Source organism: Arctopsyche grandis, chromosome 6 (assembly GCF_051622035.1).
Source record: "Arctopsyche grandis isolate Sample6627 chromosome 6, ASM5162203v2, whole genome shotgun sequence".
In the NCBI taxonomy this organism is placed as follows: Eukaryota; Metazoa; Arthropoda; class Insecta; order Trichoptera; family Hydropsychidae; genus Arctopsyche; species Arctopsyche grandis.
Window position 1 is genome coordinate 31988721 of NC_135360.1, and position 205761 is coordinate 32194481.

The 205761-nt window shown below is 33.0% G+C and overlaps 10 protein-coding genes across 16 annotated transcripts; 3 read left to right on the forward strand and 7 right to left on the reverse strand.

The window, feature by feature from the left end:
• Nucleotides 1-1636: 1636 nt before the first annotated feature.
• 14-3-3epsilon (tyrosine 3-monooxygenase/tryptophan 5-monooxygenase activation protein epsilon) lies at nt 1637-18680 on the reverse strand. Its single transcript, XM_077432148.1, has 6 exons — nt 18156-18680; nt 5905-6059; nt 5662-5817; nt 5415-5573; nt 5154-5334; nt 1637-5070 (listed from the first exon to the last, which is right to left on the reverse strand). Exons 1-6 carry the CDS (start codon nt 18217-18219, stop codon nt 5015-5017), a joined length of 771 nt encoding a protein of 256 aa, XP_077288274.1. The 5' UTR covers nt 18220-18680; the 3' UTR covers nt 1637-5014.
• Nucleotides 18681-21323: 2643 nt separating this feature from the next.
• Lztr1 (Leucine zipper like transcription regulator 1) lies at nt 21324-32446 on the forward strand. The gene is made up of 15 exons (XM_077432779.1): nt 21324-21405; nt 21587-21723; nt 21800-21971; nt 22269-22405; nt 22485-22599; nt 22672-22835; nt 22912-23082; nt 23161-23302; nt 25921-26084; nt 26160-26314; nt 26384-26728; nt 31216-31394; nt 31473-31599; nt 31685-31842; nt 31914-32446. Exons 2-15 carry the CDS (start codon nt 21599-21601, stop codon nt 32097-32099), a joined length of 2340 nt encoding a protein of 779 aa, XP_077288905.1. The 5' UTR covers nt 21324-21405; nt 21587-21598; the 3' UTR covers nt 32100-32446.
• A 2695-nt stretch (nt 32447-35141) lies between these two features.
• Nucleotides 35142-46321, forward strand: NTPase (ectonucleoside triphosphate diphosphohydrolase NTPase). Of its 6 annotated transcripts, none has more exons than XR_013260655.1 (11): nt 35261-35474; nt 38736-38859; nt 40575-40712; nt 40788-40867; nt 40953-41208; nt 41665-41812; nt 41896-42042; nt 44101-44318; nt 44391-44554; nt 44639-45320; nt 46094-46118. XR_013260655.1 is itself a non-coding variant. In XM_077432165.1 (10 exons), the coding sequence occupies exons 1-10, from the start codon at nt 35451-35453 to the stop codon at nt 44717-44719; spliced, it is 1380 nt and encodes a 459-aa protein (XP_077288291.1). In that variant the 5' UTR covers nt 35142-35450; the 3' UTR covers nt 44720-46321. The 6 variants fall into 6 exon arrangements, 2 of the variants coding, with proteins under 2 accessions (XP_077288291.1, XP_077288290.1); XR_013260656.1 differs by having other exon boundaries at nt 35271-35474; nt 44639-44970; nt 45996-46118; XR_013260653.1 differs by lacking the exon at nt 35261-35474 and adding an exon at nt 38425-38593.
• Nucleotides 46322-60325: 14004 nt separating this feature from the next.
• LOC143913400 (hatching enzyme 1.2-like) lies at nt 60326-67392 on the forward strand. Its single transcript, XM_077433142.1, has 7 exons — nt 60326-60555; nt 64209-64382; nt 65787-65933; nt 66042-66197; nt 66279-66406; nt 66480-66562; nt 67100-67392. Exons 1-7 carry the CDS (start codon nt 60399-60401, stop codon nt 67134-67136), a joined length of 882 nt encoding a protein of 293 aa, XP_077289268.1. The 5' UTR covers nt 60326-60398; the 3' UTR covers nt 67137-67392.
• Nucleotides 67393-67688: 296 nt separating this feature from the next.
• Nucleotides 67689-69351, reverse strand: Obp84a (Odorant-binding protein 84a). The gene is made up of 4 exons (XM_077433840.1): nt 69152-69351; nt 68116-68177; nt 67894-68047; nt 67689-67816 (listed from the first exon to the last, which is right to left on the reverse strand). Exons 1-4 carry the CDS (start codon nt 69315-69317, stop codon nt 67737-67739), a joined length of 462 nt encoding a protein of 153 aa, XP_077289966.1. The 5' UTR covers nt 69318-69351; the 3' UTR covers nt 67689-67736.
• A 4779-nt stretch (nt 69352-74130) lies between these two features.
• LOC143913645 (kelch-like protein 41) lies at nt 74131-81608 on the reverse strand. The gene is made up of 10 exons (XM_077433545.1): nt 79968-81608; nt 79756-79895; nt 79500-79678; nt 77594-77788; nt 77340-77513; nt 77124-77276; nt 76895-77052; nt 74716-74938; nt 74448-74628; nt 74131-74357 (listed from the first exon to the last, which is right to left on the reverse strand). The coding sequence occupies exons 1-10, from the start codon at nt 80078-80080 to the stop codon at nt 74218-74220; spliced, it is 1656 nt and encodes a 551-aa protein (XP_077289671.1). The 5' UTR covers nt 80081-81608; the 3' UTR covers nt 74131-74217.
• A 2049-nt stretch (nt 81609-83657) lies between these two features.
• On the reverse strand, nt 83658-126710 carry Gld (Glucose dehydrogenase). The gene is made up of 12 exons (XM_077432413.1): nt 126583-126710; nt 110749-110801; nt 94364-94507; nt 91764-91884; nt 89370-89515; nt 88886-89144; nt 87344-87605; nt 87031-87266; nt 86709-86952; nt 86362-86626; nt 85186-85326; nt 83658-83768 (listed from the first exon to the last, which is right to left on the reverse strand). Exons 3-12 carry the CDS (start codon nt 94505-94507, stop codon nt 83658-83660), a joined length of 1929 nt encoding a protein of 642 aa, XP_077288539.1. The 5' UTR covers nt 110749-110801; nt 126583-126710.
• A 10622-nt stretch (nt 126711-137332) lies between these two features.
• LOC143912941 (endoglucanase E-4-like) lies at nt 137333-166434 on the reverse strand. 2 transcript variants are annotated; one of them, XM_077432405.1, is made up of 10 exons: nt 166010-166434; nt 143949-144267; nt 141237-141421; nt 140929-141022; nt 140678-140858; nt 140494-140608; nt 140209-140421; nt 138246-138385; nt 137870-138165; nt 137333-137720 (listed from the first exon to the last, which is right to left on the reverse strand). In XM_077432405.1, the coding sequence occupies exons 2-10, from the start codon at nt 144265-144267 to the stop codon at nt 137710-137712; spliced, it is 1554 nt and encodes a 517-aa protein (XP_077288531.1). In that variant the 5' UTR covers nt 166010-166434; the 3' UTR covers nt 137333-137709. The 2 variants fall into 2 exon arrangements, with proteins under 2 accessions (XP_077288531.1, XP_077288530.1); XM_077432404.1 differs by lacking the exon at nt 137333-137720 and having other exon boundaries at nt 137764-138165; nt 166010-166433.
• Nucleotides 166435-172642: 6208 nt separating this feature from the next.
• Nucleotides 172643-181782, reverse strand: LOC143912930 (alpha-tocopherol transfer protein-like). The gene is made up of 8 exons (XM_077432391.1): nt 181668-181782; nt 176434-176592; nt 176031-176190; nt 175524-175582; nt 175247-175443; nt 174142-174252; nt 173963-174065; nt 172643-173586 (listed from the first exon to the last, which is right to left on the reverse strand). Exons 2-8 carry the CDS (start codon nt 176570-176572, stop codon nt 173435-173437), a joined length of 921 nt encoding a protein of 306 aa, XP_077288517.1. The 5' UTR covers nt 176573-176592; nt 181668-181782; the 3' UTR covers nt 172643-173434.
• Nucleotides 181783-198124: 16342 nt separating this feature from the next.
• On the reverse strand, nt 198125-201630 carry LOC143913381 (uncharacterized). Its single transcript, XM_077433115.1, has 5 exons — nt 200923-201630; nt 199495-199629; nt 199182-199305; nt 198651-198855; nt 198125-198567 (listed from the first exon to the last, which is right to left on the reverse strand). Exons 1-5 carry the CDS (start codon nt 201246-201248, stop codon nt 198347-198349), a joined length of 1011 nt encoding a protein of 336 aa, XP_077289241.1. The 5' UTR covers nt 201249-201630; the 3' UTR covers nt 198125-198346.
• Nucleotides 201631-205761: the final 4131 nt, after the last annotated feature.

Consider the following 205761-nt stretch of genomic DNA (forward strand, 5'->3'; position numbering starts at 1 on the left):
TCTTTCGTCGAAATAAAATTAATAATCACACATTATCCGATAAATTTTACCTCTGAAGTGATTTAATTACTTGATTTATTTCGACGAGAGAAACAATTGAAGAAAAAAAAAATCCGTTTGATGTGACCGACAACACCCCGGGTTAGCAAAAATCGTTGGATCACCCATACTAATACATGATATATTCTCAGTAACTGCGCATTACGGGGAAGTAAAAATAATAATTCTTTGATTTTTTTCGATCTTAGTGCGTATCTTCGTAAGTCAAAACATCTTCGACAAACAAAAGTCGAGGATTACCTGTATGTGATTGTTGATGATCTAATTTTAGGTCAATCTCGAAAATTTATTTAAATTGTGCATGTTCTGTTTTAACTTTCAATATTTAATTTTAATTTTAATATAATGATTATAATTTTATTTTGATACTTGAATTTAATTTTAATATAATAATAATAGTTTTAATTTTGATATTTTATTTCAATTTTTAAATTTAATTTTTATTTCGATATTTTGTACGCTACTGGTTTTAAAAGTTGGCCTGTGGGCCGTTCGTTGGCTTGGTGCGTACGCACCATCATACAAACAATATTTGGTCGCGTACTGTTGTGAACTGTCGGATCGTTCAGTTGTCGCATAGTGCAGTCAGGGCTTAAGGAGGTTCACGCGCAGCCAGCGCTCGTTCCAGAATAATCTGACAAGGCCTAAGTACCTCCTTTTAAAGGACAGGTTCCTCACCACAGCTTCCTCAATACGTTTGTTTATCTATTGTTTAGGCACGTATGATCTCATGGTCTCAGGCACGCACAGTCTCACGCTTTTGTACGGATTCTGGGAACTTGCGGGAGATGCCACTCGGCCTAATCCGAGGGTCTCCTTTGTCCACTTCCAAATGCACTTTTAGGCGGCATATTATACCCGAATGCAATTAACCGGTGTGGCTCTTCTTTCCCACGCTACAATATTGACAATTTGTCATAATTAAAGCCCGGACCCTGAGGGGGCCGTTTATTGTTCAAATGTTGTAAATGCATTGCTAAAGGTTTGCCGAACCTTTTTTACAAAGCATTTACAACAATTGAACAATAAACGGCACGCTTCCGGTCCTACCTCTAGTCATAATCGTATTCCGACTAATGCAATTGATCAATTCTTCACATGTTTATTATATTGAATCATGTTCTAATGCTTTCTTTATCGTCATTTTCATATAAAATTACCACCAATTCACATTGTTAGATACATTTTTATTTGCCTTAGTTTCGTGAGAAATCAATGAATTTATTTCTAAATCTAGAAACCAATTTCAGAAAAGAGTAACCTGTTATTTAATACTGAAGTTGAATTGAAATCTTATACACAATATTTAGTAAAAAAATCTTATATTATCCATACCACAATTAGCCTTGTATTTTTTCCCTTTGAACAAATGATTTTATCGTTACATAATTTTAACAACGGACATAAAATTAATGCGTAAAACTCAAGACTCCTACTTAAAAACTGTCAAAAACGCTAACAAACAAAATTTGCTTGCGAAACCTTAACGACCATGATTCACCACAGTAAATATTCAAAAACCCAACTCAGGCGATTAAAAGGAAGAGGTGGGATGAAAAAGCAAACAATTCCATAATCCTCATTTATTATACTGAAAGTCTGTATTCCAAACAGGTGAAAATAAAGTACCAAGATCTACCATACACATCAACGTAACCATAAATGTCGATCATTGGGAGCAAATTGAGGTGTCTAACTAACTCATCTAACTCTTGATACAAAATCCACAATTTGCTGCCGCGATCCATACCCGATAAAAAGACACAAATACGTTAAAAAAATGCAATTCATTTTAATTGACTATTGTTTTCTATTTAAGGAATGAGATGTGTAACAAAATCCGTGTACAACGGTTATCTTTTGTGCTGTAAAAATGCATTAAAATAATACTGACATTTTATAACTGCACTCAGCGACATATCGCGTCCGTAGAGCTTAATAATAAATATAATTTTTTTTCATATTAATTCCTGTTGAAAATTACAAATTGAAATGTCAACGGGTAAAATACTAGCAAAAATTAAAGCAATTGAAATGCAGTTAATTTGTTAAATTATAACTCCCATGATTTATTGCTACCTTTAAAACAATCATCATTGCGTTCTAAAGATGCTATATGCCAAATTTTAAACAAATCTACTAACCATATGGTTCATTTATAACAAATGTTATCGTTAGACATAGCAGAAAATACCAATTCCAATACAAACAGAATGGTCAGTGCTTTTATCTCAACTCCGGATTAACACAAGCATGCATATCACTTTTCCATCAATCAGAACAAAGATTAAACTATACAAACATCCTCAATATGGCATCTTCAGCTGTCTTCGGAGCACGATGATGTAAGCTTCGGGCGAAAACCAACTAGCATCATACAATGAAATGGACACTGCCAATTCCAACATCATCAACCATGCACGGAAGCGTATCTAACACTACTAAAGAAACTCATGCAAGTCAATGATAGTCTCTAGCGTTATACTAATGATTAAAGAGCGGACCCAGAGCGCGCTGTTCATTGTTCACATGTTGTAAATGCAATGTTAAAGGTTTGCCGAACCTTTTTTACAAAGCATTTACAATAGACGGCGCGCTTCCGGTCCTACCTCTACTAATGATGAATGGATGACTAGGGATGGGAGTTTCATGGCGCAAGGTGACAGTGAAAAATGATTATGTTTCATTAAATTATTTATTAAAACTTAAATACGTATATAATGTACACAATAAACATAAATCAATAATGCATTCATTAGAGGCGAAGTAAAGCGGAGCTTAGCAGGTTTATCATTTCGTAAGTTGCCGACCACTGATATGACAAGGGTGAGATAGAGAGAGATGTATATAAAGAGATTGGACTTGACAAATTTAATACAAAAATGGTTTTGTACTACCGACAAAGGGCAAAATCCAGAAACTACAATCTCGGTTGGTTGAGAAAACCAAACAGGACATGACACGATGTAGAATCATGTGATTTTGGTTTCCAAGCGACGAGAGAACCCAAGCATCAGCTGACCGCTCACAGACACCCTACAGACACGCTCGCAAACACATACATACTTACAGAGAGACGGCGCCGAGGCGCAAGCGACACCTTGATAAGTAAAGCTAATATAATAATATGTATATATATATAAATATATAATAATACAGTGTACACTATTACTTAATAATTAAGTTTATCAGTGATCGTTAATTACTGATCGTAATTATTAATTCTCGGATGACTCTCAATAAAAACAGTATCCTCAGTGCTTCTTAGCCTTGTGTCATCCGCCTCGGCATGGAGGAGTTGGAGGGGGGGGGATGAGAGTTGAATATACGCACGTGTTTATCTTGAAATATATATATATATATTCAATTAACAATATATTGTTTTAAGATATTGCCATTGCATTAGCTCGGCCGTTCGCTCTGTTTGAATTTTTTTTGCATACAATGATTTGTATAATTGAAATTAATTGCATCTTCAATATAGAATTATAATATGTATTTATACCAGATAAAAATAACATGAAAATCAACGTAAGCATATCTACATACACAAATACATAAATAATGAATGTATACATATATAATAATATAGCATACACAAATGACAGACTCTAAATGCAACTACTGATTAAAATTTTTGCTAAACCTACAATTGGCGCAACTTTTACACCGAGTCCAACGGAAGCGGATGTTCAGGCAATTCCTAAGGTAAAATGCTTTGTTTTTTTTTTTTTTTTTGTTTCAAAACCTTAGACCTCACTTTGACGAGTTGTTTTCCGGACACACTTCAAGATGTCAAATTACAATATTCAACCACAAACGAATATATAAAAAATTCAACATCGGAATGTGAGAAATTAATATTGCCCAACAGGTATGTCTCCCTTGTGTTATTGTAGTTGGTTAATAACATGGGAACAGATATCTCTTGGTAAAACATCACTTATGTCGAAACATTTCACAGGAGACATTTTTACTCAATTCATTGCCAAACTAAATTCAGTAAGGTGTGAATTAGTGCCTGTAAAAATGCTCTCAATTGGTAAAAAAATATTTACTATAAAAATTTTATAACTATCAATTCACACATGTATTTTTTTTAACTTCAGTATACACAAGTCCACATAAGCTACAGGGAATGATCTCAACAAATAAGATTATAATGATATGCTCGATGGCTAAAAAACATGTTTAAATTAAGTTAACTTATTTAAGTAAAAAAAAATGAAAACCTGTTAAAACGATACTTGTTTTTTCTTCTTCTTTAAGTTAAGCTCCACTTAAATTAGTGAAAACTAAGATGTTCATACAAAATATTACCATAGCAATCGAGTAGGTTTCCATCGATAAGAGAAATTACACAAATTTCAATTTAAAATAAAAATATATAATATTTTAACATAGAAAAAAAATATGTAATACTGGATTGACCAACGTAACACATTACATAGCAAGCAACAAACTGTTGAATGAAATAGGAAGAACAATAACATTACACATCAATATTATCTTGCACACCACGTACGTAGAAATACCTTTTTATAAAAAGTAGTCTTTAAAAATTAAAAAATATAGACGTATATACATATTAAGACCTGTATATATCCTTAAGCTTAAAAATCATTTCAACAGCTTGCAAATACATCTTCGTAGACCAGGATGAAATTTCTGTTTATTTTGGATAAAAATGTTTAAAAATACTTCAGCTTAGTAGTAGTATATGGATGATTATGATACACGAGTCAACACCATGAGACATACCAAGAGACAATTAATATAAACGATTCTCAATAATAGATGATTATTATATTATGTTGTTATTTTATAACTAAGGTTTTTGCTTGCATATTTGTTTAGCCTCAAAGTAAAGTCCACGATGTAATATCTTTACACTGGCACTGAGGGCTGGTTCTTAAAACTTAAAACGATTATTACATTACTCTTCACGATTGCATTACGATACGTCTTGATCTTCGACGTCCTGCAGTTGTTCTTTTTGTTCTGTGTCACCTGCAAATCAATTACATCGAATGAATAAAACGAACCAGAGCGACAAATGCACACGTTTTTTTTTTCTCAACAATATATCTCACCATCTCCTTGCATGTCGGAGGTCCAGAGCGTAAGGTTATCCCTGAGGAGTTGCATGATAAGAGTAGAATCTTTATAACTATCTTCGGAAAGGGTATCCAGTTCAGCAATAGCGTCATCGAATGCAGCTTTAGCCAATCGACAGGCACGGTCAGGACTATTCAAAATCTCATAATAAAATACCTGAAATTGTGAACGACAACATTTAGCAAATGGAGACGATTACCAGAGCGGGGACAGTGTAAAAGTGAATTGATACTCACTGAGAAATTTAATGCAAGTCCAAGTCGGATGGGATGTGTGGGTGGTAATTCAATCATAGCGATATCACTGGCTCCTTTGTAGGCAACCAAGGAATTCTCCGCAGCTTCTTTTCTGTCATTACCGGTAGCGAATTCGGCTAGATAACGGTGGTAATCTCCCTGAATAAAAATAATCGTCAGTCAGACATTTTATTTGCTAAAAGAATCTTAAAATAAACACCGCGCGAAGAATGTGAGATTTTATTACCTTCATTTTAAAATAAAACACCTTAGATTCACCACTGGTGGCGTGTTGAATTAGGTGGTTATCCAAAACACTTAAAATATCCGAGCATATATCTTGTAGCTCCTTCTCTACCTGACTTCTATAAGCTCTAATCATAGTGAGTTTGTCTTCTGCACCCTAAAAATTCAACCAAAAAAATTGTTATATTTAAAAATATAAACTTATTATCAGACGTCGGAGAGAAAATATAAAAAAAATACATACCTTGTTTTCCTCTTTCTGTTCAATGGATGAAATAATTCGCCACGATGCTCTTCGAGCACCAATTACATTTTTATATGCAACAGAAAGCAAGTTCCTCTCCTCTACCGTCAGTTCAACATTCAACGAAGCAACCTTTTTCATCGCATCCACCATTTCTGAAATAAATCATAAAAGGTCATTAATACCAAGACTATATATATAATTCATTGAACAAATAGTAAATAAACGTAAACGCTATCGACATGTACAAATAAACATTTAAAAGGAGCAGAATTGAAGTTATAATTTTCAAGCGGTATTTGAGGTACGCTTCCCTTTTCCCTTTTCTTTTTATCAAGGACTGTTTCCTAAAATAGGCCATCCTGAAATAATCTAATGTTACCCGTTACACTGCAACCAAAGAAATGTTTTTTTTTTTTAAAGTAGTCAGAAACGTTGCACAACTACAAATTCTTACTGTAAAGTACACCAAAATCAGTCCTTTTGAATTTCAAGGACTGCAAAATGGAACTAAATTTACTACCAAATCGGAGATGAGATAATGAGTACTTAGGAGTGGGCGAAATGTGTTTTTTCGTTTTTCATCACACCACACACTAAAATTAATCATTGTACATTGGATGTTTGGATTTTATTATCATTTCAGCTAACAGGATCAATGGTGGGCAATACACCTCGAGTTTGTGAACATTACGTAGATACAACATGTTAATACAAGATAGCTGCATATGTACAATTGAAACGATAAATAATATCAAACAATTTATTTTCCCAGAAATTGGCTGGCATCGTATGACATTTTCTTAGAAAGTAGGAGTGTCAATATATATTTTTCAAACATTGATATGCAGTATCAATCGAAATGAAATAAATATAATATACTATTACATTCATTTTTAGAACACAACGTTCCATCTGACGATACATGTACTACCACGAAAGGTTTTCAAAATCCTACAGACTTGCGAAATCGCTACTAGCGACAGATTCGATTAAAACTAGAGAATGGAGCATGTTTAAAAATTCCGATCAGACATTTTGTGTGTATGATAGGTTGCAGCAAGGAAGCAGAAATAGACAAAGAGAATAATTACAATGGAGTGCATTCAGAAATGAGTCGACGATAGATATCGAGAAATCCAACAATTTCAACTTCCATTATAGTGCAATCAATGATCATTTAGAAACATCAAAATATTCTAATTAGCATTAAATACGATAGTCTAATAGCTTTCATATCACCGAAGAAGACAAAAATCTTGTGGAACAACCGGACGAAACAAAAAAAAAAAAAAACGAACCCAGACTCTCAAATTCGTTTTTAATGCGCTCCATTTAGAGCATAACGGACTCTGTTACATCAAACATCATTACGACTTATCGCCAATGAAGATAAAATCAACAACCTCGACAGTATATTTCGACTAGGACTTGAAACCGCGAAATATATTGTCTGTCCCACCTAGACACGTTGAAACCTGTATCGACACATCGCAAGTATCAGCATCAGTATCGAGCAAGTTTTTAAGTATCAGTATTGTGCATGTTTCAAGTATCAGTAACAGCATCGGGAAGGTCCTAGTATCATTATCAGCATACGGCTTCCAAGCTGGCGTAAACCAAAACCATATTTCAAAAAACCGGCTTTTTTTTTTTTACTTTCGGTCGTTTTTTTGGAACTCCTGGACTATCAGCATTGGGCATGTTTCATGTACCAGTATCAGGCACGTTTCAAGCATCAGTAGTGTCTTAGGGCGGTTTCAGACTTGCGTTTTATACGCGCGTATAATCTCGTGCATGTAGGCGCGTATAGGCGCGTCGTTTTCCATACGCGCAACTCGTACGAGCGTAGACGCGCTTATAAGCTCGTATTATCCATGTTGATACTAAATCACCAGTACCGGTTCGAACGAAAAGCGCGAAAAGTAGCGCGCGTATGCCGAAACGACGGTATACGCGCAGAAAAATACGCTAGTCTGAAACCGCCCTCGGGGCGAAATCACACAGCGCGGGATGTGGTACGTGAACGTCGACAAGTTCTCCTACATTTCTTAAAACCGTCACCGAATACAGCCAGGGGGTGTTTTTTTTGGACATTTTGAAAGGACCTAAAAAAAAAACCCACGTGCTACATTCACCGCTGTGTGATTTCGCACTTAGGACCGATCTGCGAGTCTCGACTCGTATCGGTGTATCGCGATACACGACGTGCGAGTGTCACAGAAAGGGGGAGCATTTCGAGGAATGATGCAATGCGAGTCGAGAGGAGAGGAGAGAGGAGAGGAGAGCAAGTTAGCAACAAGTGCCGGCCGGCTCCAGCGGCGCCACCAGCTAACGACCATCTGCGCTCCACGACACCTGCACATCCGCACTCGTCCACCAGTGTACGTGAACGTGTACGTGTGCGTATGACGAGAGTGGGCGGGGTGGGTGAGTGGCGAGTGGGTGGGTGGGTGGGTGGGTGTACGTGTGTTGATACATCTGTGTGAGTTCGGGGCGGGACGCTGCTGCTGCTGCCGCCGCCGCCACCGATCAATACGGAGCTCTGGCGGCCGACACACACCCTCAAACGGTGCAGACGCCGCAAAAATTCGCATACAAATCAATCCCAACCTATACCCAACACATACACACTTTATGTAAATTATTTTTTATTTCGATTCCATATGTACACATGTTCAATTCAATCAATTCCTTTCTATTATCCATTTTTTATTATTATACTAGTGGTTTTACCCGGCTTCGCTCGGTATTTGTAATATAAACCGCTTAAACATGGCTAGTGTATAATAGTAAACATTTTATTAAAATTATTTGAATAGTTTTATTTTATTTAAATGTATTTGAATATTCATTTTTATTTGTTTAATTAAATTAACGTCACGGATGCTACCAACCAAAACTTACATACATCTCTTTCGAAATTATAAATTACTAGTCATTTTACTTCGCTCAGTATTTGTAATATAAACTATAGAATCTTCGTCATATAAACTTTGATTTGTTTTCGATGTTACCAATCAACATTACATGCATACTTACAAAGTCTATTTAGAAATTATATTTTATTTCAATTCCAACCTATAAGGGGAGGTTACCATTACCAATCAATTTAAAAATTTACGTCGTATCGATAAGAATTTCAGTAACCGATACTAATTTTCAGTTCGATAGGACTGACGGTGTTCAAAAAAATCCCCAAAATACAGACACACATTTTTTCTAGATCATGAAAACGTAATCAGTGATCGATTCCGAGTTCGAATCAGTTGAAATCTCGAGTTCGTATTTTCGCATGATCACAAAACTTCTATCTATTGTTACTACGTATGTACATAAAGTAAAAATATATACATATATATGCCGTGGAAATTTAATCGCTTCGGTACACATTCGTTATTAATATCAATAAAAGCATACAGTCGTATTAATTTCATAGAATTCCCACCGATTCGGAATTCACTCGGCGAACGCGAGTATACCACGGATGACGTCAAAGTGGACTAATCCACTTTTTTTTCTTCTCCAATTTTGCATCGAATTTCTCTCGTTCTCTCACTATTCTCTCGTTTACACGAGTATTCAGTTTTTTTTTATTATTTTAAATTTAAATTAACGGCACAAAGAACGACCGCTTCGCTATTTTAATGCGATATCATTCTGAGCGAAAAATTCAATACGATATAATACGGTAAATTTTTCACTACTCACAACGATATTACATATACATTCCCAAGAGATATTAAATATATAATAAGACTAGGATTTTAAAAATTAAAAAGCGTTATATAAAGTTAGCTCTCATATATGTAGATCATTTACTTTTTCATCTTTCAACACTATGCATGCACATGCACTCGAAAACGTATGGAACGATACTCGGCATAACGAGGAGAGATAGCAAATGTAATACGTGGGTTACAAGTAGGAAAAGGATCGGTGCACTATTGTTAATTTCTTAAAAAAGCCATGCTTTTTATTAGTTTAACGACATTCCTGCCTGTCAAAAAACTGCTTTTGAACCACTCTTCAGATCGCTTTGATATCTTACGGACATACAAGGTTAGCTAACATTGAAGTAAGCTAATGTCTCTGACAATAAGCTAAATGAGTTTAATGACTAACAAACTCATTAAAATTTACATCGGAATCTTGTGTCAGAACGAAGTGATGACAGCCAGCTATCCATACTCGCCTTTCTACCACTCATTTACAAATCAATTAAGCAATGGTAAAAGCTAATTGTTTCAATCTCATTTCATATATATGACAAGCTTTTATAATTTCTTATTTCTCTCTTACTTGGAACAATGATAGAACAGTCACTAGAAATATGACAAAAGGTGGTTGACGTAGTGGTGACGGTAAAGAGATTGAAATGGCAATAAGCGGACGAAATTAGTGTACGAATGGTATTCGAGAGAAAGGCTGCAGAGGAGATGGGTGGATGAAATCAAAATAAAATATTTATGCAATGAAATGCGAGCAACTCTATACGTTGCGCGTGCAGATCAATCGCGTATGCAGTTGTTGTATGGAGCATGCCACACCAGGAAACTCACCGGTTGCCCAAGTCTTAGTCACCAGGCGTTGGGTCTGGTCACGGTGATTGTATTGCATAAGCACATTAGCGATTAGTTGCCAGCAACTCCATAGTGAAAAAATTATGAACAAGCGTGACTGTATGTATCGTCACGTATTAAAAACTATTAACACGTGTGGCTGAATCTTCACATATTGAGCGGATCCTTGGTCGCGCCTTGGTTGCCCGAGCTGGGTGACCAAGAGTGACCACAGGCAACTACGCTCGTACAACAAAGTCACCTGGTGTGAGAGATGCCCAAAACAGAGACGAATGGTAGCATATTGGAGAGGCCTTCACCCAGCAGTGTATGGCGAATGGTTGGAAATGTACGCATTTGTCAAACATCAGACCGTTTTTTTTTTAATTTATACCAAGAACCCCAATGCGCCTTCCTGGCCAGAAGCATTGCACATTTGATACAAGTATTATAAAAAGTAAATATCAACTAACATCCACAGAGACATTTTTTGCTCTCTAACTTTGTAGTTTGCCCGGTTTCCTGGATAATAGCCCCAAACCTCCCATTTTTTGTTCCAAAAGCACGCTCCTCCGCCGAAGGCTACTCATGATTTTGCCAGAAAATGGGCAAGGTGGCCAATTCGTTTGAACCGTTTCAACAAAAATCAGATATATTGGCAAACTCTGATAGGAAACGATCGACCTGGAGTCACAAATCCAAGGCCTGGCCACCAGAAACCAATGGGATTTGAACCCGTGACCACTTTGTTCAAAGCATTACATGCTAACCACTATTCTATTCAGCTGGTTTGTTATACACTTCTTGAACTTTATTGACAGCCAACAGTTTGCGAGTTTGATTACCATGTCCGGCAATGCAAATTGGATCTTTCAGATGAAGAACCAGATGAATTTACTAAACTGCAATAGCACTACTTGAATGAACCTGACCGGAGTGCGTACCAAATTTTGTGAATGTTTCCTGTTTATACGGGGATACTCATTTCATTCATCCGTCTCGAAAATGAACTCGGGTCTAATGAGTTTTACAAATTGATAGCACACTGTCGGAGTTGTATGTCTATTCTGCTGGTTAAACCTAAACTGACAAAGACCGTGTCTCAAATCTGCATACATTTGGTATTGGTGAGTCACCCCTAGTTAGTAACAATACGTAACGCTTTTTAATTCATAACTATTCCCACTCTATTGAATGTATAAATAAAAAAATATATTTTTCGACAAAATACACTTTCAAACTGAAAAATAATCAATCATAAAAACGCAGAGATAGCGATAAGCGCAGTAAATTAATTAAACACATCACTTTTATCAACACCTAAAAAGTAATAACAAAAAAATAAAACAATTATATAACCAACCAAAATTCGCAAAAAAAAAAATCATCAGCCAACAACAATCTTCAAACCGATCAACCAACACAACCAACCGCCTTATCTTGCTCGCACAGTACGGTAAACGTACACGCCGCATTTTTTATCTAAAAAAAAAAACCCCTAAATAAAACCTTATCAATTGAAAGGAGCGATCGAAAACCCCAGACCGCGTATAGTGCGCACGCGTGTGCATAGTAGAAGTTGCATTCAGCTGCAAAGCGAGCGAGCGAGCGAGCAGCGTGTGCATAAAACTCGTTTCAGACGACGCGAGAACATTCTAGAATGCATCGATTGTCGGACGACGCGTCGACGCTACGTACTGCGAGGCGCGCACCGTACGCACACCGAAAACGCCGACAAACCGAAAACTGAACGCGTGACGTCATCGTCATTACATCGATACAAAAAAAAAGCACGTACATAATAATTGTGCATACACACTCAACCACACGCGCGCGAGCTAAGACTTATCGTACGGCAATTCAAACAATTAGTTCCACTCTAATCGTTCCGATTTTTCTTATATGCATATCGGTGTGTTGGTACAGCGGTTGATTTTATTTATACGCATTTCCGAATTGCTCTCGCTCTTTCTAGGTACACATATATATATATATGTCATTATTTAAATATATATATATTTATATATCGGCCCACATGTCGCCGGAAGAATGTTGGACGCAGAGAGCTAAATGTATAACGCGGTCGAATAATGTTCACGTGATGTGACGTCGTTATTAGTGGTCGTAGTCGTCGCCGCTAATTTCAATAACAATATTTCCCATTTCTGGTGTGAGAACGTTCGCACGATCGTGGCAGACGCGTGTTCCGCATTGTATTTATGCCAATTTTGCCGAGTCTTCTGGCCTTATAACGGTGAATAATAATGCAAATTTCGGCCGAAAGACTGCGAGTGGAGCGAGCGAGCGAGAAAGAGATGGATAGATGGTGAAGAGCAGCCTCTTCGAACGCGCCGCACTCCAGATTCTGGTCAATCAATTCAAGATTTGAACGGTCCCCACGAGGAAAATGTGGCCGTGATCTATGGGGCGAACGTGCTACAGAACGTGTTGCAAAAAAAAGTGTTTGCATCTCGTCTACCTAAGGGCCGGGCCGCACCGCTCAACTCGCGAACAACTTGGTTGAGGGCGACCAGACCAATGCATGCAGGTAGATGGGACATGCCACACTCGTCAACTTGTTTGTCGCGCAACTAGTCGGCCGACAAAGTTGCACGGTGCGGCCCGGACCTAAAGGTAAAGACGGACACATGAAAAAAAAACCGAAGAAATCCCCCCCCAGTGTATGGCATGGAGTCGCGAGCGCATCCATGCCATACGATTCAGTGTGTTTGCACCTTATAATACACATCGAATCGAAAGCGAAGGGGATAAATCTGATCCTAATATAAATACCTAAATAAAGTCACAGGCGTTAAAACAATTAACACCTGACAAACATATAAGGGTACAGGGTAGTGGTAAAAGCTTGTCGTCAGTCTCCAATTGTTTATTACGATTGTATTTCACCATCGAATTAGCGGAAGAAATTGAAATCTCTATCGGCGGCCAAACCTCGCAAAATTTCAAAGCGACCAGAAGAAAGTGGGAATTTTGTCAGACCGATTGGAGAAGTGAAGCTAATAAAAAAAATCGATGCAAAAAAGACGACACCCGGTCCACACGAGTATTCTTATTTATGCAAAAGAAAGTTGATGTCATAATCTTGACCCAACCCAACTCGCGATGGCATAAGGATCGGAATCCAGCTGGGGGGGGGGGGGGAGAGAGCAAGAATGAAAAAATTCAAGCATAAACTAAGCAACTGCTTTATATTCTGAAGCAGCCTTCTGATCATTTAAAAAATAAGACATAGAAATTATAAGATGCTTTTTGCACAAAAAATGGTTTACTATTGTCAATTTCTTACAAAAGCCTTGCTCTTTTGCTTCGACCACTGATCAAGCGGTCTATCGTTACTTGAAAAGTATCCATCCAACGCCGATCTCTAGTAATAACTAGACATCGGATAGGGATCGGGGCAAACAGGTTTTGCTATTTTTTTTTAAACTTTTATTTTTGCTTTCAGCTGTTGGAATATGCATTATTCGACATTGCCCTAATCACCCTCCGAAATCTGGTCATAACTAGACTTATGCCAAGGTTAGATGCAATTGCAAATAACAATAGACCGTTCTATCAGTATTCAAAGCAATGGAGCAAAAAAGGATAGATTTCTAAGAAATCAACTAAAATACAAGTACATAATTTTAAGACAAGTATATAACAAATAATTTAATTACAAGTACCAAATCAACGGACATCTAAGGACTAGCATTGAATATTTTCTATGAATCACGAGGGCCAAAATGTGCCATGAAGGACATGATTGGATCAACAGTGCAAGAAGAGAACGTCGTTTATTATATTTCTGCTAGCCTTTGGATGGTATATCATTTATTATAAAATGCGTTACCAACCAATTGGCAACTCGATCCCCGCCCCAAATGGACACAGGTCCTACTAAAAATCTCCATATTAAGCCATAACATTGCAAATACCTTTCGAATACGTATATACACCCGACCAAAACTCACCCCCTGGAGTGTTTTCGGTGATTCCCACATATTTGAAGAAATGCAATCGATCGTACGGATAAACAATGACACGAGGATACGCCCATCAACAGTCGGAGTCTACCCAGGCATACCATGCCGTGCCGTACGATTCTGCGCCTAAAAGTCTCGCCACGAAAATCAGTTGAATGACTTTTCGCGTCAACACTATGACGCATCAATGTGTCAGAATTTGTACAAGGAAAAGGAAAAAAAACCCCAACGTGTGTGGCACAACCTCAAGAATATCAAATTGCCAGATAGACGAGTCGCGGCTCGTCTTCACGAGAGATATAGTATACATAAAAGAAAACGAGATTTTAACGTGGTGAGGAGTGCAATATGTCAGTTCCTTCAGGTGGACACACACACACACACAGACATAACGATAGCAGAGATAAATAAAATGCGATTCTAAACTTTGTACGTTGACGAGTTCAGATTACGACGTTACATTACGCTAATTGCCCTGCCCCATCGGTCACGTCAATCGTGACGCATTTTCATGACAAAAGTACATATTGTTCCAAATTTACATTATGCTTCCACAAATCGATACTTCCAATTTGCCGCTTGCTGTCCCACATCTACTACATTTCTCAACTATTTGTTAATATATATAAAAACGAAATGAATTCGATGTAATCTCATTTCCTCGTCGGGTTATCTAAGGACTTTTTCCTTCTATTCCAAAATGTGCTGCGGAATGTGTTTCGAGAAAATGGAGGGAGGGGCGCATAGAAACAACTGCACATTAGCATGGTAGAATGGGCAGTATTCCTAAGGGCAAATTTGCATGAATATGCATATATATACATATACTGTACGTTCTAAACGTCAATACCTCGAAGGGTATATACTTCTGGAGATTGGAGATTTCAATTAAATGTACGTTTTTAATTGAAAAAAGCTAAAGGACGCTTTCCGTCCTCGGACAGGGCTGTAATATCGATCTCATCAGTTGCAATGTATAGGGGAGGTCGCGAATTTGAACCGTCATTGTTTTACATCCATTTTTTTCTTCGGTCCACTAGTTCGTTGTTAATTCAACGTAGTTTCTCTTTTGGTTATCGGTGCATTGGAATGCAACGGAGCAAAAAAATAATTCAGCCGAGTATTCGTTTTTCCTCTTCCCCGACACTAGTTATATTATTATAATTCAATGACTAATCGTTTACTTTTGAAATTCTATACACCGTTTTATTTTATTTCAAACATGTACATTCGCTCCAAAGCGACGATCGTACTGATACAATACGATCAATACAAATTTATACAATGCAAACATCATCCACAGTGACATCTATGGAGAAATGTTTGAAGCATTTCATTATACAAATTTGCAAACCTCACAAGACGCTGAATAATTTGAGATTTGCAAGATGCCAATTTTGCGCGAACCGTTTCAATGAAAATCAGAAAAACTCTGAAAATGCTTAATTAAAAATAAGTTCCATTGTAAAAACGGTTCCGCGACAACCGGCTTACGGTTACTTTCACTCATGCGACAATTGGCTCACAAGTTATTTTGACAAATCTGCGGATTTTCAAAATCATTTATTTAGTTTTTAGTACCGGTAGTTCCAAAGGCTTGTTTTCGGTCAAATACTGATACCATCAGTATCGGTACTTTCGTTAATGGCCGTGAGCCAGTTGTCGCGTGAGTGAAATTTCGTGCGCGTAACGCCTTTGAGTGAAAGGTTCGTGAGTCAGTTGTCGTGACACCTATAAAAACAGCACAGCAGCTCACGTAAACGAGTTTATATTCATACTATCCAGCAGTTCACGGTTGCGGCACGTTCAGACAAATTCAGGCAAAATCGGCTTACATATACATACAGAGCACGACGATACGGCGCAATATTGCTTGCGTCCTATCGAATATCCATATGCGCATGCATGCGCACTTTCAAGAATACGCGTGCACTCGCTACTATGACGTCACGGCATAGTCAGTGGCCAAAGAAACCCAGCTTTGCTTGATACGTTACGGTGACATGTACTGCTGTATAGTCTGAATAGATTTTGTTGGCTGCTGTCGTTCTACTGCATCTGCGTCACGTTAGACGTTGAATGTTTCCATAAATGAATGAATTATGGAAATTAAAATGAACCAAAGAATACTTTTCGTACTGCTGGTTACGTGCAGTGCTAGTAATAGATTAGACGAAAAACCCAATTGATATTGTATATGTACTCGGTGACTCAAAATTCTATTGTGGGCAATGATCCTGGCACATTTGATAGTAAAATTAGATGATTTTATTGTAATCAATTCAGACAATATAATATATATATAAAAAAAGGAAGGAATGTATGTTGATACATTAACACATGAGATTCCAAAAAATAAAATTTAGAATCATTAAGAGTTATTTGTATCGATTTCAATTCCGAGATATGTTGAACTTCATTTTTAATTATCACTTTTTTAAAAACCATCTGTTGAAGTTTCAATGGGCACAACTAGTAATTAATATAGGCAAATAAGATTAAAGTTTTAATCTTATTTGCTTATGATTCAATCCATACCCAACTAATATAATATATATATCTGTTGCAAACAAGCCGAAAATAGGTTCTCAATTTCTGAAATTAAATCTTACCATTCGATATAATATATGTGTTTAGGATTCATTTATGATTTAATTAAACAAGTTAGAAAAGATTTTCTTTTTTCATCATATTATTAAACTCCGAATTGATTGAAAACCCGGCCAGGGTGCATCATATGGTTTTCCAGATTAATCGACATCCAAACTGTAACATTTAAATAGTATATTTTTTCATTCTGTATGTCTTAACAATGGAAGGGGGGGGGGGGGTTGAATTTCAGCAAGCGGGACAATTCCAGAACATCAAAATGTCCAATACAAATTTTTGAATTTGGTCAGTTTTGATCGAAAACCTCGCCAGGGCTCGTCGCATTTCTTCACATTCGGGGCATCCAAGTATGGAATATCTTCGATCCAAAATCGAGTCACATGTGCGTTTTCGATTCCAATGCACACCACATATATACATATATATATGTAAGCTCGAGTTGAGGGGGGGGGGAGGGGGTGGGGCTAAAATCAAAATCCAGTCATGAAATTTTCCAATCGATGTCAAAGTTTCGCGGAATTTTCGCGGCGTGCCTCGCTATACGCGCCCGAACACTTCCGAAGAGTGCTTCGGCAGGAGACGAAGTCGTCTAATTCGAAATTCGAAAACGAGGCCGCGGCCGAAGAATTTGCATACATTTTGAGCAATCGGGCCGCCGGTGACGCGAGAAACACGGCCATTAGCCGGGGAGTCGGCGAGTTTCGTCAGCTGGAGAGTAGTGACTCACGACTACGATTATGACTCACGAATGCATCGGATTCCGTGGATGCAGAGAGGGGGGGAGGCGGGGTGAGGAGAGGGGTGCAGCCGCCGCTCCAGGCGAGCCAACGTCACGGTCCGATTCCTAGACGCATTCGATTCGCAGATTGACAGGTGGAGTGGGGTGGGGTGGGGTGGGGGGTGGGGCGGGGCGGGGTCGCGAGCCGGGGCTTCGGCCCCCGCCCGAGGCTGCGCCCCGGCCGGCCGGATTGCGGCCCGCCTGGTAACAAGATCGAAATCGAAAGCGAAAGCGGCGCCGGCCGGCGAATGGTAAATGGTGATCGGTCGATCGGTCGATCGGCGTGATGAGTGAAGATTGGCGTCAGCCACTTACCATCGTATCGCTCGGCCTGCTCGGCGAGCTTGGCGCGGTAGACGTTGTCCTCGCGCGCTGCCATCTCTGCGACGGTCGCTGTCGAGTCGATGGTGGTTGCCGTGAGGAAGACGTCGGGCCGATGCGCGCGGATGCGACGCTGCTCTTCCGCTCTCCTGCCCTTCTGCTTCTACTCGACTCGACGTTCGGTTCGACTCGACTCGTACGGGGGAACACCACACGGACACTACACACCGACAGTGCACACACAGCCACAGACACAGACACACCGACACACCGACCCGTACCCGCGCCTGCACTCTACGCTCGCCTCGCCGCACCTCGAGCTTCTGGCTGTGGCCGCCGCCGCCTGGCGCGCCACTCGCCACTCGCGTCACGCACACTCGCGCGCGCCCTCACACGGCACTCACACCGACGCGGCCGCTACGAGGCAGTCGCGAGCCGGCGCCGGTTGCGGAGGGCGGCCGCGGGATGGCGCCACCGCTCGCCGCCGGTTGCCGCTTCCGTCCCCACGCTTCCGCCACTGTTGCCAACCCGCCGACACGAGCCTCCTCAACGTCGATCGAATACGCGATATGGCCTTCGACGATTTTCCGAGACCGCCCTCGCCATTTTGTGCGAGCTTTAAAAATATTATACAGATGTGAAAATTCATATTGCAATATTTTAATAAAATATTTAGGAGTAACGTTTGATAAAAGAATGAGATGGGCACCTCACATTGAGGCGGCGAAATGCAAGGCGATGCGGGGTATATCCTCAATATATCCAATATTTAATCGCCATAGTTCTTTATCAACGCTAAATTAAATAAAATTATATCGCGCGCTCATATTACCATTATTAACCTATGCTTCACCTGTATGGAATAACGCCTCGAATACTAACCTTTCCAAGCTCCAAGTAATACAAAATAAATCCCTTAAAATAATTTATAATACACCCATATATACTAACCTGAAAAAACTGCATGCTATATATAATATTCCGTTTGTTACAGACATTACTAACAAACTAACCAGTAGATTCTATGAAAGAATCACTAATAACCATACTAACACACTTGTGAAGAGTCTCGGTGATTACAACAAAATGTCTATACCCTTCAGGTATAAACACAGATTACCTAAACACAATCTGCTTTAGGTCATCGACTTTAGATAGTCTTTAATTAATATTATGTATTAGATGTATTATGAACATTTATAAGGATTGTAAATAGGTTTTTGAGCTCTTTTTCCTATTATGCTTTAGATTAACATTAGAATAATATAATACTGTGATTACTAACCAAATTAAATTAAAATTGTAAAATAGAAAATGATCAGTAGATCAGTAGCTATTAAAATAGATATAAGATGCATTGTGAACATAATTTCGTAATAATAAAAAGCATTTAAAAATCAAAAAATATTGCAATATTCTAAACGACTCGATTGACTGTCCTCAATGACGCCGTCTACACACAAAATATCAACTAACGATATTTACTTGGTCTAGTAAATGGTTCGGTGATTACCAGTCACAGGACAACCGGTCGCTCTAGATCGGTCACATGTGATCACCCGTCACACTAAAACTGGTCACACCCGAAAATTGGACACGAAAAAACTGGTCACACCATTGATGTATAATACACTAGATCCGCCCTCACGTGTTATACTTGTCTCCCTTTTGGCGCATGCACAGTTTCTCTTAGTAGGTAGGTAGGTACCATTGCGTCGTAGGGAAAAAAACCCAACTTCCCCAGTAGTTAAAACCCCCCCCCCGCACTCCTCAGTTAGTGAAGACAAGATCTCCGACCAAAATAACACGTCTGGGCCCATCTAGTGTATTATACATCAATGGGTCACACCCAAAAATTAAAAATACTGTTATACTGTTAAAGATTCACATTTGACAAGTAACCCGTTTACTTATTATAATTGTAATTTACGTTAATTTGTACTATAATTATTACTTTTTATAAATAATTATATCTTTTGAATAATTATATTTTATTAAAACTGTAAATTTTCCAAAATAAATAAATAAACAAGCGAAAATGAAGTTACAAAAAAAAATTGAATCATTACAACTATAGATTCGACTATTCTGCTTCGTTCGTAGCAGATTGGAATATGCCTCTACACTATTTGGACACCTTTTTATCAACTTTGCTTTTTGAAGAATTAGATTAAAACTTGCTGTTTACATATCGTGACGTAGAGATTTCTATTGAAAATTTTATAAACTTTTTCGCTGAATCTCATGCCAAGTATCTTCAGTGATTGATTTATTTATTACACACTGCTCCGTAGTAATCTAGAGCAGTTTAGTTTGCAGTGTTATCCATTTTATTTAAACAATAAATTAAAAAAAAAAAACATTTAATTTACAAATTTTTATTTTTATTTAGCGCCTCAAAAAGAGCTCACTACAATTTCGTACAATTTCGGTGGAGGGGAGGAAGGTGCGCTTGTGTTTCAGCCAGTGGCGGCTCGTGAGAATTTATAGAGGGGGGCTGCAGAGGTTAATCGGGTTGTATTAGCTCGTTGACCATACCGGTGATCAAATGCAGACAAAAATAGCATGCATATGTACTATACTAGGAGGTCTGCAGCCCATATGGACGGCAAAAATAGCATGCATTTGTACTATACTGGGAAGGCTGTAGCCCCGCAGCCCATATAGACGAGCCGCCACTGGTTTCAGCCCACCTCATAAAAAAAATCTTGGCTACGGCCGTGAAGGAGAAGAATATAAAACAATACAAGAATATATGTAAGTGCCTTCCCTTCAACTACGATATCTATAATATAAACTTACATCCAGGTTTTGTTTATTGGCGCCGTCCACACATACGATATTTCCATATCCAGTTCCTAAATAGCAACCACAGGTTGCAATATGGAAATATCGCGTGTATGGACGGCGCCATTGATAACGGAAACTTGGAATATAAAAAAAGTGATGAGTTTTAATCTGGAAAAAAAAATGGTAAATCAATTATTGTTATAGTGTTTGACTCGAAAAACAAATAAGAATATAAAATCTTAGTCTTCTGGTTAATTCCTTATACATATATTTCAATCTAATTTTGCTGAAACCAAAAAATAAATGGAATATGATGTTAATTCACGCTGCAAATTAGCTGGTCGTAAAGCTATGCGTTATGCTTTACCGCTGCTTGTCAATAAAATTCATTCAAATGTCAAATTTGTCAAAGACGGAAAAGCCGCAAATTTCGTTCGGTCAATGAAAATTTCATGCAAGTATTTTTATTAGATATATTTAACAAATAAATTTAATATTTTTATTAGATTTCGTCAAACATAACTCACGATCGATTATATTGACATTTTAAAATGCGTGGGTGTTATATGTATATACATACATATATATATTTTCGCAATACTTAGTTGTAATTTCCGTTGAATTGTCGTATATAGGTGAGCTCTAAAATGGCTGAAGCTTCATCCAAGTATGGTGCTGAGATCGACAATGGCCTCACTTTGGAGTTTGGTCCCTTCGAAACCGTACACAGATGGAAACGCATGCTAGAATGTGACGAATTTGTCGGAGCGAGGTACGCACACTTACGATGGAATCAATGAAAATATAATATGTGTAGTTATCGTTGTAATGTAGTTTTATTATTTCAGACGAAGCAAGCATACTGTAGTTGCTTATAAAGACTCCATCTATGTGTTCGGTGGCGATAACAGTAAATCAATGTTGAATGATCTCATACGGTTCGATGTTAAGGAAAAGTCATGGGGACGCGCCTTTTCTATTGGGCAACCACCAGCTCCTCGATATCATCATTCAGCTGTGGTAATTACAAAATAGATTTAACAATGCTAATTGCTGTGTTCATTTTAATCAAAAACGTGTCTATAGTCATAAGGATTGTGTAAAAATGATTATAGCACTCATTCTTTTGAGAGAAATTTATGAACAAATAAATATTTAAGATCCATATGTATGTATCTGACTTGTATTTATCTCATCTTAAAAATATTCCATTAATTCGAAAGCAATGGCAAGTTTATTTTTGACAAGATTAAAGAACGGCCTTTCAGAAATTTTAAAACATTGAACAAAAGTTGTGTAATTTTATCTCTTTTATAGGTGCTTGATACGTCGATGTTTGTGTTTGGAGGATATACTGGAGACATTTTGGCTAATTCAAATCTAACGAATAAGAATGATTTGTTTGAGTATAAATTTCAAAATGGACAATGGATAGAATGGAAGGTCACTGGAAAGTGGGTGTTTTATTTATTTTTTAATTAAAATAATATATATGTAAGAATGATTGAAATTAGATATTATAATTGATTTCAGAGTACCCGGGGCAAGATCTGCTCATGGAGCTGCAGTATACGATAATAAAATGTGGATATATGCCGGATATGATGGGAATGCCCGATTGAATGACATGTGGACTATCAATTTGACCGTAATACCGATGGAATTAACTATTAAAATCGTTTAGTGTGTAAATTCTAAGCAATTTTTCATTATTGTATAGGGCGATTGCAGACAATGGGAAAAAGTCGAACAGAGAGGTCAATGTCCTCCGACTTGTTGCAACTTTCCAGCTGCTGTTGCTCGTGGACACATGTTTGTTTTCAGCGGACAAAGTGGTGCCAAAATAACCAATGCTTTATTTCAATTCGATTTTGCTGAAAGAATGTAATAATTGCATTCCATAAATGGACATAATTCACTGCGTAGCAATTTTGTTACATATTTTTTATTATAATCAAAGGTGGACTCGTATATCGACTGAACACATTTTGCGAGGAGCTCCACCAGCACCTCCTCGACGATATGGACATACGATGTTGCCGCACGGACGACATCTGTACGTTTTCGGAGGTTCCGCCGATGGAACTTTGCCAAACGAGTTGCATGCTTATGATCTCGATACTCAAACTTGGTATGTGTACAGGCTGTGTTCAGGTCATGTCAATTTTGTGTAAAAACTGTTTTTTGAGAGAGTTTCGCTTTTCAAAAGGTCCGTCATACATCCTTCACCAGATTCTCAAGTACCATCTGGTCGGCTGTTCCACGCTGGAGCAGTAGTCGGAGAAGCCATGTACATATTTGGCGGCACGGTTGATAATAATGTGAGGAGCGGAGAAATGTTCCGCTTCCAGGTAAGCTTTCGTTAAAATATTTCCATCTATACATGTACTAGTGTGGTTTATTTTGTAGTGGTTTTCTTTGATCATCAATTTGTAATATAAACCTGGCTAATCTAATGGTAAACATTCGTTTTTTTATTAAACTAGTGTTGTGCCCGATGAAATATCATCGCATGGGCTATTAAGCTATTAATTAAAAAAAATTAAGAGAAATGTGTCGATCCTGTGTTCGATCCGCACCTGGTCGTATTTTTTTCAAATACCTTTTAAATATATTTAATTTAATATTTATATTTAATTGTTTAATATGAAAAAAAATATAGAGTGAAAAAAGAAAAAGTTATAGGCGTTTAAACAATTGAAATCTGACAAGTGAGAATAGGCTAAACAAACGGTGGATAAACGTCAACGACTATCTCGCCGGGCAGATTTCAAACGCGTCTTACACGATATTTTTGCACCATCGTAATGGTGGAGGATCCATTTACTTATATTGATGACCAAAATGAGCAATATGGCAAAGTATGAAAACGATCAGATAAGAGATAAGAGATATAAAAAAGTCGTCTTAATGTGAAACGTAAAGGAGGTTTGTAATAATAATAATAATAAAAAATGGTAAAACTGCCAATAGAAAAAATAATTAATTAAATAAATTTTCAATATATGGCGCTAAATGCTCAGAGATTTATTTTCCTAGAGGAAACAATGGTAGCAAACAGTATATATAGAAGTTTTTGTTGATCTGTTATTATTTTCGTATTATATTCATAGGTTTTGCTGGCACTGTTTTAACTGTGACGTACATATGTCGAATCGAAACGACTATTATACAGAATACACAGAATAGCACTATTATACATATATATATATATATATATATATATATATATATATATATATATATATATATACATATTTATATGGGTCTCTTAGAGTGTATTCGTTGGGGGGGTGGTGGTCTCATGTTGAGGGCTTTAAGCGTCAAATTCCTTGACCTTTAAAGCGAGCTTAGAAATGTATATGATGATTTATTTTAATTGAAAAAAATGAATATTAACAGCCAATCAGAAATGAATTACACACACAATGGTCTTTGTTTTATATATAAGATGTATATCACCATCTACAGCAGTGGTTCTCAGGCGAAATTTTACCGTGGCCGCACAGGTGATAATAGTGGTCCCATGGAAATGTCTGGTGGCCGCACCAAATTTAATCAAATAAATTAAAGTTACAAAAAAGTGGATCAATTTATTCATAAAATAATAGAAATTTTAACATTTTGGTATCTATTTATTTAATAATAATGCAAATGGAAATTGCTCAATACTCCTTTCTTCCAATGCAAGCCGCATTGCTGCTTCTAAGTTTGCATCTGTCAGCTGGTTTCTAAATTTGTTTTTAATAAAGTGCATTACACTTAATGATCTTTCGCAATATACGGTAGTGGGAAAAATAGACAATATTAATAAAGCAATTGTTGCCAAATCTTATATTGGTTTGTTTCATTGTCAACGTATATTTCCGAACAAAATTTTGAACCGAAATATTATTAAAATGGTTATTAAGTACTTGATCATGACTAATTTCTAATAATGCATATTTTACGTTAGCCCAGTTAATTAATCTCAATAATGAAAATGATTTTAATCTATTTTGTAGTACTATGAAATTTTCATTTGTCATCATAATAAAAGGGGAAGATCATAGATATATAATATATATATATATATATATATATATATATATATATATATATATATATATATATATATATATATATATATATATATATATATATATATATATATATATGTATATTAGTATATTATACATATATCTATGGGGAAGATGCAAAAGAAACAGTTTTAAAAAAATTCAACTCTTCGAACCTTTTATCAAGTTCCAGATTCAGAGATTTAAGACACTCTATTATTTTAAGTTTTAGTTTTAATTTTGAAGTTGTGTCTGTCATCTTATCTATCAAATCACTAACAGAAGATAAAATTGAAAAATTGTCATTTTCAACTTCAGTCACAAGGCTTTTCGCTATATTTTTTAGTTTGTCAATGATGTCACATCTTCCTAATTTCGTCTACTCATCCTCCCTGCGGTCTTCCTTTTACCCTTTTGCATTCTCTCGGGTACCATTCTAGCACTTCCTTTGTCCACCTTTCGTCCATTCTTCTAGCCACGTGGCCCGCCCATTGCCATTTCAATCTCTACTCTATCCACTATGTCAACTACCCTCGTCATATGTACTTCTCACCCACGTGTTCCGCTTCCTGTCTTTCCTTGTTATGCTGAGCATACAGCGTGTCATACTTTGAGTGCATTGGGATTTATGTAGCATCTTGGCGTTCAATGTCCAAGTTTCACATCCATACGTCATCACTGGCAAAACACATTGATCGAAGATCTTTTTCTTCAGGCAGAGTGGCAATTTTGATTTAAAAACAACATTCATTTGTCGAAATGTACTCCATCCTAATTTCATACGTCTCTTTATTTCTTCTTCTTTACTGCCGGACATGTCTATTATTTGACCTAAATATAAATAATTATTTACTACTTCTACTATAAGATGTATATAAGAACAATTAAATGCAATTTTATTTTATTTTTAGTTCTCATCCTATCCGAAATGTACACTGCATGACGATTTCGGTAAGCTATTAGGCTCTGGTCAGTTTTGTGATGTGGAATTTCTCGTCGGTATTGAAGAAACACCGGTAGCGTGTCATCTAGCTATGGTCGCCGCCCGGTCAGCATTTTTAAAGAATAAAATAAGGTACCAATCTAACTATCATTGTAATCATAACGTATATTTATCGTTCGTAGTTATTAATTCTTTATACGATTACAGATTAGCTATAGAGAAGCAGGAATGGGAGATTGAAGCAGCCGGAGGTACCAACAAAAATAGAATGTTACGAGTGAAATTACCCGAAACCGAACCGGAACCGTTCAAAATGGTCTTGAATTACATTTATACAGATCGTATAGATCCCACAGAGAAAGGTTTTCCTTAAAATTGTCTTTATAGTAATCAATCGTTACTCTTTGTACTGACTAGTCTTGTATTTTTAGTCTCGGAACCATTTTGCCCATCCATGGTCGAGCTAGTCATGGAAGTTTACGGTGCTTGTGTACGTCTTTTAATACCTCGTTTGCAGCGTCTGTGTGCACGCTATTTACGAGCTGGTATCGGTCCCAATACTGTTCTACATGCACTGGCTGCTGCACACACTCGGCACCTTCCGGCTGTTAAGGAATATTGTCTCCGGTTTATAGTGATAGAGTCAAACTACAATACCATTGTAATGTCGTCGGAATTTGAAACGTTGGAGCAATCTTTGATGGTCGAAGTCATCAGAAGACATCAACAGCCCGTGCTGAGGTGCGCTCCGGATCCTGCAGATGAAGTTAGCGAAGGTATTATAATCACGACTATATAATAGTGGTTAGCATAGCCAGCAGCATGGCTGGTGGTTGGGCTTTTGCTTAGCACCGAGGGGTGCCGGGTTCGATCCCGTGAGTTGACCTCGATTGAAAAGAATTTATTCCGAGTATATCTGTAATATTGCTGGTCAAACTTGGATATTTGTGACTCCAGGGCGATCGTTTCCTATTTGAGTTTGCCAATTTTTCTGATTTCACTGTTGAAACGGTTCCTCGTTTAAAAATTGGCTAATAACCTTCCTACCTACTATTTTACCGCTACTTGAGTATGATTAATTTAAAATAAAATTTATGTACAAGTTAAAAAAATTTATCGATGTCTCGTTTATTTCAAGTTTTCAGTGACTCATAATACAATGACTTTTGTAATAAAAATGCTGCATTGTTTGTAACTGGCCAGGAAGGCGCATTGGGATTTACCTCTTTGGCCTTCCTGGTATTTATTTATTATTTATTTATACCAGGAAGGCCTAACAGGTAACCCTAATGCGCCTCCCTGGCCAGAGACATTGTACATTTGATACAAGTATTATTAGAAAATACATATCAATTACATCCATCTATGGTCAAATATTTTATTTTATTTTTTATTACATTTTTATACCAGGAAAGCCTTACAGGTAAACCCCAATGTGCCTTCCTGGACAATTACAAACAATGCAGCATATTTTTTTATTACACAAGTCGCTGAATTACGAGACTGAAAATTCGCAAATTAACGAGTTATCTATGAATTGTACATTAATCATACTCAAATAGTGGTGACATAGTAGGTAGGAAGGATTTTAGCCAATTTTTAATCGGGAACCGTTTCAACAATGAAATCAGAGAAAATTCGCAAACTCTGATATGAAACGATAGACCTGGATTCACTAATATCCAGGTCTGACCAGCAGCACTACAGATGCTTAAAGACCGAGCTATGCTACTGGCTTAAATATGTAAACTAGCAGCATTTTATACAATTCAGCGAAATCCGAGATTGCTGAAAACTCGAAATTTGCGTGATTTATATATATGTAGGAGGAATTCCTGAATAGATGACGCTATTCAGGACCACGATGGGATGTGGCGGTGGAATTGAAGATCAAACACGTGCGTTTTCAGTCATGTTGTTTATTAAAACGACACCACGCGGTGGTTTAACGACCAACCGCCCCCAGTGGAAGGTTAACTTCTACTAACTGTAAAATAGCGGTCCTTTTGCGCCCTATGCCACTTTTTCATCCCCCCTCTACGATCGGTCGTAACATACCCTTTCACAGCCATAGCCCATACATCAGCCTTTCGTTTAATCCCAACACTACAACTCGGCCTTTCCTGACCACAAACCTGCCCTCAGGTTTCTCTCACCTGCCGGGCCATTCCTCAATCATATTACACATAATTTTCAGACATACTTCTCAATAATCCCAGACATACTTCACATAAGTCTTCAACATACTCCACAATAATCTCAAACTTATTTCAGTATCGTATCAATTTTTCACGTTTCAATACAATTCAATCTTCAAAAAAAGTTACACACAGATCATCACAATTAAAGTCACACATAAATCATCACAATTGCAATTTAAAATCATTACAAGAAATACATAGCATTAAAATCAACACCTTCACATCGGAAACAAATCACATTTTAAAATCATTACAAGAATTACATAGCATTAAAATTAACACCTTTACATCGGAAACAAATCACATTTTAAAACATCACTAGAATTACATTTCAATACAATTATCTAATATTCTTCTAGGCATGTAACCAAATTAAAACATTATTCAACATACCAAACACTCGCCAAAACATGAAAACACTAGAATAATCAATAAAACACTAACAATATTTCAAATCTTAACTACTAACAAAATAAAACAATAATCAAATATCAAGTAAGGCTTAACTAAAACCCCTCCGGGTACTCCACTTATTCTCTAATTCACTGACACACACTTCACTTCAATCGGCACAACCTAAACACTATCCGATGCCAGTCGCGATTCCATGCGGCTGTCCGATGACGTTGTCTGCGATGGACCTTCCGTCGCCCCACAGCTTTCCATGTAGTGTCTTGCCACAGATGAAGTTCACCAATATCGTTCCTGGTTCACCGATATATCCAAAAACTCCTTTCTTAATCCATGGTCTTATTTTCTTTTCCATTAAAGTAACATCAATCTGACTACGACCGAGCTTGAAAGTGAATACATTGTCCTTTGGTGTTGAAATTTTGACTGGGTCTCTTATTCCTTCTGGTGATTTATCCATATCTTTTTCTTCATGTTTCCCATTTTCTTCGTCTTCATCTTTAGGATTCTTCGAATGACCATGAGACCCTTTACTGAATTGACCATCGGGCGGTTCATCTTTATTTGAAAACGCCATGTCTCCGTTGTCCCAAAGCCTTCCAATATGCAAACCATCACCGTCCATACTTCCATCACCCATGTCCAGGCCTCCATTACCCGTGTCCTCACTTCGATCACTCATATCTACACCGTCCTCTTCATTATTGGAAACGTCTATTCCACATGGTTTGCGATGCTTACTTTCATCATTCTTCATCCTAATTGAATCTGTGGTTGATGATCGATTTTCTGTGTTCGGTCGCACTGAAGAATAGTCCAGATGAGCTCGAGACGGCGACGCTGGAGGCTCTAAGGGGGTCCTCACCATCTGACCATGTGACATGTTTGATGTTCCATCAGCCTCGCTTGAACAGGAATCGTTGGGTTCTGCATGAGCAGACATCTCTTGTGAAGCCCGTTCTTCTTTTTCCCTCCGCAGACTCTGTTCCAACTTAACCTCGATCGGAACTCGTGGTTTTGACGTTTTATCGCTTTCCACTTTGATTTTTTCTTGCTCTCCATCCTTCAAGTCCGAATCAGCCCTCCTTACTCCTTCCGCAGCTTTTCTACGAATGGCACCGGAGCTGTTACATTGGTCTCTTACCACAGGAACACTTTCACTAGTGATGATGCCGCATCGATGTACGAAGTTCTCGCCGGCGAGGTTGTCTTCACTGCCTGTGTCGATCAGTGCCGGCATCCTCGCCTTGGGTCTCCAGCCGCCTCCAGTTGAGGGTGCGGGCACTGCTTTGGCTGTGGCTACGGTTGCGGCTGCTTCTTCGGCCTTTACCTTTTCCACCAGCCCTTCGAAGGCGCTCAACTTGTCCCTGAACTCCTTCAAATTGCGGGCACCATGCAGCATCCCCTTCATAGAAGACCTGCCAGGGATCCCGTCGATGACGTATTCCATGAGGTCGCGATCCTCGATCGAACCCACGCTCGCCATCTCCCGCATCCGGTAAAAGTACTCGTTGACCGATTCCTCTGACGTTTTCTGCGACTTGGACAGCCTCCTATGGACTGACGCCCCACTCACCATCCGAGCGAACTCCTCCAGTAATGCGCTTTTGAGTTTCTCCCATGAATAGACCCCATCTTGTATGCGCAGGAACCTCTCGGCCGCCCCCTTGACCAGACGTTTCCCAAACAGCAGCTTTTCCATGCTGCCCCAACCTGCCGAGTGTGCGACTTCTTCGATCTGCGCCACCCACTTTTCTACCGGATAGTCGACGTTTCCGGTGAAAATGGGGACGGCGCCCTCCATGTCTTGGAAAGTCAGCTTGGCTCGGCTGGCGACTGGCTCTTCTATCGCCCTCTCCCGAACCCCTCTCCAAGTCCCACGACCAGATGTCGGCCTCCTCCTCCGATACATTGTAGCACGTGGTCTTCAAACTGCCGCCTAATCCCGGACGAGCCCCCAATTGTGGGTGGAATTCCTGAATAGATGACGCTATTCAGGACCACGATGGGATGTGGCGGTGGAATTGAAGATCAAACACGTGCGTTTTCAGTCATGTTGTTTATTAAAACGACACCACGCGGTGGTTTAACGACCAACCGCCCCCCAGTGGAAGGTTAACTTCTACTAACTGTAAAATAGCGGTCCTTTTGCGCCCTATGCCACTTTTTCATCCCCCCTCTACGATCGGTCGTAACATACCCTTTCACAGCCATAGCCCATACATCAGCCTTTCGTTTAATCCCAACACTACATGTATATATATTTATATAATAAATAAGTATGCCTATGAACATAGTGGTCACGGGTTCTAGTCCCACTGATTGCTGCTGGCCAAATCTTGGTTTATGACTGCAGGTCGATCGTTTCCTATCAGATTTATCTGATTTTCAATGAAACGTTTCCAACAAATTGGCAAACTTCACCCATATCTCGCTATTTTCGAGTTTTCAGCATCTCTAAAAATATAAAAATTTATCCATAGATGTCTCTAAAGTCTAAATGATGCTTTGTTTAAATTATTCTAAAAACTGTAAATCGATTTTTGTACGGCCAGGAAGGCGCATTGGGGTTTACCTGTTAGGCTCACCTGGTATATATGTATGTAAAAATAAAATAAAATATTGTATTGATATCAAATTTTAATTTTTAGGCACAACGTTGGAACAGGACATGGCTGTCTTTCTTCAGAGCAGTGGTAAAGACCTGTGTGATTTGACATTGATGGTCAGTGGCACGTCTATAACAGCCCACAAAGCTGTTTTAGCAGCACGATGCTCTTATTTTGAAGCCATGTTCAGATCTTTCATGCCTCCCGATAATACAGTGAATGTACATGCCGCCTATTTGATATTGTATTATCGTTACTAATAATTGTATGTGGAATAAAATGTTTAAATCTTTATTCAGATTCAAATATGCGACACGTGCCCGTCTCGAGAATCTTTCGACTCTCTTTTGAGGTATATTTATTACGGCGAAACTAAAATGCCACCCGAAGATTCCTTGTATTTATTTCAAGCTCCATATTATTACGGTTAAATTTTAATACAAATATACATAATATGGAATAAAATTTTCGGAAATACTTCATAAGCTATATTATGTATGTACTTTTGCAGGCTTTGCTAATAATAGACTGCAAGCGTTTTGCAAGCAAAACCTCGAGAACAATGTGACGTACGAAAATGTGATACCGATTCTACAAGCGGCTAACAAGATGCAAGCTATCGATATAAAAAATTACGCACTGGGCATGATAGTGCATCATTTTTCGAAGGTGTGTTTATGTTTAAACGCGCATAAAAGTGGTTTGGGATTTTTTTTACAATTATTTTTGTATGATTTCAGGTTGCCAAACTTCCGCAATTGAGTAAATTGCCGAAAGAACTGCTTCTAGATATTATCGTGGCGCTCGCTGATGAAATGAGCGATGCTCGCATATGTCAAGATATGTCGTCTGCGAGTATTCACAGCGAGAACGCCGATTTGGTGTTGTCGGAGAAGTTCGTCTTAGAAATGTGGCCGCCGAAGTAGACCAGTGGTATTGACCGAGCGAATTATTTTCGTTTCATTGTGTTTAAATTCTTTTTGAATATTATCATAATAATGTATCCACTCACAAAATAATTTAAAACACTAAGCGCATACTCATTACTCATATGTAACTTTTAAGTATTATTTATTTTATTTATATGTATGTATGTGTTTGTATATCGGTCGGTTATATTATGTATGTATGTATATTGCAATATTAGCAGCAGATGAATGTTATATTTAGAATAAGAATATTAAAGAGATGTAATATTTATGATTGTTGTAAGTAATTAAATATATTTATAATGTAAAATAGACTTTAACAAATTAAAATTATTTAACTCATTTTTTTAGTGTTTTTTTTTTAATTAAATTGAGGCATAAAATCCAAAGTGCTTGTAAAAATACAACTTAATAAAATTTTATTGTATTTAATACAATATATTATACTAGTGGTTTTACCCGGCTTCGCTCTATATCTTCTATATATATATAATAATGAATGTCTGTGTGTGTGTCTCGAATAGCCTCCTAAACCACTGAACCGATTACGATGGAACTTTCAGGATTTGTTGTATGCATGTCCGGGAAGATTACTGTGAAAAAAAAAACGGGAAAAAATGGGAATGAGTGTCATTGCAACGCAATAATTTCAAATGTGTTCAATGCCTGCGTTTTTCCGATAAATAGGAACGGGAACGGGAATGGGAATTGCATGCATTATTATGGCATTGCAACGCAGGCCGGGGTTCAGCTAGTTTGTAATATAAACCGCTTAAACATGGCTAATCTAATAGTAAACATTTTATTAAATTTATTTGAATAGTTTTATATGATTTAAATTTATTTGAATATTCATTTGTTGTTTTATTAAATTTAACGTCACGGATTCTACCACCCAAACCTTACATACAATGTCTCTTTCTAAATTATATATTAGATGTATTTGGATTTGGGAAACTGATTTCAAAATTTACGGCTTGGCGTTTTTATTTGTTAAGCTGTACTGATATTTCAAAATAAAAAAAAATCGATTTCAATACAGTAGAACCTCGATTATCCAGATTTTTGATTATCCGGATAATCCGGATGTTAAAAAACAAACAAAAATTAAACGATTTTGCTGCTGAATTTGAACTGAAATTGCTTTCAAATGTTTACGTTATCAGCTTCTACGAGAAAATGAAATTTAAAAGACTGTCCAACTTTCTCTTACATGGCAGCAGAAAGTTGGAATTCTTTAAAGGTGTCAACATTGAAAAAATTTTGAAAAAGCCATTTATATGTTCCAGTAACGCATTGATAAGTGATTTTGAAGAAGATGTCATCAAGTGGTTAAATTGCGATGCGAACGATCCTGGATTCCAAATTTTGAAGGAAATTAGAGGAAATAATTAAAGAAATATTTACCCCAGTGGAACAAGATGAAGAAGACGACGAGGAAATTTGCAAGGGGGATATCGGTCCTATGAATTTTGAAGCTTTTCAGTGCTTAGACATTGCCATTAAGTGGTTTGAGAGTCAAGAATAATTTAACTCGAGACAACTTATGTGTCTTAAAAGTATTCGCGATTTGGCAGCTTCAAAAAGAACAGCTAACTTGAAGCAAAAATCCATAATTGAATCTCTTAATAAAGAATAATCTAATATTGATCTTCATGTTATTATATGTGTATGTAAATGTCGACAAATAAAAAAAAAATCGAACAAGAGTAAACTGCCACTTCCGGCTGACGGATGCTTACCAAATTTTATACATAACTTGGTATTAAGCTTAAACTTGTAGATATGAAATTTTAGTTCAATAAACCAATAGGTTTCTGAGAAAAATATAAAAAACCTCGATTCTCTAGAGTAAAAGTACTACTTCCGGTTCAGGTAAAAATATTCAAAAAACATAACGTTTTAAAGATTATAATTTCTATTACATTAAAAAAAATTTCAATCCGATTCAGTTAGCGGTTTGGGAGATAATTGAATTCAAAAACTTAAAAAGAGGATACCTATACTGGAAAATACCATTTCCGGTCAACTTAAAAATTTGAAAAAAATTCACATAGTGTCGATAAGAATTTAAGTAACCAATACTAAGTTTCAGTTCGATAAGACTAACGGTGTTCAAAAAATCCACAAAATACACAGACACCCATTTTTTCTAGATCATGAAAATGTGACCAGTGATCGATTCTGAGTTTGATTCTGGCATGATCAGAAAACTTAATCTATTATTACTACGTACATAGATAAAGTAAATATTCATACTGAATGTCTTTCCCTGTCAATTGTGATTTTTCATTATCCAAACTACCTTCATCCCCAATTAATCCGAATAATCGAGGTTCTACTGCATTTATAAACAGCCCAATCCCAAGGATTCTGCCAGGACAGATGCCCAAAATCCCAGTACTGTACCGGTTAACCGTTTGCCCGCAGCCGTCTTCTATAGAAGCTTTGGGCGACAATTCTGTAGCGCGGCTGTCTTCCATAGAATTTATGAACTTTGCACGGGATTTTGAGCCTTATATGCGCCTATTTCAACTGTTTTAAGGTTCAAAATTTGTTAAATATATTACTGAGAGTTGAATACCATCTATTCAATTTGCTTAAAATGAATATATACCAGTCAAAATTAGTTTTTTGTGGAGCCATACTGAAACCTCGTTTATGTGACGTCACGTCTGTTGAACAATGGTGATGATACGTCTCAATTGTATGAAGAATGATTATTTGACAATTAAGCCAAAACTACGAGATATATTATGTATTTTATTGTTTAAAATAAAACTTTGTGTTAATTAACATATCTGGTTACTTGAGTAAATATTAAAATCTGTATTTAAGGTCGAAAACTCGATTGCCAAATTCGCGAAAAAGGTGCCGCGTACAGGGCTTGTTCGCTGTATTTATTGCCGCGGGCAAAGGGTTGAACCAGTACCAATGGCCACCTTACTGACTAGCATATCTCGAGCTCTCGAGCTATCATTATCGACATCGATTATGAACTATTCGACCATGAATTCGTTGCATATTGTTATGAAGTGCATTCAAGTGGAAATTTTCACGTGGTTTGCTGTGGCGATGGAAACAAACCATTATCGATTTCATTTTTATCAGTAGGTACCTAGGTAGCAAAGTTTATGAAATGATATATGCCTCTGCTTAATACGCGTCACACAAATCATTACGACATAACATACGGTGTGTCGTTTGAGACGTTCTAGTTGGAGTGTGGAGTTCAAGGTCCATTGGTAACCAGAAGCGCACTGTTCGACAGATTCTCTGGCCGATCGGACGCTTCCTAACCTCTGCCATTGTTTCTGCGAACCCGGAAGTTGACTGATCAGCTGAAATATGAGCCAAATTCGCAGAAGAAAGGTGAGTCATAGTCTTTCCCCGTGCATTGTCGTCGATGACCTCTATTTTTTTGTTGATTTTTATTTCATTTCCTACTTTTATCATTGCTGCGTGTCCTCTCTTTCTCGCACCCTACGAGGCATTGCGCGAAAAAGGGATAGCGCGAGTGTTGCCACACTGGAAAAAAATGCACGTTTTTAAAGTTTCCAATCCAGCCGATGTTTATCAACCCACTTCATAGACTTATCTGTCGTAGCTGTAGTCTGTTGATAATTTCACGCATGTTTACAAATAGTGCTCTAAAATCTACGACGACAGTGAATAAGTTTGTGTCGCAGAAATAAATTCACGATAAGGAATTATATAACGCGGCAGTTTATATGTATTTATTAAGAAATCATGATTTGCAAGAATGTGCAATTTGTGCCCTTCGTGTCGCCGTTTGTTTCATTGTAATTTTGGAAATTATAGAAATTATGCCATGTTATCATACCTACAATTAATTTTAAACGTCAATGAATGTAGGCCGTTGGGGAAATGCTATAGTTGTCGGTTAGTGTATGGATATTGACTATTTGGATTTTAATGTATGTATGTAGGTTCGAAGCGAAATCTAAATATGTATGTATATCAAGTTTAAATGATAGAATCAAGACATTTCTAATATTCTTCCATTTTTTTTGGTTTGAGCAAAATTTTCCGTACTTCGTCCACTCATCTCACTTGTGGTTTTCTTTGCGCTTTTTAAGACTCTTGGATGTCTTTGGAGTACTTCTCTTATCCACCTTTCATCTATTTCAATTTCTCCACTCACTACATTCATGTCCACTACTCTAATTATACTTCTCACTTATGTATTTCATTTCTTGTCTCTTCTTGTACAATTAAGCATATGTACATCGTTCCACACTTTTGCGAGTACATTAGTAAATACACTTGCATAGTAATTATACAACATTATGGCATTCAATGCTCAAGTTTTAAATTCGTATTTGCAAAATACGAATGTCGAAAAAGTGGCATTTAACCACTTAATCGACACGCGTTTTTAGAAACCGATTCGATTATTTTATGTTTGTGTTTAGTGCCAACCCTTGACACTACCTCTACATAGAATATATGTATAAAAAACTGAGGACAGATATTGACTTATTTCAATTTCATTAATATCACGGGATATTTTTAGATGTCACTGTGAAGAAACCAAAATTAATTTCGAGTCACAGTCTTAAACAATAAACCGGTGCGTTTATAGCGATTAAGTGGTTAAAAAGTATATCGCCTCTTCACTATAATTCCTACTCTCTTATCTTCTGTTATCTTACCTTATACTTCCAGAGTAACAATTTTAATCAGGAGTGCCATTTCAGCTTTTCCCAGGAGGAGGGGATTTATTATAATTAAAAAAAATATTTTTTTTGATTTATTATAATTAAAAAAAATAAGATCCTTATTTGGATCTGTAATGGTTGACGCGAAGTGTTCAGCATCTTGTTGAGACCCACGATGCCATGCTGAGCTGGTATGGTTTCTGGCACATTCATTAAAATCTTTGTACTTTGTACAAGGAGTAGTAATGAAGGCACCTTGAATTCCTCTTTGAACTGGTTGCGGAAATAAAACACAGAAAATGCAAAAAGCACCTTTTAACCTATGTACATAGGTGAATATGATAACCATGTAGTATACTGGGTTAGCCAAGATTCCCTGAAACAACGTTTTCCACTTCCTGACATGTCGTTCTGTCTCTCCACACAAGTGATTTAAAATAAAAGTAACATTATTTGACTATTTTCAATAAATCCAGGGGGGGGCAAGTGCCCCCCCCCCTGCGGGCGCCCATGCATTCACTAAATATTATTTATTTATTTATTTATTAATAGTTTTGGACCATTGTGGCATTACAGGAAGAACCTAATGCGCCACAATGGCCTACATTTAACAAACATAATACAAGTAAAAAAAAAACAGAAAAATTAGAAAGCAGAATAAAAAAATAATAAAAAGTAACAAAAGGAAAATAATAATACAAATAAAATAGTACATAAAATGTAAAAAGGAGAAAGAAAAAGTAAAATAAATCAGCACAATATGAATAAAAAATAAAATCACAGCGAGGCCCAAATGGAATATATATATATATATATATATATATATATATATATATATATATATATATATATATATATATATATATATATATATATATATATATATATATATATATATATATATATATATATATATATATATATATATATATATATATATATATATATATATATATATATATACATATATATCGAATAAAGGAACGGCAACAAAATTAACGTTTCGGGTGTACACCCCTCTTAAAGTAAAGGAGTACTTACTATATATCGAATTAATAGACCAGCAGCATAGCTCGGTCGTTAAGCTTCTGCTTAGCGTTGAGAGGCGGCGGGTTCGATCCCTGGGCATTTTTCAGAGTATGCTGTTGGTTAGACCTGGATTTGTGACTTCAGGTTGATCGTTTCTTATCAGAGTTTGCCAATTTTCTCTGATTTCATTGTTGAAACGGTTCCCGGAAAAAAAAAATTGGCTAAAAATCCCTCCTATACGATATGTCACCTATAACTTGTTATTAATTAATGTACAATAAATAAGTTTGTGTACAAATTAATAGATCTCTCATTGATTTACTTGTTTTACAGTGTCTCGTAATTCAGTGATTTATATAAAAAAAATGCTGAATTGTAATTTGTAAATTTGTAATTGGCCAGGAAGGCGCATTGGGGTTTACCTGTAAGGTCTTCCTGGTATATATGTAAAAATAAAATAAAAATAAAAATAAATACATTTATTTTTCGGCTCATCTTTTAATATATTTTACTGTGTGTATTTATGATGGTAAATATGGTAATAAGTTTTTTCAAATAATCAAATCGAATACATTTATTATAACTCGGTACAAAGATCGGACTTTCCAACCATAGCCAAAGTGATCTTTGACATTAGCGCGAATAACCTCAAACGTCATGTTCCTTTCACTGGGCGGTGACGTTAGTCGTCTCTTTGCCTGAAAATGAACGTTTTGTGATAAAACTACCTGTCGAATATGATGCGTCATGGGAAAGTTCAATACCTACAGATACCTGGTGGTGAGGACATATTGGAATAATTTTTATGATAATTTTTACAAGCCTACTTTAATAGTGAAAGTGTTTCTTGCATATGATGTGTCGTGCATATGGAGCGGCCGCACATATTGTACAATTGTAACATGCAGTATTTTGTTTAAAGCTGCGAGACGTGGACAGCGGATCCAGTGGAAGTCATCCTGGCAAGAAACCCCGTCCTGCTGGAAAACTCCATAAGACATTCGGCTTTGTACTGATTGGTCTAGTGACGGTCACAATTTTCTTAGGTGAGTAAAGCTATTCAATTTCATGTCACTTGTTTTATTAATTACACTGTTCGACAAATGACGACTATTTTTGAGATGAGAATTAAATAAAATTCCACTTAAAAAATCATATTTCGACTATTCTTGTGGATTCATTTATTTTATCGAGTTAATCCAGTTATCAATAGAATTTTTGTTATTAATCCATTCTTGTACTTCGTCTTTAACCTTTCCTCCCCTGTAATATGTATTTATTACAACTCGACTCTAATAATGGGAATATCGACATGAAATGTAATAGATACGAGGTTCAGAATTTTTGTATTCCTCCAACTTAAATTATATTATTCAATTATGAATAATATATTAAATTATTATTATTGAATAATATTAAAATATTAATAATTTAATATTAATATTAATATTAATTAATATAATGATATTAAAATATTAATAATTTATTATTTAATATTATTAATTAATATTAATAATATTAAATAATATATTAAATTATTATTATTGAATAATATAATTATTGAATAATATATTAAATTATTATTATTGAATAATATATTAAATTATTATTATTGAATAATATAATTATTGAATAATATATTAAATTACTATTATTGAATAATATAATTATTGAATAATATATTAAATTATATTATTCAAATATGTCTCTAATATCTAGAGCAATATAGTTGGTGAAATTTACCTGTTTAATGTAAGCTGCGCTGAACTGGTTGAGTAGTTGTGGAGCAACTCCCGTGGTTGATTTTGTCAATTATAAATGTCAAGCACGAATGTTTTATATACATCTATTTGTGTTATGATTAGAGCCCGGAATCTGAAGGGGCTGTTTATTGTTCAAAGATTGTAAATGCATTGTTAAAGGTTTGCCGAACCTTTTTTATAAAGAATTTACAACAATGGAACAATAGGCGGCACGTTTCCGGCCCCTTCAGATTCCGACCTCTAGTTATGATTGTGTGACTGGCCACAGTGACGCGTTAGACTACTCTGTAATGTCACTGTGGTTAATATTGTTACGTACACCGCCGAGTAAGTGCAATTGGATTAGGCCGAGTAGCATCCCAGAGACTGTGTGACCGTTGTAATTAGTTTCAAGGATTATCTCCAGACTAAGTGCAAGTAGGCTAAACAATGGCCACCGAATTGGCGTAGTAAGCGGCAGTAAGCTCCCTTCTCAGAAGTGACCGATAGCGTGGGACTGAGTGTCGTGGGAATACATATCCGGGTACATGCCTAAACAATAGGGAAGTAACCGGACGTCGAAGATGCTTTGAGCGACCTGTCCTTTATAAGGAGGTACTTAGACCGTATCAAGACATTCTTGATGGAGCACTGCCAGTGTGTGTATCTCCTTAATCACCAGTAAATGCTGTGAAACGACTTTGGCCTTTTACTTGGATCCTCCACCCACCCCTACGCAACAATATGTTAAATAAAATAAAAAATAAAAATAAACAAAGAACACAATAATTACACATTTGACCGAAAATGTTATCGCTTTCGTTAATGTCGCATTATAATGATTCAACTATAGATTAGATAAAGGAAGCATGTTTGTACTGTTACCATGTGTACAATTATGTATACACAATTCTTTTTACCGCTCTTTAATTATTATAAAAACGAAACCTTTTCATATTTACTTACTATTTACGAATTGACTTAGTTTGCGGTCTCCATTTTGATTCTATTCATTACAGGGAGAACAACCTTCAATCCCGTTGTGGACCACATTGCTTCTAGATTGGGCTACTATGAACCGGTATATGCCGTAGTTATTGACGCCGGCTCCACAGGGTCCAGAGTTCTAGCATATACCTTTCATAAAACATATCTAGGTAATTATAATACACATCATACGCACTTTTAAACAGATATACATCTATATAATAATCGCACTTATTTCATTTCAGGTGGACAATTAATATTGGAAGATGAACTCTTCAAAGAAATCAAACCCGGTCTATCATCTTATGTAGACAATCCAAATAAGGTTGGCACATTAGACATGAAACACTTGTAAATGAAATCTACATATGTTGATTTGTATAATACGATTGTATTGATGTTCATTTTAGGGGGCCGAGTCTATAATGAGTCTTTTAGACATTGCTCGCACGGTGATTCCCGAAGAATACAGAGCCGAGACTCCGATTCTCTTACGGGCTACGGCCGGCTTGAGATTATTGGATCCTACGGCCGCTGATAAACTTTTGGATGTCGTGAGACAAGCAATAAACAGGTCGGGCTTCAAAGTTAGCCGAGATTCGGTCGATATTATGGACGGATCGGACGAAGGAATCTGCTCGTGGTTCACCGTTAACTTCTTACAAGGTTCTTTGCAAGTTCTAATATCACTGTTCGATAAATGACGACTTTTTTTTTGGTTCAGAGACGAGATATGACTTTTATTATAGATCTATGCCCAGTAAACATGAATCTGGTAATAAAAAATGTTGATTGGTTCGAGATTCGGAGATATATGTGTTTTTTAAATCGAGCGATTTTTCTATATCTTGGTGTTGTTCGGTCGATGTCTCAAAATCTGTCAATTTCCTGTTCAAAATGAATATTGGAATCTATAGTCGAGTATTTTATCTTTCATTTGTAGTACTTTTCAGCTATTAAATCTCTTTAAGTAGTCGTCCAGTTCAAATCAAAAGTCCAAAGTACGTCTATAAGTCTATAAGAAAAGTCATATCTCGTCTCTGAACCATTTTCGTGTCGAACAGTGTATTGAGTGGCCGATTTTGTTTGTGGAAAGTAAATGATAATTAAATTCGATTGCAGGGAAGTTGTCTGACGATATGACCAGTGCGGCTTTGGATTTAGGTGGCGGCTCAACACAAATCACTTATGAGCCTCATGGATCCAAAGCACCCAGTCCTATTATAACTCTGCCTGGTCCTAGTAGGAATATATCATTATATACGTATAGGTATTTTGATTTGTAATTTGATTTTCATTACATATGTATGTGTGTGTGAAGCGTGTGTTTATCACAAATTTTTCTATTTTCAGTTATTTAAATTTAGGTTTGATGGCTGCAAGACGTGGTGTACTTTTGACTGAAAATGACGAGAAGGCTTCAAACGTTTTATCTGAATGTATTAATCCGTTAATTAAAAATAATAAATGGAGATATGCCAATACTGATTATTTTGTTAGGTGAGACTGAGCAACTATTTTCCCTATGGTATTAAATTTGTACATATATAGATTTATAGGTTACTAGTGTTGTGCCCGATGAAATATCATCGCATGGGTGGGTTATGGCATATTAAGATATTAATTAAAAGAAATGTGTCGGTCCTGTGTTTGATTCCGGTCTCCGTGACGAGACAGAATGTTAAACGACAGAAAACGCAAATATCGGAAGGCAAAGATCGAAAATCGAAAGATCTTAAGTCGAAAGATAAAAAAAAAATGGTGCATAGTAAACAGTACATACTCACGTACATACTCACTTAATTTGCGCGAGCAGGATACAACAGGAACAAGAGGAACAGGCTTTTCCTCCCGTATTAATGTGCGAGCGCAGAATACGGGAGGAAAAGCATGTTCCTCTTGTTCCTGTTGTATCCTGCTCGCGCAAATTAAGTGAATATGTACCGTTTACCATGCACCATTTTTTTTTGATGTTTCGACTTAAGATCTTTCGATTTTCGATCTTTGCCTACCGATATTTGCGTTTTCTGTCGTTTAACATTCTGTCTCGTTACGTAGACCCGTTTGATTCGCACGTGGTCGTATTTTTTAAAATGCCTTTTAAATATATTTAATTTAATATTTATATTTAATTGTTTAATATGAACATTGGTAGCAAACAGTATATGTAGAAGTTTTTTGTTGATTTTTTATTATGTTCATATTATTTTCGTACGTTTTGTTGGCAGTGTTAGTTACTAGTTGTAGGCAGTTACTAGTTGTTTTACCCTCATATATTGATTTTTAATTGACTTAAGCAATTTTGTACAGTTATTCATATGTATGTAGGTAATATAATATTACAATATACATATAGCCACAGCATAGTGCATTGGTAGAGCCATTAATACCAGTAGATAGGTCTTGGGTTCAATTCGCGGCCAAATACGCTGCTTGCGAAATCTTGTAGTCTCCTGGTAGAATTTTCCGATTTTTCAAGCTTAATTGTTGTGACGGATCCAATAAATCGATATTCTCCTCTTTAGTTTGTCGTAAATTCGAGTTATCAGCATCTTGAATTTATTAAATTGTTTCTTACATAATGTGTTCCTCGCAAATTTAGTGTGTATTATAAAACTTGTTGATTGTCCATAGATGCCTCTATTGTATTCAATGTTATGTTTGAAAAATTGTTAGTAATGTGTCGCCTTGGGGGTAATTCCTGTTATAGCACATATTATGTACATATATGTCACAGTGAAATTATATTTCAAGTGAAAATATATTTTCACTCTAATATATTTGAAATCATAACCAGTTACATTTTCAGGTTTGGTTTAATTCATATAACCCTCCCTCATCGAAGTGGGGTATGCAAGTGTCCCAATTTTTACGTTTTTCGTAATAACTATGTGGTTTTCAAAGCTATACACTCTATATTTCTTGTATTCCTAGAATGAACTACAAGAAATCTATTATAATATATTTTGTATGATTTAGAAAAGGGGTTCATCGTAAAAAAATACATTTATACGTTCCAAAGTATGATTTAAAGGCGGTAGCGATAAGTCATGTTTTTGACTGTTCGCATGCATATATTTTTGTTGATCGATGAATCAATGCGAGAGAAAGAGACAGCTATATTTTCGTAAGCTATTGTTTTCGTCGCTTTTGGCGCGTGGCTATTGAGTCATGCAGTCGCCTGTTGGCCTTACCTATGTGCGTTTGCATGTCGATGGTTGTCGCTATTTTTTAATACGAAACTAGTCAAAAACATGCTATAGGACTAAAACCCTAATTAAGAACCCATTTGTATTAAGAAAAGCTGTATTTTGATTAAAAAAACTGGGGTCTTACTCGACCCCGGTTCAGGACACTCGTTCGATCTCGACACTCCGTCCTTCAAAGGTTAAGATTAGATTGTTAGGGTTAGTATTATTTAAGGGTTAGGTTAGATTAAGTAAGAGTTGGCCCTATTCATTTAAGATTGGGTTGTTTGTGAAAATATATTTTCACTTGAAATATGCTTTCACTGTAACATAGATAAAATTAAAAAAAATATTGTTTACAATTTTTCAGTGGTCCGCAAAAGAATATATTATACAAAGAAGTGAAAGAAACCGCAAGCTCTGTATCAGAGCGAGTTCCAGTGGTTAGGTTAGAGCGATGCCGAGGTTTGATCAGTGGAATGGTGAAGAAGTTATTGCCTTCTGCGCCCAATCCTTCGCGTTTATCCGATCATCATATAAATGCGTTCAGTTATTACTTTGACAGAGCTGCTGAAGCAGGTCTCATCGGTAAGCCTCGATCATCACTAACACAGCGTTCAATAACGTTGTATATGTATTTATTGTTATTAAATGTTTCAGATCCGATACTCGGTGGTTTTATAACTGTGAAAGACTTTATCGACGCTTCGGAAAAAGAATGCTCGACGGCTAATGTCGATCAACCATGGGCCTGTTTAGATCTCACTTATATTTCTGTACTCTTACAGGATGCTTTCCAGCTAGCGCCGAATACGAGACTTCAGGTGAATGTAGTTCTGAAATATGTAATTCAATGTCGTTGCTATGAAGGTGTGTTTTGTAATGTATTTTCTTTTTTTATTTTGCAGCTTGTTAAGAAGATTAACGGGCACGAGATATCGTGGGCTCTCGGCTTAGCGTATAATACTCTTATGAATAATTCGTCATGATCCTCTTTTGCGGGATGTAATCGAATTTAAAAATAATTTATAGTAGATCAATATTATTTTCATATGAAAAGTACGATTGGAATGATTTTATCAGTATTTTTGTATCGATCTTTTTCTTTTTCATATATATTTTTTTTGATTTTTTAACCTACTAGAATTGTCTGTTTTGAAAGTAAACTATAACACAGTCGAACTAATTTATAATGAGTTTAAAAGGACTGAAAAACTTGTCCAAAACTAATCCGATTGTTGTAATAACAATACATGATTTTGAGGTAAACGGATTATCCTGCAAAAAGCTATCTCGCGCAGGTCTGGCACTCGACTTCTCGTTAGTACAATATTTTACGTTTGTGACATTCGATTGATGGAGTTTTTGGGTGCCAGGTATTCCGTGATCGAAATTTTAGTGACTTGCGCGAGATCGCTTTTTATTGCAGAATAATCACCAAACCGATTTTGATTCTGTGTTTGTAAATAAGCAAGTTCGACTGTATATAAGCCAATTTTTTTTATTAAAATAATTAATGATCAATATTTTAGTTAATTGACTTAAACTCATTCGCTCATTATTGAAGAATTATCGAAATTGTATTAATTCATTGACCATTTTAACCAGAGAAATGTTATAATAATTGAAACGCCTTTACGAATAAATAAATTGTGTCAATATTACGCGGTACGTCTCCATAACTACGCTACAACGCACGGAATACAATCAGGGTCATCACATATTCACTACAGATATAAAAGTTTTATTTTGATATAGATTTATTTAAAATTTGAGTATATGGCAGTGTTGGGCGTTGGTGGCCAATTCGTTTCTTTTCTCAGTTGGTGGATTATTTTTATCCACTTTTTTGTATTTGTCTATCCTTGGGATCTCTTAAATTGACGTGTAATGTATAGTTTCAACAAAATTATGTATAATATAAAATGAACGATGTTTATATTAATTAAACTTAAATAATTGGTTCTTAATATAATTGAGTATTCGGTGCCACCAAGAGAAATTTTTTTTACATTTATTTAAAAATAATTTTGACATTTCTCTGGTGCCACCCCTGAAATTTTATGTAGAATTCGGGCGATCGCCATGACACTTTTAAAAACTGTCAAACTACGATGGTAATTGAATAATATGTTACTTAAATGATTAATTTACTTATAAAAATCAATGCCATGATGTTTATTGTGTGTTTTTGAATGCATTGTGCAATTTTTAACAACGCACTTGTCCAGAGAAGTTTTTATCGGACATACGTTGACCACCAAGCATCAAATACGACTGATGCTAACATTATTTAGGAATGTCTGTGGACAATCGTCACTTGACAACAATATAACGCCTAAAGCCACTTCTATTATTATAACATTTCTCTGGTTTTAACTCAAATTTAACAAAAAAAAAAAAAGAAAATTTAATGAAATTTTCACTTAATATATTTCTTACAGTAGTGAAATGATATTTGAATAATTTATTTTTTTAATAAACTACATTTTACATTCTCAAGTATATCACAATGTATATTTTATGATAGTCAATCTATTATTGTTCGTGTGCATGTCACAATTATTAAATAGAAATTGTATTTCAGATTTATTTACTATTTTTTTAAATTGAATATTTTGATCGATGATGTCGATTCAGGGGATTAATTGTAATTACCATATCGATTGCTGTTCACTGGAACTGTCCAAAGACCTGACGCGACGCGTACATATTGAGTTGACTCGGATGTCTACGACAAGGTGCTCATTAGTTAATAGAAAGAAAAAATATAAATAAAAATGAACCTGAAACGGTTAAGAGGCTATTGCACATAACCTTTATAATTTTTATATGTAAATTGAAACTGTGCGAATTTATATTCACACTAGTGCGTGATTATGATTCGATAATGTGGTACCTGTAGCGTATTAAACTTAACGATACGTAGATTTAATAAACGTATGTTCCTCGTAGGGCTCGTGTTTTAATTGTTTTTTTTTTTAGTTCTGATCCTGACTAAAAAAACGTATTTTTTGAAAAAACACATGCTAACATTGGATTCGGCACAAAATAATTATGTTCTATATATAAAGATATAATTTTTTATTGATTCCTTAACTTTAATCCAAAGTATACAATATGTTTGGTGCTTGAATGTAACATTGAATTTTTGGCCCTTGCATACATATCTCAAATTATTAAAATAAGTAGAAAAATTCCTTATACATTATACATATGTATTTTATTTTACCTTATTTATGTAGAAGTCAATATACATGTGTAGCATAATAAAATTGTAATATTCATAGTTCACAATTCACGTTAGGTTTTTTTTATATTTATATTACTATATATTTTATAGTGAAAGCATATTTCAAGTGAAAATATATTTTCACCATTTCAAGCAGTGAAAATGTGTCAAACAATAAACTTACAACGTTTAACTTTACAAATTTAACCCTAACAACCCAATTTTAAATGAATAATGCCAACCCTTACTTAACCTAACCTATCCTAACCCTTAAATAATACCAATCCTAACAATCTAATCTTAAATTAATAAAACCAACCGTGAAAATGTAACTGGTTATTATTTCACTGAATAGTCAGTGAGAATATATTTTCACTTGAAATATAATTTCACTGTGACATACATAATTATGGATGTTTTACAATATTTTATTATGATGATACATATGTTCCAGTAATTGCTTTAATTCAGTAAATGTATACACTAATTCATATAAATTTGTATATATATTCATCAATTTGAAGGGTATTTAGTAATAATTTCGACTCGTAAATGTGTATATTATAGTACAAGTTCTAAATCTGGTTTGTTCATGAACATACTAGTTTGTTCATAGTATTTAGTTTAAGTGTTAACACTCGAAAGCTATCTTTAAATAGACTCACCAAACTTTTGAGCTGTTAAGATGAGTATTTAATAGGGAAATCCTATGGAAACCACATTAAAACCTTGCTATAATTCCCGTTTCTGGCTATTTTTTTTAAATATTGCAACTCAAGGTAAGCATATGTACATACATATTTGATGTGATAAACGATTGAGAATATTTAAACTTATGCCTAATAGTTTGTGCATGAACAGACTAGTTCGTTTGTCAATTTGTTTTTTTGTTGTGTACACTGACTGGTCAGATAGGTTCGTGTATGAACAAACTAGTATGTTCATGAAATAACGAAATGTGCACTTGAACTGTAACATATACACTTTCACATTTGATTTAGTAAATGTATATAATTGACACTTTCACTAGTAGGTGTGTGTATTCTAGCGATATAACCTATAGATTGATTGGTGTTTGATGGATCTTTAATAAACATTTCCCAACTTAAGCTATACAATCAGGCCAGTGTGTACATTTACAAAATTTTACGTTTTTACTGTGATATGCACATAGTATACAATACAATAGTAATAAATAATGTTATGAAGGTTGTTTAAATGTGCGGTTTATTTAGTTTGCTGTTTTTATGTTTATTTTTCTTTTAATTCGTTGACCGTCTTGCACGCTTGAGTTTATGATGAGTTGTTCGCACGTCGATTACCTCGATGTGTGTACTCGGTTTGTGTAATTTGTGCACGCATGTTTGTACATAAAATTTTATACAGTGTTTTATACAAAAGTGTAATTTAATTATTGCACCTGATTTAAATTAAAAAAATGTAATTTTTAAAATGTGGACCAAATAAAATTTTAATTTTTGATCAATGTTTTTTTTTTAATTTTATTTTATTTATCAAATGTATTTATATCGCATTTATAGATACATACATCGTATTGAGTTACTTGGACAGTTTCAATTTAATTTTTAACAATTTATTTGAATTTATCTCTGACATACATACAAAATGTCTTCTCGCTTAGTTCATATTTTTTCAATTCCTTATTATTATTATTTTTTTATATTACTATTACTTTATAATTGTTTTTCGATTCAAATTATTTTTTTTTAAAATCGAAAGAATATGTGATACACCGTTATCGATCACTATCAAGCAAGGATACAATATAACCGAAAATGGTCCAAAGGGTCGTTTTGGTATAGATCACTGTCAAGCAAGGATAAATACTACCATACAATTTCAACGACATATGTAGGTCGAATGTGTCGTTTTTAAAGGACTATCCCATGCACGCGTGCCATGAACGTCCCATTTTTTCCCTATATGTTGAAAACTATCTAAAAAAAACCACGTGCCACATTCAACGCTGTGTGATTTCGCCCTTAATTATTTTATTTTATTTATTACATTTTATACCAGGAAGGCCTCACAGGTAAACCCCAATGCGCCTTCCTGGCCAATCACAAACTATACAGCATTTTTATTATACAAGTCGCTGAATTATGAGACACTGAAAACTCGCAAATTAACGAGACATCTATGAATTGTACATACATTTTATTACACATTAATCATACTCGAATAGTGGTGACATGGTAGCAGTGCCGGTTTTAGGGGAGGGCTGGGTCGGGCGGTGCCCGAGGCCGCCAAATAAGTTAGGGCGCCGCACAATGCGCCAAAGGCACTTTAAAATTAGAGCGCCAAAAGCCATACAAAATTTTAGATTAGAGCGCTAAAGGCGAAATTTTTTTCTAGGAATGTTTAAAAAAAATTGCCCGAGAGCGCTATTGGATGTAAGGCCGGCACTACGTAGTAGGTAGGAAGGATTTTAGCCAATTTTTAATCGGGAACCGTTTCAACAATGAAGTCAGAGAAAATTGGCATACTCTGATAGGAAACGATCGACCTGTAGTCACAAATATCCATGTCTGACCAGCAGCACTACAGATATATTTCAATCGAGGTCAGCTCATGGGATCGAACCCGGCGCCTCTCGGTGTTGGGCAGAAGCTTAACGACCGAGCTATGCTGCTGGCTGATGAATAGGGGTCAGTTGATGATTGATTCGGGGTGAGATAACAGAAAGCAAGGGTGGAATCGAATGAAAAGAAAACGCTTTTTTGCAAAACGAATTCTTCCATGTTGTCGGAAAACGTGTTATATGGAGCATGCTGTATGTAGTAATTAAATCTAAATTCATATACTCGAGTATATCAGCCGTTATATTTTAAAGTGGCGAAAGTCAAATTTTCAGTTCCAAAAACACTATTTCCGTTTTACTTAATTCACAAAATGTTATCACTAGAGGCTGGAATCTGAAGGGGCCGGAAACGTGCCGCCTATTGTTCAATTGTTGTAAATCCTTTGTAAAAAAGGTTCGGCAAACCTTTAACAATGCATTTACAATCTTTGAACAATAAACAGCCCCTTCAGATTCCGGCCTCTAGTTATCACTTACTTTAATTCGATATGTTCATACATAATCTCGAAAAAGCAGAATACATGTATTACATGCCACCAGTATTTTTAAACATTGTTCAAAGCATTATTTTATTTTATTTTTTTATTTTATTTTATTTTACAAAATCAATTAATCAAGCACACTCGTCTAACAGATTGCTCCAAAGCGACGAGTGTGCTATTTAATTTATAATTATATTTAATGTTTTGCGAAATATGTATTTCTCGAAATGAAGAAAAGTGGGCTTTGCCACTTTCAAATATAACGGTTCATATCTAAATATTTCATAGGACTATAATTCAGAGTTGGATACTAATCGACCAAAATCTAGAATATTGTTTTTAGACTAAATTTCAAATTCATCTGATATGTACATATATAATAAAAAGGCGGTCTCCGTGACGAGCCAGAATGTTAAATTACAGAAAACACAAATATCGGAAGGCAAAGATCGAAAATAGTAAGATCAAAAAAAAAAGGGTGCATGGTAAACGGTACATACTTCTGCGCGCGCACATTAATACGGGAGGAAAAGCCTGTTCCTCTTGTTCCAGTTGTACCCTGCTCGCGCAAATTAAGTGAGTATGTACCATAGATGTATAATACATAGATCCGCCCTCACGGTTTATACTGGTCTCCCTTTTGGCGCATGCAAAATACATGGCGCATGCACACTTTTCTCTCACTAGGTTAGTAGCTAACCTAAGTAGGAAAGGTGATTTCATCTTTTCGTCACTAACTGAGGGGTGCGGGGGGTTTAACTAGCGGGGGGAAGTGAAAAAAACGTCGACCGCTGCGTCGTAGGGAAAAAAACCTTTTTTTCCCCAACTTCCTCCCGCTAGTTAAACCCCCCGCACCCTTCAGTTAATGGCGACAAGATCTTCAACGAAATTTGTTGTAATGCCATATCTAGTCTATTCTAGATCTATGGTATGTACCATGCACCCTTTTTTTTTTGTCCTTTCGACTTAAGATCTTTCGATTTCCGATCTTTGCCTTCCGATATTTGTGTTTTCTGTAATTTAACATTCTCGCTCGTCACGTAGACCCAATAAAAGGACATGTATAAATGATTGAATTGGTATACTTGGGTCGAGTTTACTTTTAAGTTGGTATGCTGCGTAACACCGCGACCAAAGGACAGCTCGTTTTGGCGCATCGAGAAATACATATACGGATATACATATATAGTTAAAAGCGCTGAATTAGTTCCGTTGACTACCTTACCGCGTGTCTCTTCAGGAATTGAATCATATATGTACGTGTATATTCAGAATTGCCATTTTCATTTTATCTAAGCGATATAACCTATCAACCCTTAAATTACGTTTGCGCCAATTAAAATAAAAATTGGCCACGAAAAAGCGACGATAGCAAATTAAATTGTAAAAAAATAAAACAATTACAAGCATTTGCGTAGGACAATCGACTTATAAAATGCGATAAACTTGAAAATTACTCCGTGTTCGATTTGCATACGCGAATTCGACCAGTTTTCGCCAAATTTGGGTCCCGCAAATTATTATGATAGATAAAAAAAAAACACCGCAAAAACGGAACACTGCTCAATTACGCGAGTTCGGAGTATTCCGGCGCCATTTTTTTTGTTGTTTTCGACGTCAACGTTTCTCAAAATTTTGACGTTTCACTCTCATTGCGTGTTTGAGGAGCCTTCGGCGGAAGGTCAGGCTGTGGGGTTATGCCAATATTTGTTGATATCATTAATTCGCCGAGGAAAGAAGTTCCGAGACAATGATGTTTGCAGAATGATTTCCGAGAAGGACATGGACGCGGTGTCGTTGACTTGAGAGTGAATCACGCCACCATCTTGAAAACTATTATGTTTTGCATTAATAACTATTTGCCGTAACAATGCGATATACATAATTCATCATCGTTTTATCGGAATCTAACGCAAATCAATGTCATGAACGCGGAAAGTTTTGGCGAAATGAATGACTCGCGTCACGTATACAACAAATCGCTCACTCTCGCTTTTTCAGTCCGCGTCAAATTTTGCAGAGGCCGTCGTGATAGCTGTTCATTCAGTACTCAAAGACCATGTTAACAAAAGTAAGAATCACACAGGAAGGAACGCGGCACATGGTTTTTTTAGATACGTTTAAACACGCGAAAAAAATCACCCCCTGGAGTGTTTTCACTAATATTTTATTGCTTGCTTGACAGTAATCGATACCGGTGTATCCCATATTTGAAGAAATGTAGGAGAACCCCCACAGCGGGGCGCTAAGCACACGACGTGCCGTTCTTGTCTGTGTCATTTCGCCTTAAGCCCTTCAAGTATACATATATCATAGTTTGGTGAAATGCAAACACCTAAAGAACAATTGAAAATTGCACATGAAAAAAAAACTTTGGAAGATCCACTTTAAAACCTTTCTGTCTATTTGCATCCAATCCAGCAGAATAGACTACCGGTTGGCATATAGTGCTTTGAACAGATTGGTCACGGGTTCAAATCCCACTGGTTTCTGTTGGCCAGACCTTGGATTTGTGACCCAATTTATCTGATTTTCATTGAAACGGTTCCAACAAATTGGCAACCTTACCCATTTTCTCGCAAATCTCGAGTTTTCAGCAATCTAGAATTTCGCTGAATTCGTCGGAATTTCATCTTGAGATTTTCTTCTCTTCCTGGAGATTCTCTCTGTCTTTGTACGAGTTTATGGAAGTCCTTTCAAGTCCTTCATCCTGATTATTTTAGATTCAAACCTAAACAAATCTTGTATACAATTTAAACCATTTGACATTAGCATTTTTATAACTAAGCCGAATATTCAAATTGGTAGCAATTAATGTAGACCTATCTTAATGGATCTCATAATGCGCTGTTCCTTTTCTATGTGATGTTTTGGAAACGGATGTTTCAAATTGGATAATTTGTATATACGTAGTGAAAAGTGAAAACTGCGAATAGTACCGAGTGCATAATTTGGTACAAAAAAAGCTCTATGTACATAGAAACGATCATTGCTTTTATAAATATACAACTTTACAATTTGCACTTGCGTAAGATGATCGAAGAATCTGGGTTAAGCCTTCGGATACAAAAAGGACTAAACGTTTTATTATTGAAAACGTATTGAGTTTTTATCGATCTCTATACAAATATGGCGGTGTCCGACATTTCTCAAGACCTTACCTTGTCCTTAAGAAGATTTTCATAAATATTATAAATACATCTACCTTGGGATGGATTTAAAATTAATGGCACTACAAATAAGCTACATTACATTAGACAGTCATTATATATAAACAGATACATTATCAAGCGTAGACCGCATACTCCACACATTTAACGCCGGAAGCTTTGGAGTGAGTATCATAGAGTATAGTAAACGTTTAAACGTTTATCTTGAACTCTACTTACATACTATTACTTTATTTTATTGCCACATTAATGAAAATATCCAAGGAATTTTTCTGATGATTCAAACATTTCGCGCTAATCGCGCTCCATTTCTTTCTAAGTAAGCAACGGCTATCTAAAAATAATAAAGGACAATTTAATCATCACCGTCATCGAAAGTAGACGACATTGACATATATCCGAAGTGGTTTAAGACGTATCAAAGTACGCACAATGCGTAGGATTTGACATCCTGCGAGTACTATGAAAGGACAATGTCAAGATATGTCACATTTTTTACACATTTAATTACATATGCATGTAAATTAAATACAAAAAACTTGAACAAGAGCGCAATTAGACATGGCCACTGTATATATGTAGGTAAGATAATATTTGCCAATGGATAGAGTCATCGTCTTTCTTATCAACGAGATCGGTATCATTTCTGTCACGGCAATGATGTGAAAATTTGTAAGATAAGGAAGATTTAATTTAAAAAAAAGTATATATTTATAAATTAGCTTGACTTGAGTATATGTTTGCTTGTCTTGGACTAACATTTCACTGTAAATATTAAATGTTTTCAAGGTTATGTAAAATAAATCTTTCACGTTTCCTAGTAATAGAAAAGTTCATGCTCAAAGTTCGTTGATCTTTTCCGCTGTTGACGCATTTTATTCCCCGCAATTTTTCTACGATAATATATCGATCTGGTCAGAGATTATGTCAATAGATTATCATTGACCTTCTGACACAATTTTTGGCTTGTCATGTGAAGGGTGTATTTTATTCTAATACCTGAATAATGAGGCGCGTTTCAAACGTATGCGAAACGCGCTCGTAAAATGTGAGGTCTTCTGTTATATAGCATAGTATTAAAACGAATTTTTAGACTCGAAGATAACAAAGGATTAGGGATGACGATCGTTTGAAGGTTTGCGTTATGGGATTTGAGTGTAAATAAAATTTTGGGTTAACAATCGAGAGCTCGAGAAGGTCAAAAGTTATAAAAATCAACTCGATCTTGACATTTCTTGTGTAAACAATATTAAACGTTGCGTGAAAATTGGGTTATCTCTGAAGTGTATTATATCTACGTATGTACATACATATGCATATACAATTAAAAACATGTTTGTCTAGGATTTTATTAAGATTTATTTTTCAAATATAGTCGTAGTTTTTTTTAAATATACCTACAGACTTATTTCCCATAACTTTTTCTGTTCAAATGCGAATAAAAATTATTTATTTTCAACTTGTATTTGAATATAAATAATTGTGTCCGTTAATTTCAACGGGTGATTTCGTAAAGGAATTGATACACGAATTAAAATAATGTTATATGTATGTAAATATAATAGACGCGCGCGCGCACGTATTAATAAAAAAAGTTAAGTGCGCGCATTACACGCTTACCGTTCGAAATGATGAATTAATGTGTGTGTGTGTGTTTTCGTGGATGTGTGTATGTGTGTATGTGTGGACGCTCCCGTGCAGCGCATCTGACGCTGACCTAACCCGTCGCTCGGCGCTCAATATCAGGAGCACATGTCAGACGCTCCACACCCCTCAAACTTCCCCACGTCTCTTTGCCACAATCCACGTCACATCCTTATAGCGGATGCTTAAAATGCACCCATTGACGATACGTTCCTCTAATTGGTCAAACGATTTAGTCCACGTGGACCATTTCACTCTGATTGGTTGTTCGCCTCGTTCGCGTGTAGGCACAACATATACTCCTGGTATTCTAAATTTGTTTTTTTGAAATCTCCATAGTTGTCGATGCACTGCACATACTCGCAAACATGCATCGCGTCCGATTTTATATACATACATATATTATTATTTATAATATCAATGGTTTAAATCCTAGGCTTCGTTTATAAACTAACTATGTACATTGGAATAAGCAGTGGAAAGTGGGGATGTTGATACTTGAAAAAATGTTCTGAAAAAGTGATTTAATATCATCTATGTATTTTGGTATCATTTCTCTTCATCTCATATATTATTTCGAAAGAGACTTTGTATGTAAGGTTTAATGTATGCATGTAAGGTTTGGGTGGTAGAATCCGTAACGTTATTGAAAAAATCTAATTTTCTATGACGACGATATCGATATCCATTTCGATTCCGATTTATGATTCCGATTTCATTTACGATTCCAATTTCAGTTCTGATTTTGATTCCGATTCCGGATTTTTTTTCAGTTCCGGTTTCCGGATTCCTGTTTCAATTCCGGATCTGGATTCCTGTTTCGGTTCCGGATCCGAATTCTTGTTTCAATTCCAGATCCAGATTCCTTTTTCCTTTCCGGATCCCGATTCCTTTTTCAGTTCCGGATCAGGACTAGTTTTTCAATTCCGTATTATTATTATTTTTTTATATTACTATTACTTAATACTACCATACAATTTCAACGACATAGGTCGAATGTGTCGTTTTTAAAGGACTATCCCATGCACGCGTGCCATGAACGTTCCATTTTTTTCTATATGTTTAAAACTATCTAAAAAAAACCACGTGCCACATTCACCGCTGTGTGATTTCGCCCTTAATTATTTTATTTTATTTTATTACACTTTATACCAGGAAGGCCTTATAGATAAACCCCAATGCGCCTTCCTGGCCAATTTCAAACAATACAGTATTTTTATTAGCAAAGGCAAACCAACGCTGAATCATACGGCACGCCATGTCTAGGTAGGCTCCAGCGTGATGGGCGTATCCTCATATCATTGTTTATTCCTACGATATTATTATTTCGACAACTTTCTCCTATATTTCTTCAAATATGAGAATCACCGTTATCGATTAGTGTCAAATATACGTCATATATCATCGAAAACACTCAAACTGGTGGGTTTTGACTTGGGTGCCTTAGCATACATAGATCAGGCGTGCTAGATTTTTTGTTACATGTGCAAGACTATATAAAAAACACATACCGTGTACTGCTGTGTGTCTGCGCCCTTAGGGTATTCAATACATTTTATTTTTATTTTATTTTATTACATTTTATACCAGGAAGGCCTTATAGGTAAACCCCAATGCGCCTTCCTGGCCAATTTCAAACAATACAGCATTTTTATTATACAAGTCGCTGAATTACGAGACACTCGCAAATTAACGAGACATCTATGAATTTTACATAAATTTTATTTTACATTAATCATATTCAAATAGTGGTGACATAGTATGTAGGAAGGTTTTTAGCCAATTTTTATTCGGGAACCGTTTCAACAATGAAATTGAAGAAAATTGGCAAACTCTTATAGGAAACGATCAACTTGGAGTCATAAATATCTCAGAGTCATGGATATACTCATACCCATGAGCTGACCTCGATTAAAATTCTTTATAATCGAGGTCAGCTCATGGGATCGAACCCGGCGCCTCTCGGTGTTAGGCAGAAGCTTAACGACCGAGCTATGCTGATGGCTTATATATACAAATACCGAGCGAAGCCGGGTAAAGCCATAAAATTAAGTTAAAACAAAACACAGCCAAACATTTCGATGTATTATTAACGTGTGGGTTATTGATCGGCGTATCTGTATTAAACGCTTTGTTTACAAAGTTTAATTTATGTAAATTGTCATGCTATTGTATGTATTATGCATGGAGATGATTGAATTGAAATGAAGATCAAACATACATAATCAAAATACTCTGAATGGAAAGGGAAAGGAGGTAGTGTACGAACACCTAAAATTACATCTAGAGAATTTCTGGTGATAAATTCATCATAAGTTGCATCATCAGATACATTAGATACCAGATACAAATCATTTGTATACAAATAAATTCACTTTTACATATCATTATGATGTTTAGCCAATTACAAACTCCATTTACACATATGTAGATGTGTTCTAAGGTAAGATCAACGGCCGCTTAATTCATCCACGCTGAGTAAATATTACATTATCGCAGTTTTATGCAAAGAAATTCGCATAATTTCGTTGACATTTCGCGCCGGAAGCACATCACAATGTCAACGAGTTTCCAAATTACAATAATCGGATGTAAAGTGTTGAACAAATATGATGTAATAATATTTCAACTAGCGTGGATTTTTTTCTCCATTTTACGATCGTCTATTTATCGCAAACAATAAGATTGAACTGTGAAATTTTCCGCATAGACTTTTTCCATTGTTTTGCAAAAATCGTTGTAACACGTCAATAAAGCACTAATTGAAGTATAAATCAGGTAGCAGGAAATTTCGCTAAAAGTGCCAAAAGCAGGTGGAAGGTCAATAAGGAAATGTGATCAATATATTATAGCATTGTAATAAAATCATATGCTACCCACGCACATATTTATAAATAAAAATGCTCGTAAAATGTACAGAAGTCAAAATATTTTTATGATCTGCTCAATTTTAAATCTATTCAATTTTAATGATTTGTTTAAAAGATTAGATTGCCTTTAAAAATTCACTCTCATATAAAATTAGTTCCCAATTAATAATTAACGTGGTATTTGAATGTATAGGCATATTTAAGACGACGAAGAACAAATATCAAAGCAGAATATTTTAACTTTAATTTTATGTTTGTACTTACTTATACAGTAAACATAGTTTCAAAATTGATTTAAGGCGCTGATACACAGAATCGTACGGCACGGCATGCCTAGGTGACTCCAGCTGTGAATTGGCGTGTCTAATGTCATTGTTAATTCGTACGATCTTATTATTTCGACAAGTTTCTCCCACATTTCTTCAATTATGGGAATCACTGTCAAACCTATGCCAATATAAGGGAAACATATCACCGAAAACACTCCAAGGGATGAGTTTTGGCCTGGCATAGATCATGTACAAAATCATTAAAAATACACGTGCCGCATACCACTCTGTGTGTCTTCGCCCTTAGTTCTTAGTGTTTATTTCTGATGGATACTTTTCGCACAAAATATGGTTCATTAATGTCAATTTCTTACAAAAGCCATGCTTTTTTGCTCTCTCGCTTTGAACACCAATGTAGCGGTCTATTGTTATTTGAAAAACATCCGCGTAAAGCCGATCTCTGTTCTGCCAAATTCTGTTAAATACCATTTTTTGTCTTTGTTTTGATAGTCATTAAATTAAGACTCCAAAATTCGAGTAATTTAATGTATTCCGTACTTTATCAGGAATGCTAATTCATTCAGAAGTACTGCATAGGCCGTCAGTGCGGTTTCCTACTTTTAAAGTATTGAGAAGTATCTCTGAAGTTAGTATTAAAAGTATTCAAGATACCTACATATGTATGTAGTTATAATTTTCAAGATGCCTAGTTCTAAACCTTAAGACGCGCAGTTAAATCATTAGATGCATGGCTCTAAATCTAAAGATACGTGGTTCTAGCTCTCAAGATGCCTGGTTCTAGCTCCCAAGTTACCTAGTTATTAATCTCAAAATGTGCAATTCTAAATTTAAAGATGCGCAGTTCTAACTCTTAAGATGCCTGGTTCTACCTATCAAGATACCTAGTTGTAAATATCAAGATGCACAGTTCTAGCCCTCAAGATGCCTCGTTCTAACTCTCAAGATGCCTAATTCTAAATCTCAAGATGCGCAGTTCTGGCTCTCAAGATGTCTAGCCTTTCTTTCAAGCTTTACTAAGTTCATACTTTGTTACAGTCAATATTTTAAGTTACTTTGCTTTACAGTCATTATTGTTTTAGAGTTTAATATTTTGTATTTGGTTTTCTTAAAAAGAAGTCTGTTTTCTTTTGAGGCTATTGGTTTTTTTTATATTTAAAAGTTTCATGTGACTTTTTGCGCAAAACTTTTTCCATACAAGTTTTGGGTGAATCCAGTATCGACTTTAAATTATGAGCCGAAACAATGAAAGTTTAAATAGCCTTTATGAAGATAGACAATATAATCAAGACATATAGAAATCATCAAATCGAATCATGTTGATTGTGTGTGAATGCTTAGCTATAAAACTTATTCTTTAAGCAAAAAAATAAGTACTTCAAAGTGTATGTACATACATACATATATTGCAGATATTTCATTAATGTCAAATATCCCTAAAAATAATTTATAATACAACCATATATACTAACTTGAAAAAAATGCATGCCATAAATAACATTCCGTTAGTTACAGACATTACTAACAAACTAATCAGTAGATTCTATAACAGAATCACTAATAATCATTCTAACACACTTGTGAAGAGTCTCGGTGATTACAACAAAATGTCTATACCCTTCAGGTATAACACACAGATTACCTAAACAATCTGCTTTAGATCGTTGACTTTAGAGAGTCTTTAATTAATATTATGTATTAGATGTATGTATTATGAGCATTTATAAGAATTGTAAATAGGTTTTTGAGCTCTGTTTCCTATTACGCTGTACATTAACATTAGAATAATATAATAGTATGATTATTAACAAAATTAAATTAAAATTGTAAAATAGAAAATGATCAGTAGATCAGTGGCTGTTAATATAGATATAAGATGTATTGTGAACATAATTTAATAATAATAAAAAGCATTTAAAAAACAATTAATGTCAAATAGTAGTGTCAATCGACACTTTAATTCTCGAATGCTAACTTAACCCAAAAGTCGAGAGTTGTTTTTTTGGCGGGCAATGCCAGCTGTCAAATTGATTTTCGCGCGCTTTTTCACCTCGCACGTCAAGCGGTCGTAACACGAGCCACCACAACCATGATCGCATATGGCTTCCGTGAGGTCAACAAATTTTCGTCTAATAAATAATTGAGACGAATATTGTCGCAATTAAATCGTCCTTCGGTGCGTGAACGAGCACACACACACACACATGGCCGATAAGGCTACTCTGATAAACTTTTTGAGCGTCTCCGGTGGTGACTAATGACTCGTTTTCAATTTGGTATAAAAACGTGGGGTCGACCACCATTCGGCACCATTCCTGTCACAGCTGCAGTTCAGATAGCTTCAGCCGAGTACCAGTAAATACCATTCGTTTTGTTCGAACATGGCGATCGTCAGAGTGTTGCTGTTGGGTGCTATGATGATGGCGGCCGTCGTGGCCTATCCCTATCCCAATTATAGGGATAATGCCATTGACGAAGATGCTATAGACCTGTCGTCTCTTGGAGAGGATGTCTTTGGTCTGCCGAAGAACTCCTCGGGTGAGCTTTTGTTTACTATTATTCCTATAAATGTTTCACTCGACTCATTGCTGAAAGTCATGCTGAAAGTTCTGCAGTGAAGTTTTAACTGACACAAATTAAATTAATATTTGCATGCTGCTATACTGCTCTTGTTCTCTCAGCACATTTTATAATTAGAAATAATATTTTTATACAAAAATAATAAATATTTTATTACGGACACTAACCATGTACATGTTTTAAAATTTAAAATAAATCAATTATGTCATTATTTATGACTAAAAAAAATCGAAATAAAAAGAAAACTTTTAGCTTTATTATATACTGCATAATTCAACGTTACCCAGACTTCATAAACGGGGAAATTACTTTAGCCAATTTGATCTATTTAATATTATACATTTCTCGGACTACTGCTCTTGTTCTCTCAGCAAATTTAATAATTAGAAATAATATTTTAATACAAAAATAATAAATATTTTATTACGGACACTATCTATGAACATGTTTTAAAATTTAAAATAAATCAATTATGTCATTATTTATGACTAAAAAAAAATCGAAATAAAAAGAAAACTTTTAGCTTTATCATTACCGGGAAATTACTTTAGCAAATTTGGTCTATTTAATATTAATAAACAAAATTTAAATAAAATGTTACATTATCATTTCTCCAATATATACAAAGGTTGAATGCATTTTATTTTATTGTTTTCATTTCATTTATTTATTCACTTCGGGTATCTTCATTGTTTAAAACTCTTATTTTTCTATTCCTATATTAATATTGTTTTTTATTACTGTTCTATTGTATTATAGTTTAATGGTCCTTGCGGCTGTATATATATATATATATATATATATATATATATATATATATATATATATATATATATATATATATATATATATATAAATAAATAAATATTACATTATTTAGTATCGAATTGATAGAATGCGAACGAGCTTTCATATCTATGAGAAGTTTGCATTATAATAACTTTTTTTATGTTTGATTGAGTGCCTATTTGAAGTATATATAATATATTTTTATATATAAACAAACTTTTGAATGAAATGAAACTTTTCATTTATTTTGTATAATTTATTTAAATTTTTAATTAAAACCTTGTAAAAAGACATACATAAAAGTAAATCATAAAATAAACTGAGTATTTATAAAAATTAATCTTTGAATAGTGCATTGGTTTAAAAAAAATCTAATGATATTTTTTTTTAATAAATGCACTGTATTTAATTCAAAGATTATTTTTATCAATACTGATTGATTTGTATGTCTTTTTACAAGGGTTTTATTAGGTTAATCGGTCTGACAATATTCCTACATTCTTCCGATCGTTTTGAAACTTTGCCATTTTGCGAGGTTTGGCCGCCGATAGAGATTTCAATTAATTCTGTTAGTTAGATGGTGAAATATAATCGTAATAAACACGTTTAAGAATCCACATATTTTTACATATGTACATTAAAAGGATTCATTTTTTTTTTGTTGCATTTATACGTATGTACATACATATATTTAATAGAGGAAATAAATCTTAGTTTTGTACGAAGTCATCTAAATGATTAATTCAGAATAAAATCTTATCTAGATATATGTACATGTCATTTGAATCTTGATAATTTATTTATTTTTAAATTATATTTACATATATTGATTTGAAATCTGAACTTACTACTCATAAAAATATGCTCCAATTAGTATTTGAAATTCAATTCAATAACTTGCAAAAAATGAAATTAGAACAAATTCAGGGTTGTTTGTTTATATGTATATGTATATGTAGTCTTTTTTTCGAAATTAAATTCGCATTGAATATATTAATCATCGAGAGATAAAATATATAACCCAATTACATATATTAATTGCAAGTTGTTTTTATTGTAATTGTTGAATGTAATGTCATAAAAAAAAATGCATCTACTTAATTTTGGGTTTGATAAAATTTTCTTAATATTCTGTCGCGAAAAGTCACTAATGAATGTTTGGAATTGAAATCGAACTAATTTCAGCGCGATCGGAGATGATGAATAGTCTCAATAGAGACCTTGTCAAGGATCGGTTCGAAACAGCTTTCAATTAAATTTCAATGCAAATGCACCGAGAGATTGTGCAATTTCCCGAGATTTTCCTCAGACCAGACCAGAGACCAGTTTCTGCCCACATTTACCGGGCGTTCGAATTTGGGCAAAACCGCATGCTCAATCGCGCACATTACTGGCCTTCACTCTTGACTCTGCCATTGATTGTTAATTTTTATTGAAAATTTCCTACAATCTGTCAAAAACAATAACAAAGACGCCAAACAAACGGATGAATCGACTCGCGTCGAATTTGGCGCGCGATAAGTGGTGCACATTTTGTTTTTCGCAAGGCTTCAATCACTATAGCAATCGCATTATATATGTAATAATGACAGGAAGTGCGAAAGATAGCATATGTATTGCCTGTTTAGGCGTTTTATTATAAAGTTTTGCGTATTTGCTTAAAACCCTTTTATGCAGTGGTGTCATCCAATTTCCATAACCACGAGTCTCTTCAAATACATTACGTATTAGTAAAAAAAAACCTGTTTTCAAAAGTTAATTATGTACTATTATAAAGTTATGTACTATTATAATAATATCTAAATATCTGTGGCAACCTGATTTTTTTTACGGATAATGCCTGATGGGTTTCTCGTCGGGTCAGCTATGCTATAAATTTATCAATGACTATTGAAGTTGTATAATGTTCATTATGTATATAAATATTATTAACACAAGTTATGTATTTAATTTTTAATTTTGCATTCAGGATCTAGATCCTAAATTAAGAGCAAAAGAGTTAAAAATATTTCATTATCAATAATTCAACAATACATTGCGAGCAAGAAGTATTAAAATCTACTAGATAATATGATAAAGTGATAAAATGGATGATAAAATCCACTCAAAGCACTGTCTATATTATATACATATGGATTATTGCATAAATTCATGCCCGATTTTTATATATAGCGGTATACGTTTTATAATAAAAAACGGGCATGAACTTTTGCAATTGTCTAATATTGTCTGTATATAATAAAAGCAGTATTATTTTTTTAAAACAAATAATAGACTAGTTTGCATATATATGTATGTAGCAGAGAGTTAACACTTTTGCCAAAGTTAATATTGAGAATCCTTGTTAGAGAGTAATACTTTGTTGGATAGTTCAATTAGCATGTTGAAAGTATGTAGTAAGTAAACTGATAATATTTTGTATCATCATAACTAATAAAAGTTTTGCCTCTTATAATCGATATAATTATACACTTGCTGACATTCCAAAAATAATATATTTCTAAATTAATTAAATATGTACATACATGCAAACGACAAAGATCACTAGAAGTTTAATTTTATTCCCAAGTTTCGATAGTTTTAAACCATTTTTTACTTATCTACAGCACACTACCACTGCGTATTTGGTTTTATAATGTACAGTAAATATTTGAATAGTAATGTAGTGACGAGAAAAATTTATTGCAAAGTCGTAAAATGGTATTTATGATGACAACTAATGGTCGTGGAAAATATGTGACTGTCACATTACGATATCTTAATTAATTGTAATGCTAATTTGAACATGTCTGTATTTGAGTTTGTCCAAATTATTTTTCCAGGAGTTAAACTATCCCAGTGGAATCCTGACACGTCCCAAACGAACCCCGAAGAGTTGGGAGAATATTTCCAAGGAGATATCCTGTTTCCACCTGGTTCAAAACGCAATGGAGTCAGAGCTGAGTCGTTCCGTTGGCCTGGTGGAATAGTACCTTACGTTATCGAAGGAAACTATGGTAAGTAATTCTCCCTTTCGACATTTCAACGCTGTTTAATTTCACAATGAACTAAATAGAGACGTTGGTAAGAAAATGTTCAGCGTTGAAAATTTTATATAGAATTAATAGTTCAAACAAGTACTGCAGAGGTGGCCAGGCGGGCCTTTTTTGGGAGTATAATAAATAAAAAAGTCCTATGTATTGTAAAAAATAATGCAAATATTTTAGATAAGACATCTTTGACCATAAGCGTTCATTGCAGTTATTTCCATTCAAAAGATGCGAGAAAAATATCAATTTATTGATTAATATTCGCCCTTTATTGGTCGAAAAAAAAGGTTCACGCCTAAAAAAAGCCCTCGTGGCCACCACCGAAGTACAGTATTTTATAGTTTATGTTCAATTCACATATGTTAGAACTATCTGGAAATAAAACCTGAATCTTTAGTTTATAATGTACATCATTTGATAACTCAAAACTAAGATCTTTTACCTACATACATACATAAATTGGTTTTCAAACGTTTTCTTTCTACCTTAAAGTATGTAGATATAGTAGACTCCACTTAATTATTATACATAAGATAAGTTAGACAAAACTAGAATTATATAGTATTTAGTATTATGTCTCGATTGATCGATAATTCAACTAACTAAATCATATATTACAAAAATAGTTTCTCAGTGCCTTCTATAGGTAGCATCTAAAAGATTGAACCCTTAAATTAGTATTGAATTTCACATACAGTTTCCAGTAGATTACTATAGAGAACTTTGGCCCAAATGAATCAACGTGAAACTACTGTTAATTTTTTTTTTTTTTAAATGCTTTTTATTATTACTAAATTATATTCACAATACATCTTATATATATTTTAATAGCTACTGATCTACTGATCATTTTCTATTTTACAATTTTAATTTAATTTTGTTAGTAATCATAGTATTATATTATTCTAATGTTAATGTACAGAGCATAATAGGAAAAATAGCTCAATTTACAATTCTTATAAATGATCATAATACATCTAATACATAATATGTTTATAAGTTTCCCTTTTTTGCCTCTGAGAATCCACAAGTTTAAATAGTTAAAATGGCATTGGATTGTTGAAAGATTATATATGTACATATAGTACCATTTTATTGGGTAGAAAACTGTGGTCCAAATAAACGAATCCTTCGACTAAATTTTGTCTCCTATAACAAAGCTAAAATCTTGCAACTCAATTGAATATATAATATAATATTCACATTATAGATAGTTGATTCCTTGTAGAATCGGATAATGAACCTTCATTTTGCAAGTCCGATGTTCTGCCTGCTCAATATTGTAAACAACACACCCACGAATTATTTACGATTGATTTATGAGATTACACTCCTTTACTTGGTTCTAATCACGCTATATTGGAATTGCAGCTGCTGAACACAGACAGAACATTATGGAAGCAATCGCACAGTACCACAGGCTGACCTGCATCAGGTTCGTGCCTTACAAAGGACAGAAGGACTACCTCGCCATTGGCAACAGGCAGACAGGTTGTTGGTCCAGCGTGGGAAGAGTAGGTCTGTTAATTCGTCGTGTCAAAAAGCGCCGACATCATATAAAAAAAAAAAAAAACCAGTGGCAATTTATTAGAAGTCATTGATAACTAATGGCTTTTCGATTTGCAGGAGGTCGCCAAGATGTCAACCTTCAGAATCCTGGGTGTGTGACCATGGTAGGTACTATAATTCACGAGCTAAAGCACGCTTTGGGTTTCTTCCACGAGCAGAGTAGGCCCGAGAGAGACAATTTTGTCACAATCCACTACGGAAACATTAAACACGGTGAGAATAAGAGATGGCTCTGTTTGGGGATACTTAAGGATATGGGTAAATGAAGGATTGTATTGAAATTGTTTGTTTCAGGCGAAGAATACAATTTCGACAAAGCCAAAGATACGAACAACTTTGGAGTTGGTTACGATTACGGTAGCGTTATGCATTATTCGGGACACGCTTTCTCCGCAAACGGACAGCCCACGATTACCGCTAAGGTAAGGATAAATTGACTAAGAATGTAAAGGCATAGAAGAATAAATATTTTAATAAATGAATTGAAAATTTCAGGTCAGTGGCGTCACGTTGGGACAACGCAGAGAATTGAGCAAAGGTGATGTACAGAAAGTAAAAGAGATGTATAAGTGCAAACCGTAAGCGAATTGTTCATATTTTTCATATACCTGGTGTGGCCTAAAAGTATTAATCGATAACAGACTAATAATAATCATAATTGAAATGAAAAAAATTAATAATATTAATAACGACATTAACATTTAAAACAAACGCATGAGGATAGTAACCTGAGACAGTGTTAACATTAAAGCTTCGACGACAATACTTCGACATTTCTAAACTGAAAAATTATCGTGCTAATAATTAATTTACATTAAAAATACTACATATAATAATACTTTAAATCATAATAATGACATAATGATAACATACGAACGATTCTATTAAAAAAATGACACGCATTTTTCCTTCTACTAGTGCATCGAGGTGGTTGTGTGAATTTGGTTCGCATGAATAATATTTTTAAATAATAAAAAAAAAATATTATAAAATCATAATCGACTTTCTCAGGTTCTTCCCTTGGCTGTTGACCCTTCAATCGATTTTCGGATTATAAGATTCAATTAAAATCTTAAATAAAAACCGTGAGAAATGTGTGTTTTGTTTTGTCTCAGAGCTGGTGGATTATTGTCCTGGATTTTCGGCGGATAGAAAAACTTATTTATGAATGAATATTAAGTATTTATTATTTATTTATTTATTGATTGCCGATTACGCCACATGCTTAAAAATCAATTGTGTATTAAAAAAAAATTTCCAACGAATGTCTAGTCATACATGTATATAATTTATATGAAATTGGTTGTTTAATTAATTTGTCAAATTGTATTTATTTCTTAATTTAATGTATAAATAACAATGCAAAATTTCACGATTATAAATCGACAATAAACTTTTTATACGTGATATATATTGTATTTTATTTTAATTTATATTTTACACATTGCATAATATTGTATAACACTAACACATCTCTTTACATCTATCGAATATTTAACACATTTCCACTAACGGCAACAAATCAAATGGTCAGTTTGTTTCAATAATTGGTCAGTAACTTTAACAATTGTGGTAATTGTGTACTATACAGATACAAATAAACGGTCATTGTTTTTTGACAAACTGACTATAACGAACGATAATATAACTTACTGACAATTCAAACGAAGTTACTGACTAAAAAAACACTTATACAATAAGTTCTTCCATTCATCTTTTTGAGAAGAATCATCACCGAGAGAAGACATACATTCAATTGTCGTATAAATCAATTACATCTTCCATGACACATCTAGAAAACGCATAAGATTTTTCGCATACACACGTTTCGACTGAAATTTTATATTAAGTAAATTAACATTTAACATTTTTAGAAATAAAATTAACATTTATTAATCAAGATACTCACTTCTATCTTCAGCACATCTCGTGACGATTATAGAAGTCGCATTTAAGTCCTGATTTCCTCTTAAATGATTCAAATATTGTATTGCACTTTCGACATTGATATTTTCTTTGTCGTCGATTATTTTCAATGTTTCCAATAGGCATTTTATATAACACTGTAATGTTTTTTGAATTGATTTTATAGCGAATTGGAATGCATAATTGAATTTTAAAAATATTTTACCTTCGGAGTTAATTCAGTTTCTTCTGGAAAACTTCCACTTTCCGACAATGATATCAAATATTCTATAAAATTAATTTTTATTTATTATAATTGGCCAAATGTGACAAACGGGAGCAATTTAAACCATCCGTAACTTTTGATCGATTTGATTAAAACTCAATCATTAAATATCACGTCCTTATAACTAAATGACCCGGAATTCAAGCACTGGGTTGATCTCGATTGAAAATGTATACAGAAGAATTCCTACAGTGTTGCTGATAATATTTGGATATTTATGACTCCAAGTCAATCGTTTCCATTTTATCTGATTTCATTGTTGAAACGATTCCTCATAAAATTGACAAAACCACCCACTATGTATGTCGCCACTATTTGAATATGGTTTCAAATTTATAATATATAAATTTATGAATGTACGAGTTAAATACCATAGGTGTCGCTCAGGGGCATCATAAGATCATGGAAAAATATAAATTTTATATAATACGGTTCCCGGAAAGAAGCATTAAATAGCACTGAATAGTAGCGCAGTTTCGAGAAGTCATAATTTTCAAAGGCGCTCAAAAAGAACTTACGCAATAGAATTCCACAAAAAAAAAATGGGTTAGCACCCTCGGATAATATCTAAATACCCCTTGTCGCTTTTTTATGGAATTCTATTGCGTTAGTTCTCCTCAAACATCTTTGAAAGTTTGGATGTCTCGAGAGTGCAACTATCTCGAGTGCATTTTTCCGGTCACCAATAGGAACATTTTTCAATATAAATCTTTAGTATATTTCTAGGAACTATGTAAATAGTATTCAGTTTGAAATATTGTATTACATATAAATGGTTCAAGATTCGTTAATGTATTAAAATGTAGTTTTTGTCACTTCTACGTTTTATAATAATACATAACTGATACACGAAGCTATAGAATATTATGTAGTTTTAATCATTAATTTAAATTAAGCAGATCAAAAGTTATTAATGATTTTTCTTATATGCAAATCCATGAAATCATACACTTATTCATAGCACAATCTGAATTACCTTTTTCGATTTTATACGTATCATTACATTGCTGTTGAACTTCAGTGAAATTTAAAGCTTTGAATTCGTTCCTCAGATCGCTTCCATGTGAAGATGATTTATCGCCTTTATCTCCTTTGGTCAATATCAAAACGGTCATCAGGAAAGTTGCCAAATAGGTAAACATTGCAAACCAGTTCAAAATATGTATGTTTTCAGTGACAAACGCTCTTCAAACATCACTACGAACTGACCAACGGATCGTGTACTTATATAAACTAGGGACAATACCATGTCGTCGGATTAAATTCACCATAATGATCGTTTCGATTGAGTGGACGCAATTATGTTGTATCCGCAGTTCGCATTCATGGCCGATTTAATTGTGAAAAAAATTACTTGTGAATGCCCGCGAAACAATCATTATTATATTGTACATGCGGAATCAAATTATCAAAGGGGTTTAATGAAATGAGACATATTTTGACAAAAGCATGTCGAGTTTTTAATAGGCTTGGAAATCATTTATTCTGATTACATTGGATGGTATATGATGTTGTTTATCCAGATGCAGGTACGCTTGGTTTCGATACTAGATTGTCTTTATTTATAGGAATGGCTATGACTTGGAAAGCTCCTAAGAATAGAGTGGCTTGACCGTTGCCGTTGCCCAAGAATCCCAAAGCCCCAGGTGGCAAAAATGATAGGTTCGGTTGTCCATTGTCCCTGGTTTCTTCCCGAGGACTTTCTACTAAAGATTTGGATGATCCGTCGTTTTGATTTTCTTGATTTTGAGGGTCTTGTGTTTCTTCGTGGATCGTTTCGTCTGCGGATCTCTTTTTGTGGTGGTTTTGTATGAAGCTGAACTGGTAGTTGTTTGTGTCAATCAGCTGAGTGGATGCAAAATTATCTGAAAATAAACAGAATAAATTTTATTATAAAAGGAGCTTCAATTCGATTTGCTGCATATCAATTTGGAATAAAAAAAAAAAGAAAAGTTAATCAACCCAAGAATTTAATGAATGTATGTAAATAACATACTTTCTTGCAAATCATTTGAAACAATACACAAATAGAAGGCCAGGTGTACATTTGAATACATGGAAGTATTTAAATTGAATTTGTAAAGACATTAAGAAGACAATGTAGAGGAAAGTCGTGATGGAAATTCACAAATCAAAAAGCATTTATTTTAAAGCGTGTCATAACTACCTAAAATTAGTTACATCATTATCACTTTCAATGTAATTATTGTCGATGGAATCTTCTTTGATAGGGATGAGGACTATATCAGCTTCTTTAGTAGTGGTATCTATGTGTTCCATTTGGACTACGTCTTGCTTCAAATCCATGTTCACGTTTAGTGTATTCACCTTAGGCTTGGAACTTCTGTCGTATGTGATATTCTCTTCTTTATAGTTACTTTGAAGATGGACGTTGTGGAACGTTATGACTTTGTCTTGGAAGAATTTTTCAGCTTCTGCATCGTCGTAGCTTTGAGCTGATCTGGATTGAGGAGTGACCACAGGGATCAAGCAGAGGGCCAAAAACCAAACGTACGTTTGCCACACCATGATTATGCAGTTGTGGCAATAGTTGCAAAGTGCATGCGCTTTTAAAACATTTGCATACACTTATGACAGGATATTTTCAGGTTGAAAAATGTTTGATAAGCATTTTGAAATGCGAACAACGCAGTTGACCCACTCTGACTACATAAATAACGCGAGACCATTATTGATACCGAAATTGGTTACTAATTTAACTTTGAATGTATGCAAAATGTGGTTTTAATCGTGGAAATGATGCAGAAGTGTATTATATAGGACACTACTAATATGGGTGATTTTTTTAAAATTTATTTATTTATTTACCGATAACCACCAGTAGTAGAAGTAGTTCAAAGAGTGCGTTCTTCATTATTATCTGGCGAGAAGTTCGCTTGTAGAATGTCGTATATTATTGGTGAAATGCGATAATGGCGTTTAGGTTCTCGACTTATATAGTTTTTTGCTGGAAATGTAGAGTTCGTGTGTGGAATATTTTAAATGGGAACTTGTCAAGTTAATCGCTAAACGATGCGTGCATTTTATCACAGTGCAATGTTAAAATGAATTGTCTAAAAATGGCGAGGAATTGTTTTATGGCTTCGAAGAAATTCAATTGGGTCGTTAAGTACATAGTCTTTATCGTTTATGTCAATAATGCGCTTTTAAATAAATTATAATATAGCACTTTATGTATGTAGTTTTGAAGACATTCGAAAATTATCTTGTTTTAAGCTTCATATACAATAAAGAAGACTAAAGTTGATGTACATACGAGTATATACACATTTATGAAATTTCATATACGCGTTATGCCAAAAGGATCAAAAAGATTTAGTCTGAAACATTACTCTTCACCACATGATACGATAAACTGTGTATGTACATAGATTTAATGTAGGGTCACATGTGCCAGTAATACTTCAGATACACTGATATATAAATCTGTTCATAAAAATAATATTTTGATCAATAAGTTTTTCCAGTGATGACTTATGAATGATAGTGTATGGTAATTCACAAAATCGGGTATACACAGATAAGTGTGGAAAGGTGTATGATTTGAATAACAAAAATATATTGAAAGAGATATATGTACATGAAAGTAAGATCAAGGTAACAGATTTACATAGATACTGAGTAGTAAAAGGGAAATTTACCCCGACTAACAGATGGAGAAAGGAAATATTAGTATGTAATCCAAGATCGTTTAGAAGAGTGGACGATGAACTGATGAACTGATGGTCTGAAGAAAATATGCGGAATAAGGTTGATGAAGGTTGAAGTGAAGATAAGCAAGAATGACATATGATATGTATATTACATTATTGGAAAGGCTTTCATCCAGCAGTGAATAGCAAAATAAGACGTGCATTATAAATTGAGGAAGTACATATGTATGGTATTTCAAAAAATCAGGTATACACAGAGAAGCGTTGAAAGGTGCTTCAATAACAAGAAGATATCAAAATAAAAATACATGGATGAGAAGTAAGATACAAGGTAGCTAAGCTAGTAAAAGGTATATTTACCAGAAGGTACTGAGTAGTAGATGGGACATTTACCTAGACTAATTGATGGAGAAAAGAAATATTAGTATGCAATCCAAGATCATATAGAAAAGTGGACGATGGACTGATGGTCTGAAGAAAATATGTTGAATAAAGTTGATGAAGGTGAAAGTGAAGATAAGCAGGAATGACATGTGATATGTATATTACAATATTGGAAATGTTTTCATCTAGCAGTGGATGGAAAAATAAGATGTGAAAATGCATTCTAAATTCAGAAAGTATCTATGATATTTCATTAAATCAGGCTTACACAGAGAATTATGGAAAAATGTACGATTTGAATAACAAAAAGAGATCGAAACAGAGACACATGGAGACGAAGTAGGATCAATGTAGCAGTAATAAGTAGCTGAGCTAGTAACAAACTTTAAGAAGCAGTAGGAGGGAAAATTACCCAGACTAATGGATGATAGATAGAGAAAGCAAATATTAGTATGATATCCAAGATAATGTATATAGAAGAGCGTATGCTGGACTGATAAAGTTGATGACTGTTGAAATGAAGATAGGAATTATGTAGAGTTGGAAAGGCTTTCACCTAGCAGTGGATGGCAAAATAAGAGCTGAAAACGCATCGATAAACTTTTAATGAATAAATTTATGTACATATGTATTTAGTATACAAGACAATAATCATTGAGCAACATTGCTAATATACAGTAAGTTTAAAATATTTTGCATCAAAAAACTGGTACCGCACTAATGAGCTCTAGATATCTACATACATGCATACTTAAAGGATAAAAAGAAGCTATTTCCTATGCATAATTTAAATAATAGACACGAATGTCCAGAAATAGTATAAATAGCCTCGTACTCTTGTAAAATACATCAGTCAGGTTACAGAAGTAGTAAACAACAATCGAAGAAAACAACAAAGCCTAAACATGTTCAAGTTTTTGGTTCTATCCCTCCTTTGCATTGGACTATTCAATCACGGCAAGTTTCCTTATTTAATTTATAAAACTTCACCATTATTATATTTATATTTGTAATATTTGCAAACAATATTTTTTTTTAGTGTTTTCCATTCCTTTTAAAGAGAGAGGACTTTATGCCTTTTTTATTATATTTTTTCAGATGATATGCTTGTATCATCTTTGAGAATTGCCAGATCACCACAAATGGCACCACCAGCTGCTCCAGCTCCTCCAGCAGCACCAGCTGCCCCAGATGCACCAGCAGCTCCTGACGCACCAGCTCAACCTGATGCTCCAGCTCAGCCTGATGCCCCAGCAGCTCCTGATGCACCAGCCCAACCTGATGCCCCAGCAGCTCCAGATGCTCCAGCTCAACCTGATGCACCAGCACAGCCCGATGCACCAGCTGCTCCCGATGCACCAGCTCAACCCGATGCACCAGCTGCTCCCGATGCACCAGCTCAACCTGATGCTCCAGCCCAACCAGACGCTCCAGCTCAGCCTGATGCTCCAGCCCAACCTGATGCTCCAGCTCAGCCTGATGCACCCGCAGGTGGCCAGTAAAACACTTGTCGACACTTGCTACCAGTGCATACATACATATATGAATGATGACTGAATTTGCGTTTATATTTAAACATTTATTATTTAAGGAACTGAGCATTTGAAAATATTGTTTCATTGTGAAATAATGAAAAAATAAATGACATTAAATACTTAAAGAAATTATAAATGGTTTCTTATTTTATTTTTATTTTTAGTTGGAATATTCAATTGATTTTTGGTAGTAATATATATCTACGAATGTATTTACGTATGTATTATATAATACAAGCCGAAGCGAAAAGTTAAAATTTTGGATTTCCCACGATAGACTCATCAAGGAAACGTTAAATAGATTTCGGTATTTTTCTTTTTAATTATAATTATGTAATAAACAAATAATTAAAAAATAATATAATATTAAAAAATTTGCATTTTATTCAAATGTACACTTCATTAATTTACATTTTGAATTAGAATTTTAGTCAATTTTCCACGCAAGATCAAATAATGGAATCATGCGGTATGACGAGTGCATTTGCTACAGATCTTCCTTTGCTGAGACTTTTGAAAGTTTTCCATGTTTTGTTTAGGTCGTCATATTCCCAAACATTGCTCGCTATACCATTTTCATCTTCTCCACCTGAAAATTAAACAATAAAAACAGCTTACAGCTCAACTAATCGTCGTGGAAATAGAAAATCATACTTAGTTACATAACAAAAAAACTCACCCATGCAAAGCAACACGTTTCGGAATAAACACAGACTAATTCCATAAGTAGGATTTGGTAATTTACAATAAGCTGTCCACAGATTGGCATCGGGACTATAGCTTTCTACACTGTCTAATCTAGTGGCTGTATCTCTAACATAACCACCAGCGACAAAAAGTTTTCCACTGACGGCAATGCTCTGAAAGTATGTGGTTGAATCAAAATTTGTCTAATTTTTAGCACTCATGGCTGTCATCAATGGATATAATTAACAATAGATACTAACCGAATGAGCATGTCTTCTCTGAATCATCGGAGCGCGATAAGACCAACAATTGGACTCTACCGAGTACATTTGGACTTCATCGACGGATTTCCATAACCCATTATTATTTAATTCTCCACCTGTTAGGTAGATTCTGCCATCGATGACAGAGGCACTAGGCCAATACACAGCCAGCAACAATGGAGCAACGCTCGTGTCCCAATTCTGTGTTTTGCTATTCCACCTATTCCAAATCAATATAACGATACTATCAATATTAGGGGTTCTAAAACACCGCCCAAAAGAAAAAGTCGGTTTTCGTTTTTTTTACAAATAAAAAGCCGGTTGGCCGGCTTTCACCGGTTTCAGAAAATTAAGATTATTTTTAAGTTTAAAATTTTATTTCGAAAAAAAAATGTAAATATACATAATATTATGGAAAAAAAGAGTTTTTTATAAATTAAATTGAGTTATAAACATTATGACCTTTCATAAGATCAATATTATAGGTTTATTATTATTACCAATATTACAAATAATACAATTTGTATTATATATCACAGCCGTAAAATGGCAGATCCTTAATACGCACAAATTTTATTTTATTTTATTTTTTATTAATTTATACCAGGAAGGCCTAGCAGGTAAACCCAATGCGCCTTCCTGGCCAAAGACAATTATATAAACATATACATACATTATCCATATATACACAAATACTTACACGCATACACAAATACACATACATACATACATAAATATGCAAATAAACATATATACACATACATACATACACATATACACATACATATATATATACATATACATACATATACATACATACCCATACAAATACAAACATCTATATACATACACACATTATACATGCATATACACATAAACACATTAATAAAGATAAACTATTCATATATGTTTATATATATATATATATATATATATATACATATATATATATATATATATATATATATATATATATATATATATATATATATATATATATATATATATATATATATATATATATATATATATATATATATATATATATATATATATATATATATATATATATATATATATATATATATATATATATATATATATAAATTTATATATACATACATATATGAAGCTAGAAGCCATTTAAAATATGCTGCCTGACGCAGTAACATCATACAGTAGAACTGTATGATGCAGTAAAAACATCAAGGCTCCCAGAAAGCAAGTTAAGTAATAGAATGGCTCTTGAAAGGGGTGAGTCATCAAGCACATTAGTTCTGGCCCGAATTGGCAGAAATAGAGTTATGGAGCGAGATTCTTTCAGTATCCCAGGTACCCAAACTTTAATATTACACAGAACTTCAGGAAGATGACATTCACCCCTTAGAATTTTCAGAAAAAGCTTACGAAGTTGATTGTTTCGAATATATTGTTAAAAACCTCGCAGAAAAACTATAATTGTGGAATCGTGAATAGATATTAAGAGCACTGCTGAGTTTCGCTCTGAGGTTGCGTTCAACGTTGAAATATTTCCATCTTTCAAAGTTATTTATACGCATCTGTTTTAGCTTAAAAATCCAAAAGCTTGTCAAACTGTTGCAAATTTCGGAAACGAATTCATTAGAAACGGCATATCACAAACATTTTAAAACCATAATAAAAAGTAGGTATGTGGCCTCAAAATTTAAAAGGCTTCCAATTCCTTCGAAGAAAAATCAATTACATTTCGGAAATTTCCATGCATTTTGCCATAAAGCATTCGAGTTTACGACTACTTTTTTTTTCGTTGTCAAGTACAAGGTTTTGTGATAATAATGTTTTCTATACTTTTATACCTGAACTTGTGAAAGTCATTGAAACTACTTTCAATAATATTTTATTGGTTTATGACCTGGTCTTCGTCCATTACTAAATATCAAAGAAAGTGCTGTACCTTTTTTTGTTGTTCAAAGAAATATACGCCTATTACCTAAGAGGGTTTAGATATACACATGTATTATATTTTGATCTTTCATAGAAATTTGAAATTCATAATTGTTATTTTTGAGGAAAAAAACCGGTCGATCGAGTAAAAAAAGCCGGTTTTTCGTTTTAAACCGGCTTGGAAGCCCTAGATCAATATAAATCGACTGAAACACAAGATTGAAATGAGATTTTTCTCTTATTTTAAAATCACCTTTCCATCGATGAAAGTACGTTTGAATTATAGCCCCCGATAGCGTATACATCAGTGGATGAAACACGACGAACTGTCACTGCTGAGAAGTGGTATCGTGCTTGATTTAATGGTTTCAATGGATGTTTCTGACCGGTCTTCAAATCAACGTAGTCTACCTGAGAAGAATCAAACTAATTCTAATCAAAGTAATCAAAGAAAATAATCCAAAACTTCAACGCAACGTTACCAAAGTGACTGCTTTAGATGTTAATCCGCCGATGATCATCATCCAGTCGTCGTCGACGAGAACAGATTGAAAGTTGGTCCTGTCGAATCTAAAATTCCTACTTAAAGACCAACATTTGTTTCTATCATTGTAAATATCGATGGTATTAGCCGTCTGAAAAAATATGCAATGAATGAATTAAATTGATCGCAAAATCAAATATTTGTGATAGCTTACATCAATACTCGTATTTTCTGATCCGACAAATGCTATTTTTACATTCATTGTGACATCTGACTCAATTTGAATTGAACGTTGACAATTTGGTAAAATTGATTGCAACGTCTGTTGAAGAATCTCATTGCACTCGGGATAGGATAAACAAAAGTCCACAAATTCCGTGACGACAAACTAAAAGAATTTCGAATGATTCGATTGAATATGAGATTTCGTTCAATCTAATATATAATTTTGGAATATTTTGCAAATACCTCAGTCGAGAGCAGCGTCAACTTTACAAAAGTCATCAGTTCCGCCAATTCACTTCTACGGTTCATTTCATCTGAATTCACCCACAATTTTACAGAATTAAAGACGTCATTGACCGACGCATTCAATTTATCCGATTTCAAGATCTCGGCTAAGGCGGAAGCAGGTAGTTTCAGGAACTTTGGCGTTTTGTGCAACTGAAACAGATGAAATAGATGAAGCAGAAACCAGCAGCGTGGACTAGTGGATAGTATGTTATGCTTCCGAGCAGAGTGGTCGCGGTTCGATTCCAACTAGTGGCTGTTGGCCAGACATTGGTTTGTGACTCCAGGTCGATCGATTCCTATCAGAGTTTCCAATCAATTTTTCTGATTTTCATTGAAACGATTCCTGTAAATTGGCATCTCAATTCCAATCTCTCTTGCAAATCTCAAGTTATTCAGCGTCTTGAGATTCACAAATTTCTATAATAAAACGCTGCGAGAATTTATCCATAGATGTCACTGTGGATGATGTTTGTATGAATTCGCATTGTATAAGAAATGCTTGTAACAATATATTAGCCAGCAGTATGGCTCAGTGGTAGCATGTATGTTTAGTACCGAGTGGGTTCGAGCCCGCTATACTGCTGGTCAGACTTGGGTGTTTGTGAGTCCAAGTCGATCGTTTCTTATCAGAGTTTGACATTTTTTTCTGATCATTGTTGAAACGATTCCTTAAAATTGAAAAAAAAATCTACCTACTTACAACCTACCTGTTGTCACAAATCTTCTGTATTATGTATGAAAAACTTGTAAAAATTTATTTACAAGTCTAAAATCCATAGATGTCTCAATGGATTAATTCTTTGATTAATTTAATTAATTGTTAATGTCGTGTTCTTCAACTTCCCTAAATACAGCGATTTATGTAATAAAAATGCTGCATTGTTTGTAATTAATTGTCCAGGAAGGCAAGTGCATCGTTAAAAATTGCACAATGCATTAAAAAACACACAATAAACAACATGGGATACATTTTTATGAGTAAATTGATCATTTAATTAACGTATTATTCAATTAACATCGTAGTTTGACAGTTTTTAAAAGTGTCATGGCGATCGTCCGCCTTCTACATAAAATTTCAGGGGTGGCGCCAGAGAAATGTAAAAAATATTTTTTAATAAATGTGAAAACTTTTCTCTTGGTGGCGCATCGGGGTGTTCCTGTCAAGCCTTCCTGGTATATGTACATATATCTATGTATGTAAAATAAAAAAATAAATAAAATAAAATTATATGTAGCCAGCAGTATGGCTCGGTGGTTGCGTTTATGTTTAGCACCGAGAGGCTACCGGGTTCGATCCAGTGCTAATATTTAATACTGCTGGTCAGACTTGGATATTTGTGACTCCAAGCCGATCTTTTACTATCAGAGTTTGCCAATTTATCTGATTTCATTGTGGAAACGGTTTATCCATCAAATTGGCAAAAACAATCCTACTCGCTATATCACAAATCTCCGAATTTGATTTATGTACCTATACAATACGAAAAAAATGTATTTACAAGTCTTGATCCATTCATGTCTCTATGGATTAGTTGATTGAAACGGTTCCTAAAAAATTGGCAAAATATCATCTTTCCTGTTGTCACAAATCTTCTGTATTTATTGTGTATAATTTGTAAAAAATATTTACAAAATCTAAATCCATAGATGTCTCAATGGATTAATTTTGTAATTAATTAATTAATTATTTGTTAATTTCGTAGTCTTCAGTCTATCAAAATACAGCGATTTTTGTAATAAAAAACACTGCAATGTTTGTAATTAATTGTCTAGGAAGGCGCATTGGGGTCTACCTATTAGGCCTTCCTGGTGTATATCTATGTAAAATAAAATAAAAAAAATGTATATAACAAACACTTACAGTCTTGAACTTGTCGATGGTTAGCTTCATAGCTTTTGCTCTCGACGTCGGATCATCTGATAGACTCAAAACTTCCAAACAATTTTTTTGATCGATCGTTTTGTATCGAGGGGCTATATTTTTAATTTCGAGTTTGTCAGCTAGTTCTATGAATTTTCCATAGTCCTTGTCGTCGATATCTGAATGTTTTTTTTTGTAAATATTAAACAAGAGAATAAAAGTAACGAATCAATTGTTTTTTTTCTTCGAATTATACTTATTTTTCCAGTGTAGCAATACTTCAACATTGCCTCAATAATTGGGTACTCGAAATCAGAAAAAGTTTCACTCAACTTGTACATGTTCTTCGTGAAAAATTCGCTGCACGCCGAAAGCACTATCATATGTGCATAGAAACTGCAATAGTAAGAATGTACAATAGAATTAACACTTTTAATTTAAGTTATTTTTGATATCGAATACGCATACCTTTTGTTGCGAACAATGAAAAACAAATCGACGTGTTTTTCATTCCTCATAGCATCATATAAATGTTCGAGTCGTTTTGTTGCAAAACCTGGCTTTGCCTTCACTTCTATCATCTTGTTTATTAGTTATTTTTAATGTTTTTCTTAATAAAAGGATTACAAATTGCAATTGGACAGGTTCAATATGAATTATATTATGTGTAGAACAGAAAAATGTTAAAATAATAGAAGTGGCTTTAGGCGTTATATTGTTGTCAAGTGAGGATTGTCCACAGACATTCCTAAATAATTTTAGCATCAGTCGTATTTGATGCTTGGTGATCGACGTACATACAATGTCCGATAAAAACTTTGTTTATATTATTCGGTATGGTATGGGCAAGTGCATCGTTAAAAATTGCACAATGCATTCAAAAACACACAATAAACAACATGGGATACATTTTTATAAGTAAATTGCTCATTTAAGTAACATATTATTCTATTAACATCGTAGTATGACAGTTTTGTCGGCAGTGTCATGTCGATCGCCCGCATTCTACATAAAATTTCAGGGGTGGCACCAGAGAAATGTAAAAATTATTTTTAAATAAATGTAAAAACATTTCTCTTTGTGGCGCCGAATACTCAATTATATTAATAACCAATTATTTAAGTTTAATTTATATAAACATCGTTCATTTTATATTATACATATTTTTGTTGAAACTATACATTACACGTTAATTTAACATTTCCCAAGGACAGACAAATAAAAAAAAAGTGGATAAAAATAATCCGCCAACTGAGAAAAGAAACGGATTGGCCACCAACGCACAACACCACCATATATTCAAATTGTAAATAAATCTATATCAAAATAAAACTTTAATTTCTATAGTTAATATGTGATGACCCTGATTATATTCCATGCATTGTAGCGTAGTTATGGAGACGTCACACTTATTATTGATACAAGCAAAGCATTGGTAAAGGCACTTCTATTATTATAACATTTCTCTGGTCGGTACAGTAAAAAAAATGCAATATATGTATGTTACGTTCTAGTATAGAAATATGTGCTCATTTAAGTAACATATTATTCTATTAACATCGTAGTTTGACAGTTTTGTCGGCAGTGTCATGTCGATCGCCCGCATTCTACATAAAATTTCAGGGGTGGCACCAGAGAAATGTAAAAATTATTTTTAAATAAATGTAAAAACATTTCTCTTGGTGGCACCGAATACGCAATTATATTAATAACCAATTATTTAAGTTTAATTAATATGAACCTCGTTCATTTGATATTGTGGATATTTTTGTTGACATTACACGTTAATTTAAGAGTTCCCAAGGACAGACAAATACAAAAAAGTGGATAATAATAATCCGCCATTGAGAAAAGAAACGGATTGGCCACCAAAACCCAAAACTACCATATACTCAAATTGTAAATAAATCTATATCAAAATAAAACTTTAATTTCTTTAGTGAATATGTGTTGACCCTGATTGTATTCCGTGCGTTGTATCGTAGTGATGGAGACGTACCGCGTAATATTGAAACAATGTATTTATTCGTAAAGGCAGTTCTATTATTATAAGTTTATAACATTTCTCTGGTGTAGAAGGACTTACCTAGTGAATAGAATCCTAGTGATGACTGGTCGAGTATAAAGATCATTGGTTATTCAATGCTCTGTCGGGATAGATAAGCCTATCTTATCCTGTTATTAGTCGGTTTCACTTTGTTATTTCATTTTTAAAAGTTAATTACATACATGTGAACATATGTATGTCAATAATAAATAAGACGAAGAATGAATTTTAAAGCTAAACTACCACACATATTTTTATAGTAAAGTCAATCGGCAGTTAATCGTGTTTTTTATTGTTAAGAATGCCGTTTTTCATCACAAACAAATATGTTTTTATTGTGGTGATTTCATTGACATTGAAAAAACCACATATGTATGTAAATAACTAATATAAAAATAACATATATATGTAGATTTTGGAATGATCGGCTTTTCTTAGGCATCAATTTTACAATTCGAAACACTGTCAATTTTCACGATTCAGATTATCTTGTATTAGATTAAATAAAAGTATATTTAAATACTTAGATTTCAATCGAAATTCAAAGTAAAATTCAGAGACCAATTATCTAAAATTGCGATCTAAAAGGTCTTAACGATTTGATGAGATGTTTAAATACAATTTGATTATTGATTACGTGTTCAGAAACACAAAAAACACGTTTTTAACTTACCGGAGTGGAGACTAATCAATAATTACTAAATTTGACCCACTCAATTCAAATATGACAGTGATTTTTTGTTTTTTGTTTTTCAAATATGATAATGATTGTTAGTTTTCACTCGTTTAAAATACGCAAAGTTTTAATAGAATTTCGGCTTTTGCAGTATTTACCGCTCGAGTTAGTACGTTTAGATAAAAAAAATATTGAGATTGAAAACCAGTCCTTGTAAACATAGCAAAATATAAAACTGGTTCAATTAAAACATAATAGCTTGAGAAAAATAATGTACAAAAAAATATATTTTTGAATTTCAAAATTAGCTATATAATTGATTAAAAGTATTTTAAAGCAATAAAAATCACAATTAATTGAAAAAAACATCTGAAAATTGATTCTAATACTCACTTATGGCACAGCAATCCTAGATTTTGAGTTAAATACTGCAAAAGCTAAAAATCTGTAAAAATTGCGTAGCTTTTAAACGCTCATATCTCATTAACAAAAGAAAACCAAGAAAACTGTCTTTTTAGTTTTTTTTTGGTTCAGAGATGAGATATGATTTTTTGAGATTCGGAGATATATGTATGTGTTTGTTAAATCGCGCGATTTTTCTATATCTTGGTGTTGTTCGGTCCATATCTCAAAATCTGTCAATTTCATGTTCAAAACGAATATTGGAATCTATAGTCGGGTATTTTATCTTTCATTTGTAGTACTTTTCAGCGTTCAAATCACTCTAAGTAGTCGTTCAGTTCATATCAAAAGTCAAAAGTACAAAAGTAGAGAGTTCTTTGAGTGGTACCCAAGATAAGGACAGAAGGGAGTAAGAAAAATATTGAGCGTTGATTTGAGTTGAATGATGACTACATATGATGAATTAGAATAGAAGATAAATAAAGGAAAAATACTATCAAAATAATTTTATTTTTGTTCTAAAATAATACGAGCACACATTTTAAACTAAACTTAAACTCAAACACACATACATTAAAATCTCATTTTGATCATATTATAATAGATACATACATATGTAATTGTTCTACATACGTAGTTTCACAAATAAAAAAAATAAACAATTAAAAACATATATTTCTAAATTAAATAAGCGATACGAAAAAAAATCACTATTTGGTATTGAAACGTTTACACTACATACATACATAATACTTGTGGGTTTCAAATACGTGCATACCTTTTATAAAAATTAGATACAATTATGCACACGTTGCAATTATTTAGCACCTAATCGAAAAAGGACGTACATATGTACATAGATACATATTTATATATAAATACTAGCTATTGTATTTAAAAACGATAATACTAGCTTACATAGTCGAACGCGCGCACACCGAATTCTTTCCATGCTAATTCTCTCTAACAGTTTATGGAAATTCAATTATAATATATGTACAAGTATTTATTTTATTTTAATATTATTTTTAAATCATTTCCACGACCGCCACTGTCGAACGATGGACGCCGGATGCGGATGAAATTCGCTGTTGTGGAAAATCCCATTGAAGAAGGTTCCAGACTTTTCCACGGGATACTGCACCTGAAAGTAAGCGTTGGTTTTTTTTTACATTATTTAAAATATTTATTTATTTATACTTTGGGAAAGGCGACATAATTTAAAAAAAAATATTTTACCATGCTGCCATATTCGGGTTGCCCCTGAGCGACATCTATGGTATTAAATTTGTACGTAAACAAATTTATATATTATGAATTTTTATGATTATGAAATTTTAATTAAATAGTGGTGGTACTTTATTTTATTTTATTTCATAGAACATGAACACTCGCCTTTTTAGATCGCTTCAAAGCGACGAGCGCACTTATACCAATAAGCATTTTATATAATACAATGCGAATTCATACCAACATTCACAGTGACATCTATGGATACATATTTGCAGCATATTATAATCGAATTGGCAAACCTTAAAACACTGAATAACTTGAAATTAGCAAGAAAGACAGGAAGGAGATGCCAATATTACAGGAATTGTTTCAATGAAAATCAGAAAAATTGACAAACTCTGATAAGAAATGATCACAAACCAAGGTCTGGCCAGCGGTAGGACTCTAGTGGGACTCGAACTCATGACCACTCTGCTCGAAAGCATAATATTGTAACTTATGCGAAAAAGGAGCCACCGTCTTAATTGGTTCTGATGATTATCTCCAGGCTTAAGTGCAAGTTGGCTAACAATGTAAACCCCCGAATTGACATAGTGGTCGGTAAGTGGTTCCCCCTAGAGATCTCAGAACTGACAGCGGGAGACCGTGGGATTGCTTATCTCGTATGTGCCTATAATAATAGGTAAAAAAACGCGTCGAGGAAGATGTAGTGAGCGACCTGCCCTTTATAAGCAGTTAATTAGGCCATATGAAGGCATTATGGACGGATCACTGGCAGTGTGTGGATCTCCTTAATCACCCAATAAATGCTGTGAAGCGACTTTGGCCTTTTATTTGGATCCTCCACCCACCCCTACGCAACAATATGCTAAACACTAGTATACGCCGCTGGTTATATAGTGGGAAGGTTGGCTTTTTTCTAATTTGATGAGAAACCGTTTCAACATTGAAATCTGATAAATTGGCAAACTCTGATAGGAAAAGATCGATTTGGAGTCACAAATATCCATGTTTGACCAGAAGTACTACATATAATCATAGACCGGCGCGACCCTGCGCGACCCTGCGCACCATTGTTCATTTTTATAGTGAACCTTTTTTTTGCTCTCTAGCTTTGTAGTTTGCCCTCTTTCCTGGAAAATAGCCCCAAAACGCCCTCTTTCCTGGAAAAAGTAAGCTACACTGCCGAAGACTACATATAATACTTGGAATAGTTAATTTTAAGTCGAGGTCAACCCACGGGATCGAACTCGGCAACCTCTCGGCGGTTAGAATCAATGCCAATTGATGCTAACCAATTCGAATTGTATTAATATAATAATCTTTACCGTGCTCGGATCCAACCAGCGCATCTTCATCATATCTGCTGCCTTTTCGCCTATCATAATCGTGGGGGCGTTAGTGTTCCCTGAAGTTACTGTAGGCATAACACTGGCATCTGCTACACGTAGTCTGTCAATTCCTTGTACCTAATGAAAAAAAATAGTTTTTTTTTAGAATGCTGCTTAATCTAGACTCAGAATGTATGTATATACATACATATGTATGTATATTTTATTTATTTTTATTTTATTTTATTTTACATAGATATATACCAGGAAGGCCTTACAGGTAGACCCCAATTTAGAATTAATTACAAACATTGCAGTATTTTTATTACATAAATTGCTGTATTTCGAGAGGCTGAAGAACACGAAATTAACAATTAATTAAATGAATTTAGACTTGTACATTTATTTTTACATATTGTGCATAAATCAAATCCAGATATTTGCGACATAGCGGGTAGGATGATTTTTGCCAATTTGAGGAACCGTTTCAACAATGAAAATCAGATAAATTGGCAAACTCTGATAAGAAACGATCGACTTGTAGTCACAAATATCCAAGTATGACCAACAGTATTAAATAATGGCACGGGATCAAACCCCATCGAACCCTCTTGGTGCTAAACATAAACGCAACCACCGAGCCATACTGCTGGTATATACATAATGTATGTACTTCAATTGGATAGAATTATTTTTTTCAAGTCAAGTTTATGAGTTCACGCACGGTCTATTTGGTACCACTGGTTCTGAACTGACGTCATACCCGTGTTAATTATTTGTATATGTGGACGTGTATTTTGCCATTCGTATTTCATTTCAATTTGTAATTTTTGTGTTTAAGATACATGGACAGACTTGCATTCATGGCTGTTATGACCTATTTACCCCTCCATTCGGTGTAATGCTCTATAAGGTGCAATGCTCACGCACAGTCGGATAGACACGTGGAGGTGATCAACCGAGACACTCCACTTAGGCGAACTGCTCACATCACTGAGCAGTTCGGAAGCAAAGACACGTGAAAGAAGTCACTGAAAGTGCACTTTTAAATTACAAATAAATGTAAGACAAAGAGAGGAGCAAGCATTCCATTTCATCATTCTGGATTCCGAACACAATCCTGATACAAGCTCGAACATGGTCCTTCTTAACGGAACCGAACAATACACTTACTTGTAGCAAATTGTTTACAACAGTATTAGGATCTCCAGGGGCACCCATTTTACAACTTCCAGCTTGATGGTTTTCGGGACCAGTGGCTCTCCTCACAGCGCATTCCCAATAATCATCACATCCAAACTTCAAATTTTCGCACCCAGGAACTGGAGTACGATCCAGTTTGAATCCGTACTTCTTCAGTGCTTTAGTTTCGGCCAAACGCAGTGCGAATTTGATCCCATCGATCATAACTTTGATATCGTCAGGATGGGTGAGATATCTACAAGTACAAAGTTCATACATATAGGTATGAGATTCAATTAAACCTTCAAAAATGGCTTAGAAGTAAATAAAGATCATACCCTGCGAAGATTTTAGGATGAGCCAAAGGATCGCTTGAAGCCAACGTGAGGTATCCTCTGCTCTTTGGATGTAAAACTGCAGGAATTATGGTAATGGTACGAGTGCCGTTGTCCAAACGTTCGCCAACTTGTCCAGTGCGTGCACAGTTCGCTAAAAATCCACTGAAGAAGAACTGAAGATCAGGATGATCGATGGTGGTGTCAGCATATTTGGAGTTGACGAGTGCTGTTACTTCAGATATGCCTGAAAATACATATAAAAAAGTCGATAAGAAATTGTGAAGCTTCAATTGGTACTACGAATGAGGAGATTTATAATTACCCGTTCCCGACATGAGGCCATCTCTGAAAAGTAAATATTCCATGGCTGTTGCCCAGTTCAGAGGAGCAGTGTTAGTATCATTGATGTTAAAGTTGACGAAGAACGCTACATGGTTGTGAAGATTGCGTCCGACTGCAGGTAGTTCATGAACTGGTTGTACTCCAACTTTTTTCAGTTCATCTGAAGGTCCTACTCCACTAAGTAGCAGTAGCTGAGGAGAGTTTATAGCTCCACCGCTAGATAAAAAGTGATTAGTTAGATTCCATTTCCAATATATGCATGTATCTAGATATTTCAGTGATTTGATGAATACCTAAGAACCACTTCTTTATTGGCCAGTATGGTTTGTTTCACTCCATAGGAATTTATCACTTCGATGCCATATGCCATTTTTGTGGTCTGGTTTATCAGGACTTTGGTTGCTGTGGTGTTCAGCATTATGTGAAGGTTGGGACGAGTTCGAACTGGTCTCAAGAAGGCTCTGGCTGTTGAAAGTCTGGAGCCGTTTCTGTTTGTAGTTTGGGCTATGGCGAATCCTGTGTGGTATTCGCCATTTAGATCTCGAGATGGGTATCCTGGGAACAAATTCGATTATTTTGAGTTTGGAAATTATTTCTTATGTACATATGTATATTACATATGTGTATATTATTTTTCTATATTTCTTATTCAAAGTCAAAATTATTTTGTACTATTGATTTGCTCGGTATTTGTAATACGCTTAAACATGGCTAATATAAAATATATAAAACATTTATTTGTTTTCTTTATTAAATTTATTTGAATCGAAAAAAAATATTTATTGACAGCCTATCAGAAATCCACACATACACACAACAAATGTTTTTTTTTAATATAAAAGAAAACTGGAACTGAAAAAAATAAATCTGATCCGGAACTGAAAAAGGAATCCAGATCCGGAACTGAAACAGGAATCGGTATCATGAAATGAAAAAGGAATCGGAATCTGGAACTGAAACAGGAATTCGGAACAGGAACTGAAAAAGGATTAGGTTCCGAAACTGAAACAGGAATACGGATCTGGTACTGAAAATGGCATCTGGAACCGGAACTGAAAAAGGAATGCGAAACCGGAACTGAAAAAGGAATCTGGATCCGGAACTGAAAAAAGAATCCGGACACGAAACTGAATAAAGAATCCGGAACAGGAGCTGAAAAAGGAATCGAAATCGTCATCATGGAAAATTAGATTTTTTCGATAACGTTACGGATTCTGCCACCCAAACCTTACATTAAACCTTACAAAGTCTCTTTCGAAATTACATATACATTAGATAAAATATACATAGATGATTTGTGAAAAATTTTTAAATATTTATATTATTCATTTTTGTATGCAATATTTATCAATAATTATTGACATCTATTGATTCTCTTTATAATTTAAAAATTATACACACATATTTAAATTTTTAAATATCATTTAGAGAATTTCATTAAGTGACATCTTTTGATTTAAAAAAAAAGTTGTATTCATTAAAATTTATAAATGCTACTATAAAAAAAAATTCATAGATGTCGATAGTAAAAGTTGGTTCAAGTGATATCTATTGATTATTTTTATTAAAAATAGTGTATTTAATATTCATAAGTGTCTCAAGCAAATGTTAATATTTGAGACATTTATTTATATTTGAATAAAAAACAACTGACAAACATTTTTAGATTTGAAAGTGAAACTTTAGTTTGAAAGAAAAAAAATTTTGTGACCAATTTTTGTTGTGAATTCAGTACAAGTCTTAGCTTTAATTTTCAGAAAATTAGAAGTATCTTTAAATATAAGTCGCTTTAGTTTTTCATCGTTAAAATGATTGTCCTTAAAAAGCAAACTCACCTAATTCTTCACCGGCTTTCAAAAGCGCGTAGGAAAGAGGCGGATGATACGGGAATTGATTGACAGTCAACGGTCCACCAGCTGCATGGAAACCTCTGTCGACAATATCAGCCTGCTGATTATCCTCAGACTTCAAGAAATAAGGCAGCACTTCCTCATAACTCCAACCGGCAGACCCACCAGCAGCCCAATCGTCGAAATCTTTCCTAGAGCCGCGAATGTACATCATACCGTTCATTACGGACGTGCCACCGAGGACCTGAAAAACGGCACGCACGTAATAATCATCCGAAAAGGGCAAATGGAAAACCGGGTTAACCGGAAGATGCAGACTTTGTGATAACGAAAACGGCAGAGACGGCAATTAAGAGCGAGCCACGACAAAAGTAAACGCCTAATTGAGGATGCCGCTAATGACTTTGCACAATCTGCAGCCGTTGTATAAGAGATAATATTGTTTTTAAATGTTAACAAGGATGTTTACCTTTCCTCTTGGCCAATTGCATCTTCTGCCTTCTTCTCCAAGACACGCTGCCGACTCTGGTTCTGTTTGGTATGCCCAATCTATCGAGGAACCCAGGAAGTTGAGGAACATTGAAGGCACTTGAGTACCGGTCGGTTCATCCATACCTTTAACGAAAGTTTGCATATTATTATATGTATGTATATTCATCTGTCATGATGAATGATATTAGTCCAAGTTTTTTCATTGTGTTTCGTGCGGAAGTGATTACAGAACCTTTATGCAGCTCTCATTGAATAGCTCTTTATCGGACACTTGTTAAAAATGGCGATCGTCCATTATTCTCAATGAGATTAGTGGCTCGTTCAAAAGTTCTTATTATAACAATTATTAATATAATTATTGATTTCGAAATTGTGGGATCGCGAGAACAATTGAACGGTTGGTTCAATTTTTTTTCGTTAAGAAAAGTTTCAATACTGACTCGATTGTTGTTCTTAATCATTCGGTAACAATCTAAAAATTATTACACAAACTATAAGTACATAGTTATGTTTCACGATTTTCCGCGAAGTATTATAAATGGTACGTGCTTGGTATGATTTAGAATTACACTTTTTCTGTAGTGTCTTTAAATCTTTTCCGATTTTAAAAGATAGTCGCCTTCTTACATACATAAATAAGAATACTTACTCGATTTTGATCTAAAATCTTTCTCACAGCAGTTTCTAAACAGTCTGACGGAAGTATTCAGACTTTTTTGGGTGGAAAATCATGAACTACCTAATTATTAAATTTGCTCGATTTGGCAAAAGTGTGCCGAGATTTTATTACGATTACCATTAGTTCAGGTGTTGTCATAAATTTCTATATACTCAAGCGATCGAACTAATGTCTGAACTTCATCACTCGTTGTAAAGTATATACATATATTATTATATAAAAACGGACGCGATGTATGTATGTATGTATGGTTGTGGGTATGTGGCGGACGCGTCAACCAGTATGAAGATGTCAAAAAAACAAATTTTAAAATGCCAGGAGTACATATATGTGGTGCCTAGAGATATTTAAAAACATAAATACACGCGAACGAGGGGCACATCCAATCAGCGTGAAGTGGTCCATGTGGATTAGAATGTTTGACCAATTAGAGTAACGACGATACATTCTGACCAATGGGTGCATTTTAAGCATCCGCTATAGGGATGTGGCTTGAGTTATTGTGTGGAGGAGACGCGGGAAAGCGGGCTAGCGGGGTAGCAGGGAAGTGGGAGGTTGTTGAGCGTCTGACATGTGCTCCTGATATTGAGCGCTGAGTGACGTCAGGTCGAGCAACGAGTGACGTCAGCGTCAGATGCGCTGTGCGGGTGCACATACATACATCCATAAAGACACACACACACATTCATTCATTCACACAGCGTGGGTGTAATACGCGCACTCAACTTTACTATGAATACGTGCGGGTGCCTATAAATTAACTTAAATTATATTTATATGTAACATAATATATAGCCAGCAGTATGGCTCAGTGGTAGCGTGTATGTTTAGCACCAAGTGATAATTGGGTTCGAGTCCACTATACAGCTGCTCAGACTTGAGTGTCTATGAGTCCAAGTCGATCGTTTCTTATCAGAGTTTGCCAATTTTATCTGATCATTGTTGAAACGGCTCCTTAAAATTGGCAAAAAAAAATCTTCCTACCTGTTGTCACAAATCTTCTGTATTATGTATGTACAATTTGTAAAAAATAATTACAAGTCTAAAATCCATAGATGTCTCAATGGATTAATTCTTAAATTAATTTAGTTAATTGTTAATTTCGCGTTCTAGTACAGCTTCCCGAAATACAGTGATTTATGTAATAAAAATGCTGCATTGTTTGTAATTAATTGTCCAGGAAGGCGCATTGGGGTCTTCCTGTCAAGACTTTCTGGTATATATCTATGTAAAATAAAATTAAAATAACTTTAATTTAATTCGTGTATCGATTCCTTTCCGAGACCACCAGTTGAAATTAACGTGCACAACACTAGTATATTATAATTGCTACCAATCTATACTAAGTATCTGCATATGTATGTATGTACCTATAGAAAAGATGTGTTGGTAATCCATAAGATTATCCCAAATCCCACGGTGTATACATAAGCTGAACGGAAAAGCTCATTTTAGCATGAGGAGAAAATTACAGTGCAAATCTTTCAAAAGCATTCTACACATACAAGGAAGGAACTGGAAGTTTATAAGTGGTTCAAAAGAGTCTCGTGACTCACGACACCGATGCTACACTTACAATTAGCGTATTCAACAGTAGTAAATCGGTTTTGAAAGTGAACGCGACACGGCGACAATATTCTCGCTAATTTGCATCCAGAAATATTTACCTAATGCTATGTAATTGGAACTTACCAGCTTCCACGAGGAGCACTTTCCACTCTGGTATTTCAGACAGTCTGGCAGCCACCACTGCTCCAGCAGAACCTCCACCGACAACGATAAAGTCGTACATGTTGTCCATGTCTCTTCGATACTGCGAAATAAAACCAGTGTAAATCAGATTCATACATATATATAATATTTATTTTATTTTTAAATAAATATGTACATCACATGTAACATGGCAGGAATTATCCGAAGGCGACACATATGATTAATTTTTGTACATAGAATACAAATAGAGACATCTATGGACAATTAACTAATTTTTGACATATAACATATTATGTATGTATGTAGGAAGCATCTATAAGATTCAACACATTTGAGATGCTATTGACTCGAATTTGTGAGAAACTGTGGGTAGGATAAAAACGTCCCGACAAAACCGCGTGGGACAAAGTCGCTTGGACAAAACCGCGACAAAATCGCGCAAACTAAAATAGTGTGGCATCAAAATCGGGCAACACATATATAAACAAATATAAGCAAGAAAATAAATAGAAAAACAAGTAATATAAATATTAAAAATAGGTCCAATGGACATATATAGCCTGCAGTTTGGCTTAGTGGTAGCGTATATATTTAGCACCACTGAGTTCAAAGGTTCGAGTCCTCGCCACTGCTGGTTAGATTTGGGGGTTTTGTGACTCCAAATCGATCGTTTCTCTATCAGAGTTTGCCAATTTTATCTGATCATTGGTGAAACGGTTCCTGAAAATTGGTATTAGATCTAATCCTGTTGTCACAAAATCTGCCTGTGTTATAATTTGTAATAATTATACACATTAATCTGAAATCTATAGATATCTCTATAATTTCGTATTTATTATATGTATAAAAATTGTATACAACAAAAAAAATCTAAAAATAATCCAAAGATGTCTCTATGATTATTATTTCTGATTAATTGTTATATACTATATATTCTGATTGTATATGTATGTATTACTGTATTTCTGATTGTTTATGTATTCTGTATTTCGTTAACGTACACCCGTCGCATTGGAGCAAATCTGTAATGGCGAGTGTATATTGATTTGTAACAATAAAATAAAATATAAGAAAAATCCGATAGAACACAGTAATGATAAAATAAGAATCGTTTATTTATTTTGTAAGTGTACTTTTGAATTTGTGCTGATCCTTCGATATTATTTTAAATCTAGGACATATAATTACATATATTTAATATGTCTATTCTTGTTATTCAAGTTTCAATAAAGTATGAATAAATTCAAAAGTACACTTTCAAAATTAATAAACGATTCTTATTTTATCAGCACTGTATTCTTTCAGACTTTTCTTATACATTAGACCTGTTTTTAATATGTTTATTACTTGTTTTTATATTTATTTTCTTGTTTATATATGTATATTACGCGTTGGGCCATTTTATCCCTGCGCGGTTTTGTCCAAGCGATTTTGTTCCGTGCTGTTTTGTGACGGGCCCTTATTTAATCCATCATAACAACTAAGCAATACAAATTGGAAAATTTTAAAAGGAGACAGTCGATCGGTGTTTATTTTAATAACCACAAGACCTCGCCAGCAGCTTCCTTGAACGGGATTTGAACCCACGACTTCTGTATCTACCGGTACGTAATAGTTCTATCAGAGCACTACGCTGTGGATGCAAAGCGTAAAATAAATAGATTGGATGTCTAAAAGTATTAAAACATGTAGATTTATTTATTTGGGACATCCTATTAGCATGTTTGAAAGTAGAAAAGATAAAATAAAGAAAGGGCGAATGAATTGTTTTTAAATAAAAAAATATACCACTTTGTTTGAAGAAGAAAGTTTTTGATCAATGTGTTTAGTACGGATGTGAAACTTTGGCATTGAATGCCAAAATGCTACACAAGAATGAAACTTTGTATGCTTAGTATAAAGAGGAGAGACAACAAACGAATGATTGAGAGGTATGACGAGAGTAGCTGAAATAGTGAAACGACTGAATAGATTGAAATATCAATGTGGTTAGAAGAATAGGTGAAATATGGATGAAATGGTACCCAAGAGAGTGTAAAAATGAGTACAAAGAAGTGAGATGTGTGGTCCGAATATGGAAAATGTGTGGGGTTAGATTGATGAGTGGTGCTCAGGACTGAGATGAATCGGTGAGGAAGTGGATGGTGAATGATGTTGATTATGACATGAAATGGTATTGAATTTTGAAAAATTAGAAGAATTGAGACAAATGTGCTTTGCGTGCGTGTGTGTGTATTGTGAAAACTTAACAATAGTCCATTAGAACGAGACTTCCGTCATCTGAGTATGCTTCCTTGCAAAAAATACAATTGATTTTTGTAATTCTTCATATAGATTCTACTCTTAATTACGTTTATTTTGAGCGTATTGTTCTAATAGCCTTTAGAAACGAAACCTTGGGTTATCCATTTCGCAACATCACCTTACGCCTCTCTCTCTCTTATTAATTTTAGTTCTTTTTAACCTTTTCATCGAGGGATGCTTTACGATGCAAAGCAATTGTATTGACTTTGAGCAATATCCTAGTCGATTGAGAGATTGTATGCGGCGAGTTTTATTGCGCAATTTGTAGCACTCACGTCTGGTCTTCCACACGGATCTTCCAAGTCGCATTGACTTCTCAAGAACACTTCTAGAAGTCCCATGAATAGCATGAAGGCTCCACCACCGCAGGTAGCTGCTAAAGTGGGACCTGGTTGACTCATTGGACACTCGCAAGACATCTGTGAAGTGAAAAACATATATGAAACTTCAATTTAATTAAAAAAAAAGAAGCTGATAGAAAAATATGCTACTGCAATATATACTGCATGTGTTGTAGATAGAACTTTCGATTTAAAGGCTATAAATTCTATTTAAAAGTCAACTAATAAGCGATACGCATTAAATAACCCAAATGCGTTTAGATATCGTAGGTCTACTACACCAGTGAATCAAATTCATTGCTTGATCTTAATTGCGTCTGATGATATAATGTTTTTATTTATGACTAGTGTTGTGCCTGTTGATTTCAATGGGTGGTTTCAGAATGGAATTGATACACGAATTTAGATAAAGTTATTTCTTATATATAAATATAATGTAAGGTAATTTATAATGTAAAAAATTGAGTGCGCGCATTACACGCTCACCGATCCTACCCGTTCACCCGTTCGAAATGATGAATGAATGTGTGTGTGTGTGTACGATCCCGCGCATCTGACGCTCACGCTACCCGTTCCAACTCAGACGCTCAATATCAGGAGCACATGTCAGACGCTCCACCCCCCCACTTCCCTGCTGCCCCGCATCCTCGCTTCCCCGCGTCTCCTCGACACGATCGGTCGCTACGCCACATCCCTATGCATAACATATTCTAAATTTGTTTTTGTGAAATCTCCATTATTTTCCACGCACCCGACACATACACACCTACATACCCACAAACATGCATCGCGTCCTTTTTTTTATATATATTAATACAATATTTTTTTAAGCAATGAATTTTACAATAATAATTTTATATGATATACTAGCTGAACCCGGCATGCGTTGCAATGCCACAATAACGCATGCAATTCCCGTTCCTTTTCCCGTTCCCGTTTCCGTTCCCGTTTCCGTTCCCGTTTCCGTTCCCGTTTCCGTTCCCGTTTCCGTTCCCGTTTCCGTTCCCGTTCCCGTTTCCGTTCCCGTTTCCGTTCCCGTTTCCGTTCCCGTTCCCGTTGCGTTCCCGTTTCAAGTGATGGTTGGAGCTCAACTAACGTCTCTTCAAAGCCGTGTCATCATTAAAGCCCGGACCCAGAGGGTGCCGCGTATTGTTCAAATGTTGTAAATGCATTGTTAAAGGTTTGCCGAACCTTTTTTACAAAGGATTTACAACAATGGAACAATGGGCGGCACCTTGGCTATCCTACCTCTAGTCATCATAAACCAACTGGTAACGTGGTTACCAACGAACACATTTCCTTGACTACACAATGGCGCTTCAAACTTTCGCATCGGTATAATGGTAATTACGCATATTATTATTAATATTTTTTTCCCGTTTTTTGTCACAATAAGCTTCCCGGACATGCATACAACAAATTCTGAAAGTTCCATCGTAATCGGTTGAGTGGTTTAGGAGCCTATACGAGACAGACAGACAGACAAACAGACAAAGAGACATTAAATTTTTTATACATACATACATATATATGTAGATAGATAATGACGATATTAAATTTTTTTTAAGTTGTGACCTCTTGGAACATTTTTGACCCAATTCAATAGCTACAGATCTCAACGATTACTATAAAGTACATATAAAATAATTACTTTCGTTTTTGATATCGTTACAGATCGCCACGCTCTGCAGATCTTTTGTTTACGAATTGCCAAATATCCGATCTATATACTGATTTTTTTCAAATTAAATTATGATTTCACACAATCGACTAACTGTCATTTTTATTATATTACGTATTGAATAAATCCAAAGTAAAAAAAATAATAATTCAACGTTATCTAGGCCATATCAAAAGTCATCTAGGTGACAGCAATTTGCCACGGTTTTAAACGAGATCAAACGCTTTATATTATATTACATATGTTTAAAAGTACAGTATATGTAGTTAGTGTGCAACGAAATGACCCTGTAGTAATGCAGATCCGCTTGGGAAGCAAATCAGCGAACCCTTCGAAATACAGACACGACAATTTGCGAAACGATTGTGGGAACGTTGATATCCATCCATAAACACGAATGCTCGCTTGTGTTAAAATTAGACGCTTAAAATGCGTAACATACACCATTTTAATATACAAGTCGCTGAATTACGAGACACTGAAAACTCGCAAATTAACGAGACATCTATGAATTGTACATACATTTTATTGTACATTAATCATACTCCAATAGTGGTGACATAGTAGGTAGAAAGGTTTTTAGCCAATTTTTAATCGGGAACCGTTTCAACAATGAAATCAGAGAAAATTGACAAACTCTGATAGGAAACGATCGACCTGGAGTCACATATATCCAGGTCTGACCGGCAGCACTACATATATACTCAGATAAATTCTTTTCAATCGAGGTCAGGTCATGAGATCGAACCCGGCGTCTCTCGGTGTTAGGCAGAAGCTTAACGACCGAGCTATGCTGCTGGCTAATATACAGATAGACACATTAAGGAGCTCTCAACAAGTTTTGATTTTAAAATAATAAGATTTTCTAAAAAAAATCAGTCCCGCCATGGTCAAAAGGCCATTGTGAGTGTGTTACGTATTTTAGGGGAGTTTCTAGTTCCCGCAAGTCACCCAGTGTGGTCAGGCTCTTAAGTTGGCGCGGTTATGTCGGTGTGGTTTTTTACCGCGCGCTTAAGTCGGGGTACATTGATGTATAATACACATAGATGGGCCCTGACGTGTGATTTTGGTCGGAGATCTTGTCTTCACTAACTGAGGGGTGCGGGGGGTTTAACTAGCGGGGAAGTTGGGTTTTTTTCCCTACGACGCAGCGGTACCTACCTACCTACTAAGAGAAACTGTGCATGCGCCATGTATTTTGCATGCGCCAAAAGGGAGACCAGTATAACACGTGAGGGCGGATCTAGTGTATTATACATCAATGTCGGGGTACCCTTCTGCCATACAAATGTTCGTTGTGAGCGTGGCGCGCTTTGTATGGGAGTTTTTGGCATAACGGTGACTTTAAATTCTCGTTAATCAGTCAACACTTAATGTCTTTGATTAGACATAATCGGCCTAATCAAACTTCAATATTGACTGAATATTGAGCGTTAATTTTATAAAATAATAAAAAAAACCGTTTTTCATAATTTTTAGATATGAGCCATTCTATTTAAAAGTGGTGAAAGTCCAATTTTCAGTTCAAAAACTGTTGAGCTTGAGTTCTAGTCAGTCAAACATACGGTACTGATAAGATCTTGAGAATTTTCCAATTTTTCGGTGTCCTAACTCTTAACAATACATCGGTATCCTAACTCTTAGTTTCTCTCAAATTTAAGCTATGAGCATCTCAAATTTGTTTCTTTTAAAAATGCTACCCACATAATGTATTATTCGCAAATTTGTTGTGTATTTAATTTTTTTGAACTGTCTATAGATGTCTCTATTGTATTTGATATAACCAGCAGCGTGGACTAGTTGTTAGCATATTATGCTTTCGAGCAGAGTGGTCACGGTTCGATTCGCACTAGTAGCTGTTGGCCAGACCTTGGTTTGTGCCTCCAGGTCAATTGTTTCCTATCAGAGTTTGCCAAGTTTACTGATTTTCATTGAAACGGTTCCTGTAAATTTTCATTTCCTTTCCAATCTCTCTTGCAAATCTCAAGTTATTCAGTGTGTTGAGGTTCACCAATTTCTATAATAAAATTTCTCCATAGATGTCACTGTGGATGATGTTTGTATAAAATGCTTGTATTGATTGTATTGTATTGTATTGTATTAGTACACTCGTCGCTTTGGAGCGATCTGTAAAGGCGAGTGTAGATGTTCCATTGAAATAAAATAAAATAAAATATATTGCTATGACGTACGGATGTACATAAAATAAATAAAACATACTTTTATGCTATGAATATAGACTTTTGTTTTAAAAGTCTGAAAGAGAATTAAAAATAATACTAAAATTATAAGTGCCTTTTATAATTTCTTATTTTTTATCTATTTTAATTTTACGTCCATTTATGTAATATGTATATACAACAAGTAAGTATTCAAATGCAACCTATTATCAGTGCTCACTTCTACACACATTTGCAATAGTAAATATGTGACCTATAGCAGTCGTTAACAATAAATAACGATAATGATACTTTGCACATACTCCTTCACTGTTTGCATTGTGTATAGTAATAACAACACAGCTAGAAATGGTTGGCAATCGCTTAAATGTCATAACGACGAACAGAGAAGAGTTGAGAGTACCTTAAAAAAGGCCTCGCAACCAACGAAAGTGAACTACTTAACTGGCCTAATGAAAGATCAAGGTTTTACACTCGCCATAAAAACAATAGGTCACGTGTACACGCACTTAAACCCACCTGAAAAACAGTGGACCAAGTCGGATCGTTTGAAAATAATCAGTTTGGTACATTCTTCGAACGCTCAGTGGCCTCAGATTACAATCGCCGATTTAACTAAACGAGATAGAGTCAAGTAATAGTTCGTTATAGAGAAGTGGTTTAATTATTACGCGCGTTGCGTTTTCTTTTTCGCATTTTTATCACCGTTGTATAATTATTTTGACATGACGGAGGTATTGCGACATCGGTTGGCGCAAGTCGTAAAAAAATATATTGCGCAATTTTACACGTGGCCGATTCGGGGTAGTTTTGCGAGACTTCCTACGGAGAAATGAACTCGGTGCAGTAAAAAATGCAATATATGTTACGTTCTAGTATAGAAAGTTGTGTACAGAGAAATGTTATAATAATAGAATTATTAAGCGTCATATTATTGTCAAGTGAAAAATGTCCACAGACCTTTTCAAATCATTTTGGCATCATGTGTCATGTCGATCGCCAGCATTTTACATAAAATTTCAGGGGTGGCACTAGAGAAATGTAAAAATTATTTTTAAATAAATGTAAAAACATTTGTCTTGGTGGCGCCGAATACTCAATTATAATTATAAATTATAATTATAAATATAAATATATTTAATTATAATTATATTAATAACCAATTATTTATTTTTGATATCGGATAAGCATACCTTTTGTTGCGAACAATGAAAAACAAATCGACATGTTTTTCATTCCTCATATAAGGCATCATATAAGGCTTTGCCTTCACTTCTATCATCTTGTTTATTAGTTCTATTTAATTTTTTTCTTAAAAAAGGATTACACATTGCAATTGGACAGGTTCAATATGAATTATATTATGTGTAGAACCGAGAAATGTTATAATAATAGAAGTGGCTTTAGGCGTTTTATTGTTGTCAAGTGAGGATTGTCCACAGACAATCCTAAATAATTTTAGCATCAGACGTATTTGATGCTTGGTACTCGACATACATACATATGTCCGATAAAAGCTTCTCTGTTTGTTTATATTACTCGCAAGATGTCAAGTGCATCGTTAAAAATTGCACGATGCATTCAAAAACACACAATAAACAACATGGGATACATTTTTATAAGTAAATTGATCATTTAGGTAACATATTATTCAATTAAAATCGTAGTTTAACAGTTTTTAAAAGTGTCATGGCGATCGCCCGCATTCTACATAAAATTTCAGGGGTGGCACCATAGAAATGTAAAAATTATTTTTAAATGAATGTAAAAACATTTCTCTTGGTGGCGCCGAATATTCAATTATATTAATAACCAATTATTTAAGTTTAATTTATATAACCATCGTTCATTTTATATTATACATATTTTTGTTGAAACTATACATTACACGTTAATTTAACATTTCCCAAGGGCAGACAAATAAAAAAAAGAGGATAAAAATAATCCGCCAACTGAGAAAAGAAACTGATTGGCCACCAACGCACAACACCACCATATATTCAAATTGTAAATAAATCTATATCAAAATAAAACTTTAATTTCTACAGTGAATATGTGATGACCCTGATTATATTCCATGCATTGAAGCGTAGTAATGGAGACGTCCCGCTTATTATTGACACAAGCAAAGCATTGGTAAAGGCACTTCTATTATTATAACATTTCTCTGCTCGGTACAGTAAAAAAATGCAATATATGTATGTTACGTTCTAGTATAGAAATATGTGTAGTGTTACGTTCATGGCCGAATTTCTGAATCATTCGGCTCCAAGTTCACGATTGATAAGCCATAAACATAAATATGTACATAAGCTATAAAGCGGACCAAAATTTATTACCTTATTTAAAATTGCAACAATTTTTTTATTACGACAATGTTTTAATTTTATTTTTATTTTTATACATATAAAACTACTGAGAATTTATGACAAATATACATATATTAATAGCTACAATTTTGTTTAATTATAATAATTTAGAACGGAAACATTGCATTAGTTATATTGAACCAACAAACAATCACATTAGGTACGCTGTGTTGATTTCTATACGTTTTTGTTTCTAATTTAACGGTAAATAGTCTAATTTATTAACCACATTCAAAAACTTGTAGCATGTTCATGATTATTTTTCATTTTAATTTATTTTTTTTAGATGTTATAAGTATTTAAAATTGGGCGATTCATTTTGGTTCGTTTTTAGTGTGAAGTGCAATGATGTACCAATTTCAATCCATTTTAATTTTAATTAAACGTAAATTGGTACAATTTATTTTTTTAAATTAAGAAAAACTATAGCATTTTTATTATTTTGATTACAAAAAAATGTATTTTGAATATCATTTTTAAATGTTGTGTTTGTTTAAAGTAAGGTGATTCATTTTGGTCCACTTATCATGAAGTGAAGTGATGGTTGTACATTTGTCGATTCATAACAGCGTTGTCATTAAAGATTCATCGATCGGATCGAATAGGGCTTTCCGAGAATTCTTGAAATGTTTTATGCAAAATTTCACCACGATTTGCGTCAGAATTTGGTCATTAATTCGTGATGACCGATCATGGCGTGCGATCGTGCCCAACGACCGATTCGACACCCGAAATCGCGAAAGCAAAAGATAACCACTTTCTTCCGGTTTAACGTACGCGAAAACGACACATATATAGGAGCGAATACGTAAGAATATACCTACATTTCTTTTTAGCGTTTTTGAATTGAAAATGCAAAGTTATAACAAAAGTTATGACCGTACGTTGACATTGTCGCGCTGTAGAGAACAATGGCCGCGCTTTCTAGCATTAGTACGTCTTCCTTCGGAAACGCTTTTACTCTCGACCGATCGTTATGTTGATTCCACATTGTAAAATATTGTAAACAGACAGTTATAACGACGGTTTGCATTAGAACACGTGCTGTAATGACACACGTGGCCAATGGCCTAAGATTTTCTTACCGAAGATGTTGAATATGTATGTTTGTATGCGACCACCTATGTATGTAGGTACCTCTTAGAAAGGTCAAAAATGTTGTGCCCACTATTCTGTCCACACCCCTGAACGTATCAAGCTGAAAATTTATATTTGTATTCTTTATGTACTAACTTAGAGCTGATAAGGTTTTGGTCAGAATTCGTAAACCGGAAGTAGTATTTTTTTTAAAAACAATATTTCATTATTTTATTTTGACCTTTTAAATTATTTTAATATTTTTGATACTTATTGTGTATAATACTAATAGTGATTTTAAGTAATAAAAAAAATTGAACAAAATACGACAACCGGAAGTAGAACTTTTGTCTTGTGCAAGTTTCCATATATTTACGCTCAATTTGTATCGAAAATGCTGTCATAGCTATTAGTATTTCATAATGCGGCCGGTTATATGCCAGTTATATTTATGCAATTTTTATAACTAGAAGAAAGATGAGTATAATGCTGAAAATGTTTGGAAATGATGAACATTGAAGATAGTCATGAAATATGAATACTTTTAAATTTATTCCGACTAAATTATGAACCAAAATATTTTGAGTTTCTATTGATTATTTGATTTTTATTTATTTTCGAAGGCAATTGACAATCACTGCAGAGTATATTTCGCTCATAAATTTGCTATAAAATTTATTAATTAAGATTGAAAAGTGAGCTCAATATAATTTATTTTATATGGTAGTTGGAAATTACTGCAGAGCATATTTCATTAGTTTAATAACTATAAAATTGAATAATTTAGATCAAAAAGTATATGGAAAGTAAAATCTATTCCAATTCAAACAGTTCCGCATTTACTTGGCTAGTAACTTAAAATTACATCGATCAGTTGTGATTTTAAATGCTTAGTAAATAAAATGAACGGTCAGTAATAATAATAAATGATTATATATAGTTATAGTACATATATCGATTGATTAGTATTTTTATTCAATTGTCAGTTTATTTTGACAGTTTGCTTGTAATTTGATATATTATATAATGTGCTATTGCGAAAACAGGTAAACGGTTTAATCTTTTAATTTAACGGTGTAATCGTATAATTTAACAAAAATATTTACAGACCGACTGCAATTAATAGCTCATCAAACAGAAATTGCCATTTGAAAAAATTTAATTTTAGATTGGAAAAACTCTTAGTTTTCATACGTTGTTGTTCGATGTAAACAAACCATTATCAACGTCCGGTTTCGACGGTAAAATACGGTTATTTACTTTCTAACCGCTCAATTATCAGTTAATACAAAAAGTGTGACATGTGTAGACATAACGAGCAATATAATACACGTAACAATAATTGGTATTGATTTTATTTATGCATTTACAGGATGTATTATATCATTTTACATTTAAGCCAGCAGCGTGGCTTGGTGGTAGCGTTGATACTAAGCACCGCGAGGTCACTGGTTCGATCCTGTGAGCTGACCTCGAAAATAATTTATTCTGAATATACTTTTAAATGCTGTTGGTCAGATATTTGTTATTCCAAGTCAATTGTTTCCTACCAGAGTTTGCCAATTTATATGATTTCATTTTTGAAGCAGTTCCTCTATCAAATTGGCAAAAACCATCCTGTGTCACCACTCTTTGAATATGATTTTCAAAAATGTATTATCTGTAATATAGATGTGTCACTAGTTCTTATATATAGTATTTGTATTATGCTTAAATGTCTCTATTCTTATATATATAGTATTTGTATTATGCTTAAATGTCCGTATTCTTATATATAGTATTTATATTATGCTTATATGTCTGGTCATTGGCAAATATGTAAATAAATAAAAATAATAATGAAATAATCATATACATATATATCGCTATTCTGTGTGTCTGTGTAAGATAACGCTCACCGTAAAACACGAATAAAGTAGTCAACAAAACGTATGAATATAATAACAAAAGAAAAAAAACTTCTATATATTCTGTTTGCTACCAATATTTTCTCTAGGCTAATGTAGTAACAGATCAACAAAAAACTTCTATATATACTGTTTGCTACTCATATTTTTTCTAGGAAAATTAGTCTCTGAGCATTTACCGCCATCTATTGAAAATTTATTTAATTAATAATAATTTTTTCTATTGGTGTTTTATATTGCTTATTTGTTGGTAGGTAGTTAATTTTTACCTTTTTTTTCATATTAAATATGAATATTAAATCAAAAATATTTGCGTGCGGATCGAACACAGCACCGACACATTACTTTTAATTATTTTTTATTTATTAACTTAATATGCCATAGCCATGCGATGATATTTCATCGGGTGCGATACTAGTAAAATATGTACATGGTACAGAACAACAAGGGTTGTTATATGATTTTGAATTAACAGGAATGATTCAAATAGCAGTCAAAAAAGTAATTGAATGGTTCATTTCTGGAACATTCCACACCTCTATGTATGCAATTATCCATTATCAGTAAAATGATTGCGTAAGATACACTAGCACTGTCGATAAGTGTGGGTATCTTACGCCGGAAAATTGTAATATTTTTTTCGTACGAGTGGTGCGTGATGGTTTGAAAAGTGTTCATGAGAATGGGGTCGAGTTTGCAGAAGGAGAACGAAAGTCATTCAGAACGTTTTCGGAACAATAGTTCAACGGCGATTTCGTTACGCGCCAGTATGCAATAACGTGTATTAGTATTTATATCATAAAGGCCAGTTACTGATTAAATCGCTCGCAATTATTAATTTGATCAAAAATGACCGAGAACCATCGAGCTCGTGGAAGTCAATGTCTCAACCGTAGCAAGTTGTTTGGCCCAATGGAACTATGTATGTATGAATGTACGTTACGTATGTAGCATTGAACTGGGTTTCCCACTCCACTAGGGTTTCTGACCCGGGTCGGCCCGGGACAAACATTCCCGGGAATTCACGGAATTTTTGTTGTCCCGTGTCCCGGGAATTCTTATCTCGAATCCCGGGAATTGGATTTATAAAAATATTGAAAATATACAACATTTTCAAGACTGCACGAAGAGATATAATAAATCAAATACACATATAATCGTAAAATAATCTCAACTTCGACCGAAACTGAAAGAGTTTCTTCCATTGCTAGAAATTTTTGCACCAAATCTAGAAATAGGCTTTCGGATTCTCATTTAAATATTTTAGTATTCTTAAGAAGCTATGTACTTTAAATAAGTTTACATTTATAATTAAATTTTTTCCAGTTAATAGATATATTATGTATTGTTAACTTTTTTATATTTTGTAAATAAATATTTTTTTTACTAACCCTTTGTGGCACCAGATTTGAAACAAAAAAAATGCGCGTTGCACAGAAAAAAAAAGTTTTTTTTGTTAGTTAGAGGGACATAATATAATGCTTCAAATAGTTTTAGTTTAAGTGGTATAAATTACATCCCACCATGTAGCAAAATATAAAAAATGGGCCATTTTTGATAACGCTATGTTTCAAAGGGTTAATAAAGAATATATTAAATTGAAAAAAAATGTCCCGGGATCCCGGCAATCCCGGGAACGATCCCGGGTTCTAACCCGTGTCCCGGGAATTGAAAAAGTCCGGGGATACAGAAACCGTACGACTCCACACACCCCCAAATCAGTAGGTAGAATCGAAATCGTATTATAAGGAGGAGTAGGTGCTTTGCATGTTTGTTTGTGGATATGTTATAGTGTCAAGACAGGTCACCCTAAATCGAGAATGTTGCTAACTGTGTACATATGTATACCTATACAATGTAGGTTTCAAGGATACATCATCGCTATGTTTCAGGAACCTGGAATAGGATACAGCAGGAGTTATGTACATAGAATTAACGGTCGCCTCTTCGGTCCGCAGACGATATAGTTTTAATAGCTCGTGATCTAGCTGACCTATGTACTTAACAGACTAGCACAGCTGGACAGGGAAAGTAGGAAAGCAGGATAAATAAAGGAGGTTTGTAAAAATGAACGTAGATAAGAACCAAACTAATGTTCAATAGTTATTGCCTGCCTGATAGCATTTCATTAGATGATACTCGTAAAATAGTCGAAGTAGTAAATAATTTTTTATATTTAGGTCAAATAAAAGACATGTCCGGTAGTAAAGAAGAAGAAATAAAGAGACGTATGAAATTATGATGGAGTGCATTTGGTCGAATGAATGTAGTTTTTAAATCAAAAATGCCACTCTGCCTGATGAAAAAGATCTTCGGTCAATGTGTTTTGCCAGTGATGACGTATGCGTTTGAACATTGGACATTGAACGCCAAAATGCTAAACAAAGTCCAATGCACTCAAAGAAGTATGGAACGTAGTATGCTCGGCATAACGAGGAAGTGGAATATGTGGGTGAGAAGAATGATAAGGGTAGTGGATATAGTGGATATAGAGTAAAGAGATTGAAATGGCAATGGTTAGGCAACGTGACTAGAAGAATAGACGAAAGGTGGACAAAAAAAGTAGCACTTTTAGCAAGGAAGATGGGTAGAAGAAATTAGGAAAATGTGTGAGGTGAGATGGATGAGAGTAGCGCAAAACAGAGACGAGTGGAAGCGTGTTGGAGAGGCCTTCATTCAACAGTGAATGATAAGTGGCTGCATATGATGTTGATGATGATGAATGTAGGTATACATATATTGATTACGAACCGCAAGCATGCATAGATGTATATATGTACAAATGTATGCTTGCAATAACCAAACAATTTGGACTAGCCGAATTTTAGATAGAGGGAGGCGATTCCGATTTTTTCAGATCCCTCGACAGCAATAATTAAGTAGGATAAATTGGGAAATTCTACCAGAAGATAGTTGATCTGGATTCAATAACTGTTTATGTAACGGCGAAAAAAGACGATGAAACAAGACGTACTTTTTATCACGTTAGTATGATGGAATTTTCAAGTGCCAGATATTCCATGATCAATTTCATAATCACTGAACCCATACATGTATGTATGTACGTGAATATATATGTACATATGTACATTTTTATGTACATGTTCAGTAAATTTAATTTTTATAATTAAAATATGTACGAATGGATAAAAATTGGAAAGAAAAATATTAAAGAGCTTCGACCTTTTTCAAAAACTGTCTACGGTCTAAGTTATCGTACCACAAAAACTATAGATATGTAGGTTTTGCTGGTACACAAGGAAGTTTGGCATTTTCAGAAAACACTAATTGCCCTGTATGTTGCCACCAGTTTATTTTTGCCAAAAAAGCAAACGAACGCGTTAAAATAGCGCTATTTTGCAACCGAGTCAGTTCTCACGGGTGAGTGTTATAAAATTATGACAGTTGATAAAACGATTGAAGTATGCGCTTATGTCCGATAGTAATTCAGGTTGCCGTATTGTTTTCGCATGCGTTATGGGAACATTCGAGAATCAATCGCACACCTGCAATTAAAATCTCACGTGCGATAATACGCGATTATGAAAAGGTAAAAAACATAAATAGTAATAATAGGGCCGTGACATATGTATGCGTCAAAGTGACATTTGACAACTTGACATATCACGAATCGTGCGTCAATAAAGATTTATTAATTCCCTTAACCCTTTGGTTGCCGATATATCGCTATATATATACAGTTTCAATAATGATTTTGTAGCTGGAGAGCTTCCAACTTCGGGAAGAAGATTCAATCGAACCTAGGTTGGATCTCTCCTAGTCGCGGAGGTGGTTTTAATGGTGTCCAGTCAAAGCCACTCGGTACAAAAGCGCCACGACATAATCATCTCGAAATTACCGCGAGGCGACAAAACTCAACATAGACAAAACCGCCCCAGCAAAGAGCGCTCAGCGACAAAACCGCGCCAGAATATATGACAACATTAAAATATCAAAATTGACTTCGATTTCGAAAAACGCCTTGTACATATGTATGAACAAACATACATATTTTATTACATACCTCTTATACAGTTCACATGGTTTTCGTGTTAGTGGTAATTTTTTATATCTCTTATCCGATCGTTTTCATACTTTGCCATATTGCTTATTTTGGTCATCAATATACGTTTATGTATCGTCTGCCATTACGTTGGAGATAAAATATCGTATACAATGCGTATCAAATATCCACAATTTTGGGTACGGTTACTTCTATGACGGTGACGGTAAGCTACTATAATCTATCTTCAACCTTTTCACCGTGATATGGCCATATCAGATTTTAATTGTTTAAAAACCTATAATTCACTCTATATTTTATAAAATTTGCTCTATTGGTTCTCGTTATCTCTAATATATAAATATTTATAGTTTTAACTCTCATATGTTTATATAAATTTCAAATTTGGCGTGTAGCTTCTTGTAGGATAATACACGATATAAATTGATTTTTGGCCAAATATGTCAGATCTGACATTTCACTGCTAAAAGTATATCTCTTCACTGAATTTTATCTGCGAGATAAGTATTCAATAAGAAGTTATGTTGTATCTAATTGTTAATATGATTTACAATAAGCTTATTGTATTATTTTTATTTATTTACATATTAGTCACAGTGACATTACAGAATACTCTAACACGTCACTGTGACCAGACATATTGTACATACGCATAATACAAATACTATATATAAGAAAATTAGTGAGACATCTATGTTATAGATAATAAAGTTGAAACCATATTCAAATAGTGGTGACATAGTGGGTAAGGTGGTTTTTGCTAATTTGATGGAGGAACCGCTACAACAATGAAATCAGATAAATTGGAAAACTCTGATAGGAAACTATCAACTTGGAGTCGCAAATATCCAAATCTGACAAACAGCATTAAGATTAAAATCTTTTCAATCGAGGTCAGCTCACGGCATCGAACCCGGCGACCTTTCGGTACTCAGTATCAACGTAACCACCGATTCATGCTGCTGGGTATGTAAATTGGGGGTAACTTTTCCTTCAAAGAAAGATTTTAGGACAAGGCCCGATGCGTTGCCTAATGTGGAAATACAAAATTGAAATCGAAGTTGAAATTTATATTTTATTTTTTTCATATATTCTGGCGCGGTTTTTTTCGTCGCATGGTTATATCTCTCGCAGTTTTGTCACCTCGCGGTTATGTCCGGGCGGTTAAGTCGGGGTGTTTTTGTCTGTCGCGCTATAGTCGGGGGATAGTGGATGTATTATAGAAGCTTTACATGCTTAAAGCATGACTGTCAAACGCATCTTCGATAACGTCAAAAGTATGATAAATTATTGGGTAGGAGTTATCCATTCAGGAGTCGAAAACATTTTTTTTTGACAATAATTTAATCTTTCGATCAAAAGTGCAAATTTCGGGACTGGCGAATTTTAGAAAATTGTGCGTTTCGCAAAATTTAAAAACACAAAAAAACCGAATGTGCATTGTCGCTTGCATTATGATTGTTATATGCGCTATTTTTCCTGTGAACAAATTTTGTCTCGCCATTAAAAAGATACACATCAGCGATTGTCATTTTTGCATAATAGATATTATAATGTTTTTTATAAATAGATATTTCATTTTGTTAAGCGTATAAGTTTCGACCGCGTTGTTGTTTGTGTTTGTATGCAAAGTTTTGGTGCAAAATTTTCATCACAACTGTTATGGTGTTTGCATTGTTATTGACGTTGCGATGGATTGACGATGATTTTTGGCTTGTGAGTCAATTGGACCGGAAAATCTGATCTTTTTATCTAATCTTGGGTATTATTATAAGCGGCTTTATATTGCTTAGTTATTTTAGGCTTTGTTAATATCGATATATAATCTACATAAATGTAGTGGTTGTTAAAAAGTATGAGAAATTGGTCGTTATTTTATATGAAAACATACATTGGATATTAATCTGTTGACATTTAAATGTTTATGATATTAGATGAACAAATTTTTTATCATATAATTACAACCATTATTATTATTATGATATTTATTTAGACAGACATATATTTATATATAATATATACTAAGGACTAATAGATAAACCTCAATTCACCTTCCTGGACAATTATAATCATCGATAAACAATTTTATAGAGAAATTTTTACACAGCATCATTTATCTGTGGATATTTTTTTTGTATTTTAGCAACATTTTATACATCAGCAAATTCGAGATGTTGAAAGCTTGCCAATTTGTGACAAACTCTGGTAGGAAATGATCTACCTGGAGCAACATATCGAAGATCTGGCCAGCAGCACCAGGCCAGGGATTGAACCCGTGACCACTCAGTTGAAAGCATTACACGTTAACCACTGATCTATGCTGCTGGTTAATTTACGATTATTTAAATTGGAAAAATCATAAAATTTAAAGATTTCAATATTTTATATAAATCAAGTTTACTTTTAAGCATTTTTTTATTTATTATTACTGACAAATTTCCTAAATTCTTCCGATCGCTTTAAAGCTTTGCCATTTTGTGAGGTTTGGCTACCGATAGAAATTTCAATTGGGTCCACTAAGTCAATGGTGAAATATAATCGTAATAAACACGTTTAAGAACCTAAAAATTTTGGAGACGGTGACAGCTCACCCACTCGTTTTGTCAGATTTTAATTGCTTAAACGCCTATAACTTTATCATTTTCTCACTATATATCTTATAAAGTTTGCATTATAGGCTCTCATTATCTGTCATATATATATATATTTACTTCTCCAATAGGTTATATAATTTCTAAATATTCTTATGTAACCCAATCAAAATTATAAATAAGCCTTAAAATGTGAAATAAAATTAAATAAAAAAAACGTCATTTACCATTTCACAAAAAAAGTGTCAGGTGCCATTTAAGATAAAAAAAAACCTGGAGGAAAAACATGATTTTTTTTTATTAAGAGCATCATTACCAGAAATCGTGACCATTTTTCGTGGGCAAAAGCATTTTTAAGGTTTTTTATTTAATTTTTTGAATCACTTTTGTTAAGACAATTTTTAAAGTAAGTTTCAGTCAGTCAAACTTTACATCTACTAATATCCTTCCCGTAAAAATGATTTAATATAAATTAAAACATAGTACTAACCTTGAAATTTTTGCTTAAGATTGTCCTTTATTTGAGTAGTGCTGTTGTTTTTCCTGAAAATTAAAAAGAAACATGTGTTTTTTTAATCTAACAAGTCAAAGTATATGATAGTTGTTAAATATACATATACACACATACGTACTTCACTTCTACATATACATAAGTACATATTCATATACAAATGAGTACATATTTCCCATGCAAATTAAATACAACGGATATTTTTATTATGCGTGTAATAAAAGCAATGATTACAGTCAGATATACATAATAATAGATTTCGATTTCAAATAAATCGAGATGAATTCCGGAATCCAAAACGCTTAAACGGTGTTACGACTTGAAACTTTTCACGATTCATTGGTTTAATGTGTTTTCTTTCTTATATAATACTCCAAGACAACTCTGTCTTATATGAATTTTCCAATAATCAGTTGTATGAAAACGGAATAGATTTTCAATGTAACGATTCTACTTACGTATAATATAAACATTAACCATACATAGTACTGATTTTGCGGTTAACCGCGACAGTTTATTACGAAACGGTTCAAAAATTAATTAAAACTAATGTGGAACACGTTAATCATATTCGTGCTGTATTTGAGAAAAGCATACGAAATACATTTCATAAAATTACAATATGTTTGAAGCGGTACAAAACAATGATCTATTTTTTCATTCGTGTTGAACTTAAATGCTCTAGTCAAGGATTTATGAGTCTATTTCGTGACTGTTACAGCGAACAATCATTGGATTTTGATAGGATTTGTTTTAAAGTTTGCACCTGCTTGCCATACATACTGATTAGGACAATATTTTCAGGGTCACTAGGCTAGTATATTGTGATATATAGCAGTACAAAGTAATTAACACAAGGATATACTAGCTTAGGTACTGAAAGAAATCAATCATTCCAAATGCGGACCATTAACAATAGCTTTTTACTATTTTTATTTTTATTCTCATATTATTTTAAAGCGATAAATAATTGTACACTATTGAATAGAGACTGCCTTACACATGGGTCAATATGTGAGGTCGATTAAAAATAATATACATATAATATTCGGACATAAGAGGAAGTGAACATTTTTAACGTTTGATTGAATTATCTTAAAGTTAAGTTTATAGTTTTATCGTTTTATGGGTTTTATATATTTTTATATATATTTATCTATTTTTATTCACCAACTAGCTGACTTTGTCGGTGATATTCAAGGTCTTAGTTCGTACATATGTACATACATACTAAACTTGGAAGTTTTATGTATGTATATTGAAGACTTTGAATCAAAAAAACACTTGCTTGAATTTGCATGGGCGTTTTTGTATGGGAGTCCTTCGCTCCCGGACTCAAAGCCCTACTAAAATTCATTTTGCTATTATTATATAGTATACAAAATGTGTAAAAGAAGCACTTGTATGCCTAAAATTAATTATGCTATTTTAATTCGATGTATTTACATACATACAGTACCGTGCATGGAAATCGCATAAATTCAGCTATACACGAGTTTTATTGGTTTTTTTATTTGATTTTACTATTTAACATGTTTTGAGATTAAAAAAGATCATTTATATTCTTAAATTAAGACGAGATAAAAATTTAAAAAAAATGTACAATAGGGTATTTTTTTTTATTTATTTCAAATGTCTCTAACTAAAATAATATTATAGTATATATTTTTCTATGAATTAAAATACAAAGGCAATTGACTTAAGACAATAATAAATAATAATCCAATATTTAGTAGACCCTCCTTTTGCTTTTATGAAGGCCTCAACACTAGGGATCCCAATCGAATATTCGAATATTCGAGTATTCGAAATATTCTCCTGATTTTTCAGCCATTCGTTATTTGAATATTTCATCAAGTATTCGAATATTACTCGTGTATATATTTTTTTATAAACTAAATACACAAAATCAACATGAAAAGAGTGATGAAGAAGAAGCCGACGATTATGAAGAAAATGAAATACATATATGATATGTATAATGGGGATAATTGTGATAAAAATGAAGATAATGAAGAAGATTTTTATTAATTACAATCATACGGAAATGTTTGAAGAAAATCACTTTTAGATCGATAGTAATCGCTACGAAATTTTAGAAAACATCAGAAAAATAATACGAATATTTAAGAAGTCACCGGCGAAATATACATTTTTACAAGAAATCATAATGAAAAAAGAAAATAAAAAATTGAAATTATTATTGGCTATAAAAACTAGTTGGAATTCAATGGCAAATATGATAAGACGATTCATTCAAAATTATGCTTGGTTTATATATAATTTTCGAATATATTCGAATATTCGAATAGCTCTTGATTTACTATTCGATATTCGAATAGTTAAAGTCGACGAATATTTGGGATCCCTACTCAACACGCGCCGGCATGAACAATACGATTTTTTTTAAACATTTCGTCCGAAATTTATTCCAACCATACATTTTCAATGGTAAAAGCACAAAAAAATTTAAATGTATTTATTGAAAGTTTTCATCTGTTTATATAATATATATCAAGACATAATTGGCTTAAAGTCTTATATTATACATTGCATATAATAGCACTTAAAGTTAGAGGCCGAAATAATTAGGCTAGCACCGTATAAAAACTGAGTTCATTTTGACATGTAGCAATTTAAACCGATTTTCACTACATTTGATCACACATTACACTACAGGTAATTGATGTAGAAGCACACTGTATTTAACTTACCTATATATGTATGTATGTAAACGATCTGTCAGATTTGAATTTTGGCGGGAAGCTCGACTGTTTTGGTCGCACTTCGACTGCTTCGTGGGCAAGCAGTCTGCTCTCACTCTGTGCGAAGTCTGTGAGGTACTAACGATCGGATTAGAGGTCCAGCACTCGCTGGAGAGCACTGGAGGGGTTCCTATGTGTCCACCACCTCCACTACATCTGAGAGTTGCGCAAATTCGTGTCGTCTTTGGCAAAGGTCACTGCGAATTGGTCGCCGTATATTGCCAAAGTGCAATTGCAACAAGGGCGTGCGACCCTTTATGCAGTGCATCTGCTCGTCGAAAGGCCGATGCAATTTCGCATTTCGAAACGAGTGGAAAGTGGGCGAAATGTAACACGAGTCGTATATCCTTTAAATGTCAAAGATGTACATAGATATAGTTTTGATCAGATATGCCGATTTGGAGTTCATCATTTCAGTCAAATTGTTTTGATTGCATTGATTTAAATATGAATGTAGAAATCAATGTAGGGGTGCGATTTAACAGTACATTGAGAAAAATACTTTGTATCTTAAAAAAAATGTTTGTGCATTAAAATTTTGCACTATTTTCGGTGCATTAAACAATCTCATTTTAATAATTACAGCAAAATGTCTATACCCTTCAGGTATAAACATAGATTACCTAAACACAATCTGCTTTAGGTCATCGACATTAGAGAGTCTTTAATTAATATTATGTATTAGATGTATTATGAACATTTATAAGGATTATAAATAGGTTTTTGAGCTCTTTTTCCTATTATGCTTTAGATTAACATTAGAATAATATACATAATACTGTGATTACTAACCAAATTAAATTAAATTGTAAAATAGAAAATGATCAGTAGATCAGTAGCTATTAAAATAGATATAAGATGTATTGTGAACATAATTTCGTAATAATAAAAAGCATTTAAAAATCAAATCAAAATCAAATATTAATAATATATTTTTATTCCAGACGATATGGACAGTGCAATCCCAAACGCCCATATAAATAATATATATAATAAAAACAATATTATTGAAAAATATGTAGTAAAAAAAAAATACATAAATAAATATATGTATAAATAATAATAATAATAAATAATAATAATTAATAATAATAATAAATAATAATAATAATAATAACAATAATAATAATTAATTAATTAATCAATTTAATATCGATTTATGGCGGTCGGTGATCCAATTTCTATTATAAAATTTCTTTATAGATGTCACTGCGGATGATGTTTGTATAAACTCGCACTGTATAAAATGTTTGTATTGATTGTATTATTGTATTGTATTAGTACACTCGTCGCTTTGGAGCGATCTGTAAAGGCGAGTGTACATGTTCGATTGAAATAAAATTATATTATGGTGTTATTTTTGAAAACTTGTCAGTGCTTCTTGTGTAATTGGCGCATATGATGGTTGTATGTAATAAAATAAATAAAACATAATATTATGGTATGAATATAGACATTTTATTAAAAGTCTGATAGAGAATCCAAGAAAATACTAAAATTATTTAGTGCCTTTTCTGATTTCTTAATTTTATTTTATTCTAATGTACGTACATATGTTATATGTACATACATATGTGCTATATACAATACAAGTAATTATTCAAATGTGACCTATTGTCAGTGCCTACTTTTACACACATTTGCAATAGTAAATATGTAGTAAATCGTTAATAAATATAAAATAATATTATGTAACATGTACTCAAAGTCATAATTACCTTACGAATTCAATAGCCCTGTTTCTGGTGATAGACACATGAGCTATTAAAGTTAAAGGTGAAAGCTTACGTTTTTACTATGAAGCATATTGTATATTGGAATAGGAAATGAAGTTATTTATTTTTTTTATAGCTTAATACATGGTTGTTGATGTACGAACATACATACATAAACTTATGTAAACGTGTTTAAATAGAGAAATTTATAAGATTTCATATTTAAATTGTTTACAAAATGAATCATATTAGTAACTTGATTATGTATGAGAGGTTAGTGTTTCAATACATTCTTAAATTTCATCCCTATTGAGAGCCTCTATAATCTTTTCAACATTGAAATCAAATTGAGTATAAATGAGAAATTTCTACAGCGATTAAATTCTTTTTATTTTGTCAGTATTTCAATATATTTTATATGTTATGTAATTTCAAACGTAACCTACAGTTTTTAAACTCCAAATTCGTCATTTTACAAATCAAATTCATCGTTTTGCAAATCAAATTCATCATTTTACAAATCAAATTCGTCATTTTACAAATCAAATTCGTCATGTTGCAAATCATATTAAAAAATTGGATATATTTTTTTAATATTCATTTTATTATCCGTGGAGAACTTTATAGAGAATATTATGTATAGAGAAAAAGAGAATATTTAATACAATATGTATGTATAGAGAATATATTGAGAATTTTAGAGAACGCCATATTTACCTATGATGAATCTAATTGAAGAGGTTTTTTCAAAAATTAAATTTTTTGCTAGGAATTTGCTGGCGGATCCTCTATAAAATTCTCTATAAATTCTCTATGTATAATAAAATGAATTGTTTAATTTGATTTGCAACATGACGAATTTGATTTGTAAAATGACGAATTTGATTTGTAAAATGACGAATTCGATTTGTAAAACGACAAAATTGATTTGTAAAATGACGAATTTCAAGTTTAAAAACTGTAACATAATATTGATATATTTATTAAACGTATCATTGAATTGTGTATTTTTAACTGAACCTAATTGGAGCGTATCACGAACTTAATATCTAATATGTATAGGTAGTTATCTACGACAATCAGTTGTTGTAGCTCGTTATTTAAAATGGAATCAAATGTTTAAAGCCTATATTTGTACATCCAAATGTTCAATTAAAAAGATGAACATCAAATACAACCGGAAAAGTGTGAAAATTAGTGGAAAAACGGAAACGATTTGTCGACCTCAACTTTACAGTTTTATACGATGAAATATTATCGCTCTTCGTTTACTATTGTCTGTTTGACCTCTCTTTTGTCAAAAACTACATCCGTCAAACAATCGATTAAATATTTAAACGGTTTTCCAGAGGCGTGAAAATCAACCGTCATCTTCTCGAAGTTGATTCGGAAATAAACGGATTTTTAATGAGGAAATTTCCATTAAATTAAACTCACGCATCTCTACGCATTTCGTAATAACATACTGGGTGTGTTATAAAGGAAAGCGAAAGTTAACCGTGTCGCTGCCGGCTGGGTATAATATCGGTGTGAATCATCTCTATAATACTAATTGTTTAATTAAAGTGTCTTTCGGGGCGAAATGAACCAAAAAGCACACCAACAGGTTCGCCACATTCGACACGTATATTGTTCGTCGAAAAATTAGACGGTGAGAAAATTGTGCATGCGTGCGTGATTAAATTATATACATACAATGTAAGAACAATGAGTTAGTTCTTCGAGAACTTTTTATGATGATTTCGTAATATGTTTTAACTTTTTTCGCGTTTTAGCTCTCGATTGTGTTAATTTTTGATTGCGTTAGTTGTTTATGAAAACAAGTTCAGCGAATTTCCCACGTGGAGTCAAGTGTGTGTGCACTGTGGGTGACAACGCAACTTTTCAAAAATGTCTAAAATATACGTCGAGACAATAAAATTCGTTTATTCTGAAAAAATTGCATTCGTTATATTTGTATATTTCATAATAAAAATTTTATCACAAAAAAAAAATGGGTGGAAATTTGTATAAATGGCATTTGAAAGAAAGCAACACTTTTTTAACGTCTGTTACGTGTTTATATTTGCTTATATATAATAATATACATATAATATGTTTGTAGTTAACGCTGATATTCAATAAATTTATTTAATTATATAATATATTTAAAAAGAAACATATTGTTTTGCATATAAATACAAAATAAATCCCTAAAAACAATTTACATATAATACACCCATATATACTAACTTGAAAAAACTGCATGCAATAGATAATATTCATTTAGTTACAGACATTACTAACAAACTAACACACTTGTGAAGAGTCTCGGTGATTACAATAAAATGTCTATACCCTTCAGGTATAAACACAGGTTACCTATGTAAATACAATCTGCTTTAGATCGTCGACTTTAATTATTATTATGTATTAGACGTATTATGAGCATTTATAATAATTGTAAATAGGTTTTTGAGCTCTTTTTCCTATTATGCTGTACATATATTAACATTAGAATAATATTCTATATGATTAATTATTCTAATGTTAATGTACAGTATAATAGGAAAAAGAGCTGAAAAACCTATTTACAATTCTTAATGCTCATAATACATCTAATACATAATATTAATTAAAGACTCTCTAAAGTTGACGATCTCAAGCAAGTTGTGGTGTTTAGGTAATCTGTCTTTACACCTGAAATGTATAGACATTTTGTTGTAATCACCGAGACTCTTCACAAGTGTTAGTATGGTTATTCGTGATTCTGTCAGAGAATCTACTAGTTAGTTTGTTAGTAATGTCTGTATCAAATGAAATATTATACATGGCATGCAGTTTTTCAAGTTAGTATATATGGGTTTATTGTAAATTATTTTTAGGATTAAGTTGAACGATTGAAAAGCTTAGTAATTATGGAAATATAAAAATATTGAATTTTCAGGAAAAAATTATAATTCCGGTTCTTTGATTATGAAATTTTATATTATATCACAATCAAGATAGGTAAAAATATGATGAAGAACTTTCGACTATTAAAAATAAATTTAATAGGCAAAAAAATTAAATAGCAAATAACGTTTTCAATTGAAGAAAAAAAATAGTTTTTTAATCGCTTTTTGTAAATTTACGATTCGATTCGTTACTGTACATATAACTGGAATGCATTATAAACTAATTGAATAGGAAACGACGTTATTGAAGGCGTTAATCAAGGATATCCTGCACATGTAATTTTTAATATATTATACATAAAATCTCACTTATTCGATCTCGGCATTCATTACATAACGAAACTTGTAAAACATTATACAATTATCGCGGATATAGTACAAAAAAAGCCACTTGCATAATGGAAGATCGTTAAAGTTGTAATCTAGACTAAAATTCAATTCCATTTCATAGATAATTACATGCTTTTACAGAATGCCATTACCTATTGCATTTTCCAGACACACATTATCAACATAAAAGTGAAAACTTTCTAAAGCGGAATACGAACACGTCTGCGAAAATCGGAATCGATAGATCTAGATTTGATATTGATATTTGATATATCAGAGTCACGAATTAGTTTATGCTAAATTCAAATGCCAAGGCAATTTTATTACATCTGACATTTTTGATACATTTTTGCACTCATCGGAGAATTTTATGGAATAATCACGGTCTATCATTACATACCGCGATTTTTTTCATGACGGTCATGGAAAGTAGCAGTCAGTCATGGGTGTTGAAAACAAGACACGACTATGATGAAGTCTCGTTTATGCGAAAGTGGCAATTAATCAGTGCACTTTCAGAGCACCATCACACCGTAAAATGTGCTGTCAGGAAGAAAGAAGTGACATGGCGTGAATGAGGACACTTCACGGGTCGAGATCTATCTGTATATTTACATATGTATGCTTTGTACACGAGCAATGTAAACGCTGAAGGCTCTATTCGCTATTATATAATGGGACAGGGGTATTTACATCGATAGCCGTACATAAAGTTGTGATAGTACTTTTTTAGGTCAGGTATTCAGCGGTTTTTATTTTTTATATCAACATGCATATGTATATATATATGTATATAAATTTTGTGAAGGTACTGTGTATTGATTCACACTTTCGATAATGATATATGACAGTTAAATTAGTGTCGTTATTCGTGACTAATATTGTATTATATATAACGGCTGTCAATGTCAAGTGAATGATATGGGAAAATATAATGGAGCTACATAGATATCATGGTTATATGTACCTACGCATTGCTTTGCCTTAACTATTGTATTTTAACCATTTTATTTAATATTCATTTAATTTTGGACCATTTTGGAAATACCGGAATCTATAATGCGCCACAATGGTCGAATATATTTTATTTTCATTTTAAAATAGTTTGATAGTGTTATATGAAAAAATGATATAGCTACTTCCGCAGTGGAAGAGTTGAGTGGCAGGAGTTGTCGAACTGTCTTTTCAACTCCAATTTTGTGTCTAATCATAATGTGTAATGATGGTATTTGGTACATGTGTACAAAAGTTTGATCATACATAGATGTCGTCTTGGGCAACCTGTTGTTGCATATATGGTTGGGGTTAATATTTTATTTTTTACATACATATATACATATATTTATTTTATTTATTTATTTTACATACATACATATTTTTATATATACATACATATATACAAACATATACCAGGAAGGCTTAACAGGTTAACCCCAAATCCACCTTCCTGGTTCACATATTGATTAATACATGTAAATCTGAAAAATATCTGACATATATGGTCAGATATTACAAACATCGTACGATAAATAATAATGCATAACCTATTCATGTAACAATACTCAATAATCATCCATAGAGACATCTATGGAGAAAACCTAAGAGATAATATTAACTCTAGGTTTTTCGCAACAGAAAATTGGATAATAATGCCAATTTCACAGGAATCGTTTCAAATCAGAAAAATTGACAAATTCTGATATGAAACGACCGACCTCGTCAAACCAAGGTCTGGCCAGCAATGATACTCCAGCGGGAAGCGAACTCGTAACCTATAGCACGATAGAATACAACACTTACCACTAGACCACACTGCTGGTTAATATATAGACCACACTGCTGGTTAATATATAGACCACACTGCTGGTTATATACCAGGAAGGCTTGACAAGAAGACCCCAATGCGCCTTCCTGGACAATTAATAACAAAGAATGCAGCATTTTATTATTACATAAATCACTGTATTTCCAGAAGCTAAAGAGCACGTAATAACAATTAATTACAGAATTAATCCATTGTGACATCTATGGATTTAGATTTTGTACCTAATTTTTACAAATTATACACACAATAAATACAGAAGATTTGTGACAACAGGAAAGATGATTTCTTGACAACTTTGAGGAACCATTTCAACAATGATCAGATAAAATTGGCAAACTCTGATAAGAACAGATCAATTTCAAAAGTCACAAATACCACCAAATCTAACCAGCAGTATGGCGGATCGAACCCACTGATCACTTGGTGCTAAGCATACACGCTACCATTAAGCCATACTACTGGCTATATATGTATATATCTATGTATGATATTCTAGATATATTATAGAAGGGGGGGGGGGGGGGTTACCGATTTTTATTGGCCACAACAAATAATAATAACGTTAGATAAAATGGCGTACTAAAATGGGGTTTGTATCAAATAATTACTTAATTCGGGCGGGATTTGAACCCTCAACCTCGACTCTTCTAATGTATATTGCATAATTTAATGAACTTTTGTAATAAACTGAAAGTACATAAATGGGAAAGTAAATGTCTGATTTTTAGCCAAATAACCCTTTCACCGTGGATGACCGCTATAGACGTCACGTTTGAAAGATAGTAGCACGGATGGCGTGATTTACTGTATAAAAAATACTTCAGGCGTAATTCATTAATTAAAAAAATACTCCAGGTTTCAATTGACATATTTGGTCCTACATATACATCCTATTCTATTATTATATATATATATATATATATATATATATATATATATATATATATATATATATATATATATATATATATATATATATATATATATATATATATATATATATATATATATATATATATATATATATATATGTATTTATGGTCGAAAACTCAATTTAAAAGTTCGCTATATAAATAGGGCGACAGAAATAATGCGATTTGATTTAATAACATATATATTTAAATACACACACACATATATGTGTATATATATATTTTTTTCAAAATGATTAAACAAATAATAATCTAATTAACAAAAAAAAAAAACACGCAAAAATGTATCGAGTAAACAGCCGTCAAATTAAACGAATAAAAGCTCAACGATTTCCAACGCTTTTCACAATGACTGTAATTGATTTAAAATATAATACTAATTCTCACCATCATTGCGCTTTTAATAATAACTAATTCGTCTCGTCGTCTATGTTCATATTCATTCTAAAAAAAAATAAAAAAATAGATGCATATAAAATTTCAAACACGTAACGATTTATAACGATCTTTCCTTGACATGTAAAATTGAAAAGACGTATTTTGCTATATTGAAATTAATAACACTCTTCAATTTCAATCTCGAAAAATATAATAAGCTTTCGAAATTTACACCATACGCTACAAAAGCATTCAAAACACTCCAATTACATTATATTAATCACACACTAGTTATTGTTTATTTTTTTTTATTACTTTTTTTTACGCATTGGCTTTTGAACTCTTGGCATTAGACGAGGCACGTGTATATGATGCGCGCGCGCATCGGTCATTATTCAACACATTATTTAATGTGAAAAATTTCACAAATTGCACAACCGACAACGAATGGATTCAAGCTCACGTATCTCCTTTGTTCTGCAAACATCACATACACACAACACCATTCACTCTACATCGAACAAGACACCCTCGTGTTCCCATCATAGTAGTGCGCTGATTCTTAGTCGGAGACGAACAATGATTTATGTCCTTTCCGGACACAGAGCCATTTTCACACGTGCGATGACGCCGTTAAATCTCTTCGTCGTCGAAGAAAGACTCACCTGGTTGCCAAATGTCAAAAAACAACATGGCCGATACCGTTTAATGGCGCCCGTTCAACGGACAATCGAAAGCGCGTGGGAAACCATCACGATGCTATCTCACGGTCGCATCTTTCATATTATAAAAATATCATCATAATGAAGGAGGAAAAAATGCAACGCGAAAAGAAAACGGAAAATCCGCTTTCTTCGAACGGAATCGCCAAAATCAATAGCCGGAAGCAAACGCACCGGGTCGCATTCTATTCGATTATTATTTTTTCTTCTAAATGCACTCGTTAAATGCTTTAATTTCATTATGAGCTGATTAAGCTAGAGAGGGTGGGAAATTTCATGTCAAATGCGCACAAATGCACATTAAATTCAATGTTTATGCACCTATTGAAAGATGAAATTGGCGATATACATGTGATATTTGATTTTTAAATGCTTTTTATTATTACGAAATTATGTTCACAATACATCTTATATCTATTTTAATAGCTACTGATCTACTGATCATTTTCTATTTTAAAATTTAATTTAATTTGGTTAGTAATCATAGTATTATATTATTCTAATGTTAATCTACAGCATAATAGGAAAAAGAGCTCAAAAACCTATTTACAATTCTTATAAATGTTCATAATACATCTAATACATAATATTAATTAAAGACTCTCTAAAGGCGATGACCTAAAGCAGATTGAGTTTAGGTAATCTGTGTTTATACCTGAAGGGTATAGACATTTTGTTGTAATCACCGAGACTCTTCACAAGTGTGTTAGTATTGTTATTAGTGATTCTGTCATAGAATCTACCGGTTAGTTTGTTAGTAATGTCTGTAACAAACGGAATATTATATATGACATGCAGTTTTTTCAGGTTAGTATATATGGGTGTATTATAAATTATTTTTAGGGATTTATTTTGTATTACTAGGAGCTTGGAAAGGTTAGTATTTGAGGTGTTATTCCATACAGGTGAAGCATAGGTTAATAATGGTAATATGAGCGCGCGATATAATTTTATTTTATTTTGAGTTGATAAAGAACTACATGTGATATGAAAGTATGTAGATATAGACGAAACAATTCAGAAAAATAAATCAGAGATCTATATTTAATGTATGTACATATTTCTTTATTATTTTTAAAATAATAATAACAATAATATGACCAATGTGACATTTCTGACAGATTTGAAATCGCATCGATATTGACAAGACTTTGAAGTGTTCAAAGCGAAAGTTGAAAGCCTATATTGAATTAGCTGTTGAATCTTTTGTAGTAAAAAATCCATACGGATTTATTCGCGAAGTATTTAAATCACCAAAAGTATAGTATTTTAAAGCCGACGTGCAACGTTTAACAGTTAACGAATAAATTTAACATAAAAACATTGGATGACAATAAATCACAAATTGCTATACAAAATACAGTTTATTAAAACCTTTTTCTATGAACTAGCCAGCAGATTTATTTATTATTTTTATAATAATAATAGCAATAGTGTAACCAATGTGATCTGAAAAGTTGCCCCAAAGTGTCACACCAGTCTTACAAAATAAGAAAATAACAAAGAAAAGAACGATAAAAATTACCAATCATTCATCTCATTCAAATATGTGCTGAATCTCATGAAACTGACCAGCTCATCAACATGATAATTGAACAAGACCAAATGTGCATCTAAAATCGAAGGGTTTTGAATTCTTCCCTTTAATATATACTTAATATATAATATCAATAAGATTTTTTTATTAATAAAAAAGTTATTGACTCCTAAATATGTAAGTATGGCTCGGTGGTTGCGTTATGTTTAGCACCGAAAGATTACTGGGTTCGATCATATGGTAATCTTTAATACTGCTGGTTAGACTTGGATATTTGTGACTCCAAGTCGATCGTTTTTTACCAGAGTTTGTCAATTTATCTGATTTTCATTGTTGAAACGGTTCCTCAAATTGGCAAAAATCATCCTACCCGCTGTCACAAATATCTGAATTTAATTTATGTACAATATTTAAAAATGTATGTACGACCTTAAATCCATAGATATCTATGGATTAATTAATTAATTAATTGTTGATTTCGTGTTCTTCAGCCTCTTGAAATACAGCGATTTATGTAATAAAAATGTTTATAATTAATTGTCTAGGAAGGCGCACTGGGTTCTACCTGTTAGGCCTTCCTGGTATATATCTGTGTAAAAAAATGTATAGAATTTATTGATTTATTTTTTCAAAATATCAACCCCCTCCTATTTAAAAATTCTAGAATTTGAGGAGGGAGTAAAATGTGTGCAAATATAAACATCCATACGTGTTTGAATCATTTCCATCCATTTCCGTAACGTTGTTGGAATTAATCGCTTCCAAAAAATATTTTAATTTAAATTTCAAAAGTCCATCATATAATCAGTTTATGCGATTGTTAAAATATTTTAAATAGTAAGGAAATGTATCACTAAGTTAAATAGTATAATACTCTTCAACTGGCATAGTTACGGTGTGTAAATATTATTAAAAATTAAACGTTCGAGCATTTGTGAGCAACAACTGGAACTAAAGCTCACTTGTAATAATTAAAAGGAGTGTAAGTTACCGTTAAAAATTACGTATAATTAAAATCAAATCAGGTACAGTACGAGTCGACACAATTCCAACATGGAAATGTAGTAGAGTTGAATTGAAATGGTAAATTGTAGGAATTGCATCTATGTATGTATTATACAGAGCTTGATTTCTAACTGAATTCTAACTGATTTCTACTAGTCTGATTTCTAACTGAAGTCTAGTATTGATTAACTTTTCTAAACTTTAACCAAACTTCAAAGATTTGTTTTAACCTTTATATTAATGTTGTGTTTTTATAGTTACAATTAGATATAAATACAAGTGTAAAGATATTCAGTTTCTATTCATCGATGAGATATCTGCCTTTATATCATTACATACGTACTTACGCGGCCCAAGCCTCTTAGTAATATATTTAATTACATTAGTTTAAACCGGAATCATAATTGTGATTGAAATCCCAATCATTGAAATCTTTTTGATTGAAATCCTAATCATGAAATCCCACACATTTTATATATTTATAGATTACTAGTTATTTTACCCGGCTTCACTCAGTATTTGTAATATAAACAGTGTAAACATGGCGAATCTAATAGTAAGTATTCATTTGCTTTTTTATTAAATTTATTTAAATCGCAAAAAAAAATCGACTCGCCGTCAAAGAAATTTTGACTTGTTTACGATTCCCAACCAAAGTTACTTATTTTTTTTTATTTAAGATATTTCCAATCGACCCGTTGGTCATAAGCAGATTTTATAACAATTTATTTATCCAAAGTTACTTATGAACAAATATATTTACATACAAAGTCTCTTTTGAAATTATATATTAGATATTGTCGTACATTTAATATTGAAATATTGTTTAAATTGCATTTTTATTTTATTTCATAATTATTTTAGTACATTAGGTTTTTTGTATACATTTTTTTTCGGTCTCCGTGACGCGACAGAATGTTAAATGACAGAAAACGCAAATATCGGAAGGCAAAGATCGAAAATCGAAAGATCTTAAGTCGAAAGATAAAAAAATGGTGCATGGTAAACGGTACATACTCACGTACATACTCACTTAATTTGCGCCAGCAGGATACAACAGGAACAAGAGGAACAGGGTTTTCCTCCCGTATTAATGTGCGCGCGCAGAATCTTTCGATTTTCGATCTTTGCCTTCCGATATTTGCGTTTTCTGTCATTTAACATTCTGTCTCGTCACGTAGACCCATTTTTTTATATATTGTCTTATTTACGATTATTTTTTTATATATCTTAATATTATTATTCTTAAAATTCGAATTGAAAACATTTGCAATGTGAATTCTTCTGAAAAAAGTACATACGCAACTTTCAAAACAGTTGTAGCAGCAATCAATCGCAAAGGAAATGTATCATAAACGAACATGCGAAATGCAAAAATGGGCTAATTAGCTACATTATTACTTACATATTGAGAAAAATGAAAAATTTCACAATAAAAGTTCATTTGAACGAGAGTGCTAAGACAATGATTAAGCAACCTCATTACTATCATCAACCTTTAGGGCCATCTCGAACGAACTGTAGATGTATTGCTTGGTTAATTATGCAACATACAGTACAGACATATGTACTCGAAATGATTTTAGTTTGAGAATTCGCATGAGTAGAAACGAAATAGAGAGTTTCCTGTGTATGTCTGTGTATATATGTATGGTAGGAGTATATTACCTATGGAGAAGTACTGGCAGAACACGGATAGATGTTGTGCAATCGGCCCCAGGCAAAATGTAGCACTGAGAGTTCACGGAGCAACGGCCGAAGACTTTGCTCCAGATCAGACATTCGTGATGAGTCTTTTGGCAATACAATGAGATAAAATCTGCCATGTATTATACATATATGCTAGATCTTATGAGAGCTTCGACTCGTTCGTTTTTTACGACAATGGCAATACATGACTTAAAATGGTCAATTTTAAGTATACATATAATACAGGCAAACAATATGCTGAGTGTTGGCATATTGTTTGCCTGTTGGCTTAGGAAAGGAATTGCTACACGAATGAAAATAAAGTTATCTATATACATATATAAAATTGAGTCTGTCTGTCTCGTAGAGATTTGATTTTGATTTTTAAATGCTTTTTATTATTACTAAATTATGTTCACAATACATCTTATATCTATTTTAATAGCTACTGATCTACTGATCATTTTCTATTTTACAATTTTAATTTAATTTTGTTAATATTCATAGTATTATTTTATTCTAATGTTATGTACAGCATAATAGGAAAAATAGCTCAAAAACCTATTTACAAATCTTATAAATGCTCATAATACAACTAATACATAATATTAATTATAGACTATCTAAAGTCGATGGCCTAAAGCAGATTGTGTTTAGGTAATCTGTGTGTTATACCTGAAGGGTATAGACATTTTGTTGTAATCATCGAGACTCTTCATAAGTGTGTTAGTATGGTTATTAGTGATTCTGTCATAGAATCTACTGGTTAGTTTGTTAGTAATGTCTGTAACAAACGGAATATTATCTAAGGCATGCAGTTTTTTCAATTTAGTATATATGGGTGTATTGTAAATTATTTTTTGGGATTTATTTTGCATTACTTGAAGCTTGGAAAGGTTAGTATTCGAGGCGTTATTCCACACAGGTGAAGCGACTCGTATAGGCTCCTGAACCACTCGACCGATTACGATGGAACTTTCAGGATTTGTTGTATGCATGTCCGGGAAGCTTACTGTGAAATAAAACGGGAAAAACCTCTTAATAATAATATACGTAATTACGATTTTACCGACGCGAAAATTTGAAGCGCCATTGTGTAGTCAAGGAAATGTGTTCGTTGGTAACCACGTTACCAGTTGGATTATGCGTTGAAGGGACACGAGTTGAGCTCCAACCATCATTTGAAACGGGAACGGGAACGGGAATTGCATGCGTTATTCTGGCATTGCAATGCATGCCAGGTTCAGCTAGTGTTATATATAAATATAATGTAACGCGCGCACGTATTCATAGTAAAAAGTTGAGTGTGCGCATTGCACGTTTGCCGATCCAACCCGTTCACCCGTTCGAAATGATGAATGAATGTGTGTGTGTGTCTTCGTGTGTCTACGCTCCCGCGCATCCGACGCTGATTTCACCCGTTCCAACCCGCCCAATATCAGGAGCACATATCAGACGCTCCATTCCCCCCACTTATCCACTGCCCCGCTTCCCCGTGACTTCTCGACACGATCGCGATCGGTCGTCACGCCACATCCTTATATGAATAACGTATAATCCTGGCATTCTAATTTTTTTTTTATATCTCCACCCATCCGCCACATACATTTATTATTATATACATATATTATAATAGTTTTTATATATACATATTATAATAATTTCGAAAGAGACTTTGTCTGTATGTTTGTATGTATGCATTTAAATATGTAAATTTAAATCTAAAAGATACATAGGTTTGTTTGTAAATTATAATATTAATTCAAATAACTTAATCAATTAAACAGCAGCGTGGACTAGTGATAAGCATATATGCTTTCGAAAGTAGTGGTCACGGGTTCGAGTCCCACTGGTTGCTGCTGGCCAGACCTTGGTTTATGATTTCAGATCGATCGTATCCTATCATTGTTTGTCAAGCTTTTGATTTTTATTGAAACGGTTCCTGTAAAACTTTTCAACATATGTACATATGTACATATACATACAACCAGCAGCATTACAGGTAAACCCCAATGTGCCTTCCTGGCCAATTACAAACAATACAGCATTTTTATTATACAAGTCGCTGAATTACGAGACACTGAAAACTCGCAAATTAACGAGACATTTATGAATTGTACATAAATTTTATTGTACATAAATCATACTCAAATAGTGATGACATGGTAGATAGGAAGGATTTTTAGCCAATTTTTAATCGGGAACCGTTTCAACAATGAAATCAGAGAAAATTGGCAAACACTGATAGGAAACGCCCGCCCTGGAGTCACAAATATCCAGGTCTGACCAGCAGCACTACAAATATACTCGGAATAAATTCTTTTCAATCGAGGCCAGCTCATGGGATTGAACCCGGCGCCTCTCGACGCTAAGCAGAAGCTTAACCACCGAGCTATGCTGCTGGCTATATATGTATATATACTATGTACGTAAAAATAAAATATTGTAATATGTTTTGAATTCGAGTTGCATTGAGCGGCATATTTTGCGCGACATTGTGATGCACTTTAAGTTGATCTTTATTTATTCAATTTATATATAAAATTGCGCAAAAACTCGTTCGACTTATTTAATACGATTTTTTATAAACACACACACACACTCATACACAAGGACTTGACGTACGAAAAAGATTCCTTGTTAACCTTTTCGCTAAATTTGATTTCATTCATCGTGCTCCACTTTCCGCTTCATCAGATTCGTCTGGCCTCATAGTTTACCGAATTTATATTTTGATGCGTTTAACTTAAAAATATTATAATATGTGAGGCGATGAATATTAATTCCACGGATTGAATTTGATGCCATTTTGATTTGACGAAGTAGGTAACCGATTTTTGATTTATTTTGGTATTTTTACAGAGTGAACGTGTTTAATAAGAATTACAAAAAAAAAAAAATCGTGAGCATCTTTTCGCTCTTAGCCCATTTTAAGAAAGACTGATACACTTTTTGATGATGATCACGAATTGCTAGGAAAATTAACGTTTCGTTATTTGAGCTACGGTTTTTGATTGCAACACTCTAATGGCTACGAACTCAAGGTTAATTAATGCGAACCAGATTCTAATTTAATAATTAATTTTAAATTAAAAAATATATTCTAAAGTTTCCAGTCGACGTTAATTATTTACAATGTCAAAGCCGGGGACTAATTGAGCTAAAACCGTGTCGAGAATACTTGAGTTAAGTTTCAATGCGACACTAAAGTTTCCAATTGCTGTAATTACAAAGCATCAAATTCACTTTGCAAGTGTGAATTTTAATCGAATTGCTAAAGTTCATGTAAACGGTGTTCGTTTTGAGTTATTATAAATAGAGTTTTAATGACAATCATCATTTATATACATATGTACATACGTATTCGATTTTGTCGGAAACGGATATTGTGCAAATGTGATTAAGCCATATAAATATGTCTTATAATCAATTTCGACATTAGCATGGCAAAAAAATTAATAAACGAAAGTTACTCAAAAACTAATAATCATAATAAAAAATTGGAATACGTGCTTAAATATCTCGTATTTCAGATGTTCGACTTCCGTTAATATCAAATGATTTAATCGTACGTGAAATAGCTTCAAAAAAAGTATGACTTGAGCAATTGTATGATCTTCGCAAGTCTATTTTTAAAAAGCATCATCTGTAATTGAGAAAAATTACACAAAAGTCATTATAAATATTCGCTCGTAAATTGTCAGTCGAAAAAGGATTTTATCTGATCTTATTGCAAGATGTCACATATAAATTTTTATTTGATTTAATTTAAATTTAACTTAATTTTAGCCTATTTTTCTGGTAGCCTGCTCTCATCGTTATTTTCATAATTGAATGTGATGTATGAGTGGAATTTTGATCTTCTCTCTTCCATTTGGACCTCGCAGGGATGTTTTGTATTTGCGGCTGGTTCTTATTTTTATTTTTTACATAGATATACTATACTAGGGAGGCCTAATAGGTAAGCCCCAATGTGCTTTCCTAGACAATTAATTACAAACATTGCAGCATTTTTTATTGCATAAATCGCTGTATTTCGAGAGGCTGAAAATTAATAATCAATTAATCAGATACTATTGTACCTATACATAAATCAAATTCAGATATTTGTGACATAGCGGGTAGGAAGGTTTTTTTGCAAATTTGATGGAGGAACCGTTTCAACAATGAAATCAGATAAATTGGCAAACTCTGATAGGAAACGATCGACTTGGAGCACAAATGTCCATTTCTGACCAGCAGGTTAGCACGGTATCAAACCCGGCAACCTCTCCATACTGCCATACTGCTGGCTACATTTTTTCTCATCTCTATTTTCTCATTTTTTCGACCACTGTGGCGCATTAGGGACTCCTGTAATAACACATTAGTCCAAACTTAAACTTATAATAAATATAGTCGGCTGATTTTTATTGCCAGCTTTGTGGAAAGGTCATATATGTATATATTATATTATAATAATTTACATATAGATATATGTATATTATAATTTATATTTGCTGTTTAATATAGTAATTACTTGTTTTATTTTAAGATTCAATATCTGTATTGTTTGTTTATTTACGGTATATCATATGTATGATTATGTATATCTATCATATTATGTATGATTGTCTTAAAAAGATTAGTGTATTAAAATAAAGACACGCTGTATATTGTAGAAAGGTACATATGTATGTATATAAAGTAACATCAATACGATGAAATGCGATTTAGTATCGAAACAATCCTCAAAGACTCGTATAGTCATAAGAATTTTACCTTTTACCTTCAAGAAGAAAGCACTCTTTTAAAATATGGAAGTTATTAAAGAAACGGACGAGAGTTTGAGCCAACACTCGAAAGAAGAAATAGTCGAAAAAGAAAATCCAATGGAAGATTATTTTGAATTTGTCAAAAAGTGTATGAAGTCAATAGCCATGTTGCCTCTGTTTGAATCAGATCGTTACAAATATTTCAGCATATTCTACATGATTTTCGTTGATTTGATCAGCTTTCAAGTTTCCCTATTTTCCTTGATCCATTTCGTATATTCTTGGGATGGAAATCTCTTCGAGGCCACCATGAATATGATGAATACCATCATTTATGTTACTAATAGTGTAATGCTGTTGTATTTTCAGGTAAACACGAGCGTTTTTAGATATCAATGTTCAAAATGTTACTGATTGTATTGTCTTTTAGGTTTACGGATGTGAATCATTGTATTTGATGAACTATATTAATTCAAACTTCAAGTATAGATCTGCTGAAGGACTCACTCGTCTGAATATGAGAGCTAGTTTTGAAAAGGCAAGGAAATATAGTAAGATTTTTACCGTGCTATGTTTGAGTGGCGCCTTGCATTACGCCGTTGAACCTTTGATTTTTGAAAGTGGGTTTAAATTATATTTTATTGTATATATAATAAGTACATATGTAAGTAGTTTAAGTTGTATATAAAATTTCAGGACACGAAAGAATGTTGCCGATTAAGCTGTGGTATCCATTCGACGTGAAACGATCTCCAAATTACGAATTGGCTTATTTGTTTCAAATATTCGGCCAAATCATGGTCGCTCTGGTCTATTCTAATTTCGGTAAACATTTTTGGTTTTGAAATCGTTGTCGCGAGTTAAAAAGTCGTTTGGTTTATTGTTAAAGCACACCTCGAGAGTCGTAGGAAAGCTAAACGATCATATTATTATAGTGGGTATGACTGGAGATTTTGAACTCGAAATTAGCTGATAATTACAGAGCGGTTATTTATAGTAATTGCGTCGAGTCGTATTTGCGTAATAGTCGTTTTGTGCGAATCACGATTTCCACTGTCGAAAGAAGCTGGTCATCATTGTTTTTTCCGTCGGAATTGACAATCACGAGTCTCGTGAAAAACCCATAACCTTGTTATGGGTGAACCCGATTATAATGACAGCGCGGTGGGGAAACAATGGTCTGGTTAGAATGTCATTCGGATTTGTATTATTTAGAGTCGTCTTCATTTTTATTGAATACCTTCAAAATTGGACAAGATATTTTTGTTGATAAAAGTAAGCTAAATAAATGAAGGATGTTCAAGATTGTTTATCAGTCCGACTGAAGAAATGATAATAATGATTCTTAAACTTTGAAGGACGGAGCGTTGAGATCGAACGAGTGTCCCGAACCATGGTCGAGTAAGACCCCAGTATTTTTAAACCAAAATACAGCTTTTATCAATACAAATGGGTTCAATATATGTACATATATCTTATTAATCATTTTATAAATCAACATAAAAAAGTTTTAGTGCTATACCATGTTTTTGACTATTTTTGTATTAAAAAATAACGACAAGCATCAACACGCAAACACACATAGATAAGGCCAACAGGCGACTGCATGACTCAATAGCCACGCGCCAAAAGCGACGAAAACAATAGCTTATGAAAATATAGCTGTCTATTTCTCTCGCACTGATTCATCGATCAACAAGAATATGCAAGCGAGCAGTCAAAAACATGACTTATCGCAACCGCCTTTAAATCATACTTTGGAACGTAGAAATGTTTAAATGTATTTTTTTACAATGTACCCCTTTTCTAATTAATACAAAATCTATTAAAATAAATTTCTTGTAGTCCATTCTAGGAATAGAAGAAATATTGGGTGTATAGCTTTGAAAACCATATAGTTATTACGAAAAACGTAAAAATTGGGGCACTTGCATACCCCACTTCGACGAGGAAGTGTTAAGGTCGAAATCAGACAGCGGTGAATGTGGCACGTGGTTTTTTTTTTAGATAGCTTTAAACATAATAGAAAAATGTGACGTTCATGGGACGCGTGAATGGGATAGTCCTTTCAAAACGACACATTCGACCTACATATGTCGTTGAAATTGTATGGTAGTATTTATCCTTGCTTGACAGTGATCTATACTAAAACCAAATATCCATTCGGCCAAACGTCTGTTGGCTTCATGTCTGTTCGGCCAAGCGTCCGTCGGCCAAACGCCTGTGGGCCAAGTGTCCATTTGGCCAAAAGTCAGCGCACCGATCCTATTTGTAACGATCCATTATTTTACTATCCAGCATCCGTATTTAAAGTTAAACTTGCAATATCAGTAGACCATAATTCTCTTTATGGTACTATAATATGGTATTATAAGCACACTCAAAAGTGTAGCACGGCACGCTTAGGTAGACTCTAGCCATGATAGACATGTTGTCATTGTTGATTCCTGTTGATCCATAGTTGTGACTGTGGATGTTTGTATTAATTCGCATCGTCTAAATTGCTTACGTACATACATATATTGATTGTATTGTATCTGTATAGGTGCACTCGTTAATTTGGAACGATTTTTAAAGGCGAGTGAGTGTTCATGTTCTATGAAATAAAATAAAATAAGAACCCAAATTTCTTCAGACTACAAATCGTAAGAAGAGTTTAGTAAAAATATGTCAATACAAGGATAAAATATCACCGAAAATATCCTAGGGGGTGATTTTTGTCAAGGATCGCGATGACATATATGTATTAGGCGTTTTAGCGTACTCTGTACCACTCTGTGTGTCTGCACTTTAATTCAAGTTAAGTGCAGTAAAAAAATTAAATATTTTCAGAAATATAAACAAAACATTAGTCTAATTGAATAACAGTCAAAGTTGTATGGTGATTTGCGACACAATAAGCATTTAAGCGACGGAAAATCCTATCATTACCATTTTTTTCACATCACCTTGACGCAACAATATGATACGTTTTTTACACCGAAATTCGCATTTAATTTCTGTATATACACAAATTTCAGGAGTGTTTTTCATGTCGCTCTGCATACTAATCTGCGGTCAGTTTGATTTATTGAACTGCAGTCTGAGAAATCTAGCTTATACGGTTCTCATAAAACGTCATTTTCGTACGAGCGATCTGGTCCAGTTGACTGGATACGGCTACACAGGAACAAACAGATGCACATTGCCGGAAGACGAATACAAGGTGTATTTTAGTGGAGAATCTGAAATAATGGACCCGAAGCTTGACAAATGTTACAGAAGAGATCCGAAATTTGTCGATGACACGAGTTTTGTCAGCAAAAAACAACGTAAGTTTTTTTTTCAATACTGTTTCATTTAGTTTGACATTGATGTTTGTCCGGGTCAAATCTTGGAATGAATTTTTGACCCACTTCTACTGAGCTGATTTTTTTGAAATTTTGCACACGTACGTATTTATTTCCGAAGATAATACAGTTTTTGATTTGATCACTTATTATAAAAGTAATCGACATCAAACTGAAGTCATATTAGATAACTTCATATTAGATAACTTCATATTAGATAACATATTAGATTTTCTTTCTCCTTTGTATATTTTTATATACTATTTTAATTTTGTTCAGTGTAAACAAAGAATGGGATTTATGGATTTTATTTTTAATTTTTACACTTTTGTTATTTTTTTTCTCTCTGAATGATGTATTATTTTCCTTTTGTTACTTTTTTTTTTATTATTTTATTTTACCATGTTTTCTGCTTTTGCTTTTTTCCTTTATTTACAGTTTACTTGTTTTTATATAATGTTTTTATATCTTTTTCAAATGTAGGCCATTGTGGCGCATTAGGTTCTTCCTGTAATGCCACAATGGTCCAAAACTATTAAATAAATAACTGCTGTATCATATTTTTTCAATAGTTCAAATAACAAAAATGTAACTTTATACAACTGTGTAATTAAATAAAACTAGATATGAAATTTCAACTCAATAAACCAAAAGGTTACTGAGAAAAACATAAAAAACCTCGATTCTCTAGAGTAAAAGTACTACTTTCGGTTCAGGTAAAAATATTTAAAAAATATTAGATTATAGAATTTATAATTTATATTACATGTAAAAAAAATTTAGTTCGATTCAGTTAGCGGTTTGGAAGATAATTGGATTTAAAAACTTAAAAAAAAGAGGACACCTATAAGGAGAGGCACCATTTACGGTCATTTTAAAAATTTGAAAAAAATCTACATCGTGTCGATAAGAATTTCAGTAACTGATACTAAGTTTAAGTACGATACGACCAATGGTGTTCAAAAAATCCCCAAAATACACAGACACACACACACATTTTTCTAGATCATGAAAACGTGATCAGTAATCGATTCTGAGTTCGAATCAGTCAAAATCTCGAGTTCGAATTTTTGCATGATCACAAAACTTCATCTATTGTTACTACGTACATAGATAAAGTAAAAATAGTTCTACATATTCAGATAAACAATATATAAAGAATAGACTAGTGTTTAGCATATAATGCTTTGAACAAAGTGGTCACTGGTTCGAATCCCACTGGTTTTTGATGGCCAGACCTTGGATTTGTGTATTTATAGGTCAATCGTTTCCTATCAGAGTTTGCCAATTTATCTGATTTTCATTAAAACGGTTCCAATAAATTGGCAATCTTACCCATTTTCTTGCTAAACCTCGAGTTTGTTTAAAATGCTGCAAATTTACCAATTTGACTATGTATATGTAGATGTCTCTGCGGATATTAATTGATATGTATTTACTTTGTATCACATTTGCATCAAATGTATACTGTTTCTGGCCAGGAAAGCGCTTTGCGGTTACCTGCTGGGTCTTTCTGGTATAAATTAAAAATAAATAAAGGTACATTGTTGCATCTAATGATTGAATTTTTAGTGAATTTTGAATTTGAAGAAGACACTATTGAAGTTATAAAAGATTGTGTGAAGCATCATGAAATGATCTTGGAATATTGTTACAACTTTGATGCATTTTGTGGACCAATCGCTTTCGTGAAGATGCTTCAAATAACGATATTGGCTTGTGTAATTATGTACGCTTTCAGTGTGGTAAATATTGTGTATTATTTTATATTACATTATATATATATAAAATAAAATCTAGATACATGTGTGTGAATAAAACTGTCGATCAATTTACAGAGCTTTCAGATTCCACTATTAGAATACGGAGTGCTGACTTGTCTAGATCTTTTTTTGCCGTGTTATTTTGGAAATGAAGTTATGCTACGGGTGATTTTAATATACAATTAATATAATAGTGATTTTAATATAAAAGTAGGCATTCAAATCGAGTTCTGCAGATACAAGCTAGAAATCTGTTTGTCGTGGTCTGCCAATAGATAAGGCAAAATAATACAATTAATAAAGTGATCTTATTTGTAATGGTGGCTGTCTTTTGGCTGACTTAAAATATCATAATATTTAAACAATAAAATTCTTATATGTTTGTCGTAGCATCTATATACATATATATGTATGTAGCTAGTCTAATATTATACCCAGAGATTCTATTATAGACTAGCCTGCCAACAAACAGCGTACTGAATGCCCATTTTAAGAATGATATATCGATTTTTTAATTAGAGCGTGTATTAGAGTAGATCTTTAATCATTTGAAGAATTATTTTACAGAGCCTTAGCATCAAATCTGCCATTTTCGGTGGTCCATGGCAATTATTAGGAGTTCGACCTCTTCGTTATATTTTACCTATGCTTATCAAGACCAGCCGACCTGTCCGTTTCAGAGGTGGAAAATTTTACAAATTAAATCTAGAGAATTTTATATCAGTGTGTATTCAATTCACGTAACATTATTTATATGTGTATGATTATATATGTATGTACATATGTGAATTATTATTTTTTTCAGGTATGCAAAGTTTCAGTCTCGTACTTTACCGTATTGAGGAGCATAAACGACAAAGTGCAAGTTGGACAGAAAGAGTTTTGAAATAACCATAAAATTTATTTTATTCGTATAACATCACCAGTTAGAATTGGAATATTTACAATTATTTATGAAATCCAAAAATAAATTTTACTGACTAGATTTTAAAATTAAATAGAAACAACATAGTAAATTCACAATATATGTATGTATAAGATTTAATTGTATTTGATTTACATTGGAATAGTTTGCATTTGCATTTGATTTTGAATTTATTTACAATCTATGCAGATAAAACACGTATTTAAATTTAAATTATAGCAAATCTACGATGGAATAGATTCATTTATATTTATTAATCTCGTACAACTATCAGATCAAATTTTGGATGACGTTTATTTAAATACGTTGTCTGTTTTTTTTTTTTATGAAAATATTCATAGAATTTCTGAAATGAAACATTCTTCTTTAAAAATACAATACACACATATATTATAATTATATATCATAGATTTCACTGTACTTGAGTATTTTAAAAATATATTATTATTATTATATTCATTGCTTAAATGGTCGTATTGAGAATTTTAACGTCACCTAATTGTTGTTTAGAATCGCCGAACAGCAGATTGTTGTCCGTCGATTTGTTGGCATCCGAGTCGTAATAGATAGATTTGGGATCTTGGGACAGGTGAATGAGCATGGCTAGGGCACTTTGGAAACCGGCATTGTAGTCTATAGTCACTTCAGTGTAGATGAACTCTTCTCTGAGATCGATAAACAGGTCGTTTTCGTTCGGTCCTGAGACTAAAGCTCCGTAAAGAATTTGCGGGTTTGGATCTTTCGATCGGAAGTTTTCCCATCCACAGGTCTCGGGACGCATCGGACATGAACTGTAAAAAGTGTGATGTATTCTTAATTGTATTATTTGAAAATTGGGAAAATATTTGGTAGGGTTTTGAGCGTGAAATACCTGGATGCGTGGTGCGGTTGAAGTGGTGGATTTTTACCAAATCCAACTACGAAACTTCTTCCTGAATCGCCAAGCATGTAGTTTATTTGTTGTTTGGCTAAATTTTCATATTTCTTCGGTGAAATTCCAAGTTTGGCTGCCTGAAATTATTAAAAAAAAATGTTTCACAGCATAGAAAATAGGAAAACTATAGCGAATGTTAAGAATTGTAGATAGGTTTTTGAGCTATTTTTCCTATTATGCTGTACATTAACATTAGAATAATATAAAACTATGATTACTATCAAAATTTAATTCAAATTGTAAAATAGAAAATGATCAGTAGATCAGTAGCTATTAAAATACATATAAGATGTATTGTGAACATAGTTTAGCAATAATAAAAAGCATTTAAAAATCAAAATCAAATAGCGAATTTCATATTAAAGTGAAGTTCATCGTAGCAATTATAATTATTTGATTAAATGTATGGATATAATTCATATTATTTTATATGAGAATAACAAAACTAAAATATAATTATTTAATTAAAAAAGTGACATCTATACAAAGTAAACTAAACTAAAGTTAAAACTGGGGACAATTTAAATGCCCATTTACATTTTCATTAAATTTGTCTGAGTTATGTCATTACATATATAAAAAAAATATACCATTTAAAAATAATTTCTCATATGTATGTACATACAATGTATATTAAAAACAAGCAATTGAAAAAAATTATAATTACATTATAAACAAAGGAACACATAAAAAGTCTTATGTTCCTGTAATATAATATTTGTACACTTCTTATAAATAAATAAAAATAATATTTTTGAATTTTTCTTATGAGTAAATAGAAAAAATACAAATCAACTGTTTTAATTAAGTCAGAATTTTAATATCAAATGTGGGCATTTGATAAGTTACTTTCACAACAGAAAAAATATAATGCGACCTTAAATGAATGAAATGCGCATTAACGCCGAGCATCAAATATCTCATGTACCGTTCCCGTTCAAGTTGGCCCACGTTGTATTTTAATAACTCGCGAGTATTTGTGAATTAAACTGCTAATTTGTTGTACATAGTTGAAATCATGGGAGATTTTCGATTCTACATTTAGCTCTTAATTGTTAAATAATAAATAATATATTGTTCAATATAACATTTTTTATTTAACAGAAATATATCACCAGCAGCGTGGACTAGTGGTTAGCACATTATGCTTTCGAGCAGAGTGGTTACGGGTTTGAGTCCTACTAGAGTCCCGCTGCTGGCCAGACATTGGTTTATGACTCCAGTTCGATCGTTTCTGATCAGAGTTTGCCAATTTTTCTGATTTTCATAAAAACAGTTCTTGTAAAATTGGAATGTCCTTTCTATCTAGCTAATCTCAAACTATTCAGCTTCTAGAGGTTTGCCAATTTGATTATAAAATGCTGCAAAAATTTCTACAAAGATGTCATTGTGGATGAATTCGCATTGTATAAAATGCTTATGTACATATATTGAGTAAATATAGTGTACTCGTCTCTTTGGAGCAATCTGTAAAGGCGAGCGTTCATGTTCTATGTAATCAAATATTCTAATGCGCAAATGATTCATTCTAAGCAGCCAAGCTATTTTTTTTAAATTCACCGTTAAATCGTACCCGTTAAAAACTATGCAATATGAAATTCGATAATATGTTTATATACAACTAGTGGTTTTACACGGCTTCGCTCGGTATTTGTAATAAAAACCGATTAAATATGGCCAATCTAATAGTAAACATATTATTAAATTTATTTGAATATTCTTTGTTTTTTGTATTAAATTGAGCGTCACGAATTCTACGAACCAACAATAGTTACATACAAAGTCTCTTTCGAAATTATACATATATACATATATACACAATACGACTAGCATTATTTGTTGTGTCATATTTGGGCAAAATTTTGTAAATTCAAATGAGATGTTTTTATTATTATTTTACCTGCATACAAAGGAATACGACATTAGCAGCATGAGACAAAGCCCCCTCTCTTTCTATACACAAAAGCCCTTTCGGTGTTCGTCTTTGATGATATGTCTGATAGTCGCAAAAGGACGTAACAGCCGCTTTCAGATCCCTACGACCTGTGAATTCCATCATCAAAACTTGAACTCCAGCTACCCTACGACCCAGCGAAAACTCGTTCGGCCTCTCCTGAAAGCAACAAAACCAAAATAAGCACACAGAACACACCGAAAAATATTACAAACGCCGTGCAAAATTCACCTTCAATCTAAACGTATTGTAAAAATGATCAGCCTCATCTAAATAGTAACTAATATTCGTGGCTTTGTACAACCATGCAGCAGCCCAAGCCAGCTCGTCTCCATAATCCGTCGACCTATAAACAATACATTATAAGCAATACACTCAAAATATATAAAATTTTTAGTCATAAAATATTACTTACTCGTAGTACTGAGCTGCAGCTTTCATCGACAGATGATATAAACCTCTGTGGTTTCTGGCAAATTGATACAGTTCTTTGGCATGCAACAGGCAAAGATCTGCATATTCGACATCTCCATGTTCTCTGAATACTAAACTAGTGGCTGCTAGAGCTGCTGCGACTTCCCCAGCCAAATCCGAGCCTAATTTAAATACAAAACATCAGCACCGATTCGAATTGGTTTATTTTGATCGAGTTCTAATGATGGATACCTGGCTTTTCAGCATCGATTTTATACGCAGGTCGCGTCATATTCATGTCTTCTGGTCGTCCCCAAAACTTTTGATCAATTCTGAAGTCGCCCACCTAAAAACACAAAAAAAAAAACAAGAATGGTTAAGTAGAAAATGAAACTCATTACAAATGGTCGTCACATCGGCAAATAAATCTGTCGAGACTTTTTCTTAAAAATTCTTTTAATACAGCGCATCTTCACATACCAATTAACCAGGATGTGTGGTGAATCATTCGCATTAGATGAAACTACGATTTGAAAGTGAAAGTTTATAGGTAAAAGTACCTGTCCGTAGAGTTCTTCAGGTGCTACGTGACATTTCAGCAAGAAGTCCGATGCCCATCTTAAGCAGTCTAATCCTCTGGAGAGCTCTCCAGACTTTATGTAACCCAAAGGTGCTGAATGGATACCCCAAGCGATCATTGTGCTAGCTGCTGCTTGGGTCCATACAAATTTGACGTAATCACCAGCTGTAGAAACAATCCAAAAAATAGATGTCACTATTAAGTTGTACAATTAACGAAATCATGAGTGCTTCATCATCGTCATCTACAGCCATTTACCATCCACTGCTGGATGAAGGCCTCTCCAACATGCTTCCACTCACTCATTCATCTCACCCCACACATTTTCCTAATTTCGTCTACCCACCTTCCCTGTGATCTTCCTATTACCCTTTTGCATTCTCTCAGGTACCATTCTGGCACTTCTTTTGTCCACCTTTCGTCCATTCTTCTAGCTACGTGGCCTACCCATTGCCATTTCAATCTCTTCACTCTATCCACTATATCCACTACCCTTGTCATACTTCTCACACACGTATTCCGTTTCCTATCTATCCTCGTTATGCCAAACATACAACGTTCCATACTTATTTGAGTGTATTGGACTTTTTGTAGTAACTTGGCGTTCGATATACAAGTTTCACATCCATACGTCATCACTGGCAAAACACATTGATCGAATATCTTTTTCTTTAAGCAAAGTGGCATTTTTGATTTAAAACATGAATGCTAAAGTTTAATAATAGTTTGAAACGAATCTCATTACTTGGCTCTTACCACGTGTCCCACCTGATTGGATCCTACTATATATGTATGTACGTATATTGTTTTATGCACCAGTAATATACATAAAAAGGAGAAAAATCCTTTAATATATGTATATATTTGGATCTATATATATTTTCATCGCCATCAACATTCATGAATTTCTGTGCATAGTTTTGTTTATTATTGTAACAGCTTCAACTGTCATGTGTTTATCGAATCTTATTGTACATACATTCATTGTTTTATTTAAAATTATAATCAATTAGATCTCCCTATCGTTCCAAAATCATATTAAAACTACTCTTACGTGAAGTAACATACTCGAAAATAAGTATTCAAACGATTGACTTGTTTACATTGCATATTATTATGTAACGTTCACACGTGCCATCGTCAGCTATTTAATGTCAACATTGTCTCGTTTCATTATACAAGTTCATAGGAAAAAATGCCAAATTTTTAGCTACAAATGTATGTATGTATGCTAATTAAATAGACTTGTAGACATTCTATCTAATTAGCATTTAGCAGTCCAAGCTATGGATCACAGAACAAACATAATCGACTTCAAATGAATCTTCCGAGTGGTAATAAAATGCCGAAATAAGTACATATCGTGTTTTCACGGTACGTGATATTCATGGCAATCATTCGAATCGAATTGCCAAAGCCTATTTAGATACGTGTGCGGGCAGTTTGACAAGACAAGGTTATTTCGTTTTATTATAATATCTACATACATATGTAAATAGGCGGTGAGACACTGTTAATGTCGTGGTAAGTCATTTTTATGTGAAAGATTTTTTTTTCTTTAGTCTGGAAATGAAACATTGATTTTACCACCGTAGTATTCGTATTTGCATATTTAATTGACGAGGAATTATTTTTTTATAGTAAGTAGATAATGTTATTATGTAAAATGTGAAGTACTCAGATTTACAGTAGGACGATAATTGATAAAATATATCGAAGTTTCTATTAAAACTTTTTTTTTTATTTCTGATACGGACTTTCCAGTTGGAAATTATACAAATATTCAATTAACACATATGTATGTATGTGCAATAAAACTTTTAGCATGCATACAATCTTAGTAAGGGTATTGCAGTATAAAATAGACCGTATAAGAAGTGTGGAAAAGAGTTCAAATGAAAATTATGAGTGTAAATTTATATACTCGTACGTGTTGTATTGAAACTTCAGTTTAAAAATAAAAATATAACAATTCTATTGGATCCATTGAACTAAGAAGAAATGAGCGGTATAACTTATTATCAGCATAAGATAAAAGTAGTTTGGTCAAGATTTAATTGAACTAGAGTATTTGGATGTATATAAAATTAAATTATTACACATGTACATACATATACGAACATACTGATTTGAATTTTTAATAAAGAAACAAAAATAAACTGGCAAAGATAATTCTATATTTATCCTAACACGTGTTCAGCTTAAAAGTCAATAGTTTAAAACGGAGGAAAGTCAAAATTAACATGCGCAAATTTGCTTCTGAATTGGATCGGCACGTTTGAAAAATTATATATATATTAAGGCAAACGAGTTAAATTGAAATTTTAATTTAAAACACCACGTAATAGTAGTCTTAGCAAATGGGAAAAGATAAAAAAGTAGACGGAGAAAAACATCTAAACTAAAAAACATATTTTGAAAGTCACCGAGTATTTAAAAACTTCCAATTTGTAATTACATCTTAAAAAAAATCCCATTAGATGCATAAAGATATGAAGCATATATGTAGAAAAAAATATATAAATAATTATTTTTACTTTATCTATAAATGAATTATCAATAGATGACGTATTATGATCGTGGGAAAATTCGACTTGGAGATTTCGCTCGATTGTTATCAAGCTATCGATCACGCTTTTATAGTATAAAAAAAATGTGTTGCTGTGTATTTTTGAGATAATCTGAACCATACCATCGTAATATCCACCGGTGAGATCTTCTCCATTAAGTCCCCTATCTTCAAGAGCCGAATCTCCTCTCCACGGAATTCGATTATCCTCAGGCAACTTTCCAGATCGTTGAGCCTCGTAGAACAAAAGCGACATCCTCAACGCTTCTTCATAATCATATTTACTATTGGACAAGACTTCGGCATCTGCTATCAGACTTCTGGGTACCGCCAGAGAGTCACTTGGAGCCGGAAAGCAAGTGACGATCAATAGACCAACTGTCAAAACTAGTAGTTTGTACACTTTGGATCTGAAGAACTGGGTGGAACATCTGAGGGCCATCTAGAACAGAAATATCAAAAGTCTTGATAAAATTTCGGACATTGCCGTTCCCACGGAGTGTGACATGTGTATGAATGTACATATGTCTGTCACCTCGGTGAATAGTGAAAGTGGTTATGGTGACTTCCAGTGAAGGATGTCCCATTACGGTAATGTCAACTGTTGGTTTGCTATGTGTTTATTTATGTTTCGTCTTGATAAGGAGCTTATATGTGACGTAAACTAGGTTTATGAATGGTCTGTGTCGATGATATTTAATACCATTATTAGATTAAGATGGTGTTGTATTTATCATGAATGACTATTGTATTATACTACTTATGTGTGTTGTCCCAGATGACTTTATCGACCTTGTGTGGAAGGCAGACTGTGAAGTTTGATAGCGGTTTGTTAGATCATAATAAAATCAATCAGTGAAAGGAATTTCATTTCGATGATTCAATAGTTGTACGTGTTGTAATCATACTCTGGGACAATAAAGATAAAGGTCGTTTTTGCGCGTAATAAAAGTCGTCGAACAACGGATGTAATATTTAATATGATGTTTTTCGTTTGAGTTATTAATTAAATATTAATTCAAAATGTAGTTGAATACTACAATTATCCTTCCGTGAGATGTCAGTTGGTATATAAATGCCTATTAATCTTTTTAAAATGGTGGTATGGAATAATATGAATTGGAAATTCCATATTAGGTCACTCGGCAGGTATATGAATTATGTAAAATAAGAAGAAAAGTTATAAATAAAAATTGCTTCACATATGTTTATGAAAATTTAACTAAAAATCCAATTAAAATAGTTGTTAATAATCATATTTATTTACGTATAAGTACATATAAATTTATTCATAACTATATATATGCTTATCCTTCGCTTTATGCTGCCTCTTTACGATGCAATTTTACTTTATGGACCCCTTATTTTGATGGAACTTTTAACAAATTGATGTATTCAAGTGGAATATGAGATTTTTACGTGTTTGGTAACTTGATTGAAAAACTAGTAATAAAGGAAAATCTCTCCTCGACGTAATTAGGTACACCGAAAACGGCGAAACTTGAAATTTGGAAACATATAGGATACGAATTATGTAAAATAAGAAGTAAAGGTATATATAAAAAATTGTTTCAAATATATTTATGAAAATTTAACTAAAAAATTAAAATAGTTGAATGTAATCATATTTATTTATGTGTGTAAATAAATATGTAATACTATGTATACGCTTATTCTTCGCTTTATGCTGCCTCTTTACGATGTAATTTTACTCTATGGAGACTTTCTTTCAATGGAACTTTTAACAAATCGACAAACAGAGTAACTTGGTTGAAATAAGTAAAACCTCGTTATAAGCCCTGTAAAAAAACGTATAGCTCTTATCTATGTAATTAAGGTACACCGAAAATAGCGAATATTTTAATTTGGAAACAGCTTTGGTCGGAGAATACTTTCTGTATTATGAAGATTATGTGAAAATAGTATGAAAATTCTAAAATAACTATTTGCACTGCCGCCATCCCACTAAAGTATGTGAAAATCTTGAATTTTGGGAATTTTGAAGGCTTTATTTGAATTTAAACACCGCCTTAATAGTTTATTCATTTTTATTTTACTAGTCATATAAATGGAGTAATTTTACATTTAAAAAACATCACATGGTATGTTTTTTCAAATTTTTAAAGTATGAAAAAAAATCTGAAACTGAAAAATCGATTTTCTTTAAATACCTTTTCTTACGTCTACTATTGATAAAATATGCTTTGATTTTCATAATATTTTTCAATCGATTTTGAAAAGAAAACTTAGTTTTTGATGTACTCTAATGTACATATGTACTAAATACATACACATATAGAGTATTGTGGTAATATGTTGAGCCACCATGGCTTAATATGAAATAAAAACAATAAAATAAATATCTGCGTAGTGCGAAAATTATAAGCAGTATGTTTATTTTAGAAAAAACAAAAAAAACTACTTGAATTGCTCAAGAATGATTTTGGGGAATACCTACTCTCAATCAGAATAATTCAATGTATAACTTTTCAACAGTTCAATATATTCTTTTATTTTTTCAGTTTTAATTATATTAAGAAGTTTACTCATATATTTCAAAAAGTATTTTTTATTATTGACGCTATTAAATTCCTCCCCAAAACAACATGTTTCCATATATTGAAGCTCTCAATTTGAAAATGCACTTGAAATATGATATAAATAGTAAAATTGATAGCTTTAAATTGAAAATCATAACAACGAGAAACTTCTCAGTATTCATTGGATACAATTATAAAAAAATTGTATACCAAAAACACTTAATCAAAAACACTTTTACTTAAAAAGTGTCACAAATCACAAACTTTTTAGCCTTGATACTCTCGTTGTACACGAGTGGTTTTCGCAATACACAAAGTATTAAATATATCAACATCAAATAATTTCTATATTGTTTTACATCCTTCTCAAACGATCACTGTGTATATAAACAGCATAAAAATTAACGATGCGATAGTTTTATAAAATAGTTTTCGACCTCTGTTTCGAAATTTCGCGCTCGGGGGTATCGTGTCGAAGACCCATATACATACATAAGATACATATATAAATATACAACACGGCAGATTTATTTGCGTCAATTAGAATGAAATGTTTCTAAGAATTTCGTGAAAATTATCTTGCAACGAGGGCACGCCGTAATGAAAGCCACTACGTGATACCGATACTTTATGTAATTGCAAACCGACCAAATTATACTATTATAGTCGAAATAAGTGGACGTGCAATTGTAAACCCCAGTTTGCAAAGTCTGATTTTTTCATAATATGCACCGCATCTACATATAAATCGAACGGTTTAATTGCGCTTTTCAAACTAGGGTTTGGTTCACTTTTGCACCAAAAAAAAGAGTTAATGCAAACGGTCCGGTTTCTCACGTGACTCATTCTATCCTACATTTTCCGCAGCTTGTAGGACTATACGTATTGTAACCGTATTTGAATGACGTAAAACTTGATTTTTTTACACGTCAGGAATGTAGTGATATATATAATTGAGATGTTTTAGTCGTCCTATTAATAAAAAGCGGTTTATTTATTTCCTTATAATGATGTCATTTATTAATTTAACCACGCGGAATGACTCACTAATATTTTTATTTCATTTTTGAATGCACATTTTCGTACACGAGTTTCCTCGATCTTCGAAGTTTACTTGTTGTTTCGTTGCTTAGACGTGATTCGTGTGTGACAACTGATGTCCATATATCAGTGACACTCTTTAGTACATGTGGACAACTACAATGCTAACAAAAAATTGACAAATTGATAAATTCAGTCAAGAAATATCGTCACAGAAACATGTTTCATTTTTTGTTGTGTTTTAAATATGATTAAAGAACAAAAAAAAAAGGTTTTGTAATCGTGCAATATATGTATGTACGATGTCATTGATGTTGGTTTAGTAGAGCTTTTTTGAAATGTTTACAACTCATTTTAATATGTTTTGAAAGGATGCAATTTATTATGTTACATAATAATACTAATAATTCGTTGGATCTTCTTGAAATAAGTATGTATATACGTAAATGAGTCTGGTATAAAAGAATATTCGCATTTTTTTGCAAAGAAAATTATATGGGCGTTACTATTGCATTCATTGTGTTCACAAAACGGAAAATTGCTTCAATGAAAATGACAATGTGATTTTTTCAGTTCGTTTTTTTATGTGTTATTCATCTTTGAATAGTTCATATTTGATAGAATCCTTAATTTTATAATTTAAATTATGACATTTTCTCTAAACAAGAAAATAAGTGTGATGTCTATTATGTAAAGATGAGTGTTTTTTTTTCTAAAATATTAAGATTTATAGATCTCAATAAATAATTCGAACCATCAAATTTGCTAGATTATTCCATGAAAATTTTCTTAGACAATATACTACATATTTTTCACTATTATTTATTTTTTCTTTCTAACTTTCACTTACATGAGCAACGTCGGGCAGTTTCATTAGTTAATTATATAAAAATAAAATTGAAAAATGCTTACGTTTACAATTCATATGAGTGCATTTAAATGTGTAAAATTATGTATATCTATATCAAATTATTATATTAAACTCATTATAATTAAAATCCATATTAAATTGCAAAATATGCAAAATGCAAATTTAAGCGTCCGTTTATGTTATCCAGAACTGCACGTGACTGCACGAAAATGACTAATTTTGTTCATACTATACAGCACTTCTCGTTTTCGGCACGATAAAGCTTTTTTTACGAGTGCAAGGAAAAATTGGCTTACATATATATTACATATACGATATGGCTCAATATTGCTTGTCAATATTGTCACAATATGGCGTTTCCAAAAATATTCACATGTGCATGCGCACCTTCATTAGTGCACTCGCTATTATGACGTCACGTCATGCGTGAATATTTCCCCAGTGGGCAAAAAAACCGGTTTTTCTTGATACGTAACGGTGACATGTTCTGCTGTATAATATGAATCGATCGCGTCGGTTGCTGCCGTTACGGATACGTCACATGCACAGTGCGGAATATATGAATGTATCCATATAGAATGTACTGAAGAATATTTTTCGTACTGCTGTTTATGTGCAGTTGAGTTGTTCTGGTATAAACGAATCTTAATTTTTTTACTAGCATCTTCTTATTTCACTTTCGATTTTGTCGTCTGACGAAATTTGGGTTCATTTCCACACTCTTCCGATCGTTTTGAAACTTTGCCATTTTGCTCGGTTTGGTCATCAATATATATTTATTTATGTGTTTATGTGTATATGAATGTATAATGTTTGTATGTTTATGGATGTATCCAGTGGCGGACTGGGACTGAAATTAGTGCATGCCAGGAGTCAAAGGGGGCCCACAGAGGATTAAAAAAATTTGTCCCCCCCCCCATATAACAAAATTTTCTTCTGTCCATCATGCTAAAAATCAAGGGTAAAAAATAAATAAAATTTTCAAAAATGGGCATAAACAAATTTAGTTACAAGAAAAATGGCAAAAGGAAAATAGATCCATAAATTACATTGTATATTTTGTTTTAACCCTTGTCCTAGGTAAATATTATAGAATGCATAGAATGCGGCATAAAAGCGGCTTTTACTTTCGGTAGAAAACAATTGGGACGTCATTTCAACTTTTTCTTGGGGGAGGGGGGGGGGGGGCAGGCAAATATTGGTCAAATTGAAAAATTTTCAAAAAATCTTGCTTATATCAGAATAAAAATGGATATACTTTTTTCTTTGCATACACCTTATTGAGTTATAAAATATGAAAAAAATAAGCTTATTTTTGATAAAAAATTTTTTCCAAAAATCTTCACATGGTCAACAAAAATCGACCATCTAACTGAGTCACCAAAAAACTATCAATTAACTTAATTTCTACCGACTGTCTTTTCACTTTATCTATGTACATATGTACGTAATAACAATAGATAAAATTTTGTGATCATGCGAAAATTTGAACTCAGAATCGATCACTGATCACGTTTACTGTATTTGTATTCTTGTATTCTTGTACTTGTATGTTATTTGTATTCTTTATGTACTAAATTTGATAAAGTTTTGGTCAGAAATCAATTTTATTAAATAACTAAAACTTTTTTTGGACCGAATTCGTTACACATGAAGTTTAAATTCATCTCATTCGTTGTTTTGTGAGAGAATGGACGTCTGCAAATAAAATAAAAATTCGAGAAATAAAATCATTTGTGATTGAACCAATTGAGTAAAATATTAATTTAAAACCTTTCTTGAAAACAAAAAATATACGAACTTTCGGAAAAATAAACGTTACACATCTGTTTTTAAGACAAAATAAAGTAAAGGGGACTTTTCTAACGATTCGCTTCATAGGATGAACAATTTCTAAGAATTTTACCCAAGGCATACCACTGAAAAACCAAAATATACTTGCTTCGAAATAATAATTTTTTTTTTCAAAGCACATAGCAGCGATTATTTTATTAGTTACCCAAAAGTAACATACATAAGAAATAAACGTAGCATTCATAGATCCATAGTATCTTATTAATCATTAAATTCATTATATTTTCTAAATTCACACTATTCCTTAATTTAGGGGGGCGAGTGCCCCCCTATGGCCCCCCCCCCCAAATTACGTCCCTGAAAACAATGCATAATATTTTCAATTAATGTTAATCGAAAATCGGGATTTTGGGGAGGGGGCCCCTATCCTATATTTCTATATACATGGATGTGTCTAGATTAGGAATAGATTTTATATTCGGAAACTGTTTAAAATTGTGTATTTAAATCATACTATATCGTCGAAGCATAATCAAATGTTATTTTGAAAGTATGAAATAAATTTAAATCGCTGGTTGATGATGAATCTTCCTGTCGAAATTGTTTTAAGCAATTCAGTTTATATTATTCACGGAAATTCGTTTATTCCCATTTTTATTTCAGTGGGTAGTTGTTACATAGGTATTGGTATATACATACATAATATTGAGGTTGGAAATGGGACCGACAAAAGGGCCCTCGCAATTTACATTTCTAGCCTAATAAAAAAAGTTAACCGATCCTTGGGTTGTTAAAGCAGGTATTAGTTGTTTGTGTATATCGTAAGAAATTTATTTTGTTGAAATACCCAAACTTTAGGTCCCAAAGTCCTATAAATTTTTACATACGTGAAATATAAAAAGTTATTTAATTTTACTGAGGGCCCATATTTTCTAACAGATAGTGGGGCCCACATGCCATCGGGCATGTTCGCTTGTATGGCCAGTCCGCCACTGGATGTATCTATGTAATGTATGTGTATGTGTATATGTATATGTATATGTATATGTATATGTATGTATATGTGAATATGTATATGTGTAGGTATGTATGTATGTATATGTATATATGTGTATTTTTATATTTGTGTATGTATGTATGTGTATTTGTGTACACGTGTAAGTATTTGTGTATATATGGATGGTGTACATATGTGTTTATATAATTGTCTTTGGCCAGGAAGGCGCATTGGGTTTACCTGTTAGGCCTTCTTGGTGTAAATTAAATAAAAAATAAAAAATAAAAAAATAAATAATAAATAAAAATATGGAAATCAAGTTTGTCATTACTATGGTGAAAAATAATCGTAATAGACACGTTTGAATATACTCCATAATCTTTCTCGGTGACGCTTATTGTCCACATTGACGCATTTGTCCACACTGTTTCGATAGTTTTTCCCTTTTCGCCACCCTCTCGCTATGTCAGATGTTGATTGTTTAAACGCCTATAACTTTTTCTTTTTTCACTCTATATTTTATAAAATGTAGTTTTATGTCATATATATTGATGATTAATAACCTCTAAATATTGTCTTATGGCCAATTGTGTCAGATTTGACATTTAGCGGTTAACGTCTCTGAGTAGAATGGGGGGAGAGTTTCAAGTTGTAAATAACTACTGTGTGGTCTGTACCGATAGATAAATGGGACCAAAACTATTTCAGATACATCTTATCTCACCGGTGTGTATACATAGTTTCTTCAGAGTGAAACTTATATGTATATCTAACTGAAGTCTGAAGTCTGACCTAGAAAATGTTGTGGTCATTCATAGTATTGATTAACTTTTCTAAACTGATGAGATATCTGCCTTTATATCATTTAATACGTAATAACGCGGCCAAAGCCTCTTAGTAATCTATTTAATTACATTAGTTTAAAGAGGGATCATAATTTTGATTAAAATCCCAATCATTGAAATCTTTTTGATTGAAATCCTAATCATGAAATCTCACACATTTTATATATTTATAGATTACTACTTGTTTTAACCGGCTTCGCTCAGTATTTGTAATATAAACAGCGTAAGCATCGCGAATATAATAGTAAATTTATTTGAATCGAAAAATAAAATCGACTCGCCATCATAGAAATTTTGACTTGTTTACGATACCCAACCAAAGTTACTTATAAACATATATATTTACATACAAAGTCTCTTTCGACATTATATGTATATTAGATATTGTCGTACATTTGTTATTGAAATCTATATATATATATATATATATATATATATATATATATATATATATATATATATATATATATATATATATATATATATATATATATATAAATGAATGTCTGTGTGTGTGTGTGTGTGTGTGTCTCGAATAGGCTGCTAAGCCACTGAACCGATTACGATGAAACTTTCAAGATTTGTTGTGTTCGGGAAGATTACTATGAAAAAAAACGGGATAAAACGGGAACGGAAACGGGAAAAACGGGAATGAGTGTCATTACAACGCAATAATGTCAAATGTGTTCGCTACCTGCGTTTTTCCGACAAATGGGAACGGGAACGAGAACGGGAATGGGAACTGGAATGAGAACGGGAACGGGAATTGCATACGTTATTATGGAATTGCAACGCATGCCGGGGTTCAGCTAATATTGTATAAATTGCCTTTTTATTTTATTTTATAATTATTTTTTTATATTTTAGTACATAAGGTTTTTTGTATACATTTTTTTATATATTGTCTTATTTATAATTATTTTTGTATATATCTTAATATTATTATTCGTAAAATTCGAATTGAAAACATTTGCAATGTGAATTCTTCTGAAAAAAGTACACACGCAACTTTCAATACAGAGTTGTAGCAGCAATCAATCGCAAAGGAAAGATTTGTTTTAACCTTTATATTAATGTTGTTTTTTTTTTTTGGTTATAATTAGTTATTCTATCCATTATTGCAGATCGAAATCATTTAATAAACCTTGTTTTTTAGTGATATAGATGTATCAAATACGTGCCTTTGGAGATATACATATGTAGATGAATCTTAGAAAGTAATTTTGCTAAGATATGATATGATAGACATATAAACCTTGTAAATAAAAAATAGATCAAAACTACAATCCTAACAATTCAACATACAAAATATTCATTTTTTTAAGCTGATATATAGTCTCAACATATTACTAATAATTTTCGATTGAAATGCACGGCTGGGGTTGGCATAAAAACGCGATAATAATTCGCGAAAAAAAACCGAACAATAGACCAATCATCCCTAGCACATGCGAAACAGTTAGATGTGAAAAGAAATGTACATATGACATATTATTTCTCAGTATTCGGGATCAACGTTCGTCAGTGTAAATGTCTCACACAACACTCACGAACACTACCAGCCAGGATATTTGCGATCGTTTTCGATTGCATTGAATCGCATCGCGCAAATACGGGTCTCAAAGTACGGTACAGTACAGTGGATAATGCAAGTTGAACTGCATATGCTATGTACATATGTACATATATGAATATACCCACAAATAACGACTGGTTTCCTTATTTCAACTGGACAAAAATGCTCCTCAACATGTGCAGTATTAATCACGATTTAAAAATAAAACATTAACTTATGGAAATGTGACTTTTTTTAAACATCCAACCTCACATACGCATATGCGTATTTTAATTCGGGTCACAGATAAAATTGCTCACGTAGTTCAAATATTCATTGTGGAACATTTTTTAAAACTGAAATATGCAGGAAAAGATTATTTTTATACGTGCGGAATTTTCAGTGTGTGTACTTTTTTGCATGTGTGTTTGCATTTTTATGTTTTCAACCTTTGATTTTGCTGCCGTGTTGATTTTACCAACGAAAAATAATAATATTTATAAAGATTTAGTTATATACTCAGATCAGCAGTCTCTAAACTGTGCCCTGGGGGCAGAATTTTGCCCGAAAATCAGTCTCAAATCATAAGAATCTTTACAAGAATCATAAAATTTTATAATGTTTGAAAAAAAATGTAGAATTTGATGATTAAGTATTCTTATTTATTTTATTTTATTCAATCAATCTTAGCAGATTGCTCCAATGTGAGGTGTGTGCTATACAGATTAAGAATTATTAATTATATTCATTATTATTTATTATATATTTAAATTGAACACAACATCTATGGCCAGACACTGAACAGAAGTATTGTAAGTATTATAAAAGATTAAAATCCATAGAGACATCTACAGACAAGTTTGCAGCAATTATACAAACAGCGAAAATTGAGATAGAGACAGGGATGGACAGGGATGGTAATTTGTTGGAACCGTTTCAATGAAATCAAATAATTTGACAAATAAATGAATATGTCACACATTCAAGATCTAGCCAGCAGCACGCATCAGGGATAGAACCCGTGACCTTACAATTGAAAGAATTACATTCTAATATTGATCTACATATGTCCAAGTGTAAATTGAAAGTCTTATCAGCATTTTTTTTTACAAAATAGTGAAAATGGCAATGCTTAATAATTCGAATTTTTGCGAGAGAGATAAGACAGGGATGCTAATTTGTTGGCACTGTTTCAAAGAAATCAGATAATTTGGCAAGCTTTGATAGGAAACGATCGATCTTGGAGTCTGGTCAGCAGTGCACACCAGGGATATAACGCGTGACCTTACAATTGAAAGCATTACATGCTAAACATTGATCTATGTTGCTATTAAGTTCATCCTAAAGATTTTAAGTCCACAGATAAATATAATAAAATAGTGTGATCCAAATGATGTTCACTTGTATATAAAATTGCAATATTTGGGTTTTTATACAATTTTGAATATAAAGAAACTTTTGAGTTTATTCTATGGATCCCTTCAGGTATAAACACAGATTACCTAAAAACAATCTGCTTTAGATCGTCGACTTTAGAGAGTTAATTAATATTATGTATTTGATGTATTATGAGCATTTATAAGAATTGTAAATAGGTTTTTGAGCTCTTTTTCCTATTATGCTGTACATTAACATTAGGATAATATAATACTATGATTCCTAAACAAAATCAAATTAAAATTTTAAAATAGAAAATGATCAGTAGATCAGTAGCTATTCAAATAGATATAAGATGTATTGTGAACATATTTAACTAGTGAATAGCCCGATGAAATATCATCGCATGGGTATAAAATTATTATATACTCGTATAAAACAAAATAAAAAATCCGGAACCGGAACCGGCATTTTCGTAGACTCTCATAGATAATTTTCAATTCTTAAAGTTAACGTTAACAAAATGTTAATTAAAGTTAGCAAAATGTAATACTTTCCGATTATACACAAACGGTCATTGACCTCGTAACGTTGAATATTATTATTACACATAACAAATTACGTGCATATACATACATATGATGTGTATTTACAACACGTATTCTGGGCGAGGATATGGCGTTCGGCGCGGGCTCGTGAGAACATTGCGTTTGTATCGGAGGATCGGAGGGTCCGAGGTTCGATTCCTGGCGCCCGCGGTGAATGAAATCATTTTTTTTCTCGAATATCGTCAAAATATAAATAATTAAAATTAAAATTAAAATTTAGATAAAAATAAATATATCAAAAAATGGTTCAAAACCTCGCTAAATGAAATTATTAAATTAACGTATTTTTATATGGCGAGAAGGAATATTTCAATTAATGTTTAAAAAAAAAAGGCGAAATGAAGAGTTGGATTTGGCGTGATGTTCGTGACCATTAGCTCAATTTAGACCTATATTCAGGCTATTTGGGGTGATCGGTTTGAGTCGCGACAAAGTCGCCTCGTCGAAAAATGAATTGATCGATTTTTATCGATTCATTCATTATGTTCGGCGAGAGTTAGGACACACACAGATTACCGTCTTTATATATATGATTTAGTAATAATAAAAAGCATTTAAAAATCAAAAAATCTATAGATGTTTGTATAATATGTTGCATGTTAGTTATTGTCATATCATAAGGGATATTTTAATAATAAATGAGTGATTTTAATTGGTAATTTTATATTCAATTCAGAGTGTTGTATTGGTGAAGCTCTCGGATGAATTGGGATAGGGCGTGACCGGAATAATCAAAGCATTTGAGCGCCTCTGGAAATAATGGATAATCAAAGGACATGGACAATCAAAGGACACGGACACTTTATGTCTGTAAGTTTGTCACCACATGGCAAATATTTCATAAAAATTCAGCGGCTTCCAAGGTACGTGAGATGATTAATATGCCCGACGTGTATGTGCGCACGTCACGTATCAACCGTCTCTGTCGTGTGAAACAGTCCACACAAATTATTTGCCATTTCTTGGATTCATTACAAACTTTGCCATTTGCAATGTTTGAGAGCCGCTGTGTATGTATGTATGTGTCGAAAGAATTTTTTGAGAAGAGCTTTTTGTGTGTTTTTAGGCCACGCTTTCCTGCGACTCCTTTCTCGCATTGTTATCACATTCGATTTGGCATTGACGATTTTTTAATTTTTCCTGTAAGGCAGTGATTGTTAATACGCGTATTGGATGTGATTGAAGATATGTCTATGCCCATTTCAATCTCAAATAAATTTTTTTTAAAATCGTGCATAAGAATTTGAACTATGCTAATTTGAAAGTTGAATAGTTTAGATGCCTACAAAAAACACAATCTGATGATAGATTATGTTTTCAAATTATAGCATCTTGTATCTATGTATGTATGTATTTACGTATATAGTTACGAGTAAATAGCTCATAATCGATTTTGAACTACATACATAACTGTTGAAAACATTTCTTATGGATGATTTACGGTTCAATTAGATTGTATGTAATAAATATTATCTTAAAAAATTGGTGACGTAAAAATTATATATGAGAGATAATGAGAGCTTATAATTCAAATTTTATGAGATATAGTGTGAAAAAGATTTAAGTGTTTAAACAATTAAAATTTGACAAAACTAGTGGGGGGCAGAAAGTCAAACAAACAAGGCTACTGGCTATTGGAAATGTGTTAGCTGTCACCGTCTCAAAATATTTTGAATTATTACACTTGTTTATTACGATAATATTTACCATAGACTTAGATAGGGGGCCAAATCTTGCAAAATGACAAAGTTTCAAAGCGTTCGGAAGAGTTTAGGAAGCTTTTCCGTACCATTTGACAGAGTAAAACTAATAAAAGCCTTGTAAAAACGGCTGAAATTTGGTAAAGTTGGAGAAAAAAGAGATTCAACGATCTCCAAATGATTCAAAATCACGTCTAATAATGGGTTAACATGAGATAATATACCAAATTTGATATTTCTAAGTAGAAAACTGTCGATTTTCATAGAGGATATACATACATATGTACATTCATATAAACAACATAAATTTAAACAGTTATACATCCATTAATTTTTATATATTAAAATAAAATAAAACAATGAAACGTTAATATCATTGTAAATTTTCTAATTGAAATAAGTATATAAAAAGTATCGATTTATCTATTTATATATTCCAAAAGTTGAATTATGAAAATAAATCACATTTACATGTAAATGTAAATTCATTCATACTATCCAGCGCTGCAACAGCATGGCACAACAGTCAATGAAAAAGACTACTACTATTCATGTTTTACAGAAAAGCACGTTCATATCATTTTTGGCCGAATGCAAGGAAAAATCGGCTTACATATAGATTAGAGCGCGACTGTACGGCGTAATATTGCTTGTGTCGTATCGTCGAGTCAATACTGTCACAGTGTGAAAATATTTATATGCGCATGCGCACTTTCGTCAGTATGCATGCACTCGCTACTATGAATTATATGCATGCTCGCTATATGCAATTATATACTCGCTACTACTATGTATATGGCCATGCGTGAATATTTCGACAGTGGCCAAAGAATACCGGTTTTGTTTTATACGTAACGGTGACGTGTTCTGCTATATAATATGAATATATTTTGTCGGGTACTGCTGCTACATCTACGCTATGTGCATATTACGGATTGGTGGTTAGCAAATTATGCTTTTGAGCAGAGTGGTCACAGGTCCCAGTATAAGTGCACTCGTCGCTTTGGAGCGATCTGTAAAGGCATATAGTGTAAATAAAATATTTATTCTAATGCGCAAATGACTCGTTCTAAGCAGCAAAGCTATTTTTTTAAATGCACCGTTAAATCGTACTTGTTAAAAATATGATTGTTTCCATATATGCATAAGCCTGCAATATGGCTCGGTGGTTGGGCTTTTGCTTAGCGCCGAGAGGACACCGGGTTCGATTCCAATCTATTTCGATTGAAAAGAATTTATTCCGAGTATTTTCTGTAATCCTGCTGGTCTTTGTGACTCCAGGTCGATCGTTTCCTATCAGAGTTTGCCAATTTTTTCTGATTTCATTGCTGAAACGGTTTTTGATTAAATTGGCTAAAAACCTTCCTACCTACTATGTCACCAATATATCAGTACATATATGTATACACTGTGATTAATGTACAATTAAAGTTTATTTACAAATTCATAGATGTCTCGTTAAGTTCGACTTTTCAGTGTCTTGTAATTCAGCGACTGTAATAAAAATGCTGCATTGTTTGTAATTGACCAGGAAGGCGTTTTTGTATATATGTATGTATGTATGTAAAAAATAAAAATAAATTAATATATAATGTATTAAATAATACTTTTCGTACTGATGTTTAGTTGCAGCTGACGGTCTGTACTATGCCAGTATGAATAGATCTTGATACGTACATACAAATATATAAAAATCTGGTAAACGGAGTCATATGTGAACTAGTCACAGGACAACCGGTCGCTCTAGATTGGTCACACATGATCACCCGTCACACTAAAACTGGTCACGAGAAAACTGGTCACACCCTAAAACTGGTCACACCCTAAAACTGGTCACTAGAAAACTGGTCACACCCTAAAATCGGTCACGAGAAATCTGATTGACCGATTTTAGGGTGTGACCAGTTTTCTCGTGACCAGTTTTAGTGTGACGGGTGATCACGTGTGACCGATCTAGAGCGATCGGTTGTCCTGTGACCGGTTCACATTTGACTGGTAATCACCGAACCAAAAATCTAAATAGCACACCTTTCTTCAATTGACATACATATTTGCCAAGTTGAGCCTTGTATTTGACATTAATAAAGTAACTTATATTCTTGCACGATGCATACATTCATTTATTGAATTAATGTTATTCAAACTGGAGTCTTGTTAGGCATGTCCGTTATAAAGGATATTTTCTCTCAGATTTTATACTTGCATGGTTTTTTTTTAATTAAATTTCACGTTTCTCATTATTCGATAGGATCTTTAAACAGACAATGAACGTACGTAGGCTCTCGAATATTGATAATAAATTTCTTAATTTTAATATTGTTGCACTTTTGCGGTGTCTTTATTGTATAAAGCTCGAGAAGGGTGTAATTTTCGAGACGTAAATTTCGATTTAAACCGGTCCACATTATGTTACGAGTATGTGTATCATGTTTAAAAATCCCACTGGGATTATACGTCGAGGATTTCCTGTTGGGCGAATACTATATAATAAATATATCGCTCACACGTTTTTTTTCGTCTTGATTTTTTCGTAGGTACGTATCTACCTTGAATAATCCAAGAATATTATTCAAATTCAGTTCGATAGGTGGGTTCATAAAAAGGATTGAATTAAATTTAAAATATATTTTCCCCTTATGTACGTACGCGTTGAATTCAATGACGTAGGTGAAATTTTTACGATTAATAAAACATGTAATTTTAATACGACAATTGCGGTTTTCAAATAACTGTGATTTGTCGTTGAAGGTGTGTCAACGTTAATCGTTTCTTATGTACGTCAATATTACATTTTGATTGCGTAAACCTAAAAATTTTAATTGATTATATTATTTTATTTAAGAAAGCATCAAACGAGTTCATTCCTGGTTTCTGTCTTGTGTTATCTATATACATAAAAAGTTCATATTCGAATCAAACTTTTCAATGCATATAAAGAATCGCAATCTTTACTGAAATTAATAAACCGAACGCTCGAGTTAACGGTCGACTTTTATTCCTTTGATTCAGAATGTTATTAATATAAGGGATTCAAAGTATATTTAATAAGTAGTATATAATATGTTGATGTTAAATTACGCATACGGTTTTAAGACAGAGTAGATAAAAATAAGTTGACAGCTCACAACCCGTGATAATAAAACATAAAATTTTATATGTTCTATATAAAAAATAGCCACTTTATATATACTAGATAACATTTCCAATATTTAAATTATGACAACGATTGTTTTACTGTTATATAAATAAGGTAAATTTAATCTAATTCCATGTGCATATGTGTATATTTTAGATTTGATCTTCTTTGGACGAAGTCTTTGGGACGAATTGTAATTTGAAAGTAGACATTCTTTAGAAGAATGGATGACATCAGACGTTTTAGATCAAAGTCATAAATAGCTCCAAAGGCTCAAATTATCTCGATGGTATATTTATGCATTGAATTGTGTCAAATTTCCAATGAGCATGCATAATCTAACCTTTGCGGTTAAGCATTTACTGCAGTTCAAATTTGCGGTCAGTCAAAAAAAAAAACCACTTAACCGATGAATAAATAAATATCTAATGATAAAATTCATTATGACGTATGCAAAACGACATAAATGTGTCATTAAGATTATTTAATCCGGTTTCTAAAACGCTTTTCGACGAAACAACAAAATCGAAAGCGGAAACATTTACGTCACCGGAGCGATAATTGAGCTATTTTTGCGACATAAATTGTATTTTAAACATATTTTAATTGTCTTTAAAGAGCGAAATTTTCACATTGCTTTCAATTGACGACACATTAAGGTGTCCGTTTCATTTTTTTTTTCGTAATAACAAGTGCTTGTAATGACTTTGCCAATAAAATGTAAGTTAATGCGAAAAACTCGCATCGTTATTCGAGCCATTAGTGAATTTCGACGATACTTTAGCCTCTTTAGAACGATTTTAAATCGCGTAAACGTCATTTATAAAACATCATAGAATCGTTAGCGATATTGGCGATCAAATTTAAACGTCTTTCATTTGCAATTTTTCTAAAAGATGAGTCGTTGTTGAGTTTAACGTGGGCAGAAAGTACGTATAGCGGTAAACGCAATAATAATACACAATGAATGTGTTTTCCCACGATTTTATAATATACGTATGATAGTTGTGTCATTATATTAGCTACGTTGACCGATTGTGGCACGCTACAATAATTTCACACTTTATTCAATATAATGTGTAGGTGTAATATAGTGAATAATTCGATAAAGTTTGACGTTCTGCTTATTTCGAATTTCGATCGTTGGGTTTTCACGCCGTTCATTTAAATCCTATATTATATGGTAATTGAGCGAATTCTCAGATGCGACGATTCGCATACTGTTGAACTTCAAAATTGGATTTTCCACATTATAAATGTAAAAAAATTTACATTCATTGTTAATGGTGCGAATGTAGATTGGTTAAAAATTGTTTTGTTATGATTTTTTTTATGTACCTTTAGATGATCTTTTTTTTTTAAAGAAATATTGTTCAATCACCATAACTAGATGGATATTTTTCCGTAGATTGTTATTCAGAATTCAGTTAAGTTTAATGGTTGGATGAGTTTATAAAAATAAAATGTCAATACGTTATCAATATTATCTAAAACTGTAAGCATATACTGCTTACAGCTGAGTGAAAAATTACAGTTATAATTTGTTTTTAATATATAATGGATATAATTTAATATATATTGGATATAATGTACGATATAAAATTCATTTGATATGATATTAAGTGCTATATTCTATTCCGAATTCTAAGGCAACTCTATAATCGATTTCAAAAACCTTTTGCAGTATAAATATGTAAGAATATATATTACGTATTAAGTATACATATTAATATATAGTACGTATAAAGAATTTTTCAAATATAGAAGATTAACAGTTAAAAATTGTTTTAGTACATTATTTCGACTTGTAGAGTTTGTTGATATATTTTTTAATAATATTAAATTATTTTTATAATAAGCTATGTATGTATATAAAATCTTCACTTTCTCCAATCGTTAAAATTGTGCCATTGAATCTATCCTCAAAATCATTTTCTATTTGATATATAGTTAGACATTTACACACATCTATGTGTGTAAAGATGAACGTTTCTTTGTTTGACAGCTATACAAATCTACAGTTTACAACTTTTGGCCACCGAATTTGGAGCGTAGACTGCATTATTTTCCGAAATGAGTTATTTTATCAAGTAAAAAGTCTAATTCAGTTTCTTTTTTAAGTTTAGGTTTGGATCATTGTGGCATTACAGGAGTCCCTAATGCGTAACAATGGTCGAAATAATACAGAGAAATGAGAAAAATATATACATACATATATACATAGACAAAAAATACATTTATAAATAATGATAAAAAAAATAGCATTATAATAATAGCAGATAAAGTAAAAATATCAAATAATAAAATACAAAGTAGACAATGTCTTGCATCTATAGCCAGCACCAATATACAAAAACCAGCCGCGAATACAAAACATCCCTGCGAAGCCCAAATGAAAGAGAGAAGATCAAAATTCCACTCATACATACATCTCATTCAATTATGAAAATAATGATGAGCGCAGGCTACCAGACAAATAGGTTAAAATTATCTCCGATAACCTACGATCACTGAGGTGGAAAATATCGGGTTTGGTGCATCCGCTCTAAAATCGCCAGATTAACAGAACGGCAGCTTTAAACGTAATTCTCGTTTTCTCGACTGATAGATTGCACATCAGATGACGAGTAACCTTTCGATGTGCACAGATGCAATTATTAAAATTGAGTTGGATCTTTCTGGCGAGTTTAATAAGGCAAGATTCAGAACTAATCGAATCTTGCCTTATTAAACTCGCCTGAAAGATCCAACTCAATTTTAAAAATTACCATTTTAATAATTGCATCTGTGCACATCGAAAGGTTACCCGTCATCTGATGTGCAATCTATCATTCGAGAAGACGAGAATTGCATTTAAAGCAGCCGTCCGTTAATCTGTCGTTCAATTTGTCTGGCGATTTTAGAGCGGATGCATTGCATCCGAAAATATCACATTCAGGCTCATCAACGCTAAATAAAATAAAATTATATCGCGTGCTCATATTACCATTATTAACCTATGCTTCACCTGTATGGAATAACGCCTCGAATACTAACCTTTCCAAGCTCCAAGTAATACAAAATAAATCCCTTAAAATAATTTATAATACACCCATATATACTAACCTGAAAAAACTGCATGCTATATATAATATTCCGTTTGTTACAGACATTACTAACAAACTAACCAGTAGATTCTATGAAAGAATCACTAATAACCATACTAACACACTTGTGAAGAGTCTCGGTGATTACAACAAAATGTCTATACCCTTCAGGTATAAACACAGATTACCTAAACACAATCTGCTTTAGGTCATCGACTTTAGATAGTCTTTAATTAATATTATGTATTAGATGTATTATGAACATTTACAAGGATTGTAAATAGGTTTTTGAGCTCTTTTTCGTATTATGCTTTAAATTAACATTAGAATAATATAATACTGTGATTACTAACCAAATTAAATTAAAATTGTAAAATAGAAAATGATCAGTAGATCAGTAGCTATTAAAATAGATATAAGATGTATTGTGAACATAATTTCGTAATAATAAAAAGCATTTAAAAATCAAAATCAAAACATTCAGGCTCAGCAGCAACGATTTCATTGAGAAGTCGGTTAGCTCTTGGAATAGGAGCCATTCGATAAAGTACTGTATTATGTATGTGTGTAGATAAAAGCATATAATGGATCGTTTTGTTATGTATTGCCTAAACTAAAAATTTGATATGTTTATTGATGTATAATACACTATATTCTAGATCTATGGATATGTTATTATATTTAAAAAGGATGTTATTATATTTAAAATGTTTTGACATTCTGATTTTGATAAGTCGAATGTTGGGACATATTTTATAATATTATTTAACAAACAAAAATTTATTTTAATTTATATTTACATACATCAATTTCATCTCAAAGTCTCTAGTCATTTTTTTTATTATAAACGATTGTCAACACCTGTGTGCATTGAGCACGAGTACACCGCATATTTACATATCTCCGGGTGGACGAGACCGATTCGCTAAACACTTGCAGCAAATTAATGACGTTCCGAGAAATCCATCGATTGTTTGAACATTCCGTTCCCGATGTGTCCCTGGATGTTATTGTTTATAGCCACTCTTTCTCTGCATATTTCAACAATACATCGAATCGAGGGTCCGATTGCACGTTATCTAACGATTACGATTACCACACAGCATCGAGACGCTTAACCCTCCCTCACCGAAGTGGGGTATGCAAGTGCCCCAATTTTTACGTTTTTCGTAATAACTATGTGGTTTTCAAAGCTATACACCCTTTATTTCTTGTATTCATAGAATGAACTACAAGAAATTTATTTTAATAGATTTTGTATGATTTAGAAAAGGGGTACATCGTAAAAAAATACATTTATACATTTCTACGTTTCAAAGTATAGCTTTAAAGGCGGTAGCGATAAGTCATGTTTTTGACTGTTCGCTTGCATATTCTTGTTGATCGATGAATCAATGCGAGAGAAATACACAGCTATATTTTCGTAAGCTATTGTTTTCGTCGCTTTTGGCGCGTGGCTATTGAGTCATGCAGTCGCCTGTTGGTCTTATCTATGTGCGTTTGCATGTCAATGGTTGTCGTTATTTTTTAATACAAAAATAGTCAAAAACATGCTATAGGACTAAAAATTTTTTATGTTGATGTATGAAATGATTAATAAGATATATATTGAACCCATTTGTATTGAGAAAAGCTGTATTTTGATTATAAAATACTCGACCCCGGTTCGGTACACTCGTTCGATCTCGACGTTTCGTCTTTCAAATGTTAAATCGACATTGGATCAAAACTGAAAGCACTTCTCACTACAAAAAGGTCTCTCTCTCCCTCATCTGTATGCAGTGATCTGGAGGAGGTGCGTTTCTCGAATGTCTTATTAGAAGCGATAGTCTGCAAAAGCGTCCGTGTCGAATGTTGCAAGAATGCAATGCGTTCGGAATAGCAAAACGATCCCAAAGCCGATTAAATCTAGAATGTATCTGTACAAAGTTCAATCGCCCAGTTTCACTTTTCTGATTGTGTGACCTCTCCATCGTCAAGTGTCGTACGACTTTCGAATTTCAAACCATTTTCCTTTTGATGTGAAACCATCGCTTGCTTGATCGGCCAAAGTGGCCGATCGTATGCGTATCTAATTCTAATCGAAACAATCTCAGCTTTCAGTACATCAAACCGATGTCGATTCGTATGTGGAAAAGGTCATCGTTCTTTAGTTTTAATTGATTTATTTATACACAAGAATGGATTAAAAAAGTTATCGAACATGCAATGTTTACGATATGTGTGGTGTATTGATCAGTTTTGATTGTATTGCACGAAGCATGTCTAGAATAAATTTCTTACATATGTACATATTTTTTTTTGGTATTTTTAGTTTGATTTTCAACGCCGTTTGTATTTTAATACGGCGAATCTTTCTCGGAAAGTATTCAATCGATTTTATGTACATATGTGTGTGTGTTTACTTTGAGAACGTTTTCACGAAGATTAGCCTCATAAATTATACGGTCAATATTGATAAATGTGTTTTTAACTGCTTATGTGACAGTTTCCAAACGCAAAAGATAATAATATATAAACTTTGCAGAATTTTGTTTGTTATCTATTTCTGCGAACTTTTTATGATACTTTTATATATGTAAGTATGTGCATACATTAAATGTCATTATTAAAATAAATGAAAGGAATACTTACATTGAGTTTTATAGTTGTGATTTTGATAGTATTTTCAGCACAGTGTATTTCTCGCTTACGTCTCGATTGATATCGATTCACTTATCACATTACATTAACGTTTCAAAAATTTAATATTACGAATAAACTTCCAGCGTAAGCAAGAAGTTTTTGCTCTGACAAGTGTGTTTGCGTATAATTTAATCCAACGTCGAAAATTTTGCACTTGAAAATCTCAGCAAACAAAATGTCAAATGCACAGATAATATAATACTATCGAAAAAACCGTTTATTATTCACAAAAAAAAAAGATTCTAATGTCAATCGTATGTAAGAACCGTTGTAGAATAATATTCACTATATGTTTGAATCGCGAATGTAAATAAATAATAATTCGCAGAGTACTTCGTAGACGTCTGTACAGGAAACTCGCACTTTATCGAGTGAACCGGTGTTTCGCGGTTTCTCACTTGTATGCTTCGCTTCTTGGCCACAAGACGTGATATGGTGGCCATGTTCAATGCCAAAATACGACAGTTAAATTTAATATAAAATGTTGTATAGTTTTATTTGATTTGGGATAAATTTGGGAAACAAGCACCGGTCGCGCAGACGGCTACGGCCTATCACCTATTATGTCGATTTTGGATCAGACAAAAGATCGCATATATCATAATCACGTAATCAAAAATAAATGAAAGAGAAATAAAACTAAGAAATTCAGAAAACAAACGGTATGAAAATATTTTTGACGTGAATTTTAAGGGTTGCGCAGCATCCATGGACGGCACGCCACTGATTTACACATGTAAATCGAAACAATACCTGACAACTATGGTCGGATATTACAAACATCGTATACAATATGATCAATAACATTTTTCATGTAACAATACGAATTTTTACATTCAATATACATCCACAGAGACATCTATTGAGAGAATTCTGGCGAAACTGAGATATAACAATGACTCAAGGTTTGCAATAAAAAATTGGAGAGGAAAAGCTAATTTAACAAGCACCGTTTCAATGAAGATCAGAAAAATTGGCAAATTCTGATAAGAAACGATCGACCTCGACAAACAAAGGTCTGGCCAACAACGAGAATCTAGTGGGAATCAAACCCGTGATGCCCTGCACGAAAGAATACAACACTCACCACTAGACCACGCTGCTGGTTGCATTACAATAATTATTAGAAGATACAAAATTTTTACTAACGTCCATATGATACAAATAGGGTAAAATCAATTATTCAAAAATCGAATATGAAATTGTTAAAATATTCGAATTATCGAATATTCGAATATTATATACATACATAATTACGTATTGTATTGTATTTACATACATATGTTTACTATGTTCAAAAAATAAAAAGGGATATTTTAGCGAAATAAAATATTTATGTACATATATTCATTTATTGTTTATTGTGATAAAAAAGAAAAAAATATATTTTTACTCCTATTTTGTCTTCCTGACAAATAGTTTTAAAACAAATATGCATCCAAGATTTGAAATAAGTCATATTTGCAGTAGCAGCACGTTAAGACAAAATAGCGTAAATCAAAATAAAAAACTTTCTTTCAAAACATGTATGTATGTAATATATAATATATGAAATTATATTTCAAGTGAAAATTTGTTTTCAATCACGTTTCAATCATAACCAGTTATATTTTCAGTGTTGGTTTCATTCATTTAAGATTAGATTTTTACTTTATCTATGTACGTAGTAACAATAGATGAAGTTTTGTGATCATGCGAAAATTCGAACTCGAGATTTTGACTGATTCGAACTCAGAATCGATTACTGATCACGTTTTAATGATCTAGAAAAAATGTGTGTGTGTGTGTCTGTGTGTGTGTCTGTGTACTTTTAGGGATTTTTTCAACACCGTTAGTCCTATCGAACCGAAACTTAGTATCGGTTAATAAAATTCTTATAGACACTACGTAAATTTTTTTCAAATTTTTAAGTTGACCGGAAATGGTACCTCCCCTTATAGGTGTCCTCTTTTTTTTAAGTTTTTGAATTCGATTTTCTCCCAAACTACTAACTGAATCGGACTGAATTTTTTTTACATGTACTTGAAATAATAATTTTTATAATTTTATATTTTTTAAATATTTTTATCTGAACCGGAAGTAGTACTTTTACTCTAGAGAATCAAGGTTTTTTATGTTTTTCTCAAAAGCCTTTTGATTTATCGAACTGAAATTTCATATCGATCAGTTTAAGCTCAATACCAAGTTATGTATAAAATTTGGTAAGCGTCCGTCGACCGGAAGTGGCAGTTTACTCTTGTTCGATTTGTCTTCCACTATTTTTTTGGACCTCTTAAACATGTGTGGTCTTCACAAAAAAATGCACGTATAATTCTTGTATCAATGTGATTAAAATAAAAAAAAAATCACTAAATTTTATAAACCGGAAGTGGGATTTTTTCCCTCCGGAAGCATCCGGAAGGAAGGTCAAAAATGTTGTCGCCTGGATCCTGACCACACCCCTAAACGTATTAAGCTGAAAATTTATATTTGTGTTGTTTATGTACTAACTTAGATTTGGTAACGTTTTGGTCAGAATTCGTAAACCGGAAGTAGTATTTTTTTTAAAAACAATATTTCATTATTTTTTCATTATTTTATTTTGACCTTTTAAATTATTTTAAGCGTCTTGATATTTATTGTGTACAATAGAGATAGTGATTTTAAGTAAAAATAAAAAATAAAATCAGCAAATTTATTGAACCGGAAGTGGGATTTTCTCCTATTAGAAAAGTCAAAAATGTTGTCGCCTGGATCCTGTCCACACCCCTAAACGTATTAAGCTGAAAATTTATATTTGTGTTGTTTATGTACTAACTTAGATTTGGTGACGTTTTGGTCAGAATTCGTAAACCGGAAGTAGTATTTTTTTTAAAAACAATATTTCATTATTTTATTTTGACCTTTTAAATTATTTTTATCCTCTTGATATTAAATGTGTATAATAATTATACTGATTTTAAATAATTAAAAAAATTTGAACAAAATCCGCCAACCGGAAGTAGAAATTTTGTCTTGTGAAAGTATTTGCATATATTTGCGCTCAATTTGTATCGCTATCATAGTTATTAGTTCAATATCGAATTTTGTTTTGTAACCTTCTTATATTCCTCAAATACATAGATAAAGTCATGGGTTGGTCACACCCGAATTTTTTTTATTCATTTCATTTAAAAATATATTTTCACTTGAAATATGCTTTCACTGTAACATATACAATGTACATACGTGATGAATATTCCGTTTTATTTTACAAATTTATAAAAAATGTTAAAACTTATTGAAAAAAAAAAATTAGCTAAGGATTCACTTTACAATACAAATACGATTTTATTACCGAGGAACTTTCTAAATTACTTAATTAAAAAAACTAATAATATCCGATTAATTTTATAAAAATTCGAATTTATGAATATTGAAAAGGGGGTGAATATATTTGAATATCGAATATTCGAATATTCGATTGGGACATGAAATTGGGTATGAAAAAATGCCTCCAATATTAAACATTCAAAATTACAAATAAAATAAAATAAATCTATTTATATTAATCTAAATAGACTAGTCTCAAAATAAACTTCCGTTAGAAGTATGTATATGTATGTAGATATTACTAACAATCTGACCAGATCAGTAATAACCATACCATTTAATACACTTAATGATTATAAGATGTCTATACCCTTCAGATTTATGTAAATACAGCTTACCTATGTACATACATATGTATTAAAAACGATTTGCTTTAGGTCGTCAACTTAAGAGAACCTTTGGTTTAAAATAGTATAGTAATATATATGTGTATAGAAAAAATGTTTTATAAACATTCATAAGAATTATAAATAGTTTTTTGAGGTTTTTTTTTCCTATATGCTATGTACATTTACATTAACATAGATAATACTATATACAAATATAATACTAACAAGTATAATAAATAATGATCACTGAACTAGATATGTATGTAGTAGCTATTGGAATATACCAATGATATATTGTGAACATAATTTATAAATAATAAAAAACATTTAAAAATCAAAAATATATTTGATAAATTGATTTGCAAGATTTTCAAAAGAAAGACATACTCTAAGTTTAATGTATTTATTAATACTATTAAATAAATTTTTCTTATTTTTTTCTATTATTGGCGTGCATTAGGGATTCCTGTAATGCCACAATGGTTCAAACTTAAATAAATAAATAAATATAAATATCAAAGTCGAAAACAAAAGTAAAACTATTTTTTATACAATTTTATTTGCTTTAATACGGTTTAACAAAACTAAAAAGAATAAAAATGTTTCTGAAGATGTCTCTATTTTATATATTTTCAGCGATGGAAGTGATTTTTCGCCGGCGAAAAACAACAGTAAACGTTTATTGGCAGGTAGCACCTCTGAATGAATTTATTTTTTTGTGTTTAATTTTTTATAAAAATCGTAAACCATGTTAAATTCTTACCTTTTTATGTGACTTATAAAAATACTTTTGTGTACATGAACAAAATATAATAATAAATAAATTCGATTTAATTTTGAATTTAAGAATTTAATGTTATAACTAAGAATTTAATGTTAAAGTTATAATTAAGTATCTATCATATATTTGGTACTTACTGTAGTAGGACCTATGGTCGTGATTGATATATAATCTCGCCTGCTTTTCAAATTTTACCATGTCTAAAGTTGACGGTGGTCAGCAAGTTGGTGTAGCCTACTTTGACTTTCGTAAAGCCTTTGATCATGTCAATAATGACATTCTTCTGATCAAATTAGCTGAAGTGGGCTTTTCACCACGTCTTCTTAAACTCTTAGCTTCTTATCTTAGTGATGGAAAGCAATTTATTAGATATGGTATTTATGAACCTTCTTAATTTTTTACTCGATCTGGTGTAACTCAGGGGTCCATTGTGGGCTCCTTACTATTTACAATAGTTATTAACAACCTCCCTAGAGTTTTACGCAATGTTTCATGTCTCTTGTTTGCAGATGATGTTAAATTATTCTTTGCTGTTAAGGATGAGAGGCAAGCCTCTCTCCTTCAAGCGGATATCAACGCTGTTTTAGAGTTCAGTTCCAGTTTAGGGCTTGAACTTAATATTAGTAAATGTGTCATTATGAGTTATGGACGTGCGCATTCGCTCTATTGTCACGGATATTCCATTGGATACGTCTTGTTGAAGCGTGTGGAATCTATGGTCGATTTGGGTCACTTTGGTCACGTTGGATCACTTTTGTCCTCAATTCACCTTTCACAACCACATCAAGACAGTCGCTGACGTTTTCTTTCGTCGACTTGGATTTGTCTTGAGATATGCTCAGTTATCCTCCAACCCTTTGTCTTCTCTCTTGCTTTTCAAATCGCTTGTGAGAAGTAAGCTGGAGTATAATGCGATTGTGTGGAATCCTCATGAAGCAAAATACTCTCTGATGATAGAAAAAGTTCAAAAAGCATTTCTTCGTTTTCTTTATAGGAAAGAGTTTGTGTATTACCCATATCTCTACCCTACTCATTTCCTTTTGGGCATCCTTGGGTATAATTCCCTTGAACTTCAGAGAAACTTGTCATTAATTCGTTTCGTTTTCCAGCTACTACGTGGTAATTGGTCATGCCCGTTGTTGCTGGAACAGTTGGGACGTTTTGTCCTTAATAACTATGTGCGCGGTAGATATCATCATTTGATGGTTGTACCTCCTGCTCGCACAGTTCTTTTTCGAATGTCTTCTATTCCAAGAGCTATTCGACTTCTCAATGAAATCGTTGCTGTTGTGCCTGAATGCGATATTTTCCACCTTGGTGAGCGTAGATTATCGGATAATATTTTAACATATTTGTTTGCGCTTATCATTATTTTCATAATTTGAATGTGATGGATGAGTGGAATTTTAATCTACTGTCGTCCAATTGGGATTCGCAGGTATGTTTCGTATTTGTAGCTTGTTCTTATTTATCGGAACAGGCTGCAGGTGTAAGATATTCCTTTCTTTGTATTTTGACTACTTATTAAATTAACTTTGTATTTTATTACTCATTTAAATTTACATTTTATTACTTTACAATTTTTTTTATGATTGTGTTTTATTTTTTGCTTTTGTTTTTTGTTCTATCTAATAATTTTTTTGTTTTGTTTTCTCCCTCTGTTGTTTTATTATGTAGGCCGTTATAATGCATTAGGTTCTTCCTATAATGCCACAATGGTCCAAAACTTTTAATTAAATAAATAATGGATAAATAAATATGTAATAAAGTTTCTGTTTTTAAAAAATAAATAGATTTTTTTTGTACTTTTATGTATTATAATATTTTTGGTATTATTGTTTACACATAAAAGACCAGGAAAGCGCGTGGGGGTTTACCTCTTATGTAGGTCTTAGGTTCTCACATTTTTTTGAAGGATAGTTTTTGGAATGTATCCGTGCAAAAATATGATTCAAATTTAAAAGTTCAAATTTATATTCTAGATTATTATGAACAATCGTTTTCTTTCATTCTTGTCCTGAAAAAATCGTTATTTTTTTATTCAACAGTTCAATTTTGAATCATTGAATTACGCAATATAATAGAGAGGTTTTAAACGTATCATAGAATAAACAAATAAATGAAAATTTAAAATGAAAAATATATATTTATTATGGTGTTGGATATATTTACAATATATTGGATTACAGAAGTTCTACAATCAAGTACAAAAATATGCAAATGAATTTTAGGGTATGCAAAAATATACGTTTCACATATGATATAATATATAAATCCAATTATTTTTAATACATTAATTTACCTGCTAACATTGGTATAACTAGACGAAGGTGATTTGATAACATTTTTAATTGTTCATATATCGTGGAATGATTATAGTGCAAATATTGTATGCGGAATGTTGATTGATTACGAATTAGTAATATTTTGATATTAAAATTGAAATTGAATCGTTGATAATAAAATGTTTATATATGTATGTATATACGAGGCGAAATGTAAAAAAAGAAGTAATTGTATAAGTATAACTAATGATGCTTAAAATTATAAAATTATTTTAATATAAAAAGAATCACAATATGGTGCGCTTTGAGCAATATTTAGAACATACTTTTCACAAGTATAATATAAGATTGAACGATACAATTATATGTACGTATGATATTATTCAACCGCAGTGAAGCCATGCGTATTATACATATGTATTTTCCAGTTATGATTTACATATGTTGTAACTCTATACTTGTTTCATGTTATTAATACACTACGTATGAATAATACAATTTGATTGAAGTTTCTAAGTGGATGCTAAAAAGTATTGTCACTGTGCCCTTATAGATATAAAAGTTTGTGCAGTTCTTTTACTAAATCATTTGATTTCACTATTAGTTGGTAATTGGTTACTAATTAAACTTAATCAATTGCCAATTTCCTGAAGCTGCCATCGACTCCGAATAAATCGTCGTGGGTCTTGGGTTTTCCTGGCCTGCGAGATTCGTCGGCTTTGATCTCTTCTTGTTCTTTGAACCAGCCACCGTAGCTTTCCAACTTAGCTTTCCAGGCGTCTACAGAAAATGATTAAATTTAAGTCTCCATTTTGAATTTAAATAGTAAAATAACACAGATTACCTAAACACAATCTGCTTTAGATCATCGACTTCAGAGAGTCTTTAATTAATATTATGTATTAGATGCGTTATGAGCATTTATAAGAATTGTAAATAGATTTTTGAGCTCTTTTTCCTATTATGCTGTACATTTACATTAGAATAATATAATACTATGATTACAAACAAAATTAAATTAAAATTGAAAAATAGAAAATGATCAGTAGATCAGTAGCTATTAAAATAGATATAAGATGTATTGTGAACATAATTTAGTAATAATAAAAAGCATTTAAAAATCAAAAAAATTGTAAAATGGTGTTCAAAAACGTACTGTTCAAATCGGCAATTGCTCCGGCATTTCCACCATATTCTTCAGGTAACATTTCTTGGGGAATATGCTTGTAGAGAGATTCCAAATCCGAGTGGACGAAGATCTACAACACATAAATCAACAAATTTTAATAACATTCATTCAAGTCAACGTGTACATATTCGGAAATTTCAACGTACTCTTTCCCTGATCTTTTCCTTGATGAAAGGCTTTACGAAGTTGATGATGGTATCAACCAATGGAGAAATGTTGATGATGTGGACTTCCTTCAGCTTGACAGGGTAAGCTTCCTAAAAGAAGGAAAAAAAAAGTTCTTCAATCTTACAATTTAATTTTTACAAGCTTTTTATTAACTTCACATTTTATTATTTATTTTTATACTATGTATATATGTATGTACATATGTATACCAGAAAGGCCTAACAAGTAACCCCAATACACCTTCCTGGCCAATTATAAACATGATAACTAATTTATAGAGCAATTTTAAAAAGCATCATAGAAACATCTATGGATAAATTCAACAAATATTATTGCATTTTTGCAGAATTTTATTAATCGGCGAAATCAAGATTCTGAAAACTTGAATTTTGTAAGAAATAAGACATGTTTGCCAATTTGTTGGAACCATTTCAATGAAATCAGATAAATTGGCAAACTTTGATAGGAAACATTCAGCCTGGAGTCACATATCCAAGGTCTGGCTAGCAGTTCAATTAGCACTAAGTAGAAATCATTACACGCCAACCACTGATCTACGTTGCTGGTTAGCATAAGTTAAATATTTTAAATATATAAAGGATGATTTTGAAAGATATAAAACGGTTAATAGAGGTATCAGTTGAATAATTTATTAAATTTTTTGAATGAATTAAATGGTAATAGTCAAATAAATTATATTATCCTATCTATTTTGAAATATCTTGTGTCAACTTTGAGGATGATAGAGATGTATGACAAATATTTTGTGCCTTTTTGTTTTGATTGTATAGTGAACGTTTGGAAAAGTATGGTAAAAGTTTTCAAAAAAGACAACTAGAATACTATACAAAATTTGGTGGTTCTAAAATCAAACAAACATGCATTACATATGTATGTACTTGGTAGAAAGACAGATAACGATGTTTCTCGTTGGTTTTTATAAGATAAGACGGAAGATCTAACGATTTGGTGGTTTGAAACAGTGGTTGCTTTCGCTTGGTTGCCACAATTATGCAATATCAAAATCTTTCGAATCTTATGACCAATTTAAGAACCAGACCATAAATTTTGCGAAATAAATACCTGGACACAGATGAGGAACTTCTTGACGAGAGTTGGAGTGAATTTAGCGAAGTGAGATGGAGTAGCTACCGAAGCATCCAAAACGTAAACATCACCAGCTACACCAGTAGACTCTTCGAGCAGCCTCACATCACCAATCATCAAAGTCATTTTGAATAAATCGGCAACATTTGGTGTTGGGAAGTCTTTGTTGATGCCTGAAATTGTTTAATTTCCAACTATGTAAGTACTGCTGTAATTGAACGAAATGCTTGCTGGCATGGGCTTTATGATTTACCTCTCATGAAGACGACTCTTCTTCCGGTTGGAGTTAGACCTGGTAGTGGGGGAATGTGCCTGAAAAATGTATAATATATACATTACACTTTGGATGTAAATTGAGATTCGTTTCGGATTTAATTTGGCTGAATTGATCCGTAGCTAAAATTTATTTGAATATTAATAAATTATTAACATATGTACTAGGAAATCATGAAAACATTATTGCATATTTAAAACTAATATTTGGATTTAAAATTTTTTGATGAAATATTAATATTTATTTCGCTGCTCTATTAAGTCAAATCACCACTGTTTTTTTCATCATCTTATCATTACGTATTGACGTAGATATATTGCAATATGAAAAAAAAATTGCATCAGTGTATTGCCTCAATATTTTTCTTATTATGTTTCAATCTGAATCAAATCAGTCATTACTATGTAGTGTCAGATTATTAATTATTATCTTTACGTAACTATGACTCATATAATTGGGATATGATATATAGTTTGTAATACATACACGAATTGCATGATTTCTTGAAGCTCAGGAAGAGACATGTCACGATCGTTGAAAAATTCAGGAATAGCAGTACGCATGGTGAAATACATGTCCAATTTGCGTTTGCACTTCTCCAAAGAGAATTTGCATCCACGAAGGAAAGTCATGAGTCTGGCATCGTCTGAAAAGTAATTATATTTTTATATCACATTTATCATACAATCAATCTCTTCAGGTATCGTAAATTATAATAATCAACGCCACAATCATTTATATAGAAAATAACAAAGAATATTTTTTTATAATTGCAATTAACAACGAGATAAACGCATAGCGTGTATGTATTATTATATTTTTCTGCGGTTAGAATGTTCATGTAAATCGTGACTTTTTATACTTAATGTGTTATGATTGTATGTCATACCCCAGGTGTTTGGAAGATGAGGTTGCTTCTCCATCCATTCTTTGATGTGTTGGAGGTCAGAATCTCTAGTGCTGACATTTTCGTTCAACTCCTTCTGAATCATCGTCGACATTTCACCGTTTGGCTGTACGAGAGTCATCTTGATCTAGTTTTTTCTTACTGAAATTAAATAAAAATAGTACATATTACACACTGCAATGTAACACGCTATAAACATCAATCACGTTAATATGTAAAGTGACCTCGATGATGTGCAACCGACAAAACCAAAGGTGATATATGTACAAAATCTGGAAACACGCAGTCTGATTTCAAACATGGTTAGTCAAGCAAGTACAAAAGTTACGTTATTGTGAGGTAAACAGACTTGCTTGCCAATGGTAGGTTGAATACGCAACAATTGTGAAATTTACGTTTGGAATTACGTACACAAAAGAATGTGCGAGAAAATGATTTGATTAAATTTGTCTCCTTGCTGTTGGAAACCGGTCCTCAGGAGGATACTGATTCCGTCGTCGTGTCAAGATACACCACGTCAGACCATGTGTTCTGGTCGGAAGATTCAAATAAAAAGGTCGTTTGGAAAAATTCGATTTAACCTTCAAATCCCTTCGGCCAATTTATGACTCATACATATTCAATTTCATGCAAATTTACTTAAAAACGTTCGATTTTTCATATGTATTTTATCAATTTAGCAAATCTATATACATACATTCTATATATATATATATGATTTTTCCGTAGATGAAAAAAAATTATTTAAGAAATTTATTTCGATATGTAAAAAGAGAGCTTGATTTGATTTGTATCTCAATTCAAGAGAATTTTATTTATAAGATTACTTTAAATTCTACATAATGTACTTAGTATCCACGTTGAAGACACAATTTATGATATGAGCCTCAAAGTTCACGTTAAATATGGTTATTAAGAAGTTTTTGTTGGCAAATTTGATACATGAAAAATAAAATATTCAAGTTCTTTATGACTATATATGTAATATAAAGATATAATATTTTGTTTATAATCGCATTTTGTGTATAAAAATGTAATTTTTAGACAGATTGTAAAACACTAAAAACTGTGATGACATTTATTCTTTTTTCTCTGAATTAGATTATAAAAAAGGAATATAATTAATTCTACACAAATATTATATACATACATACATATGTCATTTTAGGGATTGCGATTTTGTTGTTGTACATACTAAATTATATATATACAATTGCATGTTTAAAATAAAATAATATAATATGAAAGTAAACCGTAGTTGAAAGCTTTTTTTCTATATATTCTGAATTTGCCATATGAAAATGTAGGTTAAGGTTATAAAATTTGGAGATACCTACTCGCGCGCATATGTAATAACTCGTTTTTCTTCAACTTTTATTATTCATTCATTTGCACAATGCATAAAGTGCCATATTTACATCGAATGTATGAATGATTATACCACAACTGTGCAACCGTAAGTGCACGTATTATGTTCGAAGGGTTCCGAACTCAGAAGATGAAGTTTCGTAATACATATGTTTAACGCATTTAGCGTATCGAAAACTTGATTAACACAGTGTTGACCCAATTTATGGCACCTTTAGTTAAATTTGGGCCGTTGACATTGGCTTCTCTGGAGCTCGGTTTCATCACTATGCAGTCTCCACAGCCAGGCACTTTCACCGAAGGTTGTCAGCCTCCGTTGGACCGTTGTTGGTTAAGAAATAAACCCGGTTGAATCACTTGCATCACCGATTTCACAACGCCATATTCGAGCCGACCAAACGATAGACGAGCATGTGGGACATAGCCGATGAAATTGTATTAGTATTATAACTTCAACGAATTGATGACATTACGAATGGACTTGGCGCATATAGAGCGAGGTCCTACAGGCGAAAATGGTCCGTGAAAAAGCCTACGCTTACGAGAAAAAAATCTTTCTTCAGTGTTGTTGAGAAATCTTTTGATTGTGTCGAAGTATTCATTCATGTATGTCGTGTGAAATGCGATGAACATGTTTTCTCGTATCGTGAAGTGATATACTGATATATAATAAATAATCGACATCATTATAACAACCGTTGTAAATGTGAAAGTATTTTAGATCAAATTTGGTAATGAGTAGGAATTATCAATACATTTTCATCATCAAAATGTGATTAACATATATAAATATATAAAATGTGATTATTTGAATTTGCATCTTTAAATGTCAAGAATGTGTATATTAGATTGTACCAATGTCAAAATATAATATATAAACGTTAAGCATTGTATTCAAATTCAGTTCAATTCTGCGATGTTCTTGGATTGGTAAGTATTCATTTTTATAAAAGTACCTACACAAATGTTAAGAAATCATTCGTTGTATAATGATTATAAATTTGCAATAGGTATCTTGCAAAATTTTAAAATTCATAAACAAGTTGTAGCCTCACGTTTTTGATAATAACATTGAAGTTGGTATCTAATTTACATTCGTTGTTAATGACCTCAACAAAATATAGCAGCAAGTTTGTTTCTTTTAATTTTTAAATTAAATTGTCATTTTGTGAATCATTCGGTCAAGTAGTAATGACAATGTTTTTGCTCGTGGACGTACAATTTAAAAATTATGTGGATACGTCTCAAGATCATTACTGTTTTTTTTGTCTGTGCAAAGTATACAGTTCAAAGTGCAACGAACTATGTATGTGTGTGTATATTCTTCAACTTGCATTTAACCGTATGTACAATACATTAACAATAATTAGCAAATACAACAACATTTTTAATACGAAATGAAAAATAATATGCAAGTGCAAACTTTTAAAATTGACCATCACCTACATACATTTAAAATACAAAGACTTTTTCGACTGACTGAATATAATTATTCAACACGCGCTGAGTATAATTGTGATTTTTGCACTTGTTATAATTCACTATTTATGTTCAAATATAAGTTATCTAAATACCATTATCGTAAAAATCGTGTGCGCATCATATCAATCGATTAACCAGATAAAGATTACTTAGTTCAATATACGTATGTAAATGCACAGTTGCGTGTAAAGATAATTATGCTAATTATTCTATGCAATGGTGGATGCTAAGGTTTATTACACAATTTGAATAAACGATTTCTTTGATGTACATATGTATATTGGGGAAATCGAGGATGTTCTTGAGCTATATTTGTTTATATTTAAAATTTAGTCTATTCAAGGTAAAATATTATAGATATTTTATAATCAATGAACTGAATTTGCATGCGAAAAAAAGCAATTGAATTAAAATAAAATTTTATTGTTCTGCACGATATGGGTTTTTGTGCTACTCACTCGTCGATGTCTCCAAAAAATAATGGAGCTTTTTTACGTTATTCGTTGTTTAACAGCTTTAAAGTTAATATTATTAGAAAAATTATTGCAAAATGCATGGATTGAAATTATTTAAATGGCATAAAGTTAACGCATTGTTCAATTTTATACAGAAAAATGCGACCCAGACACACTTTTTGATGGCAGGTGAGTCACAAGCGAGACGCGGAACATGAAACAGAAAGTGATTCAAGTTGCGCAAAAGTGCTACAACCCATGGAAAATTGAAACGAAAAGAGTAAACTGCGTAAAGCTTTACTTTTACATTATATGCGTTGTATTTTAAAAATAACGGAATACGATTCTTGCAACAACTCAATTGCTTCATATTCCAAGAACTATGTAGTGCGGATGTTTAATAGCACAAAACAACTTTGTAGAATATTTCTCAATACTTGCAATCTTTCCTTTGTTCGCTTATTTCTTATGACGTGATTAAAACTATCATCCAAAAAATTTATATAGAGAAAGCAGCGTATTGATCACACTGTATACATAATTAACAGGCGCAATGACTCGCATGCCTTTTGAATAATTGAAATTTCATAATGATACAACATGACAGGGTTATTTGTGATACACATAAATCGTTGCGAAAGAATGTAATGTGAAATTAGCGTGATGGAATTGGTGCGATTTGTTACTATCTAAATAGAATTTTGTAACGTGTGTGCAATTTATTCCAGATTTCTTGAAATTATCGTGTTCAACTGTGCTTTCTAACACGTCGATGTGTTACAATTAAACGCAAAATCGCACAATTAACAATGCACAGCCTGAAACAGCGCAACAAAAGACGTATCTATAATTACTTGTTATTATATATGAACTTGGTGACGCTGAATGTTCATTATATTATATATAAACACTTTATATTGCTTGATATTGCTATTTTTTGTAATAAGACTTAATAATCCTTGACTGAAACTGTTGTTTGAGACGATTTAAAACTATTCAGATATTAGTAAGGCACAATTTGGTTATAAAATAATTTGTAGTTTTGAGGTGTATTATGTTTTATAATATACAAACACAACCAGAACTGACAAGGGTGAGGAAACAAATTCTCAGGAAGAAAATCATCAAAAAAGTAAATCAAAACTGATAGCAAAAAACGAATCTACACTCGCTGGATATTCTATATTGAAGTTTAAATAACTTAAAAAAGACTTTTTTTTATTAAAAAATTGGCGCAGTTTAAATGTATTGAGATGTACTAATTAAGAGTATTCAAAAATATTTTTCTAAGTATTTAAGAATTTTTTGTTACAAATATGATTTACGAAAGCTCTTCTTATTCATTTTCCAATTTTTTTAAACATCTCTAAGTTGTATAAAAAATATTTTCAAACTTAATAATCATATTTAAGATAATGAAGAGATTGTCTAGATTAAAAATTCATATTTTTTTTAATATTCGAAAGGTATATACATATGTATAAGTATAATAAACATTTGAATGTGATAACGATGCATTTCTACTGTTAATTTAATGCAATATGAATTAAAGATTATATAACGATCATTTACCTGTCAGATTAATTAAATTTATTTTGTTTTTATACAATATAAAATATTTTGCAATTATTACTAACCAACAGCACAATTTTTTTAAACGCCTAATTGTAATTTATATTATAAGATAAGTCATATTAAAATTGGTGGAATTAAAATTATAAATCAAAGTATAGATACGTGGCTGTAGTAAGATTTAAATATGAGGCGATTGAATGTTGAATTTGGTTAAATAAATACCAAAAGCGAAGATGAAGCGGCGTGATTTAAGTATAAATGTGATAATGAAACGGGTGTGGTGTCCAGTTTTGACAGGTGGACTCTGTCCTTGGATGTCTTATATGTTTTTATCACCTGTTTTGCAATGTCAAAGTCCTATTGAGGATGCTTCCAATGGATATCCCAGTGAGAACTGAACTGTATGCCGATGTGAAGCACTAATGTACCGAACACTGGTCGAAGCAAGACTGACGAATGCTGCAAAGACAGGTGCTTTTATGAAACGCCAACAACTGCAGTGCGCATGCGCACCCGAAATTATAATATTTTCTGCACAGTATCATCAAGTAGGGGACGGATGGACAACACGGATTTAAAAAAAAAAAAAAAAAATTTCAAAATAAGAGTCAAAAGAAACTTGCATTTTTGCAGCGAATATTTTTTATTCTGAATAATTTTAAACATAATACAGTACACTCTCGATTATCCGGGCTAATGCTGGGGAGGGAGGGCACGAATAATTGAAAAACACGGATAATCCGAATCATCAAATTTTGACTTGGTTTCGAATATTATATCATATTTACAACACACCGAATCCATCTTCCACGATGCTCTCCAAGAGGCGGAGGGCATCAAGGTGGGCGGCGAGACGATCACCAATATAAGATATGCTGATGACACGGCACTAGTCGCTGAAAATTTAGCAGACCTGCAAAGATCTCTAGACCGTGTACATCAAGAAAGCAATCGAAGAGGTCTGCGCATAAATCTAAGGCCTTGTTCATAGTCTCGACAATGTCGCTGCGACAAAGTCGCAGAAGTGTCTTACTATGAAGTCGCTTACTATGAACACTATTAGGGCCGGGCCGAACCGCTCAACTCGCGAACAACTTGGTTGAGGGCGACCAGACCAATGCATGCAGGTAGATGGGACATGCCACACTCGTCAACTTGTTTGTCGCACACATTTTTTCGTATCGCGCAACAAGTCGGCCGACAAAGTTGCAAGGTGCGGCCCGGCCCTTAGACATTAGTATGAACAGCGACACTTCGCGACACTTTTGTGACTTTGTCGCATCGACATTGTCGAGACTATGAACTAGGCCTAAAGAAGACAAAATTTATGATAGTAGATAGAATACAAACAGACACCGGCGATCTAACGTTGCATGGAGAGGTGATAGAAAGAATAAAAATATTCAAATACCTGGGTACCTGGCTGAATGAAGAAATGGACCCAGATGAAGATCTAAGAATCCGCATCGAGATGGCTAGAGCAGCATTTATCAAAATGAAGGCGGCGCTTACGAACAAGCATCTCAATCTTCGTACGCGGTTGAGATTCGCGAAGAGCTACGTCTGGACAGTATTACTACACGGATGTGAGACCTGGACTCTGAAGACGAAAATGATCAGCCGCATCGAAGCTTTTGAGATGTGGGTCTACAGGCGTATGTTGAAGATTCCATGGACCAAAAAGATATCAAACGAAGCTTTCTTCGGCATGATGGGGAGAGGCAGGGAACTTGTTTCTGTCATCAAGCGGAGAAAGATGGAGGACCTCGGACACATGATACGGGGTCCAAAATACGAACTTCTCCGTTTGATAACCATGGGGAAAATATTGTAGAAGGGAAGTCAATGGATTGGCAGGAAAAAGTTGTCTTGGCTTCGAAACATGCGCATGTGGACCGATATGAGCGCCGAGGATCTGTTCCGAGCCATTGAAGACCGATGTGGATATCTTAAAATAATCGACGAGGTGGTCGCCAACGTCCTGATGTGGACAAGGCATTACAAGAAGAAGTAGAAGACAACACAAATTTTTGTTTCATAATTTTAATACTCATTATTTATTAAGAAAAACGCTCATAGTTAAGCAGATAAGTGGCCGTTAGTAGTTAGTACTAGTGTTGTTCCGTTTTATGACTAATGTCACCAATGTTATCTTCTTCACTTGTAGTGTCACTCTCATTTTCTTCCTGTTGAGAAACAAAATAAATGATATCGGCATCATCCATTCGCTTAAAACCTGGATCATTTAAATCATGATTGAGCCACTCCTCGATGTTTCCTTATCCACGTTTACAAAAAATTTTAAATTTTCCATTAATCCACATATTTAAGATATATCATTTGCTTCACTACATCTGTTTCCATGTCAGGAAGAATCTTTCTCCATGATCGAACTAATGTTACTGGCTTTACTTTTGACCAAGACTGTGTTATTCCGTGTATATCATCCAATATCGTCATTTTTTTCCAGAAATTGATCAGGTTGTCAGCTTCCTCGACAAGAGTTTTCAGAAGACTTGGACGATAAAGACGTTTCATTGATGATATTGGTCCATGGGCTGAATCAAAGATGTCACATTAGGGAGCAAACATTTTTTAACCATAAGTTTATCGTTTGTTTTATAAGAAAGAAAATGAAAATTATAAGAAAATAAATAAATTAAGAAAAAAATAAATAAGAAAAAAAAAAATTTATATTTTTCAAGTACGGATAATCATACCAGATAATCGAGAGTTGATTGTATTTTCTTTATTTTAAATAATTTTGATGTATTTTTTTATAATTTTATCGATTTGTATGTATGTAAATAGCTTAATTTTAGAATAAATTAAAAAAAATTGGTCTCTTAATGGGAGAAATTATCTTTGACTTTGAATTCGGTTCCGTCATAAGCGCATTGAGGAAAATACAAACTCATATCATCTTTTAAAAAGTGTGAAAGGTCATTTTTTTTTAATTAATAAAAAGACGATTCGTACCTGTACAATGTGCGAATGATTCGATTATACAATTACGAAAAAAAGAGCATGAGTCTTATTCGTATAGTAATTGGTAATTAGTGTGACTAGACAGACACGCTTTGTTTACGAGTTTACGTTTTGAAACATGACTGTGAAAAGTGCATTTTCAGGAAAAGAATTTTATTAGAATAATCCATTTCTTATCGAATCATTCTTCAATAACATATTCGCAACACTTAAAATTTTCAATGATCATTACGATTGCGACAAAACATTTAGACTCTGTTTTTGAACAGTTTGAGAAATATTATTTGCAATTTTTGCCTCAAAAAGAATATAATCATTATTCTTTCGCAAATGTGTGTATATACATATGTATATACATACATACATAATTACTTAAAATATGGCGATATTTTACGTCATTAAACATAATAGAGTGCGACTTTTGTCGCTCGTCATTCAATGCCTTTTCTTTCACTATACAATAGTACAAATCATTTGTGCAAAATATAATATTGAACAACTATTGAAAATCCTCTTTATTAGCTTATGCAATATATCTACTATTTATTTATAAAATTTCACTTAAAAATAAATGCATAATGACGGTTATAAATTATATCGTACGACTCGGCTCGGAATAACCCAAACTAAAAAGGTAAAGTTAACGCAGTGTTATCGACCTTTCTAAAGCAAAACAAAAAAAACACTAATCGAATGAATCATACAGGCACAAAAACCTATAAATTACATGTAGCGTTTTGATTTTACATTTCGTTTGTGAAAAGTTTCATAATTTGATGATGATCATAATTGTAAGCGCATATCGCAATAAAACGTGCATTTATCTGGTAATTTATTCGCTTTAAAGAAACGCACACTGGTAAATGTGTTCCAACTGCCCAAATAGCGTGATGATGTTTCGAAAATTAAATGAAATAAGTAATAATAATAAAAATAAAACACACATATATATAAATACATAACGCATTTTCGACATCGCTTTCGAAAAAGTATCGCATTCGCGTAATTAACGAGAAAAATGACACAAAGCGGTCGAAATTTATTCTACATTGAATTATTTAATTCTACGGAGTACATCGTACCAGTATCATTACTCATATTGATCTTTTAAAATAAATATGAGTGATGACACTTTAAAAGGAACATTTTAAACTTCTGTCTAAGTCAAACAAGTTGATATTGAAGACGGTAAACTTATTGCATAATAGAAAAAAAATAAATCATCTATATTATAATGCTATTCTCTGTGTGTGTGTGTCTGCGATAACGTTCGCCGTAGTATAATAGTCGTTTCGATTCGACATATGTACGTCACAGTTAAAACACTGTCAATAAAATGTACGAATATTATCACGAATCAAGAAAAAACCTGTATATATACTGTTTGCTACCAATCTTTCTTCTAGTAAAATATTCTCACGAGTATTTAGCGCTATTTATTGAAAATGAATGTTTCTATTGTTTATACACCCTGAAATTTTCTTCGGGTATATCACTATATTACAGATCTGTTACTGAGAGTTGGCGCGCTCTCATACTCATGCACATGCGCGCAAAAGAGACAGAGCGTCTTTTTACATATATTATTGAATGCAGAGTGACAGCATGCTATGCACCTATTCACAGACACTACACAAGCGCATTTTTTATATATCTATTGTGTGACCTATAATAGATATTGCTTATGTCACGCCAAATAAAAATACATAACGGTAATTTGATTTTGAACCATTTTTTTCATATAAAACAATTAAATATAAATATTAAATTAATTATACTTTAAAGATATTTGAAAAAAATACGACCGACATATTTCTTTTAATTTTCTTTTATTGAATAAATTAAGCCGGCAGTATGGCTCAGTGGTTGCGTTTCTGTTTAGCACCGAGAGGTTACCGGGTTACTCTCGAAACACAGCGATTTATGTAATAAAAATGCGGCAATGTTTGTAATTAATGATCTAGAAAGGCGCATTGGGGTCTATCTGTTAGGCCTTCCTGGTATTTATCTATGTAAAATAAAATAAAATTAATATACTATAACCCATGCAATGATATTTCATCGGGTTTATCATATTTATCTAAAAGAAGGCGGCGCTTACAAACAAGCATATCAATCATCGTACGCGGTTGAGATTCGCGAAGAGCTACGTCTGGACAGTATTACTACATGGATGTGAGACGTGGACTCTGAAGACCAGGATGATCAAAGCTTTTGAGATGTGGGTCTATAGGCGTATACTGAAGATCCCGTGGACCAAAAATATATCAAACAAAGCTGTCCTCGGCATGATGGGGAGAGGCAGGGAACTTGTTTCTGTCATCAAGCGGAGAAAGAGTACCTCGGACACATGATACGGGGTCCAAAATACAAATTTTTCCGTTTGATAATCATGGAGAATATAGAAGGGAAGTCAATGGATTGGCAGGAAAAAGTTGTCTTGGCTTCGAAACATGCGCATGTGGACCGATATGAGCGCCGAAGAGCTGTTCCAAACTGCTGAAGACCGATGCGGATATCTTCAAATAACACTGAGCAACAAAAAATCACGTTATTGAGTTACCAGAGCGGATACTAATCAATCGTTACTAAGTTTGACCACTGAATTCGAATATGATAATGATTTTTTGGCGAGATGGCAAGTAGTCCACCTTACAGAGTACAGCGGTCGGAATACATGCCATCTCGCTCGCACCAACACTATCTGCGTCACAAACACGGACCACAGGAAAGCTTTTCTACTGCAATAACCGCTCGAGTTAGTACGTTTAGATAAAAATATTGAGATAGAAAACCAATCCTTATAAACGTGGTGAAATAAAAAAGTGGTCAAATAAACGCATAATAGCAGGGGAAAAAAATTTTTTTTGACTTTTAAAATTCGCTAGATAATTATTTATAAGTATTTTTAAGCAATGAAATATCAATCAATAATAAAAACATCCGACTTTTTATTCCAATACTCATTTTGTACACAATAATACTAAATTACGAGTTAAAGACCACAAAAGCCAAAAAACTGTAAAAATTGCTCATTTTTTTAAACGCTCATATCTCGTAAACGAGACCCTACCAATAAAAATAATTATCATATTCTAACTCAGTGGGTTAAACTTAGTTTAGATTGATTAGTCTCTGCTCTGGTAATTTTTTTTTTGTTCAGTGTAATCGACGATCAATTGACCGGCTGCGGACAGGGCATTAAGAAGAAGAAGAATAATATTTCAAAGTGATAGACATGAACAAAAAATTTATTGAATTGATGTCATATTACAATCGCGATGTCATATAATTTTATTTTAATTTTTGTATCAATTCCTTTTGCGAAATCACCCGTTGAAATCTCAACTGACACAACACTAGTAATATATAAACATACAATTGCATCGTTTTGAAATTCGCATTCAAAGCCAGGGCTATGTCGTTCCAACTCTCTGTATCAACAATCTCGCTATCTCAAACGAAAATCAAACTTGTTTGATTTACGATCAGAAAGAAAATATATGACGTTTGCACAGCGTCAACATTGCACAGTGTGTGTCATTATCAAGATACATGTGTACGTTTTTATAAGATTAAATGCAGTTATGATAAATAGTACTTATAGACTTTCACAGTTCTATACATTGTACATATTTACCAAATGATAGACTATTTTTCAAGAGATCTATGTATTATCATGAATACATGTTCAATTTTGAGAATATGAATCGGTGCATTTGTCCATTGTGCCAAACGGTTAATTGGCAGTGATTGAAAATGGCTTAAGTCCAATAAATTCTAAATTAACATGAGCACGCCATCGATATCAAAGACCGTATCTTCACCGGTTTAGACGCTGACTATCCGCACGCATGATTTTCTTTTTTAATTGTTTAACGCTATATGATAATATTTTTGAACTCGTGAAATAATTTTACATTGAGGTGTTGCGCAAATTCAATATTTTTGAGTAATACCGAAGATTTATAGTTGATCGTACCTATGGATATGCAAATGTACTGATGTACTTGGAGTGCAATGTGAATTAATTAAATGCTTCCGTTTTTATAATTTTAAATATATTAATCATTATGTTTTTAGCCTGTTTAAAACATTGCAATAACGGATGTGGACTGGGATTAATTTAAAAAATTAAAATAATCGGTAAATTAATCTGTTTTCCTGCGGATTTATTACACACACTTCAAGGAGATGTTGAAATATCGAATATCATGAACTAAGCTTCTACTTCTATTACTTACTATTACATACGTATATTTATTTTATTACATTTTATACCAGGAAGGCTTTACAGGTAAACCCCAATGCACCTTCCTGGCCAATTACAAACAATGCAGCATTTTTATTAAACGAGTCGCTGAATTACGAGACACTGAAAGCTCGCAAATCAACGATACATCTATGAATTGTACATGAATTTTATTGTTCATTAATCATACTCAAATAGTGGTGACATAGTAGGTAGAAAGGTTTTTAGCCAATTCTAATCGGGAACCGTTTCAACAATGAAATCAGAGAAATTGGCAAACTCTGATAGGAAACGTCTGACCAGCAGCACTACAGATATACTTAGAATATTTAAATGAAATGTTGTCAATTTTTAAACATTTAATCGCGATACATAGACTAAATAGATTGAGTACTAAAAGAAGTAACATTCTGCTAGCGTTACAATATGACTTCAAACTTCAAAAATTGATTAAAAAAAAATCAAATGGTGTGAATTCCAAATTAGGTATAATTATATACTTGTCGCATTCATAAGTATAGATGTAATTGAAGCCTGAATTAAAAATGACTTTCAAGTAAAATTACTTTTTTAATTATCCTGTTAATTTGTGATGTCATTATTATAACTTATTTGGTCTGAATGTTTGATTTTAATGTACATACATATACAATTTTGAAACATTTTCATTTAAAAATTATTTCATAGTGTTATATGAAAAATGCTATAGCGGTTTCCGCAGTGAAAGAGTTGAGTGGCAGGGGTTGTCGAACTGTCTTTTCAACTCGAATTTTGTGTCTAATCATAATGTTTAACGATGGTATTTAGTACTTATGTACAAAAGTTTGATTATACATAGATGTCGCCTTGGGCAACCCGTTTTAACGTCTATGGTTGGGGTTTGTATTTTATTTTATTTTATTTTTAGATAGATATATACCAGAAAGGCTTGACAGGAAGACCGCAATGCACCTTCCTGGACAATTAATTACAAACAATGCAGCATTATTATTATTACATAAATCACTGTATAACACGAAATAACAATTAATTAATTACAGAATTAATCCACTGAGACATCTATGGATTTCGATTCAGTACATGATTTTTACAAAATATACACACAATAAATACAGAAGATTTGTGACAGCAGGAACGTTGATTTTTTGCCAATTTTGAGGAACCGTTTCAACAATGATCAGATAAAATTTGCAAACTCTGATAACAAACGATCACAAATACCCCCAAATCTAACCAGCAGTATGGCGGATCGAACCCACTGATCACTCGGTGCTAAACATATACGCTACCATTAAGCCATACACTGGATAGCACTGCAATTTATAAAACATCCATTAAATTGATGTTCCGAAATAAAATATAATAAATTATACTATAACCCTAAATTCCATCTTTCAGTTTGTCATTATTTGGTTGTATGTATGTATATTATTTTATTTCATAGAACATGAACACTCGCCTTACTACAGATCGCTCCAAAGCGACAAATGAATTTATACAGATACATTATGTACAATCAATATATGTATGTACATAAGCATTTTATACGATGTGAATTCATACAAACATCCACAGTGACATATATGGAGAAATTTTTGCAGAATTTTGTAATCAAATTGGCGAACCTCAACACGCTAAATAACTTGACATTAGCAAGAGAGATAGGGAAGGAGATGCCAATTTTACAGGAACCGTTTCAATGAAAATTAGAATAAGCTTATTGTAAAAAACTAAATGTATGTAAGCTTATTGTAAATCATATTAACAATTAGATACAACATAACTTCTTATTGAATACTTATCTCGCAGATAAAACCGACTGAGGAGATATACAGTGAAATGTCCGATTTGACATATTTGGCCAAAAATCAATATATATCGTGTATTACATTACATGAAGCTAGACGCCAATTTTGAAATTTATATATACATATGAGCGTTAAAACTATAAATATTTAAATATTAGAGATAACGAGAACCTATAGAGCAAATTTTATAAAATATAGTGTGAATTCTTGGCGTTTAAACAATTAAAATCTGAAATAGCATATCAAGGCGAAAAGGTTGAAGATAGATTATGGTAGCCTTACGTACCGTCATAAACGTCACCGTATCCGAGATTCTGGATATTTGATACGCATTGTATACGATATTTTATCTCCAACGTAATGGCAGACGATACATTTACGTATATTGATGACCAAAATGAGCAATATGGCAAAGTATGAAAACGATCGGATAAGAGATAAAAATGACCACTGACACGAAAGCCATGTGAAACGTAAAGGAGGTATGTAAAAATTGGCAAACTTTGATAAGAAACACCCAACCTGGAGTCACAAACCATGGTCTGGCCAGCAGTGGGACTCGAACCGGTTTCCACTCTGCTTGAAAGCATAATATGCTACGCATTAGTCCAAGCCGCTGGTTTTGATTCAAACTACAGTAGTTTAATTTCGATTGATATTTCTGTTTATGTTGGTTAATTCCAGCATTTTAACAGCATGAGAGTAAGTGAATCCAGTTAAATCAATTAAAAACACATCGTCTTTACAATCATTCTCTTCGTCATTAATCATTTCTGTTTAGTCATATTTTTAATTACAATTATAAGGACACAATGACACGTATAGGACACAATGACATGTTGGTCTGACTACAATAATTCATTATTCGAAATTTATATCTTCTTATTGCGTTTCGTCTTGACTTGTGAAATTAATTATACATATCAGCAAAGTGAAGTTTATACATACAAATTTATTTTTATTAAAAAAAAATACCTTATGTCTGACATCATAAAAAACCTTTTGAATAAGGCTTTAGGTTCGAAGTCTACAAGTTCTACACCGGGTACAAGTCTGATGAACGTAATCCTGTGACCTTCGCTTGTGAGACGAGGAATTGTAAATAAATATCTGAAATGATCAAATGTATTATTTAAACATGCATTTTATATTACGTGGTATATAATTTTACTGCATTAAGTGTAATGGCAATGTCTTTTTAGACATATTATATATATGCTGAATAACTTGAGATTAGCAAGAGAGATAAGAAAGGACATGCCAATTTTACAGGAATCGTTTCGATGAAAATCAGAAAAATTGGCAAACTCTGATAAGAAACAACCAACCTGGCGTCACAAACCAAGGTCTGGCCAACAGCGGGACTCTGGTGGGACTCGAACCCGTGGCCACTCTGCTCGAAAGCATAATATCCTAACCACTAGTCCACGCCGCCGGCTTCGATTCAAACTACAGTAGTTTTATTTCGATTGATATTTCTGTCTATTTTGTTCAAATATTGTAATAAATTTTTGATTTTTGTTAAAAAATTTCACACACGCTGACTTACAATGACAATATTTTTAATATATATATATATATATATATATATATATATATATATATATATATATATATATATATATATATATATATATATATATATATATATATATATATATATATATATATATATATATATATATATATATATATATATATATATATATATATTAATAAAGTATGCTTTGAATTTTCAAATAAACTATTAGCTGTTTATTAAATAAAATGAAATGTGTTTTTACTATTATTAGCCTCTTCTTCATTCACTTAAGATTTCTTCGTCAGAAAAAAATTGGGTTCTTTTCCACACTCTTCCGATCGTTTTCAAACTTTGCCATTTTGCTCGGATTGGTCATCAATATATGTGGAAATCAATTCCGCCATTACCATGGTGAAAAATAATCGTAATAGACACGTTTGAAAATACTGCATATCTTTCTCGGTAACGTCTATCGTCCACATTGTCGCATTTGTCCACACTGTTCCAATCATTTTTTCCCCTTTCGCCACAATCCCTCTAGGCCAGATTTTAATTGTTTAAACGCCTGCAACTTTTTCTTTTTTCACTCCATATTTTATAATTATATACTGTATATACGCATGATTAGATAAAATATGTATTATTCTTGTGTATATTATCTGGCCACAGTGTCATATTGGGGTAACCTGTTAAGACACGGTGGCATATAGAGAGATGTTATAATAATATAAGTGCCCTTACGAATAAGTAAATTGTATCAATATTACGCGATACATCTCCATAACTACGCTAAAACGCACCGAATACAATCAGGGTCTTCACATATTCACTACAGAAATTAAAGTTTTATTTTTATATAGATTTATTTACAATTTGAATATATGGTGGTGTTGGGCGTTGGTGGCCAATCCGTTTCTTTTATCAGTTGGCGGATTATTTTTATCCACTTTTTTGTATTTGTCTGTCCTTAGGAACTTTTAAATTAACGTGTAATGTATAGTTTCAACGAAAATATGTATAATGTAAAATGAACGATGTTCATATTAATTAAAATTGAATAATTATAATATTCCACGCCACCAAGAGAAATGTTTTTACATTTATTTAAAAATAATTTTTACATATCTCTGGTGCCACCCCTGAAATTTTATGTAGAATGCGGGCGATCAACATGACATTTTTAAAAACTGTCAAACTACGATGTTAATCGAATAATATGTTACTTAAATGATCAATTTACTTATGAAAATGTATCCCATGTTGTTTATTGTCTGTTTTTGAGTGAATTGTGCAATTTTTAACGATGCACTTGCCCAGAGAAGTTTTTATCGGACATACATCGACCACCAAGCTTCAAATACGACTAGGGCTAAAATTATTTAGGAATGTCTGTGGACAATCCTCACTTGACAACAATATAACGCCTAAAGCCACTTCTATTATTATAACATTTATCTGGTGGCATATGTTTATAAACTTTTAAAGGACGGAGCATCGAGATCGAACGAGTGTCCCAAACCAGGGTCGAGTAAGACCCCAGTATTTTTTAATCAAAATACAGCTTTTCTCAATACGAATAAATGGGTTCAATATATATCTTATTGATCATTTTATACATCAACATAAAAAAGTTTTAGTTCTATAGAATGTTTTTGACTATTTTTGTATTAAAAAATAACGACAAGCATCAACATGAAAACGCACATACATACATAGGCCAACAGGCGACTGCATGTCTCAATAGCCACGCACCAAAAGCGACGAAAATAATAGCTTAAAAATATAGCTGTCTCTTTCTCTCGCATTGATTCATTGATCAACAAGAATATGCAAGCGAACAGTAAAAAATATGACTTATCGCTAACGCCTTTAAATCATACTTTGGAACGTAGAAATGTATAAATGTATTTTTTTACGATGTACCCCTTTTCTAAATCATACAAAATCTATTAAAATTAATTTCTTGTAGTTCATTCTAGGAATACAAAAAATATAGGGTGTATAGCTGTGAAAACCACATAGTTATTACGAAAAACGTTTAAATTGGGGCAATTGCATATCCCTTGTATATGTTACGTACACCGCGGATTAAGCGAATAAAATCCCAGAGACTGTGTGACCGTTCAAGGATTATCTGTTAACGGATTAACTAAGTGCATACCATGCGACCGGGATAATTGGTTTCAAGGATTATATCTAGACTCTAAGAGCATACAGGCTAAACAATGACCGTTGTTAATCCCTTCGCAGAACTGACCCGTACCGTGGGACAGAATGTTGTGGAATACATATCCGAATACGTGACTATACAATAGGTAAACATATTAAACGTCCTGATGGATCTACCCCTTATAAGGCGATACCATGTCATTCTGGACTGAGCACTGCCAGTGTGTGTATCTCCTTAATCATCAATAAATGCTGTGAAACGACTAAGGCCTTTTACTTGGATCCTCCACCCACCCCTACGCAACATATACGTATAAATGGTAACTGTTTACTTGGTTACCATATCAATTAATTAACATTCAGTAAGTGAATGTCGTGTTTCGGGGGGATCAAAAAATCAAACTTTACAGCCGAAGAACTGTTTTATATGCGGCTTTTCTTTCACCATTAAAAAAACATTTATAATTGAAACAATATGAGTGATGTGTTGAATGAGGTGAGTGTGATTTAGCATTTTGAAAGTTGTCGACGAACGGTTTTGGTGCAGTTTAGCGCGAGGAAAGGCGCATGGTTGCGCATGCGAGTGCATTCTTAATTGGTCTTGGCTATTATACAACATTGCCGTTGCGTTGGTCTATTTCTTTGTTGGCTGGTTTGCAAAACAAAGAAGACCAGTGACTTGTTACTTGATGTAATGCAAAGGTTGCCCGTCCGTGACCAATGAGAGCCGGTCACGTTTTCTGAGAGAGGTGTACATATACAGGACGTCAAAGGGTTAACTGATTTACTGATATTTTAATTGTGTATGATTATATTGCAATATTGCAATTCATTGATCTTTGTTTACATATATAACCGATAGGCGTTTTTTTTTTGAGTATGTAAAAAATAAACAAGAACACTACCCGCTAAGCCTTTCCAGGTAGCATCGAAAAATAAATTATTATTTTGAATAAAAATACCAATAATTTTATTTCACTACCGCCATCTATGTATAAAACTAAAGACTACATAGACGTCACCCAGATTTCAAATTTGCAAACTTCAAACGTGTCTTAAACGATATTTTATCTCTATCGTAATGACGGAGGATCCATTTTGCAGCAGTTTTTGCAGCCAGCAGTTTGGCTTAGTGGTAGCGTATGTATTTAGCATCACTGAGGTCAAAGGTTCGAGTCCTCGCCACTGCTGGTTAGATTTGGGGGTTTTGTGACTCCAAATCGATCGTTTCTCTATCAGAATTTGCCAATTTTATCTGATCATTGCTGAAACGGTTCCTGAAAATTGGTATTAGATCTAATCCTTTTGTCACAAAATCTGCCTGTGTATAATTTGTAATAATTATACACAGTAATCTGAAATCTATAGATATCTCTATCGACATCTCTATAATTTCGTATTTATTGTATGTATAAAAATTGTGTACAAAAAAAATCTAAAAATAATCCATAGATGTCACTATGATTATTATTTCTGATTAATTGTTATATGCTATATATTCTGATTGTATATGTATGTATTACTGTATTTCTGATTTCTGATTGTTTATGTATTGTGTATTTCGTTAACGTACACCCGTCGCATTGGAGCAAATCTGTAATGGCGAGTGTGTATTGATTTTTGACAATAAAATAAAATAAAATAAAATAAAATTTACATATTGGTGACCAAAATGAGCAATATGGCAAAGATCGAATAAGAGGTAAAATTGTAAAATTGTAATAAGTGAAACGTAAAGGAGGTTTGTAAAAAAAGCATTGAATATGGGTCGTGTAATCCGTGTCAATGTTTACAAAGGCTGGTGTACACCGGAATTTCTGAATTTATAACCATAGCAGAATTTCTCGATGTAATTTCCTAACTGCTGAGTATTATAGATTGTGGCTTGGCATTTAGATTGTGAGCATTACATTTTGACAACAACGAAGAAGATGGAACTACATAGTTTTGGAAACATACATTCATCAATAGACTTCTTGTGTTTATTTTATATTGTTGTAAGATATATTAGAGAGTCTAAACACACCTTTACAAAACTCGAAATCTTCGGCGGTAGTTGTCTAGGGTTTGTTTGAATTAGCTACAATTTTTATACCTGCTTTCAATTGGATTTCTCAATAATTCTAGCTGGAAATGTTGGTGAAAAAAGGGAATTTTGAACGTGTTGGCTTTTTATACATACTGGTTTTTTGATTGCTTTCTCAGGAATTCTCCATTACTACAATGATAAATATGAAAGTGTCACTATATTGTTATTTGTACATGTTTTATGTATCACTAGTGTAGTGCCCGTTGATTGCGGAAAGGAATTGATACACGAATTAAAATAAAGTTATATATTATAGGTATATATAAATATAGTGTAGAGAAATTTATAGGCGCGCGCGCGTATTAATGCGCCGTTCACCCTTTCGAAATTTCATTTTTATTTTACACAGATATATACCAGGAAGGCTTAACAGGAAGACCCCAATGCACCTTCCTGGACAATTAATTTTTAACATTATTATTTATTATTTATTATTATATAAATCACTGTATTTCCAGAAGCTGAAGAATACGAAATAACAATTTATTAGTTAATTAATTACGGAATTAATCTATTCAGACATCTATGGATTTAGATTTTGGGCATAATGTTAATTTATGCACACAATAAATACAGTAGATTTAGTAGAGAGATGATTTTTTGCCAATTTTGAGGAACCGTTTCAACAATGATCAGATAAAATTGGCAAACTCTGATAAGAAACGATCGATTTGGAGTCACAAATACCCCCAAATCTAACCAGCAGTATGGCGGATCGAACCCACTGATCACTTGGTGCTAATCTTGCACGCAACCATTAAGCCATACTGCTGACTAAATGATGAATGTGTGCGTGTGTGTGTGTATGTCACTCGTCGCTCGGCCTGACGTCACATCACGCTCCACCCCCCCTACTTCCCCGCTTCTCTTCGAACACTTCACTCTGATTGGCTGTGTGTTGACGGTCTGGCACAAACACACATACCCACAATCATATCCACACACATCACGGCCGTTTTTATATATGTATATTATTTTGAAACGGGTTGCCATGCTAAGAACCATTGGTATATGGTTGATTGGAACATTGATCTATTCTGGTACAGTTTATCCTAATTATACAAGGGATCTTTTTGAGTAGGTACAATAAGGTAAATATATTTGTTTACAATGATATTATCCCTTCAGTTTAAATTTAAACTAAGTGAATAAATGGTTTTCTTCTATTCTACAAAATCGGAATAGTTTGTTGAATCCATTCGTAGGAAAAATGCAGCCATTAATATGAAAAGTATAGTAAAATGAGTATAAAACGGACCACTTAACTTAATTTGAAAAGTTTGTAACGGTGAAGCAGCAGTGCTTGAAATTTATTTTGATAAAGTGAGGAGTAAATCATCAATAATCAACGAAAAAGTACTAGAAAAAGTCTATTTTATAATATTATATTTATGTATGTATAGTGTAAATGTTTGGTAAAATACAATGATAATATATAGATATGTTGAAAGCTTAATATGAGAATATAACAATTTACAGGAATTATTGAAATGTTGAAATTTTGTGCTAAATAAAAGAAATGATTTTGATTTGTGAGCAAATCCTTTCTTTTATGCCTCTTTAAATATCATTAAATTAAATTTAGTAATATTAAAGCCAAAATTTATCTCACCATATTGAAATGAAGTGAATGATCTATCGGTTGAGTGATCTTGCATTTTATTTTGTATTGGTTATTATTTATTTTTAATTAAGATTATTAAAAAAAAATCATTGTTTTTTTCAATATTATAATAAAAGCATTGAAAGTATAAATAATAATGCAAATTCGACATTAATTTAAGTTCCAACTAATTATTGATGATGACTTTTTCATACAGGCAATTTTTATCCGTGTTTTTATTTACATATTTCGTATAATATATGTAATTTAAACGAAAACCAAAAACTGGAAGACAGTTTATTGAATATCAAAAATACATATTATATAAAATTATACTATATAAATAAAAAATAGTAAAAAATCAATGATACATGATTATTATTATCGCATAATAATATTCAAATACATCATTATATTCGTTGTTTGGGAATCATTTCGGCTCAACAAATCTTCAATGTCTTTTTGTTATCACTTTGCACTTTCGTTATACCGTTATTTGTAACGGTCTCATTAATGTTCATGTCGTGCCGCCGCAAAAACAAACTTATCATGTCTTTATACATTATATATGTATAAATTATCTATTATACAGACTCATTTTCATCTATTTCAATCTGTCTAAAAATCCCTTCTAAAGTCATCAGCGTGAAAACTTCAGTGTGATGTGATTCTTTTGGTTTTTCTGATTTTTCATCCTTCTTGTAATCTTTGGATTTGTGAATTTTTCTAGGAATATAAGATTTGTTGATCGCTTCTTGAGATTCAAACCATGAACTGTATGATAGCAATTTCTTCATCCACATATCTGTAATAAATACATTGTGAGAATTCAAACGGTCGGTTATTTAAAAATTAACGATGAATACAACGACATTTGATTTATTATACCATTGAGATCTTGAAACATCTGAGAAGCCTTTTCAGTGGTCAAATCTAATCCTTCAATCGGATCTCCATTTTCTGCGTGAGTTCCTATCTTTTTGTTTATTTTTTTACCAGCTTTGCACATTTTCAAAGTCAACGATAAAGCTTTTTTATGCCAAGGTTTGGCGTTCAAAAAGTGAAGGGCTTGCAGTTTTCTTGGATACGTTTCCTAAATAAATAACATAAATTATTGTTAATTTTATACATGCATTTCTTATGATATTCTGGTTATAAATTTATCAATACCATTTAAAAAATATAGCAAAATTAGTCTCATTAAAATATTACTAATAATTGTAAAAAATCTTCAATTCAATTACGAGCCATTTTTTGTGAGTTTCTCAAATAAGAAGAAAATGATTTGCCATTTATTTTCCATTATACATAAATGAAGAATTAATCATTATTTGTCGAATTACAAAAAATAACACATTAACGTATTAATTAATCGAGCCATTACTTATAAATGTGGCTAATAAACTATTGTATATTTACCTTTAAGCATTTAATAAACTTCGCTAGGAGTCCTCCACTGAAAATTTTAACAGCATGAGAGTAAGTGAATCCAGTTAAATCAACTAAAAACACGTCGCCTTTACAATCATTCTCTTCTTTGAATCTGAAACAGTAGAAGTCATATTTTGAATAACAATTACAAGGACACAATGACATGTTGGTCTGACTACAATAATTCATTGTTCGAAATTTATATCTTCTTATTACGTTTCGTCTTGACTTGTGCAATTAATTATACATATCAGCAAATTGAAGTTTATACATACAAAATTATTTTTATTAAAAAAAATACCTTATGTCTGACATCATAAAAAACCTTTTGAATAAGGCTTTAGGTTCGAAGTCTACAAGTTCTACACCGGGTACAAGTCTGATGAACGTAATCCTGTGACCTTCGCTTGTGAGACGAGGAATTGTAAATAAATATCTGAAATGATCAAATGTATTATTTAAACATGCATTTTATATTACGTGGTATATAATTTTACTGTATTAAGACTAATGGCAATGTCCTTTTAGACATAATAATAAACGTTGAATTATTTATGATATTTAAATTTAAAATACAATCATTAATTTGAATTTATAAAAATACATTTTAGATACAAAATAATTTAATGTTAAGCGTTTAAAAATTTATATATTATATGTACGTATTCATATATTATACATACATACATATGTATGTACACGAATTTAATATGGTAAAAGAAAGGTCGCAAGGAAGATAGGTGACATGGATTAGGGTTGTGCAAAACAGAGAAGAATGGTGGAGAGGGCTTCATCCAGCAGTGGATGGTGATTGGCTTTACATGATGATGATGATACATATACATGTATGTATATATGTATGTACGTCTGATTTTTCTTTTTTCAATGATCTTTTAGACATATTAATGAATGTTCAATTATTAAAATATAGTCATTAATTTGAATTTATAAAAATAAACTCTGGTATATGTAGAAACATTTAATGTTAAGCGTTTAAAAATTTATATATTATATGTAAGTAATCATATATGTACATAAATATGTACACGAAATTAAAATGGTGAAACAAAGGTCGCAAGGAAGATGAGTGACATGGGTTAGAGTTGCGCAAAACAGAAACGAATGGAAGCGTGGTGGAGAGGCCTTCATCCAGCAGTGGATTTTGAATGGCTGTACACGATGATGATGATACATATGTAATTATGTTCGTCTGATTTTTCATATCATAAAAATGTATTCGATACGATTAATACTATTAATCTATTTTATTTAAATTTTTATTATTGTATTCATGACTTTATAATTCTATATATGTATGTATATGTATCATCAAAAAATAAAATAAAGCGATACGACTCAACTCTCAATAGATTCTTTTTGACAATACAAATAAATTTGTCGCAATGAATTCAAACGGAGTTTTTTTAAATGGTATAAATAAATACGATGAGAACAAATATGTACATATTCAATGGACGTGAATTATTTCGTAGGCTATAATTTTATTCATTGTTTATTTAAATAATAGATATTTTCGTTTTTTTTTTTAGAATATTACACTATTGAAGTATTTTATAATAATCTTAATTACAAAAAAGTAAAAATAATTTAAAAAAAAAATCATACAATGGAATGAATGATAATGACTTTGCACAAAGCATAAGAGTTTCTTTGTTCAAGCTAAATCTCACGTATGTATTCTAAAAAAACTTTTTAAACATAATCTTACACAGATTGACAGCTTTTGAGTATTTCTTCACTGTCGGCATTCCTATCGTGGAAAATCTCCTTGTTTCCCTGACCCGATCGGAACTTGTAGTACTTGGCGAAGAAGCGTCTACTCCTGTGCAGGTTCATACCGTGGAGCTGAAGGACTTTCAGTGCGAACAACAAATCGCATTGTTCACTTCCAGATGTCACTGACACACCCAGATCAGAATCCAACCATCTGGCCAATTGTGCAATCTTGTGACGATATTTGGTTGGGATCTCGGCTAGCAGTTGAGAACTCTCCAATAGCTTCGACACGTCGTTGGCAGGTGGCGATTGCGGCATTGTTATTTCTTTTTTGTTATTTTTCACACACAGAAAACAAAGTAAGGATGTTGAACTGGGTTTATTCGATTTGAAAAATTCCAAACTATAATAAATACTAAAAAAAATATAGCAGGAAAATAGCGGATCACTTTCTGCGCGTGGAACTGTTCCGTTTAAAGTTTAAATGCTATATACACTGGGATTGATTTAACTTTTCTTTGTTTTTTTTTCTTTGATTGTCAACTCGACGCAACTATCGTGATTTTTCGCATGCTCCAAGTGGAATTATGTGCGAGCAAGTCGTCGAAAAATTCACGCAATTTGCAACAAAGAGCACAAAAACGTTTGAACGAGCGATGACCAAACGCAGCTGACTCGGGTCAGTTCTCGTTTGCAACTGGCTGCTGGTTGAAACGAAAACCAGGAAAGCTGTTGTTGACTGTCACGGATTCTGATATATGCTTTAGATCAGGGGTTTTGCAACCGAATAGGCATTGAATGTTTTTTTCTAAAACGTTTAGGAATAAATTCAACCTTTATACGCATATATTTGAATGCTATCATAGAACAAAGTGGCTACTAATTTTTAAAAACTGCGTGCCATATATAATATTCCATTTGTTACAGACATTACTAACAAACTAACCAGTAGATTCTATGACAGAATCACTAATACCTATACTAACACACTTGTGAAGAGTCTCAGTGATGACAATGAAATGTCTATACCATTCAGGTATAAACACAAATTACCTAAACACAAGCTGCTTTAGATCATCGACTTTAGAGAGTCTTTAATTAATATTATGTATTAGATGTATTATGAGCATTTATAAGAATTTTAAATAGGTTTTTGAGCTCTTTTTCCTACTATGCTGTACATTAACATTAGAATAATATAATACTATGATTACTAACCAAATTAAATTAAATTTTAAAATAGAAAATGTTCAGTAGATCAGTAGCTATTAAAATAGATATAATATGTATTGTAAACATAATTTCGTAATAATAAAAAGCATTTAAAAATCAAAAAAAATAGAACAAAGTGGATCAAAACAAGTTAAATAATGCATACACGCAATCAGATGATTTGATGTACAGTCGATGACCGTTATACAGATATGCTAATGTGGAAATGTGTCCTTTTTTTGCTCAAGGCAATGAACTTATCCGATTTAATGGTGTAAAGAGTTTTAATGATGCAATTTGGTATGATAGTGAATATGTTATTGATTATTTCATAGGAAATTTTTTGGACACATTTCAAGTCAAGTTTGTATGACATTAAAATAATCTCCACTTTCAAATGTAATATTTCTTATGAAATGTGAATCATCTCAAATGCTTTCTTTCTTACAAGCATTTAGTCATAACTTGCACATAAACTGTTTTCCATATATATGTATATATGTACGTACTTAATAAAATTAAATGCTGAGCTCACTCGAATAACTTTATCTTCTTAAAATTACTATGTGTCATAATGTTATCGTATTTATTATATTTTGATTTTATTTATCTAGTCAATATTTACTTACATATATAATAATTATCTTGATTTTTTATTTTTAAATTAGTTTGTATTTATGTGAATAAACTTTCATTTTGCATATTGTTTCATGCACACTTCATAAATTTAATTTAATTAATGTGCACGCGCAGAATACGGGAGGAAAAGCATGTTCCTCTTATTTCTGTTGTATCCTGCTCGCGCAAATTAAGTGAGTACCGTTTACCATGCACCATTTTTTTTTGATCTTTCGACTTAAGATTTTTCGATTTTCGATCTTTGCCTTCCGATATTTGCGTTTTCTGTAATTTAACATTCTGTCTCGTCACGGAGACCGAGTCTAACCATATGTACGCCTTGAGGCAATTCCTGATATGGACATACATATAATGTACTAAATAAATAATAAAGAATAAAAAAATGATATAATAAATATGATAGTCATCATCATCATCATCTTCTACAGCCACTCACCATCCACTGTTGGATGAAGGCCTCTCCAACATGCTTCTACTCTCTGTTTTGCGCAACTTTCATTCATCTAATCCCACACATTTTTCTAATTTTGTCTACCCATATTCCCTGCGGTCTTCCTTTTCTCTTTTACATTCTCTCTGGTACCATTCTAGCACTTCTTTTGTCCACCTTTCATCCATTCTTCTAGCCACGTGGCCCACCCATTGCCATTTTTATGTCGTACTGTTATGCTCGACTATGTTCACTACCTTGTAATAATATACAATACTAAATATGTAATTTAGATAATTAATTAATTCCAATTGACGCAAATTTTCGAAAAATAGCTATATAGTAATGTAACGATTACAATTTAATTAACCAATATAAAATTTAAACTTTGGATTATCTGTCTTTGCGTTATCTCTAACGTGAACAGGGATATTTACTAGATACAAATCAGTCAAAATCTCATCTTAGAAACTCCTGTCCAACACAATACTATCTATTGATACACTGTATATACACAGAGGAAGTAAAAATCAATATATAACTATAAACCGAATCACATCTGAAGTAGTTCCATTTTGAGTATGAACTGAACGTTTTATTTACCAACAATACACTAGATATTATATTTTATCCTTAAAGGAAAAGGATATGGAGTATTTGAAAGGGAGACACACTAGATTCTTTCAAAAGCAACACTCGAAAGGATATCGAAAAATATACTATGTAAACATCAATCGGAAAATCCGAGTTGTTTTTGTTCCGTAGATAACAACGTCCTCGTTATATGTATACATATATATAATTTTAATTCTACTATCAAAGGACTGACGATTAAAAGGTTACATACATACATATATGACGACAATTAAAGTGCTGGATCACATTGAAGTGAATTTATAATCAACGTAACCCGCATGAAAAATTTACGTATTGATAATTCGTGTATTTTCCTCGTATTGCGTCATACGCGATAAGATGCTAATAATAAGCAAAAGTTGTATTGATGACAGCGTTTATTTTTAGACTGAAAATAAAATATATTATGCCGGTATTAGATTGGTTATATATCGAGCTTGTGCATTGATTTAATTATCATTGCATTTCACTATGAAATCAAAGGTCAATAGTCATCGTCGTATATTAAATGGACCGAAGGCGGGTCGCTCGGGTCAATTGTCAATTATTTCATTATATATATACAATATATGAAGGTACAAGTGCATATATTGAGTTGACGAGCCCTGGCCTGTGACGCTGGAATGGCGGCCTTCAAATCTACAAAAAAAAAAAAAGTAAAGCTCCTTCCTACAGCCAACGTTTAATATTGAGAGAGAGAGAACAGAACGGATCTGTGACTCCACACTACGTATGTCCGTATATCGGATATTATGGTAATAATAAAGATATATAGAGATCCGTTTCCTGATGTTAATATTATTGCCGAAAAATGTATTAATCTTGAAGAAAATATAATTTTTATTTAATTATTCCGTTTTTAAATGTTAAAACGTTATCGAATCGAAAAATATCCGTATGCATTCAAGGTGGTTATTACTATTCTGCATCCGATTAATACATTATTAATCAGTTTAAATATTTTGTGTTGTTATTAAAAAGACCTTCGGTTTTATATAACAGTTTTTTTTAAATATATTTTCATGTTACATATAAACGATATCTAAAGCCAAACTACATATGTACATAATATAATTTAGATCGTTTCCGTTTCATTCATCTCATGATGAATATTCAAAGCAGACTCAATTTAGCATTAATTTATTTATGGAATACGTACATATTTTATATTAACCCTCCCTCACCGAAGTGGGGTATGCAAGTGCCCCAATTTTTACGTTTTTCGTAAAAACTATGTGGTTTTCAAAGCTATACACCCTATACTTCTTATACTTCTAGAATGAACTACAAGAAATTTATTTTAATAGATTTTGTATGATTTAGAAAAGGGGTACATCGTAAAAAAATACATTTATACATTTCAATGTTCCTAAGTATGATTTAAAGGCGGTAGCGATAAGTCATGTTTTTTACTGTTCGCTTGCATATTCTTGTTGATCGATGAATCAATGCGAGAGAAAGAGACAGCTATTGTTTTCGTCGCTTTTGGCGCGTGGCTATTGAGTCATGCAGTCTCCTGTTGGCCTTACCTATGTGCTTTTGCATGACGATACTTGTCGTTATTTTTTAATACAAAAATAGTCAAAAACATGCTATGGGACTAAAACTTTTTTACGTTGATGTATAAAATGATTAATAAGATGTATATTGAACCCATTTGTATTGAGAAAAGCTGTATTTTGATTTAAAAATACTGGGGTCTTATTCGACCCGGTTAGTACACTCGTTAAGACAGGATTATAGTATACATATGTGTAACAGGGAATATATATATATATATATATATATATATATATATATATATATATATATATATATATATATATATATATATATATATATATATATATATATATATATATATATATATATATATATATATATATGTAGCAATTTCACATCAAAGTGTAGGTA

Coding starts and splice junctions, on each gene's coding strand:
- LOC143913400 (XM_077433142.1), top strand. CDS start 60,399: ATGGCGATCGTCAGAGTGTTGCTGTTGGGTGCTATGATGATGGCGGCC. Junction 66,407..66,479: donor AGCCCACGATTACCGCTAAG/GTAAGGATAAAT, acceptor TGAAAATTTCAG/GTCAGTGGCGTCACGTTGGG. Junction 66,563..67,099: donor GAGATGTATAAGTGCAAACC/GTAAGCGAATTG, acceptor GTTTTGTCTCAG/AGCTGGTGGATTATTGTCCT.
- LOC143912941 (XM_077432404.1), bottom strand. CDS start 144,267: ATGGCCCTCAGATGTTCCACCCAGTTCTTCAGATCCAAAGTGTACAAA. Junction 140,859..140,928: donor AATCGATGCTGAAAAGCCAG/GTATCCATCATT, acceptor TATTTAAATTAG/GCTCGGATTTGGCTGGGGAA. Junction 138,386..140,208: donor TCGTATTCCTTTGTATGCAG/GTAAAATAATAA, acceptor TAATAATTTCAG/GCAGCCAAACTTGGAATTTC.
- 14-3-3epsilon (XM_077432148.1), bottom strand. CDS start 18,219: ATGGCAGCGCGCGAGGACAACGTCTACCGCGCCAAGCTCGCCGAGCAG. Junction 5,574..5,661: donor TGTTTTATTTTAAAATGAAG/GTAATAAAATCT, acceptor ATTTTTATTCAG/GGAGATTACCACCGTTATCT. Junction 5,071..5,153: donor CTCCGACATGCAAGGAGATG/GTGAGATATATT, acceptor ATTGATTTGCAG/GTGACACAGAACAAAAAGAA.
- LOC143913381 (XM_077433115.1), bottom strand. CDS start 201,248: ATGCCGCAATCGCCACCTGCCAACGACGTGTCGAAGCTATTGGAGAGT. Junction 198,856..199,181: donor AGTTTATTAAATGCTTAAAG/GTAAATATACAA, acceptor TTATTTATTTAG/GAAACGTATCCAAGAAAACT. Junction 198,568..198,650: donor GATGTTTCAAGATCTCAATG/GTATAATAAATC, acceptor TATTTATTACAG/ATATGTGGATGAAGAAATTG.
- Lztr1 (XM_077432779.1), top strand. CDS start 21,599: ATGGCTGAAGCTTCATCCAAGTATGGTGCTGAGATCGACAATGGCCTC. Junction 21,972..22,268: donor GATATCATCATTCAGCTGTG/GTAATTACAAAA, acceptor TCTCTTTTATAG/GTGCTTGATACGTCGATGTT. Junction 26,315..26,383: donor TATAGATCCCACAGAGAAAG/GTTTTCCTTAAA, acceptor TTGTATTTTTAG/TCTCGGAACCATTTTGCCCA.
- LOC143913645 (XM_077433545.1), bottom strand. CDS start 80,080: ATGATAGAAGTGAAGGCAAAGCCAGGTTTTGCAACAAAACGACTCGAA. Junction 77,053..77,123: donor CATCTAAAGCAGTCACTTTG/GTAACGTTGCGT, acceptor GATTCTTCTCAG/GTAGACTACGTTGATTTGAA. Junction 74,358..74,447: donor AAACGTGTTGCTTTGCATGG/GTGAGTTTTTTT, acceptor TTTAATTTTCAG/GTGGAGAAGATGAAAATGGT.
- LOC143912930 (XM_077432391.1), bottom strand. CDS start 176,572: ATGACTCTCGTACAGCCAAACGGTGAAATGTCGACGATGATTCAGAAG. Junction 175,583..176,030: donor CAAGAAATCATGCAATTCGT/GTATGTATTACA, acceptor TACATTTTTCAG/GCACATTCCCCCACTACCAG. Junction 174,066..174,141: donor AGGAAAAGATCAGGGAAAGA/GTACGTTGAAAT, acceptor TATGTGTTGTAG/ATCTTCGTCCACTCGGATTT.
- Gld (XM_077432413.1), bottom strand. CDS start 94,507: ATGTCTTGCGAGTGTCCAATGAGTCAACCAGGTCCCACTTTAGCAGCT. Junction 85,327..86,361: donor TTGTAAACAATTTGCTACAA/GTAAGTGTATTG, acceptor TTTTTTCATTAG/GTACAAGGAATTGACAGACT. Junction 83,769..85,185: donor GCTGGTTGGATCCGAGCACG/GTAAAGATTATT, acceptor GCTTACTTTCAG/GTGCAGTATCCCGTGGAAAA.
- NTPase (XM_077432164.1), top strand. CDS start 38,561: ATGGGAAAGTTCAATACCTACAGATACCTGGTG. Junction 38,594..38,735: donor ATACCTACAGATACCTGGTG/GTGAGGACATAT, acceptor TTTTGTTTAAAG/CTGCGAGACGTGGACAGCGG. Junction 44,319..44,390: donor TGCTGAAGCAGGTCTCATCG/GTAAGCCTCGAT, acceptor TAAATGTTTCAG/ATCCGATACTCGGTGGTTTT.
- Obp84a (XM_077433840.1), bottom strand. CDS start 69,317: ATGTTTACCTATTTGGCAACTTTCCTGATGACCGTTTTGATATTGACC. Junction 68,048..68,115: donor AAACTGAATTAACTCCGAAG/GTAAAATATTTT, acceptor AAAACATTACAG/TGTTATATAAAATGCCTATT. Junction 67,817..67,893: donor GAGATGTGCTGAAGATAGAA/GTGAGTATCTTG, acceptor ATAAAATTTCAG/TCGAAACGTGTGTATGCGAA.